At 33.3% G+C, this 241,264-nt stretch overlaps 30 protein-coding genes and 1 pseudogene across 61 annotated transcripts; 12 read left to right on the forward strand and 19 right to left on the reverse strand.

The window, feature by feature from the left end:
* The first annotated feature begins 1,890 nt into the window (after window positions 1-1,890).
* Window positions 1,891-7,653, forward strand: LOC113861323 (BRCA1-associated RING domain protein 1). 3 transcript variants are annotated; one of them, XM_027494071.1, is made up of 14 exons: window positions 1,924-2,024; window positions 2,201-2,254; window positions 2,362-2,432; window positions 2,852-2,947; window positions 3,036-3,352; window positions 3,479-3,742; window positions 3,886-3,986; window positions 4,217-4,403; window positions 4,504-4,604; window positions 5,283-5,373; window positions 5,701-5,866; window positions 6,602-6,720; window positions 7,003-7,367; window positions 7,415-7,600. In XM_027494071.1, exons 1-13 carry the CDS (start codon window positions 1,924-1,926, stop codon window positions 7,348-7,350), a joined length of 2,016 nt encoding a protein of 671 aa, XP_027349872.1. In that variant the 3' UTR covers window positions 7,351-7,367; window positions 7,415-7,600. The 3 variants fall into 3 exon arrangements, with proteins under 3 accessions (XP_027349871.1, XP_027349873.1, XP_027349872.1); XM_027494070.1 differs by having other exon boundaries at window positions 1,891-2,024; window positions 7,003-7,653; XM_027494072.1 differs by lacking the exon at window positions 2,852-2,947 and having other exon boundaries at window positions 1,894-2,024; window positions 7,003-7,653.
* A 373-nt stretch (window positions 7,654-8,026) lies between these two features.
* LOC113860763 (protein NRT1/ PTR FAMILY 5.2-like) lies at window positions 8,027-10,244 on the reverse strand. The gene is made up of 4 exons (XM_027493269.1): window positions 10,112-10,244; window positions 9,770-9,987; window positions 9,011-9,570; window positions 8,027-8,924 (listed from the first exon to the last, which is right to left on the reverse strand). The coding sequence occupies exons 1-4, from the start codon at window positions 10,242-10,244 to the stop codon at window positions 8,027-8,029; spliced, it is 1,809 nt and encodes a 602-aa protein (XP_027349070.1).
* Window positions 10,245-12,973: 2,729 nt separating this feature from the next.
* Window positions 12,974-15,180, reverse strand: LOC113860767 (protein NRT1/ PTR FAMILY 5.2-like). The gene is made up of 4 exons (XM_027493272.1): window positions 15,054-15,180; window positions 14,714-14,931; window positions 13,972-14,531; window positions 12,974-13,883 (listed from the first exon to the last, which is right to left on the reverse strand). Exons 1-4 carry the CDS (start codon window positions 15,178-15,180, stop codon window positions 12,974-12,976), a joined length of 1,815 nt encoding a protein of 604 aa, XP_027349073.1.
* Window positions 15,181-22,666: 7,486 nt separating this feature from the next.
* LOC113863640 (protein NRT1/ PTR FAMILY 5.2-like) lies at window positions 22,667-26,340 on the reverse strand. Its single transcript, XM_027497285.1, has 4 exons — window positions 26,208-26,340; window positions 25,390-25,607; window positions 24,305-24,873; window positions 22,667-23,564 (listed from the first exon to the last, which is right to left on the reverse strand). The coding sequence occupies exons 1-4, from the start codon at window positions 26,338-26,340 to the stop codon at window positions 22,667-22,669; spliced, it is 1,818 nt and encodes a 605-aa protein (XP_027353086.1).
* Window positions 26,341-28,846: 2,506 nt separating this feature from the next.
* Window positions 28,847-30,389, forward strand: LOC113860769. Its single transcript, XM_027493275.1, has 3 exons — window positions 28,847-29,009; window positions 29,180-29,268; window positions 29,378-30,389. Exons 1-3 carry the CDS (start codon window positions 28,938-28,940, stop codon window positions 30,387-30,389), a joined length of 1,173 nt encoding a protein of 390 aa, XP_027349076.1. The 5' UTR covers window positions 28,847-28,937.
* Window positions 30,390-33,285: 2,896 nt separating this feature from the next.
* LOC113860770 (probable leucine-rich repeat receptor-like protein kinase At1g35710) lies at window positions 33,286-37,013 on the reverse strand. Its single transcript, XM_027493276.1, has 2 exons — window positions 33,752-37,013; window positions 33,286-33,584 (listed from the first exon to the last, which is right to left on the reverse strand). Exons 1-2 carry the CDS (start codon window positions 37,011-37,013, stop codon window positions 33,286-33,288), a joined length of 3,561 nt encoding a protein of 1,186 aa, XP_027349077.1.
* Window positions 37,014-43,712: 6,699 nt separating this feature from the next.
* On the forward strand, window positions 43,713-48,274 carry LOC113860771 (MDIS1-interacting receptor like kinase 2-like). Its single transcript, XM_027493277.1, has 2 exons — window positions 43,713-47,004; window positions 47,571-48,274. Exons 1-2 carry the CDS (start codon window positions 43,713-43,715, stop codon window positions 47,945-47,947), a joined length of 3,669 nt encoding a protein of 1,222 aa, XP_027349078.1. The 3' UTR covers window positions 47,948-48,274.
* A 940-nt stretch (window positions 48,275-49,214) lies between these two features.
* Window positions 49,215-50,727, forward strand: LOC113860773 (MDIS1-interacting receptor like kinase 2-like). The gene is made up of 4 exons (XM_027493278.1): window positions 49,215-49,541; window positions 49,585-49,820; window positions 49,906-50,315; window positions 50,510-50,727. The coding sequence occupies exons 1-4, from the start codon at window positions 49,215-49,217 to the stop codon at window positions 50,725-50,727; spliced, it is 1,191 nt and encodes a 396-aa protein (XP_027349079.1).
* Window positions 50,728-52,111: 1,384 nt separating this feature from the next.
* Window positions 52,112-59,684, reverse strand: LOC113861738 (protein PHOSPHATE STARVATION RESPONSE 1-like). 7 transcript variants are annotated; one of them, XM_027494744.1, is made up of 10 exons: window positions 59,387-59,615; window positions 57,715-57,790; window positions 57,431-57,494; window positions 56,689-57,337; window positions 56,377-56,578; window positions 56,210-56,286; window positions 56,089-56,128; window positions 55,096-55,153; window positions 54,397-54,466; window positions 52,112-53,052 (listed from the first exon to the last, which is right to left on the reverse strand). In XM_027494744.1, the coding sequence occupies exons 4-10, from the start codon at window positions 57,328-57,330 to the stop codon at window positions 52,690-52,692; spliced, it is 1,452 nt and encodes a 483-aa protein (XP_027350545.1). In that variant the 5' UTR covers window positions 57,331-57,337; window positions 57,431-57,494; window positions 57,715-57,790; window positions 59,387-59,615; the 3' UTR covers window positions 52,112-52,689. The 7 variants fall into 7 exon arrangements, with proteins under 7 accessions (XP_027350545.1, XP_027350542.1, XP_027350546.1 ...); XM_027494743.1 differs by having other exon boundaries at window positions 52,275-53,052; window positions 56,377-56,590; window positions 56,689-57,332; window positions 59,387-59,637; XM_027494740.1 differs by having other exon boundaries at window positions 52,275-53,052; window positions 56,377-56,590; window positions 59,387-59,616.
* A 1,499-nt stretch (window positions 59,685-61,183) lies between these two features.
* LOC113863655 (acid phosphatase 1) lies at window positions 61,184-63,697 on the reverse strand. Its single transcript, XM_027497303.1, has 3 exons — window positions 63,318-63,697; window positions 62,118-62,327; window positions 61,184-61,361 (listed from the first exon to the last, which is right to left on the reverse strand). Exons 1-3 carry the CDS (start codon window positions 63,695-63,697, stop codon window positions 61,184-61,186), a joined length of 768 nt encoding a protein of 255 aa, XP_027353104.1.
* Window positions 63,698-69,655: 5,958 nt separating this feature from the next.
* Window positions 69,656-72,404, reverse strand: LOC113863069 (60S ribosomal protein L23). The gene is made up of 4 exons (XM_027496470.1): window positions 72,260-72,404; window positions 71,897-72,181; window positions 71,769-71,810; window positions 69,656-71,637 (listed from the first exon to the last, which is right to left on the reverse strand). The coding sequence occupies exons 1-4, from the start codon at window positions 72,270-72,272 to the stop codon at window positions 71,555-71,557; spliced, it is 423 nt and encodes a 140-aa protein (XP_027352271.1). The 5' UTR covers window positions 72,273-72,404; the 3' UTR covers window positions 69,656-71,554.
* A 1,011-nt stretch (window positions 72,405-73,415) lies between these two features.
* Window positions 73,416-81,661, reverse strand: LOC113862843 (probable inactive histone-lysine N-methyltransferase SUVR2). Of its 6 annotated transcripts, none has more exons than XM_027496095.1 (11): window positions 81,527-81,638; window positions 80,490-80,695; window positions 80,351-80,386; window positions 79,745-80,231; window positions 78,972-79,144; window positions 77,945-78,781; window positions 77,523-77,785; window positions 76,461-76,527; window positions 76,288-76,338; window positions 75,846-75,942; window positions 73,416-73,763 (listed from the first exon to the last, which is right to left on the reverse strand). In XM_027496095.1, exons 2-11 carry the CDS (start codon window positions 80,670-80,672, stop codon window positions 73,738-73,740), a joined length of 2,220 nt encoding a protein of 739 aa, XP_027351896.1. In that variant the 5' UTR covers window positions 80,673-80,695; window positions 81,527-81,638; the 3' UTR covers window positions 73,416-73,737. The 6 variants fall into 6 exon arrangements, with proteins under 6 accessions (XP_027351896.1, XP_027351894.1, XP_027351897.1 ...); XM_027496096.1 differs by lacking the exon at window positions 73,416-73,763 and having other exon boundaries at window positions 74,422-75,942; window positions 77,523-77,610; window positions 77,725-77,785; window positions 80,490-80,698; window positions 81,527-81,624; XM_027496093.1 differs by lacking the exon at window positions 80,351-80,386 and having other exon boundaries at window positions 73,553-73,763; window positions 79,745-80,277; window positions 80,479-80,698; window positions 81,527-81,624.
* Window positions 81,662-86,203: 4,542 nt separating this feature from the next.
* On the forward strand, window positions 86,204-87,465 carry LOC113863674 (cysteine-rich repeat secretory protein 56-like). Its single transcript, XM_027497326.1, has 2 exons — window positions 86,204-86,955; window positions 87,248-87,465. The coding sequence occupies exons 1-2, from the start codon at window positions 86,214-86,216 to the stop codon at window positions 87,382-87,384; spliced, it is 879 nt and encodes a 292-aa protein (XP_027353127.1). The 5' UTR covers window positions 86,204-86,213; the 3' UTR covers window positions 87,385-87,465.
* Window positions 87,466-91,090: 3,625 nt separating this feature from the next.
* Window positions 91,091-100,583, forward strand: LOC113861226 (pre-mRNA-processing factor 39). Of its 8 annotated transcripts, XM_027493911.1 has the most exons (16): window positions 91,097-91,227; window positions 91,557-92,040; window positions 92,714-92,820; window positions 93,894-94,123; window positions 94,233-94,361; window positions 94,499-94,575; window positions 94,731-94,898; window positions 95,032-95,395; window positions 95,878-96,021; window positions 96,534-96,686; window positions 96,779-96,895; window positions 97,277-97,357; window positions 97,485-97,640; window positions 98,614-98,910; window positions 99,914-100,027; window positions 100,277-100,580. In XM_027493911.1, exons 7-16 carry the CDS (start codon window positions 94,813-94,815, stop codon window positions 100,349-100,351), a joined length of 1,587 nt encoding a protein of 528 aa, XP_027349712.1. In that variant the 5' UTR covers window positions 91,097-91,227; window positions 91,557-92,040; window positions 92,714-92,820; window positions 93,894-94,123; window positions 94,233-94,361; window positions 94,499-94,575; window positions 94,731-94,812; the 3' UTR covers window positions 100,352-100,580. The 8 variants fall into 8 exon arrangements, with proteins under 8 accessions (XP_027349710.1, XP_027349707.1, XP_027349705.1 ...); XM_027493904.1 differs by lacking the exons at window positions 94,233-94,361; window positions 94,499-94,575 and adding an exon at window positions 95,679-95,711 and having other exon boundaries at window positions 91,096-91,227; window positions 100,277-100,582; XM_027493909.1 differs by having other exon boundaries at window positions 91,091-91,227; window positions 92,711-92,820; window positions 93,894-94,575.
* A 1,680-nt stretch (window positions 100,584-102,263) lies between these two features.
* LOC113861228 (putative G3BP-like protein) lies at window positions 102,264-109,373 on the forward strand. 2 transcript variants are annotated; one of them, XM_027493914.1, is made up of 9 exons: window positions 102,264-102,615; window positions 102,699-102,833; window positions 103,498-103,804; window positions 104,177-104,439; window positions 105,068-105,266; window positions 105,712-105,833; window positions 105,920-105,985; window positions 106,840-106,921; window positions 108,512-109,373. In XM_027493914.1, the coding sequence occupies exons 1-9, from the start codon at window positions 102,577-102,579 to the stop codon at window positions 108,652-108,654; spliced, it is 1,356 nt and encodes a 451-aa protein (XP_027349715.1). In that variant the 5' UTR covers window positions 102,264-102,576; the 3' UTR covers window positions 108,655-109,373. The 2 variants fall into 2 exon arrangements, with proteins under 2 accessions (XP_027349715.1, XP_027349714.1); XM_027493913.1 differs by having other exon boundaries at window positions 102,407-102,615; window positions 104,174-104,439; window positions 108,512-109,123.
* A 7-nt stretch (window positions 109,374-109,380) lies between these two features.
* On the reverse strand, window positions 109,381-112,429 carry LOC113861229. Of its 2 annotated transcripts, XM_027493916.1 has the most exons (4): window positions 112,087-112,296; window positions 110,990-111,864; window positions 110,614-110,786; window positions 109,475-110,498 (listed from the first exon to the last, which is right to left on the reverse strand). In XM_027493916.1, the coding sequence occupies exons 2-4, from the start codon at window positions 111,815-111,817 to the stop codon at window positions 110,387-110,389; spliced, it is 1,113 nt and encodes a 370-aa protein (XP_027349717.1). In that variant the 5' UTR covers window positions 111,818-111,864; window positions 112,087-112,296; the 3' UTR covers window positions 109,475-110,386. The 2 variants fall into 2 exon arrangements, with proteins under 2 accessions (XP_027349716.1, XP_027349717.1); XM_027493915.1 differs by having other exon boundaries at window positions 109,381-110,498; window positions 110,990-112,429.
* Window positions 112,430-113,801: 1,372 nt separating this feature from the next.
* On the forward strand, window positions 113,802-116,412 carry LOC113861231. Its single transcript, XM_027493917.1, has 4 exons — window positions 113,802-114,086; window positions 114,507-114,641; window positions 115,419-115,606; window positions 115,865-116,412. The coding sequence occupies exons 1-4, from the start codon at window positions 114,028-114,030 to the stop codon at window positions 116,068-116,070; spliced, it is 588 nt and encodes a 195-aa protein (XP_027349718.1). The 5' UTR covers window positions 113,802-114,027; the 3' UTR covers window positions 116,071-116,412.
* Window positions 116,413-118,658: 2,246 nt separating this feature from the next.
* LOC113863274 (auxin-responsive protein IAA11-like) lies at window positions 118,659-121,776 on the forward strand. The gene is made up of 5 exons (XM_027496800.1): window positions 118,659-118,792; window positions 119,948-120,282; window positions 120,485-120,620; window positions 121,372-121,433; window positions 121,514-121,776. Exons 1-5 carry the CDS (start codon window positions 118,659-118,661, stop codon window positions 121,537-121,539), a joined length of 693 nt encoding a protein of 230 aa, XP_027352601.1. The 3' UTR covers window positions 121,540-121,776.
* Window positions 121,777-123,592: 1,816 nt separating this feature from the next.
* On the reverse strand, window positions 123,593-127,035 carry LOC113860774 (MDIS1-interacting receptor like kinase 1-like). The gene is made up of 2 exons (XM_027493279.1): window positions 124,377-127,035; window positions 123,593-123,990 (listed from the first exon to the last, which is right to left on the reverse strand). Exons 1-2 carry the CDS (start codon window positions 127,033-127,035, stop codon window positions 123,593-123,595), a joined length of 3,057 nt encoding a protein of 1,018 aa, XP_027349080.1.
* Window positions 127,036-133,397: 6,362 nt separating this feature from the next.
* Window positions 133,398-135,692, reverse strand: LOC113860779 (subtilisin-like protease SBT1.2). The gene has a single exon (XM_027493287.1). The coding sequence runs from the start codon at window positions 135,690-135,692 to the stop codon at window positions 133,398-133,400; it is 2,295 nt and encodes a 764-aa protein (XP_027349088.1).
* Window positions 135,693-139,118: 3,426 nt separating this feature from the next.
* Window positions 139,119-141,611, reverse strand: LOC113861960 (xyloglucan galactosyltransferase MUR3). Its single transcript, XM_027495089.1, has one exon. The coding sequence runs from the start codon at window positions 141,290-141,292 to the stop codon at window positions 139,562-139,564; it is 1,731 nt and encodes a 576-aa protein (XP_027350890.1). The 5' UTR covers window positions 141,293-141,611; the 3' UTR covers window positions 139,119-139,561.
* Window positions 141,612-147,828: 6,217 nt separating this feature from the next.
* On the forward strand, window positions 147,829-150,512 carry LOC113860780. The gene is made up of 2 exons (XM_027493288.1): window positions 147,829-148,978; window positions 149,134-150,512. Exons 1-2 carry the CDS (start codon window positions 147,829-147,831, stop codon window positions 150,510-150,512), a joined length of 2,529 nt encoding a protein of 842 aa, XP_027349089.1.
* Window positions 150,513-156,142: 5,630 nt separating this feature from the next.
* On the reverse strand, window positions 156,143-165,654 carry LOC113861773 (ABC transporter C family member 5-like). Of its 2 annotated transcripts, XM_027494801.1 has the most exons (13): window positions 165,346-165,654; window positions 163,458-165,174; window positions 162,969-163,352; window positions 162,542-162,862; window positions 162,379-162,465; window positions 160,146-160,841; window positions 159,818-159,982; window positions 159,276-159,570; window positions 158,866-159,080; window positions 158,314-158,619; window positions 157,499-157,562; window positions 157,142-157,381; window positions 156,143-157,005 (listed from the first exon to the last, which is right to left on the reverse strand). In XM_027494801.1, the coding sequence occupies exons 2-13, from the start codon at window positions 165,060-165,062 to the stop codon at window positions 156,893-156,895; spliced, it is 4,491 nt and encodes a 1,496-aa protein (XP_027350602.1). In that variant the 5' UTR covers window positions 165,063-165,174; window positions 165,346-165,654; the 3' UTR covers window positions 156,143-156,892. The 2 variants fall into 2 exon arrangements, with proteins under 2 accessions (XP_027350602.1, XP_027350601.1); XM_027494800.1 differs by having other exon boundaries at window positions 162,969-165,174.
* A 9,450-nt stretch (window positions 165,655-175,104) lies between these two features.
* LOC113861307 (tyrosine decarboxylase 1) lies at window positions 175,105-181,881 on the forward strand. 2 transcript variants are annotated; one of them, XM_027494041.1, is made up of 13 exons: window positions 175,105-175,235; window positions 175,328-175,457; window positions 175,578-175,650; window positions 175,796-176,026; window positions 176,909-177,072; window positions 177,248-177,388; window positions 178,624-178,683; window positions 179,072-179,236; window positions 179,358-179,414; window positions 180,131-180,195; window positions 180,671-180,794; window positions 181,003-181,140; window positions 181,218-181,881. In XM_027494041.1, coding segments are annotated over exons 1-13 (1,473 nt in total). In that variant the 5' UTR covers window positions 175,105-175,233; the 3' UTR covers window positions 181,341-181,881. The 2 variants fall into 2 exon arrangements, with proteins under 2 accessions (XP_027349842.1, XP_027349843.1); XM_027494042.1 differs by having other exon boundaries at window positions 175,113-175,235; window positions 181,003-181,104; window positions 181,218-181,734.
* A 122-nt stretch (window positions 181,882-182,003) lies between these two features.
* On the reverse strand, window positions 182,004-189,418 carry LOC113861309 (pleiotropic drug resistance protein 1-like). Of its 3 annotated transcripts, none has more exons than XM_027494045.1 (24): window positions 189,111-189,418; window positions 188,882-189,002; window positions 188,689-188,777; window positions 188,491-188,575; window positions 188,224-188,383; window positions 188,030-188,106; window positions 187,698-187,751; window positions 187,521-187,611; window positions 187,113-187,414; window positions 186,726-187,007; window positions 186,322-186,638; window positions 186,060-186,220; window positions 185,862-185,965; window positions 185,620-185,776; window positions 185,415-185,540; window positions 185,136-185,308; window positions 184,712-185,044; window positions 184,040-184,330; window positions 183,862-183,945; window positions 183,634-183,767; window positions 183,285-183,512; window positions 183,021-183,192; window positions 182,511-182,765; window positions 182,004-182,414 (listed from the first exon to the last, which is right to left on the reverse strand). In XM_027494045.1, exons 1-24 carry the CDS (start codon window positions 189,416-189,418, stop codon window positions 182,148-182,150), a joined length of 4,371 nt encoding a protein of 1,456 aa, XP_027349846.1. In that variant the 3' UTR covers window positions 182,004-182,147. The 3 variants fall into 3 exon arrangements, with proteins under 3 accessions (XP_027349846.1, XP_027349847.1, XP_027349845.1); XM_027494046.1 differs by having other exon boundaries at window positions 182,114-182,414; window positions 185,136-185,253; window positions 185,459-185,540; XM_027494044.1 differs by having other exon boundaries at window positions 182,114-182,414; window positions 185,581-185,776.
* Window positions 189,419-192,466: 3,048 nt separating this feature from the next.
* Window positions 192,467-200,305, reverse strand: LOC113861312 (pleiotropic drug resistance protein 1-like). Of its 3 annotated transcripts, none has more exons than XM_027494052.1 (24): window positions 199,998-200,305; window positions 199,770-199,890; window positions 199,577-199,665; window positions 199,366-199,450; window positions 199,130-199,289; window positions 198,924-199,000; window positions 198,503-198,556; window positions 198,317-198,407; window positions 197,911-198,212; window positions 197,528-197,809; window positions 197,123-197,439; window positions 196,829-196,989; window positions 196,630-196,733; window positions 196,386-196,542; window positions 196,212-196,299; window positions 195,945-196,050; window positions 195,520-195,852; window positions 194,846-195,136; window positions 194,668-194,751; window positions 194,425-194,558; window positions 194,077-194,304; window positions 193,811-193,982; window positions 193,127-193,381; window positions 192,467-192,733 (listed from the first exon to the last, which is right to left on the reverse strand). In XM_027494052.1, exons 1-24 carry the CDS (start codon window positions 200,303-200,305, stop codon window positions 192,467-192,469), a joined length of 4,266 nt encoding a protein of 1,421 aa, XP_027349853.1. The 3 variants fall into 3 exon arrangements, with proteins under 3 accessions (XP_027349853.1, XP_027349852.1, XP_027349851.1); XM_027494051.1 differs by having other exon boundaries at window positions 195,945-196,078; window positions 196,180-196,299; XM_027494050.1 differs by having other exon boundaries at window positions 195,945-196,078; window positions 196,180-196,299; window positions 196,356-196,542.
* Window positions 200,306-203,312: 3,007 nt separating this feature from the next.
* LOC113860781 lies at window positions 203,313-212,677 on the reverse strand (annotated as a pseudogene).
* A 2,259-nt stretch (window positions 212,678-214,936) lies between these two features.
* On the reverse strand, window positions 214,937-222,842 carry LOC113861310 (pleiotropic drug resistance protein 1-like). Of its 3 annotated transcripts, none has more exons than XM_027494048.1 (23): window positions 222,329-222,842; window positions 222,121-222,241; window positions 221,950-222,038; window positions 221,480-221,564; window positions 221,221-221,380; window positions 221,041-221,117; window positions 220,692-220,745; window positions 220,514-220,604; window positions 220,099-220,400; window positions 219,724-220,005; window positions 219,304-219,620; window positions 219,015-219,175; window positions 218,813-218,916; window positions 218,566-218,722; window positions 218,294-218,466; window positions 217,867-218,199; window positions 217,086-217,376; window positions 216,919-217,002; window positions 216,702-216,835; window positions 216,323-216,550; window positions 216,053-216,224; window positions 215,611-215,865; window positions 214,937-215,237 (listed from the first exon to the last, which is right to left on the reverse strand). In XM_027494048.1, the coding sequence occupies exons 1-23, from the start codon at window positions 222,682-222,684 to the stop codon at window positions 214,971-214,973; spliced, it is 4,293 nt and encodes a 1,430-aa protein (XP_027349849.1). In that variant the 5' UTR covers window positions 222,685-222,842; the 3' UTR covers window positions 214,937-214,970. The 3 variants fall into 3 exon arrangements, with proteins under 3 accessions (XP_027349849.1, XP_027349850.1, XP_027349848.1); XM_027494049.1 differs by having other exon boundaries at window positions 218,294-218,469; XM_027494047.1 differs by having other exon boundaries at window positions 218,533-218,722.
* Window positions 222,843-224,923: 2,081 nt separating this feature from the next.
* LOC113861794 (WD repeat-containing protein 70) lies at window positions 224,924-229,887 on the forward strand. 2 transcript variants are annotated; one of them, XM_027494822.1, is made up of 8 exons: window positions 224,924-225,397; window positions 225,765-225,977; window positions 226,062-226,262; window positions 227,836-227,943; window positions 228,062-228,199; window positions 228,335-228,586; window positions 228,699-229,019; window positions 229,126-229,887. In XM_027494822.1, exons 1-8 carry the CDS (start codon window positions 224,936-224,938, stop codon window positions 229,291-229,293), a joined length of 1,863 nt encoding a protein of 620 aa, XP_027350623.1. In that variant the 5' UTR covers window positions 224,924-224,935; the 3' UTR covers window positions 229,294-229,887. The 2 variants fall into 2 exon arrangements, with proteins under 2 accessions (XP_027350623.1, XP_027350622.1); XM_027494821.1 differs by having other exon boundaries at window positions 225,765-226,262; window positions 229,126-229,778.
* A 485-nt stretch (window positions 229,888-230,372) lies between these two features.
* On the reverse strand, window positions 230,373-230,989 carry LOC113860782 (two-component response regulator 24-like). Its single transcript, XM_027493289.1, has 2 exons — window positions 230,738-230,989; window positions 230,373-230,582 (listed from the first exon to the last, which is right to left on the reverse strand). The coding sequence occupies exons 1-2, from the start codon at window positions 230,987-230,989 to the stop codon at window positions 230,373-230,375; spliced, it is 462 nt and encodes a 153-aa protein (XP_027349090.1).
* Window positions 230,990-232,756: 1,767 nt separating this feature from the next.
* Window positions 232,757-234,229, reverse strand: LOC113860783 (ammonium transporter 1 member 2-like). The gene has a single exon (XM_027493290.1). The coding sequence runs from the start codon at window positions 234,227-234,229 to the stop codon at window positions 232,757-232,759; it is 1,473 nt and encodes a 490-aa protein (XP_027349091.1).
* Window positions 234,230-241,264: the final 7,035 nt, after the last annotated feature.

Here is a 241,264-nt window from a genome sequence, read left to right on the forward strand (position 1 = left end):
TTTTGTTTAAATAAATAGTTATATAAAAAATTATAATTTAATGATAGAATTTATAGAATAAATTTATTAAAATGAATTAAAAATATTACAGTTAATTTTTAAATTCTTTTAATTAGTATTTTTTTTAAATATTAAATACACATGTAATAAATTATAAAATATTTTTGTTTGTTACTATTATAGTTGTTATTCTAGAAAGTGAAAGGAGAGACTTGTCAAAGTAAGGAGTGGATGGGCACTGAGAGGCTTCTTGGAAGTTTATGCAAAAACGATGTCTATTGGATGTGGTTGCTGCAAGCTGCTTGCTTGTGAAAGGTCGATTTTGGACAAACATTCTGTATTGCAGCAGTTAACGACCACTCCTCTGTGTTCAGTTTTGATTGCGCAGTTGTTTTACAGTGTTAGACAAAAAAGGTTTTTGGTAGTTTTTTCCTTTTTCTCGATAGTCGATAAGATTGCCTAAAAAGACGATTTGTGAAATAAAACTTAAATGTTATGTTTTTGCTTATATTCATCTCACAATAGCCAATAAATATAGAGAATATGAACATTTAATTTTGAGAAGAAGAAAAGATAACTAAATTCATCCAGAGAGTTTTTTTATGGTATATTATATGAAATACAAAATATTTTATTTGTACTTTGGAGAAGCACTGTGCCTCATTAAAATGTTTGACTTGCAAGAGTTAAAAAATAGATCATCCTTTGAATAACTTTGATGTTTTTTTTATGGTTATTTTATATGAAAGATATTTAATTTATTTTAAACTTCTGCGGAAGGATTGTACATAAATGCACACTTTAAAAACAGAATGAAATTGATTTGACTTATTGAAAGTAAATTAAATACAATTGTCTGAATTGATAATGGATGAACTTCTCAAATACATGGAATGTATAAATTAATTTTAATCTATAAAACATGTTTTTTTTTAATTTTATATCTTTGTTTTTTTTTTTATATAGAAACTTATTCAATTTAAGTTGCATGTAAAAATACAAGTTAATAATATAAAAAATATAACGTTGAAGTCTCAACTACTTAAAAATAAATAAAAACTTATAAGAAAAAAATATGTATGATTGTGAGAAAATATCATGTTAATAAAAAAAACACCATACTTAAAAAAGGTTCATTTAGTTTAGAAAAATCTAACCTTGATGGTTAAGACCCAGTTTGTACTCAATGGTGATAATAGATCAAAACTGACATTTGACACGCCTTTTAACTCCTATTCTCTTATCAAATCAGAATTTTAAATTTAAGGGGATCTTAAGCTTCCATAACCAGCACCAACTTTAATTTAACCCAACTGTATCAAAAGGCTATATAAGTCGAAGGTAGCCATTGATAGTTGCTGTATAAATGTCACATCTACTTTCAAACCAAATTCAACAACTTTCAACATCGAGAGAGAAAATAGGCCAAATTTGTAGATTTTCAAATCTCCATGCATTTGGTTATGGTAATTAAATTTAAAAACTCTTGCTGTCATTAATATTAGGTCGGTAAATTTTTTTTTAGAAGTTATTTAAAAGTGTTCTTTATATAAATAAAGATATAAATAGAGATTTGTGGTCTTTTTATATCTTTCCTGGTTTGAATGATTTTATACAAAAACTTATGGCATACAAAGGTGAAATAAAATGCAGCGGGAAAGGAGCATGGAAACAGGAAGATGAAAAATTCGAAAGAAATTGAAAAGAGAGAGAAAAAGAAAAGTGGCGCGAGTGCTTCAAACTAAAACGTCATCGTTGTGGGCGCCAATCAAATCCTTTACCCGCCCCTCCGCTCACAGTCAACAAATCTGAGCCGTCCACATTTACATCCAACACATCATTTCTGAAAAGACCGCCGCCCCATAAAACCCGAATAAAATCTAAAATCTCACCACTCTCTCCTCTTCCACACGACCATAAGGAATGGAGGATTCTAGAAAATCTAGCAGCAGCAAAACTAAACTGTTGAATCCATGGATGCTTCACTTCCAGAAACTCGCTCTGGAACTCAAGTGCCCTCTCTGGTTTGTTATTTTTCCCCCACCCACTTCTTTTTCTTCTGTTTCGTTGCTCATAATGAAAATTTTCCCTCTCTGTTTGCTTTTTTTTTTTGCCCCTACTTCTAGGTTTTGGTACTGTTGTTTTCTTTTTTAATTTATTTTAATTTCGAGTAGATGATTTGATTTGCTGTTTCTTGCAGTTTGAGCTTGTTCAAGAGGCCGGTGTTACTTCCGTGCAACCACTTGTTCTGCAAGTTCGTTGCTCCTTCTTCTGTTTCTTTGTTCCTGTGTTGGCTTGGCTATCTAATTGTGCGATTTTCTTGGTGGATGAAAATTATTGACGATATTTTGATTTTGGCAGTTCCTGCTTGGCTGATTGCGTAACTGTTGGGTCTGAATGTGCTGTCTGTAAGACTAAGTATGCTCAAACAGGTAACTTATCATTTTTTCCCCTTCAATTCAATATGTTATGTTTCTGAATCTCTCCCCTTGTGTATGTAGTACGAAAGTGAAAATTTACCAAGGGCATGTTTGGAAGAGCTTACAGATAGCTTATGAAAACAACTCATGATTCTCGTAGGCTTGTTTTAGTTTATTTCAAAATAGTCTTGTGGTATACTTTATTAAAATATGTTGTTTTTATGTGGACAATTTTGTTGTTAAATTTTGTTGCATAAGTTGTCTTTTAAAAATAGCTTATTTAATAAGCACTTCAATAACTTGTGTATTTAAACACACTCTAGTATGGTTTTATGTTCAACTAGCCTTGGGTAGCCAGATTTTTTTTCCTTTTAAAATATGATATCTTTTACTCATTCTTATACTTTCTATCCTGTGATTGAGGATGGCAGATGTAAGGCACATGCCTTTTGTGGAAAATATGGTAGCAATCTATAGAAGCTTGGATGCCACCTTTTGTGCTAGTTTGTTTCAGCAACGTTCTTCTGGTGAAGCCACTTTGCTTTGCTTTTGGATAGCTTTTCCAATTGATTGTATTGCTTGATGCTGATTTTTGCTTGAATTTGGTTAATGTAGATGATGTGAGGGTTCTGGAACCATGCCAGGCATTTCACAATTCCACTTCTAGTAGCATAAAAACTGACAAGGTTCCACGGAATTTACCCAATTGCAATGAGATTGGGGTTGGCAAGAATCACAGATCTAAGATTGCAGTGCATGATAAAGCTGATGAGCTTGAGATGTCTTGTGGGAGAAGGAAGCCTAATCTGATCCAGCAGATGGAACTTGGGGAAATGGATGTGAATCAAGTGACACAATCAGCACCTGACAGCCCTCCATTTTGTGATACCAAAGGTTCAGATAATGACTGCAGTGATCAAGACAGTGAGCAAGTAAGAAAAACTATGCTTTTTTGTGGTTTTCTATACTTACACAGTCAAATGCAGCTTTCCATGTATAGTCGGTCCAATACTCCTTGAACTTGGTGCCTTATTCTCATAATTAACTCTTCATTTCAGCGATTACCTCCTGATAGTTTGGGAAATTCCTCGTTAAAGAGAGCAAGCACTGGAAATGGAAATTTGAAAGAAAGAAGGGGACAGTTCAGGTCTGAAAGTTCAGCATCTGAAACTGAGGGTCTTGTGAGAGATGTTAAGAGACAAAAGGTTTTGGATCCTAAATCTGGAAAGGACCCTGATGAACTATTGACCACAGATGCATCAAATGACTTGTGTCAAAGTGCAAGTATCTGTTCGTTTTGCCAATCCTCTAAAACCTCAGAGGTAATATTTGATTTGCATAAATTTTCTGCACATCACTGCTTGCACATCCCCCTTTCCTTGAAAACTGTTATCCTCTTGTTATATATGCTGATAGACTGATTGCTGAAACTATATTTCCTGGCCTTCATGGTGAATTTTTGTAGGCTACTGGGCCAGTACTGCATTATGCAAATGGGAATTTAGTTACGGGAGATGCAACAAAGCAACCAAATGTCATACCTGTGCACAGAATTTGCATTGACTGGTATGTTAACATGATATTTTGAGTATAACTTGTTCATTACTGTAGTCTGCTAATCTATATTTTGGTGGAATTTTTGTGACTTGTAGAGCCACCTAAAAGTAGATACTGAATCTTGAATGATCATGGGTTGTTCAAAACTTATTAAATATGCAGTTGTTGAATACTTTTTCTATCTGTTAGATTTTTATAAGAATTTTGCTGATACTGTGATATAAACTTTGGAAATCCAGGGCACCACAAGTGTACTTTGTTGATGAAACAGTTAAGAATTTGAAGGCAGAACTGGCAAGGGGAGCAAAACTTAAATGCAGCAAATGTGGTCTGAAGGGAGCTGCTCTTGGATGCTATGTCAAATCCTGTAGAAGAACTTACCATGTTACTTGTGCAATGGACATCTCAACTTGCCGATGGGATCATGTACTTCTTTACTCTATTAAAGTTAATTTTTATAAAATATTTTTGTCCTTTTTACCTGCTGTGCTTTATCTAAACTTTGCTGGTGCGTTCACTGGTTCAGGAGGATTTTCTCTTACTCTGTCCTGTCCATTCTTATGTCAAATTCCCAAGTGAGAAATCCAGGCCTAGACAACAGTCAAAGCGTCCTACTTTGTCTCATCAGTATGTTTTCTTCCAACTTATTTACTATTTAAACATTATTTAAATTACATGTATGGTCAATAAGTGATACTTTTTTGTTTTGAAACCATATGTTAGTGTTGGGAAATTGGAAAAAGCCCCTAACTTTGGCTTGACTTTGCACTCAAACAGGCCTTTGATGGCTTTACAGGGTTTTAATTCTAACATTTAGGGTGCGTTTGTAAACATAAGTTTTTATTCAATATTTTTTTACATGAGGGTTTATTTTACTAATTTGATTATTAAATTTTTTGAAATAAATTAAAATGTGCTTATTCTGTTAAGTTATAGTGAAAAGTTTGTTGAAATAAGCTAAAAAAACCCATGTTGTAAATTATTTTCATAAGTTTTTCTAAACATCCCTTTTGTGGTGGTTGATTAGAGTATAAATTAAAGTACTTTGCATACTGATCTGATAATAAATATAGTTCATTTCATTTCTTAAACCAGAGAATATTGCATAATTAGTAGATTCTAGATAGTGCTCTGATAAAAGACTCAATCTGTTATTATTGAGTAGATTTCAGGGTTCAGTTCACACCCGTTTTGTTTTTCATAGTGCCCATACTCTATTCATATAGAAATAACTTATTTTGGTATTATAAGTTAGTTTTCCTGTCAAACTTTGATACTATTACTAAGTAACTCTCCTGTTTACAGGCCATCTCACCCCTCAAATCCTCTTGAAGCTTCCCAGGATGACAGTAGAAAATTGGTGTTTTGTGGATCTGCTCTATCAATTGATGAAAAGGTTAGAACAAGTTAGTATGAATATTGTCTGCTTTCTGTGATTAAGTCTGTTTGTTATCTTCAGTATCTTTGGTATTTTTATTTCTTGGGACATCTACTTAATTGCAAAAAGTACAAGCTGGTTGCTCAGTCTTTTGACAAGTTGAACTATCTGGCATTGATAAAATTTCTAATTAAAAAACCTCTTTCCGTGCTCTGTTTAGCTAATTGATATCCTTTTATACACTTGATGAAGAGCATGGTGCATCATACTGTGCTTATATATGTTTGACTAATTGATATGTTTTCCTGACATTTTGTTTTTGGTATTCCCTTCTTGATGGTGCAGGTAATTTTAATCAATTATGCAAGCAGTGTTGGTGCTGTAGTGACCAAGTTCTGGAGCTCAAATGTCACCCATGTGATTGCAGCAACTGATGCAAATGGAGCGTGCTCCCGAACATTGAAAGTTCTCATGGCAATTCTACATGGACGATGGGTTCTAAAAATGGATTGTAAGTTATTTAAGTTCTATATTTTTTAATGTTGCTTACTTGAATTGATGCTTGCCTTTTAAGATTCACTCTTTACAAACATTGATGAGTGATTAATGGTTTCAATTTGAGGGTTTTGGCTTGGAATATACCTTTCATTTTGGCAGACAATGAAGTCAAAGTCAATCATGTTCTCTGTGTTTTGATCTCTTGCAAGTTATGAATTGCCCCCTAAAATTTTGACATTGTGGTAGTAATTATTAAATTTTATTTAACAACTTGTAAATTAAAACATTGAATTTTCAACTCATGAAAACCTTGAAATACCTGTCATTTAGCATGACATCTTGATAGTTAATTAATATAACATGCCCCCTTTGTTAGTATAATTATTTTGGCAATGCTAGGACCCACACTGTGGCCCTGGTAGAGGGGCCTGCTAATGGGGGTGGGTGTAGGGAAAAGGAATTGCTATGGAGAGCATTTGTGTAGATCCAACCTTGTATTCTGGTTGCATACTTGTATGACTCTAGCTCCTACCACTTGGTCTACTAACACTAATTTGAATCGATGCCTGAAACTTAATCTTCTACACAGGCTTGTGCCTTTTAATGTTATTTTCCTGTTTAATCCATGTTTAACATTCTCTGTCTGAGAATTGTTGCATGTTTTTCATGTGTGTGTTAGTGTTTTTTAATGCTAATTTGTATTCATATTTTTGTCTTCATGTTGATGCTATATATTTTTGTATTGCAGGGGTAAAAGCATGCATGGATGAGATGAATCCTGTTAACGAAGAACCATATGAAATTAATCTTGACAACCAAGGGTGTCATGGTGGCCCAAAAGCTGGCAGACTTAGGGCAATGGCCAATGTAAATATTCTTTTATTGAATCTAATGTTCATGTAAAAGGCATGAACTATCTTTTGCACTGTCAACAATATCAAAGTAATTTGATGAACGCCTCTTGTTTTTGTTGTCTAGCAACTGATGCATCTAGATAGATATGTTAAGACCATATGTTCTGTCTAGCTTGACTTTTTACTATTAATTTCTTGTCTTTTTGAGGCTCCTGCTGTCTGGTGATATTAATTGTTAAATTAATTGGGAAATCTCATGAATTCTGTTCTAATATTCTATTTGTTATGATGGTAGGAGCCAAAGCTATTCAGTGGCTTAAAGTTTTATTTTTCTGGGGATTATGTGTCTGCTTATAAGGAAGATCTTGAAGAATTAATTGAAGTGGGGGGAGGTGTTGTTTTGAAAAGCAAGGATGAGTTGGAGGCCCAAAGAGATAAATGTGAAGCTGATTCTTCCAAGTTGCTGGTTGTTTACAACCTTGATCCCCCACAAGGATGTAAGTTGGGGGAGGAAGTTTCAATTCTTTGGCAGAGGCTAAACGAGGCAGAGGATTTAGCTGCTAATACTGGTTATCAAGTCATTGGTCACACGTGGATCCTTGAATCAATTGCTGCTTGTAAACTGCAGTCTTTTGTTAGCTAAAATGCATTAGGTAGCTAGTATTTTGTCCATCTCTTGATAGGGTGTTTATTCTACAAAAGAACTGACCAATCCTGTACATGATTTTGATTTGAATTTATTGTCTTTCCTTGGCTGTCAAGCTATTTTGTTTATGTAACATTTACTGACTTAGGTCTGGCTGCTTTTTGCCTCGTCATAATAACTTGGTATGGAAAATTATTACTATCTTATGTTTTTGATTAACTGGATCTCATCTTTTTGAGATGGATCATGAGAGTCTTCATACAATACGTAAATGCCAAAAGCCATTTGATTATGTTCAGCTTAATTTCACGAAGTCTCAGAAAATTGCGTTCATGATGGTTGGTTTTTCTTATATTTGCCCCCTCTCTTTGCTATGCCCCTGAAACTGAAATTTAGATTCCGGGAAGTTTTAGAAGTATTTAGCCAATAAAATTCTGCATTTTCTTAATATTGGCATGCAGTAAAGACGTGTGGGGGATTTTCTTAGCAGAGATGTTTTATCGGGATATGAAAATTCTCATGAATTTGTTGATGTACTTAAACAAGCACACTGCTTTTTAGCTTGAAAAGAGCTCAGAAATGACGAGGGCTAAAGTGAAAGTGTCACGGAAGGTAGATTTGAAGCACTTTACATTCCCAAAGGGCTGATATAAGAAATGAGGTTTTGTTTTCCCTAGGGTTTGCCATCTAGTTGGAGGGCACTTAGGGTTATCCCAGTATTGTCTTGAGACGAGGCTGGGTTCATCTCCAAGCTCGATTTGTTTTGCGTTACATCAACATTATAGACAAAGAGTTTGGCAACAACCAAAAAGCAAAGGAAGTTGAGAAAGCTTAATATGGCCATGAAACCATAATAATAATCTAAATGGGAGACGTTTAGATTATCCAAAACCCAACCCTGGTGACCATGTCTCTTGGTGATATCAGCAACAACTGAAAGAAGAAAACTACTAAGAAAACTTCCAACACCCAAGCTGGTTGTGAAATATGCTGTTCCGAGACTTTTCATGCCATCTGGTGCTTGGTCATAGAATAACTCTATCTTGGCAACTTCAACGAAGTTATCAGCAACCCCTGCCAAAGCAAACTGAGGAAGGAGGATGAAAACAGTGAGAGGAATTGTATCATGGAGGCCTAAGAGGTGGTTTTCCTTTGCAACCCTTAGTCTCCTCCTTTCAGCTAAGCATGCCGTGACCATTATAATGATATGTAGCAGAAGTCCAATGCCAAGTCTCTGCAGCAACGTGATCCCTCTGGGGTTCCTTGTGTAGCACCGGATCACAGGAACAAAAACACGGTCATAGATAACAATGCTTATCAGCATAAAAATAGAAGTAAATGCTGTAAGACATGCAGGGGGGATTTCAAAATGGGATCCCATTTTCCTGTCTAGCGTTGTGCCTTGTTTGACAAAGAGTGTGCCCGTTTGAACTATCAAGGTACTTGGAACAACCGTTGTAAGCAAAATAGGTATCATTTTTGTCATTTGCTTGCTTTCCTCAACTTGGGTCACAGTACACAGCATCCAAGATGATGTTTGGCCAGTCTTAATAGCTGCTTTGTCAAGGAAACTGCAGCCGAGAAGGGGGTGATTTATGCCAAATTTCAGTGACATGTAAATAAATATGAAGGGCTGAAAAGTAAATGGGCTTATAACCTCAATGAAGAGCTGTGGTCAATTCTGTTTCTTCCATTACTTGCATATTCTTCAACGCTTAGCTCATGTAGTTCTTTTGTATCGTCTGGGACAAGTAGCTTCCACTTCCTCCCAGCAGCCACATAGACCTGAAGCATCCTGGTGATTGGGCTGCCTGAGGGCAATTTGTGCCGATAAAATGGAGTTCCTACTAGAAAAACCAATACTGAAATAGCAAGCCCAAGGGTGGGAAGGCCATATCCAATTGTCCAACCTACATTGTCTTGTATGTAAATCAAGAAAGTGTTGGAAAAAAGGGTACCAAATAAAATACTAAAAAACCACCAATTGAAGAAGGAAAGTTTATAGGATCTCTCTTTAGGCTCAAACTCATCAAATTGGTCTGCTCCCATGGTGGAAATGTTGGGTTTTGTTCCTCCTGTGCCGACTGCAATGATATAAAGGGCCAAGAAGAAAACACCCCTTTGAAATGCCGATGCCCGTGGACAATTCTGGTCTTGAGCACATGGTGGAGGCCTCAGTGCTGGCAGGGAAACGGCTAGAGTCAATAAACACATTCCCTATGACCAAAGAAATTAAAACAGGGCAAGTCACATTAGTACTTACAAAACATAGTACCATACATAATCACCAATTTTGTCTGGATAATTGAATGGTTTATAGAAGACCACAATGTTTTTCCGAGATTGTTGTCAACTCCAACCCTTCTTTACCACCAAATAATATTCAAATGATAAAAAACAATATCTCATTACATACCAAAAGATAAATGCATGATGCAATGACAAAGGTCCTATATCGGCCAAGATAGGCATCGGCAATGTAAGCTCCTGCAAGCGGCATCATCCATACTGAACCCACCCAGTTGCTAACGTTGTTTGAAGATTTCACAGTGCCCTCATGGAGCTTTTTACTTAGATACAACACTAGGTTTGATGCTATCCCGTAGTAAGCCATCCTTTCAAACACTTCATACCCTATAAAATACAAACACGTGCATGTCCATATTCATATGAAATAATAATATTACTATACGTGAAAACAAAAAGATAGAAAAGAAAGGATTGGGTATATGTCAAGGACACCAAAGATTTCATTTACCAACTATGAAGGAACATGCTTTCCATCTTCCCGTCTTTGATCTCAAAACGGGTCTACCTTTTAGGTCCACTGTGCCATCTTGAGTGTAATCTTCGTTCCCGTTTGCTGGGCCTTTTTCTTCTACCACTGCCATGATGCTGGAAGAAAACAATTATCTTGGGCTCTTTTGTGGAGAATCATGCAAGCATTCTAGCTTCTCTCAGGTGCTTTTTATAAAGGTAGAGGCGGGTACAACACTGATTTTTGAAGCTTAGTTTTCCCAACCTCACGTAATACATACATTGTCCACTTGCACGAGCTAACTGAAAAAGAATCTTGGGACCGAAAAAGGAATCAGTTGTATTTTGTTTTTTACTGTTTGTCATTTATTTACATATTTTCTGTGTCTTTCTTAATTTCCTCGTGTGTTTGGTGTTTACCTTCGATTAATCGACCAAGCTGTTGTTAGATCCTAGAAGTTAACGTGAGATTGATATGTCACAAAAGTCATGAGCTAAAGGCTAAAAGGCAAAAAATTCTGTAGATTCAATTGACATTTCCTGAATATATTATTTTCATTTCTCTTTATAAGTATAAAATAATTTGTTTTTATTTATTTGTCTATTTAGAAGTTTAAGGTGATATTAATTGTTATTTTTCTATTAATATTATTTTGTTCATATTAAATATTTATACTATTTTAATAGTAAAATACCTCACTAATATGAGTAAATTAGAAATTTTTGTAGTTGATTCTAACAAAATAATTGAATTATTTGATGTGTATAATTTTTTTGCTCTTTATGAACAGATAGATACAAGAAAAATATAGTATATACTTTATTCCATTTTTAGTCGCTAGTCATCTGTAATGCTATGGTCCGCTTGTCTCTATCTCATGTTTCATTCTTGCTTTGATTTTCCTATTGTATAAATTTGACTTTGAAGCAGGAGCAAGAGGGTTGAAATTGCCGAAAGCATTTTCTTAATTCAAATACATCCATAGATATATATGGCACCAAGTTAATAGTTATTACTAGTAAATAAACATATCTATAAGGGTGCATGAGATGGGGACATAACTTGTTTACATACTGATCGAAAAACTGTACGATCATGTTTTAAGGCTGCTATCAATTCCTGCGCAAAAAAGAGACAAACTTGATTATGGAAATATAACGAACGACTATTTACTGCTTGTAAACTAAAAATGATTAATAATAGAAATGTTGAATTAAATGAGAATGCACCTTAGCTGAGACAGTACTAAAGCTGGACAGCCAAGTGGATGACTAAAACCAGCAAGCTATAGAAATTGATGATGAACCAATTGGAGACACAGAAACCTTTCAGTATGTCTATCAAAGATGTAACATTGCCGTCTTAGAAGTTAGGACCTACCAATTACTCAGAAGCAAATAAATTCCTTCATTGGAGAAAAGAAATACATAAGGATATATGGGATGATTAAAAAACATGAAGCATGAAAGACTGAGTAGTGTGCATATGGCTTGGGTGTGAAAAATTATAATTGATTATAGATGTAGTCAATTATATGACTTAAGTTTTATGTGTAAATATGCTAAGTAAAAAGGTTTAAAAATGACGTGTTTCATTTTTATTGTCTCAAATAATTGTTTTTTATAATTAAAATATATAAAAAATTGATATAATAATAATAATAATAATAATAATAATAATAATAATAATAATAATAATAATAATTGATTTTGTAATACTGGATATAAAATGAGAAAACAAAAATTAACTGAAAAATAACCTGTTAACTTTTAATTATAATGTCTAAAATTTTGTTTATCATAGGGAACTCGTATCCTTTGTTGATACTATAATTGAAATTATAAAATAAATTTGAATTGTAATAAGGACATAAAGTTTAACCCAATAACGTTGCATACTTGAGTTGCTTATCTTTTTTAGTGTTGTTCTTGACGAACATTGATGGGAGACACCTAATGGTTTCGATTTCAGGGTTCTGGCTTGGAATATGGCATTCATTTTGGCAGACAATGAAAACAAAGTCAATTATTTTCTGTATGTTTTGATCTCTTGCCAAGTTATGAATTGCCCCCCAAAGAAAAAGTCTCTCTCTCTCTCTCTCTTCTAAATTATCTATTTGACAGTGAGGTAGTAATGATTAAATTTCATTTAACTCATGGAAACCTTGAAATACATGTAATTTAGCATGGAACCCTGGGAGTTACTTAATATAACATTCCCTTTATTAGTATAATTATTTTGGTAATGGTTGGACCCACTCTATTGCCTGTGGCACTGGCAGAGGGGCCAACTAATGGGGGCGGGGCGTAAGGGAAAGAAAATTGCAATGCAGGGCATTTGTGCATATCCAACCTTGTTATGCTCGTTGCATGCCTCTGCCTCCTCCTATACTTATTTCTGTCTGTTAACACTTGGAAATTTATATTGATTTAATGTTTTCTTTTCCCTGTTTAATCCATGCATAAACGTTAACAACGTGCTTTTTAATACATCCTTTTAGTACTCTTAATTATAAATTAAAATTTATTAAAAATTATTTAAATGTGATAAATAAATATTAAATTGAAAAAATACATAATATTTATAATTTTTAATTAATTTCAATATAAAAAACTAAAATATTTTAGTATATTTGTTTAATGCTTATTCATATTTTCTTGAATGAATGATATGGTTTTTATTTAATGAAATGGTAAAGAGAGATTATAAAAAAACTTTAAACTAAATTATTAAAAGAGATATAATAATAAATAATAATTTATAAAATTAAGTTTTTGACCGTAATTCATGTAGCTGTGACTTAGGAGTAAAATCATGCATGGAAGAGAAGAATTCTACATGCAAAAGAAAAACCGTATGAAATTAATCTTGACAACCAAGGGTGTGATCCCTTTGTCGAAGTCTTTGGGTTATTCCAGTATTGTCTCGAGACGACGCCGAGTTAATCTCCAAGCTCGATTTGTTTTGTGTTACATCAACGTTATAGACAAAGAACTTGGCAACAAACAAGAAGCAAAGGAAGTTGACAAAGCTTAATGCGGCCATGAATCCATAATAATAATCTAAACGGGAAACGTTTAGATTGTCCAAAATCCAACCTTGGTGACCATGTCTCTTGGTGATATCAGCAACAGCTGAAAGAAGAAAACTGCTGAGAAAACTTGCAATACCCAAGCTGGTTGTGAAATATGATGTTCCAAGACTTTTCATGCCATTGGGGGCTTGATCATAGAATAACTCTGTCTTGGCAACTTCGACAAAGTTATCAGCAATCCCTGCCAAAGCAAACTGAGGCAGAAGAATGAAAATTGTAAGAGGAATTGCATCATCCGGACCAAAGAGATGGTTTTCTCTTACAACCTTGAGTCTCCTTCTTTCAGCTAAGCATGCAGTGACCATTACCATGATATGTAGCACAAGTCCAATGCCAAGTCTTTGCAACAATGTGATCCCTCTGGGGTTCTTTGTGTAGCACCTGATTGTAGGAACAAAAACACGGTCATAGATAACAAGGCTTATCAACATGAAGATAGTAATAAATGCTACAAGACATGCTGGGGGGATTTCAAAATGGGGTCCCATGTTCCTGTCTAGCGTGGTGCCTTGTTTGACAAAGAGTGTGGTCGCTTGAATTATCATGGTGCTTGGAACAATCGTTGTAAGCAAAATAGGGATCATTTTTGTCATTTGCTTGGTTTCCTCAACTTGGGTCACAGTACAAAGTATCCATGATGATGTTTGGTCAGTCATAATAGCAGCTTTGTCAAGGAAACTGCAAGCAGAGAAGGTGGAGATTTGTGCAAATGATTCAAGTCAAATTTGTGATATAAAGATGAAGGGGAGAAAAGTAAATGGACAACCTCAGTGAAGAGCTGTGAGCAATTCTGGTTCTTCTATTATTCGCATATTCTTCAATGCTCAGCTCATGTAGCTCTTTTGGATTATCTCGGACATGTAACTTCCACTTCCTCACAGCTGCCACGTATACCTGAAGCATCCTAGTTATTGGGCTCCCTGAGGGTAATTTGTGCCTATAAAATGGAGTTCCTACCAAAAACACCAATACTGAAACAGCAAGCGCAAGGGTGGGAACGCCATATCCAATACTCCAACCTACATTGTCTTGTATGTAAACCAAGAAAGTGTTGGCAAAAAGGATACCAAAGAAAATACCAAAAAACCACCAATTAAAGAAGGAAAGTTTATGGGATTTCTCTTTGGGCTCAAACTCATCAAATTGGTCTGCTCCCATGGTAGAAATGTTGGGTTTTGTTCCTCCTATGCCTATTGCAATGATATAAAGGGCCAAGAAGAAAACACCCCTTTGCAATGTCGATGCCTGTGAACAATTCTGGTCTTGAACACATGGTGGTGGCTTCAGTGCTGGCAGTGAAACAGCTAGAGTCAACAAACACATTCCCTATGATCAACGAAAACATGGGCAAGTCCTGTTAGTACTTAGAAAACCAATTAAGTCAAGCATGAATATAATTGAATGATTTATAAGAGACCACAATGTTTATCCAAGATTATTATCAACTCCAACTCTTCTTTACCGCTAAGTAATATTCAAATGATAAAAAATAAATTATCATTTCATACCAAAAGATAAATGCATGATGCAATAACAAAGGTCCTATATTGGCCAAGATAGGCATCAGCAATGTAAGCTCCTGCAAGTGATATCATCCACACTGAACCCACCCAGTTGCTAAGGTTGTTTGAAGATTGAACAGTGCCCTCATGGAGCTTATTCGTTAGATACAACACTAGGTTTGATACTATTCCGTAGTAAGCCATCCTTTCAAACACTGCATACCCTATAAAATACAAACACATTCATGTCCTATATAAATTCATTAGTGAAAATATTTACTACACGTGAAAATAATAAGGTAGAAAAGAGAGGATTGGGTATATGTCCACTAAAGATTTCGTTTACCAACTATGTAGGAACATGCTTTCCATCTTCCCGTCTTTGATCTCAAAACGGGTCTACCTTTTAGGTCCATTGTGCCATCTTGAGTGTAATCTACACTTGCTTGTCCTTTTTCTTCTAAAACTTCCATGATGTTGGAATAACACATCTATCTTGGGCTCTAATATGTGGATAATCATGCAAGCTTTTTAGCTTCTCTCACGAGCTTTTTATAATGTAGTGGCGCGTACACGACAGTGATTTTGAAGCTTAGTTTTCCCAACCTCATGTAATACATTTGTTCACTTGCATAAGCTGTATTTTGTTAGTACTTGTCATTTATTTACACATTTTCCGTGTCTGTCTTAATTTCCTGTGTGTTTGGTGTTGCTTACTTTTGATTTATCGACCTACCTATTACTAGATCTTAGAAGTTAACGTGAGATTAATGTGTCATCACAAAAGTCACGAGCTATAAGCTAAAAGAAAAAAAAATGTTGATTAAATTGGCTTTATCTGAATGTATTGTTTCTGTCCCTTTTTATTTGTTTAGAAAGAATTATCTGTCTATATTATTGTTATTCTTTTTTGTATGAAAAATTGTTGACTTTAATAGTAAGATTTTACTAACAAAATATTCATTATATTTTTATAATTTTAATATAATAAATAGCTTTTAATAAGAACTTGATATTTTTAAATATTTCAATTTATTTATATAAACATTCTTTTCTTGACACCCTTTGGTTTATATGAAACATTTATGGCCCGACTGTCTAAGTATGTGTAAATGAAAAATTGTCTATTTACACACGCTCCATAACATATCCTGTGAGACAAAAAAAAAAGTATTAATTTATCTAAAATAAAACTACAAAAATAATATAAATATCCAAAAATAAAACTTTATCATCTACAATAATCTTAGCTAGCTTAGACAAATTATTTTTAGTGATACTTATAATTTAAAAACCAAAATAGATATTTATACTATTTAAGTAATTTTTTTTGTTGATGTATTATTTAAGTAATTTAAGAGCTAAAAAAATTCAATAAAAAGTGAATTAAAAAATTTACAATTAATTTTTTAATATGTATAATTTATTCTGTCTATCAATAAATAAACATAAACGAAATCAAGTAGGATATACTTTATTCTCTTTTAGTCAGTAGTAGTCGCTTGCAATGCTATGACCCACTTGCCTCTATCTCATGCTTCATTCTTGCTTTGATATTCGTATTGTTAACTTGACTTTGAAGCTGGGAACAAGAAAATTGAAATTGCCGAAAGCATTTTCTGAATGCAAATACATCCACATATACATCAACTTGGCTGTGCTGCATTATTCTCATCTTTAATTCAACCTTTCAGTTGTTAATCATTTTTTTTTGTTCCCAAGCTTCTATTGCTATAGCCAACAAAATTTCCTTCTATTGCAATGCATTATTCTCATCTTTAATGCACGTATTGATAGCAGCCTTAAAACAGGATCGGTTCAGTATGTTTACGTAGAAATTTAAGATAATACTATTCCTACGGTGATACTTTTTTATTTAAATAAAAGATTTTTATTGTTTGAATAGTTTAAAAGTTAAAAAGAGACTCATTAAATAAATCTAAGAATTAATTATAATAAAATAATTAAAGTCACAACAAGAAAAAACATGATTAGTCACCAAATTTAGCGACTAAAATAAATTTGTAGCAAATAGTGACCAATGTAGCGACTGAAATTAATCCGTTTCTAATAACAACCGAAATAAACCCGTTACAAATAGCAATTGAATTAGCAACCAAATAAAAATTTGTAGCAAATAACTACTAATTTTAGTAACCGAATTAAATCAGTGACAAATAGCAACAGAATTTAACAACCAAATTAAATCAGTAATAATAACAAATGTGCATCTTTCTTCCGAGGGTGAATAGACTAAGGTAGTGAAGTCATCCTAGCTCAATGCTTTCCTATCTGGTCCTGGAGCCTTAAATAAAAAAAAAAGACCTTACGGAACGGAAAAATGGAATCCTCTGAGATAGGTTGAGAAAGCGCGTTAATATCCTGTTGAGAAGTCATCTTGCCACTAAGACTTTGATCTAAAAAAAAGAATATGAGGAATGATGGTCAGTAGTAAAGAGGTTCTGGTAATCTCGCACGATGTGGCCGCCAAGGATATTGGTGTGATTAAATATCCAATTTCCTACAGAGTCCTTAACTTAACTTAAGGGCTAAAATCCTATTACGCCTTCCGCGGGGTGGATAACTGAAATGAATAGTCTTGGACTCCCCTTTTAAAATCCAACTGATACGGGATTTAAGAAAGAAAAAGTCCTCTTCCCCCAGAGTTCAATGTGTTAGGCGGAATCGCATATGAGGCAAGGTTTTTCTCCCTTAACTTCTTTTTTTCCCACCAATCAGCCGGGACATAGTCAAGGAGGGGAACTGCAAGTAAAGTAAGCACATATGTCATTCTCTTCCTCTTATCTAGCTAACTAATTTTTTTTGTTTTGAAAGGCTTTCAGGTTGTGTTGTCCTCCAACCGAATTTAGCAACGAAAAAAGTCGTAGCAAACAGCTACCAATTTTAGCAACCGAATTAAATGAATTAAACAGCTACCAACGGAATTGAATCAGTTCCATCTATTCCTCAAAATTTGGAGGGCACGACTACTCTTACCAGCACACAGCCTCCTTTAAGAGTTCCTTCTATGACTTCATTGTTACTAATTCCTGGAACTACAGATTCAACTGATAAGAAGATATGGCTTGACCCAGGAGTCAAACATGAGTAAGTTAGTTTTGATATACACATATTATATCAAAATGTTTTTTTTATAACTATCTAATTATATGATATCATTATTTTTTTCCAATAGTTATCTACCTTCAGATGGTCCTTCAAAGGTTATTTCCAAAATAATCAAGTCCAAGTTTGATAGTCCATAACCTACTTGGACCAAAGTGCCACAAGAAGTGAGGAATATGTGGTTTGAAGAGTTTAAGGTAACATATTTTAAAGTCATTATGTTATGTAAATATTAAACCCATGTCTCTAACATACACCGAATTCTAAAATAATTGTCAGACATATATATTTATGGGTGATTATCTTAAATATTAGAGGGAGGGGAATAATTTTAACAAAATTACTGCTGTATGTTATTGTATATCTCTATTTGATTTATTTTTTTATTTGCAGAAAACATATAAATGGCTCTCTCAACATAATCTTATCATTAGATCTATTTTTGAGCATAAAAGCTATGTGATTTTAAAGAACATAATGTCTAAGTTACGAAAGGGTAAAGATAAGGGCTTTGGATCACTCCTGATGTCAGGAAGAGCTACACACTCATTGGGTAGGAGAAGAGTTTTAGAAGAAAAACACTATTACTAAACAAAATAGAGCTGGTGGAACATCTTTTTTTTTTTTTTTTAATTATTGCATCATGATAGAATGGTAATTATTTAAATTATCTTTTTTTAAAATAATTTTCTTCATTGGAACTTTACACTTGTATTATTATGCAGACTGAGCAACTTAAGCGAGTTTCCACATCATTTGATATAATGAAAAAGACAAAAAAGAATAAAGCTGGAGAATGGGTCAATGACAAAGCCAAAAACATTGCACTATATACTTGTCTAAATATTACTTTTTTAAAATTTTAGCCTCACTTTTATTATAAATTATGACTAATAACAGTATTAATTTTTTAGGATAAGTTTATTCGACGTCGAATTGAAGCCCATGCACATGATAATGATGACCATAGATGTTGACAATGCCATTTTTTTAGAAGTTGTTGGAGGAAAAAATAAGAAATGTCATGTGTATGGATTAGGACAACTGGGTGAAGAGTTTGTCACATCATTCTCTCCTTGTACTCAGTCTAATCCTAGTTCTAGCGTTAACTATCAGCAGATCATTGCCAACCTTAATGCATAATTAACAACAAAGGACACACGTATTAATATTATGCAGTCTGAATTACAGAGGACCAATTCAAAACTACAGAAAACTGAGATTATTCTCCAACAAGTTGTTAAACACTTGGAAATTTCTACTAGTACCCAAATAGATGATTTTCATGTTGATGCTGATGATGTTGATTCTCCTCATGATGGCGTTGATCCGCATTCATGATTTAATACTTTCTTTCTCTATTTGTTATGTCAATGATTGTACCTTTTTATAAAATGAGCTACACTTTTGTTATGGAGTGAAATATGTATTGTTATGGATTGTAAAACGCATTTTACTTCTTTAGATGTATTTTTTTACTATGTTTGTAAAATTTGACTATTACCAGGTTTTGTTATATATTATGTCTTATATGAGCTTGTTTTGTTATATAAATAGGTTTTGTTGAAAAAAAATAATTTTAAAAAAGTAAAATTATTCATCATAGTTAGCTACCAAATTTAGCTACCGAATTTAGCAACCTAATATTTGAAAAATTTTAGCCACTAAAATAGCAACCGAAAAAGGTAGATGCAAAATATCAACCAAATTAGCTACTACCAGAATACAACGAATTAGCAACCAAATTAGCATCCGAAATTTAGACTTATAATTAGCGACCGAATTAAGTGGTCACAGTTAGCAACCGAAATAGCTACCGCCTTGATAGTGACAATTACGGACAGAAATTAGTAACCAAAATTTAGCGTTGCAATTAGCGACCGAATTGAAAGGTTACAGTTAGCAACCGAAATAACTATCACCTTGATTGTGACAAATAGTGACCAAATTAGCAACCAATATGTGGGGTTGTAGTTAGCAACCGAAATAGCTACCACCTTGGTTGTGGCAAATAGCGACCGAATTTTTCGATAGCTAAATTCAAATTTCTGCAACTGAATACATTTTCAGTCGCTAAATATTTTTGCAACCAACATATTAGCTACCAATTTAAATCGGTGGCTATTTCGATTACAAAAAAATTAGCAACCGATTTTTATATTTTAGTCACCGATTTTTTGGTCGCTAAATACCTTTTTTCTTGTTGTGAGTTTTTATCTATATAATTTCTTTTCCTTTAAACAAATGAACATGAATGACGATAAAATTTAATTACCAGTGATAACCATTAACTGGTATCTTTGTTTGAGGCCATGTATATATGGATGTATTTGCATTAAAAAAAATGCTTTCGGCAATTTCAATTTTCTTGCTCCAGCTTCAAAGTTTTACAATACGAATATCAGAGCAAGAATGAAGCATGAGATAGAGACAAGTGGTAGACCGTAATTAAGATGTTTTAAAATCAATTGGTGTACAAAAAAGAGACAAACTTCACATCAGTGATCCTGAAAGGAAATTTTGTTGGCTATAGCAATTTAACCAAAGGCAAACAAAATTACATTTTAAAAACTAAAATAAATTTTTTTGAACATGCTTAAGAACATATGTTCAAAATATGAATTATATTTCATTATATGCTTTAAATTAATATTTAAAATCTGTATTATTTTTTTTATAATTTTGAGATGATAGATATTTTAGTTTGTAATAAAAAAATTATTTTTAAGTGTATAGACATCATCAAAGATGTAATGTTGCTGTCTTAATTAAAAGTTAGAACTTACCGATTACTCCGAAGCAAATAAATTCCTTCCTTGGAGAAAATAAATGCATAAGGAGCTGGAGATGATTAAAAATAAGTGTGTTTATTGGTTGTGAAAAATAAATTACTGCAGAATCAATTATAACTGTAATTAATTATACTAATTTTTTTACGAGATGTTTAAAAACATATAATAAGAATTTATATATGATAAATTTTTATAGAAATTATGAAATATTGCAAGATTCAATGCATTAATATCATTTAATACTATATTTATAATAAAAATTTACTATTTAATCATTTCTTTGTTATCTTGAGTGCATATTAAAAAATTGTTAATTATCTAACATAACTTTTATGTTTAAATAGATTAGACAAAAAGAAGTTTAAAAATAATATGTTTTATTTTAATTGTCTAAAAGAATTATTTTTAAAGCAAAAATATAAGGACAGGATATGAATTTTTTTTGTAGCAGTTAATTTTGTATTTAAATTAATTAAATTTTAGGAATAAAATGAAAAAATTAAAATTAACTGAAAAATGATTTGTTAACTTTTAATTATATTCCAGATTATTAAACACTTTTGGATAGAAATACGGACACTTTTTTTTGTATCAATCAAATTATAACCTCGAAAATTGAACTATTGAAATTATGCTTCAAGTTGATTAGAGTAAAATAAGTGTTGGAGACAAAGTTTAACTCTGACCCATCAATCAATATGCAAGCATTAAGCAAGATTAATGGTTAAGGGGTACACTTAGAAAGAGCAAGGAGTAGACTACTCCGAAACCATTACCCTAAAAGCAATGTGTGACACCGTTAAATTGCTTATTTCTCTGTTGCTCATAAATCTTGGCAAATTCGTCAATGTGGCGTGAAATCTCCATTTTTAAATGCCATCCTTGAAGACCTTGACGAACAACTCTATAGTGACTAGGGAGGTTGTATTGATCAATTAAAATGTCCCTCGAGAAATTAATTAATTTATTTATTGATCTATCTTTTTTTGTTTGGAGCTTAATTAAAGAAACATGAAACAACAGCTATTGCCTCTGCTGCGAACCAAGCAACATGATTAGAACGCTTTTATGATTCAAATGTGGTAGCCTTTTTGCAGTTGCAATGTCAAAGAATTCTTGTACTCATAGTGAAGTTATACATATTACAATAAAATTTCATATTATAGAAAAAGTTCAACAGTTCAGTGTTTTAAATTGCAGTGCACAACTCAATTGTCGCAATATTGCAGCTTTTGGTGTCATTGGTCACGTTTGTCTGAAACTTTGTAATCAGTAATCACAATGCAACACGGTTACAACCACAATTAATTTATAATCAGTTAGTAGATTTGGTAGCTAAAGCCTTGCGAAGGACAATTTGAACATAAGGCATACCATAGGCTGCATAATATACCTTGAATTTCGTTATTGTTCTGAACACATTTTGGAAGACTTGAATTAGTTGCACGTGCAATTATGAATTGACATTAGGAGTGTTGTCAATAGAAGTATTGTCTATGTAATTTTTTTTAATTGTATACGTTTTTCCAGTCACACGTTTCCTGATTGGCAAGTTGAAAATCACCTTAAGAAAATAACACAGAAGGAAAATTAATGGCAATCCATGTACATCTATGAATTTTGCTTTCACTTGATATGTATAGTGGTGCCTCTTAGCAGCCCGAGAAAATAAACATTTAATTGTATTGGAAATTAAATTCTAACAAGAATAGGCTTGATTATTGTTGTACTGTGAAATATATGAAATTATGAGTTATACATATATTTGTTCCTTTCATTCTTTATTTCATAACATCATCTAATATCATAACTATTTCACCAAAAAAAATCTAATATCATAACTTTTGCTAGCAACATAAATTAAATTTTAGGTACGGTGAAGATAGTTTTGACATAATAAGGGTTGAAAGCAGCTGAGAAGAAGCTGCGTTACATATTTACTTTTATGTTTGTCTCATTGTAACCAAGAAAAAAAATCAATGGAAAGCCATGAGAAGCAGATAAAAGGAGGCTTATAGAATAAACAAAGAAGCTATATTCCCTAGGACTGGGAATCTGGTTGTGGGGTTCTTTGGCTTATTCCAGTGTTGTTCTGAGAAGAAGCAGGTTTCATATCCAAGTGCATTTTGGTTTGTGTAACATCATCATTATAGACAAAGAACTTGGCAACAAGCACAAAGCAAAGGAAGTTGATAGCGCTCAAAATGGCCAAGAATGCATAATAATAATCCAAACGGGACACATTTAGATTATCCAAAATCCATGCTTTATGACCATGTCTCCGGGTGAGATGAGCAACTGTTGATAGAACAAAAGTACTAAGAAAATTTCCAATGCTCAAGGTGGTTGTGAAATACGATGTTCCTAGACTTTTCATAGCTGCTGGTGCTTGATCATAGAAGAACTCAATCTTAGCAACGTCAACAAAGGTATCAGCTATCCCTGTCAAAGCAAACTGAGGGAGAAGGATGAAAATAGTGAGAGGAATTGTATCAGGTTGGCCTAAGAGGTGGTTTTCTCTGGCAACACTTAGTCTTTTCCTCTCAACTAAGCATGCAGTGACCATTATAATGATGTGAATCACAAGGCCAATTCCAAGTCTTTGCAACAATGAGATCCCTCTTGGGTTCTTTGTGTAGTGCTTCATGATGGGAACAAAATGACGGTCATAGATTACAACACTTATGAGCATGAAGATGTTTACAAATGCTATAAGACAAGCTGGAGGGATTTGAAAATGGGGTCCCATTCTCCTGTCTAGTGTGGTGCCTTGTCTTATAAAGAGTGTGCTGGTTTGAGCTACTATGGTGCTTGGAATGCATGTAGTCATCAAAATAGGAATCATTTTCATCATTTGCTTGGTTTCCTCAACTTGGGTTACCGTACTAAGCATCCATGGTGATGTTTCTCTTGTCTTCACTGCGGCTTTGTCAAGGAAGCTGCAAGCATTTGTAAAGCTTATCTGATTGTTGTAGTTCCTAACACAACTATAAGACTTCTATTATTCATATATAAATTGATATAACACTTTTATTATCTTTCCTCATTGTATCAATCATTTTATTTATATTCACTTTTTTTCTCTTATATCACTTTGGTTCTATTTTTTTGTACTAAGTTTTATGTACTAGAACAATTTTTAAGAGATATTTACGTAAACGATCTATGCCAATATATATATAATTTACTAACAATTTAACATTAGAATAATATATATATTTTTCTGACAAAAGAAAACTAGTATATAAATATTGAGTTCGTATATATTATATTAATAAATAGTTTTATTAGTATAAAATATGAATGTGTATTATTAGTCCTCAAATCTTACATTATTTGTTAATATAAATCTCTTAAAAAAATCTATATTAATGGTTTAACTTTTGTAATGCAAAGACTATATAGACTAACGAAAAAGTTATTCTAACATTTAATAATTTTTTATATTAATAAATTATTTTTTATGGTACTTTTTTTATGACATGAAAAACCAATCCAATAAAACTAGAAAAAGAACATACATCAATTTGAATTTTTTTTTTTTTTAGTCTTGAATCAGTCAATTTGGTTTATTTATGCCCATTAACTCTAGGACCAAATTGCTAAAAATTAAGTGCTAAATTTGTTTTTATCATAATGTTAAGAACCAAGTAAATTGATTAATGGTGCTATTACTAACCTTAATGAAGAGCTATGATAAATTTTGTTTCTCCCCTTACTTGCATATTCTTCCGTGCTAAGCTCATGTAGCTCTTTAGGATCAACTGGGACATGTACCTTCCACTTCCTCACAGCAGCCACAAGGACCTGAACCATCCTTGTTAATGGGCTCCCAGACGGCAATCTATGCCTATAAAGTGGAGTTCCCAAAAGAAACACCAATATTGAAACGGCAAGCCCAATGGTTGGGATCCCATATCCAAGGGTAAAGCCCACCTTGTCTTGTATATAAACCAAGGCAGTTTGGGCAAAAATGGTACCAATTAAAATATAAACTACCCACCAATTATAAAAGGAAAGCTTCTGGGCCCTCTCTTTGGGCTCAAACTCATCAAACTGGTCTGCTCCCATAGTAGAAATGTTGGGCTTGGTTCCTCCTGTGCCTGCTGCAATGATGTACAAGGCAAAGAAGAAAATTCCCACTTGCAATGAGGATGCTCTTTGGCAATCTTTGTTTGCTATACCTGGATCACATGGTGGTGGTCTCAATGCTGCTACTGATACTGCTAGGGTCAACAAACACATTCCCTACAGCCATAGAATACAATCAAATGTTCTGTTCATAGCTGTAGCAACAGAAGACCAACATATATCACAACCACAATTACCTTGTTCACAAGCTTGTTATATATCAAGCGCACCCTTTCTTGATACTTGATTATAGGTCCGTTTAGTTTAAAGTTAAGTAGAAATTTTTTTGATAAATCTAATTTTGAACTGTTAAATATTTTTTAAAATGTGTCTACATTAATTAATCCAAATCATGTATTTTTATTGAAATATATGTCTTGCATTAAAAAAAAAACGAGAATTGATTCTCCAACCATAAACTTCTAGCTGGCTTGGCAAATCATGGTTTGGTCTAATCTGACGTTTTTGTTCCCCACTTAAACCATATTTTGAAATTCAAGAACAACTAAACTCAACCATGATTTTGTCAAATATGTTACTTTTTTTTATGAAACTTAATTTACAATTTCCCAAATTAAGATTTGGAAAGTATAATCTATAATCCAAACAAGTGCTAAATCAGCAGTTTCATACTAGAAGGTAAATGGCTGACGCTAATATGAAGGTCCAATATCGGCCTAGATAGGCATCAGCTATGTAAGCCCCAGCAGCTGGCATAATCCACACTGTACCCACCCAATTGGTAACGTGGTTTGAAGATTCCACTGTGCCTTCGTGGAGCTTCGTTGTTAGATACATCACTAAGTTTGATGATATCCCATAGAATGCCATTCTTTCAATCATTTCATACCCTATAAACACGTTCAAAAGTAACACTCAGTTCTTTGTAGTCTTGATATTTTTCTGCATTAAGATCTACTTTTTTATTTTATTTTTATTATGCATAGTTACTTATTATAGAAGGAATTGTATTTCCATGTGACATTTTTTTTTTAATTTAAAGGAGGAAATTCTGTAGAAACAACCTGTTAAACATGCTTTAAGACTACAATGTCTATAATCAAGTAAATTGTCAAATATTTACTTTTGTTACAAATATTTAAAAACCTGTTAAATATAAAAGCATATTGAATTATTGTCTTGTCAATAACTCACTGTGATGTTGCTACCCAAAAGAAAGGATGAGTAGGTAAGGTATGTTCACATACACTCAATTAAGGATATTAAAAATAATTTATTTTGATAATATTTTTATAAATTATTATTATTATTATTATTATATAGTATGAATTATATAAAAATTATATCTATTTTTTTTATTCTTTTTGTATATACGTATGCATTTAAAAAATGCTCTATAAAATTAAAGGAGATAACAAATTAGGAGTGAAAGGGCTCAAACTAAAGCGAGTTAATTTCAACATGGCATTAGGGCACCAAGAACCATTTACCAACTATGAAGGAACAAGCTCTCCATTTTCCAGTATTTGATCTTAAAACGGGTCTACCATTGAGGTCCATCGTGCCATCTTGAGTGTAATCTTCTCTTCCACTTGTGAGAGCTTTTTCTTCTACCACTGCCATGATGCTGCAAGATAATGTGAAGTTTGTAGCCTTTAATGAACGTTTTATATAGTTAGATGGGAGAATCATATTTTAGAATTTTGGCTTCCTTTACCTAAAGTCACAATTGTCCACTTGCACCAGCTTGCTAATAAAGAAATCTATTAACAAAAAATAGAGCCATGTTTTGTTTGGTCCTATATATCTCACTCTAATTTGAAATGGTCTCGTCAAATAGTGATCCTCTCTTATCACATGAATGCGTTTGAGATGGACGTGAAAAGAAAAAGAAAGAAGTAAGAGATGTAATAAGAAATGTGATAAAAAATAAATAAAAGAGAAAAAAAAAAGTGAGTGTAAATAAACTAATAATAATAACAAGATATGAAAAACTAAAAATAAAAGTTGATTCTATGGGGATGCATCCATGTACATGGCTTCAAAGGCTAAAAGCCAGTGTAGTCATTGTCAATTAAATAAAATAACACTAGGAGAGTATTAATTATGTCAAATGTTCAAACAAATGCTAAAAGCCAGTGTAGTTATTGTTAATTAAATAAATAACACTAAGAGAGGGTAAATTATGTCCAAGATTCATACATGATGTATCCAATTAATTAATTTTCAGCTTGTTATATATATATATATATATATATATATATATATATATATATATATGTGTGGTCAGGGTCAAGAATCATGAGTGCTTATGGTCATGATCAAGTTGAATTCGATTTAACTTGGCTTGAACTTAACTTGATGTAACTAACCAGACCAATATTTTTAACCCAGATTTAGCTTCATCATAAATATACTAATGATTTGATCAAAATCAATCTGATTTGGTATTCAGATAATTATTTTTAACTATAATGCAAGATTAAGTCATATAATTTTTAAAATTAGACTAATTTGTGTTTTATAATACGCATTTCGAAATAGTTATATTAACTCGAAAATATTATTGTATGATATATATGCATTAATTTAAATATTGAACATCGCGTGGACGAAAAGATCAATATAAAATATTTTATTCTGTTTGTCAAAGGGGGTGGTGGCGCAGTTGGCTAGCGCGTAGGTCTCATAGCTTCTGAGTGATCCTGAGGTCGAGAGTTCGAGCCTCTCTCACCCCATTTTTATTTTAGACAATATCTGAAAATTTATGCCATAAAATTTAGCAATTTAATTTCTACAGGAATAGGATCTGATTGTATACCCTTTCTATAATTTATCAAGTAATATAAAATATTTTTTAATAACTTGAAAGAATTAAGAAATATTAATTAACATATTGATGATATGAGATTTACTAATAATTTAAATTTTCTTCAAATATATTCTTAACATATTGGACCCATAAAATTTTTTTTCTATACGTTATTAATTACTTTATTTTATCTATTAGTATTTTTACATAAAAAATAATTAAAAAAATAGTGTAGGATTACCTAAATGCTTTTTTTTAATATATATTCAAAGTCACGTAATTAGTACTTATGCATAATACTTTTTATTAAAAATTACAAGATATTACATAATTTAATGTATGAATAACAATAAGTGTTATAAATATCAATAAAAATATACTATTTATTACTTTGTTATTGTCTATTCTTGGTAAATACTAAAAAATCGATACTTAAATTAGATTAGTTTTAATTTATCTACAAATAAAAATGTATCAAATATTTTGATATGCTGAACTTATTAAAACAACCTTTAAAATTCATATAGACTATTTAGCAAAAATATGTTTGTGAAAATAAAAAATAAAAAATTTATGACCGTTCTTATAGTATTATATTTATGAATAAATTAACTAATTGTTTTATTTTGATTATATTAACTAATTGTTTTATTTTGATTATATTAACTAATATATTCTTAAATTGTTTATATGCAAAAATTTATGAAATGTCTATTTAAATACCATTGAATCTTACAAATTATTATGATATTTAAAAAAAAAAGTCTATTCAAAGAAATGCTTATCAAAGTTATTTATTTATTATTTAAGCATAATTCGAATAACTCATGATAAAAAATAAATAAAAGAAATGAATATACACAAAATAAAATTAATATCATTTTAAATAAGATTTTATATTGAGCATAAATTATCTAAATTTGAAATTTAAAAATAAATAAAAATTATAAATATATCTCATTTATATTTTTAATATCATTTAATTAAAATTTAAATAACATATTATTATTTTGAATTTAATAAGAAAAAAAATTGATGCAACAAGAAGTAGGAGTTTTCATTGGGAGAGAAAGATACTTATTTTGCGTGTCGTGGAGCCAAACGATCAACTCTGCGTCTTTACACAGAAAACAACGAAATTGCATGTTCCAATTCCATTACAGCCTGTCATCACATTCTAACGGTCATTTCTCGCTTTTTGTCCCTTTTACATAAATAAAACAAATCATTTTTTTACTACAAATTCGAAGAAACCCCTTTTTACTTGGTCAAGATTTTCACTGTCACTACCACACTCCCCTCTGTGTTTCTGTGGCATTCCATTTGATCCCAATGCCATGAAGAAAAAACCCTTTGCCAAAGCCTAGCAGTGCTTTAATTCAAAGAAAAAAGAAAGGTTTCTGTCATAATGGGTTGTTTTCTTCATTGTTTTGGTCCCTCCGAGCGCAGACAGCAGGGGCGCAGGACACACCATCCCCACGTAACACCCTTCACCTTCTCTTCCCCAAGTTTGCATCTTCTTTTGAAATCCCCTCACCCTTTCGTTTGCTTTAGAAACTGCATGCAAAAACAATCAATTTTCGCATTTGCTAGTACTTTTTTTTTATTGTTTTACAGTGTTTGTTTGTTAAAATCTTTATGGTGTTGCAGCGAAATGCTTGTGGCAAGCCAGAACAACCCAGAGTCTTTTCTGTTCAGGATTACTCCAAAACCGTACTTAGCACTGCATCTCAAGTCCAGTAAGCAACTGGGTTTCTGATCTTCTATTTTTGTTCAACAAATCATGTTTCTGTTTTATTTTTCTTGGCATTGAAGTTTTTGATTTAGATAAATGGGTTTGGGATGTAGGGCCAAATCTGAGGAGAAGCTAAACGTCAGCACCAGAAAGAAAGTAACTTTTGATTCCAATGTGACAACGTACGAGCCTGTTTTGTCGGATGAAGTAGATGGTTTCCAACAAGAAAAGAGTGAAGAGGGTGGAAAGGACGAACCTTTGGTGAAAAAATCAAGCCCATCGAAGTCTCACAGTGAAGAAAGTTCGGTGACTTCAATGGGATCTTATCCAACAAGCCACAGGTACCACAACTGCCAAGATAGTGATGGTGAGGATGGAGAAATGGATTATTGGGATAGTGATCTTACAGATGAGGATGATGGTGATAGTGACATGGGAGAAGAATATGATGAAGTGGGAGAGGATTTTGAAGATGAAATAGTATGCTCAAGGTCAAGAAATGATGCTAATCAAGGGGTTGTTGAGGTGGAGAACTCAATGCCAATGTGTGATAAGGATGCGAAGTCAATTGGGTTAAACCCCAATGCTAGAGATAGGAGTGTGTATGTTCATCCTGTGCTGAACCCAGTAGAGAACCTCACTCAATGGAAAACAGTAAAGGCTAAAAGGGCACCATCATTGATGTCTCACAAGGGGAATTTCAGTTTGGATCAAGAGTCTCAAGCTGTGTTTGGTGCACAATCACCAAAGAAGTTGAACTGGGAAATCTCTGTTGATGCTAGTCTTTCAAATTGGTTGGTTTCATCAGAAGCTACACCTGTTAACAAGGCTAGTTTAGTGGCTTTGCATACCCCAGAGAGGAGCAGCTCACAAGGGTCAAATTCTGTGATAAGCCATGAAGATAGGCCAATTTTAGGGGCATTGACGGTTGAAGAGCTCAAACAGTTCTCAGCTTCTTCTTATTCACCAAGAAAATCACCAAGTCTTACCATGGATGAGAAGCCTATTATAGGCAGCGTTGGGACCTGTCGGAAATTTGGGGGCCATGCTGAGGATTCTGGCTCAGCAACTTCCTTCAAAGGAGTGACAAATCGAGCAAGTTCAAGAGGGGTACACTTGAAGTGAAATTTGAGGGAATTAAGCATTGGTTGAGTGTCAATTTTGATTAAGAAGAATGAGTGAAATTGGCACTTAAACCCATTTTAGACAATGTTAGATGAAGAGAGAGATCTGAATGGAAGTGCTTATTACATGTTAGACAATCTTCCAATATTTGATTTTGGAGAGTGTTTGTGTTCTGAGTGCATTTTTTTATTCTTTTGTGAATTTGTTTGTTCGAGTTTTTATTATATGCGGTTGGAATAATAAAAATACCATTTATTTTTATCCATACATTGTCTTTGCGTTTTCTTCAATACTTATGAGTGATGAAATTATGGGGAAGTCTTGACAATAACTTACGGTAACAACGAAGGAAAATTTCAATTTGACTTACGGCGAAGATAACTTTAACCTCAAATTAGTGTTTTTGAAGTATCTATTCTCCAAAACATAATATAAAGGTCAATTTTAATATTCTCTTTTCTTTTTTGTAAAAAGTAAAAATAATATTTTTTTAATAAGTAAAGTGAAATTAACTTTAAATTATCGATATTTGTAGATAAAAAATAAATGATTAAGATTAATTAGTAAAAAGATTAAAAATTAAGAGTAGTAGATGATTATATTGGGTAATAATATATTAACAAAAAATAAATAAGTAAATTGTTATTTTTAATTAGTCTCTCTTCTCTTTATTTATACACAACTCCTCTCTCTATTTTCATCTCTCCTTTCTTCTCAACCTCCTTCATTTCTAGTTTTTTTTTTATCAAAACTTTGAAATTAGTTGGATAAAATTAATTAAGGTTTGATATTGATATAGATTTTTTTTTAAAAAAAATTCTAAAATAAAATGAAATCTCACTCAAAAATGAGTTTTCATAATTATCCTTATCTCCTTCATTAGATATTTCTTTATCTTCTTTATTTATCATACTCCCAACAATGATTTTGTTCAATTCATTTATTTATTTTGCAATTTGGTTACAAAAACTTTGTTTTTTTTTTAAAGAAGAAGAAAGTTATTGTTGCTAATGCCAAAATTGAAACTCAACATGTGGTTTTTCTTCATTTTTCTCCATGGCCTTTTTCATAATTTTTTCTGAATCATATGCATTGCCTATCAATCAAAACTGTGTTTTAATATTATAACAAAAAACATGCTGAGATATGGCTAGAAAAACCTCACCGGAAAGTGAAAGACCTCCAACAAAGCTAAAAAAAAATTTTTGAATATTATTATTTTTAACGTCATAAACTTTGAAGGTGCATATATAAAGGAATTTTGTAATTTTTAACACAGAAAATTATAGATAAGTTTTGACTGTCTGCTTCTAATAGTACTGAAAGCTATTGTTACAATATATTAATAAACATAACAGTAATTTGGTATCCATAGAATAGCTCTTGCAGCTAATCAATAAACAATGTACAAAAGACATTCCATATATGAATATTAAATTGAATTAGATAGAAAGTGAAAGAAAATGTCTTTTTATTAGTTTAAATTTATAATTTTTCTGTGTCAAAAATTCTATCATTTATGAATATTTGATGGTGTTAATGATATGTGAATAAAAAAGAAAGATGAAGAAGGAGAAATACAAACAAAATTTTAAAATTCTTAAATTTTTTAAATTTTTTAGTGTTATATTTTTCTAGATAAAGGTTCTATCATTTGAGAATCTTTTATGTGATAAGAATAAAAGAGAGAGAAAAGGAAAAAAATAAATAAAAAGAAGAAGAGAACGATAAAGACAAAAAAAAAAGAGAATAAGAATAACAACAAGATCAAAAAATTAGAAACTAATATTCAAAAGAAATAATTGCATAATTACATTATTAATTTTAAAATCTATATATTTTATAGTAACTGTATTAAGTATTATCCAAAAAATAAATTATGTATTACTCATAAAGAATATGAGCTTTTGACTTATAATTATTACTGATTGAGAAGGAAAAAAAATGAAATTATTTATGTATCTTTTTATAAATCTAATTTAAATTACTAAATTTTTAAAATATATTTTTAACCATTTAATTAAAATTAACTATCCACAATATTTAATAACTTTTTTTAAAAGTTATTTATCTTATTTTTATTTTTTTTTAGAAAAGAAAGGAAGATATTAGAATTAACCTAATATAAAGGCATTGAAATATTCTGAGTATCTTCTAAAAACTAATTGGGCTATAACAACTCAGGCTTAGTAAAGAAGAATCTACTTAATAGGCTAATTCATATGCTTTTAAAATTTGCTTCACAATTTTCAAACTCGTAGGCACTCACCGAAGATTCTCTTCATTCTATTTTAAGTTTTTAACAACACAGCTCGACATTTTAATAAGAAATCAAAGTTAACTAAGCGACTCCGCAGGTGTATAACAATTTCTCTCGTTACTAGAAATTCTTAAAGAAAGATAACTTGTTTACCGTTACATTCCACTTGTGTTGGTATATTATTTATTTAAAGTTTAAATATATTTTTAGTTGTTATAAAAGTATCAAATTTGATTTCACTAGTTAATTAAATTTTATTTATTTTTATATTATATTAATAAAAATATGATTTTTAAAAAAAATTTAATGACATTATGTGATTTCAATTTCACTTAATAAAATAAAATTTAATTATCTTATTTAATCAAAATGTGTTTTGATTTCAAGTGAGGGACTAAAAGCACATTTTTTATATTTTTTTTAAGAACTAAAAATAAATAAATGTCAGCATTTCCCTCTTTGAGATCAAGAATTTTTTTAAGCCAGGCTTTGTGATATATATATATACAACAATTGCATTTATGAGAAACTTACACTGACAATGTGTGCTTGTGACTTGCAAGAACCATTATATCTACAAACATTGAAACTAAAGAGAAATTGCTATCTCAATCTGAGAGTCTAGTTGGGAGTGAGCTAGGGACAGAGAGTGAGCAACATTTGGGACACATGATGCATGGTGGGTCGATACAAAGGATCTTTGTCAATACATTTTAGGATCAGGGTTGCAACCAGCATTAAGAGTTGGACTTCAGGACCTTCAGGAGGAGCTAGTCTCTTATCTAAGAAATCTATAAACTGTTGTAGATCAAATTCTCCAGACTCTAAGCACAATAGGAGCTCATAAGGGTACCTCCCTACCATAATTTCCAATGCAACAATTCCAAAACTGTAAACGTCACATTTTTCTGTCAGCTTCCTTGCAAATGCTAGCTCTGCATAACATTAAACATAAAAATGAAAAATTATTAAGAAAATACAAGTATATAAATCTTTAACAGCTTGTGATCATGTATCACTTAAGGCCTTGTTGTTGCAAGTCATAAAATTTTTGCTAAGTCAAATTAATTAAAGGAAGTTATGGTCTAAGTTTTGAACAAACCTGGTGCCATATAGCCATATGATCCAGCTGGTGCTGTCCAATTTGATTCTCCTTTGTTAAGCAACCTTGCTGTACCAAAGTCTGAGATCTTAGGTTCATATTCTGTGTCCAACAGAACATTGTTTCCTGAAATGTCTCTGTGAACAACGCTGGGTATGCAATCATGGTGCAGATAAGACAATGCATTTGCCAACCCTTTTATCATGTTTAGCCTCATGTCCCAGGTCAAGAACTTTGCCTCTTGTTCCTTCTGCAGCACCTTTTCCAAAGAGCCTCTTTCCACATACTCATATATGAAAAACATGGACCCATAACAGTAACTAAATCCACACATTGTTACAATATTTCGATGGCGAACATTAGTCATTGCATGAATTTCAGATGTGAAGTTCTTTGTTAGGTGTCCAGAGAAGTCCATTTCCTCATGTTGGTGAAGACGTTTCACTGCCAAAGTTTCACCTGTTGGAAGCACTGCCTTGTATACACTACCTTGTCCTCCTATCCCTATGCAATACTTATCACTGAAATTCTCAGTTGCAATGCATATGTCCTTGAACTCTATCATATTCCTATAATTCCATATGAATAATGTGGTCTTTCCATTTGAAATCTTTTCCTTTTCATCTTGATCAACTCTATGATATTGCCAGAAAAAGAAGACTCGAAGGGAAACCAATAGAATGATTAAAGCAGCAAGTGGAATGACTACAGCAATTACCAGCTTATGTTTATTAACTTCGTTGGTTTTTTCTCCACCACATGGACTCAGATTTGCATTGCCACCAGGATCAGCACACAGACCGGCATTACCAATCAGTGCTTCTGCTGGAGCATTATGAAATGCTTTTAGTTCTGGGAGGGGACCTTCAAGTTTGTTGTAGGATATATCAACTGACTGAAGGCTGATAAGTCCATTGAGACCAGAAGGTATTGTCGCAGAAAGCTGATTATGAGAAAGATTCAAAACCTCCAAGGATATCAAATTTTCCAACTGTGTGATTATCTGTCCAGTCAGTGAGTTGTGACTGAGATCTAACAGTGGCTGCAAGTTCACCAAATTCCCAAGCTCATATGGCATATGTCCATCCAAGTTGTTCATACTTAGTTTCAAGAATATAAGTTTCTGGCAGTTTCCTAGTTTCCTGGGAATTGGCCCACTTATATTGTTTGATGATAAATCCAGATACTGCATCTGTGAGAGTTCCCCTATCCCTTCTGGTATCTGACCTGAGAGATCATTGTTGCTCAAATTTAGTTTGAGTAGAATGGAAGATGAGCTGAAAAGCTCCACTGGGATATTTCCTGTGAGACTGTTATCTGATAGGTCAAGATTTTGTAACCTTGGCAATTTTCCTATCTCAGGAGGAATATTCCCTTGTAGCTTATTGGCAGCTATGCTTAAACTGGTGAGAGTTTTGCACTCTCCCCAGTTACTAGATAATGAACCATAGAGCTGATTATGTCCTAAATCAATGAAGTCCAAATCTGGGTAGATGCCAAATGCATTGGCAATGTCTCCAGTGAGATGATTGTTTCCAAGCAGGACTCTGATTAGTCCGCTGCAATTTCTAAGACTTTCTGGGATTGGACCAATTAGATAATTCATACTGGCTGCCAAGTAGACAAGGTTCCCTCCATTGCAAATTCCTGAGGGGAGCCTTCCAAAAAAGCTATTGTTGGCAAAGCTCACATTCATTAAAAAGGTAGGTCCAAAATCTTCAGGAATAGTTCCTGAAAAATTGTTGGAATGAAGGTAAAGGAGACTGATATTTTTCAAGCGAATTATTGATGAAGGCAAAGGTCCTTCAAATTTGTTTTCACTCAAGTCCAGCACTTGTAAGCTTTCCAAATCACCTATTTCAGGAGGAAAGCCCCCTGTTAGTTGGTTTGAAGCTAGAGTTAAATTGAGGATATTGTGTAACTTTCCTATAGTTGGGGGTATCGAACCATTAAAAGAGTTATAGGACAGATCAAGATATTGTAAGTTTGATAAGTTTCCAATTTCTGGAGGTATCTGGCCAGAAAACTGGTTGGAGAAAAGGAGCAAAGTAGTTATATTGTGAAGTGAACCAATCTCAGGTGGAAGAATTCCTGATAGGTCATTCAACTGGAGTTGCAAAGAATTGAGTTCTGACCAACTGGACAGAAGAGATGGATGAAGTTCTCCAGATAAAAGGTTAAAAGAGATTGCCAACTCTTGGATCCTTGTTAATGAAGCCATGGAAAGAGGCACAGAACCTGTCAGGCTATTTCCTGACATATCAACATAAGTAAGGTTGGTGCAGAAGCCTATCTCAGCTGGGATGCTGGAATTAAGCCCTGACATGTGAATATCTAATCTCTGAAGCATAAGGAGATTTCCAATTGATGATGGTATTGGACCCTGAAAAGAATTTTGATTCAATTCAAGCACCTCAAGGTATGACAAGAGACCTATCTCCTCTGGTATTGTACCATTAAGCTTGTTTTGTCCAAGCTGTAGTTTTTTGAGGTTTGATAGGCTCTTAATTTCTTCTGGAATTAGCCCTTCTAAATTGTTGTTTGTCATGCATAGGATTGTAAGATTCCTAAGATTAACCAGTAAATGTATTGGAATCTTCCCAGAGATACTATTGAGTGATACATCAAGAGACACCAGCTTTGGACATTTAGAAACAAATGGAGGAACCTCAGTGAGGAAGTTATAGGTGAGATTAAGTTCAATTATGGATGCCATGCCCTTAAATTGAACAGGGTCAGGATTCTCCAAATAATTAGCCCCTAGATCTAGAAGCCATAAATTCTGCAAATTGCTAAGTTGAGTTGGTATTTGTTTTAAGAGTGAATTGTTAGAGAGTACAAGAACTTGCAGCTCTAGAAGGTTTCCCATTTCTGGGGGGATTGGATAGGTGATATTGTTGCTACTCAAATCAAGTATTTTCATCTTTGTTACATTTCCAATTCCTGCTGGTATCTCTCCAACCAGGTTATTCATACTTACATTGAAGTTACTGAGATTAGGAAAGGCTGAGAAGTCAAACCTGTCAAGCGTTCCATCTAGGCCAACATTAGAAAGCTTTATCTCAACAACACTGCCGGTTTTGTCACATGTAATGCCATTCCATTTGCATGGACTAGTGCTTTTGTTCCATGAACGTGGCAAGGGAGAGTGCAAGCTCTTCATCCAGGTTATCAGAGATTCTGCTTCTTTCTGTGCTGAAATCTCTACAAGTGTACAAGACAAAACCAGAGAGAAAATTATCAGCTGACAAGTTTCCTTCATTTTGGTAAGTCCTGAAGTTCAACAAAAAGAATACTTGTTCAAATTGAAATTTGGACAAGGATCTAATAATACATTATTTATATTGAAGTTTTGGTAATTGCTACGTTGTCTGATGATGTTTCTTTTTGTTTGCTTTTACAGCGGCTTAATTTCTGAGGTGAATATTATAAAACAAATGTTTATTGCAGAATTATTAAATACGGCATCTTCTGCTTATCTTTGTCACGTTAGGGTGTTGAGATTTTGTATGGATTATAGATAGAGTTTATAAAGATTATTTTTTATTTTATAAGTTAGTTTTTTAGGTGAAGATCGTCATAAACACAAATTTAAACTCTAAATACGGTTAAAATAAAGTATAGAAGTTAAAGCAATCTCATCTTTTTTGGAATTAAGTTAATTAAACCCAAATTTAACATGCTATTTTATATCATTTAGTTGTCCCATATCATGTTTTTGTTTAGTGTTGTGCCGAACATTTCCATTGACGTTGAACCGGGAATAAGTCAAGACATTACAAACAATTATTATATGAATGGTTTTTAGAGTTTTTTAAATGATGGATATGGTCGTGCATGTTTAGTTCCTTTCTGGGGAGGCGACAACCTATGATGCAGAAAGTTTGAATATATATATATATTGACAGTTATGCAATGTATTTGTATTTAACACCACCACCACCAGATCGTCTTCTTTCAAAATTTTGACTGCTAAATAAGAACGAAGTGGTTTGGACCATAGAACTTTACATGAGAAAGTGAAGTTGAAGTTGCATCATATAATTTTCAGTTGAACCTCTTTGGCCGGCATAAAACTAAAGTGATTAAGGAAATGTCAGAATAGTTTTTATTTTTAACGAAAAGATGTTAATGTATTTTTATCTTGATTCTTATTTTTATGTATTTGTCAAAAAATGAAACAGACAAAATTTACTTTGACTGTATAATTTTTTAAAATAAGAAAGTTAAAAATTTTATAATTAATATATTCTAAAAAAACCCTTAATTCAACTAATTGTGCCTTTTAATTTTCATCCAATTTAACAATTAGTTTAATATAACTAATACATGTTATGGACATGCTATTTTGCTAAAAATAACATTTTTAAATGATAAAAATATATACCTCTTTTTTATATTTTTGGGATATTATTTGTGCTGCAATCTGCAGTTAGTGACCATGTTAAACTTTCTTAAAGGGTCAATCAAGAAGGCTGCCACTGGAATTCCAAGTTGACACAAGGAATACATTCAAAGTCAGAAAATAGGGAAAAAGAAAACTTTCTTGTTTTGTGTAAGAAGAATCAAAACACAAACTTAACCTTATTATTATACATGCACGATGAATGGCTACACATTTAGTATTGTGTAAAAGGAATCAAAACTCAAACTTAACCTTAGTACTGAGAGGGGAAGCATCAGTAATTGAATTATTGCAGAAGAAGAGAAAGAGGATATACCAGCACTCTATAAATTATATTTAATTTGCTTTCAAAAATTAGTTTAAAGAAAGGATTACCTAAACTTTAATGATAGAGTATTTTTCATTTTAACAATTAACATTAAATTTACTAAATATAAATTATAATTTTTATGATTTAGCATAATTATTAACGATTTTGAAATATATGTATACTTAATGAATAATTAAAACATAATATATGAAATCAACTTTTTTCTCTAAAATTGTTACATAATCAACTTTTATATTAGTTTTTGGTAGTTTTTTTTTTCTTTTTCATCTTCATCTTTTTATATTCAAAACTTTATGTTCTTGTCATTAACACCAAATACTCATTCTCAAATCTCAAATCATAGACAAATCAATTTTTTAAATATTCATTTTATATCTTCAGCAGCAGTATATCTGCCATAGCAGAAACATGAAGCACCCTATGATTTGCAGTTAGAGTGGGAGAACCATCGTATTTCATCACTCTATGCTTGTTTTGAGGCCATTAGCCCTAGAAAACACGAACCCTGCAATGTCTTCTTTAGGATTGCTGGGGGAATGACTCTTGAAAGATGCTTGCGTGAATTACCAGAACATATTAATAGCTACAATTTGAGATGAGTACGAAACGTGTTTGTTCTACACGAATCATTTCAAAGAGTAATGCATTAATATTGTTGATGGCAAAAAGTTGATTTTAGAGGAAATCTGAGAGTCAATGTGGAAATACATAAGTTGATTTTAAATTTATCATATTGGAGGTAGGTGCTTAGTGTTGTTGATGGCAAGAATATGAAGTTTTAAAAATAAGAAGATGAAAGAGAGAAAGAAGAGGGAGAGGTGTTGGAAATAACGTCGGAGATATAAGAAAAAAAAAAAAGATGTACAGTGCCAGTACATGTGTCACAAAATGACAAATTTTTTTAACGGGGTTAGAATTTTTAACAGAGAATGGCCTATTTGAAACTTTTGTAAAAGTTAAAAGATTAAAATGAACAAAAAAAAAAGAAGAGAAAATTAAATTTTATTTTAAAGTTAAAGGACAAAAAGAGTAATTTTGTCTAAATTAAATGTTTATTTATTATAAAATAAAATACTTTTGCATAGTTTTATAAAGTGATATTTGTTATCTCATTGTAAGAGAGAAGCAATGATTGTGGGATATTCTATAAACATTGTGGAGCCCATGACAGGTTTGTCCATAATTGGTGCTTAATGCTTATAATTAGGGACATTACAAAATTTTGTTAGACAATGTTGACCATTTTTCTTGTCACGTTATCTTTTGGTGTGATTGGGCTGTGGATTTCTAAGAATTGTTGAGTTTTGACTGATACTGTCTCAACTTGAAATGTGAATTGTGAATTGTAAATTATAAATTATAAATTGTAAATTGTAAATTGTACTAATCTAAATATGATAAAAAAATTAATTATGGTCAAATTCTCATCTTAATAATAATTTTGGCCCACATTCATTAACATGATTTGAATAAACTCCACTCAAATAAAAAATTAATCATGCCATACCCTTCGTTAGTGGGACATTTGGCATACTGGATTATGGACACCCTTTTGTGTGTGTGTGTGTTTTAGTATAGATAATTATTATTTTTTCTATTGATAATAAGGGCATCCAATCCAAAAAAATTTAGTTTTGAAAGTAATCTATAAATTCATTATTATTAATGCAAAATTAATAAGCAATAATGTGATGATACACACACGTATTCTATAGATTTTTTCTATTATTATTACATGATATAACTTATTTATATATTGTTAATTGATTAATTGCTCAATAAAATTATAGGATAAATTCAATTTAATAATTTTGGAGAATTAATCATATTTTTAATTAGTTACTCAATTAGTAAATTTATTAAGATTCCACTCTTTTCTTAATTATTATCTTGGATAATTATTAGAATAATGCTTTAAGAAAAATTATTAGCATTACATTATCATTGGATGCTATAAATTTTAAATAAATAATTGACACTTAAACGAAAATAATAGGTTATAAAAAAATTGAATTACATGCACGTTAATAATCATATAAGTAAAATCAAACACACTAAAGTTTTCATAATTTAAATATTATTTAATATTGTTTGTGGGTTTAGAATTTTTTTTATCCTTTTTTCTCCCCATCTTTATTTCTTTCTTGACTTATTTTAATCAATCACGCAATCAAACGAATTAGGGCCGTAAATTACATTAAGGCAATAAGATTGTTTTAGATACATTGACTTTTATATATAATTTGTGGATATTAATTCTTGAATATTAATATTTTTAAATAATAATAATAATAATTTTAAATATGTTTATCATGATTGTGTTCGGAATAAGAATATTAAACAGTTAATCTACTTAAGAAAAATAAAATATACAATTAATTAATTATTTGGCTATAGAGAGTTTAGCACTACGAAGTGTCTGATGATGAATCAAATCGTCCTAGATTGATACAACATATTTTCAGAATTCCACGGGCAAATTATTATTCGTTTGATTTTTAACATAAGTTGGAAAGGTATATGATTATTTTGCTATATTTATATTAAAAAAACCAATAATTCAATAGTTGTAATACAGTGATTTTATTTTATTTTATTACAACAGCCATCAAAAAATTTCTGAAACAGCAGTACAGAGATTTGAATATTGTGACTTAAATGGAATGTTAAACAATTGTTAAATGCAAACAATAATAGACTAGATATATTAAAAATTATAATACAAGTCTTATTAAACAGTACAGGTTAAGGATTTAATTATAATTTTTATTGAAAGTTGTGCTAAAATATATTAAAAATTATACACAAGTATATTAATATTGTTTTTATTAAAAAAATATTAACATTAATTTTAGAACTAGTTTTAAGAATTTAAATATAACAAGTTATTATGGAAAATAAATTATTTATTATATTTTTATTTTAATATTATAAATTTTTAATAAAAATTATCAATAATTTTTTAAAAAGTAATTCTAAAGAGTTGAAATTAATAATTTTGTATTTCTCTAAAAATTTTAAATAATTAAATAAATATAATTTTGAAATTAAAAAAATATTTTGTAATTATTTTAAATTTAATAAATTATATAGATGTAAAGAGTGGATATTACAATTTATAATTGTTAATGATAAATAAATTTATACACCAAAAAAATTTTTATTTTAAAAAACAGATTAAAAATTAGAATTAATACTAAAAAAATAATAAATACTTGATGTAAAAAATTACTTCACATGATGAAAAAGAACAAATCTTTCAAATTATTCCTATTAAAAAATATACAATAGGAAGGACATGATGCCTTCACATGGGGATAGATAATATGCAGCCATTTTATTGTCTTTGATCTGTGTTTTAATTTAAAATTAGTATGAGTTTGATAAGGCTTCTCAAGATTTAGTTATTTGTCATAAAAGCAGTATATTTTGTAAATTTTTGTGGTCCATAACAGAAAGAAAATGGTAAATTTGTTTGCTTATAAGCTACTCAGATTCAAGAAACAAGACTCCAAATTTTTAAATTGGTCTATATATTCCAGTCTCCTTATATTTTCAATAAAGTTTTTTTTTTCTAAAAGCTTTCAACACTTTAATCTTTGGATACAATCTTAAAATATTTTACCTTTTAGTATATTGTCATAACTGATATGTGCTTCAAAGATGTTGAAGTTGGAGACCTTTCACATTGCTTATTGTGCAAAATTCTTCACCTAATTTAAATTGAATATAATCAATGAAAAACTTAATATTTTATGGTTTCCAAAAATACTAGATAGGTTGTTATTTGATAGAAGATGAAATTGAAGACTGTGGCTCCTAGGATCTAATTTTTCAACAAAATTTTCAACGAATTTGAATGAAAATTTATTAAGGGTACAAGAAAAAATATCATTTAATAACTTATTTCACTTGATAGTTATTTATAAATATTAAATTTATTAATCTAACTCAATTGTTATCATGATAATATATATTAAAATTAAAATAAAATAAATATTTATAAATAAATAACTTTAAAATTAATATTTATTTATATTTTTGAAAATATCTATATATATATATATATACAAGGAAATAAATTTAGAGAATGTGTGTACAGTGATCAATGTTCACAACTAGCAGACCGAAAAGTGGTCACAGTACTAACGTTGACAAAGACTTTTTTATTTTCTTAAATATATTTTTGTCTTTCTATTTTAATAAATGTTAATTTTTAATTTTTTAAATTTAAATTTTTATGTCTTAATAAAGACATAAATATTTTCACATATTAATTTTTATCACATATATTAAACTTAAAAATTTCTAAAAAAATATTTTTTTAGTGATTAAAATTAAAAGTTCAAAAAAAAAAAAGACTAAAAGTAAAAATATATTTGAATATAAAAATGCATCTAATTAAGACAAAAAATATTAATAACTATTTTTTATAAAAAAAAAAAGGTAAGAAAGTATTTTTTATAAAATATAAAATATCAATTATTTTTAAATTTTTTAATAAAATTGTATAAATTCGTTTTAATTATTTGCTATATGTCTAATGAAAAAGCCATTAATGATCCTTGGAAAATGAAAAGTCAAAGGAAAATAAGCAGCGACAGTGGCAACGACTTGGAACTTTGAATTTTTTGGCGACATTGAAACTTTCACTATATTTAGAAGTTTCATTGCAAGTGCAGCAAACACTGGGTAAAGTTTTTTTTTTAAAAAAAAATAAAATCGAATTATGCTTCTAATTTTAACGATGTAGTCAACCAAATAAATCAACTCCAAGTAAGACTAATCATCCTCCATTTCTTTCTTAAAAAATAATCACATTACAATCCATTCAACTGAACATGGCCCACACCATATGGTTTTTATTTCCTTGTATTTACATTTTTGAAAATAGCTAACAAGTATTTTAAGGTATTAATTAAAGAATTTTAGATTATTTTATTATATATGAAAATATTTTTAATGCATTTCAACGTAATTTTTAATAAAAACTTGTAATTCACTGATTCTATTAAATATGAAAATAGGAAAACTGGTTAAAGATTTAGAACATACTTGTATGTTGTGCCCTTACTTTTGCCACAATACCTTTTATCCACAGATTCTTTAACTAATTCATAGTTGGATTCTAATGTCATAAAATGTTTGACAGCTCCGAAACCTTTAACAGAATCTATTTTCTATATAAGATAGCAAAATCTTAAGAGAGACGCCATAAGCTAGACATGACAACTTTTCAAAAGCTTAATGATCTTATTTTTCATATACTCTTGATATCTTTGCTTACACTGAAAACCACTGCATCACCAAGAACAGAAGCAGAAACCCTTGTCAAATGGAAAAACACTCTATCTCCTCCTCTTTCTCCCTCTCTAAACTCATGGTCCCTAACCAACCTTGGCAACCTTTGCAAGTGGGATGCCATTGTTTGTGACAACACTAACACTACTGTCTCAGAGATAAACTTCTCTGGTGCCAATCTCAATGGGACACTCACAAGTTTGGATTTTGCTTCCCTCCCCAGCCTCACACGCCTCAACCTCAATGGCAACAGTTTTGGTGGGTCAATACCACCATCTATTGGCAACCTTTCCAAGCTCATTTTCTTGGACTTTGGTAACAACCTTTTTGAAGACTCACTGCCTTATGAGTTAGGCCAGCTAAGGGAACTTCAATATCTTAATTTTTACAACAACAGCCTCAAAGGTATTATTCCGTATCAGCTCATGAATCTCCCTAAGTTATGGTACCTTGACCTTGGATCAAACTACTTTACAACTCCTCATGACTGGTCCCAATATTCATGCATGCCTTCCTTAACTCACCTTGCTTTGCATATCAATAGTTTTACTGCTGAATTCCCAAGTTTCATACTGAAGTGTAAGAACATGACATACCTTGACCTCTCTCAGAATAACTGGGGTGGCACAATACCAGAATCCATGTATAGCAACTTAGTCAAGCTTGAATACCTTAACCTCACCAACTGTTGGCTAGAAGGAAAACTTTCATCCAACTTGTCTATGCTCTCTAATCTCAAAGAACTTCGTATGGGTAATAACATGTTTTATGGTTCTATTCCTACAGAGATAGGATTGATATCTAGGCTTCAAATTCTTGAGTTGAATAACATTTCAGCCCATGGGAAAATTCCTTCTTCCTTAGGCCAACTTAAGGAGCTTCAGAGTCTTGATCTTAGAAATAATTTTTTGAACTCTACAATTCCTTCTGAGCTTGGCCTATGCACAAATCTTACCTTCCTGAGTTTAGCAGTGAATAATCTGACTGGTCCTTTGCCTTTGTCATTATCTAATCTGACCAAAATATCACAACTAGGATTATCTGAAAATTTACTTTCTGGTCAAATATCACCTTCATTGATCTCTTATTGGGCTGAGTTGATCTCTTTGCAAGTCCAAAACAATAAATTTAAAGGAAAGGTTCCTCCACAGATTGGCCTATTGAAAAAAATTAATCGCATCTATATGTACAAGAACATGTTCTCTGGTCCCATTCCTGTAGAGATTGGAAACCTGAAAGAAATGATAGAGTTAGACCTTTCAGGAAACTACTTTTCCGGTCCAATTCCATCAACAATTTGGAATCTGACAAACATTACAGTCATAAATCTTTTCTTCAACAATCTCTCTGGAACCATTCCAGTTGATATTGGAAACTTAACCTCACTGCAAACCTTTGATGTCAACACCAATAGCTTGCATGGAGAGTTGCCAGAAACCATTTCTCAACTAACTGCTTTAATTCACTTTTCTGTGTTCACCAATAACTTCTCTGGCAGCATTCCAAGCGAATTTGGAAAGAATAATCCTTCTTTGACTACTGTATATCTTTCAAACAACAGCTTCTCAGGAGAACTGCCTCGTGACTTGTGCAGTCATGGCAAGTTAGCAGCTTTGGCAGTCAATAACAACAGCTTTTCAGGGCCACTGCCAAAGTCGTTGAGAAATTGTTCATCACTCAGTAGAGTTAGGCTTGATGATAACCAATTAACTGGAAACATCACAGAAGCATTTGGGGTTCTTACAAAACTTGTGTTTATCTCACTAAGCAGAAATCAGCTTGTTGGAGAGCTCTCTCCAGAATGGGGTGAATGTGTCAACTTAACTGCGATGGAAATGAGTGGAAACAAACTTTCCGGAAAAATTCCATCTCAGTTGAGCAATTTGAGTAGATTGGAATACCTAAGCCTGCATTCAAATGCATTCACTGGCAATATCCCTCCTGAAATTGGAAATCTAAGCCTGCTCTACAAGTTGAACTTGAGCAGTAACCATTTTTCAGGAGAAATCCCAGAGAGTATTGGCAGATTGGGTAGGCTAAATCTACTTGATTTATCAGATAACAACTTCAGTGGAAACATTCCTAAGGAGCTCGGTGACTGTAACCGCTTACTGAGCCTGAATTTAAGCCACAACAGTCTATCTGGGGAGATACCATATGAACTTGGCAATCTGTTCTCACTTCAAATCTTGTTAGACCTCAGCAGCAACTCTCTTTCTGGGGAAATTCCTGAAAACCTTGACAAGTTAGTCTCATTGGAGATTCTGAATGTCTCACACAACCATCTATCAGGGATAATCCCACAATCCTTTTCAACCATGCTCAGCCTTCAATCTATTGATTTTTCTTACAACAACTTGAGTGGTTTAATCCCCACAGGTGGTGTTTTCCAGATAGCAACTAGTGATGCCTATGTTGGGAACTCAGGTTTGTGTGGTGAGGTAAAAGGATTAACTTGCCCCAAACACAAATCCAGGGTCAACAAAAAGGTTCTTCTTGGTGTTATTATACCAGTTTGTGGGTTATTTATTGGGATGATTTGTGCTGGAATCCTACTGTTCCGAAGGCAAGCCAAACAACACCTTGATAAGGAGTCCAAAAACATTGAAAAAAGTGATCAGTCTATTAGCTTGGTATGGGGAAGAGATGGACAATTCACATTTTCTGATCTTGTTAAGGTCACTGATGACTTCAATGAGAAGTACTGCATTGGAAAAGGAGGATTTGGAAGTGTTTATAAAGCACAATTACTTACTGGTCAAGTTGTTGCTGTTAAAAGGCTCAATATATCAGACTCTGATGACATTCCAGCAGTGAACCGGCAAAGCTTTTTGAATGAGATAAAATCACTTACAAGAGTGAGGCACCGCAATATAATAAAGCTATATGGGTTCTGTTCTAGTAGGAAACAAATGTTCTTGGTTTATGAATATGTAGATAGAGGAAGTTTGGGGAAAGTACTGTATGGAGAGGATGGGAACTTGGTGCTGAACTGGGCTACAAGGGTGAAAATTGTGCAAGGAATTGCACATGCAATTTCATATCTTCACACTGACTGTTCTCCACCCATTGTGCACCGTGATGTTACATTGAACAACATACTCCTAGACACAGACTTTGAGCCTCGTCTTGCAGATTTTGGCACTGCCAAGCTTCTAAGCTCTAACACTTCAACCTGGACCTCAGTTGCTGGATCCTATGGCTACATGGCTCCAGGTACATGATGAACCAATTTAAATTGTAGTTATATAGTAGCAGTAGTAGTAGTATAAATCATGCTAACCACTAACCAGTGTTACTAGAGCATTAGTCAAGGAGCATTGAATATTATTAACATATTAAGGGTGCTTTTGGATACACAACTTATTTCAATTTTACGCGCTTATTCAATATGTTATTTTCAAATAAAAAATTATGCCATAAATTGAATCGTGAAATTACCAGAATAAGTTAGAAAGTAGAAACAACTTATTTTTTTATAAGTCAGATGCAATATATTAAAATAAGCTGAAAAAAGCTTTGAAGTCATAAGCTGTTTATAAAATCTTCAAAACATACCCTAAATGTTTCTAATTACTTAAAAGGTAAGAAATCAATGACTTCTGTATTTTCAATATAATAGGTATTTTCTGTTTCAGAAAAAAAATTTCCTCCTCTGTTTCCTTAACTAGTGCCTTAATACCTCTTGTTATCTACTGGTTTAGCATTTGCTTTTTAATACTTTGTCTTGTTATATGCCTTAAAGGGTCAGTTAAGTCACTAACAAAATTTGAAATTTGCAGAGCTAGCACAAACTATGAGGGTCACTGACAAGTGTGATGTTTATAGTTTTGGAGTGGTAGTGTTGGAGATAATGATGGGAAAACACCCTGGAGAACTCTTGGGTAACCTTTCTTCGAACAAATCTTTGTTATCAATGGAGGATCCACAGGTGTTTCTGAAGGATGTTCTTGACCAACGGCTTCCACCTCCAACAGGCTATTTAGCTGAGGCAGTGGTGTTCACAGTGACTGTAGCTTTGGCATGCACACGTGCAGCTCCAGAGTCCAGACCCGTGATGCGTGCTGTGGCACAAGAACTATCAGCTACTACACAGGCTTGTCTTTCCGAGCCATTTGGCATGATAACCATAAGCAAGCTTACAGGGTTCCAGAAATAGAGCCATGACAAGAAGGGCTATAGGATGTGTCATAACGAGCACAGAAATATATTTTGTTTACATTTTCCGCACACAAATAATGTACACACAGACACACACAATAATGTGCCATAACTATAGTAGAATTACGTTTTGAAGCTTAAATTTAAAAGTACAATAGAGTATAAGCTTGTTGATTGAAGCATCTATACCTATGTTTGAATTAGTCATGCAAGGTTACACTAGTCTTTCAGGAAGCAAACTTGCTTGTGTATACATATTTTAGCCTTATAAATTGTTATGGATCGTTGGATCTGTTTTATGGATACAGTAAAGGGTCATTTACATAGCACCCGCTTTTTCTTTCCTTTTTTTGTTTATATAGTTTATGTAAAGAATCGTGTTTCCCTGTTTTAAAACATGTTGGTTAGAGGATATGCCGGGTAAAGATAAAAAAGGTTCAACTCAAATATTGTACGAGGCAACTTCAACTACCCTTTCACATGTAAGGTTATATTGGCTATAGCCAAGCCATTTTATGTTCATTTAGCAGTTATGCAGATGCCAGTCAAACTTTCTACATCTTAGGTTGTCATCAAACCAATAAATTTTTGGATGGTCCACAGTAAGGTGATTTCAACTACTCACATTTCGCCTCGTGCTAATTTTTCTATAAACTGTAAAATTTATACACATAACACAACACGATTGGTCCTCACATAATACCAAACCATGCAAGAAATTTAGGCTAAAGTCCAAATTTAAAAATATTCATACAAATCAATTTATATAAATTTACATACAATACATTTTTATTTTTCATGATTAGTCTACTGCACCTAACTTAATTACACTAGCTACACGCCAGATGCAACTACAACCTCCCTTTCACATGAACTATTCTATAGTCCAAAGCATTTCGTGCTATTCCAAAGAAGATGGTCTCTCGAAGAGTTGAACAAACCGCATAATTATAAATAAGCACATGCTAACGACATTATTAACATGTCCTGTTGTCTATGAAGATTACTGATGAAACTTAACGAAAGTAACCTTGCAAAGAACTTTTTCCACTGAAACCTCTACCTTGATTATCGAACTAATGTGTTTGTCAATAGTTTTTATTAAAAAATAATTTAAGTAAATTAAATATTTAAATCTAAAATAATTTTCTTTGGTACTAAATCCCATTAGAGCTAAAGGTAAAGTTAAAATAATATTCACATACCGAAAAATATGAAAAGTCAAAGGAAAATACGAAGCGGCCATTGCAAGGACTTAGTCACATATGCCAGAACCCAGTAAGTGTTTACTATCTGGGGAGATATCATTTGAACTTGGCAATCTGTTCTCACTTCAAATCTTGTTAGACCTCAGCAGCAACTCTCTTTCTGGGGAAATTCCTGAAAACCTTGGCAAGTTAGTATCATTGGAGATTCTGAATGTCTCACACAACCATCTATCAGGGATAATCCCACAATCCTTTTCAACCATGCTCAGCCTTCAATCTATTGATTTTTCTTACAACAACTTGAGTGGTTTAATCCCCACAGGTGGTGTTTTACGGATAGCAACTAATGATGCCTATGTTGGGAACTCAGGTTTGTGTGGTGAGGTAACACTGTAAAAGGATTAACTTGCCCCAAACACAAATCCAGGGTCAACAAAAAGGTTGTTCTTTCTGTTGGTATACCTGTTTGTGTGTTATTTATTGGCTTCTTGGTATTGGAATCCTACTATTTCAACGACAAGCCAAACACAACGATGAAGAGGCTAAAATCATCAAAAAAATTGATCAGTCGATTGTGCAGGGAAGAGATGGAACATTCACATTTTCTGAACTTGTCAAGGTCACCGATGACTCTGACGACAAGTACTGCATTGGACAAGGAGGGTCTGGAAGTGTTTATAGAGCATAACTACCAACGGGTCAATTTTTCGCTGTTAAAAAGGTTCAATATATAAGACTCTGATGACAGCCCAGCAGTGAACCACCACAGCCTTGAGAATGAGGTAAGATCACTTACAGAAGTGAGGCATCGCAACATAATAAAGCGCTCTGAATTTTGTTCTTGGAGGAGACAGATGTTCCTAGCTTATGAATACGTACAAAGAGGAAGTTTGAGGAAAGTACTGTATGGTGAGGAAGGAAAATTGGTGCTGAACAGGGCTACAAGGGTGAAAATTGTGCAAGGAATAGCACATGCAATTTCATACCTTCACACTGACTGTTCTCCACCCACTGTGCACCGTGATGTTACATTGAACAGCATACTACTGGACACAGAATTTGAACCTCGCCTTGCAGATTTTGGCACTGCCAAGCTTCTAAGCTCTAACACTTCAACCTGGACCTCAGTTGCTGGATCCTATGGCTACATGGCCCCAGGTACATGATCCAACCAATTTCAATTCTAGTTATATAGTGTAGATCATGCTCACCTGTGCTATTGGAAAATTAGTTAAGGGGCATTAATACACACTATATTATGGGAGTATTTAGAAGAATTTAGTACATAGTCTTGTAATATGCATTGAAGGGTCAGTTAAGTCAATAACAAAATTTGAAATTTGCAAAGCTAGCACAAACTATGAGGGTCATTGACAAGTGTGACGTTTATAGTTTTGGAGTGGTGGCATTGGAGATAATAATGGGAAAGCACCCCGGAGAACTCTTGGCTACCCTATCTTCAAAGCAGTCCTTTTCATCAACACAAGTGCTCCTGAAGGACTTGCTTGACCAACAGCTTCCACCTCCAACAGGCCAATTAGCTAAAGCAGTAGTGTTCACATCACAGTGACCATAGCTTTGGCATGCACACATACTGCTCCAGAGTCCAGACCCATGATGCGCTTTGTGGCAAAAGAACTATCCGTTACCAGACATGCTTGTCTTTCCGAGCCATTTGGCATGATAACCATAAGCAAGTTTATAGGCTTCCAGAAATAGAGCCATGACATGAAGGGCTAAGGGTTGTGCCATAACTAGTTATAGAAATATATTTTATTTTCAGCCTTTGCAACCAATGCATTGGTTTTCACTTTGAATTCTTCATACTCTCTCTGCAAAACAACAAACTTCACACCAATTAAAGCCTGAAACCAAAATAATTAATTTTGCGGCAGAGTGGTTGCCATTCACAAATATCAAATCAAAACGTGAGAGTTTGAAAGTCATGCTCTATTTCTTGCCATGCTACGTGTGTTGTACTAATTCGAAACATGCATGCATGTATAGGCATAGCCGCTATGAACTCGATTGAATACGCAAACATCTTGATTTTGAGAACTATCAAACATGCCTTGCTATAATGGGTAAGTGGAAAGGTGATGTATGTTGTGTTTATTACTTCCTTGCTTAGTAATGAGTTGTTTTGAGTTTATTTTAGGAGAGGAAGGAAAAAAAGTTTTTTTTTTTTAATTAAATTGTTTAATTTTCTAATTTGTAAAATTAAGATTATAAATTAATATAAATTTAATGTATTAGTTAATTAATTAAAATATTATATAATTTTTAAATTTAAAAATTAAATATTTTTACTGCTTTCTTCTTCATTTTGAAAATTTAATTCTGAATAAAATATACAGAATAGGCATTCTAAGTTGACTTAAATATTAAAAATGTATAAAAAATATGTAAATTATCTATGATTTAAAGTAAAGTATATTGATAAAATATTTTAAAATAAATTTAAATATATTTATTTATTTTCTCATTTCACGTACTTTTTTAAATTATAAAAATTACATCTAAGTAGAAGAAGTTCCTAAGTTATATATTAAAATTTATCTATACAAAGACGATTTTTAATTTTCATATTTAATCATATCTTTGATATATGTCTTTTATCTATTAGATGAAAGATACTTTAAAAAAAAATACATATTTTAAAAGTATATCATTGTAAAAATGATGCGTTACTTTTTATGTACATATCACTTACATTAGAACATGCTGAAGCACCTCAAATTGTTAAATATTTCTAAGGACCACCTATCAATGTTAGTGAAACAAGATTTTCTTACATTAATATAAATTTAAAAACTCTTATATCAAATCTGAACTTTTTATTTAACTTAAATTTAACGAGTTATGATTTATTACTTTACTAACCATTAAATTTAAATTAAATAAAAAATTTAGATTAAATATAAATTTTTTTAGATTTATACTAATGTATATATATCTAACGGGTTATATATATATATATATCTTTTAGCTAAAACTTACATTTAACTCTATTCCAAGTGAAACAAAAACACTCTTTTGTGGAAATAGAAATAGTGGCCATAATATCATTACTAGGCCCACTTGCAAATACGTCCTATGAACGAACTTAAGACCTAGAATTGTACCCTTTTTTATATTATTTCGGTACAGTTAAAATAAACAGTTCATATTGAAGATATGGCCCATACCAACATGGAAATTTGGATGGAAATATGTAAGATGCTGTCCTAATTCCTCACTTATGATTTGAGAGGTAGCCATTATCTGTACTGTACACTAGAATCTCATCCTAACCAGGATGCTGAATATGATGTTTGAAGAACTTCATGATCAAAACTTTTGACTCATCATTTGTAGCTAAATGAAAGGTACACAAGCAAGTCCTCATTGAACACAATAGGACAGGAGGAACTCATAAGTTGTGGAGCTCTAGACATTGATCAATCTACCAAGTCTTCCTTACTAAAATAAAAACCTTAAATGAATCAGTATTGTCTTGTCAGTTCAATGCTGATTCAGCTGATCATATGGCTTACTCGTCTGTCCTTGCACGCTTTGGGGCTTGAGGACTATCTTCACTAGCATGTTGCTTAGGATTCTCAGAAGCTTGACTTTTGGGAGCATACTGCTTCCCACCCACTTCCTGTGAGGTTTCCTCAACCGTGATACTGTCATTAGCTTGGTCAGATCCTGGCTTATAATGGTCCACTTTGGAGGCATCTAATTCTGTTTTGGCGGGTGAATCTTTCATGGCATCAGAAGACACTGCAGATGGACTGTCAATGGCAGAAGATGATGCCTTAAATGTTTCAATGCCAGATTTACACTGCTTCTCAAACATCATCTGAAGGTACCTTCCTTGTTCTTCTATTCGCAACTGGAGATTTCTTTGAATCTAACATAGAAAATAGGAGTGAGAGAACTGTATCAGATCATTATACCTTGGAAAAAGGCATGAAAAACAATAAGAGAAACAAGAACAATGCCTAGGACATTTCATTTATGTGATATAACTGAAGCACCATACCCACCCCTAAATTCTATTGGAGTAACCAACATGCCAAAAAATATAATAGAAATTAGTTTCAGACTCCAAGATGAAACAAAAATTATCGTCAACAAACCAAATATAACTGCAGTCCACATGGAAAACTATAGTATCCATATTCTTCTGTTCCTATTAAAATCAAAGTGTAAAAAAGAACACAAGGTTCAAAAGAAAGCATGCAAGTCGTAAAGATGATAGTTCTCTCTCTTCTACAGGTAGGCAAGGGCAAGGACATCACCCCATGCTCTCTTTAGGTTAGTATCTGAGTTTTCTAATCCATAGCAAAGAGAAACAACCAAATTTCAATGGATAAGATCATACACAAAATTAGCATCACCTCTTTCTTGTTTTGAGATAGTGGGGTAATTTTGGTGTGAGCTGTTTGGGCTGTTCAGAGATTGCTGGATATGTTTGCCTGTTTTGCAAGTTGTGAAGGTTTTGGAAGTAGAAAGGGCAAATAAATGCTATGGCAGTGTCCTCTTTTTGAAGGAACCCAGTGTAGTCAGCTGGAATTTAATTCCAGAAATTTTAGCAATACTTATATTCCCCCACAACTTTATGGGACACGCATGCTTTCATAGCCTCTTTGCAGGTTTCCTTGACGGATTTTTTTAAGTGTTTCTAAGTTATACTTGCAAAGGGGCTGGGTTGCTCTTTCCCTCATTCTCTTTTGCCACTAAGATTTAGAGGAATAGTAAGCAATATTAACTCCTTTCTTTATGGGCAAGTTACATTCCCTCATTTGTTGATGCTCATAATACTATTAAGTCATAAAAGAAGTCCATTCTCACTAATTTTGAAGAAGTTATACAACAATAACATCTAAATCTTATCTCACTAGGTTAGATTGGATACACAGGTCACATGTCACCATTGAATTTGGTAAAAAATCAAATTCTCTGATATATTATTTATCACTAAATCTCTTTTAATAATGTTTCCTAAATTTCTTCTACGTCTCCCTTTACCCTTTTTCACTAGACTAAAAGTCATGTCATTTATTCTCCTCACTGGTGCCTCCAATGGCTTTTTTTATGTGTCCAAACTACCTTAATAATTTTCAATGGTCATAGCAATTGCAACAGAAACATAGGTTGCAAATGAGCCTTTGAAGTTAGAACCACATTTCTAATCTTTTAACAGGTCAATAAACACATCAGAAGGAAATTCCTGAAAGATCAAAGTTCATACCTCAAGCTGTTCATGCAACCGTTTCTGAACTTCCATCTGCAGTCGCAGAGCTTCAGTGATCTCAATACCACTGTCAACAATTCAAAGATAAAGTCCGCATAACAATTAGTATTCACATCTGTGCATATCTATGTATCAAATCTGACCAAAAACTTTACATAGTGCCATTAACTATAAACCCTCTTGTAACCCTAATCCCAGATCCCTGAAAACTTTAAGAACGTTGCAGCAGCCTGTATTGATGTTCTATCTAAAAAACCTCAAGTTTTATTCCTTATATTCAATCCAAAGCTTCCACTAATTTTTTGTTTATCTGTTCTCTTCTCAAGTGATGAGATATGCATAATTACAGCCAGTGGAAGAAATAAACTTAGAAGGCTAAAACTCCATGCAAGTTGCATGCCAATGTTGTAAGCATCAATGTCAATCTCTAGGATGCAGTTACTAGCAAGCATAATTGGACATAGTTACAACTTCTCCCTCCAAACAGAACAAATATGAACACCAATGATATATGGATAAGATATGCCCACATTTCAGGTTTCAAAAGCCACATTCTCTTAGACCTTTAGATCGATTTAGATGTTGATGACAGTAAAAGCTAGAGAGAAATATATAAAATATTTAAATCTATTGAGTCGTATTAGCAAAGTCACATTAGAAAACAAAATGTTGCCTAACAGTAGATAGTTTACTTACGTTTTCAAATCTAAAGATGACATTTCTTCAATGGGATTTAGTTTTTTCTCTGCAGTTCCTGCCAACAGTAATCAAGAAATTGTACATTATATGACTACACAAAGAGCATTGCTCTATGTTTCAAGGAAGACATTTACAACAGACTACTTCCAGACATCAAACGCAGAACTTCAGGTCAATAACAGATTTCATGTAGTTAGGTATCACAATCTCTCCAATATATTAATCTAAAATTAAAATAAAGGAAAATGAAGTTAATGAATACTTAGGTAATTGTTTAAAAATTCAAAACTCTTTGATTCTCTTTGGTATTAAAATAATAAACAAGTGTGTTTCCACACATGCTAATGCATGCTGACATACTTGCACGTAGTCCATATCTATGGCACCAGTAGCCCATTTTTAACCAAATTGCAAATCCCATTGTCTTACTTTACTGAATCCAATACTTGTATGATCTGTATTGATCATATATGTGAAACATTCACTTCTAAAACACATTACATTTAGCAAATTAACAATTAATTTATTATACAGAATATAGGAAAAGAATCCATGGGAGCTTGCATCTTAAACAGCTTCATCATATAGTAGAAAAATGAGTGTAAAAAAGGTCTGATACCATAAACAAAAGGGTAAGCAAATAAAAACATATAATGAAATTACTATACACAAAGGTCTAACATCCACTAGCAACAATGCTAGGCTTTACACACTTACACTAATCAATAACTTCTTATACAAGGTGATATTTTCTTATGTTTGAAATGCATATTTTATGTAAATTCCATTTTTTTTAAACAACAAATTAGTTTCCAATTAATATGAAGTTTGACTTGGTAAAAGCTTTTAATCCTATGGTAAATTTTGCAAAAAAAGGTCCACACTTCATACTTCCAAGAGTTATTCAATAGCCAATGATCTTCTCATCCTAACCAACATGCAAAACATTATACATACATCAGGTATATTTAATACAATGCATAGGCTAACCTTCAGATGATTCTGGTCTAAATCTAGCTGTCCTGTATTTCTGCATTTCATGGAGAAATATGTTTCATCAAAAGCATGCAAGGAAAAAAACCTAGGATGATAAAGCAAGTTGTATATATACCTGTAAGTGGCTTTTAACATGATATATAGTTAATCCTTCAACTTTCATGAGCTTCAGTACACCCTTAGGGGTAGCTCCTATTTATTATATAAATAAATAAATAAATGAGGCGGAAATTTAACAAACTAAGGTCTTTCTTCGCAAAGAGACAAAGAAGATAGACATACTTTCACTCCCACCAAGTTGATTGACAGCCTCCACAAATGCCTCATGAAGCTCAGGTGTCCAGCGCATCCGTGGTTTGGCAGGAGCAGAATTTGCTGACGAAGATGGGGCAGCACCCACACGATTTTCTCCAGATGAAGTAGGAAGTTGTTGATGGCCTTGGGATTGATGTCCTGTTGGCAGTTGTGAAGACGATTTTGAGACCTGGTACACCACCTAAAGAAACAAAATGAGTTCCAAAAACATTCCTTGAATAAATTACTAATCAGTTCACTCTGCAAGCTAATATTGATTTGAGAAATGAAAATCTTAACCTTTGGTTCAAGATCTTGAATGTTGTCAGAAAGAAGATCATTCCAATTAGAAGTCAAAGGATCATCATCACTGATTAGCTGGTCAGCCCACTCCTGCCAATCACTTCGCTTAGAATACTCTTCAGTTGCCATAATATTGCAGGCGCTGCTCTCTACTTGACTATTATCAATGGAGGTATTACCAGGGAAATCAAGAAAGCTAGGCAGGGAATCTGTATGCCAGGAAACACTGTTTCCATTGGAATAAGGGGTTGATGCTGTAGAAGGTATTGCTCCACTATTTGAAGAATAAGATAAGGGCAATGAGGCCATGTTACTCAATGACTGTGAAATAAAATGAGTACTTCTACTGTGTTTTTCATGAGGTGAAAAGGATGAGTGATGAAGATCAGTTGAATATCCTGGGGAAGATGAGAACAAATGCCCAACTGCTCCGCTGGAATTTAAATTACTTGAATGAGTGAAAGGTCTTGTTTTAAGCTCTTTCTCCATAAAAGCTAGCTGAGAATCAGATAATTTGGGGCAGGTCTCTTCTAGAGGCTTTGGGAGGACAGGCATGGATGAAGGCAGTGCTTCAGACCCCATGTTATTGAGTTGCTTTGCACTTGATCTTTCAACAGAGAAAGCAGGGCGTGCTTCCATTACTTTCCTATGTTGTTAATTGAAAAGATAAATGCATAAGCTATCAATTCAAACTAACAAAATTCATATTTTACATTTTCCCTCAGATGGTAATGCTCACCAGCAAAATTCTACAAAGGCTGTTTTTCGTTCTTGATGCCCAAACCAGACAAGTTGTCATCAATCTTCATAATTATGAAAGGAAAAAAAACAGACACCTTTGCATCAAAAGTCAAGAATGTAAGCAGCTCCCCAGTGAGAACATTGCTTCTTTAGATTACAAAACCTCATCAAGAATGTAAGACTAAAAATAAACAGAATGGATAGACTTAAACACAAATCTAAACTTGATAGAAGAAATATCTGAACATTTGAAACTTAAACCATTAGCTGTTAATCACAAACCTCAAAGTTCATATAAGATAAATATTCAATGCCTTTGTTTGTAGTATAGGTCCAGAGATATGTCACAACCCTTTATCTATCATCAAGTAGTAAGACATAATCAGAGATATGAAAGATATCATAATGTTTGCAATTAGGAATAATTACACTGACCTCTCTTGAAGTCACAGTTAATTACACTTACACCCTTCTTGATTGGAAAATTACACCTACATCGTTTGCAACTTCCTTGCTTTGTAATTTTAAGAATAGTACGTATGGTCCATATATAAATATAGGGAGGTATGCATACTTTTTAAAAATAATGACTGTCAATGTGTAGAATAATATATAAAATGAGGCACATATATTGTTTCAATCAAGAAGGATGTAAGTGTAATTAGTAGTAACTTCAAAGGAGGTTAATGTAATTATCCCTTGCAATTATGCAGTTTGTTTTAAACAAAAATAGCAGCCATCATTAAAAAAATGTTACATTGAGCTGTGATTTTCTTTCCAAACCATCTACATGTATATCTAAGCATAAAAAATGTCAATACTGAATATGACACAACAGTTTGTACACTTATATTTTGTCACAATAAGCTGCAAAACTTTGATACAGTACAATAAAAACCAGACACCCATGAAGTACTATGGCAGTCAACTATAAAGAGAAAAGAATGCCTTGCTTCTAAGTATCACAACATGAAATGAAAAAGAAGGGGGGCTGAGATGAGTAAAAATTTTAGGACCATGCTTGATTATCCTTTAAGTATGATAATACACTAGCCTAAATAACAGATGGTGAAGCAAGAGATCCAACCAAAAAAAGAGACTTGCACAAATGTTCTTCACATTAAAAATATACATATATCATCATGCAATACGAACCAAAGTCTGAAAATTACACTTCCCATCAAAATGAATATGTCAGAACTTCATGGTTCACAATCAATTTTTAATTGATACTGTTCAGTACAGGTTTAGTTTACACATAAAACACAGGTCAAGAATGGTAAGCTTAAGCTGAGATACAAAAGTTGCACAAGGTTTAATTAAAACACATATTCTCTCCCATGTAAAAGATAAAATCGCGCTTCACAGTTATATTATATATTAGTCATAATAGAGAAACGAGCAACAATAAGTGCTTTCAGTATCTTAGTTTATACCAATTTTCAGTTTCACCCTATTGTTTCCATACAGTTCAAACTTCAAAGGATTAGTTAAGAAGCAGAAAACAACACATACAAAGCACTCCAACATGCGAAAAAGCATCATTCATTGACTTCCCCCGTTCTTTCAGAAAGAATATAAAAATAAAAAACAATGCATCACTAATGATTGAACATCTCCTTAGCCAATATCCCATAAATAAATAAATAAAAATTCTTAGAAAGCAATTCAAATTCCACAAAGAATTCTTCACATGATGTACATAGCAACATGCATGCAAACTCATAACCTATTCAATTAATATCAAACACCAAAAAAAAAATTTTTTTGGGGGGGGTAAATTAGCTTGAGACTTCCTACCAACGAAAAAGGGAGGGAATTGAAGTGACCCAATGCGAATTGGACCCAAAAAACAAGGAAAAGGGGGAAATTGAAGCAAAAGGTATTTTTGAAAATAACTGAAAAGACAGAACATAAACGAAAAATCACGAAATGAGTTGCATCAAATTCTTACCCAAAAAGGGTTAACGCGAAACTCAGCGAAATTGATGGTAGATAGAACACAGGCGGGTGATTTTAAATTCCGTCACCGGCAAAGGCAAAGTTGGTTGTGTTGGGTGATGGATCAGATGGGTGCTCGCGAGAGTGAACGGTGACGAACGAATGCGCTTTGCCCCCTTTTGGAGGAATAGCCACTCCCTTTCCTACGCGCCAATGTGGCGCGTCGACTCACTCTCGGTTATTAGATTGGTCACAGACAATACTATGTGACATTCCCCAAAGCAATAATGTTTCTAACGTAAGACTTTGAGGCTCACATCATTTGTGTGCACAGACAATATCTAACGGTGTGCACGTGAGCTTTGGTTTGCACCACATGATTAGGAAAATGAAACATTTTCCTCAAAGGCCCAAAACAAATTACTGTGCTTGCAATTTGGAAATACAATCTCAAGAAGATTAAAACAAAAAAATTGTATTTTTAAAAAATAAAATATAATTGTTTTAATTAAAAATTTATTAACCAGCATTTTATAGGTATCTGTTAAAAAAATTAAAAATAATAAATTTTATTAAAATTTTCATTATAATGCATTACAAATTTACGAGAGTAAATACATTTTTAACTAATATCTTTAATATTTAAAAAATATAAAAATGAAATTATGATAACATGTGAGTATATGTATAAAGAATTCTAAAGTTGTTAAAATTATAATTATTAATGTTTTGATTAATGCTTATAAATCCATTTGATTTTTTAAAGCATATTTTCTTGCATAGAGGAGTTAAATTTTAAAAAGATGAATAAAATAGGAATGTCTATTGTCAAATCCATGTGTCCATTGTCACTATAATTTAAAATATATATATATATATATATATATATATATATATGTAAAATAACCTTACTAACGATATAATTATAAGAGAAAACAAATATTATAAATAAAAAACACTTAAAAGAAAGTAATAATTAAAGTACGGATGTGGCAATAAATACACCTAAATAAAATATTATTTTTGAAATTAGGTTGCTTTTATATTTAACTAATATAGTAAATATCTACCACAAAATTCTTGCAAGTGGGAGGGTCAGAGGGCAAGGAAATCCAATGAGGGATCCATCGATTTTTCTATGGCTCTTTCACTTGATGAAGTGTTGAAAATATATAACACATTTGCACACTGTTAATCTTTATAGCAGTTAAGCAAGAAAAAATCGAAACCTAGTTCTACCTTGTCATTGTTAAGACCCTCCCCACCCTCCATTGTGCATTTTTGTTTTCTATTAATTATGTATGGACAACGAGAGAAAGAGTGTACTTTGGGTGTTGTCCTATAAAACATGACAAGGACAATTAACGAATTGACATGGTGAGAAATATTTGGTCCATGTGGATCTCAGTATCTCCACATTTTAGTAGTATTTGTTAAATTTGTTAATGTTAATGATTTATAATCCAATGAAATTTATTATTATTCTTTTTATGATATTAAATGCATTATTAAAAAAACATATTAGCAACCATGTGACACTAGAGTATATTTTACAACGCATCTATTTAAAAAAATGGATACTGTTTGAGGCAGCAAAGAAACAAAGCTGTGAACCTGGTCATGATCCTTATAAATAACATTTTACTATGCCCACATAAAAGCCCATTCATTTTGATTTGGCTCAAAAGATTGAGTAATAGAATAACAAAAGTTCCATACATAAACCTTTGACATAGATGAAAGGACAGTAGCTTATGCTAATGCAATAAAGTTAAAAGTATGTTCATAGAATAGGTAAATAGTGAGAATTTTATGCAATATAGTATATGGAATTGGGTAGCTTAAATGTTCTCTTTGCCATTGGAAGACCCTCAAAGCTGCTCCATTGGTCTCCTACAATACCCCAAATGCGGTAACCTTCATCAACCAATTGTTGCCTTACCTTGGAATGGTATTTTCTTACTTCCAGTAATTCATCTTCAAGACCCCTGCCCACATTGGTCACACACTGTTCCTTTAGTACAATAACGATTGCTTACACATAATAAAGGTAAGTTGGGGGGTTAACTTAATGAGTAAATATTGGGTAGGCACAGTACCAGAGTCACGTGGTGAGTGAGATCATGAACTCAGTGCTCAAATGCTCATAAAAAACATTTCAAGAAATTAATGGATTCTGTTATCCATTGTTTTAGAGATAATTGTTTAAAAATTAATGAATAAAAAGTTTTTATTAAAAGTATGTTAATAACATTAAGAGTTTTGTTCATGAAGGTTGTTAAATTACTACTTAAAGAATTGTAAGTAAATTTTTTTTCTTGAAAAATGTGTTAGGCTATATTAAAAATCATATGGGAAGTTAATTAATTATATTTTTAATAAAAAAATACTTTTAATTACTTACCTAGTGTTCTTAAATCACCGGTTAGCATTTGTTTAACATTAAATATTATTTTTTAATGAAAATTTAACTTGTTTGTTTTATTTATTTTTATAAAAAAACCACTTGCATCTTAGAATTACTTTAATTTTTTGTTTTTTAAAAGTGATTTTTGTAATTGTAAATAAATACCTTTTAAAAATAAGTATTTTTTTGAAAATGTAAACAAACAAAATACAAATTTAATTTTTTATAGAATCTCAAAAACTTAAATAATTTTTTAAAATCTTAAACAAAGAAATCCTATTTTTTAATTCCTTAATATCTTTAAGGACAATAATTAACAAAATCGTAAATGAATTACCTCAATGAAAGACGAGTCCATCCATGGTAACCAACTTTCACAAGGTTGTCTACAGTAGGAGATCTAAGGGTTTCCTTTCTTGAAGAAATTAGAAAGATATTGATTCCTTTGTTCTTGATTTCATGGAAGAGCTCAAGTGTGTGATCTAGAGCCGGCGCCTTACTTTGCTTCATCCATTCTTCTAAAGATGTCCCATTTAGCTTTTCTCCCCTGTTGTTTGTATTCCAATTATCTATTTCAATACTATTAACTAAGACTACATATTTCAAAATTAAATCCTAATTAATCCTAAAACTAACAAGATTCAATATACATATACATGTAAAAACTGTTAGGCTAAATTGGGTTATTCATCTAAATCCTTCATCAAAAGTTTTATTATGTGCTTATCTATCATAACTGGTTATAATTTTCATGTATGGGAAGTTTTTAGATAATTATAATAATAAAAGTTTTTATAATGCGCTTTCGAAGATAGAAAATATACATGATTCTTCTCTCAACTATTTTCTTGTATGAATGTGGATGGAAATAGGAATGATCATAAGTGATGTACATAATGTCGTGATTAAGATAATAGTTGATGAATAGTCAAATGTAGTTGATTGGGTGTCCTGGTTACATCAACGTAGCTAATCACCTAATTCACTTTTCATTCTTTGAATAATCTTTAAACTAAAGCATCAAGCCAACATGAGGATGGGATTTTGGCTAAAATTCTTGGAACAACTTTGAGAAATTTCGTCAGTGGACATAAAAGATGGAGTAATTTACACATATCACAAAACCATTAATGACAAAGAAGGTAGAGTGAGTTACACACGTCACTAAATGACGCATTGCACTTCCTAGCTAAAAAACAATTGAACATAATAAACAAATTGAACCTACAAAACTAAATTGATTCCATTAGACCTTTACCATTAATGACAAACCAAGTTTGCACCACTTGGATCCAAATTGTGACAACTAGATCTACCCAACATGACAACATCCTAAGTAACTGATCTCATAGAACGGCCTAAATATATTCCAAATATAGTAAACATCATTGTGGATACCTAGTCATAGTCATCATTCTCACAAAAAATTAGACAATGTGGGAAGAGCTTCCACGATTATAGATTATAGAGTGACACCAAAACAAGTTAGATGTGCACTATAATAATAAAAACAAAAGGCTTACCATTAGGCACTTACCCAAAACCATGGTTCTTATAATAAGGAATTTTGGACAAAAGGGTCTCATCAATATCAAAAATCCAAGAATCTTTGCCATCACCTTTAAAAGTGCAGCATCCACTCAAATAGAGCCTGACCTCCTCCACTGCCCTAAAGGAGTCAGATTTGTACTGAGATGAAGTCATGTATTTCTTCACGTGCTCCACACATTCTTGAGGCACAACACTGAACCCCCTAATGTTGTTTAGCTCTACATTGATCCTCCAACTCTCGCAATAGTTCTTCAAGTTGGCTTCAACTCCTTTTCTCAATCTTTGGTTCAATATGTTCCAATCAGCACTCACTAAGCCAATGAAGAGGTTTGAAATTATTAGTGAGAGTGCCAGAAAATTGGCCATTTGCTCAAAAGATGGGAATGGAAGAATTCTATGAAAAGGGAAATTGGGTGACGAAACATATAGGCGTGAAATGCAGTGTGGGACATACTGTGATGACATTGCTCTTTCCTATACAGAAAATCACATGGTGGAATAAGAAAATGGTTCCTCTACTTTCCAAAATAGCTAGGTGATATTCGTCGACCAAAGATTAAAATGGGGTAAAATTTTAAATAAAAATTAATATTGTATGTAAATATTCAAGATTATTGTATAATATATTGAAAAAGTTTAATGACACCTTTTTTTCTACAGTAAAAAATTATGAAGTGTTTTTAAATTTAAATAGCCTAAGACATTAATTTGTACTTGTTATTTATAGTTGATGGTGATTAAAAATATATATATATGATAAAATTAAAATTTATTATTAAATAAATCAGTCTTATACATGTAAACGCATCATGTTTGAGAAGATGTGATGACATAAATTATATGGACAAAAACACAAATAGTGCTAATTAAATTGGGTTATGCACGTAAATTTAGAGGGAAAATAATATACAGAATGTATATCAGTGCAAAAAAAACAACAGAAAACAAATGTGGAATTGTGGACAGCATTATACTCTAGTAATTTACTATATCGGATGGCTTTGTAATTTAACCTTAGGGGATTGTTGACAACTCAGAGATTGTCCCCCACTTGTGAATACGTATTATTACTTTAGTTGCAATGAGCTATAATTACAAAGCATCAACTTCAATAGCACTCCATTAAATGGCATGCATGTGAGCCTTATTATTTCGTTCCACTTTTTTGGTTGTGTAGTATATGTAGCTAATAGCTAATCATATTGGTTTAGTATGTGAAGTTTGAGAGAGGGAATTTTGTAAGAACTAACCGTATCCTCTTCGATATCCTTAAGACTGTTTGTACGTATGATTAGTATAAGACCTATCAAGTTATATATCCACCATGGTATAAGATACATAATATTAATTGATGTTAAAAAAATGACACCACTGATTTTATAATATAGATACAAGAGATGAGTATGTTTTACTAATTTATTATAATAAACTAATATTACGTTTATGTATATAATGCATTTTTCATTTTGCCCCTCATTGAGGATTCAATTTAAAAGCTCCAGTCTGAAGAGGAAATCAAAATTTTTTGTATGTTTTATGTGCTTTACTTTTTATATGGTTCTAATTTTATCCAAAGACAACTTGTAAATTTCAATGGTTGATTTTGATTGGCAGAATATCTACACATTATAATTCGTCAGGCACATAACATACTTAACCTTGAAATAGGTAACCTTGTAAATCGCACATTATTTATTTTTAAGTTAAAAGAAAAATTTAGATAGCTTTGATCATTTTAGGCTAGCTAACCTTTTTTCAGTTTATTTATTATTACTAAAGATTTAAATTATTGATATGTCTGTTAATCAATATTTCAGATTCAAGACACTTCTTTCGGCTAATATTCATTTCTAATAGGAATTTAGGCCCGTCATCAATGCCACATATCACGGGCTCCTTAATCAAGGAAGACATGAAATTGTATAACTTTGATTTATAATCATCATACTTATTTAATATCTGTCATTTTTTTTTGTCATATTGCATCATCTATACATTTATCCTTTTTTTTTCCTTCTATTCTTTTGTGCCTCTTGGTGTAGATTCTGTAATTTTATCAATGATATTGACAGATCAAGGGCTCTATAATTAAGCTATTTATTTTATTCTCTTAAGGAGTCTTCAAAAGAATTCATTTTCCCCCCTCCATCTCTATCCGCATCTTAAAAAGTTCAATGCTTTACTTCATCACAGAGAAAGGCTTGCTCGTCTTCTTAGATAGAAAAAGTTACAAATAAGAACCAGTAAGGTATTTTTGGCTAAAGGGTCAAATAATCACGCTCACTATTTATTTTATGCTTGTAAATAACTATTTTAACATATTAATTACCCCTTAATATTATTATTGCCATGGACAATTCTAAATCCAGGTTCCGTTTTAAAAAGATGTTTATAGGCCATATCAGCTGGTCATCAACCAAATATAAATAATTATAAAACAATCTCGTACTTATTAAATAAAAATATTAAATTTTTTTATATTTTTAAAACATGAAATACATTTATTGTTATGTAACTCTTCCCTTATAAAGTATTAAGAGAATTAATATAAAAGATTTGGCTTTACTCATCAAATATCCTTGGTTCACCTTCAACCTTTGGATTCCCGGACACATACATGAATTTTAGCAATTGATTAACTTGCTAATCATGTCATTTGACAATAGTGCTGATAGAGGGGACCCAGAAAGGAAACAAAGCTAAATAATATATGTTCCAGCTAAGGTGAGCCATTTTGCCAACTTTTTTACCTTTATTTTGTTGAAAAACGAATTAGGTACTGACTGACCTTGGGTAACCTTTATTTTATTTGCATTGTTTCTACATCCCTGCCTAAAAAGTAGATGTGAAAGAATGAAAAATTAACTGGAACAAAAAAAAACCAACCCATGAAAGAGGATATTTAAGAGGACAACTCATCTTTGTAGTGAGATACATACCAAATGAATTCAGAACAGATCCCAAGAAGAAGGAAATGACGCAAATTAAAAATATATATATATTATATCTTCCTACTATCTACAAATCTTTTTACTCACAAAAATAACATTTTTAAAAAAATATATTAATTAACTTTTATTTTTTAACCTTTTTTTCTTTAAAAGGTATGTATCACTTTTATTTAAGTAGAAGAATTTATAAACCTAAATAATAGGAGGATTTAGCATTTTTCCTTAAATTATCCTTAAGACACCAAAAACAGTTCTATAATCACAATAGCAGAAACTGAACAAGGTTAACTAAAATTCATGTGACATATGCCTTATTCCAAATTTTAACTTCTGAACCAAGCTTATGATAACAAAAGATTGAATGACAAATAGATTAAATAAGTTTTCAACTACGCAATTTGCAAAGTACTTCATCATATGACTATTTAATGGACAATGAACTGAAGGATAACTTATTCATAAAGAAAGATCATCAACCAACACGAGAAGGGATGTGGATAAGGTCATTTGAAGGACCATCACTGAAGTTAAGACAATAACTGTGAAAATCATAGCTGTATTGTGGACTTCTCTTATGCCATCCCATAACTTGCTTCCAGCTATTCTTCAATTTGCAAACTAGCTGTCTGAGAACACTTGAGGCAGGGCCACTGCCAACTGAGCCAAGTAACCCTCTTGTTTGGACATTACCAAGTGACACTAAAGGGCTCACTCTCATTTTGCTCTGAAGTTTCAGGAGCTGAGTTCTTTGAGGAATATTAACCTGTGATTTTCATTTGCAATGTTTCTTTGACGCTTAATGTCAACCAAAAACCTACATGAAATGCATCATGAGGAATATGACTGGATGAAAGCATGAAAGGTAGGTTATCAAGTCACACAAGCAGGAAACTAAATACAGGATGTCAATTTTTTATTTGTCGTAGATGCAAAACATAATCATGAACACTGGATCATGTGATCAAACTTTAGTTTTCTGCCTTTTCAAAGATTAATAATGGTCCCAGCATGAGTGTGGATTGAAAATATGCCCTCTAGTGGTGTAACATCAATTGGGTACTCAACACTTTTTGGAAGAGTCTTCTATACAAGTAGCTAGTTACTTGCTAGTGTGCATCATTTGCGATGTACCGTGTTTCACTCGAAGATTTGGCAAATTCCATACCTATAAGTATGAGAGCAACCAGATCAGAAATCACTAGTTTTTCTTTGTTTTATTATAATGATATAAATAAAGTCCTCCAATAAGGATAGGATTGAACTACCCCGAAAAATAAATCAAGTTCCAAACGAATTCAAAATGTCATGCTTACATACAGCAAAAGATAAAACTACAATTTGCATATTTTTCACAAAAAAGAAAACATATAATCCTACACCATCTTTCCTCACAAATTAAATCCTGATTTCAACATTTAAAACTAGAACCCTTTTTACTTTTTGACATTTAAATACTGCTTTCACACACACAATGCCAGGTTACAAGTAGTGATGCAGAAAACTTCAACAAGAAAGTGATGGCATTTACAACTCACTGGCAGAGTGAATAGCCATAAAATAAATGGATGAATAATTTGGTTAGAAAATTGGGATATCAGATGGATAGCTAACCATAGTACATTGATGGACAGAGATCCAAACAAGTTGATCAAGGAAGGAATAAGGACAACCTAATATTTTATGCTTTCACTTTTTGTCTCTTAGAAGTTACAGTCACCCAAGTCCAAGAAACTTACCTAACTTTTAGTAACATTAAAAAAAAGGCTACAGAACAGCTTCAATCCAGATAGGATCAACTCAACTAGTAAAACAATATATGTAAGGATTTGAATCTTCTGAAGTATGGAGATATGCTTTACATGATATAATATGGATATAATTAAAATTTTGATAAATTCATAATTATTATACGTGTATATTTTATTATAATTCACCTTCTATTTTTCAAAGTCTACGTTTATAATTTCACACTCCATTCCAAGTTTTAGAGGATCCGAACACTCCCATTAATGCTATAATACTAAAAGAAGCTAGATAAGTGGCAGTTTTCATATGTCACAACTTCATAATACCACAATTCTAAAACCAAAGAAAAACGATGAATCGGAACTGACAACTATTCTGAGTGATATTTAATCTGAAAATAAAAATCTGATAAAAAGGGGAAGGGGAAATATCTTTCTTACCTTCAATAAAAACGGATGCTGCATATTTTACAAAAAATAAGGTACAGTATGGTAGCAATTAATTAGAAAAACAATATTTAAAAGTTTAACGACTTCATAATTTATCATACGTCTACATTTATGTTATCACAATTCAATCATTAATTTTTATATCAATGCTCTCACTAAATTGCGTTGGACGAGCTTAATATGCAGAATAGGAGACATGATTAATGACCTAGGCTGAAGGCTGAGGTAGAAAAATATGGCTCCTTTTAAACAAAGGTCTTGGCCACTTGGGTTCGATTTTTGTTAGCTATCCTTCTTGAATATATCATATGTAAGTACGATGAACACTCATTGAAGTTTGTGGCATAGAAGTCACATCGGCAACCTCCACTTTCTTAACCTTTTCGGCACTAAATGAATTCAATGTTTGATTTGAGATACAGATCGTGTCATGCTTACATACATAAGGTAAAAAAAAAAAAGTTGGCTGATTTTCATCAGAAGAAAAGGAAGATATAGAGTGTGTTTAAATCCATGTTTAATCAATCACAAAGATTCACGATTGCTTCAATGTTACTAATTACAACTTTTGCATTAACGTGATTCAAATGCAATTCCAAACATGCTAATCATCTTCATCCAAATTTAACACGAATTAAATCCTCCTTTCAACATGTAGAACTAGAACCCATATTAATTTGTAAGGAATGATGAGTCATAAACAACGTACGTGTGTCTTCCTATAGTAACAATTTCCAGTCTCTACCAAAGCAATGACATTGGCTCTTGTCATTCACGGTCTTGTAATTTTAAAAAACATACAATTTGTAGTTAATATCAACAGTACACTAACAAGATTGTTGCAACTTCAAATTTGAAGCTCAAGCTGGAGCTATTTCATCGATTTATTTCTACACTTGCTATGTATCATGTTAACAATGGTCACTATTGTAAGTTCATAGTTTCTTTTCTATTTTCCTCTTTGAACACATCACCAGCTTCCCACTCATATTCACTTTAGTATTTATCATACACTGCCTTCCTCTATCTCTTTTTTTATGTTGCCTCGAATATTTAATGAACGAGCACTTTCAATCTTCATCATCGTTACATGTTTCACTCGTGAATAAAGCGTGGCAAATACTGTCTTCTCTACTCACGAGATCTACAGCATGTTTTTTTTTTTTTTTTAAACGGAAACAATAGTAATCTTTTCTCTTAAGTATGCGTCACACAAAAATGTAGCCATTAGATTTCACAACAGTTAAAAATTTATTATAAGCATATTAACACTAGCAAATCATTATTCTACTAATCTACGTTGCTTTACTAAAAACTTTGGAGGTAGGAAAATACGGCTTCTTTTCAAATACTTGATTATAATTTATTATCTTTTAGACAAGATTTAGTTGCATGACAGAAACATTGAGACAGAGACACAGAAATATGCGTATCATGTCACAGGAGACATAAATTTGAAGGACACAAATGTCCTTCCTGAAAAAAGACTCAGCTCCAGAGACAAAAAGTAAATTTGTAAAAACAAAAAAAAGAGACACTCAATACTACATGAAGAACATAAGCTCGATTAAAGAACGGGAAGACTTAAGATGTAGAAAATCATAACATGAGTGATTCGACAAATTTGAATTCCTATATATCCACTCATGGTACTTGATTGTGCAATATATATAAGAATTCTACGATATATATAAAATCCATCTGTATAGATATTATCATCTATATCCATAAAGTCATATGCTTTAGAAGAAACTTATTCAGTTCGGAAAGGAGTTTTGATTGATCAAAAAGAAAAATCTACTTCAACCGATATGCCCTTAAGCACGGCCATACATAACATAAAAATCACATTTAGAAAGGGTGGACAATTAGCTAGAGCAGCAGGTGCTAAGAAGGACACCAGTGTCCTTCCTAAAAAAAAGAGACACTATTGTCTTAGCTCCAAAGACACGAAAGGTAAATTTGTAGAAACAAAAAAGAGACATTTAAGCTCCAAAGACAGGAAAGGTAAATTTGTAAAAACAAAAAATAAAGACACTAAATCTCTCTGTCTCAAACGCTGCCTAATAGAACACCATTCACAAAGCCTGCTACCTTCATTTTAAAATATATCACATCATTCCCCCAAGATTCCTCGGGAGTTTAGAATTGGGACGTAATCATCACACACCTTCCATCAATACCTCTATTAAAAATTATATTTTATTTGCATGACTGGAGACCAAAACAGATGTAGCAAAAATTGAAGGGTTTAAATGCAATTGGTTCAAAAAGACTCATTTGGTGATACTTAAGCTTTAAACTAGTCTCACGCTCATGTCTTGCTTTCGAACTCACAATTTACTTGAACAAATTTGCATAGGACAAAAGAACATTACAAGTGCTTTTTGCACTTATTTTGCTATTCCCCAGCTAAGATTTATGTTTAACATTGGTAATGTATGCCAACTTTCAACGTCAAACTTTATTGAGTAAATTAACAGCGTAAAACACAAATTTTAGTTAGAGAACAGCACTATCCTGCGTCTAAATTTTGTTCTTTTCTAAAAGGAGCCCAACACGAGAAATTCTACTAAGTCAATTAAAGCGAAATACGCATGTTGTCAGCAAAATACCAGCTAATCAGCAATAAGTTCTTCTGTACTAGCAAGAAAATTATCCAAACCTAAAAGTAGCAATTTTGAAGTTTTCTAGTTAAGAAAATAACATACTAATAGAGTCAGTGTGTTCAAATTATATGAAATATGAAATTTAGGCCAAGGCCAAACCTGTCTTAAGCAAACTAGCGTCCATCATCACTACGCAGGACAAGTTATTTCCTCAACATTCAAAATATTGATAAATCCATGCAATCACAATAACACAAACCGAATAAGCAACACAAACAATTACTAATTAGAACACAAGAATAAACAAGAACAACTCTTATAACTATAAATTAATCTCTTCAAAAAACACTTCTCATTGAGAAGTCAAGGAAAGACAAACTATCTGTGACACTTTGAGTGCAATTAAACCTAAAACAATATCAGAAACAACTTAAAGTAGCAGAAACATAATAACACTAGAAACCCAACTTAAACAATAGCATTAGCCGCACTTGCAATCCTAGGCCACAGATCAGCACACTCCTTCCCAATTGGACCAGTAATAGCAGAACCTACAATTACAAATAACACCAAATCAACACCGGAACCAAAACCACACAATTATACTCCAATTTCACATAAAAAATGAACATACTAAAAGCAATTGATGAAACCACTAATACTATGTAGAGATATTTAATACCTTTCATTTCACCCTTGGGATTCACAATAACACCAGCATTATCTGCAAAGACGAAGTTCCCCAAGTAAAAACCTAATTTCGCTTCCACAAATATAAAACCATGAGAAATAGTGAAAATAAAGAAATACCTTCGAAGTACATATAAACACCGTCCTTTCGGCGCCAAGGCTTGCGCTGACGGACGATGACGGCAGGTAACACCTTCTTACGGAGATCGGGTTTTCCCTTCTTGACGGTAGCCATAACCATGTCTCCGACACACGCCGACGGCAACCGGTTCAACCGTCCCTTGATCCCCTTCACCGATATGATGTAGAGGTTCTTGGCACCTGTGTTATCGGCGCAGTTCACCGTCGCCGCCACTGGTAGACCCAGTGACATCCTAAACTTGTTCCCCGCAGATCCACCGCGACCTGAAACATCAAAGCTTTGTTCATTAACATGCTAATCGAGCTTTTAAGCAATTGAAACATCGAACACTGGAGCCACACCTCTCTTTGACATTGTTGTTTCTCGATCAAACAACACAAACCCTAGTTGAAGTTCTTTCTGTTCTATATATACATGCTCACTGACGCCTATGTGGCTCTTACTAGGGTTTAATCACCATGGACCTGGGCCTTATTTTCGGCCCATTATTACACTGGACCAGTTTGACCCAAAAAAATAAAAGGTATTCGTTATAAAAAAATTGCAGACCCGTACAGACGAAAAATAAAGTGACACAACATATATAGTACCCTTTTTTTGGTCTTTGGTTGAATACGTACACTTCGATGCAATTCAATTGACACATCATTACAGTTGGATTTGAACCAAAATAATAAAAAGGCTTTTACATTGTATTTTTTATTTTAAAAAACTAAAATTAATTTTAAATCTTATTTAATTATCGTTATTTTTATATATTATTTTGATTGAAAATCATTTTTCTCAAAGAAAAAAAAATCTTTAGCTAATTGACTTTATTTTCTTTATTGTGTGCACATCCCAAATACGAGTGTCTCAACTTACGAACTTGTTTGGACTTGCGTACTTGTTCTAAAAGTAAATAATTCAATTTACTGTAATAAAGCATCCATCCGTTGACATAAAAGTTTATAAAGTAATGTTAAATAAATTCATAATATAATGCCCATGTAAAGGCAACATAAAGTATCAACCAGAATTTTCCTCATAACTATTCGAATTTCTAATGGCCATTGTAATTTTTTAAAATAAATTATGTTTTCCACAAATCATTACAAAAACCACATTTTTCACTTTGCTTAATATTTCTAAAAACATGCTCAGAAATAATAGACACAAGAGTCACTTTATATAAAGTTCAAAAATACAAAAAAAAAAAAATATTTCTATAACTATTTAAATGAAAATTCTCAAATCAAACGGCAATACTTTTCCCACTATGCTTGAAAGCCAGCTTTAGAGCAAAATCCCCGACATGCATTCGTGATGTGTTTGTAAAATGACTAACAACTTTGAGGGTTGGTTTTTTCCACCATCATAAACAAAGGTTCCTGCTTTTAATTTTCGGCTAACTAGCTTTATATTTTAGGGACATGAGTCAGGTTTAAGTTTGGCCACTTTGGTCCCTTTGTTTACAAAAAGGGTACGCGTTATCTTGATTCCACATTGTAGCAATAGCAAAATGGAACTTTTTTCCATCTTTTTAAGCTTTCAACTAGAAAGAGAAGTTTTCTCAACAATTAATCTGCCATGCATTCAGCACAACATAAAACATCAAAGATTCAGAGTTGCTAATGCCTGAAGGATATTTTCTTTCTTACTTTTTTTGGGCCATGACTGCCTAATAGTTTCCAAAGGCTGTAAATAGCAACCGGTATTCCACCTCCAGCCAAATTAATGATATATAAAAAAAAAATGGAGACGAATTCAGTGGATTGGATATTGTTTTGACTAATGATGGCATCCCTCAGACAGTAAAATCGGTTAAGCAGAGTGACCATCATGCTACTGTCGATCTAATGGATCCTGTAATATGAAAGAGTTAAATGAATAATTAGAAAAATCATCAGACCCATAAAAGCCAAAAAAGAAAATAAATGAAATACATATATTATTTGATAGGCACGAAAAAATATTAAATCATTAAGAGTTTAACAAGACATCTTTTACCAATAACTTGCATCCAAGGGATTTATATTTATCATTAACACCAAAACACTTGATACCCCAAGAGTTTTTGGAAAAAGCTCACCAGTTTGCCAGTTTGGAACAAGTTGTTTTGAGTTTCAAAAACAAGGCAATTTACACTTACACCCCCTACCTAAGGTGTAATGAAATTAAACTCAATACCCCCTTTCTTGATATTTCGTTCGTATAACATAAGAAATCAAAAGATGCTGTGTTAATGAGAAGAATATCCAGGGTTATGCTGTTTAATTGAAGGTCTAAGTAGGATTAAAGAAAGGTCTAGTATAATTTCATTAAACATAAAAAGAACTTTATTCAACTCTAATAATAGTGTCCCAATATGCCAAATTAAAAATAAAGTCGGGTTCCTTCCTCAACCCACACATTATGAGGGAAAGAAGATAAACAAGCAAGTCAATGAGATACTTTGTTTCTCTTACATGTTTGGCTCAACTTATTTTGAAGAATAATCGTTTTTTTTTTTTTTTTTGGGGGGGGGGGGGGGGGAACTATTATTTTCCCAAAATTATTCTAATTGAGAATTTTTCGACAGCTTTTTTTTTTAACTAATTTTGAGCTATATTCACAACCTAAAATATTTATCTTTCTACAGTCATTCTCCTTTCTACACATGCACACAGAAATACTTACCCAAGCAGACATGGAAGCAACCAGCATACACACATATAAAAGACAAACTAACAAATTAGGCAGTAGTCATATGTCACAAGTCAAATTTGTAGTCTTCTCTTTTGCGTACAGAGAGAACCCAAAGAGCAAGAGACGTGCTAATTAATGGATGTTGCAATAACGCTAAGCTGAGCTCAAGCATCAAATATTCAACTTGATCCAATGCTCATATTTATTCGGAACGTTTGAACCCTCACCATAGCTCCACCAGGCCAATATTTGTAAAGGTCGTGTTCCAAAACACTTCCACAAAAGGAAATTAAACTCAAAAGTAGCAGAATCAATACTATGATTATTATACACAATGTTGCTCCAATAAATTACCTGTAATCACTAATCAGAAGTAGTGCCAATACTTTCTGAAATTAAACTCAAGTCTATGATGCCTGGACACATCAATCGACACCCACCAAAATATAACTCGCCCTTTTTAGCCCACAAGATAAATACTTTTGCATAGTAAGCAAATCGGAAAGTAACTAAGGTTTACAGAAGATGGCATCAAAGTGACTCTGTGACCACTTCAGTATAAGCAAAGCATGGGATTGTGAGTTTGTGACAAACAGTTATTGAATATAGAACATGGCAAGAAGGAAGAATCCAACAAGCAAAGCACAAACGTGATAATGAGCCTTCAATTTTTACCGAAGTTTCATTTAAAGTTTGGGTAGCTTGGCATTACACCAAATCAGCTACACAATCAAATGAACCCAAATGGAGAATATATGCCATAGGTGCAAACTCAATAGGGCCAAAAAGTTAGCTCACAATTTCTAACAAAAAGCATTCAAATTAAAGATAATACTTCCACTTCAGTATGAACCAAGCATTTTCAACTATCAATCATGCAAAACGAGTAAGTCATGTAAAGCATAATGTTATGATGATCAAGATTGCCTTCAATTGACAATTACAACTTCCAGATGATCTGTTTTCAATAATTCGTTTTTACAAATTATTATTTACTAGGGAACAAAACCATCAACCACATATTCATGTGCTGAACAAAGAATAGCTTCCATCAAATAAAACCAAAGTCCAACTCGGGAGTGGATGCAGTATATTTCATAACTATGAGAGACTAAATATCAAAATAACGACCTAAAACAAATATTGAAACAAATTAGAGAAGGCACAGTATAGGAATTGAATCTTCCATAAAAGAGATAATGGAACACTTCTTTTTTTAAACTTTATGCACTTTAGACATAAATGGACGACTGAACTTACTATTTGATCGCTTAATATCCCTGCAGAATTTACTACCACATCTGCAGTGGAACAGCTCAACAGGCTGATCATGGTCATCGAAGTTGATGCCATAGTCCTGCAGAAACACTATGCACATAAGCTTTTCTAGAGAAAATTAATTCATACATTAAACAATTTGAAGAAAGTGAATTATGTAAAAATGAAAACCTATGATTATGAAGACGTTCCATAACAAATGGTCTACCAAGAGCCAATTACCCAGGGATTTATAAATTGGTAGCTAATAACAATTAATACTATATTTCAATCTTGAATTCATGATTTACTCAAATTATCTCAAACTTCAATAGCTAACTTATGCCCAACTTCAGAACAAAGAGCAATTAATGTGCACCACAGAAAACAGAAACAGTCAATGCAATATAGTCACAAAACAATGCTACAGAACCAAACCACGCACCCAAGTGAGCTCTTCCTGTGCTGCTATTTTTCGGGAAGTGAAGAAGGCAAACTGCACATTCGAACACATCAAAACATCATTAGGCAATGGGTTCTATAGAGTCTGTCTTCCCAAATGCCAACAAAGGTAACTAAAAACTGCAAATGGACTTAGTGGATTTGTTAACTTCTCACATGATAGTAGTGATGAGCTGGGACCTCAATTTCAACTGGGATCTCAATCAAGTTTGCATCCAAACATCTGTCAAAATGAAATAGAAACATTAAAAATGACCTGATTTACAATTTCAAATAATGAGGCCAATGTCAACCTGGCCACTCTCTTTCAGAAGTTTATAGTTAACAGTAACACAATCATACCATCAACAGCAGATGAAAAGAACCTTGGTCTGCTCAAATGTAGCCATTTCTTTCTTAATTTGTACATGACAAAATTGAACCACTTCCTTCCTAATTCCGCTTCTTGTTTTAAACTTAGTACTTTTTGTCTATGTAATTCGATAATATAACAAATAATGTTCCTTTTCTCTCAGGATAATTGAAGCTCACAGGTCAAAAATTAAAAACTAGGTGATATTTGATATTTGACAGTAATCACTTGTTTGAGTTGAGACGATTCAGAAAGTTGATGAATTAAAGTGGGAAAAACCCATTACTCTCTTCTTGGATCACTAATCAATAAATAATCATGTATGACTCAACTCAACTCAACATCAATAGAACTAAGGGTAGGTTTAATTCAGATTTTGAAAGAATTGAAGCTAAAAATATTAACTTGTCTCTGGGAATGATATTTAAATAGTGAGCTTAGAAGAATTTATTTTTACGTAATAAGGTAGAATCACCTTTTTAGTATAGGTAATTTTTAAATTTTTGTGGGTCACACACCCAAAATCAATTGCTCAACTTGAAAACAAAATATCCACCTACCTCAAAACCAATTCTACTCATTGCAGATTATTTTTAAACCTAAAATGTAAAACAAACCATTATAATCACAATAGAAACTAAATTGGTTGAGGCAACCACCTATTTGTGTTGAACCAAGCAAGCAACAACTAGGACATAGAACAGGAACATTTATTTTTAGATTTTTCTATAAAAAGAAAAAATCAGTAATACATGCTAAAATATTTATCTTAAACAAATCAATTGCAAAAGTACAATAGTCTCTAGGGTTAAACTTCTATAAATAATCACAAAAGACTCCTGTTGAAGCTTGAGAAATTTCAATACCTGTGATTAATAAACCTAGCAACATTTCCATATGATGCTGCATATAAGCAAAGAGCTTCTCTATCCTTCACTACTCCTGAATCCCATTCTGCATCCAATAAAATTGGGTATGTATAGCTCCCATTTTGGGGATATTTCAAGTTCCTCTCGCGCAACTCTTTGACAGTTAAAATTTCCCCAATAAACTCACAAACAAATGCACCTTTTGGAAGATCCTCTAAGGTCCGAAGACCCCACCCTTTTCCATCTAAAGTTAAAAACACCTGAGTAGCAGATAATTAATAGGGAAAACATATCTAAATGAAGTTCTAACAACAAAAAAATGTGTTTGAGAACATAAAACAATGAAATGTCGCCTCATTGATCTCAACATTGAAGAAAATATGTTTCTTACTGGTAACAAAGATTGCTTAATGAATCACCTGCAAGTTGTAAGTCATCCCACACTGGACAACCCGATTGCCACAATGTTTCCCACAGCCACATTTGCTCCAACACTCCTTAATAAACCTCCTCTTTAAGTGTCCTTTACATGGTTCTAAACAATCATCATTCTTTGATCTTTCAAACGGGCACTCTTTGCAATAGAAATAATTTTGAGAGTCACGGCTGATCGCAATACACTCTTCCAAAAACTCTTTCTTTAGTAGTCCTTGTGCAGTGTAAGCAAATTGACCCCCAGTTTTATTTGTACAAGAACATGGTTTAGATGACAATACACAGTTGCCCATACAATATGAACAACAATCTCCATTACCAATACAAGAAAGAGAAATATTAACGCAGGCATCTCGGAACACAAGGTTTCGGGGCATGTAATGAAAGGGTGGTGGTGAGAAATCATTAGTAGTGTTATTCACCCATGAAACTTTCACTCTTTCTTCTCCCTTTGTTAGATCATTAACATCATGAACAGCCCTTATATCATCAGTTGTAAGCTGATGATTTGGAAAAACATCTGAAGTACGTGAATTTGGGGATATAGGATCCTCCAGCTCCTTCTGACCACCACTTTCTAATAAATCATTCACTCCAACCTTCTTGGAAACTAGCACAGCATCATCCAGACCACCCAGGCAGGGTAGAGAATTTTGACCTTGAGGTGCATCAATGGCAGAAGAAGACTTCACATTGATTGATCCATTTGCAATGCAAGAAGGCATAACCAAATCTTTATTTCCTCTGGCAATCAGTGAGTCATTTGCCTCAGATTCCTTTGAAACGTCGTCAACAGATTGCATTATCTCTACAGAACCATCCTGTGAGATATTACACAAATCAGTACTGAAGTCCAACATGTAGTCATATATATCTCTCAACAATTTCATGACAGAAATTAGGGTATGATTCCAGCCATTTATCCTCCATCTTTTTTAGAATTTGATCATGACTAGGCAAATGAAAATTTGGTTCCCTAGAACTGAGCCATAGCTGAGAGAAAATTTTTACCTCTCCCATAGATGACAAGCCTAAATCTACATTAGAAATTGCTTCTTCATTTGAGGAAGGAAGAATATCTTCACCTTCAACGTCTACATCTCTGCTTTGTAATGCAACAGTGTCATGGCCATGTTGCTTTCCAGCTGCACCTCTCATCAGAGAGTCTCTTCCACTTGATGGTTCTTTTGAGGGAAAATAAATCAAAACAAAACTCATCAACACAAAGTTGAATGTGGGATTAGATTTTAGAACCAATAACAAATAAATAAAAGACCCAAAATAACTTTTCTCTGGTTTTAGACCAAAATATAAGACCATTTCTGATGCCAAGAACCAAGGATCCTCCACATATATAATCAATAGCAAACAGCGATCATCATATAACAGACTTCTTTGAGAATGCAAAAGTTATACAGTATGCAGGTAGAGACTTGCATGTGCCAACAGAAGCACAGGGATGCCATAGTGAAATGCTAGCATTTAAGGAGGGAAATTAATTGGGTTCAATTCAACTAAAACTAATTTGCAGTTATGCCAAATTTGCATGTCAAATTATTTTCTTCTTTTGAGATATGTTAGAATTAAAGTTTTTTCCTGTATTTTCCTAAAAATAGTGCCCTTTAATTGGCTGCTTTACCGGGAAAAAAAAATACTGTACTTGTTATATGATTCAACAAAAGTGACCATGAAGTTAAAAGTCACTGCCAAGATGCCATGACAAAAGACAAACACAGATACAGAAAAACAAGAAGCTTGTCATCAAGGCATAGTCAGCTGAATACCAGGAGGAATCACTGCAATGGGAATCAGATAATCTGGCATATCATCAATAGGTTCATCCTTGGGCTTGAGCAAAGTAAATTGATGAGACACTTTGTTTTTTGACAACAAAGAGGCTCCTGGTTCAATTGTTGGCTCTTTAACTGGTTCTAGACGGTGAGTTCCATCAGAAATAGACCACCTCCCTCTCTGAGTAACTTGAGGTGATACAGGTTTCTTTCCCTTATCAACAGTGGCATCTCTTAATGGAACTTGACCAGCTTCAATCCTTGCATTCCCATCGGATAAAGCTGTTGTACTCTGAGGCTGTAGTCCGAAACTACTTTCAGGCACTGTGTCATCTTCTAACTTAGGCGTTTTCAGTGGCAAGGCCGCTGTGCTGGGGCCACAGCTAGTCAAAGGACGTGAAGAATGACCATCTTGACCTCTTAAACGCAACCTCTTCAATGGCCGCACTGGCTCATCATGCATATGAGCTTCTTCATCATCCTGAATGTTTGAAAAGCCAGAAGACATTTCAGCAGCCATAGGCTTACTTAAGAGCAAGAAATAAATGCAGACAAACTCAGCAACATAGAATCACAACTTCACAAGTATTGTACATCAACCTTCTTGCTTGTGTTTTCCTGGTCCGCCTCCGACCCCTGTTAAATGATACCAGACAATGGATGAGAGTGTGAAAGTACTAGATAGAATAGGCCAGAATGTGGATAGGCAAAACAAATAAAGATAATGCAGAAAATAAACCTTATTTTCGTCCTCCTCAAATATGGCATCTGCCAGAGCCCTATAACTCTCTTCTTCGATGAGTTCCCAATTTTTATCATACAATTTAAGTAGTTTCTTTAATACTGGCTTCACTTTGGATTCATGAATCCCAAGATTGGCCATTGCTCGATAGGCCTGCACCACTCTTGGATTGGGTGCCATTTATGATCAGCCAATAGTTACTTCTGCTACAGGCTCCCAAATGCAAAACACAATCAAAATTCAAAGATTTCACATATGGAAATATCCAATATACAATTTACGAATAATTAAGCTACAGCCCTCAACAATATTTAGGTACTAAGTTAGAAAAAACAAAAAAGACAGGGAAGATAACGGAAACGTTAGTGACCATTACCCCACATTTCAGTAACCACAAAACTAAGCACGTCAACCAAAAAACTTCACAATAATTAAGAAAATAAATTCAATCAAAAGAGAACTCCGTATTTGTCCTATTCAATCAACATTCTGTTCGGGAAATTTCTTAAAACTAAATGCCATCAAGTTCGGAACTGATATGCAGCATAGTTTAAGTCAAGCGTTACACTTGCATGTAGAATGTGCCATTTCTCACAACTAAGTTAAACCGTACACACAGTGACAGAGAACACGATATGGAAATTTTGCATCATTTTGGACATGATTTTAGTTGCAGAAACTTAAATAACAACCCAAACCCGTAAGTGACCGAGAAAAATATAAATTAACGGACAGAGGAACACGGAAAACGAAATTCAAAGCGAGAACTGAATGGCACATGAACACACATTGCATAGTGGGGGGGAAAAAACCATGAACCTGCGAGAAACGAAGAACATGATCAAGAATGTTGAGGAAGGAAAAAATGGTTTCGAGTATCAAATAACCACCGCATTTTGGAACTGTGAATTTTTAATTATTTTTACTGTGGTTGCGGGAGGGAAGAAGTTTGGGGGTGAATGGGAATAGGGCAAAATTAGAATTAGAATATTGGAAGAAAAAAATGGATGAAGAGAGGTGTGGTTTCACTTAACCTGCTTTAGATTTTGACCTTCTCCTTCACATTGATTCACTTGGATTGGATTATTCATTATTCATTATTGAATATTGGTTTTAGCTCGCTGGCTAGGTTTTACAGTGATGAGTGAAACTGCGGCGATGACTGTTCTAACGGTAATAGACCCTCCCCTCCAACGGAAGCGCGTCCTGCTCACGCCATCAAAGCTGGGTATAAGAGTCAAGTTTCACTCCTCAGTTTGCATCATTTGCGCGAGGCATGACATGTGCAAGTATTTCATTTTAAAATAAATAAATATATATATATTATAATAATTAAATAGTAAAACTTTTAAATTTTTTAAATTATTATATATATGATAAAACCATTTTTAATAATAATTTTTAAAATCATTTTTAATTTAATTCTATAAATAAAAAATAATAAACAACTTATAAATATAAACATGAAAATTCACCAAAAAAATAAGAATTATAACTCTTATTTTTAAATATAATTAAGAAAAGTAAAAAATAAACTACAAAACACAATAAAATTTATATATTATTTTTAGTCAATTTTAAGCTTGAATATATATATTATATAACGGTTAAAATATAGTTATTATAGTAAATTTTTTCAGATAAAATATTATCGTTTATAATATAAAATTTGATTAATCTTTTATATTAAAAAATATCAAAAACAAACTTCAAGAATATTAGGGAGAACATTGTATATTTATATTATATTAACTGTTTTATATATAAATAAAAACTATTGAGTATATTAAATAATATTGATATCAATAAGTATTGTTTTATTATATAATACGAAATTAAGAAAAAATTAAGGTAAGGCATATGATATGTTAAAAAAAATTTAAATTAATTAATATTAAAATTTAATTTACCTACAAAATCAAAATATCTATAATTTTATATAATGTAACAAGTTTTAAAATGAAAAAATAAAATAAAATATGAGATTAAAATTGGGAAATATTATTTGACATGAAAATAATAAAACTATAAAAAAAATGTTAAAATATAATAAGTTACATAATTTAATAAACAAAATATGTCTTAAAAACATTTGCATTAAAAAAAATCACTATAATATGTAATATAAAAGTAATTAGGTCTAATTTGTGGTTGCAAATCAATGCATTTCATTAATTATGAACTAAGTATTTAACTCATTGAGACTAAGAAAAGTAGTTAGATGTAATTAATTTATACTTTCTTTTAGAAATACTTATAGTATTAAATGATAAAATTAATGTGTTACATATTAAATGAATAAATATATCACTTTGAATAATTCTAAATTTTTTACCTTTATTTTTACAAATCTTCAGAATTATTAAATGAAAAAATAATTTTTTGCTTTATGTTTTCAACATAATAATTAATGAACAAATTTTATTTGATACTTACTTTATAAAGTAGTAAAAAAATTAGTAGAAGAATAAAGCAAAGCTCGTCCACTTTTATAGATAGATAGTAAATACATTATTAATATAAATCTTATAATAAATAAGAGTATAGAAAATTTAATAATTAATTCTGTTGAAAAATAAAGAGATATAATTTGTTATAAATAAAATTAGAAAGTAGTAGTGAATATTAAATTTAAAGAAATTATAAATACAATAAAAATACTAAAATGAATGATCACATAAAAGATGATAAAATATAAATTATGTATATAAGAAAAATGTTAAAGTGACGTTTACTATAAAAAAAATACAAAAAAATAATAATAAATGATTATATTTAAATTCAAAGATCTTAAAAATTATTAATTATTTTAAATAATTCAAAATCATTATCACTAGAAGTTTGTCAAAATCAGATTATAGAACAAGATTTTATAAGTACTAGTCAACAAATTGGAATTCATTTATCAACAGATTTTTTTCTTCCATTTGAACTCATTTCCATAATGCTTTGATAGGTGCAATTGTTGTGGCTCGCCAATAAGAACTTATTCTAACTAATAATCTAAATCTGAATTCTATTTTGTTTAATTTTCTCCCAGTTATTTCCGTTGAATTCTTGTTCATATTGATGAAATGAATCAAAATTGGTAAGGAGTTGGTCAATGATGTTCGAGCATGTACTTATTTTGAGTGCCTATTTATTTTCTATGGGTATCTATGGATTAATCGGCAAAAAAAAATTTGGGTTCAAGTTTTTATATATGTAAAAAATTTTAAATAGTAAATTTATTTACCACATCTAAGTGTACAATTCAAATAGAAATTCATCACTTATTATTTGAAATAAATACTCATTTTAGACTAATGAAGAAAAAAAAATCATGTCATGAACAAATATTGTAGAAAGTTGTATTAACTTTGGTTACTTTTGGCAATTACAGTTAGTGTTTTTCTTCAATAACCTTCTCAAAAGATCGTACACACCCCTCACTTTTAGGCATTTATTTTTTCGTATCAATAATGGTGCGCATTGTAAAAACAGTAGTTCTGTTGATAATGATCGTGACACGGGTTCAAGTTGACTCATTTTTTTCTTAATTGCAGTAATGGTTCACAGAGATGTAAAATATGCAGGTCATTAGTTTGGTAGTTATTTGTTTGCACTTTGAAAATGACTAGGATTGAAACTCTAATCCTTTTATAAGTCATTGACAACCTAAAAATGCTAGTTATGTCGAATCGTCGCCAATGTGCCTTATGACAAACTACCCGTGCAATTATATGAGTAATGAAAAGTGTTAGACAAACAATCACCAAAGACAAACACAAGAGTTATAACTATCGTATATCGTAACACAAGCTATTTTTAATCACTTTGTTCAAATATTTTAGCTAAATCAACTAGTTTAAACTAGCAAAATAAGTTTGATTGAGTTTTGTTTTCTTTTATATGTAACTGTGTCAACTTAACCGACTCATTTTATGCATAATTATTAAGTTTTTATACAATTGAATTAATTGAAGATGATTGTCTTTATCATACGTAGATATATTGAAAATTATTGTAGATATAAGTTGTGCTTGGTAAAAGCAAACGTATCGCTTAATTATGTGTTTATAAATTATTGACTTGGTTAACAAATTTATATAACAATTTAGTAAATGAAAAATAAAAAGTCATAATATTTAAAAATTAATTTTTTTAAATATAATTTAAAATAATATTTAACTTTAAAAATTAACTTATATTCTTTATTTAAAAATCAATAAATTAATTACCATACAATTAAAATTTAATATACATGCATTAGTTTTATTGTCTTCTGTTCTCTTTACATTTAGAACACATTTAAAAAAAATGATTAGTATTTTTTTATTTTTATCTGTTTCTCATTTTTTATACTCAAATGTATTTGAGATTAAAGAAAACATATAAATCATATTATTTCATGTTCAAATATATATATAAAGAATTTTTATTTTTGCATATAATTATTTTTTAATTAGTTTTAAATAAATAATATTTAATTTTAATATTGTATAAATATAATATTACATATTATTTTAAGTCATTTAACATAAATTAATTAGTTATCAAATAATTTTAATTCTACAAACTATAATTATAAACTTTTAACTAATTTCACATCTAAAACTTAAACATAACTTTTTACTTATTTTACCATTTATAATAAATAAAACCTCGAATTTATTTCTTAAAAATAGTATCGTCACTTTGGCAACTAAGTCAAGATGTTACAATAATTTTACAAATCATATATATTTTATTGCATTATTTTCCAACACAAAGAACTAAAGTAAAATATATTTTATATGTAAGGTTGCTATTTTTCCCCTTAAATTTCACTGTACAAACAGTGTTATAAAAATAACAATGAGTAGGATGTAATAAAAAAAACCAATAATACATTTCTCACCCATTTTTAAGTATTTTGTGTATAAACCCCATTAAATAAAAAATAACACCATGTGATTTAGTAAAATATACGTAACTTTATAATGTAACATATTGTGTACAATACGATGAAATATCTCTTTTAATATTTAAACTGTAAATATTGATTTTTTAATTTTTAATTTTATCAAACTTTTATTTTATTAATAAAATATGACAAAACACTAAAATTTAGTTTGAAAAGATAAAATAAAATAAAATATGTATAAATTTAAAATGAAGGCACTCGATTTCTATAATTTGAAAATTTAGAATAAATATTTTAGAAGCTCATTACGGAGGGGGCCCACGCGTTCAGACCGTGGTGGGTCCCATCGGTACCGCACCTGAACACGGTCCACCCCTGACTGCAAAAATTATCATTTTTCTGTTGATTTTGATTCGGTGCATTCAAAAGTTACCTTTGACTCCTTTTGGTTAAAAAAACTTCCCAAACTTCACACTAATGTCCAAATTAGCAACAGAATCAAATCATCAAATCGCATCCCCTTTTAGGCCACAGTAATCACTTCTCAATTTTTAATCAAGCCACCAATAATTTAACCTCATTCACAAATAATTCAACACTAACATGCCAACTTCCATATACACTCATCAACTGTTTCTCTCTTTCTCGGTTAAGCATTAATCAACAAGGATTAATTCGCTTAATTCAAGTTTAGGAAGCTCAGAAAAATTAAAACCCACCATAACGGCTCTACTACTACGAGTTTCAGGTAACAGTTGCATATAAATGAAAACAAAGAGCACCAAAGAAACCCTCTCTCATCATAAACCTCCCTTCATGGAAAAATAATAAAAAAAATGTCTTTCATTCCAATCTCCCAAATGGGTATGTTCCCTTTTCTTATTCTCTTAACAGTTTCGGTTCCCCTTCTTGATCCTACACTAGCCTCAGCCTTGGACACCACAAACTTGGTGTACAAAGGTTGTGCTGACCAGAAACTACAAGACCCATATTCCCAAAACCTGAAACCGTTGTTAGATTCTCTGGTGGCAGAGTCAGGGCAAAAGGGTTTCGCCGCCACCACCCAGAGCGGCATCACCGGCGTTTACCAATGCAGAGGGGATCTCACCAACTCCGATTGCTACAACTGCGTCAGCAAGATTCCTTCCATGCTGGACAAGCTCTGTGGTGACGTGGCAGCGGCAAGGGTCCAGCTCAGCGGGTGTTACCTCAGGTACGAGGTGGTCGGATTCAAGCAAGTTCCTCAGACTCAGTTGTTGTACAAGGTTTGTGGATCCAAGAAGGTTAGTGACGGTGGTGGGTTTGAAGCGAGGAGGGACTCGGCGTTTGAGATGGTGGAAAATGGTGTTCAAGGTAGTGGAAGCTTGTTTTACACTGGGAGTTATCAGAGTCTCTATGTGTTGGGGCAGTGTGAGGGTGATTTGGGAAATGGGGATTGTGGGGGTTGTATCAAGAGTGCTGAGGAACAGGCTAAGGTTCAGTGTGGTGACTCGATTTCTGCACAAATTTATCTCCAAAATTGTTATATTAGTTATAGCTTTTACCCCAATGGAGTCCCCACCATGTCATCTTCTCCAGGTGAAGCAATTGAGATTAATCATTATGTATCTTTTTTCAATTGTTTTATTATATCACAATGAGCCTAAGGAAGGGAAAATTAATCTTATGGGATAAAAAATGAAATGTATTATGTATATTATATATTATATTCACAATATGACATGGTATTAATTGTGGGATTTAAGAAGTGGGGTTGAGGAAGGATCTGGGTAGTTGGGTCTCTCTATATGTGCAAGATTTGTGGTTGTGGTTGGTTGTTTGGTCAGAAATGAATAAAAGATTGAATTTTTTTGGTGTTTAATTGGACCAGGGTCAGGAGGGCATCAACACATTGAGAGGACAGTGGCTCTTGCGGTGGGAGGGGTTGCAGCTGTGGGATTCTTGATTGTTTGTTTGTTGTTTCTCAAATCAGTGTTGAAGAAAAGAGGTGGGAAGCGTCGAGGTTGATTTGGATTGCATGTATGTATATACCTCAGGGATTCATAGATCTAGTTTTTTAACATCTTAGGTGAAGAATATACCTTGTGCTTTTGTATAGTTCTGATCAAACCAAATTCTTATGATGAGTGAATCCGATTTGCGGTATGAATGGGGAGAAAGTGAAGGGTGCCACACAAGTTTATTGGGTGCTGTGTGATAGATCTGTGTCCCCACTTATATGATGACTTTAGCAATGAGATAACACCTTTTTTCTTGCTCTAATGCACTTTGAGTTGTTGCTTTACTTGCCCATTGCCATGCATACCCTCTCCCAAATCCAGCATCATGTGCATCTGAGAGGAGGCAAAACAATAGATGTTGAAGGTAAAAAGAAAAAATTTATTAAGTGTCTATAAGTATATGCTATATGCAACTCAAGGTTATTTGGAATACCCCCATCCAAAAGACTAAAGAAATAAAGTGTTTTACATCTTGGCTTTATTGTTTAATGCTTACCTCTCCTTGCTACCCTCTTAACTCCAATTTTATTGGTTGTTTAGTTCTGAAAAACGTTTTATATTTTTATTTTAAATTATAAATTTGTCACATTTTTTGTATTTTAAAAAATTATACAAAAATATTTAAAAAGTAACATTTTTTATAAATATTTTAAAATATAAGATATAATAAAAATGTGATGACGATTTTATAATTAAAATAAAAATATAAAAAATATTTTCTGTAACATGGATCACCACATTTGTTATATTTCTCGTAAACACTCCATTTTTTCTCATTAAATCAATGAGATATTTCTATGATGCCGGCATTGAACAAAAAAAATAAAACACCATTAAGGTATGCATAAAATAACATGGGTCAATTTAATTTAAAGTTTGGTATAATATATACATATATATTATTTATTAAAAATATTTTAAAATTCTATTTAAATATTAAGTTTGCTGGAATATATATAATTTTGGACTTACTAAAATGTTTAAAGATAAATTTATCTATTTATTTAAAATATCTTATTACGGAAGTAAGTTTTAAAATAATTTTATGATAAATCTTTAAAATATTTATATTGAATAAATAAGTTTATATCTTATAATTGTAGGTGAAAATAATTTAAATTTTAATAAAATCTATCTTTAATTAGTTATTTTATTTTTAAATAATAACAACGTTTCTTGCACTACTCTTATAAGGAATCATAATTTATTGACACCATGTATCAAACTTTAATGAGAGTATGGTTACAAATTAAATTTTTTTATATCATCTTAATAATTATGTATATCATTTTTTATATATTTTTAAAAATTGTAAGTATGGTGTTTAAAATTTGATTTTTTAGTTTAAAAGTATAATATCTATTAAAATAAAATAATATGATAGAGTATTTATTAATTTTATATTTATATACAATTTTGCAAAATTAATTTACTTAGTAAAAACATTTGAACCAACCATTAAATTCATAAAATTATTAAATAATATAACTAACTAAATTTAACACTTAAATTACTTTTTGAAAGGAAAACAATAATGCATATAATTAACGTATATTGCTAGCTACAGTGAGTGGTACAATTCTCATTGGATGTCTGGTGTCATTCTCTGGAAGATGTATACTTGTGTAAGGTAGTAAATGTTACCCAAGTGCAATTTTTTCCTTAGTTATTAAGCAATGAGAAGTGGTCTTAAAAGGTGTTACCATACTATGCATTGGACCATAAAACCTTTCTTCTTTTTTTAATGCGCCTAATAACACATAAGAAACATCAGGCATAAAAAGTGGGGAAAAAAGAAGGAAGAAAGGTGAAAAAATAAAATAAAATACCATTGCTAATGGAAACGTGGCTTGATATCGAAAGTAGCGGGGAAGAATGGCAAGGTTTGTGGCTGCTAATGATTAGGGAAGTGGAGGTCTACATCAGGGCAACTCATTAAAGAATAAAGAGACAGGTGTAAAACCTAAGTACAAGATTGGCTCATGATCTTTTTATTTTATATCTTTTTCTTTCAATATAAAATAAATAAATAAATGTACAAATATTTTTACTGATTCCATTTATAGATACTTTTTAAACTATAACATAATTATATCTACTTAAATTTTAAATCTGAGATAACAGAATAAACTGAAATAATTCCCGTGAATTGATCTGTGTTTACCGGTGATTAATTTTATAGTTAAATGACTTTTAATGCAATAAAAATATATATTAAAAAAAAGTATTAAATCTAATATAATTGCAAGAGAAAATGCCAGCCACCAGCCAGGTAATCAAAACAATAAAGAAAGCAGCAGCAGCAGAGAGACACGGGATATTAATTGTTGTATATTTTTGTTTCTTTGTAATTATAATAAATTTATATTTTAAAATAAATACTTTATATTTATTATTAATAAAACTTATTTACTCGTGTGAATAAATAATGAGTTAGCGAAATACATCTGTGCCTACAGGCAAGGGGATGAAAGAATGCCAATAATGGGGAACGTTTATTTGAGTAACGTCGTGATGCATTATAGGATTCGCTATTCAGTATCGTTTAGCAAAAGAACGGAAGTCATCGATGCTACAAAAAGGACACACGTCTGTTACAAAAATATTTTTAATTATCTTAATTTTTGTAACTTCTGCAACTTTTTTTTTATTGTTTTATTAGTCTTGTTTTTCAGAATTGAGTTTAAATATTAATAAATAATTATTCTTTTAAAGATGTGAAAATATAATCAATATTTTTTTAAATTATAAATTTTTTGTTATTCAATGTTTACATTTAAATTTAAGAATTAAAATTAATATTTTTATTATAAAGTTTTTTATTTAAATTTAATATTTTATTGTATATTTATTATAATTGACGTTTTCCTTTCAAACATTTTTCATCCTATATGTTTGTGTATTTATTTTTCCTTGCTAATTGTATGTTTGTGTATTTAGCCTCAAATGAAAGTAAATTGTGATAAAATCTTTATGTTTAAAACATTTATTTCCGATATATTTGTCTAAACATGGGATATGATAAACTTATCGAATTTCCCATTATAATGTTTTTTATTTTTTCAATTATTTTTCAAAATTAACTTAAACAAAATATACTATTGATAATAAAGTATCTATCCATATCATTAATGGACAAGAATTACTCCCTTTTATCTTATTTGTAAGATACTTCTTGTAAAGTTTTAATAATCTTTATTATAAAATGTTTTATAATTTTCTGATGAATCATTGGCTGTTATTATTTTATTTTTAATAAATAAAAATTATAAAAATATTTTACTAAAAATAATCCTATCTGAATCAGGTAGAATTATGGGCAGGGATAATTTTTTTAATATATATTAACGGTAAATTAAGACAAAATTTATGAACAATTATTCTTATGTGTTGTTATGTTAATATTATTTATTAATAAAATTGAAATATACAATAATATTAATTAAAATGTATGTGCTGTATGAAAGCACAAATGCCACGAATCCAGGAGCCACTTGTCAGGGCCACAACTAGGCTAATAAACAAAAAGCCCATTGCAAATGAAGGCATGGTTGTTGCTCAATCTACACTGCACAATCCCAAGCCTAATCAACGGTTCAGATCGCAGCATTATCCACCACGGACGGCGTCAGATCTAACAGGAGCATCATGTGCCATGGAGCCGCCAGCTCCTACTACTCCGCTATATAAAAGCAGCACCTCACATTTTTGGTGCCCTATTTCTCAAATTCCAATTCTCGATTTACCACCAAAAACAGCCACCGGAAGCAACTGGAGTTCCAATTTTCGTCTTCGTAACAAATAAAAGTTCTCTCTCTTCTCTGCCGGGAAGCCGTTGCTCTCCTTTGAGGTACTTCGAGTGTTCCCTCCACTTTCGATTAGGGTTTAGGGTATGAAACCCTAGGGATTTTAGTAGATTAGAAAACATATTTGAATGTGTTGCTGTTACTATTTGCTTAATTCCAAATGCTGTATTCTGATGATGTCCGCATTAGATTCTCTGGTGTTGTCGATCTTGCATTTCGAATTGTCGTTACTACGATTTTATATTGTGATCATCGTGCTCTCCTAGGGCTTAGGAAATTAGGAATCTACTTTTTAATTCAGGTTTTGCGTTCAGCGTCCTCGGCACTTTGGTTATTCTTTTCTAATACATGTTTTCTGATTTTTCCGGTGAAGGTTAAGACCTTCTGTTCAAGCATGGGAGATAGCGAATCAGTAGTTACAGAAACATCTGCCGCCGAGGCTTATGCTTCGGCTGGTTATGCTGACAGTGCGTCGAATCCTGTTCCTGAGGCAGGTGCTGCCGTTGGTGAGTCTGCTGGAGAAGCTGCTCAGGCCCATCCAGCTTACAGTTATGGTTATTCTAATGTTGGTGATGGGAATGGGAATACTTATGCTGGGGATCCTAATTCTGTTCTACAACAAGCTCAATTCAATGCAAACGATGATTCCAAGCAAACTGCTGGAGTGACTGATGCTAGTGAGGCGTCCACTGGGCTCGGAAACATGGCAACAGAATCTAATATAGTTTCTGCTTACAATTCATCCCTAAATGGCGGTGTTGTCAGTGCAGCAGCAAATGTAGCAGGACTTGAAAACGGGAATGCGTTGGAGAGTGTTGATGGACAAGCTGATGAGAAACAGCTTACAGATGGTTATGGTATGATTTTGACCGTTACTTATATATGTTAGTAATAAAGTAATCCCTGCTTAACTGTTATATAAATTTTGTGCCAAAAAAATCAGTAGCAAATGTTAACATTAGGTGCAGAACTTAATCAAGTGTCAAGCCTAAGGTTTAAGTGGTTTATTAGCTAGCAAGTATTTAATTCAGGTCAGGCACACACACATTATCAGTGGAATAGTTTGTACCCAGCATATCAGGACTAGCAGAGTAGACATATAATGCTATTATGGTATTTCAGTTCACTTTAGTTTCAAGTGGCTTGATATTTAGCCAAGCATCAATTTATAATTTGACGTGGTTCTCAATCATTGATAAAATGAATAGCTGTATTTTGTGTATAAATGAGCTTGTGTATTTAAAAATTGATTTGATTTAAATGGTTGACTAATGCAGAAGAATTGTTATTTTGGTTTAGTAATTTTTAAATCATATGTTTTGAGCCACTTCTGCAACTATTTTTTCCTTCAGTTATTGTAATAAATAAAATTGATGCTGAAACTTTTCTGTTGAAGGATGCGTTTTATGTTACTAATCCAATGCTTTCTTTCAATATTTTTTTGGCAATGCTATTGCAATTTTTTACCAACATGTGCCTATCAAACCAAATTATGATTTTATCCTGTTCATTTGTTCTCACCATTAGCAGCTTCCTTGTCTGCTGAAGAAGATCGATTGTGGAATATTGTAAGAGCTAATTCTTTAGATTTCACTGCTTGGACTGCCTTGATTGAAGAGACAGAGAAGGTCGCAGAGGTATGTTATGCTGACTTGAATTCCATGTGGGATGCACTAGTATTCACATATTTCTTTTGACACTGACTAGGAGCTTAGTACATGTCTATTTCAATGGCCATTGAGTTATTTGATGCAATGTCTTTTTTGAGTATGCCATGTTTGTTGTATCCATCATTGTATATAGGGGGTGGGATTACTCTTCTTTTGTTGGGGTAGGGGTGTAAAGTTGGATGGGTGGATTGTTACTGGTATGTATCTTGTATCTCTGGTTATTATGTGATAAAAACTTTTTTGATTCTCTTAATTGTTAATGTTGACTTAAGCTCAAATGCATGTGAGGTTTCTCTTTCGAGAATTCTGAGATATTTTTGTTATTCCTGTTACTCATTTAACTATTAGTATGTGGCAGTATTATAAGGCGGACTTTAAATAAATGACTGATTCACATTGCTTTCAGATTTGTTAAATATATGATACAAACATACAGTATATGTACTATTATGATGGTATAAATTATGTGTGCTAAGACAATTAATAATATATATTTATAAATCTGTATCTCTTTTTCTTTTGTATTATTTATTAAATGTGTCAATATTGTATACAAAGTTTTGTGGTCGATTTCTTTGTTGTTTGATTTGCAATGGACAATCAAATAGCTGTGTTTTGTAATTTGTTAGATGCATTTTAGAAAGAATGTTCTTTAGCTGTACCTACCAAATAACATCCTTTTTTCCCTCCTTTTGTCTACGTCATTCTTTGGAAGCCTAAGGTCTCTTTGATTTCTAGAATTTTTTTTTTCACTTTTAATTACAACACTGTCACTTTATTTTCATTATGTTTTCTATGATCTGTACAGGAAACAGTTAAAACAGAAAAAAGTTGTTTTCAGTGTTTCTTGAACAAATATCGAAAACAGGAAACAGAATAGAAACAGTAAATGAAAATAGAAAATATTTTCTGAAACCAAATAGCTCCTCCTATTCTGGAAATGCATGTTCGGTTGATGGCGTAATTGTGTGTTTTATCAAGTTCGTATTTTGTGTTCTAATGCTTAAGAAACTTATTCATTAATGATTTCTCCATTGAAGGACAATATTTTGAAGATTCGAAGAGTTTATGATGCTTTTCTAGCAGAGTTTCCCTTGTGCTATGGTTATTGGAAGAAATATGCTGACCATGAGGCACGTCTTGGCTCTGTGGATAAAGTTGTTGAAGTGTACGAACGTGCTGTTCAAGGGATTACATACTCAGTGGACATGTGGTTGCATTATTGTATATTTGCTATCAGCACATATGGGGATCCAGATACAGTTCGTAGGTAATGGATGTTTATGGTTGCCATTGTTTTTTGCATTTGGGAGATTTTGATCTGATTTTCCATTCACTAGGCTCAGTTGTTTCTTGCCTGCTTTCTAACCTAATTTCAGAATCCGTGCAACAGTGGTATCTCCCTTATATGGCGGGAAAGCTTTGATGGGATTGCATATCAGAATGTTTTCCATTCTGATGTTTAAATCCTTGGTTTTGAGTCTACTAGTTATGGTAGTTTGAAACTTGTAGGGCCATTTTCCCCAACATACTTCTATTTATTTCAAAATCTATAGTTCAGTAGTTTTTTTCCCTTGTTGGAATGGTAGCTGTCTTTATCTTTGACACTCTTGAGGTGCATCAATTGCAAATTGCTGCTGGGAAGATCTCGTCTGGTTAAGGGCTAAGATGGCCTCTATGACTGCTCCATTTCTCGGACATAGTATGATTTATTGCAGGAAGGTAAATGCAGCGTTTGGATGTCTTATATGATGTTACGAGTGATTTGTTTGTTCTCCTTCAGCACTAGTGCTGCTGTCTCCCATATATGGATGTGCATCAGTAAATAGATGCTTCAGGTCACATGTTAACCAGAACTGTGTGTTCACATGTTTCAGGCTTTTTGAACGAGGATTAGCTTACGTTGGAACAGATTATTATTCTTTTCCCCTTTGGGATAAATACATTGAATATGAGTACATGCAGCAGGACTGGGCCCGTCTTGCCATGATTTACACCAGGATATTAGAAAATCCAAATCAGCAATTGGATCGGTATTTCAGCAGGTGATTACTTGTTTTAATGCTATTACCCTTCCCCAATAGTTTTAAAAAATAATTTCTTGATTTTTTATTTTGTACATCATCTCTCCTTTTTTTGGGGTTTAATATTACTTCCTTGGTGGTAATGGTGTTTCAGCTTTAAGGAGCTAGCTGGAAATCGACCTTTGTCAGAATTACGCACTGCTGATGAAGCTGCTGCCGCGGCAGGTGTAGTTTCCGAGGCTACTGGCCAAGCAGTTGAGGGAGAGGTTCGTCCTGATGGGGCGGAACATTCTCCTAAATCTGTAAGTGCTGGCTTAACAGAAGCAGACGAGTTGGAGAAGTATATCGCCATTAGAGAAGAGCTGTATAAGAAAGCTAAAGAGTTTGATTCTAAGATCATTGGTTTTGAAACAGCTATCAGGAGGCCCTATTTTCATGTTCGGCCCCTTAATGTTGGAGAGCTTGAGAATTGGCATAACTATCTGGACTTTATAGAACGGGAAGGTGACTTAAGCAAGGTAAATGAGCTGATTTCTGATAAGTGTGCAGTTTGTTCCTAGATTTTCTTGTTATAGATTGACTTACAGCACGTGATATCTGTTGTATCATATGTTTTATTGGCTAATCCGTTGGATGAAGCAACTTTTTAATGGGGAAATTGAACTGAGACTAAAGCATGGGCCTTCAATTTGGTTTCTTGAGGCTAAGTACTTCAAACCCTAATTTGTCAGTGGACATTCTAGGTTCATCATGTGTTTGTAAAAGTTTATTCTTTTTAAAATGCGAATGTTATGCATGCAGGTGTCTTCTAATCTTCCTAATCATCTCTCTCAGGCAAGGAGGGTCCCTCCTTTCATATTTGAGGGGCCTCTCTGTCCCGCTAAGGAGTATTTCTTGATGCTTTGTATTTTTCTTTTATGCTTTATATTATTGATTTTGCTTGTGTATTAGTCGCCAGTGACAAATTTTACAACATTGTTTTGTCTTGTGTATGATTTAGATTGTCAAGTTGTATGAGAGATGTGTAATTGCATGTGCCAATTACCCTGAGTACTGGATACGGTATGTTTTGTGTATGGAAGCCAGTGGAAGCATGGATCTTGCAAATAATGTCCTTGCTCGAGCAACCCAAGTCTTTGTTAAGGTAATTTTTTAATAAATGTCAGTTGTAGGGTTGGTAATTGGTTGCTACATTTTAAGTTATATGCATCCCTACACTTTTTAAGCTTTAATGAAAAGTAATATATCTAATATACTGCAGTAAATAACCGCCACTTGTTGATGCTGGTTTTTACATGAATAAATGGTTGACTCTGACTGGTGTAATAGTTCATGAAACTGGAACTTGGGTTGTGATATGCACTCAAACATGTGTGTCTCATTCAAGCAAAAGTAGTTAGTTATTGCTGATGCTTTAGAATAAGGGCGTTTAGTGATGATGTCTGTCTGTGTATTTATCTGTTTAGAATCTTGTTTCATCCTAAAGAAATATATGATGATTGCTGCCTGTTCCAAAAGGTGTTCCAATCATAAGCATAATTAGCATGTTGTCTGGTTATGTACACGACAAACATAATTCACACATATTGTGCCAGAGAGGAAATCCACTTAATTTTTCTGTAATATAGTCATTTTGTTTTGTTTGTTACTATGCAGAGACAACCGGAGATACATCTTTTTTGTGCTCGGTTCAAGGAGCAGGTTGGAGATATAGATGGTGCTAGAGCTGCATACCAACTTGTGCATTCTGAAATTTCTCCCGGTCTTCTTGAAGCAATAATCAAGCATGCTAATATGGAACACAGACTGGTACGCTGAATTACAAAAGTGTTTTTAGATTGTGAGTTAATTTTAATTTTAATTTGAATTGTTTAGAGCTTTTCCATTCATTGATGTTACAGGGAAAGTTGGAGGATGCTTTTTCTTTGTATGAACAGGCCATTGCTATTGAGAAAGGAAAAGAACATTCACAAACATTGCCAATGTTGTTTGCACAGTATTCTCGATTTGTATATTTGGTAACATATTTGCACACAAATACTCTTATTTCATTGTTCTTATGTTTGAAATGCATTTTTTATTTTTTTTCAATTCTAATTCTTCCCTTGGTTTTTTAGAAGGTTTACTACTGATAGTTCCATTAATTAAATTTAGCTTCTTTTGTAGCTAACCTGACTGCATTCCATTAAATGATAATGATCTTTATTCTTTGAGTGCATCTATTTTCCAATAAATAAAGCATCCGGATAATTCTATGAAAAGAATGACAATTTCTAATTTAGAAGTACTATTCTTTGTTTAACAATTTTTGTAGTTTTATGCCTCTGGTTGTGTAGATGAAATATGTGGAAATGATCTTGTCTTGTTCCTAAAATCCTTCTGTTTCACATTGTCATTAGGCTTCTGGGAATGCGGAGAAGGCAAGACAGATTCTGGTTGATGGGCTTGAGAATGTTGTGTTGTCAAAGCCACTACTTGAGGTTCTCTTCTCCTTTTTACTTTCCAGGCTCTAAATTCACTTTTATTATCCAGTTGGAGATTCTTATCTTTGTATTTCCAACTGTTCCTCAAATCTAAGGTGATTCTTTAATTCCATGTTACATGCAGGCTTTATTGCATTTTGAGGCCATTCAACCCTTGCCAAAAAGAGTTGATATTGACTTTCTGGAGTCATTGGTTGTTAAATTCATAATGCCTAACCCAGAGAGCTCTGGTGTAGCTAGTGCAACTGAGCGTGAGGATCTTTCTAGTATTTTTCTAGAGGTAAGTCCTTATAAGGAGAATGCTTTTTAAATGTTTGTTTGAGGAAGAAAGTTTTTGTGTGTGTGTGCACGTGTGAGTTTATTAGTAATAATTGTTTCTTGTAAACTCGGTGGTTTTGCTGGAATTTTGTTTTCATTGTGTGCTGGGTTGATTGATCCATGTACGGTAACCGACTCTGCTCAATGATACAAGGCCTTGTTGTTATTGAGTAATGCTAGGCCCTCATTTTGAAACTGGTTTGTTCTTTGGGCTCAATTATGTATCAGACCAACTGTTGCGTATAAGTACAAGTAACTAGTTACTTAAAACTTAATTCGAGGAGGAAGAGAGGGGATGGGCATGAAAGGGACATGTAAAAATGTTAGAGAAACAATAATACATCGAAAAATACATGTCAGACCAGATCTATTTCCGGTTTCCTATTCGAAACACGCAAATCACATCACTTCCCTTCCCAATAAACAAATATGTAACTTATTTTACTAACAATGTACCTATTCTTAACCTATGGGTTTGTGGTAAGTATGATTAAGTATAACTAACTAAATGATTAATCATAGGTAACTTAAAATGAAATAAGTTTTATATTTACTTAATTGAAGTGATGTTATGCAATAAGTGTAAAAGTGTATTGTTGATTGGATAAAAACATTGCTAACATGCACACGAGTGTGGAGGTGTATCAAGTAGGATCATCTGAGGAGCTAATCTTGATCATCAAATAAGTGTACCATAATGGCCAGTTGCTACATGATGCATGTTCATTGTATTGTCTGGTTTATAACTACCTTAATTTAATACATTTTCAACTGTATGGTACACTTATTTTATGATGTTTTGTTTTTATTTTCAAAGAAATTGTTATATCTTTGTGTTTCTGTTTCTTGAAAGGCCTGCCTGCTCCTTTTGTATTTTACCTTCCAAGTTATAGCTTAGGAGGGTATTAATTTATCATGAACTGTTTATTTTCCAGTTTTTAAATCTCTTTGGAGATGTTCAATCTATCAAGAGGGCCGAGGATAGGCATGCTAAATTGTTTTTGCCGCATAGAAGTATGTCGGAATTGAAAAAACGTCATGCTGAGGACTTCTTGGCTTCCGATAAAACGAAAGTGCCAAGAAATTACTCTGTTCAATCACCTGCCCAATCCCTGATGGGTGCATATCCAAATGCTCAGAACCAATGGACTAATTATGGAGTACAACCTCAAAGTTGGCCACCAGTCACACAAGCACAAGGACAACAATGGACTGCTGGCTACACCCAGCAGGTAGAATACTTTTTCCTCTTATTTGGCAGTATTTTGTGCGCATGGGGTTTTTCATGTGACCTAGGAGAGCTTCTTTTGGAAGCTAGTTGGTGTGTCAAACTGTAATGCTTTCCACTTCTGTTTGTTACACTTATTAATCAGAAAACTGCAATATTAATGGTTTCTGTTGTTAATACTTAGAAATGGATGTGGACATGTAAGGTGTGACACAAACCTGTCCATAAAACCAGTGTTGCAAAGCAGCATATTGGCATAGTTGAATTAGAGTTTCTGCTTTTAAATCATGTTGCAATTTAACTTAAACATGCCTTGCAGCTATATAAGACTGATTCATGCATCTTTATCTACATGAAAATCATGTCATGAATACACTTTATCTATTTTTTATGCTTGCAGTTTTCATGAACTGAAATTGTTAGGGTCTAAGAAGTAAAATCAATAAAAAGACTGAAGAATATTGACAATTGTTATTAACCCCTTTGAAAAGAATCAGGATTACTAGAATCCTCCAGAGCTATCCCTGCTCCTATACAGAGAACAATTCTCCCTAACTGTATTTTTACAGCAAAAAACCAAAAGTCCCCCTAGTTCAGAATCTAACTCTATTTAAAGGATCTATTAACCATATTAACAACTAACTGTTCTATTAACCATATTAACAAGTAACTAGCAGTTGGCTCCTTCCTTCCCTTCCTCCTAACATACACTCTCCACACTTTAAGTCTCTTATTAGTATCAATCATATGTTCTTCTTCCATGGTCCTAACAGAAATGATATATCAGTATTCTGAGGTAACATTTTGTTTTACTTGTGTGTTTGTGCATTTATTATATTATATAATGTATGCATTGATATAGGTGTTACTGCTAATTCATTATGTAATGGATCTTTAACTGAACCTATTTTGTTGTTTTGTGGTCTATGTTGTCATTTTATCTGCTTTTTAAAGCTGGTTTATCAGGTCATATTTGTTTTGAACTGATTCATTCTGATTTGAAGCAGGCTTCCTATGGGGCTTATGCTGGATATGGGGGCAACTACGCAAACCCTCAATTGCCTACATCAGTTCCGCAAAGTACTGCTTACGGAGCCTATCCTCCTACATATCCTGTACAGGTAAAGCAGTTTTATTGAGATATTTCCCCTGATATGCTGTGTTTAATGAGTACGGTTCTGTTGTGTTTCTGTCATTTTTGTTTTCCAAATGTCGTTTATGGGAGCGTTTATTGTAATTTTGTTGCATTGAAGAAGGGGAACTTGAAAAATAAGGGAAATATTTGAGTCGCCGAGGGGGAACAATGTAATTGTTTTATTATAGTCTCATTTCGAATTGTATTGAGTGTTAATCAGTTGTCTGAATTTCAGCCGGCACTTCCTCAACAAAATTATGCACAACCTGCTGCAGCTCCTCAGGCCTATTACGGGGGGAGTTATTACTGAGATGAATAGATGAGATGGCCACTTTTTGCTTCCTGTAATTTTCTCTCACTCGATATTTTAGGTAATTTGAATATTTTAGGGAATTTGGAGCACAGGTTTAGTGTAAGCTTAAGTTATACCACTGAAGAAAAAAATCATTTTGACTAATTCGTAATTGTATTTTAGTTATTTTGGTGCTTAATACAATTTATTTTTATTTGTCTTTTCAGCGGTTAATGCTTGTTATTTTTTATGCGGAGTTAAGTCAGTAACAGTTGGTTTCTTCCTTGACAAACGTTACATACGTTTTCGTTTATTTTAAATTTTACGGATGTTCAAAATATTTTCAATTAAAAAAAATGAAAATATCGATAAAAGAATATAAAATATTTTGGTGAATCACAGAACCTTATTTTTCCTTACCATTTAACAAAAACTCCACCCAAGATCAGTTTACTGAATTTCAGTGTTTACAAGCATGATATCCTGAGTTCGTCGCTTTCGTTAATTTTGGAAGCATTTTTTTACTAAGATGTATGTATAGGTGTATATATTAATATACTTTGTTGCAGACTTAGCTGTCAATATTACTTTTGCAAGTCAGAACTTCGAAAGGAGTCCGTATTTTTTTTTTATCTGTCAACTGATTTTGCTATGCATTATTCTTTACTAGTTATATAAATGACTAAATTATTGTGACGACGCAAAATCCAACGCTTAATATTTCATCTTGATGTAAGTAATTTTGTGCACATAAGCAAGAGGGAGAAGTACATTTATAATCTACAAAATTCCAAATTTGTATGAAAACTCTCCTGCAAATGTTTCAAGGTAGTTGTAAAACGGGTAAAGTCACACTTTAGTTAACAAGGAAGTGAAAGTGCGAAATTCTTGCTTAAATAAAGTAAACATTAGTATGGGAGCCAAATTTGGAACGATCAAATGAAGCAAAATTAGAACAATCAAGTATCTACGTAAAGATAAGTGTTGAATTCTACTCTGGGGATGATAAGAAAAACAAACTGAGACGAAAGGGAAAAGAAGGTAAAATAAGTACTCATAGTCAAAATATTTCCTGGGTGAATGCAGTCCTACTGGTATGGTCTTAAGATGACGAAGACAATTTCTTATTATTTCGACCTAATTTTAAATTAGTTTTGAAGGGTTGAAAATTTAAGAGTTAAACTTAATGTGTATGGTTGACCAACAAAATGCACTTATCGTGTTTTTAAAAACAAGATTTTATTATATCTCGAATTGTTCCAACTGAGCCCAGTGTCTCGTATTGTATTAAAGTTTATATATATTTTTCAATAATTGCATATTAATAATAAAGTTTATCTATTTAATTGATAATATTTTTATAGTATACCATTAAATTTGTGCATTTTTTTTATTTAAAATTAGTTTGCTATTAAAATGTATATAATAGAAATTGATTAATAAATAATATATTTTTAATTATATTATTAACGCATTAAATTATGTGATTATTTTTAAAACGTTATATATATATATTATTTGATTAAAATTAGAAAAAAAAATTAAAAATATAAAATTATTATTTTTGAAGTTATACATTTTAGTAATTGATTGTGTTAAAATTAATTGAATTGGTTGAATGATGCGTAGATTGTAATTGGGTTGAGTGGGAATTGAGAGAAAGGAGAGGAGATTAGAATGTAAATGCGTGTGAGAAGGAATCCCACAACAGGCGTCCCAGTCGCACAAGACAACATAGGAAGGCTTGTAGTGTCTGATTCCGAAACCAAACCATTGAATCTAACCCGTCCAGATATTCAGTTGGAAAACAATCTGACCCTTGACGTTGTACTAACCCAACGTGAGACACCTAATCCGAGGGCTACGATTTCGTGCCACAACCCTTCCCTCGACGATAGATTATAAAGAAGAAAGAATCCCACCCGACTCCACTCACTCACTCACTCACTCACTCACAAACACTCTCTCTCTCCCTCTCAACATCATTCCCCCTGCACCCCACTCTCTATCTCCGATCTATTCATTTTTTGATTACTATATATTACTTCATTCCCTTCACCACTCTCTAACCAAATTCACTTCTCTCCCCTTTTATTTCTAAAACCACCAACAAAACATCCTTAACTTCAACTCCCTCTCAGTTACACGAGCGATTTAGGGTTTCCGCACGCTCTCTCTCTTCTCCTAAGAGAAGCTCCGCATGTTTATTAAGCCCTAGCTCTCTACTCCATCTCTTTACTATTATGGCCTCTTCCTATCAGGGTTCCGTCAGTGCCGCCCAGGTATTCTCTTCTTTTCTCGCTGTTTCATTCCCTCCTCTGATCCGTTTCAACTTTTAACTCACTCAACTTTTCTCTTCTTCCAGGTCGGTTCCTACTTCGTTGGACAGTACTATCAGGTTCTTCGCCAGCAACCTAATCTCGTTCATCAGTTTTACTCTGATTCCAGCAGCATGCTTCGCGTTGACGGAGACTCCGTTGAATCGGCACACGATGTGTTGGTATGCTTACTCGTCATGCCTGTCATTCATCTCCCTGTTTTTTTATCAGGAGTAATGTGTTAGGTGTTTGTATGCTGGCTGTTCGTTTTATGTTCCCTATGTTGGAATTGTTTCACGATGCGCATGGTTGGGCTAATTGTTGATTTTTTCTGGTGGTTGTGGTGACTGTGCGGCTGAAATGCTGGCCGTAATGTGATAGTGTGATTTTATTGGAAAGAAAATGTTTATCTCGCTTTTATGTCTTCAATGTAATAAGTGTGTTTTTTTATTAAAAAGTTATTTCATTTGGATGCTTAAGTTCTAGTTGTAAGGGGCGAGGTTAATGAATTGAAACCGTGTCTGGAATATGTTTGTTTTCTTTTAAGTTTATTTGGTGGTACTAATTTCCACTGATCGAAAAGGTTTGTGCTGAATCTGTCAGTATGATGATGCCCTTGATTGAAATCTCGATTGTTACAATTAGAGGATTAGTGCTTAGCTGTCATTTCAGCTTTTGAATAAAAAGCTTCTTTTTGTTTTTTACTTCAATAGAATCCTGTTCTGGCGGTTTATTGTTTCAGATACATCTGCTAATGATTGGCATGCTCTGTTTCTATCTGTTTTTAGGGATGGTGGGACAAAAATATTGGCTGATAGCTGATCTGGTTTTATTTCTCTTATGCAGCAAATTCATTCAATTGTCATGTCACTGAATTTTACCACAATTGAGATCAAGACAATCAATTCTCTCGACTCTTGGGATGGGGGTGTGCTTGTAATGGTCTCAGGTTTTGTGAAGATAAAGGATGTTGGTGTGAGGCGAAAGTTTGTTCAAACATTCTTTCTTGCTCCACAGGAGAAGGGTTACTTTGTATTGAATGATATGTTTCATTTCATTGATGATGGAGTAGCGTACCCAAATCTGGTACCAACTGCGTCTGAAAAGATTGACACACAACCACATGTATCTGCTTCTCTTGCTGAGCCACCTAGTAAGTTGATTACCAAATTAGGCTTTCCAAGACATTTATTTCTGACTACTTACAGGAACTCTTTGTGCTGTAGCCTGTTATACCAACATCTGGTTAGAAGATTCATGACCTGTGCATCCTCTCACATCCTAGTTAATAAACATATTTTTTAAGCAGTAGAGCATAGCTGCACAGTATATTAGGTTTCCTTGTGACAATGATTATAAATGAGTTTTATGTGTACATTTTTATCATCCCAAAGATGCAAACTTCTGTGTAGAAGTTGAGATTTTCTCTGTCATTCTCCAAACTAAAAAAGTATGTATGCAATGATCAATTTTTTTTTTTAAATATATTGCATTTCTTTTGGTTCTGAGTCTCTTATTTTAGCAGCTTCAGACTATGGTTTGGAGGAAGAAGCTAGTGAATATGTCAACTCTGTTCATATAGATGATGATCCAGTGGATAAGTATAGTCTTCCTGAGCATCATCAGCAGCTGCAAGAAGATCTTGAAGCAGAAATTGTGCTGGAGGAAACTCCTGCACGAGAGGTGTCTCCACCAATTCCTAGTGTTGCACATACCATCCAGGAATCCCCTGTCACTCTTTTGGAAGAGTCTTTGGAGGAGCCTCCTAAAAAAACTTATGCATCTATTGTATGTAAAACTTTCATTATATGTCTTTTTTTCATTTGGCTCACTACTGTCTTTTTTTTTTTCCTGCCTCTCTGCACTATCCATAAACAAGTACCACAGCATTGTTGTAACCAACTTGCAATCCAAAACAGTCTTTAAAGTAGTCCTTCATTTTTCCATAATCCTAATTTCCTGATTTATTCTTCAATCAAGAATTTGTGTCTTGTGAAACTTGTTGAACTCACCTTGTGATGTGGACTTTTGACTGAGCTACCAGCATTCATTTGGCTTCTTCATGGTTTTTACTGTGGGCGGGAATATTTTTGTAGTCTCTTAGTCTTAGATACTGGTAGAAAATCTAAACAGAAAGTGAGGCTAAGATTGAGGTCCTCATATTGTAGATTCTTTCTTTGTCCTAAGTTATTGCCTTGGGTGTTCCTCTTTTTATTTTATCCTCTTTGTAATGTAATATTTATGCATAAAATATTGGGGAATTGTTAATTTATTAACCTTTACTGTATATTGGACAAACCTTACAGTGGAATAAATTTTACATTGTTGGTAGTGTTTTATTGTGACCTTACCTAGTGAGATAAGGCTTGATTGTTTGTTGTTGGTGTTGTCTTAATGTAATCATGTTACAATGCAGTTACGAGTCTCCAAAGGGCAGCCAGTGTTGTCAGCTGCTCCACAACATGCTCCACAACATTCTTTTAAAAGTGCTCCTCCTCCTTCAGAGTTGAACCATGTAGCACAGCCTGCTGTTCAGCAGTCAAGCTCCGCGTCTATGTATATTCCTGAGTCTGGGGCTGAGGCAGCAGAGGAAGGCTATGGACTAGAAGATGAAGGTTTAATTTTTGTTCCTAATAAAATCTTTTTCTTGGCACATTTAGTGTCTATACTATTGAATACTTGTGTCATTTATGCTAATGACATGTGGGGAGTTCGTTTGTTTATTCATTCTTGATGAGGTCTTGACTGATTCATTCGTTACCTGTAATGAGTGAAAATTGTTGTACAGTTCAGCTTGCCAAAAGATTTTTTGGGCCGAAATTCTTTTGGAAGAGACATCAGTGGTGGTTAGGGGCATAAACCTTTTGATCCAAAGGAATTTTTGAAATAAAAATTTCAGTAATCTTAATGGTAAAATGGATGCTTTGTTCTACCATTCTAGAAACTGAATTTCTGTAAGAGTGTCATATGACTTACCTCATTTAAGGTTTGAACTTAATATTGTCCAAGAGTTTCTAGAATTAAAACATCAAGTTGATTTCTGATCTATAATTGGTCCAGGTGAAGTAACATCTGTCTATGTGAGAAACTTACCTGCTACTGTTACTGAAGCTGAGATTGACCAGGAATTTAAGAATTTTGGCAGAATTAAGGCAGATGGAATATTCATTAGGGTCCGAAAGGTAGCCCTCTAGTTGCATTAAACTGAATGCCCACATATCCATCCATAAAGGGAACAGAAAGCTAAAATAGAAATTGATGTATACAGGAAATTGGAGTTTGCTATGCATTTGTGGAATTTGAAGACATTATTGGTGTTCAAAATGCACTTCAGGTTCGGAGTTATTTTATTTTTTCTTCTTAGACCTAATGTTTGTTTTATTATCTAATTATTCAGTACTTTAATAAACAGAAAACACGTTCAAGATCAATGGATATTTTTGTCATCTCTTGACTCAGCTATTTGTTAACCAAAATCTATGACATCAATTTTCCTATTCCTTAAAGCAAGAACTTCTCTTTGCTGATTGATTTGATTTATTGTCAGTGTCGAAAGTTTTCATATGGCTATGATGTCGAATTGGGTAGTTTCATTTTATATTCTTAGGTTTTATGCAATCATTTATTTTTTATTGTGTTTACGAAAACCTTTGCATGTAATTTCATTGGTTAAATTTGTAGTGCAACTATGAACATATAACACCTTCCCTAACAGATGCCTAAATTACACTCAACACCCCCCCCCCTTGTCTCTCTCTCTCTCTCTCTCGGAAATGCAGATAGTTTAGGATTTTAGAAGAAGTGAAGTTTAACAGCCGTATTATTGCCTTTGGATATATAGGCAAAAGTGAATTTCATCATCTAAGTTCCACATAGGAACTAGGTGTTGATGATGCTGAAATTCACAGATAGAAAAAACAATTCCCTAAGAAACTGGTTTTTATTAAAATGGGCTAAGGTGTAACACATTCATCTCTTAGGAGAATGGGTGTGATTTTTAAAATTAGAGCAGAAGACAGTGTAGGAGAATGTAATTTAAACAAGAAACTGATATCTAATGCTACTTCACTAAATTGTCATCGACTGTCTTGTTCTGTTGCAATAATTTAAGCGTCTAAATTACTCTCTCTCTTTTCTTAACATGATTCTTTGGCTCACATCTGTCTCTATTATGTACTGTTATTGTAGGCTTCTCCCATACAATTGGCTGGAAGACAAGTATACATAGAGGAGCGGAGGCCAAACAGTGGCAGCGCAGCTCGGGGAGGAAGTAATGTTCTACATCTTTTTCACTTTTTGTCTCTCTTTCAAAAGTTGTAGCTTCTTAAGTTATGTGGGCTTTACCTAATAGTTAGTCTTTGGAAGGTGTTTGTTGCTGCCATTGCTAGTGTTGGAGTGCACCTAACATATAAGTCTGCAATAGCTTTAGTGATCAGAGTGGTTGCCTTATGGCTGTGGATGCTAGGGCACTGGTTGTTGTTGCATCACTTAGTATTTTGTGTTAAAAGGCCCTTGTAGATCTATATTAGGTTAATACTAAGTTCTAAATGGCATGTCATATTAGTTCTTGGAGGGGACTTATGGCTATACTCACTAACTGGTTGTTGCAATAGCTGTTCACACCCAAGTGGATATTCTTGTACTGTGTTATGGCCATGCTATACATCAGCGGATCTGAAACACCTGTATTGTGGCTGTGCTGCTATACATCATGGAATGTTGGTGTGATACTTATTGTAGTTTAGATCCTTGATGATGAGGGCTGGTGAAGAGTTGAAATTTCATCATTACTGGTTTTGTTAGTAATTAAATTTAGATGTGTGTACATTTGTTTAGGTTCCATTGGTTGTCAAAGTAGTGGTGTGTTTAGGACCCAAGGTTGGTTGTGAGATGATTAATGAAGGGATAAGTGTTTCTCTGACAGTATTTTGCTGCTATTGTATCCAAAAGGAATATGCTGGAAGTTACTTTCTTGTAAATTCATGGCAGCTTTAGGTGGACGTTAAGAAACATTTTAGGTCACACCCTGTTTGTTTGTGGTAGCAGTTGATGATGTATAATTTGAAGTGATTTGCAAATAAAAATAACAATGTGGATAAGAAAATACAAATATAGGAAATAGATAGAACTGATGTTGAACTATATGGTTGCAAATTGCCTGGAGTTAAGGTTTTGGAGAATATAGCCGTGGATTAAACAGAGTGGACAAAGAAATTTTGTGGAGGGCACTGGTAATTTTTTATTTTATCTTTTGTTTTATTTCAAAAAATTGTGGGGCCCACCTTGAATTGAAGCCCACATAAACTTCACAGATATGTCAAAGTTTTATTTAATTACACACTATGCTAGCAGAAGCATATATGCAATGTAATTCTTTTGCCTTGCTTCAGATGAAATATGACTATAGGATTGCACATCCTTATTTGGATGGTTGTACATAAAATACCTCGATAGGTGCAGTTTTTATTGGTACTACGGTTTAATCCATGGTGGATGACCAAGAGAGTACTTGTAGTATACAAAATTTAATGTTGAGCTTTACTTGAGATTTGAAAAATGATCATATCAATGTTATTCTGGTGTTAGATTTGAGTGACTGGAGATTTTTGACGAGTTTGTTGGTTTCTTTTGTGAAAGACAATAACTTAACACATTTCCTTCTTGACTTGTACTGCTTGGTTCCGTTCTTTTATGAAACTTCTTCTATGTAGTGAATATAAATAAATTGATTTGAAAGTGGTATCTATTTATATAAGCTTTTGATACTTTTGGTAGTCTTTCTTCAGTTCTGAAGTGTTTTGTCTTTTTGTTTTCTGATGTGATATTGATATCCATTTCCTTTTGTTTTTTGGGTGATCAGGAAGGGGAAGAGGGAGAGGCAATTATCAACCAGATGCTCCAAGAGGGCGTTTTGGTGGTAGGAGCACGGGAAGGGGAAGTAATCAGGATAACTCAGACTATACTAGACTAAGAGGTGATTATCTTCAGCGTGGTTCACGATAAGGAAAATAATGCAAAAGCATGCACCAAGGTGCCATTCGAGGGCTTATACAATTAGTGATATCTGAGCTTGATGTGGGTATTTACTGCACAACATTTTCCTTCTGTGGTTTCATATAAAGAGTCTTGCGTTTTGGGTGTGTCTTTTTCAAGTAAAAGCTGTCGAAACTTCACTAGTTTGTTTTGCAAGTATAGATCGGTTAGTTCCCTTTGAATGTGATTTATTATGCCATTCAGGTGGGAAATTTTGGTTATTTGTATTGCCCCATGTTTGGATTGTGGGGCCTTTTTTAACGAGAAAGGGTGTTGAAAGGGAAAAAAATGGTTTAGACTTCACTGCTGAATTATCAGGTGTCGTGGTGCATTTTTGTGTGTTTTTAGCCCATTTCCTTTGTTTAAACTTGTTTTCACAGTACCATTGAAATCTTGTAATATTTTTCTTCTAATATGGGGGCATCGATGACATGAAGATAACCAAACCTTGTCATTTTGATTTAATGACTGATTTTCCTTGAAAATTACCAAAACATTTAATTAAATTCCCATAACGAGAATGCGTGTCTAGATTGGGGTGTGTATAATCTTGGTGATGAAACACACTGTCTTTACTAAAGAATCTTTAGAGTTCAGTACAGGGTTGTGATGTAATTCGTGAAACATGATATTCTAATTTTAATTCTTAACTAATGAAAAGTGTTGGAATAAATAAAAAAGATGTACCGTTATCTAAATTGTATTTTAAAGTAATTTACAGTATTGTATAATATCTTTTAGAATTAATTTTCATATTTCTTTGTATTTTATTATTTGCTTTCTTATTTAGAAAAGATTGATTAAATATTATACGAGTGTAGCTACATTTTGTGTTGTAAAACATCTATTACATCTATCACATTAGAACATGTTAAATCCATCTTATACTTTTTATTTTCCTCTCTTCTCATGTAAATTCCCATAATATTCTGTATGAAAGAAAGTCCCCGAAATATCGGCATATTTTCGACTGGTAGCAACAAGTGAAATTTGTTTGCATGCATAATCATTAAAGGTCTTCCATCCTTAACTCTTCTCCAGTCAAGACCATAAATAACATTGACATTTTCCATACTGAACTGAACTTTCAGTCATCGCTGAGATCTTGAACTTGTCTGGATCGGGCTCCTAACTTTCCGTTTGGAACAAATTAAAATAAAGATATATAACATAGACTTAGTTCTTCAAAGTTCCCTTTTCTTAACCCTCTGTACCTTGCAAGCTGGCTATTGGAACAATTTCTGATTACCTCCCCTTTATAATATCTCCACGTAAATAAAGTTGCTATAGGAAACCCAATCCCCGTTTGTATATCCAGTAATGTGTAAAGTGAGATGTAATAATGTGCTGTTTCCTCTGTTGGCCATTGTCTTTTTCTAATCTCATTTTTTCTTCGTAAGTTGGATTGCCTTTGATGCAGCAAATCAACATATAAGCACGATGCCCATATAAAGAAATGACGTGTTATCAATCAGTACGTCGATTAATTAAATGGTTCAGCACAAACTCGTAGCACAGCTGCGTCCAAAGGACCCTACTATGTAACACAAACTCAAAGCTGTAGATCAGTTTTTGATATCAGTTAATAGAGTGTGCTGCTTTATCAACAGAACCCCTATAACATTCGTTGGCTTCAATACAAGACTTCCAATACATTTCAAGACACGTGCGAACTTCATCAATTCACCATTTCATAACTTTTCTAAGCACCAGCAGTAGCCATAGCTCCCTGATGAGAATGTGGTAAACATTGTGGTTCATTGCTATCATCCTCTGTGTCCCAAAGGAAACTAGCATATGCTGCTTGTACATGGCTGATATCATGAAACCATAAGCTATTGTCACAATGCATCCCCAATATACATGTAAGTTAATGGAAAACTTGATGTAAAAAGTACCATTATAACATAAACTGAATGTTATATATACCTGTCTTCGGGAGAGGCTTGAACTGCTCTTTCAAAATAGGTGGAGGCTCGTTCTTGGTCGTGATGTAGCTCCCAAACTAGCTTTCCATATTGTGATAGAACTTCTCCATCATTTGGGTCCGCTAGTATGGCACGGGAATAATACTCCTCTGCTCCTTCACGGTCTTGTTTGCACTGCCAAAAAGATAATTGCAACATCACCAAAAGAATCCACTAATTAAACCAAGTATTTTGTGTTTGAAAACGATTCTCATTTGTTTAAGTTGTACCGAAGAGGTTTAAAAGTAGTTTAATAACAACACCGAAAAAGTTGGGTATCATGATGATTTTCTCAACAGGTTAAGAGTTGTTTTGAAACATAAGGAAATAGAACTTACCTGATACAAAAAATTGGCATAATTCCTCAGAAACAACGGATTACAAGGATTTTCCTTCACCATTCTTTTGTAATATTCTTCCACTCCTTGCCTATCTCCATCATGCCCTCCAGAACCCATGTGGTTATGATCATCACCTCCACTGCCTCCACCACCACCTATGCAGCCACCTATGCCATCACCACAGACATCTACCCCAAGCCCCTTTGCAAGAAACATTTCTTTATCACTACCAACCTCTTGGTCACCAAAACTCACCCTGCAAACTCCATCCTTCACTCTCACTTCTTCACTCAGTATCATATCATTGCCTCTATTCACCACACTAAACCCGTCATCTTTTCTTTGGTTTTCCCTCAACCCTCCTCCTCTTTCCTCATATTCAATGTCACTTTCTGTTTCTTCGTCTTCCTCTTCTTCACTCAAGCCTTTTCCCTTTCCAGTAGAGACAGAAGGAATAGTCTCCAGCACCAAGCACCTGTTTCTAGCTGAAAACCACTTTGGAGGATCTGAATACTCGAATCTGTCTTCGTTGTTGTTGCAAGAAGAAAAGGCCAAATCTTGCAAGTTCCCTTCAGATTGAACTCTTCTAAAGCTTTTGTTTTGGCGTTCAAGTTCAGCAATAGAGGGAGAGATTGGAGAAGACCCACATGAGAATGAAGAGAGAATTGGATGGATAGAAAGTTTATGATAATGTTGGGGGACACTAGTTGGTGGTAGATGCTTGACTGCATGGCTGGTTTCAGAGTGAATGTTATTACTAGGACTATCTGTGAATGAAGAGAGGAGAGAACCAAGAACTGGAGTTGAAGAGCTTCTTAGCAGCATGCTTTCTCTCTGATTGATTCTTGTTTTTGGAGTATATGTACAAAACACTGAGGAAAAAGATCAATAACTGTTAACTAAATTATTTCTTCAGGTAAAAAACTAGAAAAGGGAAAAGTTTATTGATTCTTGAAACAGAAAACAATTTGACATGACTACAGGGAAAAGTAATGATGCTGAATGCTGATTGTTGAGGAGATAACACCGATTTCCAAAGAAGAAATATTGGGGTTGGAAAAGGAAGAGGAGAAAAAAGAAAAAGAAAGGTATACCCTTTTGAGATCCTCAAGAGTCCTTGGTGTTGATGACCCTCTAATCTATGCAATTTCAGATTACTATTGGAAAGGAGAACTTTTTATAGCAGCTGGCAACAAATCACAAAAATAAAGGTGAGGATCCTTTATATAGGGGATAGGACTGTGGTTGAACCTTCACATGTGAACATGAATGGAGTGGTTTATAATTTTGCAGACAAAAGAAATGGCATATTTGGGTAATGATTGTGTGGTGGACAAGTTATTTGGATCACATATGATAGGTGACGATATGACTCAACTGGGAGCACCAAAATATCAAGTTGGCGAGTTGTGTTGTGTTGTTAAGGGAACGGTGCAAATGGAAAGTACTAAGAAAAGGGTAACATTGTAGTAACAAAAAAACAAAGTACTACCAACCTTCACATGGAGCGAATATCCTCCATGCATTTGGGATCCTTAGGTTGTGCATGTAACTTATATACACGTTTTAATTTATGTCCGTACACGTGGCTCTTTTCACCCTTCTCGAACTATTCCACATTTCAAAATTTTACATTTGACTAGTTTAACAAAATCCTCGTAAAATTCAATTGAAGAAGAAAAATCAAAACATACTTGTTCATTTTTTGGAGCTGCTACGGGATATTTCCAGTTTGAGTCTTCTTTATTTATTTCCTTTTCCAGAAGAAAAATCGATTGAAGTTTCTTTAACCCAAAAAAAAAAAGAAAACCATTAAGTGGGTGGTGCGTACATTTCTGAATATTTAAAACAAACCGAATTTTCAAGAACCTCTTTTTATTAGAATTGGGATGATAAATTAAAAGGAAAATAAAAATACAGCTTAAACAGACGACTAAAAAAAAGTAACACAAAAACAAAACTATGAAAAGCTAAGGTAAGTAGACATGCAAAGGATGATTATAAATGAAGCCATTAGAGATGCAAACAACTCATTTATGAAATTTGAATTAAATTTTCAGCAGAAGCATCTTCCTTAGTATGTAAATTTGAGTGACGTATATGCTTAATTGTGTGAATGGTGCATTTGATATATATGAAGAATTTTATTGCATTATTAAAGGGTGTTGACTATTATTACTCTTAAAAGGTTGACACGCAAGCTAATTGTCCAAAATTGTTAATGCCATTGTTAAGAAGCCAAAACCATTTTCAGTTTATGATTCAAATGCTGAGCTTCCCAATTAAGCTATAATTAATGCCTTTAGATTAAAGACGAGTCTTGCAGTTTGATGGTGGTTCGCATTCTCATGTTATAATATTTTATCTTAAAAATTATTTATAAAATATAATTTATCTCATTAAAGAATAATGAAAAATTATAAAAAATTTAAATTTATTTATTAAAAAATATATTATATGTGTACGAGAATACTCACAAAACAGGTAATATAAATTTTATAAATATATAAATATTGTTTCAAATACTCTAAATATATTCATCAAAATATACTTGAATTTTACCTGTCCTATAAAAAGCTTAGAGGAATATATACACACTTGCGGAACGAGGACATTTTTTTTCAAATATATATAAATTTTTATTAAAATTTATAAAATATCACAAAATTTAATATATTAATAACATAAAATATTATATTAAAAAACCGTTAAAACTTCATTTATTTTGTGAAAAAAACCATTTTGAAGGGAAAAAAAAAAGAAACAAATATACTTAATTAAACCAGAAAAAAAAAAAAAAGAACAAATAACTATGAGAGTAGAGAGTGTAGTAAGTGTGCCTGTGTGACTCTTCCCCCAAATCTGCAATTAGGGTTTTGATAACCGTGCTTTCTCTCCACTGTTGTTCTCATTTACAACCTCCAATTTCTATTTCTAACATCAAAATACGACAGAACATCGCAATTTCTCTGTAACTCACGACATCGAAAGATACCGACAGCGTCGTGAGGTAATTCAATTTTTATTTGTTGATCATGTTGGCCAAGAGACTAAGCTCCTTCCTCAAATTCTCCTCAAAGCCTCAGATTTCCACGTATGATCTCTGTTGCTTCTTCTATTTCATTTTCATTGTTCATTTTTTTAGTTCTGTGATTATTTTTTAAGTAAATGAATATGTATGCTGATGGAAGGTTACAGAAAGTGTCCTCATTAACTCATCTATATGTTGAAATTTCCATCCTTGAAATTCCAGCCATAATAGCTAAACAAAATAATCAAATTCTGTAACCCAAATTAGGGAATTTTGCCATTTGCATCGTGCGAGGTGAAAATTCTGTGAATTTGGAATACAGTGTGATGATGAGTCCTAACACCGTGGAAGTAAGATATTACTCTTTTTTGTTTCAGCTGAAATTATTTTGTTGGTGAAAAACATGGAGTACTTGTTATCATTACTAGATTGAAATTGAGATCATGATCCTTGATTGTGACGCTAAGTTTTAAACTGTTGCAGTTCCGCGAAGAATGTGGATGAAGAGTCGAGCAAATACTTAGGTAGAAAGGCAGTGTCATTTGTTTTGATTACTATTACAGGTGGTGTTACTCTGAGTGCCCTTGATGACCTTGCTATCTATCATCGATGTAGCAGGTATATATTGTGCTGTGATGTGGGATTCGGTGCTATGAGTAGACAATAGCTAGTTATTTGTTTTAATCTCAGAGGAATGTGTTTGGTAGACATGACAAAACTATTAAGAACATCTTTCTAACATATTCTGATTTTAGACTTTAGAATAAGAGGCTCAAAATAGACCTACATTATCTTTGGAGAGGAACTGTTCCTCAAGGAGGCCTATTAATTTTTATTTTTTTTTTAAAAAAAAAACTGAACTTCTACATAATAATAACTAACAACATGAAATATTAAGAGCAATATCAATCTGTAAGGTCAGTTTATGATCTAAATTTTGTGGTTATCTTTTGTCTCAATATAACTCATTATGACATTTTCATTTTTCATAGTTAAGAAAGAAGGTCCTAAGGGAGTGCATGCGAATCAGATGTAGAAGACAGGGTTAATAATTCTATGCTTAGTTTGCTTTCCAGGATAACATTTATAGTTTCCTTGTGATATCATGCTACCTAAATGAGAGTAGCCCTCCATCTGTGATTAAAATAATCACTACTATCAAATTCTTCACCATCCCATTCCACCCCCAAGTAAATTCTATTCTATTTTTTAATTTTCTTTCAAATTGATGCAGTAGATACTAAATAGTAATCCTCTTGAATACTTTTATGAGACTACTACTAATGCTTATGACTTATCACAAAAGGAATTTCTTGACTTCTGTTCTTTACATTTCAAAATTGAAAATTTGTCCTCCTTGGCAGCTCCTAAAATTATTTGCTGTGAAATTTGCAGCAAGGCCATGGAGAAGGTGAGCAAGAACCAGGAAATAATTAATGCTATTGGAGAACCAATTGTTAAAGGTCCATGGTACAATGCATCTCTTGCCGTAGCTCACAAAAGGCATTCTGTGTCATGCTCATTTCCTGTTTCTGGACCACAAGGCACCGGTGTCTTACAGCTGAAGGCGGTTCATAACGGAGGTGAGCAATTTGAATATATATCTTTATGATTTGGATCGCAACTTTTGCCAAACTCTCAGTTAACTGTTTTAATCTGCATAACTACCGTGATATGCTTGCTATATGAATGAGTTCTCTTGCTTACTTTGACAAATTATAAATTTTTTGCTTGTGATTGCTACTTGACTTTGTAAGATCTATAGAGTTTGAAAAGTGGGAATACTGATGTGAGTTTGGTAGCTAATGGGAATGATTTTTGGTTTGGCTTCTTTGAAACAGATGACTCTTGGTTTTCCTATGTTCTTCCGCGTGATTGGGACATATTAATCATGGAAGCTCTCCTCCATGTACCTGGGAATGAGGAGAAGCATCGATCATTCCGGATCAGTCTTGCTGACAAGTTGCCTTCTTCTTGTACTGCTTGCCCCGAGTGTGTACCTCATTCATCAGAAAATTCTGAGGCAAAATTGAATTCCAATCAATAAGCTAAAATGGCTATCTTTGATTCATCTAAGAACAAGTTTTTGACCCATTTTATGTTTTAAACCGTGGCATGATTTGAAGGCTAGGAGGACGTCAATATTGATTTGGTTTTTGATAGAATAAATTTATTTCTGAATTGTCGTTTGGTAATTTGTTGTAATATTTTCATCTTCTCATTTGACTATGAAAATAAATTTTGCCTTTTGGGATGATGTAAATTTTCTTTATCTTCCGTTGCCCTTACGACTCGTGATAAACTGTAGAGTGGTGTGTATTAAATTGAACATTGTACAATGCTGGACATATTCATAATTTCAAGTGTGGGTGAAAGTTGAATTTTTTTTTTACCCCTTATTTCAAATATTAAGATCTAAATATATTAAAATGGTTTGGTTTAGCTTGTTGGTTAAAAGTCTTAAGTTTTAAATAATTTTAAAAACTTATCTTTAAATCAATTACAACAATAACTAAAGTCTTATTTTCCTAGTTAAAGCCGGATTACATGAATTTTACAACACTAACTAAATTCAGTAAAAAGTTATTTTTTTTTTATATTATCTATCACTATATTTTTTTAAAGTTATTAGCTCTAAATCAATTAATAAGTCTAAATTTATATGTATGTTTATTATTATTAATGTTTTGTCAGAATTTTAAGACTTTTTTTAAAGACTTTTTATTACTTTAAAATTTAACTTTTTAATTAAATTAAAAAAATAATTCTTTAATATATAGGATAAAAAGCACTTAATCTTCGTAAAATATCTTGCACTTTCTATCCTCATATATCAATTTAAGTATAATATGCCCTCATTTAACACAACATATTATAAATTTGTTTTCCTATCTAATTATATTTGACAATGAATTTGCAGTCGCCAGAGTTAGCAGTGGAAACTAAAGTCGAATTAGGAATTTAGACTCATTTCAGACTCGGATTTTGTTTCATCTTATATTGTTCTTTTAGAGCAAATTATTTCTAGCTTTTCCAAGAGCTTGTACACATACTAGTGTTGTGTCGTTGGGCCTTTTCCACTCCCAGGTTACAATCTTGTTTCTTAGAGCAAGTGAACTCAAGGATTGTATATTGAGGGAATTTTTTTTTCTTGTAATAGGAAAAAAATTTGTATGATTCTGGACCACGTGATCATGACTGATTATACTATGTTATTATACAAATTTTATAATTTTAAAAAAATTAATACATAATAAAATATGAGTGATCGGAATCACATAATTTCAGACTACCTAATAATTACTTGGGATAACAATGACAATAAGAAAATATCTAAAAGAATGAAGTGATTTTATTAAATAGAAATGATTTTGATTTGTATATTAATTTTATCTTTTAGTCAAGATTTTTAACTAAACCGTGTGTGTGTTTTTTTTTTTAAATGCCTAGATGTGCTGCATTTACAAGTCCTTATAGCTTTTCCCTCTTCTCTGAACATTAAAAGCAATGTGATGTGCTATCATTTTCTTACACACTGTTTTCATTCATTTGTTCTTCTTGGAAGTTCCGAAACATGTCTTGATATATCCAGCCACAAGATGCTCTAGAAATTATTGTTTGTAGCATCAGGGTGTCTACCACGGGTAAAATTATCAATGATAATGCACAAAAATAGCAATGCTTTATCATTTGTCATTATAAAAATGTGTTTTCTTTTCTTTGAGAAAGTTGGTATCCCATATTTTATTTCATGTGTGCGTATACATATATACATGTGCAAGTGCTGATAATGTACTCCATTTGTTTTTTAAGATAAATAGGTTAACAAATTATATTTTTAAGTGCATTTTAACAAATTTTAATTATAATTTACTAAATTATTTCTTTTTTTTTAATGAGGAAGAATACACTAGCATCTATAAACATTAATATACTCCCCTAATCCAATTGTTGACTTATTCAAATCTAACAAGAAAAATCATTATGCCATAGCTGACCAACCCTAATGGAATGGACTGACAATAATTGACACCTCTAATAAAAACCCTTTACCCATAATTTTCATACATATGCATTTGGTTTGAATATACTTAATAAATGAAGGTAATTTAAAAAGTGATTTTTTGATTCATAAATTTTTTAAAAAGTGATTTGTTAAAAGTTTTTTTAATTGTAAATTCTTAACAATTTATATAATTTTAGAATAGGTGCATAAATAAATAATAAATGATTGTAAAATGAAAAAGAAAGGGTAGTGGTAATACTAGTATATGATTTAGAATTACATGGGAGTATTGTGGCATTCCACATGTCGGTGACAGAGAGGAGGCAGCGTAAAACACGGTCTCCTGCGCCGTCGACAAACGCCAGGTGGCAACGAGGTTGCTTGAAACGTGGCATTGTATGAAAAACCGTTGAATATGGACATGCTGGGTGTGGCCCCCACGTTTGTCGGATTGTCCTTTGGATATGATGTGTGGTGGGTCCTACCCCCCCCCCACCCCACACACACAATCTAGTTACTTGTTCCTTCTTCTAGTGTCTTCTTCTTCTTTACCATTATCTCATATTGCACTTCTTTCTCTTCTCTGCAATTCATAGTTCATATTCACTGACTCCACTCTTGCTTCCATCATGTCTAAAGATGATAACGTCGTCCTCTCTTCACAGGATTCTTCCTCTGATCTTGAGTTGGGACTCGCCTTAAGCCTTTCTCCCTATGCCTCTCATTCCGATTCTCATTCTCCTCTACCCTCTAACTCTCCCAGGTATATATTAATACTTTCTTTTATGATTAATCATTGTTTAACCTTGCTCAATAATACATTAGATTTCGTGATTTTCAATGACAGTTTAATGTATATAAGCTTTTATTGCATTCTTCACCTACACATGGAAAAATCATGTAATTAATTAGAAACATTTAATAGAATGAATTAAATACTATCAAGAGTTGGGTCTAGCAGAAGAGACTAGTTTTCCACATTGTGGTGGACCTGGTTCGTATTCCCTCTGGGAGAGGCACTCACCATTAATGCACAATGAGTCTTGAGAAGGATTACCCAATATGGAGAATATGGGCGGGAAATCCCAAGAGCAAAATAGTGCATTTAATACATCTTTAGGGTATGTTTAGATTCATCGAAAGGAATGGAATGGTATAGTTTCATTGTTTGGATATTTTAAAATAAGATAAAGAAAGTTGGAATGGAATGGAATGAATTCTATTCCATTTCCTCCAATATTTATCTTTTTCTTCCCCTTTAGTTTCCATTTCAGCACAAAAATATCTATACAATGAAATGGTAACTTTATATTTAACTCCATCTCATCTCATTTCATTTATTTCACTATCGGATATCCAAACATAACCTTAATGTAATACATTATTTATTTTGGGTTATGTCCTACAATCTACAATTTCTTATATACAGTGTACTTTAGTATTCAGTCCAGCTGTCTCAAAATTGATAACAAACCAAAAAAGAAAAAAACAATAAGAAAATTTCTAAGGACTATGGCTTGTTTCATCTGCTCTGTTAGTCATGTGAATTTTAATACTTTGTTTAATAGAAGTAAAGCAGCAACTTAACTTTACACTGTATAAATTACCCAAGTAGAGTATGAGGTCTGTGGTGCTATGATTTACATCAGCAGACTATATTCTCAAGTTGTAGGGTAATTTTATAGCATTTTAATTGTAGTGCTTCCACTTATACAAAGAAAAGTTGCTTTGTAGTTTAAATTTCTCAACAAGTTTGCCATGTGCAAGACACCTTGTTTCATTTTGTGATGCTTTTAATTCTGATTTTTTCCAATGATTGCTTTAGTGCCTTACCCTACCCTTTATAGAAACAGAATAAATGAAATATTTTTTGTTGATGAGATTGTCACTTCTGTTGTGGCTGATTTTTTTTATGCAGTCAAGTAGTTGGATGGCCTCCCCTTGGAGTGTATAGAATGAACAGCTACAATAGCCATGCAAAATCACCAGCTGCAGAAATATTCAATTCTACAATTGAGAAAAGAGAGAGCAATGCTACTTTGGTAAGGAAGAGTGCAAATGGTGGCAGTGATAATGACAACATTATTGCCAAAGAAAAAAGAAGCCTTAGAAGTTCCTTGTTTGTGAAAGTAAAAATGGATGGGATACCAATTGGAAGGAAGGTTGATTTGAGTGCTCATAGTTCCTATAAAACCTTAGCTCAAACCTTGGAGCATATGTTCAATGAATCTACTACAGTCCACACTTGCAAAGGTATTTTTTCTTTATATTTGTGCTCCTAGCAAACAAAATGCAACTCCTGTATGGAATTATATTATGGCAACGAAATTCTGGCATGTCATTTTTTCTATCGGTGGTGGATTTTGGACTTTAGAAATAGCATAACATTTAATTTTGTCTTTTCAATGTGCTTGTTTCATCTTTTCTACTGATGGCATTGAAATCACCGTCATAGGATCAAATGGAGAAGATTGTTGTACTATAGTTGGAGCAGATGGGCATTCAAAATTACTGGATGGTTCTTCTGACTTTGTGCTCACTTACGAAGACAAGGAAGGGGATTGGATGCTTGTTGGAGATGTTCCTTGGTGGTAAGTATTTTGTTCATACTAATCAATTAGATTTTAGTGTCAAAATTTCTCTCCCTCTATTGATATATTTCACATGCGGTATACTTTTCCATCCAGCTAAAGTTTTATTTGTTGATCGAAATTCAAATAGTATGTGTGTTGTTTAATTTGGTCTGGCAAATCTAAAGAATATATCTGTGTGCTAGGAAGTACTTGCTGCTCTTTAGATAGTATCATATTCAGAGTAGCTTGAGTCCTTTGGGAAAACCTAGGTGGATCTAATGCTAATAACTGATAGAGACTAACATGCTTTTCCCCATTATTGTATGTTGTAAACTTATTATTTTTTGGTTAAACCTTCAAACTTCTACTTTAATGCTGTTACCCCTTGCATTGGCTGTCAACGGCTCAAGATTCTATCTGAAAAATTGATGGTGGCCGAAAGTAGCTGCAAGATTTAAGGCTTAAATGTATTATATTTTGCTGTTGATTGCACAGTCTATGTTAATATCATAGCATTTAAGTCACCATTCAGTGCAATCCAGCATATCATTTTCTAGAGTTCTTAAAATTTGCCGAACAAGGGACATAATGAGTAATTGTAACTAGAACAAAAAGCAATCACTCTTAAGATTTGAGAAATGCATTTGATACATGTATGTTCATGGTAGGCAGATGTTTGTTTTTTTTTTTTGTCATCTTATAATGTTGAAGCGTAGACCTCTTGTTTTATTGATATTAATCTACCTCTGTCCTTAAAATTGCAATCCAGGATGTTCCTTAACTCTGTGAGGAGGCTAAGAATCATGAGGACACCTGAGGCTAATGGACTTGGTAACTAGACGCATTATTATTCTTAACACAACTCTTTTACTCTTCTTTTTCTAATGTAGTTACTTATTTGCAGTTCCAAGATTGGAAGAAAAGAACAGCAAATTGAAAAGCAAGCCCATATAGAGAATATTTGCATCTTTAGTTGTGTATACATAAAACTTATGGCCTAAAATGTACATAAAAAACAGAAGTGATAAAAATGAAAAAAAGAAAAGAAAAATAGTAATACTATGAGTAAATGGATTTTGATATTTAAATGATCAAGCCTTTTTTTTTTTTGGGTGGGGGGTTCAGTTCATATGCTGTTTGTTAAGTTCTCTTGGTATATCACTTGGAGGGCACAGGCGCTATAAATTTTCATGTAATGTTAGTTATATAAGGATTTGCTGTTTGTTAATTATGTAAATGTAAATATATGTTTGCTAACTTTCTTATCAAATTTTGATTGCTTTCTCTTTCCATACTGTGCTGTATTCTGAATTTTCAGTTGAATTAGGAGAGCTATTGTCTTAAATTTGCCAGCACTAGTTGAAGTTAGTGTGAGACGTATAATACTTGTTGCAAAAACGCACACAAAACTCTGGTTAGCAAGTGGGATATGCTTACGCTATGATTCCCTTACAAATTTGAACTAAAACATGATAAGGTTTTATTAAAAAATAAAAAATTTCTTATATTTTTATATCTTTAACATAATAAATATATATTTTTTAATAAGATTTACTATTTTGAGTTGTTTAAATTTAATCTTAAAGACAGTTAATAAAATCATAATGTATATGGATGCTGGACCACATTGCTTAAGAGTTAACATTTGTTTTATAGGGTTTCTTACATTTTAACATATATTCAAGAAAATCTTGTACATTTCCTTGTAATGTTTTTGTCAAGAAAGATTAAGTCCTCAAGCACAAGCAATCTTGTGGAATTTTAGAAAGAATGCTTGCCCGGAATTTTGGCAACCTGTCGCTTGAAAATAATGAAGTGGCACCCATTTTTAGAGTAATTATTTTGATTATGAGTTTGAGTGAATAATAAGGAATATGATTAAGGAATATGATTTTTGAGCTTAATAATGTAGACATGGTGTTTAAAAAAATGATGAGTTTTAGAAAAAAAAAATAAAAAAATCAAAGTTGGAAGATCAAGTTATGTCGCATGAGTTATAGGTTTTAAAATTGTTAATTATAAATAAAATAATAAGCACTAAACATCGTCAATACATTCTAATTGATCGGCATATATAAAAAATAATCAATGATAATTTTACTTATTTTTCATATTTTCATAGTTTTCTTCAAAATTTCATATTTTAGTATTTAATAGTAAATTTTTTTCATATAAAATAGAAGGAGCCTATGCAGTTACGATTTCGATTTAGACTTGAATAAATGGACCGGAAATGAGAATATTGACTAGCGGTCAATGTAAGACGACTTAAATTAGTGTTACTGTTCATATTCTATAAAAATTAAATTCTTGAAGTGATTAGTAAATTGTTTTTTATATTTAATTTTCAAAAAATATAAAATCGTCTTTAAAATTTAAAAATTGAAAGTCATTTAAAATTAATTTTTGGAATTTAAATTTAAGAAGGTATAAAATTACTTTTAAAATTTAATTTTCAGAAGTAATTGTCAAATAAATTTTTAAATATAATTTCTAAAAAGTATGAAACTATTTTTAAAACTTAAATTCCAGAAACGATAGTAAAATTGGTGATACTAATAGTAAAAAAGGATGGTGCAAAAGATAAATTCCAAGTTAGTCTAACACTAATTAAGAGCCTAGAGAAAGAACAAAATTAACCCCAGAGCTTCATGACTTTATCAATAGATCTTTGCAAAGGAAAGCTCCTCAGATTTATTTGGGGAATAAAATGCAACCATGTCTTCTGTTTACTTCGATAGTACGTTTAGAAAATTATCTTTTTTATTGAAAGGATAATAGGTACAATTACTTTATCTTGGTTTCTATTGAAATCTATGGTTCTGTACCAAAGTCAAGATACAAAAGAACGTTTATTTGCAAAAATCAATACATTTTGATACACCAATTAATATTCTAAGATAAATAGGCATGGCTGATTACAAAATTACAGCTCTAAACGGGTTGATGGGCAGGGAAAAAGTCATTTTTTGGTTCCTAGACAAGGCCAATTAACATGGTGATGTGCTAAAACTTGACATGTCTTTGTTGTTAGCTGCACATGTTTCATTGTTGCCACTGCTCTTTCTACGAGGCTTTGCCTCTCCAAGCATCATTGTGACATCCCTCATGGTGGGTCTGTCCTTAGGGAGCTTGGCAGTGCAAAGAATAGCTATTCTTAGAACTAAAAGCATCTCTTCTAAAACATGTTTGCAGTTTCCTACAATTGGGTCTAATGCTGCTTCTAGAGATTTGTTGTCTCTAATCTTCCTTCTAATCCACTCTACTATGTTCACTGACTCTCCAAAATCTGGATCCAAAGGCCTTTTACCCGTGAGAAGCTCCAACAAAACTACTCCATAACTGTAAACATCAATCTTTTCATCCACCTTCAAGGCATATCCATATTCTGCCAAATAATAAATCATTAAAATGTCATGAATACAAGTCTTGTACATTTAATAAAGAGTAAACATCTCTTAACAAATTCGAATATAAACAGTCTTACCTTTCTATTCTAATTGCTTACTGAAAATTATGTTCTCTGATAATTTAACAATTAATTTTTCTAACGTGTACTCAAGGGGACGGGTTAAGAAATCAAGAAATAGTAAGTTTTTATTGAAAATGTAACATTTAATGTTATCCTGTGATATCCTGTGATTTTCAATAAGAAGTTATTATATATAGGTTCTGTGAGCTCCAGGACACAAGTTTTAAATCCTACTTGCTCTAAAATGGTTTACTGTAGCGATTAATACTAGATGAGGTAAGATTTATGAACTAGGAACTCACCAGGGGCAATGTAACCGTATGATCCAGCAACCATGGATACTGTTTCATTCTTCCTGATCATCATCTTGGCTAAACCAAAATCTGCTATCCTGGCCTCAAGATTTGCATCAAGCAATATGTTATTTGACTTGATATCTCTATGGATAACGGGTGGATGACAGTCATGATGAAGATAAGCAAGTCCTTGTGCAACTCCTAGAGCTATGTTATACCGCGAAACCCAGTCTACAAGCAGTCTTGCTGCTTGTCTACCATGCAGGGCATCTCCAAGGTTTCCATTGTGCATGAATTCATAAACTATCATCACATCAGTGTCATTATATAGAAATCCTAATAGTCTAACAATGTTCCTATGCCTTAGCCTCCCTAGAAGATTCACCTCTCCCACAAGGTCATCGCTGCTTCCTACTTCAATATCATTTCCTGACCTCCACAATTTTTTCACTGCCACAACTGTATTTGATTGTGGTATCTCAGCCTTATAAACAACTCCAGTAGCTCCCATGCCAATCACATTGGTTTCCTTGATGCAAGCTAGAACGTCAGTACTAGAAAAACCAAGCCTTTGAAATGCCATCAATCTCCAAGGCCACCCTTTGCTACCCTTATAAAATCTTTCTTGGAAGCAAAATCCATTAGTGTACCACCTTAAGTACAAAGATCTTGCAACCAAAATTGCAATCCCGATAACAAGGATCGATGATATTCCGGCAATCCATCCAGTAATAATGTGCTTTGCATGTGAGCTTCCATGCCTTAATGAGTATGCAGAGTTCTGGTCACATGGAGGGAGGATACCACCACATAGGCCAGCATTTCCCACGAGATCATTTGGGTTTATAGTTCTTAGCATTCCATTTGCCGGGACAGAGCCTTCTAGTTTATTGTATGAAACATTGAATGCTTCCAGAGCTGGAGAAAGACCAAAGCTTTCTGGTATTTGACCTGTCAGTGAATTGTTGGAAAGATCAAGCATGGCTAATGTAGTCATGCTGGCTAATGCTCTTGGGATTTCACCACTCAATAGGTTGTTTTGCAAGTTCAAATTTACCAACTTTTGACATGAAGCAATGCTTGCTGGAATGCTTCCAGATAAATAATTTGATGAGAGATCAAGAACTGTAAGTGAGGGACAGTCCTGGAATTGGTCTGGGATTTCACCTTTCAAGTTGTTGTTGGAGACCATGAAAGCTTGCAGGTTTGGAATGGAAAGAACTGTGGAAGGAAGAGAAGAATGGAGTTTGTTTCTTGAGAGATCAATGAAAGAAAGGGATGCGGAAGAAGCAATGTCATCTGGAATTCCACCAGAGAGAGTATTGTTAGCTAATTCTAACCTTTGAAGCTTCCCAAGCTTCCCAAAGCCCACAGGAACTGTCCCAGAAAGAAAATTGTTTTGAATTCGAACACGAACAAGTGAAGGACACATTGATAGGCTTGATGGAATTGGACCAGAGAAGGCATTGTTGAAAAGTATAAGCTTGGTGAGATTGCCTTGGCTGCAAAGAGTTTCTGGAATCTCTCCAGAAAGTGAATTGGATGATACATCAAACCATTGCAATGGTGAATTCTTGCCAAGGTTACTAGGCAATGGTCCTGACAAGGAATTGTTCCATAGCTCAAGTACCTCCAATTGAGGCAAACCTCCAAATCCAGAAGGCACAGGACCAGACAACTTGTTGCCCATCAAGTTCAGAAGCTTCAAATTCTTCAGCTGACTTATTTCTGCTGGAATTCTTCCTGAAAACATGTTATCAGAAAGATCCAGCAACAGCAAAGAACTCATGTTGCCAATTTCTAATGGAATTCTGCCTTCAAAATTGTTGTTATATAAGAAAACTGTATCCAATAACTCGAGCTTTCCCAATGTAGCTGGAATCTCACCACCAAGATTGGCTACTGCTAAATCAAGATACTTAAGATTGGTGAGATTTCCAAACTCTATTGGAATCCCACCTTCAAATTCATTATAACCAAGGATCATTGATTCCAGTGATGAAAGTTGCCCCAGCTCTGCAGGAATTTTCCCTGTGAGATTATTTCCTGATAGACCAAGGAACTTCAACTTATGCAAGTTACTGAACGATTTTGGAACCGACCCTACGAAGAAGCTGCCTCTGAGATCCAGCATTTCTAAGGAAGAGGCATTTCCAAGGTCCTCAGGAAGAGAACCGGAGAACTCATTGCTGGATGCATTTAAGGTCATAAGTCTCCATGCCCTTCCAAGGCCTACTGGAAAATCACCATTGAAGAAATTTTGGCTGACATCAAGACTGTTAAGTGTGGTGAGATTGGCTAAGGATTTTGGCAATGGTGATGAAAAAGCATTGCAACATAAGTTGATTGAAGCAAGACTTCTAAGTTTTTGTATATCATTGGATACTATACCACTGAGATTCTTGTGGGAGAGATCAAGCTTCTCCACAGCTCCAGCTGAGTTGCATTTTACACCAATCCAGTTACAATGTGCTGCATCCTTTCCTGGTAATTTGTCATTCGGTTTCCAATCCTGCAGGGTGTTCAAAGGATCAACAAGACCTGCTTTTATAGAAAGCAAAGCTGATACTTCATCATTTTCTGCAGCAGCAAAAAAATGAGAGAAACAACTAATGTAACTGAAAAAGATGAAAAACTTTTTCATTTTCATCTTGTTCTTCTTCATTCTGCTGATTAATGGCTCAGTTGTCCATCATTTACATTCTACTGGAACTGAGGGAGAAAGTTGAGGGGATAGACACAACACTGGCAGAGAGTGATATGCCTAGTTTGTGAGGAAGTGGCTTAAAGAATAACAGCAAATGCATGTGATTCTGTATATCATATGACCAATAAATTAACCAGTTGATTAGTTTTGGTCAATTTTAAGAACTAGTCAGGTTTATGAACTGGTATTTCAGAGCGGCTAGTAGTGTGCCGTAGTGCTACTACTAATGGCCGGTGAAGCTTTGGATTTATTTGGAGTTCATCCAACATAAAACATGGGAGAGAATATGGCTCTTTATGCTTGTTTAGTTTCCACTCTTTCCTCTTTCGGTTGTCCTTGTAAATGTGAAGAGAGATAACAAAGTTAAATTTTGTTTATTATTTGAGAAGAGTTTATCTCCTATTTGTTTATTCTGAATTCCATTTTACGGTAATTATATTCTTTCTTAAAGATTGTAAGTGAAGGAATAAGGGAATATTAAATCTTCTCCATAGTGTAGATCAGATTAATGATCCACAAAAGTGGCACTTAATTTTTTTTATATTTATTTTCTAGCTAGTTAATAAATGTACACATAATTTCTGACTCCATCAATGAGTTTCTTTTCCAATTAAACAATCCAAATTACAAACACTAGATCTGACAGGTTCACAAATATACATCAATTCGGCAATATGTAGTTGAGGAACTAGCTGTAGGAAAAGAGAAAAACTGTGGAAAAAACATTACAGAAGAATATAACTAGCACACTACTACAGTACTACACTGTTAAAGGGAACTTTACATTTTACAACCTCCTTTGAGCTTTATGCTTCTGTTTTCAGACAATAAACATTGTCTAAAGCATCTTTCCTAGCACATTGAATACAATTTTTTGTTAAGCCAATTAAAGTGTGTCCCAATGCTATGAGTGTGAAAGTGGACTTTCAAGTTCCAGCTGATTGAAGGGTAACTTCTAAGTATGACAAAGATTCAGAAATGATGCATCAGTGGGCCAACTAACATATGGTTAATGTAGGATCCTCCAAAGAGCATTGATGTATTTGTGATTATCTTAACATCATATTCCAAACCAAAGCCATGTGATGATGGGAACAACTTTTAACCCAGAAAAAACCATGTATGCTTTGGTATATTTTTAAAATATTTTTTTAATGTGTGTCCAATGAAACATAATAAAAAAATTATAAATAATAAGTTTTTATTTGAAATTATAACATTTAAGGCTATTAACGTCTTATATTTCATACTCTTTTATGATTTTCAATAAAAATTTATTATACAGAAGTTGTAATTAAATGTAACGTACACATTAAAAAAATGGTTTTCTAAATGCACTAGGAAGGGCAATTAAGGGAAGAAAGAAAGACACACGGGAGAGAAGGGGAGAAAGAAGAAAATTTTAAAAAAAGATTAAAGAAGTAAAGATACCCATCATCCACTTGATGGTTTAAGTCTCACAAATGTTAATTATTCATTATGATTTTGATAAGGGAATCTTTCCATGTTATAGGGCGAAAGAAACTTGAAAATAAGACAAGTTCTTCCACCCATTAAATTTTTTTTAAAAATGAAATGAAAGGGCCACAAAATAGTATAAGGTATTTTTAAAACAAGTGCTGCACTTGTACACTCAATTGACCAATGGTGAAATACTAGAAACATATTCATGTGCCAGCAAAAATCTTCAATTGCATCCGGGAATTAATGATCCTTGTTATTCTCTAGAGCAGGTCTATTAATTTGTTTTTAATAAAACACAAATCATCCTTTTAGATGAAAAAGCAAGTAATAGATGAAAGTAAGAACATGTTGATAATAATGAAGAATAAAATATAAGAGGAATCGGCAAACAGAAGGAAATGGGAGAAAAGTGCAGCACTTGATCAATCATGGTCTGAGCTCACCAACTGCCACTTCTCATATAAAAAATACTTCTTTTTTCTTTGTTCCCTTTTCACCCTTTCACATGCACACATGGTGTAGACTACAACAAGAAGAAAAATTAGAGACCATATTACTGCCCTTAATTTTGCTTAGATCCCATCTGAAACTTGTCCACTTACTAAGACAGATGGAAGCCATGTGAAATAGCAGCTTCCTAGTGAACTGCATCCTTCCTTATTATTGGAGAGAGACAATGAGAAATTCAAATACTACATATAAATGGAGAGAGATTGAAAGTGAAAACTTAGGTTACTTGTGTCCAAATGCCTCTGTGGCAAAGGGATAACCAGAAACAGCTTTTCATCATTTAAAAACTGGAAAGAAAAAGAAAACCACATTGCAGACAGCAAAGAGATGCCATAATGGGATCATAGTGCTCCTAATCGCACATGTAGCACGTGCATGTGACGTGGCTGAGACTTGTATTGATTTCGAAAATCAATGCTTCTTTTCTTAATCAAAACCTTCAAATGGATTTTGGGCTTCCTTTGTACCAAGAAGCCTCAAAATCTCTCCCTCCATGAAACCAGGTAGTACATTCTATGAATTTTCTCAATTTATTTTTCTATATATGAAATTTATGTGTGCAACAATATATATACAAAAATATGTTTTAATTAGAATGATTTTTCACTATGCAATACAAAGGGTCTACATTTAGGCCCATTTCTTTATATTTTCAAAAAATAAAAATAATTTATTTTTAGATGTAAAAAAAAGATATTTTTTGTTTGGTTGTAGTTGCAAAAAATATTTTTTAAAGTTAATGATAATTTTAAATTTTTAGAGAAGCTGCTTAAAATAATTAAAAATATGAAAAATAATATTTTTTAAAGTTAAATAAACACACTAAATATTTTTAAAATTGATTTTTAAATAAAGTAGTTTTTTTATATAAAAAAAGAAGTTAAAATGAATGAACTCTTAATTGCAATAAAACTATAACTAAATTTCCTTTTAAATGGTTTCAATATGAATGGGCCCATACAAATTACATTCAAATTTCATTTTGTGTTTGCAATTTTGAAAAGATGGTGACAATTCCAAAATTTCAAAACAAAACTTATGATTAAGATCCAATTATTGTTGAGAGAAATGTTTTTTTAAGTTCAGAACGTACATTAAATGTAGTTGGTAAAAATAATCAATAAATTAAGTGAAAGTTAAACAATCATTTAATTTTTAAGTAATTATAGGTAGCCTAAAAAGACACATTCAAATAATTAATTTTTAATATATCTTTTATTTTGTAGAAAAATATATTAAGTAATTATAATTTTTGTTTTTACATTAATTTTAAATTATTATAATTTTTTATTTGAATATCAAGTATTCTCTTTACTCTTTATATATACAAGGTACTTTCAACCAAATTATACAAATGAATAGAAATTTTTAAAATTTAAATTTTTTAAAAGACATCATGACATAATAATTTTACTTTTATTAAATATTATTGACATTAATTTCACTATCAAAATTTATTCTTATTAATTTTAATTTAGGTTTCAAAGACATTAAGGATAAATAAGAAAAACGCAAATAAATCTTGATAGAAACAATAAAGGAGCATACATAAATCACTAAAATCTTTTATAGTGTACCTTATAAAAAAGGACTAGGGAAAATATTTTATTAAGAATAGTATGAAGAGTGTAATTATTGAAAAGTATAATTAAAAATATATTAATTTTAATTACATGTGTAGCTTTATTCTATTTTTAAAATGAAACAAATATAAATAAATATATGTTGTTATATCTTGTTTCAACGTCTTTACCAAATAATTCCTAGCCTCATTCTATTTTAGCAACTCTACCGTCTATTTGAGTGGGTAATTAAATAAATATTTACTCAATAAATTTATTATATGAGAGTCTAATAAGCTGAAATAAAAGAAAAATATTTTGATAAATTTTACTAGTTCTAGAGTAGTATTTTAGTGTAAAGTGGGAGAGTATTATCTTAATGTAAATTTTATTAAAGTAAGCTAAAAAAAAAAAAATGAAAGTTTCAATGCTAGTAATAACCATGATAATTCCTTATTCTTAAATTCACCTACACATTCTCGTTTTGTTCACAAACATTTGAATTTATAAATTTGAAGTTAACATGTTTTTTTTTTTAATCTCTCTAAATCGGATCTTGATGATAACTTAGTTAATTTGAAAGGACTTATCTTTGTCTCTGCATGATTTGACAAAATAATTAACCCTAATTAAAATTGTGAATTCAAACATTTGGCTCGTATACCCTTTGTTTTTTATTTATTAGTTTGACATAAACTATTGTAATCATGAAATGTGACAACTAAAACATTTATAATATTTATCACGAAACCTATCTCACATGAATTTCCTTCTTAAACTATATATGTGCTTGCATTTTTATTTTACCAAAAAAAAAAAAAAATAGATTTCTTAATACATGATTCAGGTAAAAAATAATAATAATTGGAATTTGCTAGGGTGATGAAATACTTCTTAACAGTATAATCATCGTGTTAAAAATAATGACAAATGAAAGAAATATTACCTTTTAACAACAATCTTATTAGGTCTTTTTTTTCTTTATTAATGAATCTTATTAGGTCGAATATTATCGTTTTTTCTCCCTTCCCTTAAAGAAGATAAAAATATATGTGATGATTGTAAGTGAACACAGATTTTTTTTTTTTGGTGGGTCATGAAGATCGATTGACATAATCTAGAAGCGAATATGTCAATTGGGCTGGCCATTTAAGCCCAGTAGTTTGTGGTTTATGGCTCAAGCAGATTGTCACTTTTGACCAAAAAAAAAATGAAAGGAAAGCAGATTATCTCTTATTTCATTTTTTATTTTAAAATTAATAATATATATCAAATTCTCTCTCTCTCTCTCTCTCTCTATATATATATATATATTACTTACTTTGTTTTTGACTCAAGTATATCGTTCTTATCAACTTTTTTGAATATTTTATTTATTTATTAGTATAATATTAAACAAATGCCATCATAGTAAAAGGTGAAGTAAAATTATATTAAAATATAAAATATTGTTGTATATATGAACATGACTTAAAATTTAGAAATAAAATTATGATGTGATACCTTATTTCCTTTATGGATTATCGCATTAGTGCTGAGAAAAGTATTCGTAGTCATAGATATTTGTGAGTAAAAATTCATTAGGATAAAAATGCTTGGACTCATCCATATTTACAAGTTTGGTTAAATAGGTTTCTGTCACCCGCTTATAAATTGAGAGGGGTGCCTGCCTATACATGTGAATACTTCTATATATAATAATTAAAATTTCTCATCTATATAAAAACAAACATAATCTCACCTTTGTTGTTTTATGGTGCTTTTGATATATTTGCTTGAACTAAATATTGTGCTACTATTGTTGTGACAAATATTGTATTGCTTCTGTAGTTTAAGTATTCAATTTTTTCTTTTCATTATAATTTTATATATAAGTTATTTCAAATAGGTTATTAAAAAGATGTATTTTTTTAATAAATATTTACAGATATCCATGAATACTTGTGAATAGTAATAAATCTGTTTAACACTAGTATAAAATATCCCTGCCTCATCACATCCCCATGTAACATCACTCGTAGTAAAAGTTCATAATTTTGAATGTTTTCAGAATTTTGAGGTAGTATACTGGTATACTATGGGGAATATATAGGCATTGTTCTTCATGTTCTTCCATTTTAGCTTGTCTTTCTGCATTTTGGCTTCATTTTAGATTTCTTTCTCCAAATTGGCTTTGTTCCAATCTATTTTCTGTAACTTGGCTCCATTTTAGCCTTTCTTTTCACATATTGAGTCACATTCTTGCTTGTCTTTCCCTAAATTTGCTCTTATTAAGTAGAAGCCCCTTTAGATTCAAGATACATTTCACCTTCTCTATCTGTGTATAACAATTTTTAACTTGATGCAACTTGGAAAGCTCAGGTTTCAATGATTCCCTTCTTGGTATCGTTATTATGTTTTGAGCAAGACAACTTACAGCAAGCAAATAAGTATAACCAGCATGCTGCTAACATTTCTGTTATCTCCCTACCAAGTAGCTTAATTACCCAATTTTTAAAAAATAAAATCATGGATACAACATTGTACGAATGAGTACATGATGTTTATATTCTGACTCAAAAACATGTAGATTTGACTTGGCAAAACCAATTTATTTAGCATTTATAAAAGGGCTTACTCTTATGATTACTTGTCGAGTTTTTTCTACTAAAACTCGTTACACAAAGTTCAGTATATAAATTCAGCAATCATAAATAAAGCTATTGAACCAATGATCATAAGAAAATAAGCTACAAGAAAAACTTAATTAATGGCTGTGGTCTACCACTCTTCTCCGTGTCCATGCTACTTAGAGTTCCAAGTCACTGCTATTGGGCTTCTAACCCTGTAAGAACCGTTTTGTGAGTGTACCCATGCCAAATGCCCTTCAGCAAAGCTCGTGAAATCTCCCTTTTTAGCCTTTTTTCTTGATATAAACCATACCCTATAACTCAAGCTTTGATTTACTTGTGTAAAAACCAACCTCTTGGGTTTCACTATCACTTTTACTCCTTCAGGTGCTATAACCTCCACCGAGTAGATGGAGTTAGGACTTCCCACATTTGTTACCCTCCTGCTGAACATCTTTCTCCTCATTCCATCCTTAAAAATCACTGAGAATGAGGGATAGTTAAGGCTAAAGCCTCTATTCATCTGCATGATTGCATTGCAACTCACATTTCTATGTGTTATGATGAATATTTCTGACTTTGTATATCCAAGGCTGCAAAGGTGCGTGATATAATCATTTGGCCTGATGTCATATACAAGTCCTGGATTCAATGCTCTTGGTGGATTCACATGTCCAGATCCCATTGCAAAAACTCCAGCTGGTTTATCTTCATCAAGAATTGGTCTTCCTGTGTGGTCAGTTACCTCGGATGTTGTCATGATTGCAGATTTGATGGCTGCAGGGGACCATTTTGGGTGAGCTGAACGAATGAGAGCAGCAATTCCACTAACATGAGGGCATGCCATTGAGGTACCAGACATAACAGAGAAGTTGACACGCCTAGAATCCTCTGGAAGGCCTGTAGGACCAAGATTCTGAGGCCATGCAGCAATGATGTTGACTCCTGGAGCTATAACATCTGGTTTGAGGATTGAAGGGATTGTAAAACTTGGTCCTCTGGCTGAAAATCTTGCCACTGCTGGGGCTCTAGACTTCCCTATCACAGTTCCTCCAAATTCAATTCTAGCAAGAGGCCTACTTGTGGAGTTTATATAAGCTTTCAAGGTGACTGATTCATCAAATCCTACCAAGGTTGCAGGCAAGACATGAACATCAACTGAATCCTCTTCCAAGTTTATCTCTGTGTTCGCCAATATCATAGCAACACCACCTGCTTCCTTCACCACCTGACCCTTTTCTGCTCTTCCATTGACACCTCTGTCACAGACCACCATTTTACCCTTAACCTTGTCCCTTGGAAGAGACCCTCTGAGGCAAAATTGACTCTCAGTGTCCACATCAGCCACATAAACCACCTCAAGCTCTTTGCCATTGTTCATTGGATGGGTCAATGGGTACATGGATTCTCCATAGAGAACTTGCCCATTTCCCATGTGCACTATAGCTGGGAATTTCCTGTCTAGTGTGCTAGCACCAACAGTGGCAATCCAAGGAGCTTCATTGGCAACAGACATTTCTGTTGGGCCATTATTTCCTGCTGCACAAACAACTGAAATCCCATGCTCCATTGCTCTAAAGCTTCCAATGGCAATACTATCATCATATAGAGGCACTGGAAAGCCACCTAGAGACAATGAGAGAATGTCCACACCATCTCTGATTGCCATATCCATTGCAGCCATGATGTCAGAGTTATAGCAGCCATTGAACCAGCAGACTTTGTACACTGCAATGTGGGCACCAGGAGCCATTCCTCTCGCCACGCCTGCCGCATAGCCGAACACACTAGCCGACTGCACCGGCACTCCACCAGCAGTGGATGAAGTGTGTGTGCCATGTCCAGATGAGTCTCTAGGAGATAAATATTCTCTAATTCTGGTAGGTGACACTGCTAGATGGCCTTTGGTAAAGTACCTTGCACCAATGAGTTTTCTATTACAATTGGAAGAGTTAAAGTCCTTGCCAGATTGGCATATACCCTTCCATTTCTTGGGAACTGGAGGCATTCCATGATCATTGAAGCTAGGACTCTCTGGCCACACTCCAGTATCGAGCACCCCAATTATGGTTCCATGGCCAAATCCGGATTGATACCAACCATTTTCTCTTGTAGGGTTGAGTCCCAAGAATTTGTAAGAATAAGTGGTCTGAATCTGAAGCTGTTTATCAGGCCTAACTGAGATAACATCAGGTAAGTTTTTAAGGTACTCAAGCTCAGACTCAGTTAGCTGAGCTGCAAAACCATCCATGGCTGAATGGTAAGAGTAGAGGAGGCGTGAAGAAGGGTCCTCATCAGAGGAAACAGTTTGCTGTATGAATGAAAGGTGCCATTTCAGCTTGGAGGTGAAGGAAGAACTGGTTGTGCCATGAGGATGTAACTGAACTATGTAAGTAGCAAGAGTTCCAGCATGGATGGTGAGAATGAGGAGAAAAAGGGTGAGGAAAAAGAGTTGAATTTTGGATTCCATAGGTTGTAGTACGAGGATGTTTTGTTGTTGTTGGTTGGTGAAGTGGGATGATGCATGATGGGGTGGAAGTTTTGTAGGGGTATTTGAAGGTGTTGGGGAGAATTCAAAACTGAACTGAGTAAGCTTTTCTGATCTCTAAGTGAGGAATACGAAGCTCGTGAAATATGAGAGCTCTTCATCACGAGGATCCTTTGTTGAGAGAGAGAAATGAGAAACTGAAATTTAGTGGGAATTGAGGAGCTGAGGAGCTTGCTGTAAGTGTCACGAGAATGTTTTGCTTAGCTTTAATAGTATACTAAGTAACCGTTAGTTTCAAATTTTATGAACCCATGTTTTTCAATTATCACTTTGCATTGTCACATACTGCTACTAAAATCATACTCTTTACACTTCTTTTCTTTTTAATCATTCCATTTTATATTTATTTCACTTAGGAAAAAGGATAGTAAAATTCACAATTTTTTCCCTCTCTTTTTAGAGTATTTTTTTCATATATATAAAAAGTAGTTTAAGATTGAAATATAAAAATTAAATATAAAGGTAATATTGCTTTGGATTGCCAATTACATTCACGAGAGAAAGAAGCCAAAAATATGAATCGCACAAGTAACCTTTCAATCATATAACGCTCTGGATTTTGTGATGTATGGCTCCCTCTCCTCTGCCTCCATGTGGAATGTACCTTGCACTGCATGTCTTGCTTTTTTTAAACCTCATACTTTTTCAGTTCTCATTTCATTTTTAAATGAAAATTAATTAGTATAATTGAAGTTCCCTTGGGTAATATTTAAAAAGAGAGTTTACTTTTCTCTCTCTCTAGTTCATGTTAGAATCAGCTGCTGCTTGACATATCATAAGAATCCTTTGCAGCAATTTAAAATGATTATAAAAAGAAAATAACAAAGGAGTCCTACTTTGTTAATATCCTTTACTTGCAATTAACATCATAGAGTCTTTAAAACAAAATATTTATTTCAACTCAGTGCAATATTGTGCATGATAAAAAATTATAACATGCAATGCAATTCAATATATTAGAACTATTAAATGTCATAATTTTTAATAAAAATTTATGATATATACATTTTTATCTTGTGCACGTACGGGTTAAAAAAATTGAATAAAATTTTATTGATATATTTTCACGTAGACACATTGGTCCATGCTACAATTGATGGACAACTTTTGAATTAATGTACATTTTATTTATCCATGTAGAAGTTGCGAAATCATAATAATAACTCTTCCTAGTTGCACATAAATAATTAAAAAAAAAAAAGTCTCAACTTTCATTGGCAAATGGTGTGTTCTATATGACATGTTGGCCCTGAGTAACATAGCTTTTGTAGACTTGATAGAGATTCACTTTGCTGAGTTTATTCTAGGTTAGGTAATTAAAAGGACAAAATTTATATTATTTTTTTTTTGCCATCAAGTTTTAAAATTATATGGAGACAATATCCAATTTGATTGTTAATTCAGCAAAGTATTTTTAAGAGAGATCTTTAATATGAAAAGTGTGTCCATATATTATAATTTAATTTAAGAATTTAATGAAAAAAATATAATCTAAAATTTGTCCTAAAACTTAACATTGGGACATCGGTAATGCAAGCCAAGAGTCCATGAAGCAGAAACAATTTGTGGTCCATGAAACAGAAAAATAAGGATTAAAAAAGAATACTATTTTCTATGGGCATAATCATCATTAAAAACGTAAGTAATAAAGACCAGAGGCGTGAGGCCCTCATGGATTACATGAGTGCTTGAGATGGCAAGGCTCTGATGCATGCCAGAGATCCAACTAAAAGACAGCTCAAAAACAGAGCGAGTAATGTTTTCTTTCATTCAACAATTTGTCCTGTGCTGCATGTGTATCCAGCCTATTGGCTTCATACACATCTTAGTGGGTCCTGAGGAAAGAGTAATCAGTAAAGCGACAAAAAACGCTTATTCCAGCGGTTCTTCAGTCATTCACCAGGCCAATAGAATGGCCAAAGAAAAGAACAAAACGATACCTATTTATCGCATGTTTCAGTTTGACATCAAATCCTTCTATGCGTGGGTATGTGTTTAAATTCCTGTTGAAAGATATGTAAATGTAAATTTAAAAACTATAAACAAACTTGAATTTAGAATGTTAAAACTTTTCCATTAAAACATAATTTTATTGAGTTTTCAAAAACACTTAAGTTACAAACAAGAATTCCCTCTGCAATTTTTATTTATACATATGCTGCATAGCCCAATCTGATTGATGCCAATTAACTTCTCATTAGAATATGTGAGGAGTTTGCCTGTGTCTCATGTTATGGCAATGTTATCCCACTCTCCAGGCAAGCTTGCGCCCTTTCCCACCACTCTACTTTCCTTGACCAGGAAATTTAGCGCATCATATCAAATTATTCATGACTTTTTGAGAGAATACACAAGAACAAGTAAATATAGAATTTGAATTTCTCGGTGTCAAGAATCAAGGTTTTCCAAAGAGCCAAAGCAAATATTGACATCAAATTAAATATTATGATACTAATCACCCAACAGTAGTCTTCAAACAAAGGATAAGCATGATAGTTTTATGATTTTGTTTGCATTACAGTATATTTGCACACCCTTTTTAAAATATCTTTCCAAACAGGTTCTCTATCATTTCTTGTATAGCCTATCACATTACACAGCAATACCCTTTCCAATTGCAAGGCCATACTGGACAGAATGAAGGCGACAAAAAGGAGAAAAGCATACTCAGACACAGACAAGCAGGAAAGGTTTTCTAAAACAAACGAGAAAGAATAAACAGAATACTAACACTGCCAAATGTTCAGCATCACCATGTAAGCAAATCCATCACAGTATGACCTCCCACGTCATCCCAAAAATGTAAAATATTTACTTCTAAAGAAACTCCTAGCGTTTACCTCAAAAGATGATTAATATCAACATCAATGGATTTCATTTTATTCATATCCAAAGAAAGAAACTCTTACACAATTTCACCGAGAATTCTATGCCAATTTCTTTTTGGTTCATTCCTATCGTTCAATATTGCTAACTGGAGTGGATAGAAACCACAACAAAGGAAAATAAGAAAATTCTCATCAATTTAACGAATCAAAGCGTAGATTTCATTGTGCCCACCAGTTTTTGTGACAAAAATGAAAGCATCAGAAACAAGAATTATACAAACCAGAAGCAGCAGTTATCAACGAAATAGCCAACAGTTTTCTCTGATTACATGTTATGACTAGCTGCACAAGGCAAACCAATTCAACAGACGCATGCCTGTAACAAAAGATTAATGCAACCCAAAAACACGTATGATTTTAGCTATTAGAAAAGAAAAACCAACAATTTGAAAAATAGATTTAGTAAGCGAAAGACATGTTTTCCCTATCATGAAAAAAGACGAATCTATCTTTTGAATGCTAGCCACGATTCAATAAATTCATTAACACAGGTAAGAGCTGCCAAATGAACCAATCAAGTGCACACTTCAACTAACCGTGAACCATAAATTTGTGTATACTTCCTGTATGAATTAAGTGGAAAAATATATTCTATCAAATAAATTATTAAACATTGGAAAATACATCTAGGAACCACTAAGGAGAATACATAAGACGGAAATCAGAAAAATTATCTATATAACAAAACTGTAGAAAGCGGAGAATATCTCTCCATGCTAGGGGTTTTCAATGATGAATCCTGGTCAATAAACTCGAATGCACGTTCTGCAGTAAGACCACAGGAAGGACCCAGCAATTATTTTATAGCTGTAATTCTTCCTTAATTCAGGGAAATCATTAGTGTCAGCATTGAACCACAATTAAGAAAACCTGCAGATGCAACTTTTATCTCCCCTTCATGAATCATGATTGATTTCTTTGCTCATTTTTCCACGAATTTTTTGCAGCTTCAGCAGAAGAATCACCAGAATCCCCGCTGCCATCCTTCGGTTTGGAGAAGAAAGGATCCCATTCATGAGGTCCAACCTCACGCTGTCCCTCATCCAACAATGCATATTTCCAACTGTTCTCCTCAATGAAGTTTTCATCAATGCGATCTTCAATGATATCCTTCCTCAAATTGGTAACCTTGTCAATCACTGCTTGTACAGAAACATCAAATGCATCCTTAAGAGTTTCTAATTTAGAACGAGGATCTGCATACACTAGTCTTGGAATGAGACTAATGACCTCCTCCCTCATGATCCTCACTTGCTCAGGAGGAATCTGACTAAGCCTCTCCTCAATGCTGACATTCCTCTTCCTAATATCATCCTCAGGAATGAACACAGAATACTTGGTATAATTCTTAGGAAGATGCCAAGTGTATTGCGTATAAGCCGAACCCGGATGGAAAAAGACAGGTATACAACCAGCCAGCATTGAATCAAAAGCAGATCTTCTGGTGTAGGAATCACCCTGCGGTTGAAGGCAGAAAAGGGACCCCTGAAACATCTGCATTATGCTGCTGGGAGAATGACACTTGCTCTCCCCAAAATCACACTCTAACAACTTCCCAACCTTCGATCTCTTGCATTGGTCAATTATCTGTCCCCTAATGGATTTGGGGTTATCAGGACGTGGCGCCCCAGCAAAGGAGAAAAGCCACTTCCTCTCTAACCTTCTCATCCTCTCCTGCCAAATGAACACATCATCATCTTTTGCAGGGTGGAAATAAGTGGGATAAGGAATCCCAAAGTCATTAGCGTTCCAAGGACTCGATTCCACCACAAGCATAGACATGTTCTTAGCAGCAGGCAAAAACAAAAGCTTGTTCCCCCAATCCGATTCCTCTTCTGTCAATCTCCTGAAATCCCATGTTATCCTCCCAGCAACAAGAAAATGGTCTCTCCCATTCATGATGCTCCACTCAGGCCTCTTCATGAGCCAATCAACAAGATCAAGCGATGCAGCATCCCTCATGGAGATATTGTAACCCCAAAGATAACGTGCAATGTCAAAACCAGCATAAAAGGGCACAAAGATTGCAGCAGCAATGGATGAATCACGAGTCAAGCATTCATACTGCTTCATCCTGTTACTGAATATCACATCAACAGCAAACTGATTAGTGGCATACCAACCAGTATCAGAGAAAACACCATCGACATTCTCAAGGGGTGGCCCAAGACCAGCATTGGTGGTGAACTTGCACATGTTGGTCCAAAGACTCAAACTTTTGCACTCCTTCAACATGTCCTCGTTGAACCTGGAGGGAAGATCATGCACATATATATACCTCCCTCCACAAGGATCACTCTTGTTCTCAGCAGTTCTTAGGGCTCTCATAAAGGGGAAATTGAAACTTTTTGAAGGGGTTTTCACTTCCTCCACATGAGGGAACCCAATGTTCTTCCGGGGAGGGTTCTGGAACGGTTGTGTAAGTTGTTGTTGAAGTTGGTGGGATTCGATATTGACGGGAACTTGACCTATTTTGGTGGACTGCTCACCGAGGACAACGAAATGGAAGTAGAGGAGCAAGAACCAGAAGAACGCAGAGAGAGAAGCGAGGAAGCAAATTCTGGAATTGTGATTCTTGCTCGTTGATTTCTCCATTTGTTCGGGGAGAAATCCCGCCACGGGGCGCCGTCTCATTTCATTCCAGTTCCGATCCAGTAATCACGATTCATGGATCAATCGAAACCCTAGAACTCAATGGTTTGGGGAGTGAGGAAATTGGGGGTTTTCTGAAAACGGGGAAAGGGAAGAAGAGTGTGGTAGCAGGAAGATGAACACGAATATCGAGGAATAAGGGTGAGTTACGAGATTTAATTTGAGGAATCGAGGTTAGATCAGGTGCAGAAAAACAGGGAAGAGAGAAAGGAGTGCAGAATCTGCAGAGAGGAGCGAAGAAGGATGGATAAATGAAACGAGGGATGAAGGAGAGAGAAAAGGGAGGTGCACGTTAGCAACGTGCGCTGGCTAATATCGCGTGTCGGTGACCTCTTATATTCTGACACATACTGTCACGTGTCGGTTTGCCCAAACTATAGTACTTCGTCAATGTAACACATTGGTCCTTCTTCCCCCTATTTTGTTAGTACACTTGGAGAAGTAAGCAATTACTTGTCCACTTAATCATGATTATGATTATGATTATGAAAACCTAATCATTGCTCATGCTACTTATCAGAAGAGCTTAGCTAATACAATTTATATCTTGTGGGGTTGTTAGGGGTAGTGTGTGTTTCTAGAGATTTGGAAATTATTTAGGATCAATTGTGTTCACAAGCAAAATAGGATTAAGTGTTTGAATTTAAATCAAGATTAATCACACCAAATAACAAGTCATTCTTAGATAAATACGACATAAATCATACTGTATATATGAAGCATTTATCACTTGGAAAACTTTTGATCCCCTGAAAACGTAAGAACTCTTCCTGGAAGTAAAATAATGAAATGATTACGTAACTAAACGTGTGTTATTGAATATAACAAAGACAAAATCATTTTCTTTCACTGAGCTACATTTTTGCTACTTGTTATTATAAAAAAGAAAACTTCATATTAAATTTCTTTTTTATATTTTCGAGATATTAAATATATTTTAATTTTAATTAATAATTTTTAGAGAGTAAGATAACCAATCAAATATACTATAAAAAGAGTAATTTTAGTACTCATAATAATAATTTTTTTACTAAAATAATACTACAAAAATATAAGATTATTTTTCCTAAAAATTATGGGTTAATTATTAAAAAAGATTCAAAATTAAGGACAAATCATGCGCCTTGGTAAGCTAACAAGCTAGTAGATTAGATACTGTTACTGACCAATTTGACGTTTACCTGAACATAAACAGATGCAACTTTGTGTGTGTGTGTGTGTATATGTACCACGTGAGATTATAATTACTCTAATTCTGTGTCACTTACATTTGATAATAGTATAATAAGCCAACATCATTAAATATATTGGTGTTTCATTGAACTTACTATTGCTAATACTGTACGCACTAAATGTTAGAGGACATATGCAGGTAAAATCTCTATCCCTTGTTGTCAACAACGCATTTGACTGCATCACAAGAATCTCATAGTCATACCTCATCCTGTGTGAGCTCATTCTTTTGAGGTTACCAGAGTTTCACCATATCACTCAAAAAACATTACAATTTTTTAGTATTATTAATGGGAAAATTAGCTATTTTTCATACTTCCTAGGTTTAAGCGTGCTTGAAACGGCAAAAACACCCATTTGCAACTTTGGATAGCCAAAAAATATAGAGCATAGATCGTCCAATTGGGCTTGGTGTTTGCTTGACATATACGTGTGATAGATGACTAGTGAACTCAGATGAAAACCATTTATTTATATAAATTTTTATGTGTAGTACAATACTCAGTTTATTACAAAATTAATACATACGCATCGCCCATTAAAATTATACATATGTTGTTGGATTAAATTAAAAATTATAGGATAATTAACATAAAGCACCCTTGAGGTTTAATGTAATGACAAATAACATCATTCTTAGTGCAAATTAATTTGATTTTTATCATAATTACTTGAAGTTGAAATCACATGCCACTTACAAGCCTCATCTACTTGGGTTTAGCATATGTTATATTAGGAGGCAAATAAAATTGAAGGCTGTTAGGCCATAGCAAAGGTAGAAAGTTGAAGGTTATGGGGTTCGCAAAGTGGCTTTCCTTGTTAAAGACAGTGATTAATGATTAGAGAAAAGTTGTTTGGTAATTTGATTATCTCTCTGAGGTTGAGGTTTGCACCGACCAAAGCATCACTTGTTAAAAACCTCAATAAGTGTCTAATCATGTGAGGTTTGGAGTGCAAGATATGCAATTGTTATGTGCCTTAGCATCTATATCACACAAGCACATGTTTTGTTTTGCCTCCAATTTGCCTTTTTATACTTGTGGGTGATTGATTTTACTTAATTGTAGACTTCAGTTATCAAGAGTTAGATTATGATTTTTATCTTACTATTATCATTTAATAACACATGAGAGTGCAACTTTACACTGAAAATGAGATTCTCTTACATTTCATCAAACTTGAAGAGTAGTTTATATTAATTATTAAAAATATTTTAAATTTCAACAAGATTGCACTTGCGAAGGTTATCTGATCTGGTGTATGTGTTGTGCATTTGAAAATTTTTATACTTGAAAGTGTATTAAAGTTAAATTTTAATTAAAAAGTTTAATATAATGAAGGAAGTGTATACTTGATATCTTAACATTATAAAAAATAGTAAAAATTATATTTAAATGACTAAAAAATATTCAGAAATTACTGATGAGCAGCCACATGGCAGGCAATGAAGAGGAGGCTGAAAAAAGGGAACAACTGGTTAGATACATCACACATTAAATTAAGGGCAGTCCATTAATCACTCTCTTGAAATTCACACATCATATTTCATAATTCATAACCAAACACCCACAAAGTGACACTCACTAACAATGCCTTCAATCACGCCTATAATTTATCCAACCTTTTGCTTCGATTCCATCACCCCTTAGTTACTTTGATTTCGTCAAAAAAATGTCATTTTCGTATGATATCCCATTTAATTGAATTAGTGAAAATTTTCACATTTATATGTTTAATTTGAGAGACCAAACTTTCTACAGTATAAATGTCAAAATGATACTTATTTTTATTGTAATAAATACATCAATCACGATATTGAAATAAAATATTAATATTAAAAATACTAACACTACCAATTAAACTGAAATAATATATGTAAGTTTATTTACGTATTTGACAGTATATATATATATATATATATATAATTTATTAATTTAAAATATTTAAAATAATAATTTGTATTAAAAATTAAGCTTAATATATTGCTAAAAAAAAGTAAAAATCAGCTTAATGCGATACATGTTTTATTGCATTATAAGCTTGCTCTTGAGCTCTGATCTTCCATGCCCATGGATCAGAAATATGAAAATTGAAAAAGAGAATTTGTGGATGTCTTTTCAAATTAACATAGGCGTGGTCGTGATTTACGTGCATTGAACGTTGAAAAGGAAATATAAAACCCTACGTGATGGAACAGTGTCTTGTGGTTAGGCGTCAACGAAGGATCTCCAACATAAGAGTGGGCTACCACTAACTCATCAAAACCAAACATTTAATACACCACTTGTTCATCCAATGTAAGGCCATATTAATAATTCTACATCTCCAATTATGAGAGCTCTTTTTGGTTGAAAATAATGTTGTCTCTATCTGGAGTTTGTTAATAATGTTATATAATCATGATTTCAACGTTCTTAAGGTTGACATTCACAATAGAAATTAAACCAAAAATTGAAGTCAAACATGAACACATAATTAGCATTACCAAATAAATTCAACAACTCAAAAATGAATTTAATTAGCTTGTTTAACTAAACGACAATAATGATGATTCTAGTTGAGAATAGAAGCACTAAGAGAAACAGAAGAGCCAAAAAATTAAACATGCAAAGGCAAAATCCAAGTTTGTTACCCCAACAAAGTGTCTTGTTGCATGAGGTAGTTCCTTTATCAAGCTTCAAGCTTTCAAAGTATAAACTAATTCCTGGGTCTATCATCCTCACCTCACTATCACGCAACACTGAATTTGAGACACCCTGAACATTGTTGTTTACATAAATGTTGATGCAACAACAATCTTTTGCCTCACCCTTTGTGGTTCTATGCTGCAAGCGCATTGTTGCACCAACGTTTCTTCCATCCAAATTAACGTATTCGAACGAGCCATGCTTGGATTTTGAGTCCATCACTGAGTCATCACCAGAGAGAGTGAGAATAAGACACCATCACTTGATGCCATTTGATATGCTATCATCATGCTTTAATTTTTTCACTTTTATGTAACTTAGATTAGATCTTGAGGTTCCCTCCTGCCGAAGGAAACACATTGTTCTCTTGGAATGTCTTGAAGTACACTCAAGTGCCAAAATAATCTACCCCAAGCTATTCAAATTAGATTGGGCTGCCTTGTAACTTCCAATTTTGAAGAGACAATTTTGGTGTTCTATGATTTTATTTTATTTTTGTTTCTTTCTAGATTAAATTATGATTAAATTTCCATAATTTTTAACTGTAGTGCATACATCTCTTGTGAGTTAGGAGCAACAGAAAAAACTTTATTTTTATCTAGATGTGTATGGCAAATCTTACCTCAATTTGAAATATAGTTTAATTTCTCAAGATAAGAGAATATTTAAAAATCGACATGTGACAGCGCTGATTTAATTTAACACTTAACAAAAATAATAATATGGACTAAATTTATGTCCTATCAACAGTAATAGAAAATTTTCAATCCATCACCGAATCATACGTACAGAAAGACCAAGTGATGCATAGCTACCGTGCAAAACAGACGTGTGATTGTGAGCCACATAATCTGACACATCTACATCACATAATCAATGATACACGTTCTTAAATTTCTATTTTCTAAGTTAGGGCCACCTAGTATACAAATCTTATTTGATCATCTGCTGCCTAGCTAAAGTACAGTTTTCACTATGCACCCAAAGTCTATAAATGTACATAAATAGGATTTTAACTCAGTTTTATTAATCAATATCTTCTAGATAAATAACCCTGCACGGACAAAACCATTCATTGATGCATGGTAGAGGTATTTGCAAATTAGATCAGATCTAGTTCGAAAGAAAAAGGTAACTTAATATCCATTTCACTTGTGCTACACTCTCTAATCAGAGTTCAGATTATTTAGAAGTTAATCCGAAAATAGTTTTTGAAATAAAGCTTAAATATACTTTTAGTTTCTACATTTTAGAAATTTTTTAGTTTTGATCTCTACATTTTAACAAATTAATGTTTTAACTAACATAATCCAACCGAAAATTGACATTGACATTTGACATCTTAGTAACCAAATAAGAACTAAACAAAAGTTCATTAAAAAAAAGGAACTAAAACAATATATATATTAAAAGGGAATAAAACCAAAAATTCATTAAAATTTAGGACTAACATGTTAGGCAACTGCAAATATTATAATTGTACTGGGAAAGGAATCAACTCGGTCCCACCATCAGCAAAAAGAAACCGAATACCTACTCGGCATACTAGGCCGGTAACCCTAGTCAGGATTAAAAGGTAAATAATCCAAATTAAAGATAATCAAAAATACTATGGGCTTCAAATGTAAAAATTGACTCAGGCCCATTAGCCCAAAGAATGTCTATAAAAAGAAGATAAGAAATACAGGTTAGTGGTTGACTTCAGATCATTAAATAACATTTATTGTTTAGAACCGAATCCTGACTTTATCATCGGAGTACCTTTTGCAGGTATTCTCCCTATCATCAAATCAGCAGCAGGACGCCTGATCGGAGATTAGAAGACAGCTAACAAAGGAACATTTTGGCGCCCACCGTGGGGCGTGATTAACTTCGTCACTCAGGATTAAGCATGGTAATGACGAGAAGCCAGCAGGAAGGGACCTCTAGGCAACAAATGGAGGGCGTCACGCCAGAGGAACTAGTACCGGAAGTAGTGATACAGGGAGGAACGGAAGAAAGCATCCTAGCTGTACTGAGGCAGCTAAGGGCAGAAATGGAGGAGATGAAGAAGGATCACGAAAGGGATGCACTGGAACTCTCAGCCCTACGAAGGGAAAATACCGGCCTAAGGGAGGAAATAAGGACACACGTCCCCTCCCTTACTACCACCGTCGTCCAAGATCAAGGAGAATCATCAGCGCTGCAAGAAAAATCAAGACAGGTATATCAATCGGTAACCGAAAACGACCGAGATGAACTTATGAACCGGAGCCCATTCGTTCACCGCATTCTAGAAGCCAAGCTGCCCGACAATTGGAGAGGGTTGGTAATAGACAAATACGATGGCACATCCGACCCCGGAGAACATGTGGACATATTTACAACGCAGGTCGGTCTGTACACAGAAAGCGACGCCTTATGGTGCAGAATCTTTCCTACTTCGCTCCGAGGACCTGCACTTAGTTGGTTCACTCGACTCCCCCCCTCTCCGTCGACTCGTTCGCAACTCTCACAAGACGTTTCAACCTGCAGTTCACCACAAGCCGGCCCCATCCACTAACATCCTTGGCCCTAGTCAATATTCGCCAAGAGAAAGGTGAATCACTTAGAGCGTTCATGGAACGCTTTGGCAAAGTGACTCTTTCAATCCATAATTTAGAACCAGCAGTGGCTATGCACCATCTAACAACAGCGCTGAAATCGAGACCCTTCGTTAATAGCCTCTGCAAAAAACCCCCAGTCGACCTAGACGAGTTAAGGAGCCGGGCTGCGAAATATATGCAAATGGAAGAACTATCCGAATACCAGAGCCAGGTACAGATGGAACAAGGACCCAACTCAAAAAATGAAGAAAGAAGGGAGATCTTTAAAACAAGGCGGGGGAACGACAGAGGAAAGGAACTCGAACGACCACCACGAGGACCGAAGTATCCCTCCTACACGACTCTCAACTCTAATCAGTCCAGAATACTTGACCAAGCGTTGGCCACAGAAATATTGAGAATGCCTAGACGTGCTAACACCCCTCCTCGAGCGGATAAAAGCAAGTCTTGCCGGTATCATCAGAACAGGGGTCACACTACCGAGGAGTGTGCGGCACTAAGAGACAAAATTGAAGAATTGATCAAAGATGGACACCTGAAAAATTTTGTACAGACAGATCCCGCAAGGCAATACAACAAAGGAAGAAACAGCCACCCCGATTCACCAAAGAGATCCGACGCCAAAAAATTTGAACGGCCCAGGAGCAGGTCCAGGGAGCCCCCACCAAGAAGATATGAACAAGATAAATATCCGAAGAGGGTCATTAACACCATAGCCGGAGGGTTCGCTGGTGGAGGATCTACCCATTCGGCTAGGAAGAGGCATCTTCGGAATGTCCGTTCTGTGAATAATGTTTCATTGGGCAGCAAGATCCGAATCCCGCCTATTACGTTCACTGACGACGACTTTCAAGGAGTCGACCCGGTACAGGATGATCCCATGGTAATTAGTGTAGACATTCTTAACTGCACTGTCCGAAAAACGCTAATAGACCAAGGGAGCTCGGCTGATATCCTATACTGGAATACATTCAAGCAATTAGGCATCTCAGAACAAGAACTCAAGGAATATCATGAGCCGTTGGTCGGTTTTTCCGGAGAACGAGTAGAGACCAAGGGGTGTATCGACTTGTATACGGCCTTTGGATCAGAGCACGAGGGCAAACGCATAAGAGTCACTTATCTTGTAGTACATGCGAACATATCTTATAATATACTACTCGGTAGACCGTCCCTGAACAAATTGAAGGCCATAGTTTCCACTCCGTACTTGGCCATGAAATTTCCGTCTGAAAGAGGCTGAATTGTTACCGTCCATGCCGATCAAAAAACAGCCAGAGAATGTTACTTCGCAAGTTTACGCCTTAAACCCTTTCAGGGAATACCCGGGATGTCAATATTGTATCCCCTCGGTTGGAAGAAGAGTTGGATTTTGAACTCGATCCTAGAGTGGATGAGGAATACCGAGTTGAGCCCAATGAAAACAAACAATCTTTCCAACTAGGAACAAGGCCAGAACAAATTGCGTATTTGGGGATCGGTTTGAACGAGCAAGAGAAAGCCATTCTCCAAAAGATGCTGGTAGATAATGCCGACTTGTTTGCCTGGACAGCCTCGGATATGCCTGGCATTGATCCAGCATTCCTATACCACCACTTATCGGTCTATAAAGGGGCCAAACCGGTAGCTCAAAAAAGGAGAAAAATTGGTGGTGATAGAGCAAAGGCGGTAAGAGAAGAAACCAGCAAACTAATACAGGCCGGTTTCATCCGAGAGGTCAGGTATTCAACATGGTTAGCCAACGTTGTCATGGTCAAAAAAGCCAATGGCAAGTGGCGAATGTGCACGGACTTCACGGACCTCAATAAAGCATGCCCAAAAGATGCATACCCCCTACCAAACATTAACACCTTGGTTGATGGTGCTGCCGGTCACAAAATACTGAGCTTTTTAGATGCTTATTCTGGGTACAATCAAATACGAATGTACCCCCCCGATGAGGAAAAAATAGCATTCATCACAAATTCTGCAAATTATTGTTATCGGGTGATGCCGTTCGGGTTGAAGAATGCAGGAGCAACCTACCAGCGACTTATGAACAAAATTTTTGAAAAACAAGTGGGTAAATGCATGGAAGTGTATGTAGACGACATGGTAATTAAATCCCTTGCATTAAAGCAACATCTTGACCACTTAAAGGAGGTATTCGGAGAAGCCAGAAAACATGGTATGAGGTTCAATCCTGAAAAATGTACATTTGGTGTAGCTGGCGGTAAATTCCTGGGCTTCATGTTGTCCGAAAGGGGAATTGAGGCAAATCCCGACAAATGTAAAGCCATCATCGACATGGCCAGCCCTCGCAATATCAAGGACGTGCAACGACTGACCGGGTGGATTGCAGCTTTGGCTAGATTCTTGCCAATAATGGCAGAAAGGTCTTGGCCTTTCATTGAATTGTTGAAGAAATCGCAAAAATTTGCATGGACCAATGAATGTGAGGACGCCTTTGTACAGTACAAGCATATGCTGGCCGCACCACCTGCGTTGATTAAACCAATTTCGAATCTGGAAATGATTGTTTATTTGTCCGTGTCCGATCACGCCGTCAGTTCGGTCTTACTTCAAGAAACACCCGAACCGAACCCCGTATATTTCGTTAGCAGGACACTTCAGGGTCCTGAATCTCGGTACCAGTTAGTGGAGAAAGTGGTACTTGCCTTAGTCCACACACCTCGTAGGTTAAGGCACTACTTCTAGAGCCATCGAATGATAGTCCGTACAGATTGTCCGATGGCCAAAATTTTGAGAAAACCAGAATTGGTTGGTCGGTTGGTGACATGGACAATTGAATTATCCCAATATGACATCCATTTCGAGAACCGACGCCCCCTTAAAGCCCAGCTATTAGCCGACTTCATCAACGAGTTTACGACACAACATAATACCATTTCAGACATGTGGAACCTACATGTTGATGGATCATCAAATCAATCAGGCAGTGGAGCGGGGGTCATTCTTGAAGGACCAAATGCGTTCGCCATTGAACAGTCTATCCGGTTCGGATTTAAGGCATCCAACAATCAAGCCGAATATGAAGCTTTACTCGCTGGTCTCAGACTAGCAAGGGAAATGGGGGTTAAACGCATTACTGCTTGGAGTGATTCAAAAGTTGTAACCGAACAAGTAAATGATACCTATTAGACCAGGGACTCGGTCATGCTTAAATATTGCCAGGAGGTTAAGAAAATAAAAACCGAGTTTAAGGAGGTATGCATTCGGTACACACCTCGAAACATGAACGCACGAGCCGACAGGCTAGCTAGGCTGGCTAGCCAATGGAAACCAGGGCAGCTGCAGAGCATGGTTTACCAACAAATCCCCCAACCTAGTATCACCAAGCGAGAATGCATGGACATAGAAAATTCATCCCATAATTGGATGACCCCCCTGGTCCAATACCTCACTGATGACAGTCTCCCACAGGACGCAGCAGCAGCTAGGAAAATTAAAGCACATGCAGCCAAATACCTTCTTCTCGGTAAAGAATTGTATCGAAGAGGAATTTCCACCCCCATGCTTAAATGCCTAGAAGACGATCAAGCTAAGTACGTGATGAGAGAAATCCATAAAGGTATTTGTGGAACCCATTCGGGCGGACGAACTATGGCAGCCAAAATGCTCAGGGCCGGATACTACTGGCCAACAATAACTCAAGACTGTCAATTGTTTGTAAAAAGATGCATTCCTTGTCAATAATACGGCCCTCACCTGCGCCAATACGCCGATACCCTTCGGCACATTATCGCTCCTTGGCCCTTCGCTATTTGGGGAATGGACCTCCTCGGCCCATTCCCCTTGGCAAAAGGGCAATGTAAATTCCTCCTCGTTGCCGTGGACTACTTTACCAAATGGATTGAGGCCGAACCCCTAGCATCAATCACGGCCCATAACGTGCAAAAATTCACTTGGAAAAACATCATAACACGGTTCGGTCTCCCTCATGCACTGATTACAGATAATGGGCTTTAGTTTGCAAATCGAAGATTCAACGAGTTCTTGGCTGGCCTGCATATCAAACATAGAGTTACATCTGTTGAACATCCGCAGACGAATGGCCAAGCCGAGGCTGCCAACAAAGTGATCTTGCATGAATTAAAAATGAGGTTGGATTCGGCAAAGGGAGAATGGGCAGAGAAGCTGCCTGAGATTTTATGGGCCTATCGGTGCACGCCGCAGACCACAACAAAAGAAACCCCCTTTCGGCTTACATATGGTACTGATGCCATGATACCGGTAGAAATTGGAGAGCCGTCATTCAGGAGAGAGAATTTCAAGGAATCGGCCAATGAAGAGGCTCTGGCCGTTAACCTGGACTTGATAGATGAGATCCGTGACCGCGCTGCCATCATGACTGAGGCTAGTAAAAGAATGATGGCTAGAAAATTCAACTCCAAAATAAGTCCACGACAATTCTACAAAAACGACCTAGTGTGGCGAGTAACCGGGGACGCGTGCAAGGATCGACAAGAAGGGAAGTTGGCAGCCAACTGGGAAGGCCCCTTTCGAGTAGCAGCAAGATTAAATAATGGAGCATACAAATTGGAAACCCTGGCAGGAAAATTAATACCAAGAACCTAGAATGTCACTCATTTAAAGCATTATTATAGCTAAAACCTTGTAATACGTGCATAGGTGTACTCTTTTCCTATCCCAGGTTTTATCCTCTTAAAAGAAAGTGAAAAGGGGTTTTCCTGAGAAGGTTTTTAACGAGGCACCTAATCAATAAAATTTCTCTTTCTTCACCTATACGGTTTTTTACGCATTATATACCTTTCAAACACCATTCCCTCCCAAGTTTTCACTTGGCCAAGGTTGAATGGTTTCACTCCCGAGTACCACACTCGGTCAAGGATGCAGCAATTATATTCCCCTGCCGAGTACCCCTACTCGGTCAAGTGTGAATTATTTTTCTTTCAAGCATCTCTCTACTAAAGGTCGACATATCTCAATCCCGAATACTCTCATGCTCGTCAAAATTAACAAATTAGGAGGAGTTCTTAGTTAAAGCTAAATTTTTTTAAAAAAAACGAGATCATCTCCTCGTCTTCTACTCGGCTAAAAATGAGTATATTAAGGGTAAATCGTATCCAAGTTATTTGGCTAAGTATGATAATATTAAGCATATCGTAAAGGTTGTTAGGACAAGTTGCGTGACAAAATACAAAGCATGAGAAAAAGGGTAAATTCTATTTCAAACAAAAAACTGGTTACAAAATGTGGGCACTAATGGCCCATGAATACAAAGGAAGAGTAATTTAACTCTCTATTCTCTCTACCGCCTCGGGAGCGGCCACCTCAGGGTTGGCGGTAACCTCAGGGAGACGTCTCGGCACTTCGACGTCGGGTTCTACATCATCCTCAACCTCGGTGTAAGGAATGAACCTCCCGCCGAAAAAATCCTTTGTAATGTCAAAATGAAAACCTACCGGTACTTGGCAGAACCCATGACACTGTCGAATAGCGTGGTTAAAACCGGCTTCATGCTCGTAAGATACTTGCTAAGAACACTTCTCAGCAAAGTTTCTCATCTCAGTTTCAGCCTTTTGCCTCTCCAGCGCCAGGGCTTCTTCCATCTCGGCAGATTTGGCCCGTAAAGCCTCTTCCATTTGACAGGACTTTGCCTTCAACGCCTCCATCTCCTCCCCCCGGACCCTCGCCACCTCCTCGGCCGCATGTACTCGGTCCTCCATTATTTGAAAGTGCTCTTTGTATTGATTAACCTGACCCTGCAGGGATTGAACGGTCTCGTCCAGGCTAGCTTGAATCTCTCTACTCTCGGCCAAAGCCTCTTCAGAAACCGAATGGGCGGCCTTCAACTTCTTAACTTCGAGAATGGGATCCACAACTAGCCTTCGGAGCATTGCGGTGGACCGTACATGAAGTTCTGCGTAGTAGCGCCACATAGACTCATAGTCCAAACCGCCGACCAGTTCCTTCCCTGCATCAGATAACAAGTTCGGAGCAGCAAGCCGACCAGTATGTGTCCCGCTTACCAAGAACCCCTCGGCTAGCATGTCCAAGGGAACTACGGGAGAGCTGCTCCCCTCCCCAGCAGCTACCACTCGGGTCTGACTCCGAGCCCCTTGAACGCCGCTAGGCTCACCCGAGTGGGCGTGTCGCCTCTTCCTCTCCCTTTCGGGCTCCTTGCTTTTGCCCTTTTCCTTGCGTTTCTTGGAAGGGCCTTCGGCTGGAACAAAATCTTGGGGAGGAGGGCGAAGTTCCGGCACCTCGGGAAGTTGGTCGATTTGAGGATGACGGTGCTCCTCAACGGGCGTCCCTTCGGGCATTCTCTGCTTCAAAGTACGCCGGAAGGTCGGCACATCCACACCTCTTTGAGCCATTAAACCTGCATTAACAATAGCAAGTCAAATCAATATAGCTCAATTCCAAATACAAGTCAGAAACGAAATAACACATACCCTCCATATCCCACCGAGGACGCGGAGACTTGAGAACAAGGACTACATGTCGGGCAGGAATGTCTCGGGGAAGGGACTTCAAGAATTGCAAATCCGACAGCTCCCTAGCCAATAACATATCCTCAGGGTATGTGTCGTATCAGCGCGGCACCCGAGTCCAGTGAAAAGGAAATAGGGGATTGCCCTCGCTATCAAAAAAATAATTTTTACCTACAGGGTCCACGGTTACCTTGAAGAAACCGGTTTTGAAACCCTTAAAAGACGACGCGTATGGCTTAAAGAGGGGCAACTCGGGTTGCCTTATTAGAGAAACCCACCTCGCCAGGTCGGATGGACGCGTACAAAAAAAATGAAAAAAAAGACCTACACTAGGCTCTATATAATGGAATTTACAAAGTATTCTAAAGGCTTGAATTGCCGCCCACCCGTTCGGATGTAGTTGTGTTGGCGCTACATTCAAAACCCCCATTTGGAAATCGTCAAAAGGGAGCCTGATACCTAATTCCCTAAACATATATTCATACATAAAGAAGGTGTCGGCCATTCCGACACCTCCCAAGAAAACAAAGTCTGGGTTCTCGCCCTCGTCCCCCTGACAAGGATCAAGGTGTATAGGGTACGGGTCACAAGCCTCCCATAAAGAAATATCACAATTATCTACAAAAAATTGAAGACTTTTATTTCTTTTGAAACGAGAAAAGTAGGCGGCCACTTCACCGTGTACCCACTCATAACCAGGCACCGTGCAGGGAGGAAACACCTGCCTTTCCCGAGGAGGACTAGTGCTGGGAAGAGGTTCAGGAGCGTCAGTATCACTGGACGATGAGGTCTCGGCTTCGCTACTGCCTTCGCCGACTTGTGCCTCTTCAGCCCTCCGGTTTGAAATAGACAAAACCTCGCCACTCCCCTCGGTTCCATTCATAATATCAACCTCAATGGTACCCGGCCCCGAGACATCCGACAAGGAATCCTCCCACTCAATACGATCAGCCATGATAGAAAAGAAGTTAAGAAGAAAATGAAACGCACCTTGCTAGTAGTCGGTAGAGAAGAAAAGCCTAGGATCTCTGAACACTAGTCGGTTTGGAGCAAAGATATGCAGGGTTCGGCACAGAGCAAAAGAGTAAGAAAGGGATGAGGGACCACCACATATTTATAAGGGACTGATGTCGGGCAAACGAAAAGACGCCCTTTCATTTCAAACCATCAGATCCCTTCCAGATCAACGGAGGAGATGGAGCACCCCTTCGTTTCACATCCCCTCTGACAAATCCTCAAAACCAACATTCTAGAATATTCCTCAGCAAATTTATAATCTCGGCCTATACCGTATTGTTACTAAATCGACTACTCCTCAGTGTAAATTAATACACCAAAACGTTACCATCAATTGAGACCGGACACCCCCACGATGACCCCCTCAGTACAATAAAAAGCACTCCAACCGGATACCTATATTACCATCTCCATTTTTTAAAGCCCTTACTTCGCAACTCGCCGGGCTTGTGGGGCTAGTGTACTGGGAAAGGAATCAACTCGGTCCCACCATCAGCAAAAAGAAACCGAATACCTACTCGGCATACTAGGCCGGTACCCCTAGTCAGGATTAAAAGGTAAATAATCTAAATTAAAGATAATCAAAAATACTATGGGCCTCAAATATAAAAATTGACTCAGGCCCATTAGCCCAAAGAATGTCTATAAAAAGAAGATAAGAAATACAGGTTAGTGGTTGACTTCAGATCATTAAATAACATTTATTGTTCAGAACCGAATCCTGACTTTATCATCGGAGTACCTTTTGCAGGTATTCTCCCTATCATCAAATCAGCAACAGGACGCCTAATCGAAGATTAGAAGACAGCTAACAAAGGAACAATAATTTAGAAGCATTGTCATGAAAATTGAGCCAAAAATTGCGGCTTGATGTAATATAGTATAAAAGTGTATAAATTTAATCATGTTTAGTTCGGTCACCATTGAACCATAATGAAAATTGGTCCAGAACTGGAACCTTGATGTTCTAAAAATTCACACATCCACATTGTATAGTGAAATCATGATCTGATTTTCATGGCAGTCTAGTAAAGAAATACTATTCGTTGCATTATACTGCAAAGGATTCTTAACTACTAATAACAATAAAGAAAAAAAAAAAAAAGCTTTTTAGAAGAAAAGAACCAATACAAATTATATTTGGGTGATGGAGGAATCTGAGCTTTCAATGGCTTAATTCTAAAACCTTGACTACAAGAAAATTGTGGAATACACAAGACTAGTTTTAACTCTACACTTTTCTAAGCAAAAGCCTAGTGCCTCATTCTACATAGTACAAACTACTTTCTACCACATTATTGAACTCAATTGGGAACTATCCTGTAATCACAGATCATCTTATTTTGTGTTACAAAAGCATGCTAACCATGCATGAATTCCTCAATTTTTTTTAAGGGGTAGAACCAACTAATTTTCTCCCACTGGGATGCTTGGTTGATGAGGAGGCACCCACCTCTCCCTTTTATTTTGTTTTCTTCTTCTGTCTATGCATGCCCCGAATGCAGCAGTGGCATGCAAAGGTGGCATCACTTTCTGTTTCAACTCTTCAACTGTCTTAAGCTATAGCCACCACTGTGGAAGTCCACAGATATTCCCTCTGATCTAAATTTCCGGTATACCACTCGAACGTGATGAATACTCCGTCACCAGTTTTAGAAACATCGATGACTTTTCCTCTAATAGTCTTGAAGGGGTGTCAAACTCTGCAACTCGCCCTGCAGAGGTATAAAAGATATAACTTTAGAAGCACAAACTAGTGAGTAATAATGCAAAGCCTGTGGCTATAGAAATGGTTGGCAAAAAGAAGACAAAACAGACAGAAGAATAACACACAACTGTTACTATACGCACCGTCACTGAGCACCAGAACTAGATCACTGTCGATGACAGTAGGAATACGATGTGCAATGGTGCACACAGTGCAGTCTTTGAACTCCTTTCGGATAATCTTCTGGATAAGATTATCAGTGGCAGTATCAACCGATGCCGTAGCTTCATCAAGTACAAGTATTTTTGACTGCTTCAGTAGAGCACGGCCAAGAGAAACGAGTTGCCGCTGTCCTACACTCCAGTTATCTCCATTTTCTAGAACTGCAAGTTTCCAAATACATGTTAATATAGCTAATTGTGATTCCAAACACTTTTCCCTTTTAAAGGGGTGGGGAAGGAAAGATACTGTGTGTTTTCCAATTTTTTCTGGCTGCCTACCTGGTGTATCAAGCTTTTGTCCTTTCTCACGGATAATATCTCCAAGCTGAGACTTATCAAGTGCCTGTGAACAATTAAAACTAATCAATCACAAAATGCACAACCTTTTATTCAAATAGCCATAATTATAAAAAATTCAAGGATTATTGGTCTATTTTCATATACTACGTGTTCTTACATAGGAGTAAAGATATAAAGTTGTTTATTGGAGTTGGAAATTAAGATTGTGGACACAAAGTGGTATTCATCAGAGTAAAAACTCTTTCTAATTAGGAATTGAAATGACTTGTCAGTCATGGACGGGCAAACCAGTACCCGTTTTTTGTTAATTCCAAGTATCTTATAAATACCCAATTGAACTCAGATGAAGGGTTCGTTTGGCATGTGTGGGTAAGGTACACATATGAAGGAAGTTTGTTAGATATGATGATAGTGGAGGCATTGCATGGATTATTTTTGGTGGAGATATTTGAGGAAGTTTACTGCATAGGTCACTTCTAATCTAAGTATTGGAGACTTATGTTTTCTTTATATCATTAACTTTATGTAATCATTTTTCCCCCTTTTTAAGTATTGTTCCTTCTTCCTTCCTTACTAACAATATTTCCATTTCAAGTAAAAATAATAATAATTTGGCTGTTACCATATATAGGCATGCAAAACCTGAATATAACAACATTTTTCTACTTTCTCACATACATACACACACACACACACACACACACAAGTAATCTTCATAAGCATTTCTATTAAAGATAACACTAAAAGATAATACAAGCTGTGTAATTAAAAGCATGCAGTTATGCAATACTAACCTCCCAAATATCTTTATCTGAGTGTTCCTCAAGAGGATCAAGGTTGCCTCGAATGGTCCCTTCAAATAAGGTTGGATCTTGTGGTATGATACTGAGATGGCTTCGAAGGTCATGAAGGCCAATATCTGAAATATTAATGTTGTCTATAAGGATACTTCCATTTGCTGGTTCAATCAATCGAAACAACGCTTGAATTAAGGTAGATTTTCCACTTCCAGTACGTCCAACTATTCCAATCTTCTTTCCACCAGGAAATTTACAGGATACTCCATGAAGCACCAAAGGAAGATTCTCCTTGTAACGGACCTTCAAGAGAGACAGAGTAGGGGTAAGAGACCTGGAGATACAGCATCATTGGAAAGAGCCAGTTGCAATACAAAATTCATAAAGGATATTTTAATAATGTAACATGACTAGCAGCTCTGATTATATACTAAATAATCTTGTACACCAAGCAACAACATACTAAGTTATTCCACCTCTCAAAACAGAAGATAATCAATCAATATATGACTTAAACACGAGACATAAAAATGTAACTGAGCTTCGTACCTTCAAATCAATTATTTCAATTTCCCCGTTTTCTGGCCATGAGGATGGAGGGTGAGAATTTTCAATTATTGTTGGTGCTTCGCTAGGAATTTGGCTGTACTGGTAAATTCTTTCAATAGATATAATTTTATTTTCAAGTTTGCAAAAGCTGAGTATCCACCTTGATAAGCGTGCATTTAAATTCAGGCCATATGTCACAGCAAGTCCAGCCATGCCTACGCAGAAAAAAAATTAATAGCAATAAGTAACAGAAAAAGGCTTCACTTTGCATTCTGCATTGTGTCTAAGCATCACTTGTGAAAACAAAACTAACTTTAAAGATAGAATGCTACACAACTTAATTGTCAGGGACTATAAACATTGCTGTGAAAATAAGGAGACAAAACAGGTTATTAGAACTAAGTACTTACTTGGGTCAATACTCCCACGGGGAAAGCTCACAAGCAATACCATGCAGAAAGCAAATACAAAGGTTGAAAGTAACTCCATCCGCAGGCAGAGCCACTCAATAGCAGCAAGACTGCAGAAGAATGGACGTGCAAAGCAATCAAGAAGATATAGGTTCCGCTTCATGAACCTTTTTTCTTGTCCAAAACCTCTTATGGTGGATGCTCCAGCAATCGATTCACCAAAAAGATGTATAATTGGAGATTTCTGGATGCTTACAATTCGGACCAGTTCCCTTGAGGAAGCCATGTAGTATTTCTGCAACAGAATTAGTTGATGGTTAGAACAATTCACAAAACCAAAACAAGTCAATAGACAAGCATTTCTTTTAAAAGGATGCAGTTAGATTGGAAAATTATTAGTCTTTTGTCAATGTATTCTCTCTTTCCCTCTTGAATAGAACTCTCTCACTCTCTTTCTCTTCCAAAATGCACCAGTTTTGCTTTTGCACAAGTCTTTTAGAAAAGCAGTTTGCAAGAATATAAGCTGAAAGATTTCTAATTACCTGCATCCACAAACAAGCGATGGCCATTGGAACAACTAAGAGCAAAATTTGCCATGTAACTTCTGTCATTACACCAACAATACCAATAAGCTGTATTGTTGTTGAAGCAAACCCACCCAGCCTAAAAGGAATGTCTAGATCCACTACACTTTGATCAACTGATACCTGGTAAAATACAGATGACGCTTTATTAACATATGCATTAGAAAGGAATAGATTTATCTCAACCCCAAAAGCTAGTTCAAGGAGAGAGGATTGCTCAAGTCTTATATGTAGGACTTCTCAACAATTTTCACTATACAGGAGCTGGTAAAAGAAAAAAACTTACTCGATTCAAGATCCTTCCAGCTGGTGTAGAATCAAAGAAAGACATTGGTGCATGGAACACACTTCTAAGCATCTTCAAAAATAGCTTCTGTGCAGCTGCAAGACCAAATGTAGCCACCAGAACAGCCCTTATAAATATAAACCATGAACTGCCAAAAGCAAGAGCCATGTAAACAAGAAGAAGAACCGTGGGAGTTACTTTGGGCTGGTCTCCTTCTGTTTGAGGGTTAGCCCAAGCCATCCACCAATTACTAGCAATCTGAAGGAACTGAAATAATCCTTGTGCAATGATTATGAGTGGAATCAATAAGCCTTTATAAGCAGCTGCCATGTATGACCAATACACCTTCATGCTGACTCTACCTCTGACCCTCTCCTCTTCCTGAACAAGCTGTTTTTTTCTTGACCGTTTTGCTTTCTTCTTCTCCGTATATGCTTTTTGATCTGAAGTTGATGATCCTTCCTGCACTTCCTTTGCCAAATTATCAATATCATTTGCAGAACAAATGGATTTCTTACTGATCATAACAGATGCATCCAAGGATATGTTTTCATCTGAATCTTCAGAGGAATGAGTAGGGATATCCATAGCTTCGATGGCTTCATGATGAGCTGAAACCAGAGTTTTAAAATCTGTTCCTGCTTGTAAAAGATCATCGTACTTTCCTGCCTGTATGATGCAGCCTTCCTTCAGAACCTTCACAAATGGAAAATTTAATTTAGAGGAAACCATCTTCACATCATATCAATTGCATGATCACACTGTTATGCTTTGTTTGAGAATTAGTTTTTGGGAAGATGGGAAGAGAAAAGTTTATGTGATGTTTATCCATGTTTGAGAGTTTTTATATGAGGGGGGATGGTTTATAAACTTCCCAAAGCTCTCAAAATCCCATATTTTTAAGGCTTTGCTTAGGAGTTTGGAAAGAAAGGAAAGAAAAACGTTTGAAGGGTAAGCGGAAGGGAGGAGGAAGGAAGGTATTACACAAAACCTCCCTAATTGGGAGAACTTAAAAACATGAATTTAAGAGAGTTTTGGAAGGTTTATAAGTTCTTCTTCTCTTATCTAAAATCTCTCAAACAAAGATAATCATCACATAAATCTTTATCTTCTTTCCCTTTTCTCCCAAAAACCAACACCGAAATAAAGTCTTTAGTTATTTCAATATAGACTTTATTTAGGAGTTTGGAGAGAGAGAAGGATAGAGTTTGGAAGGGAAGGGGGGTTAATCCTAAACCCCCAAATTGGAGGAATTTAAAAATATAGAATTAGGAGGGTTTATAAACCCTCTCCTTCTTTTCTAAAAACTCTCAAATATAGCTAAATATCATATAAGTTTTTCCCTTCCCTTCCCCTCAAAAATCAACTCTCAAATAAAACCTTAAACAAAACCTTAGGAGTTTTGTATTACCCTCCCTTTCCTTTCAAATATTTTCTTCCTCCCTCCCTCCAAACTCCCAAATAAAGTCTTAAGTTCTTTTGGAACTTCAAACTTCAAGTGAAAAACAAATAAAAATTCTATTATGAAACATTTGAATAGGATTTTCTTAGTCATTGGAAGAACTAAACATATTAATGCAAGTATAGATAAATGTTGTAACTTGTAAGAAATAAAGTTCAAAGCTAAAAAAGAAAAAATATCAGCAATGGATTTGATTAATATAATGACCAATTGAAAAGAGTTTTACTCATGAGCTTTCTTGCACATGTATCAATTTCATATGGACCTAAAATTCATCAATTTTTCCTCTTGATTACTGCTGGTAACATCTCCCGTTGATATGTTTATAAGAAATTTATTTTCATATAATTAAGCTTTAAACGAACTCCTCTGTGTTGTTTTATAAATGTTTTTTCATTGTATCTGTCAAGTAGTAAATGTAAGACTGTATAATTGTCAAAATCTACTTCATTTTTTAACGTTGTAAATAAATTAAGAAACATAAGTCATAAACCCTATACATGGGTATGATCCTGAAACTTCATTCACTTAATGAAAATGAACCCAGGCTCTAAGTATTATAAATAGAGAGAACTACGAACGCCAACAACATATAAGAGAGAAACATTAAATTGAAATACCGGAGGGCATATGAGAGATGACACCCTGAATTATCCTTCATGCAAGGAATAAACAAATCTTAAAATTTAAATGTGAAGTGAAGGGTAACCATTAACTTGGCCTCTTATTACATGATGCATGAATGTGTAAGACCAATGCATACAGCCATACCAGTATCAAATCAGCAGCAGGAAGGAATTCAACTTGATGGGTCACAAAAATGACTGTTTTATCTACTAGTGCTGTCAATATATACTCCTGCAGATCCATGCCATAGGTTAAGGCAAATCCAATTCATTTAAACAGTAACAACAATATGCTAAGGAAAACTAACCCTAAATAATTCTGATCCAGTGTGAGCATCAACTGCGCTGAAGGGATCATCAAGGAGATAAATATCTGCATCCTGGTAGAGTGCTCGTGCAAGCTGAACCCGCTGCTTCTGGCCACCACTCAGGTTTATGCCTCTGTCCCCAATAATTGTCTGATCGCCATGTGAGAAAAGTTCTAGGTCCTTTTTCAGTGAACACGCATGAAGAACATTCTTATACTTTGCTTTGTCCATTGGGCTTCCAAAGAGGATATTTTCTTCTATATTTCCTGATTGTATCCATGCTGACTGGGAGACATATCCAGCAGAGCCACACACTCTGACCTGCAAAATAACCCAATGCATCCTGTGAAGACTGTTACAAATAAAATGCCAATTGACAGATTAAAAGAATAAACATGAAATTAAAAGCTAAAGTACTCTAACATACTTCACCAGAAAGTTTAGGAATCTCTCCAAGGATGCAAGAAAGAAAACTTGATTTCCCTGAACCAACCATACCACAAACAGCCACACGCATCCCTCTTTCAACTTTCATATTTATCTCTGATAGGGTAGGCCTAGCAGACGACGAAGGGTCCCAACAGAAGAAACCATGCTTAATTTCTATAGCAATGTTAGTAATGCCTTGTGGCAAGACAATAGTTGCATCCTCCTGCAATTCTTCCTCCAGCAGGAAGGCAGATAATCGATCAAGAGAAACCTTTGTCTGAGCCATAGTTGACACCAAGTCTGGAAAATTCCTCAAAGGTTCTTGTAGGATCCTGAAAGTAGCTAATGCAGAAAGTACACCACCTGCAGTCAGATGGCCACCCAACAATATGGAGGTAGCAAAGGTGACTGCTGAAACAAATATGGGAGAGCTCCAAAATATGAAAGTTATGAAAGCCTGAGAATAGAGTGCTTTCCGAAGCCACTTGAACTCTACTCCACGCATTTCCTCCAACCTTATTCTATATCTGTCCTCCCAAGCTTGCAGCTTGAGAATCCTCATATTTCTCAGGCACTCGGATGTTTTTCTCATCCTTTCATCCTTAGCAGCCATTAACTTGTCTTGATAATCTTCTTGGATTCTGGCCACAGGTATGGTGACAACAATGGAAATGATTGTAGCAATCAATGTCGCAATAGAAGCAATTCCAACATTCTTATACAAAATCGCAAGGGCAAGAACAATCTGCAAAGGAAGCATCCACATGTCATGAAGATACCAAGAGTAGTCCCCTACCCTCTGAACGTCAACAGCCATGTAGTTAACAATCTCCCCACTTGTGTGACTTTGCTTGGCCAAGCTTGATAGCCTAAGCCCTTTTCTATACACCATCGCTGTTAAAGCTGACCTAACATGCATACCCAAGATGTCCACCCCTAAATACCACTGCCTAGTGGTGAAGGTCTCTACAAGCTTGGCCACAAAGAATATCCCCGCAAGGACATACCCCTCATTAGGGAAAATCTCTTTGCCAACCAAGTAATCGACAAAGTAACTTATCATAAATGGACCAACATATGAGACAAGTGTAGTGACCCCAGCAAATATGGCATTACAAGCTGCCTCCTTCCAGAATGATTTGAGAAGTGCCCAAGCTAACGAAGGCTGCCTTGTCGGGTTTTCAGCCTTCAATCTCTCCCAATTAGAATTCAAAGCCTTATAATTAGTCTTGGCTCGATCTTTTGGCGCAACAAGGGGAATGTCCTTAAGCTCAAGCGGTCTCTTTGCACCAATGGAAAGAAGTGCATTCAACCAAGACAGAGTAGCCAAACTAAAAAGCCGGGCATCACTATAAGGAGTAACCTTGAGACACCCTGGTTCTTCTTCGTCAAGTAACGGTTGTTGAAGCTCTGAGTTCCTACTAACTTTTATGCCAGTAACACCCCTAATTGCAACAATACACAAGAAAGCAAGAGCAGGAGTCACAGCAAAATTTGCCACAACATGAGAACGTAGGTGCTTGGAACCTTCCATCCAAACCCCCCTCCCATCAACATACAAAGTACACAAGCAAATAACAAACAACACAAACCACCAAACTCTCAACAAAATTGGAAACTTTTCACACACCTTGAATTTACAATGCAAGGCCGAGAAGCTCAACACAACCCAAGCTAAAACCTGAGCAAGAGGCACAGCAATAAGAGACAAACTCACGTCCACACCACCCTTAATCAACACAACCCCATCGAATCCCAACACCAAAACTTGCACCAACAGAACATAGAAACAAGACAACATCGACAACTTGAACCATGAACCAATTCTAATGTCACGTGCTCCCCCATCAACACTAACACAAATTGGGCTGCCATTACTGGGTCTATTCTCCTTGCCAAATCTAATTCTTCCTCCATCCAACACAACCATCTTCCTCGCAGAAACAACAAAGAGAAAGAGAAGAAACATAATCAAGTTGCCACAGATTGCCACCAATTCCAACATGGGCAATCCAAGGATCTCACTCCAAAGGGTATTCGACGATCCTGAAGAAGAAGACAACGCTGTAGCTGACACTCCATTGTTTGCCATTGTTGAAATGAAGAGAAAAACACGAATTCAGATAAATGAGTAGGTAAGAACTGAGGAGCTAAACGAGTGATGATGTCATCGAAGAAGAGCATTTCACCATCTGAAGAAGATTCTACAGACACATTGTTGCACATTAATACAAAGAGATTTTCATCACAAACACGAAACCCAAAAATATAATAAAAATAACAGCTTGCAACTCCTCTTAGCTATCCAAGAACAGAAAGAGACAAAGGGTGGGAATAAGAATAAAAAATCTGAAGAAAGATACCAAAAAACTGACCTGGGTGTTCTCAGAAATCGCTTGATATCAAAACGATGTTAAACTCTTCCAAAAGCTCCAACCTTTACACACCAAACCTAGCTGAGAAACAGAGCAAAACAACTCACCAATACAGAGAACGACAACAATGAAGAACCCTTCACGCCGCAGCTATATAATAAGTACAACAATGTTGAAGAGAGAGAGAGAGAGAGAGTCTATCTCTTCTTCTCTCTTTAATATTCTGTTACTTCGCTTTTTTAACTATGTTTTTATGTTTTGGTCGGTAATGGTGGTAACCATTAAAGTGCCGTGTGAAAATGATAAACTTTTGATTTTGCTGCTGCTGCTTGAAAAAGGACACTTTTGCGTTTTAATGGAATGAACGATTTTCTGAAGGTTTTAGTTTTGGTTTGGTTTAGTGTGTGATATGAAGGAGGCTCAGTTCATTTACCAAATTATTTATAGACCTCAACCGGTGATGTGTGGGATGCATATTTTTTATTCTTTTCATTAATTAAAGTTTTTGGTAGCATATAGAATAATGAATATTTCAGGTTGATGCAATTTTTTTTAGCTTAATGTCATTCTGAGGCATATTTGTCCCATGTGTGCGTATGCGGGTTGATGTGATGAGTGATGAGTGATGAGATCATGATAAGGATCTCACTATGTGTCCACAAATAAATATTAAACAAATTCTCAATGTTTTAACAGAGGATAGCATCTAATGCTGTGCGGGGTATACAGTATATAGTATATAATGTTTATGCACTGTGGAGATTTTGGATCATACAATTCCCTAGGAAATGAGAAGGGCTTTGTTTGAATTAAACAGTTTGAGTGCGAAATCACGTTTTTGGTAGTAAGATTCAGATTAATCGAATCGAAGAGAGTGGGGAGTGGGTGATGCCATAGGGATAATGATATGCTTTTTGAAGCTATCGAAACATGTTTAACTTTAAAAAGGTGCATCAGGAACCACGTCTTCATCAATTACCTGTAAAGTAAATAACCAAATAAAAAAAAAATTCCAAACATAGAGATGTCAAAATTAAGATTATGAAATTAACAATGCCACTTGGTTCTTTAGGAAACGTTGACACACAGAAGAATAAAACTTAGGTGCAACTTTTAATTATCATTTAAAAAAGTTTAATACTATTCTAAATTATTAAGATAAAACATTAACTTTGATTATGAATTGACAATAAAAACATTTCAAAAAGTATATCTAAATTTTGTTCTATGAACAAATACAAGATTATAAAATGATCAATTTTTATTCATTCAAAATGAATAATTGAAAGCACAAAACATAAAATTGAAACACTAATTTGGTGAATTTTATCCTTGGTTTGCGGCTTCAATGAATGTGTGGCTGTGAAGTTTTCATTGACTTTTAAGATGATTTATGGACCCATGAACATTTGATTGTGAAGTTCAACCAGAAAAAAAAAAAGAAAAAGTAATAATAACATCAAGGTAACTTGCATTGAAATGAAAAGTTTGCATAAAGTTACACACGTGGCGCAAAAGTGAAATCATCCTAATGGAAATTGGCATGCATCTCTTTTGATAACTTGAATTAGCAAATATGCAATATCACAGAGAGATAACATATTTGGATTTTACATTTTAAAATGCTACACATATTTATAAATAATTATTAGAAAAGAAAACAGAATCAACAGATGAAATACTAATATAACTAAGTTAATCATAGTTTTCTTTTTTTGGCTTCAATAATTAATTATCTTGGGCATGGAAATCAGCATACCACCTATCCTCACGACATGGGATTTTATACGATTTACTTAGGAAACACCACTGTGTCCATTTATAGTATTATATAGTCAACCTTTATTATTATTATTTTTAATAAAATACATGCACCTTAATTTGCTATATATAATCCCATTTACTTTATTCTTTTTATAGAAAGTTATATCCTGACACCTTGAGATTTGCGACTTGCCATTGCCAACAAATTATAAATTTGATCAAAAGTTAAACTTACCCATTTTCTCCACTTTTGATTAACTATTAATTAATCTAACCATAAGTGCCTCCATAAAGTCACAAAAGTGATCCATAGTTCATGTGCTATGTTAGTGTTAGTCAAAGAAATCACACACGCACGCACACACACACACTTAGAGTATATATTAATTCCGAAAGTAAATTAAAATAAACGGTGACTCAAAACACTAAATACAAAAAACAAGTTAGAAAATTAAATTGAAACAAAATAAAAGATTAAAAAGGTTAATCTATTAATTTTTTTTAAATATAATCAATTATTATAGTAATTATGAATTCAATCAACCTAATTGTGGTAACAATAATGCTAATCAAGTTAATAATAATAATAATAATAATAATAATAATAATATGTACAATATCAATACTAACCGTGTTAATTACAATACTATTTTTTATGAATGATAAAATTGTTACTTTAATTTATAAAAAAATTGCAAAACTAATCATCATTTCGGGAAGAAAAACATTTTTCAAGCTACATTACTTTTAAATATAAGATTTCAGATAACTAAATAAAATCTTTTAAATTGAATTACAAAGACTTGGTGGGTGCATATCTACAGGAACAATAATATTTAAATGTTACATTTTATCAATGATTTAAATTGTCTGTGTAAAGTTGTGATTGAATTTTATATTTGGAAATTGTTTTGAATACATTTTGCAATATAAGAATGTTAATTTTTTTTTGTTCTTTTAATTTTAATAGTTAGATGAAATTATATAAGAGTTTTAGAGACTTGCATGATATATGGTTCATCACTTGTTAGTGGCTTTGAATTGCATGCAATGTTAGAAGCTTGGGTTGGATAGCAGTGATCTTATGATATACACGTTTCAATGATTAGCAAGATGAGATGCATTGTAGAGAAATAATTTACTAGCACTCATGAGGTGGATTTTTGGAGCATTTACTGTGAATTTGATACAAAATTAAATACGATAACATAATTTGTTTTAGTGTTTTATTAAAATTTACTTCAAACTGCATTGAGAATCATGAAAAATGTATTAATAATATTTTTTAACAAAAATTTTATGATTTTAAACTTTAATTATTGCTCGAATATTTGTTTTATCCTATCATAATTTTATTTATTTATTTAATAGGATACAATAACTTCATCTAATGTCTAATCAGATATAATATTTTTATCTAATATTTTGTTATATATTTTTTATATAAATTTTAACTTATAAAAGACTTAGATTAAAAATAAATAAGACGAGATAACATGTGATTTTTTTAGTTAACGTGTGTTTCAAGGAATATATAAAAATGTATATATAATAAAATTTATTAAAAATAATATATATCATTAAATTTAATGTATATGATATTAAACGTTATAAATTTTTATAAAAAATGTTTATTATTATTTTTTATTGTATATCATTAAAGATCAAATAATTATCATAATGTATATAGTTTAGTATCTTAACCTGCATCAAATGTAAAATAGAATAATATATTATACTTTATTTAATTCTTATATCTTAATTTTTTTACATATCATCATGATTTAAAAACAGGTTTTAGAATTATCTCTTATATTATTATTCTCTCATCTTTATTTTTTCTATTTTTTAAAATGTCTTCTATTGTTTTTGGTAGTTTAATATTTATATATTATCTTTAAAAAAAATTATTATTAAACACGTGGATTAACTAATAAGAGGTTATTATACTTTAACTTATAATTTTGAGTTTAAACTTTAATAAATACAATAATATTAAATACTTAAAAAATCATTTAAATGACACTTTTGATTTGGATAAATTTAAAATTTATTATATGTTTTATCTTTTTTATTTATTTATCTGGCCTCCCGCCTATTTCACACCCTAAAATGGATTATCAAATAACCAGAAACACTTGATTGACTAAAAAAATGTGATGTCAATTTTTAAATAATATAAATTTTATTGCTAGGAGAAGACAATCACTATTATTATACAAAGAAACTTGTGAAAAAATAATTATGACGTTTGAATTTTAAGTTAAAAATTTAAAATAATCATATAAAATAATCTACCTTCTTTGACTTGACAAATTATCTTAATTTAATAACATTTATACAATACAAAAAAATTAATAGTCAAATATAAAATTTAAAAACCTAAAATAAACAAAACATGTAATACGACTATACCATTAGAGGTACCACGTAGCCTTGATGTGTGTGAGGCTTGAAATAGATAGGGTTTGTATATGTTTTTGGGAACATACGCTTACCAATCAAAAGATGAATTGAGACGTTTGGTGGGGCAGAATCATTAAATACAATGTCTAATTTCATAATTAAAAAAAAAAGTAAAATAGTAAATTTTTTCACCTGTGCTAATTAATTTTTTTTACCACACATTTAAATAAAATTTAAAACAAGTATTTATAGCATTCAAATAATATTTATAAATTTGTAAATAAAATGTTTAGTTAATGCTGGAAATTTTACCAAGTAAAAAATAGGGTTAAATATTTTAAACTAAAAAATACTTGGCAGTCTCTCATTTAATATCTTGAATTTTTAATTATATAAATTAAGGGTCATGAAAGGATATGTACTAACCAGAAAATCAAGCTGGCCAGCTCGAATTGATTCACTGTACATTTTATTGATAATGACATTACTCGTGTTTGGTTGACGTGCTGTCAACATGCCAATTATTTTGCCATTAATTTATCTTTTAGAATATTATAAAAATATAAAAACTCTAAATTTATTATTAATCGTTTTTATTTTTATATAAAATTAGTTAATTTTATAGAATAAATCTATATACTATGTATAAAAAAGCCTCCGTGTACGTCTCTCCTTCCAAATTTGAAAAATAAGAAAATTGTCAATTTCGATAATAAGAAAACTCCCTAAAAAAATTGTATGGCAATAAATATAGGTCAACTTGAAAAACACTGCTTCGTTGTCTTTTCAGTACTCAGCTTTTCAATCACCAACAAGCAATATTGTCAATATGAAAACTTTCAGGTAAAAACAATAATATAAAAAATCCAATAAAATTATTTGTTAAAAGTATAACTAAAGGAGTTCTACACGTTTTCTTTTTTGTGAATGTTCCATTTTATAATTGCATTTGTTTAAGAAAATAATGTATAAACAATAGATCAATGAATTGTCCATTGTATTATAATTTAATTTTATTCTAAAAAATTGTACTCTTAGGAATCAGCCTAACTAATATGAATTATAGGTAATTGTGGATTTATAATATACAATTTGGTGCAATGAACCAAAAGGAGATGTTTAATAATGAATAATTACACCATGTAATAAAAATAACAAAGAGGTAATCGTCCAATTAATAGGACCTAAATTGACAAATATGAACACACTTATAACTAAGCTTACTTACATGAACATGCCTATAATTTAATCACGAAAGAGAAAGGAGAATAGATACATCACTTTCACTTTCAGACATCACAGAATAAAATTGCAATCAGTGAATTTTGTGCTGACTCCTAACACTTTGTTTCTAAGTTTAGCAGAAAAGAAAGCAATAGATGATTTGAGAATTATAGGAGGAGAGGACAAAGTTTTCAAAAATTACTGATTTTAAAATAAATAAAAAATGTGAATTCATATTTTTTTTAAATCACACATTTAAAAAATTTTAAATAAAAATTATTATTAAATAAATTTGCTCTTTCTTTTTTAAAATTAACCTAAGACAAAACTTAATTTCTTAATTACTACTCTAAATGAGAAAGATAAAAGATGTAAACTATAACTATTGCATGGAAGAAAAAGATAACAAAAATATTTTGGTTTAAACAAGTTTTTTATTTCTATAAAAATTATTATGTTTAGGGTTAGTTTATATATATATATATATATATATATAGTCTAATATATTTCGAGTAATAAGTTAGTTCATTTTAATTGTAAGAAAAAGTCATTATAAGAACTAAGTAATTATAAGAAAAAAGATTAGGAATTACTTTAAAGTATTGCAACTTTTATATGAATCAAAAAATTATTTAAGTTTTTTACTTTGAAATATTTCTAAACATTGTGCAATGAATGTAATAAAAGTCTAACACATGTTTCACATAGTGTAGTCCCAAGTTAAAACTTTATTATGCAATGAATGTAATAAAAGTCTAACACATGTTTCACATAGTGTAGTCCCAAGTTAAAACTTTATTATGCAATGAATGTAATAACTCAAGAATCAAGACAGCATTAGATATAATTAAAGTGATAGGAACCTTTCATCAATGCATAATTAAGAAGAATAATAACTCATTTTAACTTCTTTATCGATCTCAAACAGAAGTTTCAGTTTAAGTATGTTTTATAAAAAAAATTATTCTTTCTAAATAATGTATTCATCATGATAACCATTGCAAACATTGAAACGTTTCTCAGAAAACAAATGTAACATTCAAATTCGTAATTAGAATGAAGACAAAAGAGTGGCCATGCCCAATTGACACATGAAATATGTCCCAAAATTTAACCCTCATCACCATTTACATCACATAGTCAAGTTTGTGTTGTCAACAATGTTGTACTCCCGAGGCTCTCGAAAAAGATGCTTCTGCTGCTTCTCCTTCATCTTATCTGGAAATCTACCAAATTAGGAAAGTGCAATTGCAACCTTACACAATTGTGCCATTTTTATTCAACTACTCGCAAAATGAAAATAATAACCAATTTTGACGCATAAATTAATAGCCAATTATTTTCCATCACCATTAACGTAAGCATACAAATGATAAGAATGTGATTTCTACCATGACCCATTGATTGTGTAAGCTTCCATGCACACTCGACCAATTTTTACGAAAATTTATTGAGTTTTTCATCATAATAAAATGTATTGTTAAGATATTTTTAATAAAAGAAATATATTATTTGTTAATATACTACCTATGGTCCCATGCCTTTTACTCTCCTCGGCGTCTCCACAATGTCCACATGGAAGAGAAAAATATGGTCCTTTCTTTGTGACTTGGAGATAAATTAGCTGAAATCAAGCTAAGAGATAGTAAATGAAGAAGGTGAGCAACCAAAAACAAAAAGCCACGGCATTCATTGTTGTTTAATGGTCACATAAACTTAGGTTATGCTAATCATAATTAATGAAATTTGAATACTAATGGAACATTGTGTGACTATAGTCAAGCAATCAAAGGGTCCATTCATATTATTTTCATATGGCATGCAATCGCAGTTGTATCACTTGGATCCCATCTCATATTACGCTGCACAAGCAATCAGCAATACTTATGTATAGTCATGCAATAAGCAGACACACATAATATTAACTCAAGGACTAATGTCAATAATATAACGATGCAAGCTTAAAGCTCGAGAAAACCAAACACCTATGTAAAATGAAAGACACTAAGACAATAAGAACTTGTGTTTGAATCCTAAGTTTAAGAAGGAAATAATAAATACATACTAAAAACTCAATGAATTTACCGATTACTGTTGTGATTTTCTACTTTTACATGCAGTATGTACAAGTCCCTAAATTACATCCATGGTATCTTACATGCACACTATTAAATAATTGATATATGTTCTCCCAAGATGAAGTATAAATAAATTAAAATCGGAGGATCCGAACAAAATTGATTAAAGATAAACCATTTTGTATGCTGATATTACATTAAATTTGATTAACACTAGTCATATGCGACAAAACATTACATGTACGTACTTAATTTATATATTCCTTAAAAAAGCTGCATTGGAGAACCTTGTATTACAAAGATTGCAAGGGAAGGGAACATTTGAAGGTAAAAAAATCACATCAGAATAATAGAATATAGTTTGAGTGAAGACACATTTTTTAAATGCAGCTAAACAAGCAATAAGATATTCTTAGACAGTTCGAATAAGAATCAAATTCATCTTAACAACTGGAATATATATATATATATATATATATATATATAATTTAGTGAGATAATTATAAGAGATATTATCTCATAACCCAAAAAGAATTTTTTTTTTAATTAATCTATGTTTGATTGCCAAAGCGATATCGATCGTGAACAAGGAAAGACGATTGCAATAGTAGCATCTACCATGGCAGTATTCAGTTTTGGTCTATTCGTGATGATCAAATGGATTTGCATGACAATAGTAGATTCTACCATGGAATTCACTAGACATAGTTAAAGGGCTGTTTTGATTATTATTATTATTTAGTTCTAATTACAAAATTGTCACTTATTTTATTTTATTTTACTAGTTATTTTTAGAGATTTGTGATTAAAATTGTAACAAATAATAAAAACAGGATTTTTTGAAAACCAAATGTCCTCTTAACTTTCCAAATCATCACCATGGCTCTGAAACGAAAGTTAAAAGGTACATTTCTTTGTTAATTTCATCTCGTTTTCATTTGGGATCTTCAAATCAAAATTCATCTATGTGCTATCCTTATTTCTTCCTTCGTTTATCTCTTTAATTTATTTTTTTAAAAAGGCACGCTTCATTCTAATTTTATTTTTTAAAATTTAATTTTTTTTCTAATTTAAAACATTCTTTCTTTAATGTAATCCTTTTAAATTTTACTTAAATTAAAACAATACTCTGGTGAATTTATGTATATTTTCTATCATCAAGTTTCAAAATTAAACAATGCAACTTATAAATGATTTTTGCCAACATCAAATAGTTTTCAATGGGAATATGTTACTGATTTTTTTTTTTGGAATAACATATTGGTACATGATTTGAGAATTTAATGATAATAACGTAAACAAAAATGAAAGTTTATTATTTACAAATACGTGCATAATATTTACAATTTTTGCTTTCTTTTTTGGCTCCAATAAAAAAATGGTTAAATTGTAGGGTGTGGTTTGGGGGAAAACTTTCATGTTTCAGGTTCAGCCCAAAACTCCACAGTTTTGGGCTTATTCCCCAAATTTACATAAAATAAAAAAAAAGTTATAAATTATGAAACTTGAACTCAGACGACGATAATAATAATAATAATAACTTGAATCTTGAAAAAAAAAATTAAAATAAGAAAAAACAAAATAATAAATTTAAACCCTCAATTCTAAGTGGACTAACTAAAAAGAAACTTAAATTCTAATAAATATTAAAAACTAACATTTTATTAGATGAGATTAATTATATCCTATGAATTATATATAAATAATATACAATTTTTTAAAACATTTTCAAAACTAACTTATTTGAAGTGTATTGTAATTATAATAACCCATTTTATAAGCTTTATTTCTTACTTAAGTTTCAAATCTTATTTTTTTTAAATATATGTTAATATAGTTTCATATCAATAGATTTTTGTTTCTCAATAAATAACAATAACTTAAATTATAAAAATTATTTCTTTACTATTAATATTTTTTAAAATACAGAAACTAGATAAATAAAAAAGTAAGGTCTAAAGTTAAAAAAAAAGATAAGTACTAAAATTCAAATTAATTATCACTACCAATCATATTTAAACTTGTGCAAGTTATTTTTATTAATTAATTTAATTAATTAACACTCTTAAAAAATATCTATGAAGAACAAGTTTATAATCCATGGATTTCTCTCTCCAATGATTTCAATAGTTGAGAAAACAAGCACGTGAGCTGTTCTTTCTGCAAGTATCGGTTTGAATTAGAAACAAGAGTTTAGTGGTACTTTAAACTATTTTTATAGAAAAAAAATTGAAGATATTAAGTATATTTGATTAAATATTTATATATTATTATCGTGTGAGGGGTGAAGACTTTAGAGGTTGTGATCATCGAAAGTTAATGCATTCTATCTTCTCCATAAACAGTTGGACAGAGTGAAAACAAGAAACTCTCTCTCTCTCTCTCTCTCACTCATCTCATTTTCTCTGAGAAGCAAATGTGAGTAGTCACAACACACATGAATGTATCAAACACTAACACATAGATAGATAGTAATTGATTCTCATTGAATGTGTTTGTAAACTGCACAGGGAAAGGGAAGAAAATGGGTTGAAGGGTATGGATGCTGACCAACTGAGAGAGGAAGCTCATAAGATGGTTGACTTCATTGCCGATTACTACAAAACCATTCATAATTTCCCTGTTCTCAGCCAAGTTCAGGTTTTCAATTCCCATTTTTCTTTTTAATGTTATATATGTATGTATGTAACAGTGCAGTGCTCATTCATATTGTTTTAACCTTGTAATCATTGCCAAAGATTTTCTTTTTCCCCGTTTCAGCCAGGATATCTTCAGAAGCTTCTACCCGATTCTGCACCTGATTATCCTGATTCGTTGCGGCATGTTTTGAATGGTGAAAGCTTCTCGACAAACTTTTTTTTTTATGCAATTGCTTTATTGTTATTATTTCTCATATTTAGTGTGTCATAGAATTATATGAGTGATGTTAGCATTGCATGCAATAAGATGGGTGAAATGTGTGTGATGTCATGTTGTAGATGTACAGGAAAAGATACTACCAGGGGTGACACATTGGCAAAGCCCCAATTATTTTGCATATTTTCCTTCAAACAGCAGCATTGCTGGATTTCTAGGAGAGATGCTCAGTGCTGGTCTTAACATCGTGGGTTTCAGCTGGATAACTTCTCCTGCTGCAACTGAACTTGAAACCATTGTTCTCGATTGGCTCGCTAAGGCACTCCTCCTCCCTCATCATTTCTATTCTACTGGTAAGCTCATGGGCTGCTTTATTTCTTTTGAAGAGTTAATCCCTTCATACAGTACACACTACTGAGTATTTGTTTCTCTAAGCTCAAGCAAAAGAACATGTATATTCTATCTTGTATCTGAAATGGAAGAGGCTGTGTTTTCAATTGGTGTTTTAATTGATAATTGTTGATGTTATAGGGCCTTAGGTATTGAGGGAAGGAAAATAGAGACGTAACGTTTTGAAATTGATATTTACTTGGTATGAGATGATGTGTTGGATGACATGTTATAAAACATAAAGCACGGAGTTCCATCTAAATAAGAAAACAAACAATGAAACCACAGAAAAATTATGATAAACAATCTCAAGAGACAATCCAAGATACTCTAAACTATTCTAAAATATAACTACGATATTATTGGATATCCTCTAGATATTCCAACTATAATTAAGCAAATAATTCTTGATACTTCCTCCTTTTAGCTCCACAAGTTCCTTTGTGAGTTTCTTTCTTTCTTTTTTAACATGAGTCATTCTTTGTCATGTCTCTCTTTCTTCTTCTTTAATAGGATATAGACTTCTATGACCTTTATAATTTTTATTAATTGATATCTTTCATTTTATTAACCAAAAGATAAAAATAGAAGAGAAAAAAAAAAGGAGAGAAATGACACAGTTCAATTATTTAGGAACCAGGACACGTTCAGGTAGGTTTGCATATGAAATTTCTCGAGTTTGAATGAGCTTGTAAACTCATTCTTGAGATTTCTTTAACCTTCAACATGAATGAATTTCATGGATGATAAAAATTAGAACCTAAACGGCATATGAATAATATATTTGGTAGAAACTTGAATACTACATGTAAACTTGTGCAACATGGGATGTGATTTTATTGTAGGGCAAGGTGGTGGAGTTATACAGGGAACAGCAAGTGAAGCTGTGCTAGTTGTATTATTAGCTGCTCGTGACAAGATCTTGAGGAAAGTGGGAAGGGGTTCCCTTCCTAAGCTTGTGACATATGCATCTGATCAAACACACACTGCTTTGCAAAAAGCTTGTCAGGTACCTCCAATGGCACATAAAATTGAAAATGGCCTGTTCTTATCATATAAGATTATTGGAGTATTTATCATCTTGTTAATCGAATGATTGTCTGATATCTAGTCATTTGATATTTACTTTACAATGAGATCGCTTTTATAATGAAGTATAATGGCTTTTTACTTTACATTGGCAGATAGCAGGACTTGATCCAGCGCTTTGCAGGTTGCTTAAAACTGATTCTTCCACAGATTATGCGCTTTCTCCTGATGTACTTTCTGAAGCAATTTCAAATGACATGGCCAGCGGTCTTATACCCTTTTTCTTATGTGCTACTGTAAGAATTAAATGCTTCTGATATGAATTTGTAACAAATTTGATGGAACTGTATTAGGACAAAAAAGAAAATAGATGAGGAAAAGCGATGAAATGTGTATTATTCATACAACTCTTTGGCAATAGAGCCAGAGATGAATTACAATAGTACTTAGCGTATTTGAGAGTCCCTGGCTTCTACCCACTCCCTAAGAGTCCAACCCTTTCTAAATGACAAGATCCCTCTCTCAACCTCTCCTCTTATTTATAGTCAACATGCCTTATTTCTTCAGCTAACTAACCTAACTAACTTTTCACTAAAAGATCCTAATCCGAATAGACATCTGACACAATTACTATACAACGAGCTTAACTTTGTAGCCTTGTCCTCGTGGGTGTATCTTACACCCAATATTTTATCATATCAGTTTACTGAATTTCAAATTGGAAATTGTTCTACTCATCTAATCATTAGATCAAGGGATAGCATATCTTTCTTCATGTTGTGATCAGGAGCTCTGTTTCTTCGTTATTTCTTGTTGGGAACAGATGATTAGGGACTGGGTCAATAGGGTCTATGTTAGGACTAACAAAGGGGAGAGTACAAGATTGGGACGCCAGTCTGTAACTAACAATAATAGTCTGATAGACAGTTAATTGTAGTACACAGGAGAGAAAATAAGAAAGGGGCGGGGGTGTTAGTTAGGGGCATTGTTGATTGATTTAGGAAGTTTGGGGAGAGTCCATGTCTCTTGACTACCTAGAATAGAAGTCTCAGATGCCTATAATAAAAGGTTAAGGTATCTGTTATTCTGCACCACTGGCTTGTATTTTCATTTCCTCATCTCTGATAGTGTATCCTATTTATACAGAGGTTTCTGTTAATAAACTTTCTGTTTTCTTTTTATATTCTAATCCAGTTCAATTATCGATGTGGTTCCAGGGACAAGTAACCTTCGTTTCATGCAGTTTTTCTTTTTGGATCTTAAATTATACATGCAAGAGACTTCATATTGAAAATTATGCATGTTGACTTTTACAAGATATTAAATCTTGAGATGGTACTGAATGGATACTTAACATGGTAAATGTTTATCACTGAAACTCTGTTTGGCGCTATGTTGGTTCTGTTTTTCTTGTTAATGAATGGTGATGTATCTGAATCTTTACATCAACTTGAGGCAACTCTAGAGTCTAGTATTGGTAGATATTAAGTTTCTGGCATTGATTGCATAAACTCTGCATTTATACATGCAGGTTGGTACCACCTCATCAACAGCTGTTGATCCTCTGCCTGCATTGGGAAAAATTGCCAAGGTAATATATTTGATTGAATTAACATGCTAGTATAACCATTGATGCATTGTATTAGAGAATATAGACTGCAAACAGGTTTTCTTTTCAACACGGAAAGAACAGGTGACTGACTGACTCGTAAGAAACTAAGAAGGCAGCTGGAAAGACGAAAACCAGAATGATTGTTCAGCATGTTAGGAATTCAAGGAGATAAAGATAGTTGTGGAGTATGTTTGGTCCATTATCCACATCTTTGGCTTTTAGGATGACTGATTCTTGAACCTTCATCTAACAGCTTAAGCTCTTGCAAGATTCGCCCATGAAATGGCCTGCATTGAATTTTTGCTTTTGAATGCATTTTGGAGAGTTATACAATCTGATAATACTCTGATGCATGTTTATTTGGCAGACCAACCAACTTTGGTTTCATGTGGATGCTGCTTATGCTGGAAGTGCTTGTGTATGTTCAGAGTACCGCCACTACATTGATGGCATTGAAGAAGCAGACTCATTTAACATGAATGCGCATAAATGGTTCCTGACTAATTTTGACTGTTCACTACTTTGGGTTAAGGTATCTTAATATATTTTTCCCCTCAATATCACTTCTGCATCTTTATTTGTAGTTGTAACATTTCAATTTACTTCATAAACAAGAACGTAAGCAAGTCAAACTGATGATGAGTTGATGACAGGACAGGAGTGCTCTGATTCAGTCACTGTCAACAAATCCTGAATTTTTGAAAAACAAGGTAAGTTCCTATTTGTATATTTGAGGTTTTCACTGAAGTTTTTCTGTAAGAGGTTTCCAAACTTTTGAAGCGTCCTAACTTTTATTCTTTTTAATCTCTCTTTGTGTGTGGAGCTTTTATAATTATTGTTGTTGTTTGTTTTTTTTTTTTTTTTTGGTTATATTATCACATTAAATTTATAAGTTGGTTCTCTAGAAGAAAATTGAAGAATATGAATTATCATTTACGTAGTCCAAGCAAAAGGAGCATTCTGCTTTGAAGGAACCCAAATGGTAAATAAATAAATATCAAGGTACAAAATTTTGGTACTACAGTTTAACTATCTTTATGTTATAAACCATTAAAGAAAGAAGAGAGAGACATCGTACAAGAAAAAAACAAAATTGCAGCACCTGGAATGTTCTTCTTCCTCTTTTTCTTCTTCCTACAGAGAGGTGCTTCCAATGCAATAAATAATTATTGATTACTTATTGGATGACCTAGAAATAAAGCTGGAGGTATTTAACACCCCCCTCTTTTTTTTTTTTTTTTCCTTCTATATCTCTGTAAATTTAGTTTCCTCTACCTCTCTCATGGATTAGGCGTAATCTTTTGAGGAAACAGAATTATATGGGATATGTTTATTAAATAGAAAGTATGAAAGTATGTGATTTGAAAATTGATGTACTTTTGTTCATTCCTTGTTTACTTGTGTTTTTATGCTATTGAATTTGCAGGCCTCCCAAGGAAACATGGTCATAGATTACAAAGATTGGCAAATTCCTCTTGGACGTCGCTTCAGGTGTTTCTTTGGAAGTTTTCCTTTAGAAATATTTGCCATTTCGTTTTCTGTTAACAGATAAATATATTTTTGTGTTTGATATTGAAATATCTCTCTTCCTTTCAATTTGAATTATTTTGCTGAGGGCGAGAATTTACATGGATATCCATGTCTGCACATACATAAATTCGCATTATTCATGCATTGGCCCTTCTAACTCATTATAATTAAATATATTCAATATTATAATTAAATATATTTAATAATTTGTGTGAGATAATGATCTGTAATGTTTCTTGAATTTTATGGATTTATATGTCTCTGAGTTTCTTTCTTTCTTCCTTTTTCCCATTAAGAGGTAATGGAAACTTCTGATGTTATAACTTCTATCAAATCATTGGATTATCTATTTCTAGTAAAAATTTCTGTATACCTTAAATATATATAATTACCAGAAGATATGTAACATTGGTTATTCACCTACACTGGGCTCCAGATCATTAAAACTGTGGATGGTGTTAAGACTCTATGGATTGGAAGGTCTCCGTAGTCACATAAGAAACCACATTGAAATGGCTGCTTATTTTGAGGAGCTTGTTGGTCAGGACGCAAGATTCGAGGTATTCTTCCTTCTGGGAAAATTTTCATTCTTCATTTCTTAATTTAAATGCATAATGCATTATGTGGACAATAGTAACTTGGTATTACAGATTTGCTCCAAATAATTTGGTTTAAGCCAAAATATGGCAATTAGGAATGTCGTCTTAATTACTTTATTTAATTCTCCGCCTTTGCCTTGAAAAAAATTGCAACAAATTATGTACACAGGTTATTGCGCCTCGTACATTCTCTTTAGTATGTTTTCGACTTTTGCCTCCTCTCAACTCAGAAGATCATGGCAATAAGCTAAATCATGATCTACTTGACTCGGTAAATTCAACAGGAAATATTTTCATAACTCACACGGTATGCATAAATTATCTTTAAAGTTTTGTTTTATTTTCACTTATTTCCCTTTAATTGATGATAACCAATATGTGCAGGTTCTATCAGGTCAGTACATTCTACGTTTTGCAGTAGGAGCACCATTGACTGAAAGGAGGCATGTCAGTATGGCGTGGCAGATTTTGCAAGATAAAGCCACTGCTCTACTTGAGAGTTTATAGAATAAATCTGTTCTCAGAATCAACCATTTCTTTTTGAGACATCTGGTGTTTCCCAAGACTGCATTAGTTTATGATTTTTTCCTCTACACATGATTCCTTCGTTTTGGCAACAATGTCATGTGCGTAAGCCTGTAGGAGATTTCTTTTTTGTGAAGCAGCAATGTTCTTTTTCTTACAAGTCAAAATTCGAAAATAATTGCCAGTTGTAAACAGCCAGCGTAAACGGAGCAACAAAATAACAAGAAAAAATAGTTATTTTGGTCCTATGAAGGATCATAGGTTCATCAGTTTAGTCATTGAAAGATAGAAGTTGGTCTTGAGGTCCCTAAATCTTCAGTTTGTCAGTTATTTTGGTCCTATGTAATGATCATCGCTTAACATTAAGGGAAATACATTTAGGGCATGCTAAGTGCTACGTTAGATGCGTGTGACATGAAATTTGTCCTCCTTTCCATGCCGATATGACATAATTTTGATATAAGAATTTGTCATTTTGTGTGAACCATTGGCACCCTTTAAGTTAGTAACAATTTTTTTTGTTAAACAAATACATGTATAATCTTGTCCACTGTTAAAACGATAGGATCAAATATTATATTAATCTCAAATCATGTTTTCTTTGCCTACTCAAACAATTAATAAATTAAATGATGCTTAATACTGGAAGAAAAGAACGAATTTGCATATGCATTGATTAATTTATGAAGTGTTACATCAGACTATTATAGGACTATGATACAAAAAAACTATACATTTTCCCACAAAATGCTTGCCGAACATTCTATACAAAAAAACTTGAATGGTTTCTTAACGCCTTTGAAAATTAAACATCTTCACTGATAAGGCAAAGACCAATGCAAAGACAACAGGGAATGCAACCATAACAGCTGCAACCACACCCAGAAAATCATGCTTGAAGCCAAAGTAACTTCTCACAAAGCCTTCCACAGTTGTAGTGCCATCAGTGGATTCCAGCCTTTGATTAATATCTCCATATTGTGAAGCCACCAATCCGTACAAACTCCAAGCCACAGGATTTCCCCAACTGTACCATCTCCACCATACTGGGATCCTCTGTTAGACAAATAAAACAAAACAAATTAGAATTTGTTCCTATGCTTATAAAGTATAAATCTACAAAGCATAAATATGAAAGGAATCCAAACTTACAGGTCGTGGGACTATGAACCCTGAGAAGAGATTCCACACTGAATAGAATGCAGAGGAAACTATAGAGGAAATGTGCTGGTTTGGGGTCACTGCCACTGACATCATGCCATAGTAGGTGAAGTATAGGAAGGTGAAGTACATGAAGAATAGGTACCAGAAAACTTTAGTGACAGTCCATTCAAAACCAATCATCGCATAAATTATAATGCCATAGACCACAGCTTGTACTAGAACATATGGGAGCTCAATGAGAACCTGCAAGATAGGAAGATAGAATTAGAAAGAACCAGAATTAAATTATTTACAAATAACGGAGTAAATAGATGGAATTGTTTTAAATACTCCAAATAATTTTTTGAATTACAGAATAAAATATTAATTGCTTTTGTGTTTCTAGGTATTAAGTGCATCTTTTTTCTATTTAACATTTTCTTAATAGTGTTAGGATGGTGATTTATGAGGATGTAGGAACATTCATCAGACAAGTTTTTAAAATAAGGAATTGCTTGCCTGAGCAAAAGCATATGGCAAAGCTGAGTACATTCCAGCTGCTTTTTCCCTATAAAACACTGTTCTCTCAACAGAAACCACTGGCTGCACTGCATTGGCATTCTTAATGCCAATAAGGAGAACAGCAGCATACATGGAGCCCATGGCATTGAAAAGATCTTGTTGCTTTTCACTGCAATAATTGATGTCAAAGTTTGCTGTTAGATCAAACAGAAGTTACTGATCGTAAGAGTTTGAAGCTATTAGTTTGCAGTTTGATCTTACATTTTGGAGCCAAGGTTCCAAAACATGCTACCAAGCAAAACAGCAACAGCAGTTGAGTAAAGAAATCTTAGGGCCGTGTATAAAGGATTGCGCCAGTAGGACCAATGCTGTTTCCATAAGCAAGCCATGCATTGAGTGAAGAAGGATGTTGAGTATTGTGAAGGAAAATAAAGGTCTTGTGAACCAGGAGCTGGACTACTCAATTCTTTAATGAGTGCTTTGTTTCTCCTGTGACAAAATACCAATGACCAAATATCAGTAAACATTCTATACTGTGCCTATAAGTTCTTTCTTCTAGTGGATTATTTTTGAGTTCTAAGTTTGATTAGACTTCACAAAGTAAAAATACCTGTATAACTCTGAATTTTTGTACACTTCTGCAAAATCAATCCCTAATTCCATTTCTTTAGCTGAAGTTGAGACTTCCAACATCCATGTTGCTGGATTATACCCATCTTTAATCTTATTGACACCTTGGATTCCCTTCAAGATAAAGTGTGCACATGAGTAAAATTTTTGCATGAACAAAACATGAACTCGGTATTCCTTATTTTTTCATAGCACTTATATTTTCTACCTCAAAATAACTAATCAAATGAGAAGAATGATGTCCAAGTGGCCCCACATATATCTCTTGCCCTCCTTGCTTCATTAGCAAAAGCTGCATTTCATTGTGACAAAAAAGGTTAGAAATTCAGTGTTGGAAGAGTAAGAGAACAAACAAAAATTACATTTCTTGATTCTGCCTATTTCACCTCATCAAAAGATTCAAATATATCTATGCTAGGCTGATGGATGGTACAAACAACTGTTCTTCCTGTGTCAACAGTGTTCCTCACTGTTCTCATGACAATAGCAGCAGCTCTTGCGTCTAGCCCAGAAGTTGGCTCATCCATGAATATTATAGAAGGATTTGCCACAAGTTCAACTGCAATAGTCAACCGTTTTCGCTGCTCCGTGGAGAGACCATTAACACCAGGCAATCCAACTAATGCATTCCTTAGTGGTTTCAGTTCCACAAGTTCCATGACTTCATCAATGAACATCTGCAACCATAAATCAGTTTCAAAAACTTAGCAACATTGATTAAACATTTTTTTTAGTAACACTCATCTTTTTGTTTCCGAGTTATTTTATGACATTATAATTCCTACCATTAATGGTAAATAACACTATTTCTTTTGCTTTTGCACTCGACCACATAAAAATTTACTTGCAAACTCAAATGTATGGATTTCTTACGTCAGCTTAACCCACAGAAGTGTAGTGCTAGAAATATTACAATAAGCCACATTGGAAATGGATGCAGTTTGACTAAAATGGCCACTTCATGGCAATCTCTAGTGTTCAAACTGAACAAAACCCTCTATTAAAATAAAATCAGTAAACATGAAGGCAAAGAGCATGCATGAAATTCAGATACCAACCTTCCTGGTTTCAGCACTGATGTCTGGGGACAATCGGAGCCATGCTGAATACAGCAAGGATTCATACACAGTAACATGAGGAGAATGGATATCATTTTGCTCACAGTATCCAGAAATCCTGGCAAATGTTTCTTGCTTCTTTGGATAACCAGAGATTGAAATGTTCCCCCCAATATATCCCCCAGTTTTTCTACCAGCGAGTACATCCATCAGAGTTGTTTTTCCGGCCCCAGTGACACCCATCAAAGCAGTGAGAACACCTGGCCTAAAAGCTCCACTAACACCTTTCAAAAGAACCAACTTATCCTCAGCAACACCTCGGTTCCTCATTTCCTGCAAATATTTATAATTTTTGTTTCATAATAATGCTTTGAAAGTTGAACAAGCCTTTTTCATTTTATTTTATTTTTTGTTTCTGCTTTACCTGTGGCATGTCAACAGAATATGTTACTTCATCAAAGGTGATGGAATGTGGCTCAAAAGGAAGAACCATTCCTCTTTTTCTGTTGTTATGATTTGTCTCTTCAGCAACCGTTTCTTGCCTAGTGGATAAAGATTGATGAGAGTTGCTTCCGCTTATATTTTCACCATTTCTCACTGTGAAGTAGCTCCAATGTTAGCCATAAGGTGTTATGTGAATTAAAAATCAACTATTACTGATCTAGAAATTACTACATTTTCAGTTGTTATGAGATGTAAGTACCTCTATTTGAGTGCTGAGAAAAACTATATTTTAGTTGCTTCAACACATTAGTTCCTTTTGTACTACCACCATTCTGCTCATTGCTTTGAGCTTCCTCTGATATAACGGCCTGATGTTTCCCAATTGCTGCATAATCAATTTTGTGATATTAGTACAAAAGCCTATCTTAGCTGTTTTATTATACATTTAAGGTAAAGAGACTCACGATTTAAGAATGTCAGAGCAAGCATGTAGCCAAAGTTGAAAAGTAATGTGTATCCAGCCAAAGCCCCAACACCTATCCAGTACCAATATGATTGAGTGAAGAAACCGCGTGATTTCAAAACTTCAACTCCTAGTGGCTCAATTGAGTTAGGAAGAACCTTTCATAAGAAAATATATCCATACATCAGATTATTTATATCAAGGAAGGATGAAAGCGAACATATAGGTTAATCAAAAACTTACATGTCTCCATCTATCTCCAAGGAACTCATTATTCACCATGGCATTCTGTCCATACATCATAGGTGATATCCAAAAGCCCCACAGCCACCATTTTTTTATATTGTCTGGGGGCATAAAGTAAAGGGAACAAAGGAGCATTGTTAGTCAAGAACAAAATGAGAGAAAGGCTGTGATTGTTATGTTTTTCATACATGATACCTTTTGATAGGAGAAAACCACTCATAGAAAAAAGGATGGCCAGTGTAAATGACCCAAGAGTTAGAGCCACTGTCATGTCCCTCCCAATTGCAGCAATAAATCGGAATAATGCTGAAGCCATCTGGTTTACTAGTACAAGAATGAGGTATTGCCTGAACAATCTGTATTAGGAAGACACAACACATAATTATGTATTAGTAAGATTAAAATAGAACATAAGACAAGGGAGAAAAGATCAATTCACTGGTTTAAACTCATGTACCTTCCAACATATGGATCAAAACCAATGACATAGTAGGTGAGGAATACCCAAACACCAACTTCCACAAAAGTCATGGGGATTTTTAGGATCCATGCAGGGAGTGCATACACCCATGAAGGGAAGAAGAGATAATCCCTTTGCTTGTAGAAAACAGGAAGCCTTGAAACAACCATGGAAAGTTCAGCCAATCCATTGAACATAATCACAACAACGCCATAGAACAATGCACCAGAATATATGCCTCCATGAGTGACTGAATCTCTATGCATCTCAGTTCGGAGGAAAATGGTCATAGCGATAATTGCCAATACAGCAAGCTAAAAGGAGGGGTAAGACATCAGTTAGACAACTATAGAATCAGATGATAAGACAATAAAATGAAACATTCAAATTTCCAAACTTACTTGGCAAAGCTTGAAGGTGTACACAAATGAATTTCTCTTCATAAGTAAATATTCTCTTGATAAGCAAGCTTTTAACAGTTCCCATTTCCCCACACCATATTTTTTGGTTGTCAAAGCAGCTGGATGGCTCTTAGACTTGTCAAACTCAGTAGCAAGTTCTTCACCAAGGCTTCTCCCTACATGAAATGACTGATGTGCCTCAGAAAACTCTTTGGCTGTGATGAATCTATATGGTACATCTTTTTGTGTCCAATACTGCTCCTGATCTTTCCTTGATGTCACCTATGGCATAATTTTTGTAGTCATAATTAAGTTACAGTACATAAAAATCCCACTTTTTCCATTGTAGACTGATTAATCATTAAAGGAAGACACAGGGACACTTACTTCTTGCAAAAAGTCTGCCACACCTTTCCTCTCAGGACATTTAAAACCCATTGATTCGAAAAATTCAAGCACGTGTTCGCGAGGACCCTGGTACACAATGTGACTATCAGAGAGAAGAATGATGTCATCAAAAAGATTGTAAGTCTCTGGTGCTGGCTGCAGGAGTGAGATGACTTCGGTTCCTTTGAGAATGTGGACATATTGCTTGAGTGAATTCACAATTTGAAAAGTTGTTGAGCTATCCAAACCAGTGGATATTTCATCCATGAAAAGGGCTTTTGCTGGTCCAACCAACATCTCCCCTGTAATCATAGGTTTATAATTATTATTAAAGATTCTCGCACATAATCAATTTATTCAGGTGATCAAACAAGATACACTTCAATTTTGAAATCAGGTTCATTTTACCTGTTGTAACGCGTTTCCTTTGTCCACCAGAGATACCTCTTAACATTGCATTTCCTACAAACGTATCAGCACAGACCTCCAGACCCAAAATCTGCAAATTCATAGCAAAGAAATAAGAGACTTTGAAACAAATTATGATGAAATAATCAGAGACTGTTTCTGAAGTATAAATTTTACCCTTAGGACATAATCTGTTATCAAATTTGCCTTCTGGCCTTCAGTTGCTATAGCCTGTGCATTGAGTCAAAAGGACAACCATTTAATTAACAATCATTTCTTTGCTGTTACAACTAATTTATCACCTATTTTTTCTTAACAAATTTCTTATGGTGAGAAATTTTGAAATTATTAGCAAGAAGTAGAATTTCCAAAATCAAACAGGTATGACATTAAAATAGCTAAGCTGTTATATTTTTCTCTTTTGTTTGAAAGTCTACCAGTTATTCAACAATTTAAACGGAAGGCTTAAGGAATGCATGTTAAATATGACAAACAACGGCCTTAGTTACCTTCATGTAGACATCAATGTCTGGGTCAGGTTTGATGTTTGCCTCTTTTTCTCTTCTGGACAATTCTGCTAGCAAGTCTGCAGAATGCCAAAAATATTAGTCTCAAAAGTTAATTTTCATCTAAAATGTCAGTCTATGTTTTCAATACTGAGTTTAATAATGAATATAAGCATAAAGAATTCCTGTGAACTAACCATAGCGAGGCCCAACTCCTTGGACTCTTGCTGAGAAGGCTAAGGTTTCTCTGACTGTCATTTCTCCAACATGAAGATCAGTTTGATTAACATAAGCAGCAGTTCTTTGGGGTACAAACTCATTCATCCCATGACCATTATAAGTCACCTTTCCAGAGAACTGATAAAGAAGCCATGCTATATTAGCTAGAGGTCCAAGAAATAGAGCTAAAAACATGAAAACATAGTTAAAAGAAATTAAAAATATCTCCTCTTCAATATTCTAACCTTTAGTTTTGGATCAAGTTTTCCAGCCAAGGCCAACAGGAGTGTAGTTTTCCCTGAACTTGGAGGGCCCAAAAGCAATGTCATTCTGGAGAGTAGGAAAAAAAAAATCAATGTCATGTTGGTTCCAAGGGTCCAAGCTAATTATGGTCTTGTCCTCCGAAGAGATATCAATAAATATGACGGTATTTGAATTGGTACCTGCCAGGCTTTATTATTCCACTAACATCTTGGAGAATATTTACATGTTGTTTTTTATTTGGAAGTATATGAAGAGAGTTCAACAGGCCCTTGAAAAAGAAAAATTCAAACCAAATTGGCAAGTTAGAATCTTCTTCAATACGATCATTTAGCAAGCTCTAGTCTACTATATAACAAAGTTGGTACCACTTACCTCCACTATATTAACCATGAAGTTAGTGAAGGTAGGCAAAGCTCTAGTTCCCACGTGAGCTTCCGCTTCAATATTCAAGTTCTCAAATCGCACCTCTATAGTAGGAAGATCAATTCCAACTCTGATATCATCCAATCCAGGAAGAATAAGAGGAGAAGCCATTAGCGCATTATGATAAAATATCACCTCTATTGAAACCAAGAAGAAGAAATGAGAGTGGGATTCTCACCTATCAATTCTGTCCCTGAGCTTGAGCAAAAACTTCTCATTGTCCTCTTCAGCAATTCTCACCAGTCTTTCAAGCAAAGCTCTCTTTTCTTGCAATCCAAGTTTCTGCACATCGATCTCACTGGCTTCCCCTTCAGATGAAGTAAGCAAAGCTTTCCTCAAACGTGAAACAGTAGGAAGCTTCTGAATCGCAGCCCATTTTAGAGCTTCTTCATCATCCTCTTGGTGGAATGAGTTTGAGAAAATTTCAGCATCACTGTTTCTCCAAATTGATGAACTACCAATCCTGAAACTACCCCCGCCCTCCATACACAAAAAGTTTCAACCTTTACACAACCCCAATTGAACTCAAATAACTATTTCCAAGAATCAACGACAAATCTTAATTAAAAAATGAAGTATTTGAAAGTAACAATCCAAGTTTGTTTCTTCTGCTATCGTTTTGTGTGGTCGAAAGGACCCAGTTCCTTTTGTTTGAATGGGAAACAGATGAAGATGATGGAAGATATATATAGAGAGAGAGGAAGGAACGTGGGTGTTATTGAAGATTTCATTTTCAGAGTTGTCAAAATTGGTGGGGATTTGAAGTGTGCTTTGTAACATAACATAGCTGCGCATGCCATGTCATGAAGTTGCTTGAAACTGGGAATTACGTCGAAAAAGGTAGCCAAACCGTGCCAGCTAGACACGCTTCCGCTTGGTTCAGTTTATTTTCTCTTTTACTTCCTTTGAGGAAAGGAATCAAATAGTGTATTAATGACATCATTGATTATGTTATGTTATGTTCTTATTTTATGTAGCTGACGGTAGATTCGGCTTATCCGATGTAATAGTTTTAGTTTAAACTGGTTTTATTTTATCATCACATTCATTATGCGCACGTGCATTTAAAAGCTTGGTTAAGGGTGTCTAGGATTGGATTAGACTAATTAAAAACAAATTTAACACTCCTTTATCGTCAATTAATATTTTTTAAGTTATGTTAATTATAAATAATTTATTTTATAAAAGAATATATAGTTATTATATAAAAGTTATAAAAATATAATAAATATTTATTTTTTTAATAAAATTTACTATTATTAATTGTTTAGGGTCAGTCTTTGAAGTTGAAGTTAATAAAACTCATTCTTTTATACTAAAAAGTCTAAAAAATTAGGTAAAATAAAATTATCTTTATTTAAACGTATGTATTACAACAAAGGACGTCTTGTCTATTTCACCCCACGAAACAGCTATTCTTGTATGTATTTTATTTTTTTTGTCAACTTCTTGTATGTCTTAAATATGCATTAACATGATTGACTAAATGTAGCAAAGACTTAGTTGTTCTTTTTAAACCTGCGTTAAAAATTAAGAATGATGATATTTATTCAATATTTAATAAAATGTAAGACATAATTATTCACAACTTTATTTATGCACCTCGATTTGAATAATCAGAAATTTGTTTCTATTTTAAGTTCAGTAAATATACAAAAAAAAGTGTTAGGAGAGTTTTATTCACCCAAATGAGTTTCCCTAATTTGACTCAGATTAATAAGAGCTCCATTTCAAATAAAAAAAAAAAGGTGAAGGCTCCCTTCAGTGAATCTGTCTTTGACTAAAAAATTTAAGTGCACATACTCACGACCCACCTCACCTTGGAGGCTTCGACCAAGTAAACCATTTTCTATGTTCAATTGTTATGTGCCAAAAAGAAATCCATGATTGTCAAACAACATAAATCATTTCCTCACATGTTACTATATGCGCATGTTTAGAAAACGGCATGAACAATTGAACATTACTGGTGTTAATAGCATTTGATGTGTCTTAAGGCCAAAATAAAGTAAATATATTAACAACAATTAATCTCATACTCAAATTAATTAGTAAGCAAGCACCTGCCATTATAAATTATATTTTCTGAAGCATCTAATTAAAGTTGTCAAATAATCCACGGCTGCCAACCATCAACTAAATGTTCTTTTCACATGTCTGATAAGTATTTTGCAAGGATTGTTTCATTTTCTCTTATTTTTTTTCATTCAAAAATTATGTATTTAAATAATTTTCTTGTTGTATATTACATAATCAGTGATGTTAACGTGTTATTGTACGGCTTTGGTGGGATTTGCAGTGATCTTCGAAGTTGGACACGGAAAAAGGAAACAAATATAATATAAAATGAAAATTGACGTGATAGTGATTTGAGACCCGTTTGTGGATGACAACCCCATGACCAATAATTTTCATCAGCAGTGATTTCATTCACTCACTGAACAATGAACATCAATCACAATTCACATCATCAAGATTCAATGACTTTCAGCCCCCACAAACATTTTTATATTCATTATTGTCTTTGAATTCTTTTTGTCATACGAAAATATTGACTTCACTATATATTACAACACCATGCCCACATCTTTGTTGACTAGGGGAGCGTTTTAAATGAATAATTCCTAATTACTCAATTAATATAAATAGTCAAGATTAAAATATATAATATAAGTGATTTTTTTTCACATTTTCTCAATGAAACTTCTTTACTAATAACATGTCCTGATCTTAATTTGTTTACGTTATTACAAGTTTCTTGCGTATTACGGAAGTATTTTTTGAGTACTTAAATTTTCATGATTAGCTCAATGTTGCTAATTATCTTAAAGCTCAGGTACAATAAAATTAATTAGCATGAGCTTTTTTTTAATAGATGATGAATGATGGTTTCGGTCATTACAGTTGGGACAGTGAATAAATATGATTTATCACATGTTAAGCATAGTATTACCAGGGGATATTTAGATAAATAACAATTTGATAGGAAACAATGAACAGAACAGGGGGTTGAATAAATTATATTTGAATTTTCTTTTCTGAATCAGCTAGTAAGATTCTTGTGTATTTTATAATTTTTTAAAAGTTCAAGTAAAATTTTAACTAGGAAGAAAAACATTTAAAATCATAAAAATATATAATTAATTCAAATAAATTAGTAAAAGAAAGTGCAACTTTGATTATAGGTTAAAAGAGTAAATTAAAAAAAAAAAAAACTAATTTAAAGGTTTAGGGTTTGACACGGAGTAAGACCTAAATTTTACCAAATCTCCAATCAAGACTAGGAACATACCGAATCATTTCACTTAGAATAAAACATGGTTCATTCAATTGCATTACAAAGGAGTTTCATTCCCTTTCTCCCATTTCTGCATGACCTCTGATTCCTAAGAAACTATCAAAACAATTAACAGTTTACATAATGCTTGAAATTGGAAGAAAGGAGAGTATTAACGTAAGCATTGAATACTTACATCAAATATGTCACCTATGCTATACCTATTGTATTGGACTATGATACATTTAATTGCTTTGTTAACGCCTTTGGAAATTAAATATCTTCACTGAGATGGCAAAGACCAGTGCAAAAACAATTGGGAATGCAACAATCACAACTGCAACCACTCCCAGAAAATCATGCTTGAAACCAAAATGACTTCTTATAAAGATTTCTATTGTTGTAGTCCCATCAGTGGTTTCAATGTTTTGCTTATTATCTCCATATTGTGAAGTCACCAGTCCATACAAACTCCAAGCCACAGGATTTGCCCAACTGTACCACCTCCACCATACTGGGATCCTCTGTTAGACCATGCCAAAAGGAAAAAAAGTATAATAAGTGTATATATGTTAACATCTTTACATTTTCATAATCACTTTAAATAGATACAAACGTGCTTTGATTATTTGTGAACATGTTTCATAAGTCTAACCAAAATTGATTCTAAATTCAACAATCAACATTGAACAGACGTGATAAATTGTAACTTTTGCGTTGGGTTAAGAAATTTACACTGAGTTTTACTTTTAAGAGAATTTTTTTAAAATATAAACCATCAATTTAAACTCACTTTTAAGCAAAATTAATTCTACAAAATCAAATTAATCCTAACTCAAGTTTGCAAATGCTCACCCAAATACACACTAAACAATGAATCTACAGTGCACTAAATATGAAAGGAAGGCATAACTTACTGGCCGAGGTACTATAAATCCTGAGAAGAGGTTCCATCCTGAATAGAATGCAGAGGAAACTATAGTGGAAATGTGTTGGTTTGGGGTCACTGCCACTGACATCATGCCATAGTAGGTGTAGTATAGGAAGGTGAAAAACATGAAGAATAGGCACCAGAAAAATTTGGAAACAGTCCACTCAAAACCAATCATTGCATAAACTATAACGCAATAGACTACAGATTGTACAAGTATATATGGGAGCTCAATCACAACCTGCAAGAGAAGTTGAAGATAAGAAGAATACAGTGATATTTTGTTTTCATTTGGTCTCTGAAAGTTTTTCTTTGAACAATTTAGTCCCCAGATGTGTTAACTTACTCACATTTTGGTCCTTCCCTCAAAATATTTTAACCAAAATGTGAAAATCTATCATATTTGGGGATCAAAATGTACACAGTGATATTTTCATGGACCAACTAGTTCCCTATAAGACCAAAATGTGAGCAAAAATTCGAAGAGCAAATTGTATAAAGTGAAACTTGCGGGGATTAAAAATAAACAAATGATGCCACTTTCAAAGACCAATTTGTGTACATACTCGAGCATTAACTACTTTATTAAGTGTTAGGAAGATTATGATTTAGGAGGATGTAAATAATAACACTCAAATAAAAGATATTTTTAAAATGTGGAATTGCTTGCCTGAGCAAAAGCATATGGTAAAGCTGAATACATTCCAGCTGCTCTTTCCCTATAAAACACTGTTCTCTCAACAGCAACCACTGGCTGCACTGCATTAGAATTCTTAATTCCAAGAAGGAGAACAGCAGCATACATGGAGCCCATGGCATTGAAAAGATCTTGTTGCTTTTCACTGCAATAATTGATGTCAAAATTTACTGTTAGATAAGTTACTGATCGTAAGAGTTTGAAGCTATAACATTTCTAAGTTTGCAGTCTGATCTTACATTTTGGAGCCAAGGTTCCAAAACATGCTACCAAGCAAAACAGATACAGCAGTTGAATAAAGAAATCTTAGGGCTGTGTATAAAGGATTGCGCCAGTAAGACCAATGCTGTTTCCATAAGCAAGCCATGCATTGAGTGAAGAAGGATGTTGAGTATTGTGAAGGAAAATAAAGGTCTTGTGAACCAGGAGCTGGACTACTCAATTCTTTAATGAGTGCTTTGTTTCTCCTGAGACAAAATGCCAAAGACCAAATATATCAGTAAACATTCTATACTGTGCCTTTAAGTTCTTTCTAGTGGATCATTTTTGAGTACTAAGTTTGATTAGGCTTCACAAAGTAAAAATACCTGTATAACTCTGAATTTTTGTACACCTCAGCAAAATCAATTCCCAATTCTTTTTCTTTAGCTGAAGTTGAGACGTCCAACATCCATGTTGCTGGATTATACCCATCTTTAATCTTATTGACACCTTGGATTCCCTTCAAGATAGAAGTGGACACATGAGTGAAATTTTTGCATGAAGATAATGATTTGAAGCAAAACATGAACTGGGTATTCCTTATTTTTCATAGCAAGTATATTTTCTACCTCAAAATAACTAATCAAATGAGAAGAATGATGTCCAAGTGGTCCCACATATATCTCTTGCCCTCCTTGCTTCATTAGCAAAAGCTGCATTTCATTGTGACAAAAAAGGTTAGAAAGTCAGTGTTGGAAGAGTAAGAGAACAAACAAAAATTACATTTCTTGATTCTGCCTATTTCACCTCATCAAAAGATTCAAATATATCTATGCTAGGCTGATGGATGGTACAAACAACTGTTCTTCCTGTGTCAACAGTGTTCCTCACTGTTCTCATGACAATAGCAGCAGCTCTTGCATCTAGCCCAGAAGTTGGCTCATCCATGAATATTATAGAAGGATTTGCCACAAGTTCAACTGCAATAGTCAACCGTTTTCGCTGCTCTGTTGAGAGACCATTAACACCAGGCAATCCAACTAATGCATTCCTTAATGGTTTCAGTTCCACAAGTTCCATGACTTCCTCAATGAACATCTGCAACCATTAATCAGTTTCAAACTTCGTAACAATGATTAAACAATCAAGTTTTTTTTTTTTTTTTTTTTTTTTTGTGTGTGTAATGCATTTTGTTTCCTGTGTTATTTTATTGCATAATATATCTAGTCATGAATGGTAAATAACACTAGTTTTGGAGCTCATGCAGGTACAGAGAAAATTTACTTGCAAACTCATGCATTGGCTTGTAGCAGCAGGTCAATCCAGAAAAGGGAAGTACTATAATATTCGAATAAGCCACATTGCACATGAATGCAGCATGAATAAAATGGATACTACATGGCAATCTCTAGTGTTCAAACAGTTTAAACAGAAAGAGTAAACATGAAAGCCAATGAAAGGCTTAGGATTCAGATACCAACTTTTCTGGCTTCAGCATTGATGTGTGAAGACAATCGGAGCCAAGCTGAATAGAGCAATGATTCATATACGGTAACATGAGGAGAGTGGATATCATTTTGCTCACAGTATCCAGAAATCCTTGCAAATGTTTCTTGCTTCTTTGGATATCCCGAGATTGTGATGTTTCCTCCAACATATCCCCCATTTTTTCTACCAGCAAGTACATCCATCAGAGTTGTTTTGCCTGCACCAGTGACTCCCATTAGAGCAGTGAGAACACCTGGCCTGAAAGCTCCACTGACACCCTTCAGAAGAACCAATTTCTCCTCAACAACACCTCGGTTCCTCATTTCCTGCAAGTATTTAATAATTTTTATTTAACAATAATTCTTTGAAAATTGAATGTGCTAGCATTTTCAATTTATTTATTTTGTTTCTACATTACCTGTGGCATGTCAACAGCATATGTTACTTCATCAAAGGTGATAGAATGCGGTTCAAAAGGAAGGACCATTCCTCTTTGCCTAGCGGATAAAGAATCAGAAGAGGTGCTTCCACTTATATTTTTACCATTTTTCACTATGAAAGTAGGTCCAGGGTTATCCATAAGGTGTAATGTGAATTGAAAATCAACTATTCCTCATCACTACATTAATATTAGTTGTTATGAGATGAAGTACCTCTATTTGATTGCTGAGAAAAACCTATGTACCTCAGCACATTAGTTCCTTTTTTACCACTGCTATTCTGTTCATTCTTTTGAGGCTCCCCTAATATAACAGCCTGATGCTTCCCAGGTGCTGCAAAATCAATTTTGTGATATTAAAACATAGGACATAGGTTTATTGTAGGTGACTTATTATACATTTAAGGGGAAGACACTCACGGTTCAAGTAAGTGAGAGCAATGATGTAACCAAAGTTGAAAAATAATATATATCCAATCAAAGCCCCAGCACCTATCCAGTACCAATATGACTGAGTGAAGAACCCCCTTGATTTCAAAATTTCAACTCCTAGTGGCTCAGTTGAGTTAGGTAGAACCTTTCATAAGAAAATATATCCAAACATCAGAATATTCATATTTTATGAATAGACTAAAATGAGCATTTAGAACAGTCAAAAACATACATGTCTCCATCTCTTTCCAAAGAACTCATTGTTTACTATGGCATTCTGTCCATACATTATAGGTGATATCCAGAAGCCCCACAGCCACCATTTTTTTATGTTGTCTATGGGACAAAAGCAAGGAACATAGAGGAGCATTGTGAGTCTAAAGCATGATGGGGGTAAAGACTGGGATTGTTTTGTTTTGCATCCATGATACCTTTTGATAGGAGAAAACCACTCATGGAAAAAAGGATGGCCAATGAAAATGAGCCAAATGTTAGAGCTGCTATCATTTCTCTCCCAAGTGCAGCAGTAAATCGGAATAATGCTGAAGCCATCTGGTTTACTAATACAAGAATAAGGTATTGCCTAAAAAATCTGCATTATGTTGACATACAAACACATATAATTACTAATTCACGGGATTCAGATAGAAAATGAGACAAGGGAGAAAAGATCAATTAACAAGTTTGTAGAGCATGTGTAGAAACTAGAAACAAAGTTCTTTTACCTTCCAACATATGGATCAAAACCAATGACATGGTAGGTGAGGCACACCCAAATACCCACTTCCACAAAAGTCATTGGAATTTTTAGGATCCATGCAGGAAGAGCATATGCCCATGAAGGATAAAACAGATTGTCCCTTTGCTTGTAGAAAACAGGAAGCCTTGAAACAACCATGGAAAGTTCAGCAAATCCATTGAACATAATCACAACAACAGCATAGAACAATGCACCCACATATACACCTCCATCACTCACTGAATCACTGTGCATCTCAGTCCTGAGGAAAATGGTCATGGCAATAATTGCCATTACGGCAAGCTAAAAAATGAGGGGGGAAACTATCAGCAAGACAAATAACCTTAGATGATAAGACAACAAAATGAAACATTCCAATTTCCAAACTTACTTGAGAAAGCTTGAAGGTGTAGACAAATGAATTGCGCCTCATAAGTAAATATTCTCTTGATAAGCAAGCTTTCAACAGTTCCCATTTGCCCAGTCCATACTTTTTGGTTGTCAAGGCAGCTGGATGGCTCTTAGACTTGTCAAATTCAGTGGCAAGTTCTTCACCAAGGCTTCTCCCTACATAAAATGACTGATGAGCCTCAGAAAACTCTTTGGCTGTGACAAATTTGTAAGGATGATCTTTGCATGCCCAGTACTGTTCCTGATCTTTCCTTGATGTTACCTATAACATAACAATTTCAATGGACAAAGTTAAATGTATAAAACCCTTTTTTATCGGTGCAAACAGATTAAACTGTTGAGATAAGACACAAGGACTCTTACTTCTTGCAAAAAGTCTGCCACACCTTTCCTCTCAGGACATTTGAAACCCATTGATTCAAAAAATTCAAGCACGTGTTCGCGTGGACCCTGGTACACAGTGTGACTATCAGAGATCAAAATAATATCATCAAAGAGATTGTAAGTCTCTGGAGCTGGCTGCAGGAGTGAGATGACTGCAGTTCCTTTGAGAATATGAATATATTGCTTGAGTGAATTCACAATTTGAAAAGTTGTTGAGCTATCCAAACCAGTAGATATTTCATCCATGAATAGTGCTTTAGCTGGTCCAACTAGCATCTCTCCTGTATTTATAAGTTTATAATTATTAAATATTTCCACATGTAATTAAATAATTCTGGTTATTAAACGTGATACTCTTCAGGATTGAAAATCAAATTTGTTTTACCTGTTGTAAGACGTTTCCTTTGTCCACCAGAGATTCCTCTTAACATTGCATTTCCTACAATAGTATCAGCACAGATCTCCAATCCCAAAATCTGAAAATGTATTGGAGTGGAACATGTGACTTTAAAACAAAATATTATAATGAATTCATGATGATCAGAGATGATTTAGAAAGTGAAGATTTTACCCTTAGGACATAGTCTGTTATCAAATTTGCCTTCTGGCCTTCAGTTGCTACAGCCTGAGCATTATAAGTCAAAAGGACAACCCATTGATTATCAATCATTTGTGTGGTAAAAAATAGCTGATACCTTTATTTTCTAGGAAACTGACAGTTGACTAGATGTAACTAAAATTGAAAGTCATTGCTTTGTTTGTCGTTACAACTAATTTATTACCTACGTTTTTCAACATAAATTTTGAAACTAGAAGCAAGATGTTGAAAATGAAAGAAATCTCCAAAATTGAACTGGTATAATTGTTAAGCTGACTTATTTTTCTCTCTGGTTTGAAAGGCTACCATTTATTCAACAATATAAAAGAAAGGCCAAGTGATGAAAGTAAAATAGGAAAAACACATCCCTGACAACCAAGAGCCTCTTTGTTACCTTCATGTAGACATCAATATCTGGATCAGGCTTTATATTTGCCTCTTTTTCTCTTCTGGACAATTCTGCGAGCAAGTCTGCAGTAACAACAACAACAACCAAGCCTTAGCCACAACTTAATTTTAATCTAAAACACCATCCTGCGTTTCCAATATTGAACTTAATTATGAATATAAGCAAAAGGCATTCTTGTATTGTAGACTAACCATATCGAGTTCCAACTCCTTGGACTCTTGCTGAGAAGGCCAAGGTTTCTCTGACTGTCAATTCTCCAACATGAAGATCATTCTGATTGACATAAGCAGCAGTTCTTTGGGGTACAAACTCACTCATTCCATGACCATTATATGTCACCTTTCCAGAGAACTGGTCAAGAAGTCTTGCTATATTAGCTAGAGATCCAAGATTGAGTAATAGAGCTAAAACATGAAAATACAGTTACCTTTAATTTTGGATCAAGTTTTCCAGCCAAGGCCAAAAGGAGGGTGGTTTTCCCTGAACTTGGAGGGCCCAAAAGCAATGTCATTCTAGAGAGTAGCACAAAAAAAAAAAAAAAAAAAAAAATCAATGTCATATTGGTTCCAAGGGTCAAGTTAATTATAGTCTTGTCCTCCAAAGAGATACAATAAATATAACAGTATTTGGATTGGTACCTGCCAGGCTTTATTATTCCACTAACATCCTGGAGAATATTTATATGTTGTTTTCTATTTGGAAGAATATGAAGAGAGTTCAAGACGCCCTTCAAAAAGAAAAATTCAAACCAAATTGGCAAGTGAGAATCTTCTTCAATACGATCATTTAGCAAGCTCAAGTCTACTGTATAACAAAGTTGGTACCACTTACCTCCACTATATTAACCATGAAGTTAGCGAAGGTAGGCAAAGCTCTAGTTCCCACATGAGCTTCAGCTTCAATATTCAAGTGCTCAAATCGCACCTCTATAGTAGGAAGATCAATTCCAACTCTGATATCATCCAATCCAAGGAAGAATAAGAGGAGAATCCATTAGTGCATTCTGATATAAAAACAGCACCAATAAAATCAAGAAGAAAATGAGAGTTGGATTCTCACCTATCAATTCTATCCCTGAGCTTGAGCAAAAACTTCTCATTGTCCTCTTCAGCAGTTCTCACCAGTCTTTCAATCAAAGCTCTCTTTTCTTGCAACCCAAGTTTCTGCACATCGATCTCACTGGCTTCCCCTTCAGATGAAGTAAGCAAAGCTTTCCTCAAACGTGAAACAGTAGGAAGCTTCTGAATTGCAGCCCATTTAAGAGCTTCTTCATCATCCTCTTGGTGGAATGAGTTTGAGAAAATTTCAGCATCACTGTTCCTCCAAATTGTTGGACTACCAATCCCGAAACTACTCCCATCCTCCATGCCACCACATAAAAAGTTCTAACCTTTATACAAGTTCTCTATCTGGGTTTGTTCTTGTTTCATATAATGCAAAGAAGAAATGAAGAGCATGCAATTTATATTGAAGTCAAAATGATGGGGCATTGAAGTACGCTACATAACATAGTATTTGCTTCGTATGTCATGTGAAATTTCCTTACAACTTGGAAATATGTCTAAAAAGATTCCCAGCCACTCAGGAATGCTCAATGTGGTTCAGATTATCTTTATTTTTTTGGTTTCTTTGAGGAAAACGAGCAAAATATTTAATGAAAATGTATTGCTAAGGCAACCTGTGTATCATGGAAACATTATATTAATCATTCTGTTAACATATCTTATCAATAATGTAACTTTTTTTTTTAATTTGTATAATGACATTGTTTTTTTTTCTTTTAAAGAAAAGCCACCTTTTTAGGGACGTATTGCAGATCGATGGTTTCTATTTAAATTGATATGGCTTTTACCAGCTTACGCTTTAATTATGAACAGTGTATTACTTTTATTTTTATATATAAATGGATACGCGTGGATATTAAAGTTTGTTCCCTCCGACTCATGAATTTTTGGGAGCATTCATATACTTGAATTGAAAAGGTTGTCTTTTTTTTCACAAAAAAAAAAAAACAAAAACGAAAAGGTTGTCTTTCATGAAAAGTAATAATGTTGATATATATATATATATATATATATATATATATATATATTATAATAACTAATCTTTTAACAAGATTATTTTTAATTCAATGCACAAAGACTGAGTTAATTATTCGATCCACTACTTGAAATTATGGTTGAATTAGTTGGGAAGGATGAAATGAAGTGGAATAAAAAAAAAAATACGTTCTCACTTTCATTTAATACTCTTTTTTATTGTACTTTCCTTAGTTTGAATGAAATGAGATGAAATCAATCATATTTCCATTTCATCATTAAATTGTCCAAATAATATAATAACAATTTTATTCTATTCTTCATTGGATATTAAAAAGTAACCTAAAGAGAATTAATATCTTACCCCGTGCATTGTAATTTGTAAGTGTATATATTTATCTATTGCATTACTTATTTAAAATCATTTAAATATAATATTAATTAATTTTATGATTTTAATTTCTAATATGTTTGAATAATTTTAAGTTATAATTATTTAGAAAATACCAAATTATTTTAGTCCATGTACATTTACCTAATATTATTTTTAAAATATTGTAATATCAAATAATATTTTTAAAGATTTAAAGGGAGATTTGTTGTCTTTTCTTTGGAGAACTTATTTGATATTACCAAAATTTTTAAAAAATAAATTTATGTTAAGAATCTTAAAAGCATGTGATATTTCCTCCAAGCCATCCATATGGTTTTTCGGCTTTTGAGCTCAATTTTAGTTAATGTAATTAGTGGTTTGGCTTAATAACTTAAATACTGAATATATTAGGGCATCTTTAATGGAGATTTTTTGAAAGTGTTTTTTTTTGTATTGAAATATGTGTTTTGTGGTCCTTACATTACTACATCAGCATTAAGCAACTTAAACTCAAATTCACTCCAATAATAAAAAATTCTAAGAACTAAGCACAACAGATAGAGGTGCTGCCATAGAGATGAGATCACACAAGAGAATAAACTATTCTTTATATTATGAATGCATCTTCTGTTAAAGAAAATGTAAATACTACGTCAGAGTGCTTCAAGGGTGAAGAAATGCAATGCTTCGCATATCATTTTAAGAAAATGTAAAACGGCCGCCGGAGATGGCCTTACAACCTTTGTATATGTGGTGTCCATAATTTACGTTTTTAATCCTCAAGGGTCAAAACATATGGGGATCGATGTACCATACAAAAGCAGAGATATAACATGTGTGTTCTTCAATATGAAAACCATACGTTGCACAGCAATTTGCTTTGTTGTATATGATTTTTAAATGCATAGGGTGGGAGGGGAAGCCACATAATCTACATGTTACCTTTTCAGCTCAATTTTCAAACTCCAATTATTGGTTCATCAGATTGGCAAAACTAACCACTCATTGCTTCTGGATTTTAAGCTCAATTTTCTAAATATGATGATAGCTAATTTTCTTTTAGCAAACTTTTTTTTTTTATATCTAAACTATACATATTCTTCATGAAAGACAATCATGATCAAACTAAAAACATCCACGATATGGTTGGACTAGTTATCCAAACATTTTTTTTATATACTAAATTTGAATCTAAAACCTTACTTCAAAAATAAGTAACATATACAAAACCAACCTCATTAGTCTTTAGCATGATTCTCTGAAGTATGTCCATTTTTTTAAATTTTGTTTTGGGTTTGAATTTTATATTCCCCATCGATCCCGGGATAGGAAGTGCAATCGAATCAACATGTAGTTAGAGCACAAGCCTGCCAACTGTATTTTTTGTTTTAATATGAGACTTAATATATGGTCTTGTGGGAGAGTCTCCCTAGTCCCCAGAATTGTAAGATTTATTTATTTTTTTAGTTGATATTGGTTAATGTATGTGGTGGTCACCATATGTTTTCATGTTTGACTCCATTAGTTGGGATTTGCAATCAAAACGTACTGTCTTTGAGCTGACACTATTAGGACCCAGCTTTTAAGTTTGGAAAGCATTTGCATAATGCAGTGCAACGTTATTGGCTTGCAGTTTCTAATGAAGTGTCTCAGATTGTCTCTCAAACATCTCAGCAATAGAAATAGCAAGTGGGTAATTTTTATGAGATTATAGGTTCAAACCCCGTTATTACTATTGTACAGAATATTTTCTGAAAAAAATAGTTATTCTGAATATACAAGTTTGTCCTAAATATTACATCAAATTCAATAACTTAATTTTTGAATAAAAAGTACAATTAACCGATACACGTACAAATTGATAAATATCGAAAAATCAGTAAGGTCAGCGTTTATCCTGTGCTATCCCTGTGTGTGCATATATATATATTATTTCAGTGACATTCTTAGCGACTTTGGAACTTATATCTTGATAGACAAACCAAAAACCAATACAAAATGTACAGCGAATCCAACAACCATAGCTGCAACCACTCCCAAAAGTTCATGCTTGACACCATAGTAATTCCTCAAAAAGTCTTCTATTGGAATACTTCTCCCATTAAAGTCAATATTGTTGTTTATATCTCCAAACTGAGAAACCAACAATCCGTACACACTCCAGGCTAGAGGATCTGCCCAGTAGTACCACCTCCACCATATTGGGATCCTCTAATAATCCATGCCCAAAAGAAAAAAAAATTATTTATTTATGTACCTATGCTAATTAAAAAGAAAAAACATGGCCATAGACTTCTTTGTTTTAAGGTTACAAAAATAATTCTTTCAATTTTTTCAATGAAAAATGCACGTTTCAATAAAAATGTATACTTCAAATTAAGTTATGCCCATATTTAAACCAAACTTAACGGGTCAAAATTAATTTGCTCAAAATTAAATCTATTCAATTTTAAACCAAACTTGCACTAAATAACGATAAAAATAAGATAAAACTTACTGGTCGTGGCATTGTGAATCCTGAAAAGAGATTCCACAATAAAGAGGACAAAGCGGCGACTAAAGCAGCAATGGGTAGGGTTGGAGTCATGGCTGTCAACATTATGCCATAATAGGTGAAGGAAAGAAATGTGAAGAACATGAAGAATAGGTACCAGAAAAATTTAATGAAACCCCACTCATAACCAACCATTGCATAAACTATAATGCAATAGACCACAGCTTGTACAAGAACATAAGGGATTTCAATTAGAGCCTGCGGTGAAAAAATTCAAGATTAGAAAAAATAGGCAGTGAGGAGAACATTATTTTCATAGAGGAAAATAAGTGCTTAATTATATACCTGAGCAACAGCATATGCCAAAGATGAATACATTCTAGCAGCTTTTTCCCTATAAAACACTGTTCTCTCTATACTCACCACTGGCTGCACTGAATTACAATTCTTACCACCAATAAGTAGACAAGCAGTATACAAAAATCCCATGGCGTTAAAGAGATCTTGTTCCATATCACTGCATTTGATTGATGTGAAAACTTTTAGAACAAGTAGAAGCAAAAGTTTGAAGGCCTCAACTTTTCTAGTTTTTAGTTTGATCTTACGTTTTGGTGCCAAGTTTCCAAAACATGCTCCCAAATAACAGAGACAATAGCTGTGAACAGAAACCTAATGGCATTATATAGGGGATTGCGCCAGTAAGACCAAAGTTGTTTCCACAAACAAGCGTTGCATTGTGTAACAAAGGACCTTGAGTACTTTGAAGGAAAATAAAGATTATTAGAAATTGATACAAATTTCTAGAATAGTCTAGAAAAAATACTAAGAACAATTTAGGAAAAACTAATTGTATCTTCTAGTATGTAGATACTTCTAGAGAAAGTTCTAGAATATTGTAAATCTTCAAGTTTCTAGATAGTTCTAGTATATTAAACCAAATGGTGGATGATGCCCATAAATAGGCATGCTACCTCATTGTAAATGTAATGAAGAAAAAGTAATCAAGACATCAATTCTCCATCTCTTGAATCTCTTATTAAAACTTCTTCAACTACTATTTTCAACTATTCCTACTAACACATTTGAATTATCTTACTCATCTCACCCACACTAAAAACTATCAAAGATCCTTGGAACCAGGTCCTGGAGTGCTCAATTCTTTGATAAGTTCTTTGTTTCTCCTAAAAGAAATGTCACACATTCACATCAGCAAACTATATATAAATAATGGCTAACAACAAAATTCTTGTGATCTTTTGCCATTACTTGCTTTTTCTAGCAGTTTATTTTCCTGTTCTTTAGTTTGATTAGACTTCATACAAGTAAAAATACCTGTATAGCTCTGAATTTTCATACACCTCGGCAAAATCAATGCTCAATTCCATTTCTTTCCCTGAAGTCGTGATTTCCAACATCCATGTCGCTGGGTTATACCCATCTTGTATCTTGTGCACACCATCAATTCCCTTCAAGACAAAAATGTGTGTACACGTGAAAATTTAGCTAAGATAAATATCAGGATAGTAAAATACGGTCTTTTTATTAATTTCCAAAACTATCATAATGCTTTTACCTCAAAGTATTTGATTAAAAGGGAAGAATGGCGTCCAAGTGGTCCCACATATATCTCCTGCCCTCCTCGCTTCATTAGGAAAAGCTACATTTCATTGAAAAAAAGTTAGAAACTTGGTAATAGAATAAAATAAGAGAAAATTTGATATTCTTCCCAACAAAAAATATTATTAATCAAATTTTATGTAGTTTCACAAACAAACAAACAAAAAATCATGAGTCCACTCTTTTTAGTGAGCCACATAAGAAATTATGAGTATGTGACAAAATAAATTATGAGTTATAATTTGGTGTTAGCCTTATTGATAAAACAAACTTAAATAAAATTGCTACAATATTTTATTATGCTTATTTCACCTCGTTAAAGGATTCAAATATATCAATGCTGGGCTGATGAATGGTACAGACAATTGTTCTTCCAGTGTCCGCTATGTTCCTAACTGCTCTCATGACAATAGCAGCAGCTCTTGCATCTAAACCAGAAGTTGGCTCATCCATGAATATGATAGAAGGATTGGCCACTAACTCAACAGCAATAGTCAACCTTTTGCGCTGCTCTGTGGACAAACCGCTAACACCTGGCAATCCAACAATTGCTTGCCTTATTGGGAGCTCTACAAGTTCCATGACTTCCTCAACAAACATCTGCCACCATTAGTCACCTCCAAACTTGTTAACTTTTGCAAAACTTTCAACTATTTTTTATATACAGCTACTTATAAGAGAATTTAGCTACAATATACTACTATTCTTATTATCTGTTCAAAGAAAGAAGAAGAATTTTATTTTTATTTATTTGTTTATAAAGATATTTAAGATAATATTTGTTACTATTTTCGTACTAATCTCCTTTTGTTCATATTAAATATTTATAATATTTGAGTAGTCCAGAGTCAAAAAGAGATCCACTAACAAAGGATAAAAGAGATCCACTAATAAAGGATACATTAGAAAGCTCGGCAATGAATATCAACAAAATAATTGTTTTCTTTAGCTTATAATTTTTTTTTTTTATCTCTATATATATAGATGGATAAATACGAATAGAAGTAATAATATATTTATGAATTTGAGTCCAACAACTAACAATGAGGAGAACTGCTACAATATTCAATTAATGCCACACCTGTCATGGATGCAATGTAACTGAAAACAGGTCAACAGCTAATATCATACATGTAAACAAAAATGATATGTTCCTGACATCCAATTTTAGGGTGTAGAATGAATGAAAGAAAAGAAATATAGGAAGAAAAAAATAGAATAGAAAATAAGAAAATGTGATAGATGATGTGATAGAAAAGAAAAAGCAAGATTTAAGAATGAGAGCGTGAAAAGTTGAAGAGAGAAAGTGGTGTGAAAAAGTGTTGCACATAAAAACAGTAAACCACTTAAACATGTTAGCCAAGACAAATGGATAGGCACAAGCAGGAAGGAATACTATAATTAACTAAACTCGAAAAATCTATATATTGAAGTGAGTATGCAACTATTAATAAAGGTATACTATAATTAACTAAACTAGAAAAATCTATATATTGAAGTGAGTTTGCAACTATTAATAAAGGCCATAGGAAAGCCAAGGGAAGCAGCAAAGTGGCAACACGAAAATAGTACGTGATGTTTGAATTAGGCCAGCAAACTGAGAGGTAGAAGGAAACTTAGATTTTGATACCAACCTTCATGGTTTCTACATCAATTTCATCAGCCAATCGGAGCCATGCTGAATAGAACACGGATTCGTACACGGTTACATTAGGAGAGTGGATGTCATTTTGTTCACAGTATCCAGAAATTCTTGCAAATTTTTCTTGCTTCTTTGGATAGCTAGAAATTTTGATGTTGCCACCGATATATCCTCCGGTTTTTCTACCAGAAAGCATCTAACAAAGTTGTTTTGCCAGCACCAGTTATGCCCATAAGTGCAGTGAGAACGCCTGGTCTGAAAGCTCCACTTACACCCTTCAAAAGAACCAACTTATCCTCAACAACACCTTGTTCTCTTATTTCCTGTAATTAAGTTTAGTGCAAGGATTTAATAGAAACTCATTAATGTTTAGCAATAAAAACTTCCATTTGTTTATATATTTTACCTTGGGTATGTCTACAGAATACGTTACTTCATCAAAGGTGATACAATGTGGTTCAAAAGGAAGAATCATTCCTCTTTTCTTGTTTTGTTTAGTTTCAACTGATGTGCTTCCACTATTCTCCTCTTTGCTCAAAGATTCCTTCCGTTTAACAGCTTGATGCTTCTCAATTGCTGCACAAACAAATGCAATATATTATATATAATACGTACTGTAGATTCTCTTTTGGCTATAAAACATTCAAGTAAAGGATAGCAATTCAAAATATTTATAGATGAGTTTGATGGATGTTTATTACATAGATTGTAGATGGATTGAATTTCTTTTAATACGTGCATAATACATCAAAATGAATTAATAATTTAATTTTTATTCATCCACAACAATTCAATTCAAAATTTATTCAATCATCCATTTGACACCCCTACATTCAGGTGAAGGCCTCACGGTTCAAGTAAGCGAGAGCAAGGATGTCAGCAATGTTGAACACTATCGTACATCCAATCAATGCCCCAACACATATCCAATACCAATAGGGCTGTGTAAAAAACCCACGAGATTTCAGAACTTCAACTCCTAGCGGTTTTGTTGAGTTCGGTAGAACCTTTCATGGGAACATATAAAGACATCATATATAGTTTGTGTGTTATAATTAAGGAAGAACAAAATGAAGATATAGATTAGTGAAAAACATACATGTCTCCATGACTTCCCTAGGAATTCATTATTCACTATGCCACTTTGCCGATACATCCACGGTGATAACCAGAAGCCCCATATCCACCCTTTTCTAATGTTGTCTGTTAGCATATATAAAGCAAAACAGTACTGTTAGTGATCCAGAAAATAATTTATATTTTGGAGAAATATTAAAGTGGATTTATTGAATATAGTTGTGAAAAAATTTATTTGTATCACATCACTTCAGGTTTATGCTTACACTCCCTAAGGTTATGGTTTGTCAATGCGAGACTTATTATATAATGCTTAATACTTGTATACATGAGTTAAGCACTTCTAGTGCTTAGTTAATGAAACTTTTGTGTTTATAAAAAAAAGAAAGAAACAAAAGGAGGTCTGAAGAGGGATTGAATGAATTCTTGAGTATGAAAATATTATTACTCTTTTTTGGTACTTCTCACATTTCTTGTTTTTTTTCTTTCAATATTTTATTACATGTGACACGAGATCTAAAATTAGTATAAAAATAATAATAAGTGTTTCACAAAGATATAATTTTTTCACTAAATGAATTAAATTTGAGAAGCTTATGAGAATAATGTAAAAACGTCAATACTTCAAAAAAAATGTAAAAATAAAAATAAAAAATTTAAGAGCAAAATGAACAACTTTGGAACGAGTGGAAAGGTAAGGGTAAATAAAAAGGAAAAAGGTAAAAGAATTAGATTCATTTACCTTTGGACAGAATGAAACCACTCATGGTAATAAGTATGGCCAATGCAAACGACCCAAGTGAGGTTGCCACTGACAGTTCTCTTCCAATTGCTCCAAGAAATCAGAATAACCCATAAGCCATTTGGTTGATAAGCGCCAGAAGAAGGAATTGCTTAAATAATCTGCATTAAGTAGTCTTCAAAGTCAAACCATATCACCTAACAAGTTTTACTGAGTACATATAATCAAAGCAGGATTTGGATTCATTTCATATTTGTGTTATGTTAATGAGAGAAATATCAAACTTAATTGAATTTGGATCATGTTATCAAGTCATGCCGGAGAAAGAAAATTAATTTTATTAAATAAAAGTTCACCTTAATTAGTTAGAGATCTCATTAATTAAAATTGATAAAAAAAATTCTCTTTATCATAACCATATCATATTACTTATTAATTAAAAGATAAGATAATTTAAATCCAATTTAATTGAATTCTGCAATAAATCACAGGCGAGTTTTAATATATAAAGATTGTATCTTTGTAAATGACTGTATCATATCGTATTACTTAAAGACTTTGTATGAGAATAAGAGAGAAAGAAGGAATGTTAATACAAAACTCTTCAAAATGTAAAAAATTAAAAAAAAATTATTTTGAAAGATTTATAAACCCTTTTTCACTTATTTAAACACAAATAAAAATAACCTCACATAAGTTTAAAAGAAGATATTCAAATTTGTGAAAACATAACTCGTTTGTTTTACCTTCCAGCATCAGGATCATAGCCAATGACAAAATAGGTGAGGAACACCCAAACACCAACTTCGGCAAGTGTTACGGGGATTTTAAGGATCCATGAAGGAAGAGCATATGCCCATGAAGGGAAGAAGAGTAAGTCCCTTTGCTTGTAAAACACAGGAAGCTTGCCTACTGTCATAGCAGTTTCAGCCGCTGCATTCAACATAATTACGATTTTGCCATAGAACAATGCTCCAGCAAAAATCCCTCCATCAGCCACTGTACGTCGGTGCATTTCAGTCCTCAAGAAAACGGTCATTGTAAAAAGCGCCATCACAGCTATCTTAAAAATAATACAAAGACTTTAGAAACATTGGTCATCAATAAGTTTTTGAAAATAAATGAAAAATTCCTTTGTTAAAATCAACGTACTTGGGAAAGTTTGAAGATGTAGTAAAATGAATTGCGCTTCATGAGTAAATATTCTCTTGACAAACATGCTTTGAACAATTCCCACTTTCCCATTCCATACATGTTGGTTGCCAATGCAGCTGGGTAGCTCGTTGATTTGTCAAACTGAGTAGCAAGTTCATTAGCTAGGTTTCTCCCCACATCAGATGACTGAAATGCCTCTGCAAACTCTTTGGCTGTGATAAATCTGTATGGCTTTTCCTCGTTTGCTCAGTATTGCTGCTGATCTTTCACTCATATCACCTTTAACATTGTAGCCAAAATTAAAAGGTTAACACTCTCTTCTAACACTGCAGTTAAGTAAAAACAAAACTTTTATGTACAATTTTGTTTTATTATTATTATTATTATTATTGTATTTTTAAAATGCATGTATAATATCATAATGACCATAAGTTAAAAAAAAGGACTTATCTAACTTACGCTATAAAGTAATTAAATAATCTTATCTCAGGTAGATTTATGGGATTTTTGTCTATAAAAAATTAACTAAAAGTTTGTTATAATTTTCAATATTATGTTTTAACTTTATTAGTTCACTTAAGATAAAATTATTTATGTTATGCCGTAACTTAAATCCAATAAAAAGAATATAGATTTACAAACACTTACTTCTTGCAAAAAATCTGCCACGCCTTTTCTCTCAGGACACTGAAAACCCATTGAAGCGAAAAAATCAAGGACATGTTCACAGGGACCCTGGTACACAAAATGTCCATCAGAAAGTAGAATGATGTCATCAAAAAGATTGTAAGTCTCTGGTGCTGGCTGCAAGAGTGAGATCATAGCAGTTCCTTTGAGAAGGTGCACATATTGCTTAATTGATTTCATAACTTGAAATGTGGTTGAGCTATCTAAGCCAGTAGATATTTCATCCATGAAAAGAGCTCTAGCTGGACCAACAAGCATCTCTCCTATAGTTGCTGATTTATAATTGTTAAAATTCTCACATAAACCAAATTTAAGGTGAATAAACTTTATGCATTTCAATAATAAGATCAATTAAGCTTGTTTTACCTGTTGTAACACGTTTCTTTTGTCCACCTGAGATGCCTCTTAACATTGCATTTCCCACAACAATATCGGCACATGTCTCCAGTCCTAAAATCTGAAATATAAAGCAAATAAAATGATAAATTGGCACAATTTCATAATGACTTTATGATGATCATAGAAGGTTTGAGTGTTTGAATTTTACCTTTAAAATATAATCTGTTAACAGATTTGCTTTCCGCCCTTCAGTTGCTGCAGACTGAGCAACACACGACACGACATTTCAGCCACTTAATTCGTTAATAAGCATTCTATTTGTAAATGGAAAAGAGACAAATGATGCATTCAACTTTAATATCGTAATTTATTGCAAATGTAACAGATCAATTTAAAGATTACATCTTAATTGTTTGCTGTTGCAGCTAATTTACACCTGATTTTTTTTATAAGTTTTTTTTATTCAAATTATAGTTTGATGCCCAAATTTCAATATTTATGTTGTAACAATATTTATAAGGCTGACCTTTTTTTCTCTCATTTAATTGATTTACCATTAATTTATTGAGCAAAGTAATATAAGGAATGTTGTAACAATATTTATAAGGATTGAGCTGGCAAAATTATTTGACTCAACTAGATCAACCCAAACTCACGTAACAAAATATAATATTTGAGCTTTAAATTAAAAAAATTAGTTTTTTAACAAATTTAGATCTTTATAACTTGATAAATTAACTTTGAGGTGAATTTTCTCACAAAAAGCTCAAAAAATTTAAAATATTTTGTTTCTTTTTTATTTTAATTTTTAAAATTTATATTTTAAAATACTGTTTTTAAGAAGAAAATAAAATAAAACTTATGTTAATAAATAATTTTTTTTAAACTTTTGAAAAGTGAAAGCTATTTTTAAAAATAGAAAACAAACAAGCTCTTTATCCTCTTCTTGTTTTTTTTTTTTTCACTTTTGTAACGGGTTATATTAAACCTCTTTGGACTAGAGTTTGACGAACCCTTTTACAATTACAACGTAATTAACTCTTGATTTTAGTTAGGATTTCTTTTAATGTTTAGCTTAGTCCATACATAATGCTTTATATGAATTAGCTAGTCATGGTTTGTTCCAAAGTATAACTTTCTTAATATTGAAAAATTAAATTATGATTTATGTTTCATGAGAATTTATCTTAATTAAACAATGAACATATTGTGTCAGTTAATGTAATTAATTCTGACCTATCAATTCGGTCCCTGAGCTTTAAGAAAAACTTCTCATTGTCCTCTTCACTAATTCTAACCAATCTTTCAAGCAAAGCACTCCTTTCTTGCAACCCAAGTTTGTATATGTCAATCACATTGGATTCCCCTTCTGGGGTTGTAAGCAAACCTTTCCTCAAACGTGAAACTGTGGGAAGCTTCTGAATTGCAGCACATTTGAGAGCTTCTTCATCGTCCTCACAGAAGGTGGAATCAACATCACTGTTCCTTGTCCTCCTAAGCGATGAACCATCAACTCTGAAACTCCTTCCACTGCTTCCTTTCAAACTGCACTGATCACCACCTTCTATTTCCATTTCCCAGATTTGCATTTCTCATTTGCCTCAACACAAAGTGAGGCAGGTAGATGGGATATGTATCTACACATACATGGGATGGTCAATGCATTCCACTTTTCAAGACAAATAAATTGAATGGTTGGATTTATTGCAATGCTCATTTAATAGTACATAAATACTTTTTTCCCATTTTTTATAAAATAAATAATTCATTAAAATTAGTAAAAAAATAATTATATATTATCAATTTATAGAATATTTTAAAAATAAATATAACAATAAAAATAATTAAATTATAATCATAGGTAATAGGTGAATATCTTGTTAATACAAATCTTCCAATAAATGAGGATATAAAATAATTAATATATATAAAAAGTGAATTTTACTTTTAATATTTTAAAAAATTTATTGATAATTATTTCTTATAAACAGAATTGAAGGGCTATTACACACATACTAATTAATACTCTAAATTCTACAAATCAGAGAAACTTTAAAATATGAGGTTATAAAGGTTTTATAAATCTTTTCTCTTTTGTCTAAAAAGTTTTAAATAAAGATAATCATTATATAAATATTCTCATTTTTTTCTATTTCTAAAATTTAGCTCTTAAACAATGTGTAAAAGCATTGATTAACAAGGTAAAAAAAGAAAAATATTTTGTTAAAAATATAAAATATATTTTATCTCATGATTTTTAATAAAATACAACTTAATTTTTTATAAAATAAATTACTTTGAAGTTCTTAACTAATGCTCGAGGGACACTTATAAACAATTTTTTTAATACACTATTTAGGGTGCGTTGCGACACTAGAGTTTTTCTTCTTATTTTATCTGTCTGGAATTTATTTAAGAATAAAAAATATTACTGTTTTTATTTTTTCATTTATATATTTAAATTAGTTATATTTTTATTATAATTTAATTTAAATATTTAAAAATGCTTTTGACAAAAATTTTGTAACATTATAAAAAATTTGAATTAAATTTTAAAATATTTATTAATTTTCTAATTCTTCAATTAATCATGATTAATAAAAAATTATAGACACTTTCAAATATAATAAATTCTTAAAATATAATTTTATTGATTATTTTAAAAATTATTTTTAAGTATTTATATATCATTTATTTTGTTAACCTCATTTATAAATTGAAAATAAAAATAGTTTTATATATTTAAATGTAATTAAAATAATAATTTTATTAAATTATTTATATAATATTATCAATTATTTTTAAGAATTGATTTATATTTTAAAATAAATTAAATATTTAAATTTAAAGTTAATTTAATTTCAAAATTATTATTTATAATTATACAATGTAAATTGTGTTCAAATGAAATTTAGATTGAATATAATTTAAAATAAGTATAATTATTTATTTAAAATAATATATTTTAAAATATATTTAATGTCTTCAAATTAATTGATCAATTGACTTGTTTAAATATGGAAAATAATTTAAATTAATATGTTATTTAACGTGTACAAAAAGTATTTTGTAAAATTATTTGAAAAAATTCAATTTATAGAAAAGATATTAGCATCTATAATAAATTTTTAAAATTTTAAAAATGAAAATAAAAATATTAAAGGTAAATTAAGAGTTTAAAAATAAATTCCATTTTTTAAAAGATCATGCTTTTTTTTCTTTGGGTTTCAGGGCCCATTCATTCATTCTTGTCTTTTGATTCATAGCTTATTTGAATTCATGTTTTAATAATATGAATTTACGCTTACTTTATAACATTGATAATTGTTACTTCTACCTTAAATTTATACCTACAGAATTGTCAACAAGTTTCTAAATACGCATCTAAATAAACTTTCATACCCGGATTAATCTCTCCCACCCAATTCAAATGTTAAATTTATTATCCATTGTTGAGCTCATTCTCAAATTAATCTCTCTAGGTAAGCATTTATATTGATTTGCCAGATTTTATTTTTTGTTCCTTCTCAAAGTTGCTTTCATTTTCATTCATTTGATTTACATTTATTGGAGATAACATTTAAAGTGATATTTACTCTAATTTTATTTATAAAAAACAAATAACTAATTCATTAAAAATAAATAAAAATAATTATATACATAAATTTATATTATATTTTAAAATTACTCATAACATTGAATAGTTAAATCAATGACTCATATCCTGATAACTATTTCTTATAAATAAAAGCGAAGAGCATATGATACACTTAAAATTCGAAAACAAGAGAATACATAAATCCATATTCTTTTTCTTTTCCTGCACCAATTACAATATCCTACTAAAAAGTTGAATGTCATTAATTCTTAACGTCGTTGGAAATTAAACGTCTTTATAGCCATGGCAAAGATGAATGCAAAAGTTAGTGAAAATCCTATAAGCACAGCGGCAACCACTCCCAGAAAATCATGCTTATAACCAAAGTAATTTCTCAAAAAGTCTTCCACTGATGTACTTTTACCATTAAACTCAACGTGTTTTTGTATATCTCCAAACTGTGATGTCACCAACCCATACAAAGTCCAAGCCACTGGATCTGCCCAATAGTACCATCTCCACCACACAGGCATCCTCTGCTCATCCATGCCCAAAAAGAAAGAAAATCAATTAGTCATGTCATATGTGTAAAGATTATGAAAAAGCAAAAGATATAAGTATAAAAAAAAGTATTAAAAAATGTGACCATGCACTTATTTTGTGATTTTCAATCCATCTCTAATGATAAGTTTTTATCAAAAATTTTAGAATTCAATGCATAAATACTGTATTGAATGTTATAATTTAAAACAAAAATATTTTTACTTACTTTTTATTATGTGTAATATTGCATTAGTTAAAAAATTAATAGGATAAAATGGTTGTTAATTCCTTAACTAGTATCTTAAAAATACTGATCAGCGAAGTCCTATGAAAAAAATTGCATTAAACATCAAAAGTAAAACTTACTGGCCGTGGGATTACGAATCCTGAGAAGAGATTCCATACTTCATAGAATCCAGCAGAAAGTATAACAGCAATGGATGTGTTTGGGGTCATGGCTGCTGACATCATGCCATAGTAGGTAAAGTAGAGGAAGGTTAAGTACATAAAGAAAAGGTACCAGAAAAATTTAGTGACAGTCCACTCAAAACCAATCATTGAGTACACTATAATGCTGTACACCACAGTTTGTAAGAGAACATAAGGTAGTTCAATTAAGACCTGAAAATGAAATATGAAGATCAGAAAAGTAAGAAACTAAAGTTAATTATTTACAGTCATTTTTTATATCACATACTGTATATAGATTTTTACTGTATGCCTTTGGATACACGTAGAAAAATCGAATTATTTATATACATAGAAGGGAATTAACAAAGACAAAGGCTCTAAATAAAAAATTGCTTGCCTGAGCAAAAGCATATGCCAAAGCTGAATACGTTCCAGCAGCTTTTTCCCTATAAAACACTGTTCTTTCAACAGCCACCAATGGTTGTGCTGAGTTTGCATTCTTAATACCAAGAAGGAGAACAGCAGCATACATGGAGCCCATGGCATTGAAAAGATCTTGTTGCTTTTTACTGCAATGGATGTGGAAAGATGCTTTTAGAAACATATAGGAACAAGGGTATTGAAGCAATAAAATTTCCAAGTTTTCAGTTTGATGACTTGTTCTCACATTTTAGAGCCAAGGTTCCAATATATGCTTCCAAACAACAAGGCCACAGCTGTTGTGTAGAGAAATCTTAGGGCAGTGTATTGATTATTGCGCCAATAAGACCAGTGTTGTTTCCATAAGCAAGCCATGCATTGGGTGAAAAATGACCTAGAGTACTTAGAAGGAAAATAAAGGTCCTTCGATCCAGGGGCTGGAACACTCAATTCTTTGATAAGTTCTTTGTTTCTCCTGAAACATATGAGACGCATGCACCTATTTAACTCAACAACCATTTCATATTTTTAACATCTTATAACACAATTATTATAGTTTTTGACTTTTCGTAGCATATTATTTGCTTGTTCTAAAGTTTGATTGGACTTCAAACAAAAGAAAATACCTGTATAAGTCTGAATTCTTGTACACCTCAGCAAAATCAATCCCTAATTCTATTTCTTTTGCTGAAGTTGTGACTTCCAACATCCACGTTGCTGGGTTATAGCCATCCTCAATTGTACGGACACCTTGAATTCCCTTCATGAGAAAAGTGTCCACAAGAATGAATTTCTTACCAAGACATGGACTTCAATATATCTTAATTTTTGTAAGAATTTTACCTCAAAGTAACTAATTAAATGAGAAGAATGATGTCCTAATGGTCCCACATATATCTCTTGCCCTCCTCGCTTCATTAGGAAAAGCTGCATTTAGTTGACAATTAAAATTAGAGAATTGTTAATAGATAAGAACAAAGATGATACACTTTTTCTTATGCTTATTTTACCTCATCAAAAGATTCAAATATATCAATGCTAGGTTGATGGATGGTGCAAACAACTGTTCTCCCAGTGTCCACTATGTTCCTAACTGCTCTCATAACAATAGCTGCAGCTCTTGCATCTAGCCCAGAAGTTGGCTCATCCATGAATATTATAGAAGGATTTGCCACTAGTTCAACAGCTATAGTCAACCTTTTGCGCTGCTCCGTTGACAAACCATTAACACCTGGCAATCCAACTATTGCATGCCTTAGTGGCTTCATCTCCACAAGTTCCATGACCTCCTCAATGAAGATCTGCCACCAACCATTGATCATATCCAAACTTAGTAAACCGATAGAACATTCATCAATTTTTTGTTTCCACTCTCTTCTTACTTACCCCAATTTTTTTTATAACACTCCAACTAACAGATAGTGTATGTGAAATGTGCAAGAAATAGTTGAACTGTACATAGAAGCAGGTAATTAATTTTGTAATTTGACTTCATCAAAGTAAAGGGCACTGTACATATTTCAGAAGGAAAAGTATAGTTATAACTACTAACTGAAAAGTTCAATGTTAATATTGTGATGAATTACGTGTACTGTGTACATATTTAATGAACTATAAAATTGTTAAAATCTATTTTGTCGTCAACAATTATAATTTCGTATTCTATTTTTAAAGTATACTTGTCACTTCAGAGGAGCCAAATCATTAATTTTGAATAAGAAAATTGTGTATCAAAGTAAAAAGTAATTTAACTAAGATATTGTATACTCTACATGTGATTCAGAAACTAACCTTCCTAGTTTCAGAATTGATTTCTGCTGATAATCGAAGCCATGCTGAATAGAGCAAGGATTCATATACTGTAACATGAGGAGAGTGGATATCATTTTGTTCACAATATCCAGAAATTCTTGCAAAGGTTTCATGCTTCTTTGGATAGCCAGAAATTGTGATGTTCCCACCAATATATCCTCCAGTCTTTCTTCCAGCTAGTACATCCATAAGAGTCGTTTTGCCAGCACCAGTGGAACCCATTAGTGCTGTGAGAACACCTGGCCTGAAAGCACCACTGACACCCTTCAAAAGCTCTAACCTGTCCTCAAGAACTCCCTGATTCCTCATTTCCTGAAAATTTAGGGCCAGGATTCACTAAATATATATTTTGAACAATAATGTTCTGTTTGTATTTTTCCATTTATTTATTTTGTTTCCATATTACCTGAGGCATGTCAACTGAATATGTAACATCATCGAAGGTGATGGAATGTGGTTCAAAGGGAAGAACCATTCCTCTTCTTCTGTCCTCCTCTTTTCTTCTAGTAGATATACTTCCACCATCTTGCTCATTGCTTTGAGATTGCTCTGATTTGACAGTTTGATGCTGCACAATTGCTGCTAACCAATTTGTGATAATAATATTAGTAGTAGTAAATGCTATAGGCACTCTTGTTCGGTTACAAAACATTTTTAAAGTGAAGAAAGAAAACTCACGGTTCAGGTAAGTGAGAGCAAGGATGTAACCAATATTGAACACTATAGTGTATCCAATCAGTGCCCCAACACCAATCCAATACCACTTTGACTGAGTGAAGAACCCCCGGGATTTCAAAACTTCAATTCCTAGTGGCGTAGTTGAGTTAGGTAGAACCTTTCATAAGAAAATAAATCCACATATCATATTATTTTGATATGGCAAGCACAAAAATGAACATATAGATTAGTATTAAAAAAAACATACATGTCTCCATCTCTTGCCTAGGAACTCATTATTTACAATGGCATTCTGTCCATACATCATAGGTGACGACCAGAAGCCCCATAACCACCATTTTTTCATATTGTCTGTGAACACAAAGCAAAGAAAATAAAATAATAAAATTAGTGTAATGAAAGAAAGACTAAGGTTAATTTATTTTATTTCTGTATTGATATTAAGATACCTTTTGACAGGATGAAACCACTCATAGCAATAAGGATGGCCAATACGAACGACCCAATTGTGAAAGCAACCGTTAGTTCCCTACCAAGTGCTCCGATGAACCGGAACAAGGCAGAAGCCATTTGGTTAACAAATAACAGAAGAAGGAATTGCCTGAAGAATCTGCATTAAGTAGAGACATACATACATGTCATTCTTTTACTCAGTAGCATTTTAACATAATAGAATGGAGGTATAAACTCAATACAAACTTTGCTGAGCATGAGGTGAAAACTTAATAGCTCTTTTACCTTCCAATATATGGATCAAAACCAATAACATAGTAGGTGAGGAATACCCAGATCCCCACTTGTGCAAAAGTCATGGGGATTTTTAGGATCCATGAAGGAAGAGCATAGACCCATGAAGGGAAGAAGAGGAAATCCCTTTGCTTGTAAAATACAGGAAGCTTAGAAACTGTCACGGCAAGGTCAGCAAATCCGTCCAATAAAATCACAAGAAGGCCATAAAACAATGCACCCGCATATATTCCACCATTAGTCACTGAATCTCGGTGCATCTCAGTCCTTAAGAAAACGGTCATGGCAATAAAGGCCACTACAGAAAGCTAAAAGGCGTTGTAAAACGTAAGTTAGTAATGAATATGATTATATAATTAATCTTCACGGTACATGGCACATAAACATGAAAAAATGAACAGTCAAACCTACTTGGCAAAGCTGGAAGATGTGGACAAAAGAATTACGCTTCATGAGTAAATATTCTCTTGACAAACAAGCTTTCAACAGTTCCCATTTTCCTAATCCATACTTTTGGGTTGCCAAAGCTGCTGGGTGGCTTTTAGACTTGTCAAATTGAGTAGCAAGTTCATTAGCAAGGTTTCTCCCAACATGAAATGATTGAAATGCCTCTACAAACTCTTTGGTTGTGACAAATCTGTAAGTTTGATCTCTGTGAGCCCAATATCGCTCTTGATCTTTCCTTGATGTCACCTTTATTAACATAATAAATTAGATGTTTACATTTAACATGTAATTTTGGTTTAGCCTAGTAGACACAGAAAAATAAGTTAAATCCGCACTCACTTCTTGCAAAAAGTCTGCAACACCTTTCCTCTCTGGACATTTGAAACCCATGGAAGCGAAAAACTCAAGAACATGTTCACGGGGACCCTGGTACACAATTTGGCCATCAGAGAGTAGAATTATGTCATCAAAGAGATTGTATGTCTCTGGTGCTGGTTGAAGGAGTGAGACAACAGCTGTTCCTTTGAGAGAGTGGATAAAGTGCTTGAGTGAATTTACAACTTGAAAAGTTGTTGAACTATCCAAACCAGTAGATATTTCATCCATGAATAGAGCCTTAGCTGGTCCAACCAGCATCTCCCCTGCATTTATGGATATATCATATACATATTTACTTATAATTTTTGCACTATGAATGGATTAAGTTAATTAAATATGATTAAGTTCAAATTTTTAAATTAACCTTGTGTTTTACCTGTTGTAACACGTTTTCTTTGCCCACCAGATACACCTCTTAACATTGCATTTCCCACAATAGTATCAGCACAGACCTCCAGTCCCAAAATCTGCAAATATATAGCAAAGCAAAAGAGAAATTAACACCAAGTGACTTTAAGATGATACGAGAATGTTTTGAGTAAACGAATTTTTACCCTCAGAATATAATCGGTAATCAAATTTGCTTTTTGGCCTTCAGTTGCTACAGCCTGTGCATTTTAAGTCACAAGTTCAACTACATAATCATCAATCTTTTTTCATTTTTAGGAATACTAATAAATAGATGATGCATTCTCAAAATAATGCTTCGATCTTAGCATATTTTTCGTTGTGTTTTGGGTAGAAACAGAATTCTCAAGTTTCAACAAATATGTTGTTGCAATTTAAAGCTAACATTTCTCTTTCTTTGGTTTGAACTTTGAAACCTTATCATAAAATGTATAAAAGGAAGGCTAAGTTCTGCAAGCCAAATTGGAAGAACATGCCCCTAAGAATCAATGGTACCTTCATATAAACATCAATATCTGGATCAGGTGTAATATTTGCTTCTTTTTCTCTTCTTGACACCTCTGCTAGCAAGTCTGCAGAAGGTAGAATAGTTGTTAGTTAAAAGTTGATTTTCATTGTGAATTTAAAATTACATCAAATGAAACTATTAACAAAAATGCAATCCTGTAGACTAACCATAACGAGGCCCAACTCCTTGAACTCTTGCTGAGAATGCCAATGTCTCTCTTACAGTCATTTCTCCAATATGAAGATCATTTTGACTGACATAAGCAGCAGTTTTTTGGGGTACAAACTCATTCATCCCGTGACCATTACAAGTCACATTTCCAGTGAACTGATTAAGAAGTCACACCTTATTAGCAACAAATCCGAAATGCAAAAATAAGAGCAGAACCAAGATAACATCATGTTTCAATTAAATATATGTCTTAACCTTTAGTTTTGAATCAAGTCTTCCAGCCAAGGCCAACAGGAGTGTGGTCTTCCCAGAACTTGGAGGGCCCAAAAGCAATGTCATTCTAAAGCGGACAAAATGGAAATAGTTTGTGTTAAAAATCATTGTTTTGTCTCGCAAATGAGATATAATATAATTAATAAAAAAAATTCATAGAAAGTGAGATTGACCAGTCCAACCGTCTCTTATTAAATAGATTAACTTAATAAAATTATCTTTTTTTATGGGTATTATAGTTTCAAAATATAAGTAAAATATTAATTTTTTTATAACATATCTACAAATGTCCAAAATTATGTGAAATTTGATATACATAATCATAGAAATGATATAAGATGATTCAATAGTTAGATTAGTCAATTTAGATTCTATGAGAAGTTATTAAAATGTGTAAAAATTTGACAGTGGTGTGTGTTAATAAATAGAGCATTTTCTGCATTAACTGTTACCTGGCAGGCCTTATGATTCCACTAACTTCATGGAGAATATTTACATGTTGTTTTTTACTTGGGAGTACATGAAGCAAGTTCAATAGCCCCTTTTAAAAAAAAAAGAAGAAGCTATATTTAAATCTCCTTCAAATTGTCGATATACTTCATGTTGAAAGTTTTTACACTTACCTCAACTTTGTTAACCATGTAGTTAGTGAAAGTGGGCAAAGCTCTACTTCCAACATGAACTTCTGCTTCAACATTCATGTTCTCAAATCTGACCTCTATTGTAGGAATAGCAATTCCAACTCTGGCATCATGCAAGGAAGAAAAAGAAAAGAAGAATCCATCAGTGGTGCATTCTTAAGGCCAAGAAAAATGACACTGTAACACTCACCTATCAATTCTGTCCCTAAGCTTGAGCATGAACTTCTCATTGTCCCCTTCAGCAACTTTCACCAATCTTTCAAGCAAACCTTTCCTTTCTTGCAACCCAAGTTTATGAACTTCAATCTCATTTGCAAACCCTTCAGGTGAAGTGAGCAAGCCTGTCCTCAAGCGTGCAACAGTAGGAAGTTTCTGAATGGCTGCCCATTTGAGAGCCTCTTCATCATCTTGATGGTGGAAAGAGTTAGCAAAGATTTCCGCACCACTGTTACTCCAAATTGATGAACTCCCAATCCTGAAACTTATGCTTCCTGCTTTGAAACTGCTTCCAATACTACCTGCTTTTACACTACCCTCGTCCTCCATTTCCCAAGGAACAATCAAAAGTTCAAACCTTCAAGAATCACAAGAAAAAAGAAAAACAATCAAGGCAAATTTGTCAGTTTTTCTAGTGATCACTTTTTTTCTTTTCCAATTTTTTTGCTGGCAATTAAAAAGTTATAGCATAGGGTAACTGGACAAGTTCCTTGGTCTATGTTTGTTTGAATGTGAGACGAGAGGATCATGTGATATATATATATATATATATATATATATATAGAAAGGTAGAGGATATATCATATATATGGTACGGACACATGGGCGGCTTAACTGTTTGGATGTTAGAGGACTTGTAATTCATTAAAATGGATTCTTATTTGACTCTCAGACATGAATTTATAACGTTACTTGTTAACATAAGAGGATCTAATTAGAAAGCTGTCACTGATGACGACAGGTTCAATCCAAGGATTTTCAAGAGCCCAACTATGTGTATGCTTCCTAGCACTATAACACCAAAACTTGTTCTGTTACAATTTCCCTTTCTACTTCATTGGAGGAATAAACAAACAATATCTAAACGATATCATTGATTATATCTTCTGAAAAACAATCTATTCTTCTTCTCGCTATGAAGGGTACATTCATTCCCCCGCATGGTGCTGGGGTCACCGCACTAATCAGGAATGGCTTTAATTCTTTTTTCAATCAATTTTTGGTGTAAAATTTTACAATATTATCTAATTTTACAAAATTAGATTTTAATTCATACAAAATTATTATAAAGATAATCATGAGTTTTTATATAAGAAATCAGCTTGAGTTCATTTAATCATTTATTATACTCGTGATCACCCGTGCAAAAAATTTAATTTTAATGTATTTTCGGTGTATGTACAAAATAAAATGTTATATTCTTTTGTATGAAAAATTTGCACTTAATTACTTGTTTATTTTGAATAGAAGACCATCTAATAAGGATAATAGTAAAGAAAAAGCTTTTATGAAACGAGTAAATATAGTTGCTGATTGTGCGATTAAAATAAACAAATTAAAAGAAACATACTATTTATCTCATTAAATGTAGGTAAATAAAATACAAATGCAAACCCGTTGAATTGACTAATTAATAATGAAGCTTTTTAATGATAAATTAGTAAACATGTTTAATAATCTATAATTTTTATACCAAAATTGTTGATGGTTAAACCTTCTGCCCCAAAATATTTGGTCAATTGTTTTTTTCAAAAGAAATTTATAATGTTATCGTAGACATATGCTGTAATGCATTGCGACATGGTTTCAGTAGCTTACAGTCTTGCTAATTTAATATCAATTAACAAGTAAACATCACCAATTTTTTTTTTCTTTTTCTCTTTCACTCTACAACTAGATTCCAAGTTTCTGGAAGAAAGTGTAATAACCTCAATTATCATCCACTATCAATTCTTCATTAAACAAATTAGCATGCTGATTTCACTGATTATGCCTCCCCTTACTCTCAGTATAAAAAATTGAAAGTTGCTAATGCACCCATCAAAGTATTGTTTTCTTAGAAATATTTTATCATTGCTTGATATCCATTTTGTCTCCACTCACTCAGGTTCATTGTTTTGTCTCATCAGAGTGCAGATTGTTTTCATGATGTGATCACAAAGAATATCTTTACCTCTTTAGTTAATGTCAAACTCCATTCATAAAAAGTAATGCCAAGATCATTATTTTTTTATGAACAAGATTATCGTGTGATGCCACCACATTCCGAAAGGTGCTCATGGATTGCAACAAAAGCTCAACTCAATCTTGTGTCAGACAAAATTATAAATATCATTTAGTACTTAAAATGCATATAAAAAACTTGGAAATCAACCTTTTGCATTAAAAGTGAATTTTATTTTATTTACACCCACAAGAAATATATCAAGTGAAAGATAAGAATGTAAAAAGATGAATTTCAATGGTATAAATTAAAATAAACAACTGATATTTTAACAAAAATAATTTTGACTATTTATATATAATTGTATAGCTAAAATCAATTCCTATAACCTCTTATTCCTTAGTTAAATACAAGAGAGACAATCAATTCTTTTGATTATATATTACACCAATGTGAAAGAGTTGGTTTTGGAAAAGATTTGGGCCGATTGTGGTTGTGGGCTGAAAAGCAAAGATAAATAGATGGGTCCAAATGGAGCAGAAGGAAGAGGCCCATTGGACATGATGAGAATAATAATAATAATAAAGTATATATATAAATGAAATGTAGCGAAAATGCAACGTTTGGTTGTGCAAAATGGATGAAGAGGGAGACATATATGACGGTGTAAGAGCTCAGTTTCCTCTTTCGTTCGGAAAGCAAACTAAGTCTCAAACCCCTCTCGAAGCAATCCACAATGCTACACGTCGTTCCAACCCCAATCCCAACCCCAATCCCAATTCCAAATCCAAAACGACCAACCAACTTCCCTCTCTCTCTTCTTCTTCCCGGGAATGGCTCAATTCCCTCCGTCCCTCCAAAAACCCTACTCCTCCCCCGGCCGACGACAATCACGCCCCCATGGTGGGACCGCCTCCGCCACCGCCCCGATTCCGTTCTGCCGACGACGAGGAAGAGGACGACGATGGCGACATGATTGGCCCTCCCCCGCCGCCACCGACCGGGGCCGACTCCGAAGACGAATCGGACGAAGAGGATGTAGGGAACCGCTTCCGGATTCCCCTTAGCAACGAGATTGTGCTCAAAGGCCACACCAAGGTATTCCTTCCAACTTCCATATACCCTCTCTGGCTTAATTTCGGGAATTCAAGAACGATAAGATGTCGTGTTGTGCCTGTAAGGTAACAAATATAATAATAGAGCTACTCTGCTGTGATAATAAGTTTAACTATGCTATAAGTTGTAAGTTGCAATTATTATTATTATTATTATTATTATTATTTTTTGAATGGGTGAGGTTGTAACAAAGGAGTAAGTATAGAACTAGAACCCTAGAAGATACAATAGATGCCATGTATATAATCAGCAGTGGCTGCGGTTATTCAGAACCTAGTGATGGGAAAAGAATCTAGTTGTAGTAGTAAGTAATTTATTGTTGATAACATTTTTGAGCAACTATGAACAGGTTGTGTCGGCTCTTGCTGTGGATCACTCTGGATCTAGAGTGCTTTCTGGAAGCTATGACTATACGGTACATATGTATGACTTTCAAGGAATGAATGCTCGTTTGCAATCGTTTCGACAGCTAGAGCCTTTTGAAGGTCATCAAGTTCGTAATTTAAGCTGGAGTCCAACTGCCGATCGATTTTTGTGCGTGACTGGATCAGCTCAAGCAAAGGTAGTGTGTGGCTTCATTATCTTCCCATTTCTTTTATGCTTCATTGCTCTTCCATTAACTGTGTCTATCTTCATTTTGCTGCAGATTTATGATCGTGATGGGCTTACTTTGGGAGAGTTTGTGAAGGGAGACATGTATATTCGTGATCTAAAGAATACCAAGGGCCACATATCTGGATTAACATGTGGAGAGTGGCATCCAAAAGCTAAAGAGACCATTTTAACATCGTCAGAGGATGGTTCACTACGCATATGGGATGTAAATGATTTCAAAAGTCAGAAGCAGGTTTGTGAACTCTACATAAGCCTTCCTCAGTAAAATGTTTTCTCTAGAATAGTTCCTTCTTTTGTGATTTTTTTGTTTTTACAATATCTAATTGAGAGAGGAGAGCTTTCAAACTGAAATTCATATTTGTTAATATTTGAGGATACTTGGATTTTCTTAGAGAAAAGTGGCTGAAAGCATCAACTAATTGCTTGCTTCTGACATTGCTTGTACAATTATTGGCTATGACCTTTGGTCCTATATATAAAAAGACCCTTCTGGAGAGCTTATTATGGTTCTTTTATAAACCCTTTGCAAGTTGTTTGTTGCATTAATTTTTTTCTTTTGATACAAAATCACCTTTAGTGGAGACAAAGTAATTAGTTATATAGAGAAAGAGTAAGACAATGGTTCCTAATAATTTTGAGGTTAGTTTGGGAAAGATGATCCAAATTGATGATATATATAATGTCATAACATATTATTTCACAAAAATTTTGAGCTTATTATTTCACAAAAATTAAGATGATCCTAATAATTTTGAGCTTATTATTTCACAAAAATTAAGAATCATTTCTTAATTTTTGTGAAATAATTAAAAGGATCTTATATTAGAATCAGGGGTAGTACTTTGCATGCAGTTGTGGGGAAGTTATTGGCTTTGTCTTTATAGAATCCCCCTTCATACTTGATGGAAGAAAAATATAGTAAGTTTTGATAAATAAACAGCATATAACACACTATTAACTGCTCCTAATTACTTAATAAAAAAAATATTAAATGTTTTGCGAGTTTCCAATATAATAAATACTTTACTTTTTTTTTCTTTTCATCCAATAACCATTCTCTTCAGTATCTATCAATAGTGCACTATATAACAATGTAGTGGCGCAGAGTGGCCATGAGCCACTAAAAAGTTTTGAATAGCAGCTGTAATTGTGTCCAAAATAACTATAGTGAAGCTTTTCAAAAATTCCTTTTTGCCCTAGAATTTAAATTGGATCTAGTCTTTCACACTTCTATCTACTATGTGACACCCGCGCACCTCTATTTTAAACTATGAACCCTCAACCTCCTCTGTTCTCTTCTCTTTGCAACATTCACCCTAGTAATTTAATGGTGCAAATTAAATAATTTAAATATTCATGATTAAAAGTAAAACATACAAGTAAATAACAATAAAAGTCAATGAAACAAACAAACAATGCCTCTAGTCACAGTGCAGTTGTTACATGGTAGATATAACTAAGCTTGAGAGTAATTTTTTAAATTCTGAAAAGGAGGATGGAAATATCAACCCCCCCCCCCCAACTCTCCCTCTCCCCTCCCCAAACACACACAAATAAAACCCCTCTCATTACAATGTATTTTTTAGGGCAAAAATGGATTTTTCTTATAACATTTCTCTCAAGAGCTACTATGAGTTAACTCACAAGTTCGATCACCATTACTGAAAGATTTATATGTGCATTTGGATTTATCTTGTATGGAAGTTTTATATATCTCTAGATGGAGTTGTGATAATTTATACGGCAATTTATATTTTCACTTTTATGATGGTATTGAAGTTTTTCTGCTATCATTCAATGGATAGGTCATTAAACCAAAGCTTGCAAGACCTGGAAGGGTTCCTGTGACTACATGTGCATGGGACCGTGATGGTAAATGCATTGCTGGTGGTATAGGAGATGGTTCTATACAGGTACCTATCTTTTGTCGCTGATTTTATTGGGTAGTAAATTCACTGTCTATATGCTACTTTTAAACTTGAAAGTTGAAGATGAAATAATGTTAACTTTCTGGTAAATTAATTTTCACAGATTTGGAATATTAAGCCTGGATGGGGGAGTAGGCCAGATATACATATTGAAAAAGGTCATGAGGATGATATTTCTGGTATGAAGTTTTCTAGTGATGGGAGAATCTTATTGTCAAGGAGTTTTGATGGTTCATTGAAGGTAAATGAATGATCACATATTCCAAATCATATCATATAGCTTGTCATTGTTTGCTTTCTTTATAGGCATTTATTTTCGTTATCTCATATTCCTGAATCCTGACTCATCCTGATTAACCGATGAATTATGTCTCAGGTTTGGGATCTCCGTAAAACAAAGGAATCATTGAAGGTATTTGAGGACCTGCCAAATCACTATGGACAAACAAATATTGCCTTCAGTCCTGATGAGCAACTCTTCTTGACTGGAACATCTGTGGAAAGGGAGAGCTCGACTGGAGGTTTATTGTGTTTTTTTGATAGAGCAAACCTTGAGCTTGTTTCAAGAGTTGGCATATCCCCAACTTGTAGTGTTGTTCAGTGTTCTTGGCATCCTAAACTGAATCAGGTAACATTATTTCACAAGTATCTTACCTAACAATTCTCTGCTGTCATCTTTCATTCTCTGAAACAGGATTTGTTGCTTATAGTACTTTTTTATTTTATTTTTATTTGTGAAGATCTTTGCAACTGTTGGTGATAAAAGCCAAGGAGGGACTCACATACTATATGATCCAACCCTAAGTGAGAGAGGAGCTCTTGTATGTGTTGCTCGTGCACCAAGGAAAAAATCAATTGATGACTTTGAGGCAAAACCTGTAATTCACAATCCTCATGCTTTACCACTATTTAGAGATCAGCCTAGCCGCAAGCGTCAGAGAGAGAAAATACTAAAGGATCCACTGAAGTCCCATAAGCCTGAACTGCCCATTACTGGTCCTGGCTTTGGTGGACGAGTTGGTGCAAGTCAAGGAAGCTTACTGACCCAGTATCTTCTAAAGGTTTTTTTTTTTTTTTTCACAGTTCGTTCATATTTTTCTTGACTTTCCAGTTCTAGTGCTTAAGATTATGACAGTGGAAGGTACTTACATTTTTATGCAATTGCAGCAAGGAGGTATGATCAAGGAAACATGGATGGAGGAAGATCCAAGGGAAGCTATCCTGAAATATGCTGATGCTGCAGCAAAGGATCCAAAGTTCATTGCTCCAGCATATGCAGAAACCCAACCTGAGCCAGTTTTTGCTAAGTCAGATTCTGAGGATGAAGAGAAATGATGAAGTTGTAGTTGCTAGTATCACAAGATGGTTAACACACGGAACTGTAGGCAAGAGTGTGCTTTATCACTACCAGTGGGGGGCATTCCCAGCGTGGGACTGCCCACCTTCCCGGCAAAGGTTCATTAATGCACCCAGAATGATGTTCAAATTATTAGCTCTCCAATGTCTGTACATTTATGTGTAAAATTGAATTTTGAAGACTATTACATATGATAATTTGGCATGGCATCATAGCGCCACGGGGGTGAAGCGTTGGCATCGGAAACAATCTTTACAACACAAGTTTCAAATGCTATACAGTGTATTTTAGTTGTAATTTTTGCGCTGGATTTACGTTTAAACGCGCACACACGATGTGAATGGTTGTCATCCGCCTGAAGATTTGTTTTACAGTTGGCAATTGTTAAACAGATAGTTAAGTGCACGGCGAATCATGAGATATGACTCATCTTATCCGAGTTTTCATTGCTTCAAACATCTTGACCTAAAATTTTAAAAATTCTCCCAAGGTTTTAGTCCTTGACCAAGGTATTATTACTAGTAAGCTTAATCCAGTACTCAATCCTGGTTTAATAAGATTCTCTTCAAGTCGTATTTGGGTTTTAAGGTCCCTTGGTTTATTTGCAATCCTATCTTCTGTAGGAACTAGAGCTTCGCAATTGGGCACACTCTAAATCAGAAAAATATGGGAAGGGAGCCAAAGTTCATGTACATATATACACGCAATATATAAAAAGGAAAAAAATGCTTTCCCATGCATGGCCACGTATGTCACAATTCACAATCATCACTTTTCAGAAAATGAACAAGCTATTCAACACATAAAACCGATCATAACATATAGATATGTAGTTAATGAGAATAGGAACCGGATATCAAGAAACACGACTAATAACCCTGAGCCAACAAAGCACCAGACCAAATAGCAAAAAAAAAAACTGAGTTAGTTGATAACGTCTCAAAATTATTTACAATTAATTCAATATCTAAAAGTTGAAAACAGGAATGGAAACTTTCCCCTTATTTCGTACATACAACATTATTCACAAGAAAGCAGTACTTCTTTATAGTCCACTCTACTTGCTAGCTTGAATTGCATCCGTTGCCCAGTTGGATCGGCATGACTGCATCTTATTAACAATATCATTAAGCATACGAATGTTGAAAGGTTTCATGTAGAAGTCATCTAGCCCCGCATCCATAAATTCTTGTATTTTCATTGTAGGGCATGATGACACACCAATAATCACGTTACGAATCCCCATTGAACGAAGTTTCTTCGTTGCCTATATGAAAACATGCATTATACACATGCACGTCCAAATTAACCAAAAACATTCATTATTCTTTCTCCACAAGAAACAATGAATAGAAAGTAAACCAAATCAAGAAAGATACTTCTTTGAACTTCCTAGCGCCTATCATCCAATTAATTACGTACCTCTACTCCATCCATGACTGGCATGTCCCAATCCATAAGAATTAGGTCAAACCTTTTACCAGTGTTATGAATGTCCACAGCTTCTTTGCCATTTTCCACTGCGTGATTTTTCACCCCAATTCTGTTCAACAACTTTTGATGAATCATTCTGACGGTCTTCTCGTCATCTACAACAAGTGCTGTTATTGTTCCTGAACTTTCTGGGTACATTACACCTTTGCCTTTGTCTTTGTACTTAACTTCAACTTCCATACTTGGGTTACACAAAATTTTTCTTTATAAAAGAAAAGTTTTTTATTTTATCTCTGGACAAGATAGAAATATAATCGCTAAATATGTATATGTAGATTTCAAGAGTAACCCTAACCTGCCCGAGAACTCTTTCAAGATTTTGAGACTAGAGCAAGAATGGGTAAGAGACCAAATGATGAACAACTTTTGAGTCATGAGTAATATCATGAATATGCCTTTCAACTTATACATGCCACCCCCTTTATATATATATGACCAAGAAGGAGTTCAAGAACTAACAATGGACAAATATATAGTTTTATTATTTGAATCACTAAAAATTAACATTATATATAATTTCATGTGCTATTATTTTTATCTATAAAATGCATATGGAAAGCGATGGAACTGCAGAGAAAGAGTTCTTGATTTTATTCTATATTACCTACATATATCAATACATATACATCTGCATGTACATATATATATATATATACATATTGGATATACATACGGTAGCTCCACTTTTAATTTGAGGTTTAGAGCTGTACACAAACTGCCAAACTAATAACTAATTTATGTTTTGTTTGTTATTGACAAACTCAATTTCTAATTGTAACTGATTTTGTAAGAGTTAGTTAATTATTCTCTTTGCTAACTCTAGTATTACTTATTTTATTGAAAAAATTGCATTGCGTGGTACGTTATTAGTGTTAATACGTCTAAATATCCTTAATTTTTTATAATGCAACAAATTATTTTATTTTTCTGATATTTATGAGTAAGTAGCTGCAGTTTGTTATGAGAATCGTTAGAAGTGGCAGAACAAAAGAACATGTGGAAGGAAGAGAATGAGCATAACAAAAAAACGAAAAATCCGAGAGATCTCTAGAATTCAGTAAACAACTTGGGAAATCACTCGAAGAAGACTAAGCTTGATGTTGTCGGGTGAATTTGATACGCGACACAAGGAACAAACAAGAAACTTAAAAAATCAACTTATATTATTTATGCAACATTTATATATAGCACTTTCTACAACACTATTTCAACTATCTAATTATCAGTTATTAAGTTCACATATATGAGATTATATTGAGAATCAGATTGGCCTCTCCTTTAGAGGGTAATGCAGTGATTGGCAATTCTTCTGTAATCTCAACCAATTCTTCACATTTCAGCAAACTGATCGAACTGAAAGCAAAGGTCAGTTGGGATCAAAGGAAATAGATTATTTAACCGCTGAATGCAAAGGCAATAGTTTGCACAAAATCAAAGAAAATACGTGAAAATATAAGTTATGACACGGTTTTTAATTAACAAAGTAAATTTGTAGTTAGAAGCAATGCATGCATGCAGCATGATTTAGAACTAGTGGAATGGCATTAGCAAATATATATTTACATATTTACGCCAATCAATATTCTGTGTCATAAATTCCAAGCTTCTTGAGTACTAGTACTACATCTCTAATAACTTGGTTGATAAAAACAAATGGTAGAAACATTCTTTTGCTTTGCGTTTGATGCTGAAAACCCCATTTGAATTCAGAACATGAACTTCAGAAGGAATATACATCATGTCTTTGATAAGGGAAGCAATTAAATGAAATCACTGATTCATGGCAACATAGGCAAGTAGCTATGTACAATCTAATTATCCGTGTTTACAGGATCTGTCAAAGTGATGAAATAAGGTTTATTTATGCACTTTATTTTAGCTCACTTTAGACTACAATCACTGTAGCGGAGTCTATTTGTTTTCTGATTTCTCTCCATTACAAATAAATCAAACAGTTGCTCCAACTTCACGTTTCTGTATATGTTCCACGCTTTCATGATACTCATAAGCCAATCCACCATGGTGGGTTAAATCCAACCCAGCCATCTCCTCATCATGTGATATCCTCAGCAGATTCAGTTTATGCAACAGAAAGAACATTGTTCCCATTGTGACACTCACCCAACCGATGATTGCCAAAATCTGAACAAGATTTGCTGCCAAGAGCTTGCCACCCCCTCCCATAAACAGCCCATAAGGCCTATTAGGGAACCCTGGGTACACCTCATTCACGTACTCTTTCTTAGCAAACAAAGCAGTGAAAATGATCCCCCAAGTGCCACAACCACCATGAAGTTGTGCAGCCTCAAGTGGATCATCATACTTCAATTTCTCTGCCAGCAAGTTGCATCCAATAAGCACCCAAGCAGCCACAAATCCACATATGATTGCAGCCCAAGGATCCACCACAGAACACCCTGCAGTGATAGCAGCAAACCCACCAAGCAAACCATTGCAAACATCTGTGACATTCCAATGCCCAGTTTGCATGCGTTTTCCAAAGAGGGTAGCCAATGCTGCTGCACATCCAGATAAAGTTGTGGTCACTCCAGTCCTCCCAATAGCACTCCATTGCCCATAATAAGAACCTCTCCCTCCATAAGCCTTCAAGATATTAAGAAACGAACCAGGATTGAATCCATACCAACCAAACCACAACATGAATGTCCCCAAAACCACCAAAGTACCACTGTGCCCTCTCATTGGCACAGGTTTCCCTGCATGATCAAACCTCCCAATTCTAGGACCTTCAATGAAAGCACCCCACAATCCAGCAATAGCTCCAACCAAATGAACAACACCAGAACCAGCAAAATCAATAACCCCAGATCCAAACAACAAATTCTCAGCTCTAGCAGGACTACCCCACCCATCAGGAGACCAAAACCAATGTGCCACAATTGGGTACACAAAACCAGTCAAAAACAATGAGTATATCAAATAAGCGACAAACTGTGTCCTCTCAGCTATGGAACCACTCGTGATCCCAGCAGCAGCAATGGCAAAAGCCCATTGAAAGAGAAAGTAACCATAGTCAAAAGAAACTGAAGGAAACTCTTCAAGGCCAAAGAAGTGTTTCCCAATGAAACCATTTGAAGGTGTACCAAATGCAAAAGCAAAGCCAAAGATGTAAAAGAAAATCCCACCAGTAGCAGCATCGAGAACATTGGTGAGCATGATGTTCATGGTGTTCTTGGCACGAACTGAACCAGCACAAAGCATGGCAAACCCAAGTTGCATGGCAAAGACAAGGTACGCAGAGAAGAGAAGGTAAGTGTTGTCAACCGCATAAGATGTGTCAACAAACTTGTTTGATATGGCATCAAAACGACCACATAAGTATTCGGCTGCGGCGGTGGCGTTGCCTCCTCCGCCGAGAAGAGGGCGGAGGTCGGCGGCGGAGCAAGTGTAAGTAACCATGGTGGTGGTGGCAGAAACTAACCTGGCTCGCACGTGACAACCCTGACCCTTTGAATAACTCTACGTAATATAAACACAAGTGATTCACATACGCTGCGAAGGTTGTGGTGTTTGTTTTTAACGGACTGAATATTAAGTAGGTTTTCTGTTTTCTGTTTTCTCTTTGACCATAATCTAGATTTCGATTCCAACTCATAACGGTTTTTTTTTTTTTTCAGCCATACAAATGAATGAAAAATAATGAGATTTTAAGAATTACATGTCAAGTGGTAAAAAGATGAAATTATAATATCAAGTTTCATCCATTTAGGTTATGATTCATTTATTAATTGTATTAAAAGAGTAAACCCAGCAAAATCTTCTTATTTATTTTCTTCCTGTTTTATAAATAAGAAACTGTTGAATAAAAAATCACTATGAGTTGGAATTGGAATCTGCACGTTGATTAAGCTTTAATATCTAAAAAATATAAAAATTGTTCCAAATCTATTTTATCTAATAATAAGAAAATAAGTAAAAATATTATAAAGCCTAGGCATTTCACAATCAATATGTGTTCTGGTTAAACTATTTATCTAATAAAAAATACTTCGAATTATTTTTTACAATCACCATGTATTCTCATTATTTTATAAAAAATATTAAATAAAAATAAATAATTTTAACAGCTTAAAATATAGAAGTTATTCAAAACTTTCCATACCTGATAAATAAGAAAATTAATAAAAATATTATAAAATACTTAGAATCATTTTGGCAATTACCATGTGCTTTTATTACTTTATAAAGAGAATATTAAATAAAAATAAATAAATTTAATATCTTAAAATTTAAAAGGTATTCAATACTTTCTTTATCTAATAAATAAGAAAATTGATAATAAAAAAAATATATTATAAAAATACTTAGAATCATTTTCACAATCATCGTTTGCTCTTATTACTCTATAAGGAAAATATTAAATTAAAAAAATAAATTTACTATCTTAAAAATGTAAAAAGCATTGAAAACTTTTTTTATCTAATAAGAGAATTAATAAGAAAAATATTTAGAATCATTCGCATTAAAATAAAGCTTGGCATTTGACAATCACCATTTGTATTCATTGATCATATTACATGTCACATAATAGAAATATTAAAGTTAATCTAATATACTAATCCCTGAATTATTTGTAAAATTTTAAACTAGTCCAATACTTTAAAAAATTATATATTTTTATTATAAATTATTTTTAATTAAATTGTTAAATTAAGGTATTTGTCAATTCGATGAAATATTATTTTTAATTATAAATATTAAAAAGACATAAATTTATTTTAAAAAATTTAAAAGATTCAGGAACTAAAGGTTTATTTGTTTTTGTTTTTAATTTTTTAAAATCATACTTTAAAAAAAAACAGTTTTTAGGAAGAAAATAGAAATAAAACTTGTTTATTAGTTTAGTTTTTGAAATTGTTAAGATGAGAAAATAAAAATAAAAAACCAAAAAACATTACAAACATTCTTATTTTTAGTTTTAAAAATTGAAAATGGAAGTTTATTTTTAAAAATAATTTTTAAGAATTCATCTTAACAAATAATTTTTTTTAACTTTTAAAAAGAGAAAATTATTTTTAAAATCAGAAAACAAACAAGCCCTAGTAATTAAATTTATCTAGTCAATGAGTGTTAACCATTTTTAAAATTTCAAATAAGTCTTTATGTTATTAAAGTTCATAAAAAGAATTAAGAATACTTTGTCTAACTTTGACATAACTTAGAGGAAACCTTAGACATCGAATCCAATTGAATATATTTATAAGTTAATAAACTCATACAAAAAACTATCGACTAAAGTTATTTTTAAAACTTCTTAAACGATTCAAAGATTTATTAAATAACACGCCTTTTTTATTTAAATAATATAATTTTAAAAACTATTTCTAAAAATAGAGTTAATTAAAAGCCGAATAATGATGTGTTAGTCAGTATAAAATTAATTTACAGAATGAAAAGTAAAACATTTTTTAATGTGTCCAAAACATACAATAAAAGTATAACATATATATATATATATATATATATATATATATATATAATTTCTTATGAAAATCATAGAATATAAGAATTAAAGATCACACAATAACACTAAATACTACAATTTTTAATAAAATACTATTTATTTATTTATTATTTCTTTGAACACATGAAAATATATATATTATTAGCCCACCTCTTATGATTTTCAATGTATTGTAACATGATTTTTATATATAAAAAAAAAATCACTTTTAATTTGTTAACCAGTGCGAGACCCTTGATTAATTTAACCAAATTTTAAATATGCCGAACACAACGTGACTGAAAATGAAATATGAACATAACATTCAAAAATATCGACACAAATATGTAGCCAGTTCTGAGCTCTTCCATTTATAAAGCAGATAAACAGAGTTCTTGAAGATTCATCATATCATTGATAAAATTACTAAGGTGGAGTGCTAGATTAGACATGTGCCAGACAATTCCAAGGGTTCTCCAACCCAAACAAGGGCATGTCTGCATCAAATGTGCTAAGATCAGGATATGGCATATTCAGTTCAGATGCCAAAAGCATCATCAGCTCCAATTGAAACACAGTTTCCTTCATCAAAAAGCCACTGCTTGATCTCATCAAGGGAGCGAAAATTGGTGCTTCCGGTAAACTCGGTGCCAGACTCCTTTGCAGTAGGTGACATCTCTATAGATCTTGAGTTTTGTAGATAATAAATGCTTTGACTGGTATCCTCAACCCAACTTGAGTCAAGAGCTGAAAAATCCACCTTCATTATAGATTCACTATTACTGTCATCATGAGGTTTTTGATGGCAAAAATATTCCTTTGTAGTTCCACATTGGATAATATTTCCACAAGCATATTCATTTTGACTTCCTGTTTGATGCTCATTTAAAACCTGATTTCTATTATGGTCAATCACATTACTTGAAGGAGCATCATTACTCTGACCACAATATGCATAAAAATTCTGGCTACCATTTGATTGGTAATATGCTTGAGTTTCATCATAAGCATTGGTACATTTGCTGGCAGAGCTGAGGTGGTTCTGTTCTTCAGAGCTTGGATGTGAGTACATTAAATTTTCAGGGACCCAAATATCATTTTGTCCATAACAAGTACTTTTATTTGACAATCCTGTTGCAGCAAGATATCTGTCATACTGCCATGCTGAATTGACAAAATTGCGGAAGCCAGAAGCACCATGAGTAGAATGGTTCATTTCCATGATGCTCCCAACATCAACATTACCTACCCGGTTGGGCGTCATGCGAGGACGAAGGAGCTGAGGCCCTAAACTGCTACCTCCATGTCCTCGCACTCTTTGGATGTCATCATTGCACACACCTAGCAACTGCCGTGGAGCAGAATGAAACTGGTATCTGTTTCTCATCAAAGTAGATCCTAAATCTTGACATCTACCATGGTTTGCACCACATGGGATTGTAAAGTTGGTGGCCATGGGGGACTCGGGGACTTTATTTGGACTTGAGACCTGATTCTGTAAGTTAGAATTTAGTGAGGAGCATGCGCGCATTATAATTGGCCAAGAGGCCTCATTTTGAGGTATAGGATTTACCATGGAGTATCTAGGTGATGCAGTTGACCTTGGTGTCTGATTCAGGAACATGGAATTTGGAAACAGTAGCATATTATCAAGAGGTAGCATATGGTTATGTTGGTGATTCCTGACATCACCTGGTGTACCATAATTGGTTGAAGCTGGTAATGGATCAGTCTTTCCCAGCCTGAAATTTTCCCTCAGAGTTTTCCACATCTCAAATTTATCAGTTGCATGACAATGATCTGTACTTGAAAGGCCTGCTCCCCACTTCAGACATGGTGCTAGGGAGTCACAGACAAAACAGTGGCACTGCATGTCATCAAAAATAAAAATCAGTTATATAAGGATAATAATATCCAACACCAAATAGAGGGCGACCTTGTGCACAAAACAAGGCTCCCACCTAGTGGGGGTTGGAAAGGGTAGATGTATGTAGCCTTGCCCCTACAAGTGAAGAGACTGTGCCCAGGACTTGAACCTGTGACCATGTCACAAGGTAGCAACCTTACCATTGGGTCAAGGCTAACCTTCTAGGTGGAAGAATTATAATTAAACCAGCTAATGCATAAATGCTAAATTCTTATATGAATTATTATATTTACCTGGTCACAATGTCTCTCATGGGGGGTGGAAGAATATGGAAATTTAACACAAAGATGTCGCGAATGAGGATAGTCTCTGCATGCAATCTGCTAGTCAAAAACAAAAGCAAAAAAAAAAAAAAAATGAACCTCCGCATCTAAAATGCTCCAGATACGTCTTCAATCAATGCAAACAAAGATTGAAAATTGTAGTTTTGAGTAATCAAACTCAAAGCAAGAAAACCAAAACAGAATTTAGGACCAAAAATGAAAGAAAGAGCATATAGCAATGCTTCACTAAAAGCGACTCAACTAATGCTTTAAATCTAAATTTGAATCAGGATTGCATTCTCAAGCACATGCCGAAAGAGTTATGTAACTTCATTAGGAGTTAAAAATAACTAAATCATCAGTAATCATCATCCCATTCCATTGCAACATATTCTAGATAGAGGATTTCTTTCTTCCAAATTCCAAATACTCTAGATTCAGTCAGCAACCTTCATCCTCACTTCAGTCAGTATCAGCTATTCTAATTTGAATCTTATAGAATATGAATCCATTAAAAAGTGCTTTGCCAGAAACCACAACCATGGTACATGGCCCAGGATCCAAGTCTTCTGCCATCCTAGTTAAATTTCCTCATATGTTTACCAGCAACTCTTTAAAAATCAAATTCTCATAAATATTATTTATTAACAGAACTCTTCAAATAACTTCCTCTTAGGCTCTAGACAATTTTCTGTCATCTTTCTCGCAAACAATTACATTTAAAAAAAATTAAAAGAACAGGATTCCACTGTCACAACAAATTGGAAAAAAATACCTGACCCTTCTCCCCAACTACGAACAACTCCTCTGACCCAGTTGGCGAGTCCTTCACCGAGTTTACACACTTTTGTGGGTCACCATCAAGAACAACACAATCACTAGCATCGTCGTCTTCATCTACGCTTTTCAAAGCCGGTTTTGACTTGCATTCAGGTTTGTCGACATTGTGTAACACAAACCCCACGTTTGGTTCTTCATCCGAAATGCCCAGAAACTCCTTTACCCATTCAAAGTCAATGCCTCTCTCTCCCTTCTCTTCCAAACACGCCCTTTCTTCATCATCATCAGAGCTTACGTCCAACACAACTGGCATGCCCTCCATACTATATCCAAAACCGTTTAAACCTTAAAAAGATTGAATTTTTGGAGCAACCTCGTAGAGAAGTGGAGTGTGGATTGTCCAGATTCTCCAAACACAGATAAATTGTGATATCATCATATGGGAAGCGAAAACCGCAACAACGTAAAGAATAATAAATAAATAAACAAATAAATGGTCTTTTGGACGTTAACGTTGGCCAGAGATTCAGGAAAAAGAGATGTTACCCCGGGGATTGGTTCAAGTGTAAAATTTAAAGTTAGTTAATTTTATCAAATTTTATATAAAAATAAAATGATATTTTTTTAATTTATAATATATTTTTAAAATATAAATAAATATTAAATTTTGAATACTATATTAAAAAAATAAACTATATAAATTTTATATATATATATATATATATAATTATAAAAATAATATAAAATAATTGAATGGATCAATTTTATATTTTATAAAAAGAAATATTATATATATATATATATATATATATATATATAAAAGCTGTTGAAAAGGTTGAAATTTTTTAATACGAAGGTATTTAAAAAAATGATAATAATTTTTTAGATAAGAATGTATTTTTGAAATATAAGTTAAAATTTTAAAAATAACTAATAAAAATTGGTTTGAGTGATAAATAAATAAGTATTATTTAATTAAAATCTTAAATTCGAATTTTATGTATTATTAAAAAAATTTAGTAATAGATTCACCAACTACATTTAAGTATAAAAATGATTGTAATATATGTTTTTAGTTTTATTTTTAAAATAAATAAATAATTATATATCATAGTTTTTTGGATAAAAATATTTAAATAAAACTTTTTGAAAATGACCGATCGGATAAAAAGAAACGTATAATTTTAATTTGATTGAAGGTTGATTTTAGCCTAGTTTCTTCTAAAATATTATATGATTAAAAGGAAAAAATAAAAGAGATAGGTCACACAAAAAAAAGATAAGAGAATAGGTAAGTTTTTTAAAAGAACTTTTTTTTTCTTAAAAGAGAAATAAACAGTTCAAAAGAAGCTTTAAAGATGAACTTTTTAATGAAATGTTTTTTAATATATGTATATCATGAAAAAATAATAAATAGTATTTTTTATAAAAATTATAATACTCAATATTATTAATATATTAAATTTATAATTTTAACAAAATATATATATATATATATTATTCCGTTCTTTTCGATAAAAAAATATTAATGTTGCTGATTAATATATAATTAAATTATTTTATATTTATCTAAATACATCCTCAAATGTTTTCAAATGTTGCCGATCTTTAGTAAATTATTATTAATTTATTTCAAAAAATAAATTAATAGTTCATAATATGAGTAGTTTAATCAAGACTTAATATATGTTTCTTTTATCAATAGTTTTAATACTATAAGAGTATATAAATATAAAAAATAAATTATTCTTCTGAGTCAATTCAAGCTTAATGTTCTAGATCCGATTTAGGTTAGGTTATAGTTCCCAACAAGCAGTTTAGACAATCTCTACCTTTACCCATAGACCATTGCTTGAAAGAATGAACAAATAATTTTCTTTTATTAAAAATTCTGTTTGAGATGTATTGTAAATCATAGAATAAATGTTTTGTTACATTTTTTAATAAAAAAAAATTATATTTTAGTTTAGTAACTAATTCTTAAAAAAAAAAAAAAACTTGTTATATATAATAAAATAATT

This window comes from Abrus precatorius, unplaced genomic scaffold (genome assembly GCF_003935025.1).
Source record: "Abrus precatorius isolate BTA unplaced genomic scaffold, Abrus_2018 Scaffold3, whole genome shotgun sequence".
NCBI lineage: Eukaryota > Viridiplantae > Streptophyta > Magnoliopsida > Fabales > Fabaceae > Abrus > Abrus precatorius.

Bases quoted from the DNA above. Each gene is read 5' to 3' on its own strand.
- LOC113861228 (XM_027493913.1), top strand. From the start codon at position 102,577: ATGGCCTCTTCCTATCAGGGTTCCGTCAGTGCCGCCCAG. The intron at 102,616-102,698 runs GTATTCTCTTCT...CTCTTCTTCCAG, and splicing joins GTTCCGTCAGTGCCGCCCAG to GTCGGTTCCTACTTCGTTGG. The intron at 105,267-105,711 runs GTTTAATTTTTG...TAATTGGTCCAG, and splicing joins CTATGGACTAGAAGATGAAG to GTGAAGTAACATCTGTCTAT.
- LOC113860783 (XM_027493290.1), bottom strand. From the start codon at position 234,229: ATGGTTACTTACACTTGCTCCGCCGCCGACCTCCGCCCTCTTCTCGGC.
- LOC113860779 (XM_027493287.1), bottom strand. From the start codon at position 135,692: ATGGAATCCAAAATTCAACTCTTTTTCCTCACCCTTTTTCTCCTCATT.
- LOC113863640 (XM_027497285.1), bottom strand. From the start codon at position 26,340: ATGGCAGTGGTAGAAGAAAAAGCTCTCACAAGTGGAAGAGAAGATTAC. The intron at 25,608-26,207 runs GTAAATGGTTCT...ACGTGTTTATAG, and splicing joins AGCTTGTTCCTTCATAGTTG to GGTATGAAATGATTGAAAGA. The intron at 23,565-24,304 runs GTTAGTAATAGC...AAATGCTTGCAG, and splicing joins TATCATAGCTCTTCATTAAG to CTTCCTTGACAAAGCCGCAG.
- LOC113861231 (XM_027493917.1), top strand. From the start codon at position 114,028: ATGTTGGCCAAGAGACTAAGCTCCTTCCTCAAATTCTCCTCAAAGCCT. The intron at 114,087-114,506 runs GTATGATCTCTG...AAACTGTTGCAG, and splicing joins TCAAAGCCTCAGATTTCCAC to TTCCGCGAAGAATGTGGATG. The intron at 115,607-115,864 runs GTGAGCAATTTG...TCTTTGAAACAG, and splicing joins GAAGGCGGTTCATAACGGAG to ATGACTCTTGGTTTTCCTAT.
- LOC113861794 (XM_027494821.1), top strand. From the start codon at position 224,936: ATGGATGAAGAGGGAGACATATATGACGGTGTAAGAGCTCAGTTTCCT. The intron at 225,398-225,764 runs GTATTCCTTCCA...AACTATGAACAG, and splicing joins TGCTCAAAGGCCACACCAAG to GTTGTGTCGGCTCTTGCTGT. The intron at 228,200-228,334 runs GTAAATGAATGA...ATTATGTCTCAG, and splicing joins GTTTTGATGGTTCATTGAAG to GTTTGGGATCTCCGTAAAAC.
- LOC113860769 (XM_027493275.1), top strand. From the start codon at position 28,938: ATGGGTTGTTTTCTTCATTGTTTTGGTCCCTCCGAGCGCAGACAGCAG. The intron at 29,010-29,179 runs GTAACACCCTTC...ATGGTGTTGCAG, and splicing joins GCAGGACACACCATCCCCAC to CGAAATGCTTGTGGCAAGCC. The intron at 29,269-29,377 runs GTAAGCAACTGG...TTTGGGATGTAG, and splicing joins AGCACTGCATCTCAAGTCCA to GGCCAAATCTGAGGAGAAGC.
- LOC113861738 (XM_027494741.1), bottom strand. From the start codon at position 57,330: ATGGAAGCACGCCCTGCTTTCTCTGTTGAAAGATCAAGTGCAAAGCAA. The intron at 56,591-56,688 runs GTTAAGATTTTC...TTGTTTCTTTAG, and splicing joins TTCAAGATCTTGAACCAAAG to GTGGTGTACCAGGTCTCAAA. The intron at 56,129-56,209 runs GTATATATACAA...CATGAAATGCAG, and splicing joins ATGTTAAAAGCCACTTACAG to AAATACAGGACAGCTAGATT.
- LOC113861323 (XM_027494070.1), top strand. From the start codon at position 1,924: ATGGAGGATTCTAGAAAATCTAGCAGCAGCAAAACTAAACTGTTGAAT. The intron at 3,743-3,885 runs GTAATATTTGAT...GAATTTTTGTAG, and splicing joins AATCCTCTAAAACCTCAGAG to GCTACTGGGCCAGTACTGCA. The intron at 3,987-4,216 runs GTATGTTAACAT...TTGGAAATCCAG, and splicing joins CACAGAATTTGCATTGACTG to GGCACCACAAGTGTACTTTG.
- LOC113861307 (XM_027494041.1), top strand. The intron at 178,684-179,071 runs GTAATATATTTG...TTTATTTGGCAG, and splicing joins CATTGGGAAAAATTGCCAAG to ACCAACCAACTTTGGTTTCA. The intron at 180,196-180,670 runs GTGTTTCTTTGG...ACTGGGCTCCAG, and splicing joins CCTCTTGGACGTCGCTTCAG to ATCATTAAAACTGTGGATGG.
- LOC113861773 (XM_027494800.1), bottom strand. From the start codon at position 165,062: ATGGCAAACAATGGAGTGTCAGCTACAGCGTTGTCTTCTTCTTCAGGA. The intron at 159,571-159,817 runs GTAATTAGAAAT...ATTCTGTTGCAG, and splicing joins TCGCTTGTTTGTGGATGCAG to AAATACTACATGGCTTCCTC. The intron at 158,620-158,865 runs GTACGAAGCTCA...TCTCTCTTGAAG, and splicing joins TTGAAATAATTGATTTGAAG to GTCCGTTACAAGGAGAATCT.
- LOC113863674 (XM_027497326.1), top strand. From the start codon at position 86,214: ATGTCTTTCATTCCAATCTCCCAAATGGGTATGTTCCCTTTTCTTATT. The intron at 86,956-87,247 runs GTGAAGCAATTG...TAATTGGACCAG, and splicing joins CACCATGTCATCTTCTCCAG to GGTCAGGAGGGCATCAACAC.
- LOC113860770 (XM_027493276.1), bottom strand. From the start codon at position 37,013: ATGAAGGAAACTTGTCAGCTGATAATTTTCTCTCTGGTTTTGTCTTGT. The intron at 33,585-33,751 runs GTTTGTTCAAAA...AATGTTATGCAG, and splicing joins ATATGGCTATATGGCACCAG to AGCTAGCATTTGCAAGGAAG.
- LOC113863069 (XM_027496470.1), bottom strand. The intron at 71,811-71,896 runs GTATTTCTTTAT...TCGTCTTTGCAG, and splicing joins TGTTTATATGTACTTCGAAG to ATAATGCTGGTGTTATTGTG. The intron at 71,638-71,768 runs GTATTAAATATC...TTGTAATTGTAG, and splicing joins TCCCAAGGGTGAAATGAAAG to GTTCTGCTATTACTGGTCCA.
- LOC113860780 (XM_027493288.1), top strand. From the start codon at position 147,829: ATGGAACGCTTTGGCAAAGTGACTCTTTCAATCCATAATTTAGAACCA. The intron at 148,979-149,133 runs GTAGACCGTCCC...AAACCCTTTCAG, and splicing joins ATCTTATAATATACTACTCG to GGAATACCCGGGATGTCAAT.
- LOC113860774 (XM_027493279.1), bottom strand. From the start codon at position 127,035: ATGAAGAAGAACAAGATGAAAATGAAAAAGTTTTTCATCTTTTTCAGT. The intron at 123,991-124,376 runs GTGAGTTCCTAG...ATTATTTGGCAG, and splicing joins ATACGGTTACATTGCCCCTG to AATATGGATATGCCTTGAAG.
- LOC113860763 (XM_027493269.1), bottom strand. From the start codon at position 10,244: ATGGCAGTGGTAGAAGAAAAAGGCCCAGCAAACGGGAACGAAGATTAC. The intron at 9,988-10,111 runs GTAAATGAAATC...TGTATTTTATAG, and splicing joins AGCATGTTCCTTCATAGTTG to GGTATGAAGTGTTTGAAAGG. The intron at 8,925-9,010 runs GTTATAAGCCCA...TCTCGGCTGCAG, and splicing joins GACCACAGCTCTTCATTGAG to TTTCCTTGACAAAGCAGCTA.
- LOC113860782 (XM_027493289.1), bottom strand. From the start codon at position 230,989: ATGGAAGTTGAAGTTAAGTACAAAGACAAAGGCAAAGGTGTAATGTAC. The intron at 230,583-230,737 runs GTACGTAATTAA...GTTTTCATATAG, and splicing joins CAGTCATGGATGGAGTAGAG to GCAACGAAGAAACTTCGTTC.
- LOC113860773 (XM_027493278.1), top strand. From the start codon at position 49,215: ATGCCAGAACCCAGTAAGTGTTTACTATCTGGGGAGATATCATTTGAA. The intron at 49,821-49,905 runs GTCTGGAAGTGT...CTCTGATGACAG, and splicing joins TACTGCATTGGACAAGGAGG to CCCAGCAGTGAACCACCACA. The intron at 50,316-50,509 runs GTACATGATCCA...TTGCAAAGCTAG, and splicing joins CTATGGCTACATGGCCCCAG to CACAAACTATGAGGGTCATT.
- LOC113860771 (XM_027493277.1), top strand. From the start codon at position 43,713: ATGACAACTTTTCAAAAGCTTAATGATCTTATTTTTCATATACTCTTG. The intron at 47,005-47,570 runs GTACATGATGAA...TGAAATTTGCAG, and splicing joins CTATGGCTACATGGCTCCAG to AGCTAGCACAAACTATGAGG.
- LOC113860767 (XM_027493272.1), bottom strand. From the start codon at position 15,180: ATGGAAGTTTTAGAAGAAAAAGGACAAGCAAGTGTAGATTACACTCAA. The intron at 14,932-15,053 runs GTAAACGAAATC...TGTATTTTATAG, and splicing joins AGCATGTTCCTACATAGTTG to GGTATGCAGTGTTTGAAAGG. The intron at 13,884-13,971 runs GTTGTCCATTTA...CTCTGCTTGCAG, and splicing joins GCTCACAGCTCTTCACTGAG to TTTCCTTGACAAAGCTGCTA.
- LOC113861310 (XM_027494047.1), bottom strand. From the start codon at position 222,684: ATGGAGGACGAGGGTAGTGTAAAAGCAGGTAGTATTGGAAGCAGTTTC. The intron at 221,118-221,220 runs GTTAGTCTACAG...TACCTTCTGCAG, and splicing joins AGGAGTTGGGCCTCGTTATG to ACTTGCTAGCAGAGGTGTCA. The intron at 218,200-218,293 runs GTAATATGGAAA...CTAAATTTTCAG, and splicing joins ATTCAGTTGACATGCCTCAG to GAAATGAGGAATCAGGGAGT.
- LOC113861226 (XM_027493904.1), top strand. From the start codon at position 91,578: ATGGGAGATAGCGAATCAGTAGTTACAGAAACATCTGCCGCCGAGGCT. The intron at 95,712-95,877 runs GCAAGGAGGGTC...TGTATGATTTAG, and splicing joins TTCCTAATCATCTCTCTCAG to ATTGTCAAGTTGTATGAGAG. The intron at 97,358-97,484 runs GTTCTCTTCTCC...TGTTACATGCAG, and splicing joins TGTCAAAGCCACTACTTGAG to GCTTTATTGCATTTTGAGGC.
- LOC113863655 (XM_027497303.1), bottom strand. From the start codon at position 63,697: ATGGCCAATTTTCTGGCACTCTCACTAATAATTTCAAACCTCTTCATT. The intron at 62,328-63,317 runs GTAAGTGCCTAA...TACAAACAACAG, and splicing joins TATAAGAACCATGGTTTTGG to GGGAGAAAAGCTAAATGGGA. The intron at 61,362-62,117 runs GTAATTCATTTA...CAATGTGGGCAG, and splicing joins TGGACTCGTCTTTCATTGAG to GGGTCTTGAAGATGAATTAC.
- LOC113863274 (XM_027496800.1), top strand. From the start codon at position 118,659: ATGTCTAAAGATGATAACGTCGTCCTCTCTTCACAGGATTCTTCCTCT. The intron at 118,793-119,947 runs GTATATATTAAT...TTTTTTATGCAG, and splicing joins CTACCCTCTAACTCTCCCAG to TCAAGTAGTTGGATGGCCTC. The intron at 121,434-121,513 runs GTAACTAGACGC...TGCAGTTCCAAG, and splicing joins ACCTGAGGCTAATGGACTTG to ATTGGAAGAAAAGAACAGCA.
- LOC113862843 (XM_027496093.1), bottom strand. From the start codon at position 80,672: ATGGCACCCAATCCAAGAGTGGTGCAGGCCTATCGAGCAATGGCCAAT. The intron at 79,145-79,744 runs GTATTCAGCTGA...TTCCCTCAAAAG, and splicing joins CATTGCAGTGATTCCTCCTG to AACCATCAAGTGGAAGAGAC. The intron at 75,943-76,287 runs GTGCGTGGTTTG...GTGTTTCTGCAG, and splicing joins CACAGGAAGAGCTCACTTGG to GACTATGGCATCAACTTCGA.
- LOC113861312 (XM_027494050.1), bottom strand. From the start codon at position 200,305: ATGGAGGATGGGAGTAGTTTCGGGATTGGTAGTCCAACAATTTGGAGG. The intron at 196,300-196,355 runs GTCACCTACAAT...TTGATTTTGCAG, and splicing joins TCCCCTTAAATGTATAATAA to CACCTGGGAAGCATCAGGCT. The intron at 195,853-195,944 runs GTAATGTAGAAA...AAATACTTGCAG, and splicing joins ATGCTGTTGACATGCCACAG to GAAATGAGGAACCGAGGTGT.
- LOC113861309 (XM_027494044.1), bottom strand. From the start codon at position 189,418: ATGGAGGGCGGGGGTAGTTTCAGGATTGGTAGTTCATCAATTTGGAGA. The intron at 185,045-185,135 runs GTAAAGCAGAAA...AAATATTTGCAG, and splicing joins ATTCTGTTGACATGCCACAG to GAAATGAGGAACCGAGGTGT. The intron at 183,513-183,633 runs GTATTTTTACTT...ATTTTGTCACAG, and splicing joins AAAAATTCAGAGTTATACAG to GAGAAACAAAGCACTCATTA.
- LOC113861229 (XM_027493915.1), bottom strand. From the start codon at position 111,817: ATGCTGCTAAGAAGCTCTTCAACTCCAGTTCTTGGTTCTCTCCTCTCT. The intron at 110,787-110,989 runs GTAAGTTCTATT...TCTTTTTGGCAG, and splicing joins ATGCCAATTTTTTGTATCAG to TGCAAACAAGACCGTGAAGG. The intron at 110,499-110,613 runs GTATATATAACA...TCATGATATCAG, and splicing joins CAAGCCTCTCCCGAAGACAG to CCATGTACAAGCAGCATATG.
- LOC113861960 (XM_027495089.1), bottom strand. From the start codon at position 141,292: ATGAGACGGCGCCCCGTGGCGGGATTTCTCCCCGAACAAATGGAGAAA.